We start from the raw sequence: 242,402 nt of genomic DNA, 5'->3' as shown, positions 1-242,402 counted from the left end.
ACAGGGAGCATGGATGAGGTGACAGGTTTGGGCAATGGGGGCTCCTCCTCATTCAGGACCTCTGGAAGTCAGTATAGAACAAGCCTTGGAGTTGAGAGGCAAGGGAGCTGGGGTATTTATCCACCAACTTCCATTCGTCATTGCTTGAGAGCTGCTTGTATGTAGGCAGTACATTCTCTGGTGGCCAGAGAACCACAGGCATATTTGGAGCCACTGACCTGTAGGGACCTTGTCAGTACTGGGACGCTATGGGTGGGATGCTGACAGGGTCTGCACAGTCCTTTGCAGCCATCCCTACTCAATGGATGCTGCCATATGCAGGGTGTGGGGAAACTCCGTAGAGCCTGCTCTATCCTGGGGTCCAGGGGGCTCCAGGGAAATTTTAGTCCTCATCTGGTATCACAGAATGGCAGAGCCCCTATTTTTGTCAGACTTCAAGACTTAGCTCTGCTTAATCTGATTAATGACCATTTCATGGAGAATCCAAATGCCTTTCCAGTGTTTTTGCTTCTGTTTGGTGCCCTGTAATTTTGGGCTATCTTTTAGACATCTTGAACCCATTGGTCTAAGGCACATGAATCCTACCAGTGGTCTGTGGATCCTTGAGGAGGAGCTTTGAATCCTCTGAAAGAAAATCCAGAATTTGCATATATCTGCATTTTTTGGGGAGGACGATGTCTCAAATTTCACTTGATCCTGAAGCTGTTTAGACTGGGGTTGGGCTAATAGGATATAGGGATTCATCTCTGGATCTGTCTCTGAGTTTAACTGTCTTTCCCACCCAACTCCTCCCGTCCACACTGGGAAACCACGATCTATTTTGTTGCAGGAAAAGTTGACTCAGCCTGAATGCTTTTCTGCATCTATAGCCAGACTTTCTTTTTACTTAATAGAATTTATTATTTTTAAAAATTGTGGCAGAACACACATAACATCAAATTTACCATCCTAACCTGTTTTACCTGTACAGTTCAGTAATGGGATGAATATTATACTGTTGTGCAATCAATCTCCAGAAATTGTCATCTTGCAAAAGGGAAACCATCCCCATTGAGCGATGACTTCCCTTTTCCCTCTCCCACTGTCCCCTGGCAACCGCTTTGGCCGGACTTGTATCTAGAGCCCTTGAGGGCTTAGATGTTGGGGGCTCAAAAGCCAAGAATCAGCATCTTTAATTAGGCTTTTGAAGTTCGAAAGCCAGGAAGGTGCTTCTTTGGTAAATCTCCTGCAGGAATAACTCTTAGGAGAAAAAAAATGATGGTGGCCAAGGCTGAGGAGGGGCCATGGGCAATATATTAATTCGATGGAAAATAGTTAATACTTGTGAATATTACTCCACCCCCCCTGATGATGGAGGCAGCCCCCACGTTGAGCATTCAACGTTGCCTGGTACCACGATAGTAAGCTCTTCACAGACGTTATCTAATATAATCTCACAACCAGCTTCGTGGGCAGTTGAGCGTCTGGGCCAAGGTTCCAGGAGGATTCTAAGGTCAGCTCTGCCCTTACAAAGTTAGCTGTCACATGTTGGAAAAGTGACTTCACCTTTCTGAACCAGAGAAAGATAAATCACTTGTTTGAGAGCATACTTAGTTTGTGTCTAAGTGTAAAGCCGCCTTCTTCACCTTCTTTTTTTTTTTTTTAAATTAATTAATTAATTTATTTATTTTTGGTTGTGTTGGGTCTTCGTTTCTGTGCGAGGGCTTTCTCTAGTTGCGGCAAGCGGGGGCCACTCTTCATCGCGGTGCACGGGCCTCTCACTGTCGTGGCCTCTCTTGTCGTGGAGCACAGGCTCCAGACGCGCAGGCTCAGTAGTTGTGGCTCACGGGCCTAGTTGCTCCGCGGCATGTGGGATCTTCCCAGACCAGGGCTCGAACCCGTGTCCCCTGCATTAGCAGGCAGATTCTCAACCACTGCGCCACCAGGGAAGCCCCTCTTCACCTTCTTAACCATCGTTCCAGTAGCTGGTGGGGACCTAATCATTTCCTAGTTCTCTCCCCAACCCCAGGTAAGCCAGTGCCCAGACAGCACCTGTGCACACCTGGCCAGGTGCAGGATCCAGACTCCAGAGTCTGGTGTGACGTGTGCTCCGTGTTTGAAGGGCTGTGAAGCTGGAAAGAGGGTATTGGAGAGTGAATGGAGTTCCAAGGGTCAGGGAGTATGGGGAGGGGCTTCTGCCCTCCCCCGCAACTCCTCCTGAGCCACGCCATGAATTTACCTAAGTGGCTACCTGGGTTGTCTAATTCAGTGGTGCCAATGAGGTTGAGGTCATGGACTTATTCTTGGAGGTCTTGAATCACTGTCCTCCAGCCCCAGGCTTAACTTTGAACTTGAGTTCTAACCCTGGTCTTGGGGGTCTTCGGTTGGGTCTTTAAGCCCCAGCACAACACGACCTGTATCAGTCACCTTGGGCTGAGTATTGCTGCTGTAACAAATGACTCCCCATCTCAACATCTCACAAACAACTCCTTCACGCATTGGCCTCAACTCTGCTGAAGAAGAAGTTTCTGGAAGGAGAAGGTGCTGCAGGAATCACACTGTTGGAGACCTCCAGCCTTGGGATGTGTCAGGCTTGTGGCAGAAGGAAAAGAGAGATGGCAGGACCACTCAGTGGTTCCTAATGTTTCTTCTTGGGGATGACAAGAAGACATTTCATTGGCCAGAGCAAGTCATATGGCCCAGAGTAACATCAGTAGGGCAGGAAGGTTTACTCCTCTTCCAGGGAGAGGCAGTGAATACTTGGAACAAAACCAGAACCTGCCAGAGAGCCCGTTCTATCATTCATTCATTCATTGATTCATTTACTCACTTTATTTATTTGGCTGTGTTGGGTCTTAGTTGCGGCACACGGGATCTTTGTTGTGGCATGCAGGATCTTTTGTTGTGGCACGTGAACTTCTCTCTAGTTGTGGCACGCGGGCTTAGTTGCTCCATGGCATGTGGAATCTTAGTTCCCCAACTAAGGATCAAACTCACGTCCCCTGCATTGGAAGGGGGATTCTTAACCACTGGACCACCAGGGAAGTCCCCTCACTCACTTTTGTGACACTGGCAGTTATGGGTTGACTGTATCCCCACAAATTTGTATGTTGAAGTCCTAACCTTCCCAGGACCTCAGAATGTGACTGCATTTGGAGATGGGTTCTTTAAAGAGGTAATTGAGTTAAAATGAGGTCAAGGTCGTTAGGATGGACCCTAATCAAATGTGACTGGTGTCCTTCTAAGAATTGGGATGCACCATCAACAGATGAATGGATAAAGAAGTGTGTGTGTGTGTGTATCACACACACACACACAATGGAATACTACTCAGCCATAAAAAATAAAATAAAGCCATTTGCAGCAACATAGATGAACCTAGAGATTATCATATTAAGTGAAGTAAGTCAGAAAAAGGCATATACTGTATGATATCACTTATATGTGGAATCTAAAAAATTATACAGATGAATTTATTCACAAAACAAACAGACTCACAGACATAGAAGACAAACTTATGGTTGCCAAAGGGGAAAGCATGGGGGGCGGAGATGATTTGGGAGTATGGGATTAACAGATACAAACTACTTTATATAAAATAGATAATCAATGAAGTCCTACTGTATAGCACAGGGAACTATATTCAATATCCTGTAATAAACCATAATGAAAAAGTATATATATATATGTATAACTGAATCACTTTGCTGTACACCTGAAACTAACACAATATTGTAAATCAGCTATACTTCAATTAAAAAAAAGAAAAATGGGAGGAATTTCGGGGAATGTGCAAATGAGCATTAACTCTGCAAACTGCCAGGAGTTCACTCTGCTTAGAGGGGGGAGGGAGAGAGTGAGGGTCTGGAGAAGTGGTTGGACCTGCTTTCTTATGTGCCCCCAGAGGGACCAGGCAGACCCCTGCTGGAGGAGGCCACCTCTTGCTGGCTGGTGGAGATGAGGAGGGGCCTCAGGTGTGCCCTGGAGTGGCCTGCTGACGGTTGGAGACTTTGGTTCCAGGGAACAGCTGTCACCCGAATATACTGGCAGAGAGAGGTTCAAAAGAACACAGGGCAACCCCATGATGCCCTAACTCGGAAGTTCTCTGGTGCTGGCTGTCAGTTACATCCGGCTGTCACACACACACACACACACACGCACACACACGCACACACACACACACGAGGGCATTACAAAGGCAGATAGCAACAAAGTTAAGCCAAGCTTGCCCCCTGGTGGACACTAGCAGTAGTGCCCCAACCTCTTTGGCTGATACCTGGATCCCTGCTTGGGGAAGGGAGGAGAGACCAGAGAAAGTAAGGGTGTGTGTGCGTTCGTGTGTGTGTGTGTGCGTGCTTGTTCACAAACCTGTCTATATGAGCCTAGGTTTGGGCACCAGAAAGGGCCCCTGATGCTTTTGGCTTTGCAGCATCATCACACTGCCCAGGGGTACCCCCCCATTCATTCACCCAAAAGCACAGGGAAGGGATCCATAGAGGTCTCATTTCAGAGTCTTGTTGGATACAAACACTCGCAGCCTCATGTGGGCAGGATGGGGCAAGAGGGAGAAACACAGAGTCGGAGGAGCCTAGAGGGATGAGTTTCTTGGAAGGAGAGGTTGGATCTGAGTCTTTGAAGGATAAGCATGTGTTTATACTGTTGAGAAGGCACCTACTGTAGGTGGAGTGGGCTCTACCCAGAGCCTTTTACTGTGGTCCAAAGGTTCTTCCTCTTTAATCCCTTCCAGGGCTCAGTTTGGGCTGTTGAGTTAGTACCCTGTATCTCCTGGAAGATAAAGTTAAGCCAAAGAAATGACTCTCTAATGGTGGAATGCCAATGAAATCAGGCACAGGGCAAATTTTCTCTCTTTCTTTTAAAACCCAGTTTATTGAGGTATGATTGACATGAAAAATTATACACATTGAGTTTATACATCGTGATGAGTTTGGGGATACATATCCACCTGTGAAACCATCACCACCATCAAGGCCATAAACATATCCATCACCTCCCAAAGTTTACGCCTGAGGTGGATTTTCATGTTGGGGCCCCATTACATTTCATGGGGACTGTTGATGAAATCCTATCCTCGGGGACCCAGCACGCTGTTTGAGACGGAGCAGGAGGGGCTCAGGTCCTGTGAAATCTTTCCCCACTGTGTCCTCACTTCACCAGTTTGAAGCTGTGTGCTGCCCCCTTGTTGCCTTCTCCGACTTTAAGCTTTCTGCTTAGACTGTTCTCCGACCAGGCTGGAAGAGCAGGCTCCAGGTCAGGCTTACAAGTTTGAGCTTTAAGCTGCAGGAGGTAGGGAGCCATGGAGTAAGGGGATTTAATCAGTGGATGTTGGCATGGCATTTTACACCTGCTATGGCTGATTTAAAGTCATTAGTATCATCACTTTCTTTGTCTCCAGTAATATCTCCCCAATTTCCAATTCATTCTGCAAAAGCACAACCAATATCATATAGTCCAGGCACCAAGCTGAACCCTTAGGCTGACCCACAGGGCCCTATATAATTTGCATCTCCCTTCTTTCCCTGGACGCACTGACCTCTGGAAGCAGGAAGGGGCAGGAGAAAAAGCTGAGCAAAGATGCGGCCTCATTTTGAGTTTACTTAGAGACTAGATTCATGGAGAAAAAGGATGTAGAGTAGCAGGGTAGAGAGTATCTTGATGGTGGTGGGTGGTTATTATTGATCAGGCAGCCATGGAAGCCATCTCTGACATTTGAACTCAGACCCTGAGTGAATGGAGAGAGTGCACCATGGAAAAGCGGGAAGGAAAAACTTGTGCCTCAAGCAGAGGAAATGGTGAGTGAAAAGGCTCTGAGGAGGCTGTTGAGTCAGTACCCTGTATTTTCTGGAAGAGAAATGCTTTTAGCCAAAGGAATGACTCTCTAATAGTGGAATTTCAGGCAATGACGTCAGACATGGGACAGATTTTCTTCTTCTTTTTCTTCTCCTTTTTTTAAAAACCACTTTATGGAGGTATGAGGAATGAGCTTGGTGAAATAAAGAACTAGTAATAAGGCCAAAGTGCCCTGAAATAAAGAAAAGAGAGAAGTAAGAGGTTGACAGGGACAAACCATGGTGAAATCTTGGGATTTTTTCTAACCTTAATGGGAAGCCAGTGTTTCTGTATATACTTGCATTCTGTAGAAAAGTGCTTGGTTAGGGGAATAAGGGGATACCGAAACTCATCCTAAGTTAAGCTGTGGGTGTCAAAGGGGGGCATTGTTTTCTAATTCTCACAAAGACTTCTTGCAGAACTTCAGTGGTTACCATAGGAAGCTATTGAAGGTTTATAAAAATTTATAGTTTTTTTATTGTGGTAAATATGCATAATATATTCACACCATAGCTTGGACCCAAGTTTGGTTGGGTAACAGATAGATATACCATATTTTGTATGTCCACTCATCTGTTGACAGACATTTGGGCTGTTTCCACCTTTTGGCTATTGGGAATAGTGCTTCTATGAGTGGTTTTTACCACTCGTAAATGGTTGAAGAGGGAATTTCCTGGCGGTCCAGTGGTTAGGCTTTTACTGCAGGGGGCGCGGTTTCGATCCCTGGTAGGTGAACTAAGATCCTGCAAGCCGTGTGGTACGGCCAAAAAGAAAAAAGAAAAAAAAAAATGGTTGAAGAAAATCAAAAGAACAATATTTCATGACAAGTGAAAAGTATATGGAATTTGAATTTCAGAGTCCACAGAGAAAGTTTTATTGGCACACAGCCACGCTCATTTACATGCCATCTACGGCTGCTTTCACAATAAGATGACAAAGTGGCAACAGAGACCCAAAGGCTTCCAAAGTAGAAAATATTTGCTACTTGGACCTTTACAGAAAAAGTTGCTGACCCTTGAGCTAAGGGATCACAAGCCTGGCTTTTAGCCATCTACTTTGCCAGCTCTGCTTGGATGATATAATAAAACTCTTCTATTGCATTTTATTGTTATGTTCTCCCACGTTTGGGAACTGCAGCCTGACCGAGAGAGAGCCCTACCATCATATCCTGTAATAATAATATACATGTACATGGATGTGTATGTATGTAGTGTGTTGTAATAGTGATAATATAGTTGATGTTTATTGACCGTGTACTTGTTACTCTAAATGCTTTTGATGTGTTACTTCATTTAGTCCCTATGATAACTTTTGAAGTAGACATATATATTTTTTAAATTAATTAATTTTTAATTGAAGTATAGTTGATTTATAATGTTTCAGGTGTACAGCAAAGTGATTCAGTTATCTATCTCTACATCTGTATTCTTTTTCAGATTCTTTTCCATTATAGGTTATTACAAGATATTGAATATAGTTTTCTGTGCTCTACAATAAGACCTTGTTGTTTATCTATTTTATGTATAGTAGTGTGCATCTGTTAATCCCAAACTCCTCCCTCTCCTTTCCTCTATGGTAACCATAAGTTTGCTTTCTATGTCTGTGAGTCTATTTCTGTTTTGTAAATAAGTTCATTTGTATCATTTTTTTTAAGAGTCCCCATATAAGTGATATCATATGGTATTTGTCTTTCTCTTTCTGACTTACTTCGCTTAGTATGATAATCTCTAGGTCCATCCATGTTGCTGCAAATGGCATGATTTCATTCTTTTTTATGGCTGAGTAATATTCCATTGTATATATGTACCACATCTTCTTTATCCACTCCTCTGTCAATGGACATTTAGGTTGCTTCCAGAAGTAGACATATTTTTTTAGTAGATAAGAAAAGGGAGGGTCAAAGAGGCTGTCACGTTTTAAGGTCACAAGCTAAGCGGTTGGAGCTGGGATGTGAGTGTGATGGGTTGAACTGTGTCCCCCCACCAAGTGTATATGTTGAAGTCCTCACCCCCAGGACCTCAGAATGTGACTGTACTTGGAGATGAGGGTCTTTACAGAGGTGATTACATTAAATGAGTTCATTAGGATGGACCCTGATCCAATAGGACTGTGTCCTTATGAGAAGAGAAGATTAGGACACAGACACACACAGAGGGATGACCACGTGAGGACACAGGGAGAAGACGGTCATCTACAAGCCAACAAGAGAGGCCTCAGAGGGAACCAGCCCTGCCAACACCTTGATTGTGGACTTCCAGCCTCTATACCATGAGAGGATATATATCTGTTGTTTAAGCCAACAACACGTAGACTGTGGTCTTTTGTTAGGGTAGCCCTAGCAAACGAATACACTGAAACTAGTTCTATCTGCCAGCATACTCTAAGCTCATGGAATATGAGCTTAGAATATTTCTTGTTTGGGCTGTCTCCTGATGTTCCTCTCCTTCCAGAATCTTCCTCCCTCTCAGAGGCTCAGACCTGGAGGGCCACTTTCTTCTTACATTGTTGGAGAGCTGCTTCCTCAAATTCTGGCTCCTATTTGCCTGTGCTTTGGGGTGGGGGGGCCCTATGTTTAGGGAGCAAATATGATGATGTATTATTTTTCTCTCATAGCTCTGTCTGTCCACATCTTCTTCTGGTTCTACTTCTGGTTCTGTCCAAACGAGGTCCAGTTACAGCTCCTCTAGCTGTGAGATGGAATGATAACTAGAAAACCATTCAGGGAACTGGGTTTCTGCAGATATTTTGCAGAGGGAGAGTAGGTGTACAGCAATGCTTGCAAACACCAGTGATGCACCCAAAGGGAAATGGAAATGCAAATTATTACAAATTCACTATGTAGGTTCAAGGGTGTAACCAGGCTCTAACTATTGATGTGGAAGGATTTCCAAGAAACATTTCTTATCTGTCAGGGTGCAGTTAGGAAGCATTAACTGTACTAGTTTTTGTTGTTTCATTTTAGTTTTAAAGGAAGTATAGATTTAGATCGTTCCTAAACTTGCTAAGGTCACATGTATTTATCATTGTGAAATAACATCAGCTTTCTATTTAAACAAATGTTTAAATGAAAAAGAGACCACACTTCACTGGAGAAACTCCAAACACATGTCTTCTGATCCCTTTACATAACATAAAATAATTTGGTCCCTTTATACATAGTATGCACAATATAACAATTGGGTCCCTTCATGTGGCATGCACAATAAAATAATTTGGCAGAATGCTGGGTCTGGGTACTCTTTACTTTGGAGCCAATCTTACCAAATTTATTGAGGGGGTGATTTATGTACAACAACCTGCTTCCTGTCACAGTGTAAAATTGGATGCATTTTGATAACTTCTGCCACAATCAAGATACAGAATGTTTCCATCATATCCCTAAATTTTCTTGAGCCCTTTTGTAATCCCTCCCTCCCTCCCTCCACTCCTGGCCCTAGGCAACCCTGGAAGCTTGCACCTAATTTCCTCTGGACCTCAACTCTTTCCTCTTGTTGATTTTCTTTGTATCTCACTGTGACGATGGCTATAGGCTGAGTTCTGTAAGTCATCCTTGGGAGTCATTGAACCAGGTGGTGGTTCTCGGGGATTGTCAACAAACCACCCCTATTTGGCAGGGGTCTGAGGAGCCCAGATAACTATGAATCCTTCTAAGGAAGCTGTGGCTCTGTCCTTCATCAACTGCATCCCTCCTAGGACCCCTGTTCCTTTTGTCCAGCAGGAGGGCAGCTGCTGCTCAGCTCCCACGCCCTCAAATCTCTGGTCATCTTTCTGGGGCCAGGGGAGGGTCAGGAGATTCATCAGCTCCTCTTTCTTTCTTCCTTCTCTTTGTTTCTTAATTTTCTGGGATACAACAGCCAACAGAATTCCTTCCCTACCCCAGGGGATGCTCCCAGTCTTCAGAGGGAAGCAGACATTCAAACAAGCATAGATCATACTGAGTGTTGGGATTCGGGGAGCACAGAGGAGGTCTGTACTAATCCTGAAGTGGAGGGCAGGGAGGGCTTTCTGGAGGAGGTGAAATTTACATGGGAAGGCTCCCTGGAGGAGGTGATATTTACACTGGAAACCTTCCTGGAGGAGGTGATATTTATATTGGAAAGCTCCCTCCCCCACTCCCCACGGGAGGAGATGATATTTACATGGGAAAGATGCATAGGATATGGGGTGAGTACCCATGTCAGACCTGGGGTCAGTAGACAGCTTAGTGTTTAATGGCTGGGAGGGATTCTTAGGCCCTCCTGGAAGCTGACTCTGCCATGAGGATTCTTGTTTCAGGGTTGATTGAGGGAGGGCATTTAGCAGAGGACAAGTGAGGGGAACAGGGTAGGACAGAAGAAAGAGTTGAGCACGGAGGTGGTCCTAACTGGAGCCCAGCCTCTGCCTGATCCTACGGGCATCCCTGGAGCCTGAATAACACCACCCAGTTGACCTCACTTTGGAGTGAGGTTTTGACCTCCATGACCATCGGTTATTGGCCGTGGGCTGGGTCTGAGGATTTGTGCAGGCATTGAACTGGAGAGCAGTTCTCTGGAGAACAGGAAGCTGTGAGCTGTTAGCAGGCAACACCCACAGCAGCTGGGAGATGGGTGTCCAGCTTAAAGGGTGGCTGGACGCACCATCGACAGTGTCCACTATAGGAGACTTTGGTCAGTTTAGGATGACTGGGGCTTTGGAGGGAGAAGGAAACAATGAAGTCAGAGGGGGACCAATATAAGACTAGGCAGAGTCTTTTTTTTTTTTCATTTTTTGTATTTGCATTGTGGTTTTTATTTTTTAATTTTTAAAAATTTTTATTGGAGTATAGTGGATTTACAATGTTGTGTTAGTTTCTGCTGTACAGCAAAGTGAATCAGCTATAAGTATACATATATCTGCTCTTTTTAAAATTCTTTTCCCATATGGGTCATTACAGAGTATTGAGTAGAGTTCCCTGTACTACACAGTAAGTCCTTATTAGCTATCTATTTTATATATAGTGGTGTGTATATGTCAATACCGATCTCCCAATTTATCCCTCCCTCACTTTACACCCCCGGTAACGATAAGTTTGTTTTCCACATCTGTGTCTCTATTTCTGTTTTGTAAGTTCATTTGTACCATTTTTTTTTTTAGATTCCACATATAAGCAATATCATATGATATTTGTCTTTCACTGTCTGACTTACTTCACTCAGGATGACAATCTGAGTGATAGGTCCATCCATGTTGCTGCAAATGGTATTATTTCATTCTTTTCTATGGCTGAGTAGTATTTCATTGTATATATGTACCACATCTTCTTTATCCATTCCTCTGTCGATGGGCATTTAAGTTGTTTCCATGTCCTGGCTATTGTAAATAGTGCTGCTATGTACATTGGGGTGCATGTATCTTTTTGAATTATGGTTTTCTCCGGGTATATTAGGAAGGGTCTTGAGTGCTGTATTAATGAGCCTGCACCTCATCCTGAGGGTACTAGGGAGCCATGGGGGGTTTTAGAATACAGGAGGAACACGTCAAGTTGGGTAGGGCTGCCCTGGAGCCACCCTCCCTCCGACACCCTCATTAAGAGTGAAGATGAGTAATGGATAAAGAAGATGTGGTACATATATATAATGAAGTACTACTCAGCCATAAAAAGGAACGAAATAGTGCTGCCATTTTCAGAGATGTGGATGGACCTAGAGATTGTCATACAGAGTGAAGTAAGTCAGAAAGAGAAAAACAAATATTGTATAATATCGCTTATATATGGAATCTTGAAAAATGGTACAGATGAACTTCTTTGCAAAGCAGAAATAGAGTCACAGATGTAGAGAACAAACTTATGGTTACCAAGAGGGGGAAGGGGGGTGGGATGAATTGGGAGATTGGGATTGACATATATACACTACTGTGTATAACATAGATAACTAATGAGAACCTGCTGAATAGCACAGGGAACTCTACTCAGTGCTCTGTGGTGACCTAAATGGGAAGGAAATCCGAAAAAGAGTGGATACATGTATACGTATGACTGATTCACTTTGCTGTACAGCAGAAACTAACACAACATTGTAAAGCAACTACACTCCAATAAAGAAAAAAAAGAGTACAGATGAGTGATGTCTCTGGGGCTCCTCCAGACTGACTTCTGGAGTCTTGCGTGTCCCTCAACTTCCCCTTTGCTGGGAAAGTCACAATGGTTAGTCTTCCACAAGCCACTTGACTAGAATTGTGCATTTCCTTCCCTTTCTTCTCCGCCTACACCAGCCCTCGTCCCTGGAGGATCTCTGCCGTCCAGATTTCATAGCCTCGGTCACTTCTTTAGTGTTTGAAGGGTGACTGGCAGTTTGCATCCTCAATCACTCACCAGGACCCCAGACCCCATCTGCGGTCAGTAGAATAATGAGGCTCCCCCCAACCCCCACCAGGTTGGCCACACCCTAGTCCCTGGAAGCTGTGAATATATGACCTTCTACAGCAAAAGGGACTTTGCAGGTGTGATGAAATTAAGGATCTTGAGACGGGAGATTATTCTGGATGATCTGAGTAGATCTAATGTAATCACAAAATCCTTTTAAGGGGGGTGGAAGGAGGGTCAGAGAGAGAAGGAGACGGAGAGAGAGAGAGGGAGAGAGACTGCAGACAGAGGGAATGAGACAAATCTATCATCTATCTATCTATCCATCTATCCATCTATCGCCTATCTATCTATTGTCTATCTATCTACCGTCTATCTATCTATCTATCTATCTATCTATCTATCTATCTATCTATCTATCTATCTATCTATCCATCTGTCTATCTACCCATCCATCCATGGAGTGAATGGGTGTGTGTGTGAGAGAGAGAGGGAGAGAGAAAGAGAGAGAGGGATTTTGGAGATACTTCATTGCTGGCTTTGAAGATGGAGGAAGGGGCTTTGAGCCCAGGGATGTCGGCTGTCTCCAGAAGCTGGAAAAGACAAGGAATGGAGTCTCCCTTAGAGCTTCCAGAAGGATCGCAACCCTGCTGACCTCTTGATTTCAGCCCCCGTAAGACTCATTTGGGACGCTGACCTCCAGACCTGTAGTGTAATAAATTTGTGTTGTTTCAAGCCACTACGTTTGTGGCGATTTGTTTTGGCAGCAGCAGGAAACTCATCCACCACCTCGTCCCGCCCCCAGGCCCCCTGAGGAATCTGGGCTTGGTTGAAAAACCTTACCTCCAAAGGTCAATTCCTCCTTCGGTCCCAGACTCCCCACCTACATCCAGACATCCCCCCATTCTGCTGTTCCTGCGTCCTAAATTCCTCTTCGTCTCCACAGCCCTTGCCCTCCTCCAGGTCATCACACTTGTCTTCTCTCCATCTCCCCAACCATGACCACATCCTGTCTGACACCCATGCTACACAACACAAGTGTTGTAAAACACCAATGTGACTGTTACTTCCTCGCTGAAATCTCTTTTATTGCCCTGCGGAGACGGTCTAAACTCTTTCACGTACAATGGAAGGTCCTGCCTGAAATGGACTTGCTGACTCTTTAACTGAGTCACTGCTGGCACCATGCCTCCGATGAGTAGCTGTGACCACTTATTATTGACACAATGTCAGTAATAACTGATAATATTGAGTATTAATTTTGCCAGGCAGGATTTTATGGCTTTATCACATTAAACCTCAAACCCTATGATGTTATGATGATCCTTTTGTTTTTTAACTGACAGGGACAATTGCTTCTAAGTGTATCAGTTGTCTCCTGCTGTGTAACAAATCACTCTCCAAATGTAATGGCTTAAAACAACACATTTTTAATTTTCTTACAGTTTCTGAGAGTTGGGAATCTGAGGGTGGCTTAGCTGGGTGGAGCTGGATCAGGGTCTTCTCAGGAGGTCACAGTCAAGCTGTTGTCTGGAATCTGAGTTCCCCCTCATGTGGGCTTCTCCATGGCACTGTTTGAGTGTCCTCACAACATGGTAACTGATGTCCCTTCAGTGAATGATCCTGGAAAGAAAGAGGGAGGGGAAATCCACCATGATGCTTACAACCTCAGATGTCTCAGATCTCACACAAGGTTACATCTTCCTTTCTCTGTTCCTTAGAAACAAGTTACTATGTCCAGCTCATACTCAAGGAGAGAAGAATTAGGTTTCCCCCTCTTGAAGGGAGGACTATCAAAGAATTTGAGTAATAGCCAAGCCTTGGAGATTTTCCTGTGTGTCAGGCTCTGTTCTAAGCATGTCACATAAAGCCTTTCCTCTGATGCTCGCCTCAAACCCATGAAATATGTCCTGCTTATCAAGCCCATTTTACAGATGGCCACGTTGAGGCATAGAGAAATTAATTGCTGGAGAAGGTGTGGAGAAAATGGAACCCTCCTACACTGTTGGTGGGAATGTAAATTGGTGCAGTCACTATGGAGAACTGTATGGAGGTTCCTTAAAAAACTAAAAGTAGAGTTACCATATGATCTAGCAATCCTACTCCTCGGCGTATATCCAGAGAAAAACATAATTTGAAAAGATACATGCACCCCCAATGTTCACAACAGCACTGTTTACAATAACCAAGACATGGAAGCAACCTAAATGTTCATCGACAGGTGAATGGCTAAAGAAGATGTGTTATATTTATACAATGGAATATTACTCAGCCATAAAAAAGAAGGAAATAATGCCATTTGCAGCAACATGGATGGACTTAGAGATTATCATACTAAGTGAAGTAAGCCAGACAGAGAAAGACAAATATCATATGATATTACTTATATGTGGAATCTAAATAAATGATACAAATGAACTTATTGACAAAACAGAAATTGACTCACAGACATAGAAAACAAACTTATAGTTACCAAAGGGGAAAGGGAGGGGAGGGATAAATTAGGAGTTTGGGGTTAACAGATACACATTACTATATATAAAATAGATAAACAACAAGGACCTACTGTATAGTACAGGGAACTATACTCAATATCTTGCAATAACCTATAATGGAACAGAATGTAAAAAAATGAATATATATATATATGAATCACTTTGCTGTACACCTGAAACTAACACAACACTGTAAATCAACTATATTTCAATAAAAATTTTTTAAAAACTTGCCCAGGACCACACATAACTAGCAAGCGGTGGAGACAAGATTTGGACCCCTGGCGATCTGGTGCTATAGAGTCTGTGTTTATCCTCCAGAGCTTCTCTTAACATAGCTCCATTTATCTTCCTTCTTGGTGAACTTTACTGTATTTCTGTGCTGGCTCTTAATTGCAACCTCTTAGGGTTGCAGACCCTAAGACCCTGGGTAGGGTCTCCTGATGAACAGACAGAACCACTGATGAATCTGCTTCAGCGATCATAAGTCCAAAGTGGATATTTTGCCTTGCACAGAGCAAAAAAGAATATAAAAACAAGTGGGGCTCTTCTTCCCAAGAACTTGGGGCTGGTCTTTGCACCTAAGTTTTGGCTTGGAGCAGGTGTTCTTGGTGCCCGCCCACACCTGTGACCTTCAACCCTTAGGGCACACTAGACTGACATGTGCCAGCCACTGCATTTTGTTATCAACAGGGTTATGAACTGGAACCCATTCTATCTGCTTGGAGGCCAGGTCTTGAGTTGACACAAGCCTCAATCAGTGACTGACAGTAACTGGTGGATAAATACCCCAACTCCCTCCCCCGACATTTGGGATAACTCTGAAGAGTGTGCTCTAGGTTACCTTCCAGAGGTTCCCAGCCACATTAAGTTTCAGTTTCTTACTGGGTAACTTGCTTGATAACATTCACTGCAGGCTCTTTCCCTTCCCTCTCTCACTTCCCCCATCCCCAGCTGGAGTTTTTTGGGGTCAGCTCCCTGATGAACTACTTTCACGAGAATCCTTGTCTGAGCACCTGCATCTGGGGGACCCTAACTAAGACATTCCTAGACCACCATGTTTATGAGATGGCACGTGTGTGTGTGTGTGTGTTGGGTTGGTTTGGGGGCAGTGCTGGGAATGGGGTGTGTCACTGACCAGTGATCAGATATCGTGGGGAGCTAAAGGCAAATGAAATGGTGAAAGCTCTAGACCTTGGAGTCAGAGGGTCCTGGATTCAAAGCTCGGGTCCAGGTAATCTTGGACAAGTCACATCTCCTCTCTAAGGCTTGGTTTCCATTTTAATTGTACTTTTTTGGTGAAATAGGTGGAGGTAAGAATCCCTAGTATACGATGTTGACATGACGGTGAAATTAAATTTTATTGGAAACGTGTTTAGCCCAGTGCCTGGTACCTGAGGGCTCTGATGATGGTTTGTATGGGGCAGGCTGGGAGGAGACCATTGAGTTTGGGGCTTGCTTCATTGGGTAGTGGAAGCTTATTTATTATTGGGTGCAATAAAATAAGGTGATGAGAGATGGGAGATAGATGTTGCTGGGGGAAGAAAAAAGTGAGTAGGAAGGAAGGAGAGAGAGAGAGGGAGATAGACCCACACAGGGACCCATCAGCCAGACAAACTTCTCTTCACTGTGGAGAAAGGAGAGGATTAGAGGTTTGTCAGACTGTCCTTTATGAGTGGAGGCGACTCAGCAAAAAGGACCATGATGCTCTGGCTGCATTGAGCAATTCTGGCTCTGCCCTTCCCCTCTCCCCACACCCCCTGTTACTGAAAACCCTGGAAACAGCAAGAAAGTACTCTTCACTGAATGCCAGAACCTGCACGATGTGGAGCTTCAGTTTTCTCCTCTTTTGGGGTGCGTATGAGCCTGAATAGGGGGTCTGGGGAGAGCCTGCACTGGAAATAGACTGTAAGGAAAAGGGAGGGCCTCGACCGTCCAGCCAAGAGATCATAATTCTAGGCTGGACACTGCAAACATCTTCACTGGGGAACCTTTGACCAAAATCAGTCAGCTCAGGGAATTCATCTGTCAAGGAAGAGTTTCGTTATAGTCATTCAGTTGACATGTATTTCCTGAGCACCCACTGTATGCTGGGTGCTGTTTTAGGCACTGAGAATAGAGCAGTGAACAAACAGACAAGGTTACTGCCCCTGTGAGGCTGACATACCGGTGGGAGGAGATAGGAAGAAAGGAAGCCGCTAACGGTAATAGCAACCTCCCAAGTAGCACCGTTCTAAGTTCCTCAAATAGAGAATGAATTCAATCTTCACTAAATGCCTCTGATATTGGGTCATTAATAGTCCCATTTTCTCAGGGTAGATACTGTTCTCCATAGTGGCAGTACCCACTTACATTCCCACCAACAGTGCAAGAGGGTTCCCTTTTCTCCACACCCTCTCCAGTATTTATTGTTTGTAGATTTTTTGATGATGGCCATTCTGACCGGTGTGAGGTGATACCTCATTGTAGTTTTGATTTACGTTTCTCTAATAATTAGTGATGTTGAGCATCTTTTCATGTGCTTCTTGGCCATATGTATGTCTTCTTTGGAGAAATGTCTATTTAGGTCTTCCATCCATGTTTTGATTGGGTTGTTTGCTTTTTTGATATTGAGCTGTATGAGCTGTTTGTATATTTTGGAGATTAATCCCTTGTCAGCTGCTTCATTTGCAAATATCTTACCCGATTCTGAGGGTTGTCTTTTTGTCTTGTTTATGGTGTCCTTTGCTGTGCAAAAGCTTTTAAGTTTCATTAGGTCCCATTTGTTTATTTTTGTTTTTACTTTCAAAATTGGGTTATTTGTAGAGATGAGGATGGACCTAGAGACTGTCATACAGAGTGAAGTTAAGTCATAAAGAGAGAAACAAATATCGTATATTAGCGCATGTATGTGGAATCTAGAAAAATGGTACAGATGAACCTATTTGCAAAGCAGAAATAGAGACACAGACGTAGAGAACAAACGTATGGACACCAAGGGGTGGAAAGGGCGTGGGTGGGATGAATGGGGAGATTGGGATTGACAGATATACACTACTATGTATAAAATAGATAACTAATGAGAACACTCTGCATAGCACTGGGAACTCTACTCAATGCTCTGTGGTGCCCTAAATGGGAAGGAAATCCAAAAAGGAGGGGATATATGTATACATATAGCTGATTCACTTCGCTGTACAGCAGAAACTAACACAACATTGTAAAGCAACTATACCCCAATTAAAATAAAATAGCCCCATTTTACAGAGGAGAAAAATGAGGCAAAAGAGATTAAATAACTTGCCCAAGACCACTTAGCTAGTAAGGGGTAGAGCTAGGATTTAAAAACAGGCATCCTGGATCCAGAGTCTGTACATCTCTAAACTATGCTGCTCCAAATAACAAATAAACAAAAGCATTTCAGGGAGTGGCAAGCGATATGAAAGAAATTGTCATAGAGTGTGACTGGGGGTTACGTAGAAGAGGGAAGTCAGGGGAAGGTATTTCTGAAGAAGTGTTGTTTGTGCTGAGGCCTGAACAATGAGATGGAGCCATCCTGTCTGTTCTCTTAATTTTCTTTTTCTTCAGGTGTCAGTTTTTCTTGGTCTTGCTTATCTTTCACGTCATGGTTTCCTTCACGGGTCTCGTGAGGTTTGGTCTTTGGTTCAAATCTAAGAATGGGGGACCTTATCTAAGCAACAAGTGTGGGTTTTCTCTGTGTTGTACATTGGATCCGTTTCCCTTATTTCACCGAGGAGAAAATTTGGTCACGAAGAGATTAAGTAACTTTCCCAAGGCCACGTAGTCTGTAATTGGTGAAGCCAGATTTTTAAGCCCAAGCATTTTGACCCTAGCGCTGGTATGCTTAAACACAATGTTCTGTTGCCTTTAAAATAATGAAAGAGCAAGAGAATTTCAGTTAGTGATCATAAGAAAGTTGGGAGTTTGGGTCTGTGGGACTTGACGACTGGCAGGTATCATTAGAAGGAGCAGGTAATTTGTGGACCTCAAATGCTAAAATGCAGACTTGTTTCTTTGGGGTGTCAGCACTGGTGCTGGCCATTAGCACTCTATTCTGCCCTTAAGAAGCAAAGAGTGGTGATGATGACATTGATGACGGTGGAGATGCTGAAGATGATGATAATATGATGATGATGATGGTGATTATGATATGATGTGATGATGGTGATGACGATGGTGATGTGATGATAGAGAGGTGCTAAATGCTGCAGGACTGCACTGCCTTTTAGATGTTAAAAAAATTGCCTTACCCTCCGATAAAAATTTAATACTACAGATATACTATATACTTATTTATATATTATATGTATATCTGTATGTGTTTTATACATGAAGAGTAAGATTTTTTCATCTCTCCTCAAGAACCAAGTTTTGCTCTTGGGGGGAGATATCATTTCCTTTGAGAATGCATGTTTCAATGTATGGGGGTTTTTGTTCTTCTAATTTTTATTGGGTTATAGTGGATTTACAATGTTGTGTTAATTTCAGGTGTACAGCAAAGTGAATCTGTTATACATATATCCACTCTTTTTTAGATTCTTTTCCAATATAGGCCATTACAAAATATTGAGTAAAGTTCCCTGGGCTATACAGTAGGTTCTTATTAGTTTTTTTTTTTCTTTTTGGCCGTGCTGCGCGGCTTGTGGGATCTTAGTTCCCCGATGAGGGATTGAACCCATGTCACCTGCAGTGGAAGTGCAGAGTCCTAACCACTGGACCTCCAGGGAATTTCCTCAATGTATGTTTTTGAAAATCATCTGGAACTCTTTGTAAATGAAAAAAAAATGAAGATAATACAAACAAAATGAAAAACAAAAATGAAGTGCAGAAAAGCAGGAATGGTGGCTGTGAAGGTTATATAAAATAATGTATGCTTGTCACTCACTTGGGGCTTTCATCTAAGCTCATCAAACCTGTTTCTATGAGGCTACACCAAGAGTAATTTTTCAGGTTGAGTCCAAAGAGCTTCTTGATGGGTCATGGTGTTTTTCTTTTCTTTCTTCACAGGGTGTTGTGGTATATACACCTGGGGAATGTTCACATTACCCTCACTGGAACCAACGACAAGACGTAAGTTGGGGAATCTATATGCCCAGCATGGCGGGGAGGAGAATATTCTGACCCAGGTGGCTGAGCCACAGCTGGACACTTGCCACAAACTAGTCCGTGGCTGAGCAAGGGATAACATCCAGGTCTCCCGGTTCCCACCCAGGCTTTTTCTCTTGTGCCTTAAACTTGCTGTGTGACCTCAGGCAAGTCACATGACCTCTTTGATCTTCAGTTTCCTCAGCTGCGAGATACAGGTAACGAGGGTTCCTATGTCACAGGGATGTTGTGAAGCTTAAAACCAAAGAGGTAACGTTGTATACTACCTGGCATGTGTGAGAAGAGCTTCATGAATGATGGGGCAGTGGGGATGGGGATGGGATTTATTTAAACTACAACTCAACGTGGGGAAAAAAAGTGCATTTTTAGATGTTTCGTTCAGTGTTCTCATCTTCCACACAAGCTCCTGCTGGATCCAGGAGGAGAAACATGGCCAGTTCTGTGTTCTCAGTGTCTCAGTTTCCTGGCTCAGCCTTATTTGGGAAACTCAGTCTTTATGGTACGAAGAGTTAATCTTTCAAATCTCCTCACCCTACTCTCGTTCCTCCCGAGATGGTGTGTGGGTGTTGGCGTAGGGGCAGCTTATGGCATCTTGCAGCAGTGAAATGTGGGCTCTGAATGGGGTGTTTTGTCCACTGGGGGGAAAAAACATGGTAACAACTTGGAATAAACTAAATGTATGCTTACACCAGGGAACTGGCTGGATAAATTGTTGCATTTGTGAGACCAACCCAAGCTACTGTAACAAATAAAGCCCAAACTGTCAGTGGCTTAAGAAAAAGAAATTTCATTCTCGTTTGTTTAAGAGTCCAATGAGGATATTTCTGGCTGGTGGGTGGTTTTCCTACATGTGGTGATTCGGCGACCCAGATGCTTTCTGTTTTGTGGCTCAGCCATACTAGTATCTCAGAGACTCTGCAGACAGCGGCGAAACCACATTATTAAAACCCAGGCTCGGCAGTGACACACGTCAACGGCCGTGCATGGTCACATGACCATACCTGGATGCAAGGTGAGCTGGGAAATGTAGTCCATGGCAGGGTAGTTGCCTCCTACTGTCAATTCTACACCATGGAAAGGAGAGTGTGAAGTTTTTGTTCGATCTTGGGCTACCTAGCTATCTCGGGCACAGTTAGAGCCCATGGATATAATGGAATACTATACAGCTGATAAAAAGCTTAAGTTTGGTCATGTGAACTGACTCGGAAAGTTGCCCCAAACATTATTTTCTTAATTTTTTTAATTATAGAAATATTTAAACGTTCAAAGGTAGGGAAAATAGTATAACAAACTCCCATGTACCCATTGCTCACCTTCAACACTTGGCAAATTTTGCTGCTCTTGGTTACAGGAAAAAGAAAGTAATAGTGGAGGGTGGGAGGGAGGGAGATGCAAGAGGGAGGAGATATGGGAACGTATGTATATGTATGGCTGATTCACTTTGTTATAGGGCAGAAACTAGCACACCATTGTAAAGCAATTATACTCCAATAAAGATGTTAAAAAATAAAATAAAATAAAATATTGCATATTTAAAAAAAAAAAAGTAATAGTAGGACAGAGCTGTCCAAAAGAACTTTCTATGACAATGAACATGTTCTAGATCTACAGTAGTCACTAGTCAATGGAGCTACTGAGAACTTAAATGTGGCTACTGCAATTGAAGAATCAATGCTTCATTTTATTTAATTTTAATAGATTTCAGTGTAAACAGCCATATATGATTAGTAGCTACTGTGTTGGACAGCACAGCGGACTGTATGTTGCGTGATACCATTTGTGTTCAGAAAATTGTGTGAATTGATAAATTCATTTATATTTAATGTTATATTTACATGATTGAGTTTGTGAATAGGACCTAGCCTTGAAGGATTCACTCTAAGCTTTTGACAGTGGTGACCCCTGGGTATAACGATGGGGCACAGGGAAGTCTTCACTTTTAATTTTATATACTTCTGCATTGTTTGAATTTTTTTTACTATAATTATTACCTTCTTAAAAAAAGATGAAGACAAATGAAACAACAGATACACAGCACTATATATAAAATAGATAAGCAACAAGATCCTACTGTATAGCACAGGGAACTGTAGTCAATATCTTGGAATAACCTATAATGGAAAAGAATCTGAAAAAGAATATATATATATATATATGTATGTATATATATATATATATATATATATATGTATATGAACTGAATCACTTTGCTGTACACCCGAAACTAATACAACATTGTAGATCAACTATACCTCAATAAAAAATTTTTTTTAAAAACCCAAAGAAACAAAAATAAGGATCACCACCTGCTTTTGGTTAATTTCTATAGAAGCAGAGTCTGAGGTGAGGATTCTTGTGTGAGTAATTTATTAAGGAAGGGCTCTCAGGAGACACTTGTAGGGGACGGAGGGAAGCAGGATTGGATAGGGGAAGAACTAGCCACTCAGAAGATGTTTCAGGAGAGTTTCAGCCACAGCCTGATCCCAGGGGGCGCTCTGGAGTGTGAATTACACCACAGAGGTTCACCTGGTCAGAGGCCATTACACTCCTGCATCTGTCAGGCAATACTTCTAGGTCAGCGAGACAGAGCGGGGGAGGATGCGATGCCAATGAGGTAAATTGGATGGGGGTAGGGCCGAGAGCGGCTGCTATCCCCCCTCCACCTATATTTTTAAAACTTTTTTTTTTTTTTGGCCTCACCGCGCAGCATGCGGGATCTTAGTTCCCTGACCAGGGATTAAACCCATGCCCCCTGCAGTGGAAGCATGGAAGCATGGGGTCCTAACCACTGGACCGCCAGAGAATTCCCCTCACCCCTCTTTTTTTAAACTGTTTTTAGAAATTGAAGTATAGTGAATATTCAGTGTTGTGTTAGTTTCAGGTGTCCAGCAAAGTGATTCAGTTTTATACACACACACACACACACACACGTGTATATATATTCAGATTCTTTTCCATTATAGGTTATTACAAGAAATTGAATATAGTTCCCTGTGCTATACAGTAGGTCCTTGTTGTTTACCTGTTTTATATATAGTAGTGTGTCTATGTTAATCCCAAACTCCTAATTTATCTCTTCCCCCCGCCACCTTTCCCCTTTGGTAACCATAAGTCTGTGTTCTATGTCTGTGAGTCTATTTCTGTTTTGTAAATAAGTTCATTTGTATCATTTTTTTAAAATTCCACATATAAGTGATATCATATGATATTTGTCTTTGATTTACTTCACTTAATTTGATAATCTCTAGGTCCATCCATGTTGCTGCAAATGACATTATTTCATTCTTTTTTATAACTGAGTAATATTCCATTGTATGTGTATGTGTGTATATATATATCTCTCACATCTTCTTTATCCATTCATCTGCCCATGGACATTAGGTTGCTTCCATGTCTTGGCTCTTATAAAAAGTGCTTCCATGAACATTGGAATCCCATCCTTTCTTACTTGGCAAGGTGTGAAGAACTCGTGATCTGATGGTGGTAAATCCCCAGGAAGAGACTGGGTTTTCCTCTTCACATCCTCACTCCCTCTTTCATAACTCACCACTGTGATCATTGGTACCCAGGGAGAAAGGGAACCTGGTTTGAAAGGATGGGTCATGGCCAGATCTCAAAGGGATCCATCGACTTCTCTTTCCTTGCAGGTGAGCAGACGCGGTGGTTGTCGACACATTTTGGTAAGAGACTCCCCCACCTTGGGCAAATGCCTCTGTCACTTGGTTTTGTCACCTGATTAATGACAACCCCTACCTAATGGAGTAAAGTTGTGATGACTCAGTTCCATGTGGAGTTGTTATGAGGTGGGCTGTGGAGTCATGCTTCCTGGGTTTGAATCTTGGTTCCAGGGCTCATCGCCGTGGGGACCTCGGGTATCTCGGTAAATTACCCAAGGCTTCAGTTCCATGAAAATGAGTGAGGGGAGTTAATCCCACAGGGGTTTAATGAGAATGGAATGAGGGAAGATATAGGCGGTGCATAGTTGATACTTGGAACATAGTAAGTGCTCAATTATGTTAGCCCTCTTCCTACTCCTCCTCCCCCTTTCCCCTCCCCCCTCCCCCTCCCCTCCCCCTTTCCCCTCCCTCCCTCCCCCTTTCCCCTCCCCTCCCCCTTTCCACTCCCCTCCCCTCCCCCTTTCCACTCCCTCTCCCTCCTCTTCATCCTCCTCCTCCCTCTTCTCCTCTCCCTTCTTCCTCCCCTCCCTCTTCTTCCTCCCTGTCCCCCTCTTCCTTCCCCCCTTCCTCCCCTCTCTCCTCCTCCGAGCATCACAAATTAACTGGTTCTTCTTGGCTCAGCTGCAGCTGCACCAAAGCTGGTAGCCAGTGGTGGAGCACAGCCAGGAGGATGAGCAGGTCTCTCCCCTAACATCCGTCCACTCTGCTTGGCTCTTCTCTTACATTCTGACTCATGGTGTGACCTGGGAACGGTTTTACAAACTCTCTTGGGCCTCCCTTTCCACATCTGTAGAAAGGAGTCCTAACGTTTACCTTGAAGTAGGGTGACCCACTATCCTGGCTTGCCCCAGACTGGAGGGAAGGGGTGTTTCCCAGGATGCTGGACTTTGAGTGCTAACACCAGGAAAATCGTGGGAAAACCAGGATGGCTTGGTCATCTCGCCTCAAAGCATTATCGTGAGGACTGCAGAACATCTAAGGGAGGGGCTCGGCACATGGAAGACACCTAGGAAATGGTAGTTGTAGTTATATTTGTTAAAGTCTCTTTGCCTCCTTGAGTCTCATTTTCTATGTTGGTCAATTAAGTGACCATCTATTAAGTTGTTTTGCTCACGGTTGAGGATCATGTGTATGTCTCAGTTGGATGGTTGACGTGGCTTCTGCCCCGGTCTCCTGTTTCCTTGCCCTTCTAAGAATGGCCAGAGGGCACCTGTGAGCCCCTGAGTCAGGTCCCGCCCCACCTCTGCCCACAGCCCTCCAGGGCTCCCTCCTCCCTCAGGGCAAAAGTCTGAGTCCTCCCTGCTGCCCACAAAGTCCTGCATGACCTGCCCTGTCTCCTCCCTGCCCTCCCCTCCTCCCTCTCTCCCCCTCGCTCACTCTGCTCCAGCCACCTGGGTTTCTTTGCTGTTCCTGCAACACGCCAGGCACTGTCCTGCCCCAGGGCCTTTGCATGTGCTGTTCCTTCTGCCTGGAATCTTTTGCTCCCTATATATACATGGCTCCTTCCCTCACCTTCTGTATGCTTCAGCTCATGAGTTATCTTCTCAGTGACTACCCTATTTTTGACATTGTATGCCTCATCAGATTATCATCTCCGTGAAGGTGGGGAATTTTGTATGTCTTGTTCCTCTGCTGAATCCACAGGGCTTAGAATATTGCCTGGCATATAGTAGGTGTTTGTATTTGTCGGGGTTACCCAGCGAAACAGAATCAATAGAATGGATAGCTACATATAAATATACGTAAATATTTATTGTAAGGAATTGGCTCACACGATTCTGGCAAGTCTCAAGATCTGCAGGCCAGAAAGAATTTGGAGAACTGAGAAAAGGTGAGTGTGGCTGGTGGGACCAGGTAGAAGATGAGCCAGAGAAGCTGGCAGGTGGCCGGTCACACAGGACCGTGTTGCTATTCTGGTTTGGGGTGGATTTGAGTCCTGAGAGATTGAGCTAGAGGAAGAAAGAAAGTAATGGGAAACAGAGTTGAGAGATCACAAATGGTAATACACAGTAAATCTGCAAAAGGAAATGTTGCCTTTGTAGAAGAAAGAGGAAGCTGGAAATGAGAAGAGAGATACAATCTGAGGCATAGGGCAGGGAAGGGAAATAAACAAAGCAGGGTGCAGGCAGCAAAGAGTCTGGCTCTCAAGACCTTAGTAATGAAAATCTGTCCTTTTTGTTTCTGCAGCACTTTATAAAGAGCTTTCCCGTGATTTCCCATTCGACTAATTAGATGGGGGCACTTTTGTTGACTTCTCTCTTTCTATTACATCCCACATCCAATCCATCGGCAAATCCCGTTAGCATTACCTTCTGAATAAACCCAGAATCTTATGCGCGCCACTGTTCCCACTTGGGCTGTATCCACCATCATCGCTCACCTGGACAAGTGCAGTTGCCTCCTACCTGGTCATCCTACCTCTGCTCCGATACAGTTCATCCTCCAACCAGTGGCCAGAAGGATCATGTTAAAACCTAAGTGATGCTGTATTCCTCCTCTGCTCAAACTCTCCCATGGCTCCCTTGTCTCTGATAAAAAGCTGAAGTCTTACAATGGTCCAGCAGATCCTACATGATTTTGTCATATCACCTCCTCCCATGCACCCGTCATCCACTCTGCTCCAACCACACCCGTCTTGTAATTCCATGACATCACTAGGCATGGTCCTGCCACAGGACCTTTGCACTTGCTGTTTCCTCTGCCTTAAATAGTTTCATAGCTCACTCACTCAGCTCCCTTAGGTCTTTGCTCAAATGTTACCTTCTCAGTGAGGTCTTCATTACCGAGCACCCACTATGCACTCGGGACACAGCAGTAAGTGAGACAGACACAAACCCCTGCCTTCTGGGAGCCCACAGTCCGTCAGGACAACAGACTTGAAACAACCAACTGCAAAAGTTTTTGCATAGAATTGTCTTAGAAATTGCCTGAAGATTTATTCCGTTTCCAGCCAGACCCACCTCTTCTTGCCTAGCAGTAGTGAAAACCACACACTTTGGATTTTGACAGGCCTGCTGCCGCCTCTCACCAGCTGTGTGTCCTTGGGCAAGTCACTGAACATCTCTGACCCTCAGTTTTCCACAGCTGTATAATGGGAACTGGATTCGTTTTCTGTGGCTGCCGTAACAAATCCCCATAGATTTGGTGGATTAAAATAACAAAAACATTATCTTATGGCTCCGGAGGTCAGAAATCTGAAATGGGTCCTACTGGGCTAAAATCAAGATGTCAGCAGGGGCTGCAATAAAATCAGTTGCAGGGCTGTAATGTTCGCTCATAACTCTTCTGTCTAGAGCTCTGATGCTCATTCAGGGACTTGTTAAAAACGCAGAATCTTAGGTCCATCCCGAGACCCGAATCAGCATCTGATTTCCCAAGATCTCTTGGGGATCCCAGATGAGGCAGACGCTACTGGTCTGTGGACCCCACTTGGAGCAGCAAGGGTCTGGGGTCTATAAGGTCCTTCACTGAGCTCCCTTGGTGGCTGTATCAGTTTCCCAGGGCTGCTGAAATGACCACAAACCAGGTGGCTTAAAACAACAGAAATGTATCCTCTCACAGTTCTGGAGGCCAGAAGTCTGAAATCAAGGTGCTTTCTCTGAAGGCTGTAGGGGAGAATCTATTCCAAGCTCTCCTAGCTTCTGGTGCTGCTGGTCAGGCTTGGTGGTCCTTGGCTTGTAGATGCATTCTTCTGATCTCTGCCTCCATCATCACGTGCTGTTCTCCCTGTCTCTGTGCCTCGCCTCTTGTGCTTAGAAGGACACCAATCATATCAGATTAAAGGACCACCCTGCTCCAGTATAATCTCATCTTAATTTAGGTCTTAATTACATTCCCAAAGACTCTATTTCCAAATAAGATCACATTCTCAGGGACCAGCGTTTAGGACTTCAATAACTTCAACATTTTGGGGAGGGGGGACGAAATTAAACCCATAACAGTCACCTTCCTTCTCTTGCGCTGGCTTCCCTCGCAGCCCCACTCGGTGCTCTGACCCAAATCCTTTCTTCTCCATTGCCTAGATATGAATGGGTGTGCAGATACCACCACGTGTCCGGCGTACGCAACCTGCACCAACACTTCAACAAGTTACTACTGTACTTGCAAAAAAGGCTTCCTGTCCAGCAATGGACTGACGAAGTTCAGGGACCCACGAGTGGAATGCAAAGGTGAGTTCCTGCCCCCTCAAAATCCCCTAGCATTTGGTTGGAAAATCAGCTGGAAGCTGTTTGGGCAGCAGATGTAGGTACTTTTTCTTTTTTCCCAAGCGTTATTTCCTCCCTCCTTCCCTCCCTGTCTCTCCCTTCCTTCCTTTCTTTCTTTCTTTCTTTCTTTTTCTTTTCTTTCTTAATCCCTTCCTTCCTTCCTTCCTCCCTCCCTCCCTCCCTCCCCCTCCCCCCCTGACTCTCTCTCTCTCTCTCTCTCTCTCTCTTTCTTTCTTTCTGTTCCTGGTCACAAAAACCTCCAATGATTAGAGACAAGTGTTAGAATAAAAAGAAACAAAATTATGCTATTTGTCAATATCCGGAAATAACCACTGATTTCCTTCTGGTTGCCTCTCCATGCAAATCACAAGAATTTCTGCATGTATTGAGTGCCAGGCCCTGTGTGAAGGGCTTTATGTGCATTTTCACATTACGTCAAGTGTAGTCGTTGTGATGATCTCCACCGTACAGATGAGAAGACCGAGGCTTGGAGAACTGAAATGACTTCTTTAGGATCAAACAGTCAAACTGGAATTCAAACCCAGGTCTTTTTGAGTGTAACAGCGATCTCTCAACCACTTACCTATTTGCCACAGTCCAGTTGTGAAGCGTTGGGAAATTGTATTTAATCTCTCTAAGCCTCACTATTTCCATCTGTAAAATGGGAGTATAAGAGTACCTACATTAAAGGGTATTTGAGATTATATGCAGTAGTGTATGCAGTGTGCTAGGCACATGTACAGTCCCAAGAGCAACTATTAACATAAATAATAGAAACTAAAATAATTCCCAGAATAAGCTAAGTTTTTGGTTTTTATTCCTTATATTTAGACCCAAACTCTCCTCTTGACTGTAAAGGTCCGACTATGCCTCTGACATAGTTTGCAGGGGTCTGCAAACTTTTTCTGTAGAGCAGCCAGAAAGGGCCAGATAGTAAGGGGCCAGATAGTAAATATTTTGGAGGTTGCTGGCTGAATGATCTCTCTTGACTACTTAGTACTCCAGGTGTAGTGCAAAAGCAGCCATAGATGATACATAAATAAATGAGTGGGGCTGTGTTCTAATAAAACTTTATTTACACAAACAGGTGGCAGGCTGGATTTGACTTATGGGCTGTAAATCATTTGCTGAGCTCTGAACAAGATAACTGATTTGTATTATTATAGTTCCCAGGAAGCCCCAAACATACTTTTTATTAATTTTTTTTTTATTTTTGGCTGTGTTGGGTCTTCGTTTCTGTGCGAGGGCTTTCTCTAGTTGTGGCAAGCGGGGTCCACTCTTCATCGCGATGCGCGGGCCTCTCACTATCACGGCCTCTCTTGTTGCGGAGCACAGGCTCCAGACGCGCAGGCTCAGTAGTTGTGGCTCACGGGCCTAGTTGCTCCGCGGCATGTGGGATCTTCCCGGACCAGGGCTCGAACCCGTGTCCCCTGCATTAGCAGGCAGATTCTCAACCACTGCGCCACCAGGGAAGCCCCAAACATACTTTTTAAAAAAATTATTTTTTATTGAAGTGTAGTTGATTTACAATGTTGTGTTAGTTTCTACTGTACAGCAAAATGATTCAGTTATATATATATGTATATGTGTGTCTGTGTATATGTGTGTCTGTGTATATATATATTTTTTCAGATTCTTTTCCATTATGGTTTATTACAGGATATTGAATATAGTTCCCTGTGCTGTACAGTAGGACCTTGTTGTTTATCCATCCTATGTGCAATACTTTGCATCTGCTAATCCCAAACTCACATTCCATCCTCCCCGCCACTCCCTTGGCAACGACAACTCTGTTCTCTATGTCTGGGAGTCTACTTCTGGCTTGGAAATAAATTCATTTGTGTCATATTTTAGATTCCACATACAAGCGGTATCATACGGTATTTGGCTTTCTCTGTCTGACTTCACATAGTATGATAATCTCTAGGTACATCCACATTGCTGCAAATGGCATTATTTCATTCTTTGTCATGGCTGAGTAATATTCCATTGTACATATGGACCACATCTTCTTTATCCATTCATCTGTTTATGGACATTTTGGTTGCTTCCATGTCTTGGCTATTGTAAATAGTGCTGCTATGAATATTGGGGTGCATGTATCTTTTCAAATTATGGTTTTGTCCGGATATATGCCCAGGAGTGGAATTGCTGGATCACATGGCAACTCTATTTTTAGTTTTTAAGAGGAACTGCCATACTGTTCTCCATAGTGGCAGCAGTGATTTACATTCCCACCAACAATGTAGGAGGGTTACCCTTTCTCCACACCCTCTCCAGCCTTTGTTATTTGTAGACTTTTTAATGATGGCCATTCTGACTGGTGTGAGGTGGTACCTCATTGTAGTTTTGGTTTGCATTTCTCAAATAATTAGTGATGTTGAGCATCTTTTCATTGGCCATCTGTACAAACATACTTTTTAAAATCTTTAGGCTACAGTTCATGGGTTATTCAGTAAGCACAGTAGTCTTGTTGGTCCCTTGTTTTTAAATAAGGGGTGAGAGCATCATTCGCCATCTACAAAATGGTGGATACTACAGCAAGGATCTTGTCCGCTCTATGTCTTTGACCTGTGGTACCTAACACATTGTGAACATTTGATAGATATTTGCCAAATGAAGGACCATGCTACCTTATTCTTTATGTCAACTCCAGACCTAATCACCCTGCAATTGATGGACACTAGGTCTTTCTAATGTTTCATTACTTAAAGCTGGAATGAACATTCCTGTGATCTTATCTTGATATATAGTGGCAGGTACAGATTTCTCTCTAGGAGAGGCACAGTTTGCTGGGAGGGAGCTATAGGGTACTTGCCTTTAAGTTCTATTTGCACGACAAGTGCATCGTAAGTGTTTATTTAGGGTGACTTGACAGAGTAGGGCTGAAGGAGATTAGGGGAGGACCACCCCATGGTACCATGACTGCACAATTCTATGGGTGTTTCAATGAGTAAATTCCTAGAGGTGGGTTTGGAAACTGTTCTGGTTATCTATTGCTGGGGAGCAGCAAACTTTGTGTATTAAAACACCAGCAATCATTTATTTTGCTCATGAATGAATCTTCCATTTGGACTGAGTTTGCTGAGGATGACTTGACTTTGTTCTACACATTGTTAGTTGAGTCGGCTCAACTGGGGGCTAGAGGATCCACTTTGCAGGGGGCTCACTCAGAAGGCTGGCAAGCTGGTGCTGGCTGTTGGCTGGCTGCTCTGCCAGGGCTGTGGGCTGGAGGTCTTAATTCTTCTCCACGTGGTCTGCTTTTTCATGGCTGGTTGAACTTCCTCACAGTGTGACAGCTGAGTCAAGCATGAGCATCTCAAGAGAACAAGGTGGAAGTGTGTGACATTTTTATGACTTGCATGGTATATTTTAGGACCTAGTGTCACCACCACCATAGTCACAAGCATGCTCAGATTCAAAGGGAGGAAATATAGACCCCGGGGGCTTGAGGGAAGGAATACCAATGAAAGGACATTGAATTAAGGGCATATGGGATGGAAGACATTGTTTCAACCAACTTTGGAAAATACAAAGTGTTTCACAAGATGAAGAAAATTTGTAACACTCTGACTCTTTTTCTCTCCAGATATAGATGAATGTTCTCAAAGCCACCCACCATGTGGTCCTAACTCAATCTGCAAAAACCTGCCCGGGAGGTATAAGTGCAACTGTTTGCCTGGTTTCTCTTCTCCCACTGGTAATAACTGGAACCCAGGAAAGCCAGGTCATTTCACCTGTACAGGTAATACGCTCAGGCTCTCAGGCACGGGTCTTTGGTGGACAGCTCCTATTGAGTTGGGTACCTGTGTTTCTAACCATAGACACCTAATCTTTTGTCCCCCCAATGTCCTCCACTGCTCCTCAGACATTAATGAATGCCTCTACAGTGGGGTCTGCCCAGAGCACTCTGAGTGTACCAACTCTTTGGGAAGCTACAGGTGCAGCTGCCAAGTTGGATTCACCTCTAACAACTCCACCTGTGAAGGTATAGAGAACCTGATCTTTACCTACTCGATTAATTAGGAACTTCATATAGTCATCCTATGTGGTAGGGATTATGATCCTCATTTTAGAAATAATCCAGTCGAGGCTCAGAGAGGTAAAGTCATTTGTCCAAGAATACACAGCTATTAAGTAGAAGAACTTGAATTTGAACTCCCGTTGAGGGTCTACTATGAGTTAAGCAGTAGGTCAGGCAGTACTTGAGAGTAACGGGGGGCTCTATCCTTAGAGTGATTCACTCACCACCCTGTGGGGGGGAGATATTGACAATGTCTGGAGACATTTTTGGTTGTCACAACTGGTGGTGGAGGCGGGTGGTTTGTGTTACTGTCAACTGGTGGGTAGAGACCAGAGATCCTGCTGAACATCCTCCAATGCACAGAACAGCCTCCCCACAGCCGAGAATGATCTGGTCCAAAGTGTCAGTAGCGCTGAGATAAACTCTGTCCTGGGGAGAGCTCAGACCCAAACTTCAGAACTTTTCTCTGAAAGGTATTTGAATGAAGACCTGAGAGTTATTCTTGATCCTCCCTCCTGTTCCATATTAAATCAGTCATCATGTCATTGGGCAAAATGCCTGCTAAATATGTCTTGAATCTCTTCACTCTTTTCCATCCTTGGTTTAGGTTTCATCATTATTGCAACAGCCTCCTCACTAGTCTCTCCCTTTCTCTAGTGTTGGTCCCTTGAATCTATCCTCTGCACTGCAGCCAGAATATTCTCACCAAGAGACAAGGGCTCCATCTTCCTGAGTCTGCTGCAGCACTATTATTTATTTAAAGGGAGGGTGACTCTATCAAGCAAGGCATGGAGTGATCAAGCCCTCAACATACCCCCTTGGCTTGGAGTTAGAGATATTTGAAGTCATCTCTGACTTTTCTGATCTATTTGTAGCAGTTAGCTATTGCTGAGTAACAAATCACCCCAGAAGTTGGTGGTTAAAACAACCACCATTTGTTTAGTTCTGGATTCCACATGTTGGAAAGTCTGGGTATTGGGGAGCATCAGGTGGAGAACAGGTGGAGTGAATCTCCTGATTGCAGTCTCCTGTCCTCACTGCTTCCTCTGCCTTGACTGGGGTTTCCATTTCCACTCACCAGATGTGGACGAATGTGCCGATCCCAGAACTTGCCCAGAACATTCAACTTGCCACAACAGTTTTGGAAGCTACTCTTGTGTCTGCAACCCAGGATTTGAATCCAGCAGGGGAAAGATGAGTTTCCAGGGCCTGGGAGAGACTTGTGAAGGTAGGTTCATGGGTCTCTTGGGGAATCAAGTCCAATCTGTTTGCAAAGACAGCAGTGGTGGGGGAGGATTTGAGGTGGGTCTCAGCTGAATTCAAAGCCCTCATCTGCAAAGCTGAAGCCAATAATCATTCATTCATTCATGCATTCATTCAACAAACACTTCCTGAACACCTACTACATGCCGAGCACTCTTCCAGGGATGGAGGATACAGCAGTGTGTAATGCAGGCAAAAATACTTGTTCTCATGGAACTTATCATCCAGTGTGGGGAGAGATAGGGAGCAAACAAAATACGTTCATGGACATATTGTGTGTCAGGGGTAGTTAAAGGAGATGAAGACAAAGAAGGCAGGACAGGTGGGTAGGGAGTACTCGAGGGTGAAGTTGTAGTTTTAATAGCGTGGTAGGGAAAGGCCATGCTGAGAAGTTGATATTTGAGAAAAGACCTGAAGGGAGTGAGATACGGGTAATCTGGGGAAGGGTGTTCCAGGAGGGGGGAACAGCAGGTACACAGTTCTGAAGGCAGGATCCCAGCCAAGGCACTAAGCTCTTCCATATATGTGCTCATTCAGTCGTCCCAACAACCTGATGCTATCAGTGGTACTTTATACCCATATTATAGATGAGGAAACTGAGCCTCCATTGTGGTGGAATCACCTCTCCCAAGGTCAAATAAAAAGGAAATAAGAGAGTCATGGTAGAACTATGCCTAGTGTGACTTCATACCTCAGCCACCATGACCTGCTGCCTCTGAATGAGGCTACACCTGCTGGTAACTCAGGGTGGGCTTGTGCAGGACAGATATCAATTTAATCCCCAAATTTCCAGTCTCTGAGACTCAAGACAGTCTGGAAAGCTGTCATGTAAAAATTCCAGAGCCAGACAGAACCTGAATTTAAATTCCCGGTTGTGCCTTTCACAAGCTATGTGACTTTGCACAATTTTGAAGCCTCAATTTCCTCCTCTGAAAAATGGAAATATTAGTTTGAACCTCACAGGGCTGCTGTGAGGGTTTGTTGAGTGGATGCATGTAAAGGATATTCCTCATTGCCTGCCACAAAGAAAGCTCAACACGTTTGCCATTAACTTTTTATTTTAGTTAACGAATACTTAACATCGTACTTGCTCTGTCCCAGGTTCTGTTCTGAGTGTTTAAAGATAATGTATCATCTTATGTAATCCTCTGAACAACACTATGGGGTAGGTTCTATGATTACTTCCATTTCACAGATGAGGAAACGGAGACACACGGAGATGAATTCTCTTGTCCAGTGTATTAGTCAGCTCAGGCTGCCATAACAAAGTACCAGAGACTGGGGGGCTTAAACAACAGAGATTTATTATCTCACAGTTTTGGAGGCTGGAAGTCCAAGATCAAGGTGTCAGCATGGTAGGGTTCTGGAAACAGCTCTCTTCCTGGCTTGTACACAGCTGCCTTCTTGCTGTGTTCTCCCATGGCAGAGAGAACTCTTGTGTTTCTTCTCCTTCTCCCTCTCCTCCTCCTCCTTCTTCTTTTTCATAAGGGCACTAATCCCATCATAAGGATCCCACCTTCATGACCTCATCTAAACTTAACTATTTTCCACATCCAAATACCATCCCACTGGGGGGTAGGGCTTCAACATATGAATTTTGGGGGGGGTGACGTAATTCACTCCATAGCACCCAGTAACACGCAGATTATAAGGGGGCAGAGCCAGGCTTTGAACTCAAGATGTCCATGCTCTCTACCCCTCCACTCTGATATAGTGATTTCTTGGAGAGGAATTGAGATTCATCAACGAGTTTGAGGCTGAGGGAACACAGGTGAGAGAGAATGAGCCTTTGTGAACCTACAGGTAATCGATGAATCCAGATCATGAATTATGAAGGGATTAGAAGGAAATGATGAGCTCAGCTGGGAATAGACTCTCAGAATCTTATATATTCTAACGAGGAGTATGGATTCTATCCTGAGCTGTGGGGAGCCTCATCAGAAGATTTGCATGGGTCATACACATGCCTCTAAATGTTTCCTTTTCATAGTGATGCAAATGTGTTTAAGGAGGTGAGCCGGGGGAAGAGATATGGGAACATATGTATACATATAACTGATTCACTTTGTTATAAAGTAGAAACTAACACACCATTGTAAAGCAATTATACTCCAATAAAGATGTTTAAAAAAAAAAGACTGACATTACACAGGGGAAAAAAAAAAAAAAAGAAGGTGAGCCCGGAGGTGCTGGGGAAACCCATTGGCTTTAGGTCAGTGGTAAGGCTATGAACTGCTGCTGTAGCCTCATTCTCCTTCATCCTTTTGATTTTCTGCTTAGATGTGGATGAATGTTCCAGGAACTCTACACTTTGTGGTCCCAGTTCCGTCTGCACCAACATCCTGGGAAAATACAGTTGCTCCTGCCTGCCAGGGTTCTTTTCACCTGATTTGTGGAGCCCTGAGAAACCTGAGGCTTTCAAGTGTACAGGTAACTCTTCCAGCCATTTTGGGGACTTCTCAGCGGATGTCAAACTACCCTGAAATGTAGTGGCTTATATCAACAATCAATTGTTCTTGCCCATGATTCTGTGGGTTGACCATATGGTGTTTCTGGGGCACTAGGATGGTTGGCAGGTCCAAAATGACCTTGCTTACATGGCTGGTAGTTGGCACTGGTCTCTGGCTGGAAACTCAGTTGGCCCTTCAGTTTTCCTTATGAACTTTTCCTCATGGCTGCTTAGGCTTCCTCAGAGCATGGCAGCTGGCTCAGAAACCCTCTGAGGGAGATTAGTTAGGTCAGGGTTCCTCAACTTTGGTACTATTGACTTTTGGGGCTGGATAGCTCTTTGTTCTGGGAGACTGTCCTGTGCATTATAGGATCTTTTGCTTCGATCCATTGGATCCCAGCGACAAACAAAAATGTCTCCAGACATTGCCCAAGGTCCCCAGAGGGGCAAATCTCCCTCAGTTGAGAACCACTAGTTCAACATAATAGAAATTTCTTACTCTCATATGAATCCAATATGGATATACTTGGCCAAAGGGCAGCTTTCCTCCGCAAGGTGATATAGGTGTCCAGTCTCCTTGTATCTCTTGGTTCTTCTATCCCTTAGGGCATTAGAATTCCTGGTTCCAGCCAGCGGTGGGGAAAGAGAGAAAAGGCACACCCACTTCTTAACCACCTTGGCCCAGAAGTGACATATGTCTTGTTCCCATAAGTGAAAGCTAGTCACATGATCCCATCTAGATGCAGAGGGTTCTGGGAAATGTAGTTCCTGGTAGGGACGCCATGTTTTAGCGACCACTCTCTGCTTTGGAAGGCGAAGCGTGATTTTTGTTGGCTTGGTGGCCCACTCGGCCTCATGCCCATTCTCTACTCCACAGATATTGATGAGTGCCTTGATAAGTGCCTTTTCAATGCGACATGCACCAACACCCCTGGGAGCTACTTTTGTACCTGCCACCTTGGCTTTGCACCAAGCAATGGACAGCTCAACTCCATAGACCAAAAAGTGGACTGCATAGGTGAGTGGAGGGTTTGCTGGACATCCCTGGAAAGAAGTATCTCCTTACTCCTCTAAGTTGTTTGATATTCTTGAGTTCTTTGCAGATATTGACGAATGCCTCCAGGATCCATCACCCTGTGGCCCAAATTCTGTCTGCACCAATACCCTGGGCTCCTACAGCTGTAGCTGCATGGTGGGCTTTCATCCCAATCCAGAAGTCTCCTGGAAATATGGCAACTTCAGCTGCAAAAGTAATCATCTCCTTGCATGTCTTGGCAATGGAATCTGTGTCTTGATTTGGTTGTAGAATCCTCACTTTTTCCAACCTCTGGACCCTCTTCTTTTTTTACCTGGTCCACATATTCTCTCTTTTTCTGTTCATTTACTCATTCATTAATCACTCATTTGATAAATTATTTTTGAAGCATCAATCCATGGGGAAGTTTGAAAGGTTTAAATTTTTTTTAATTATGGATTATTTGATATATTAAAAGTATAGATAACTTATATGGAGGCAATGAAGTATAATAATAGAATGAGTATATCTGAGGCCCTTGGCAACATAAGAACTAGAGCATCATCAATGCCATTGCGTTTCCTACATGCTTCTTCCCTGCTCCATATCCCTGACTCCTCCCCAGAGGGAACCACATGGAACTTTGTAATTCCCCTACTTAAAATATTCCCCCTCTGAACATTCCTTGCTTAGTTTGGTTTGCTTTGGAGCTTTATAACAATGGTATCATATTAGGTATAGTCTTTTCTGATTTGCTTTTTTCACCTACTATCATGCTTCTCAGTCGCTGACGTAGCGTGTAGCTGTAGTTTGTTCATTTCCACTGTTGTATAATATGACAATGGATGGATTTCAAGCAGGGGGTGAAGAAATCAGACTTGCCTTTTAATCATATCTTGCTGTGGTTAAGTTTGATTTGGTTGTTTTTGTTTTTTCTTCTTAGGGGTTCCCTTCAAGTGTAAAGAAGATGTGATACCCAACAATGAGTGGGTCCAGCTATGCCAAGTGGGAGCAGCAGTGGAGCCTGAATATGTAAGTATTTTTGAAGGTTCCTAGTTCTTGAAGTTTTCCCAGAAGGCACTTAGGTAGAATGTCGTTTTGCAGCTTTAACAAAGTCAAAAAATACGGTGGCCTAGACCAGATATAAATTTATTTCTCTCTTTGTAACAGTCTGAGTATAAGCTGCTGAGAGCTGACATGATGGCTTCATAATACTCTGCCATCACCAACACAAGTCTCTCTCATTTTAGTCCAAAATGGCTGCTCCAGCTCCTGACATCAAGTCTGCAATCCAGCTGGTGGGCAGAAGAGAAGGGGAAGTGAAAGGCACAGTCCTTCCCGTTAAGAGTATGATCCAGTATCACTTTTGCTTACACATAGCTTCAAGGAAAGCTGGAAAGGAAGGACATTTGTCTATCTAAAACTTGGGGATTTGTTTACTAAAAGAAGAAATGGTATTGGAGTCTCACTATTAGTGAAGGTGTATGTGCTGCATCTGTGTGATAGGGGATGGGTGATACACAGCCTCCAGGCCAGGCAGAGGAATTTGGATGTCTTGATTCTCTAATGAAGTCATTCTAGTAAGTAAAGACTCCAGAAGCATCTTCAGGTATTGATGTCACTATATTAAATATGAATTTGTAAATTAGCTTTGGAATTCCCATGCACTTTGGTTCACGGTTGTTTTTCTTTAAATTGTGAAATACACATAAAATTCACCATTTTAAAGTGTACAATTCAGAGACATTTAGTGCACTCACAATGGTGTGCAACCACTACCTCTATCTCCAAAACATTTTCATCACCCCCAGAAGAAACACTATGTACCCATTGACAGTTACTCTGTATTCTCCCCTGGCATCAGCCTCCGATAAACAGTAATCTAATTTCTATCTCCATTGATGTAACTATTCTGGATATTTCATATAAATGGAATCACACACTATGTATCATTTTGTGTCTGGCTTCTCTCACTGAGCATCATGCTTTCAAGGTCCGTCCGTGTTGTAGCTGTGTCAGCGCTTCAGTCCTTTTCATGGCTGAATTTTATTCCACTTGGACCATATTCCACTTGGACCACTGGTCTTTTCACCCCACTCAATACTTTTGCTGTTGGTTGATGTTTTCTTTTCTTATTTATGGAAGAGAAAGATGCTATGATTCCAATTCTGATCAAAAGGTGAGTTTTTATCTCCCTGAGAATTCTAGAGACTTGTGGCACCTCAGGAATTCAGGACCACCCCGTGTGGTGGGCTTGATGGCCCAGTTTGTACGTTGCACACTTGATCGATGCTCACAAATGTTCTTCCCTCTGGGATACAGGTTTCCTATTGTGCACTGATGAATGCCACCCTCAGCATTCTGGATAATGTCTGTAAAAACAAAACCACCGTCGTCTCTCTGAAGGTAACAATGAAGTCTTCATAGTCATGTTTCGAGTTTCAAACATATTGGGGGCACACTTCGGGTGCACAAAATCCTCTTTATCATGAATGGGTTGTGAGTTAATGTTTAATGTACTCCAGTTGTAAGGTCTGAAAAATGAACATGCAGGAATATTGCCCTTTTCTGTACAGTTTTGTGAGTTTTATTACCTGAGTAGGTTTGTGTAACTACCACCACAGTCGGACAACGGAACAGTTCCATCCCTCTCCCCTGACCCTCCTCTCCTCCCTCCACCCCCACCAACTCCACTGGGCTTCCTCTTTTTTTTTTAACTTAATTTTTTTTAAACTTTTTGGCTGTGTAGCGGGGCATGCGAGATCTTAGTTCCCTGACCAGGGATCGAACCCGTGCCCCCTGCAGTGGAAGTACAGAGTCTTAACCACCGGACTGCCAGGGAAGCCCTGGGCTTCCTCTTTCTAGTCAAATATTCACTCCCTCCACCATTAGCTCCTGTGAATCCCTGATCTGTTCTCTGTCGTTATCGTTTTGTCTTTTCAAGAGTGTTTTGTAAATGGAATCACACAATAAGTGGCCCTTTGAGTCTAGCTTCTTTCACTTAGCACCATGTTTTCAAGCTTCATCTACATTGTAGCGTGTGTCAGTGCTTCACTCCTTTTTATGGCTGAGTAGTGTCCCATTTTCTGGACGGACCACAGTTTGTTTATCCACTCATCTTTGAAGGATATTTGAGTTGTTTCCACTTGACCAAGATGTCTTCATTCCTCCATCCCCACCCCAGCTTTTGGCGATTATCAATAGACCTACTAAAAACATTTATCTGTGTGTGTGTGTGTGTGTGTGTGTGTACTTGAATTTTCATTTCTCTAGGGTAAATACCTAGGAGTGGGATGACTAGGTCATTACAATTGCAGATTTTAAAAAATAGTTTCTCTTAAGACTTTAAGTTGCAACTTATGGATGTTGTTATTTCATTTATAAATCTGTTTGAAAATAAGAATAACACTTTCATTTGTATTCTGGTGAATTTTAAATTAATTTATTAGTATAACATATTTATTCATGAAGTGTACACTCATTCACAGGGTTTTCAGATTAAATTTGTATAAACAATGAACCCTTTCAACAAATTTATTTAAATTCCCTCAAACATTTTCTACCATGTTTACAAATATTCTCATTTCTCCCCAGATTTTAAGGACTTAATGAGGAAGATTTACAAACCTAAAAGGCAAGGTCACTATGCCCTTAAGGGATTCATAAATCCACTCAGTCACGTGCATAAATATAATAAGTCAGAGTTTTTTAAAAATGTGTAATACGGTGTATCAACAGTCATGTTCTCTTAAATTGTTCATATTAAAATCACGTCTAATTGCTTTTTTGCCATGAAATCATGTGGTTAATTGGTCTGCTTCTCTAATGTGTCAAATTGTTCCAGCCCTTTAAACAACAGATTTCCAAATTATGCCAAAGATTACAAAACCTTCTAAAATTAACACAAAAGTATTACCACTATGGAGTTTTAGCTTGCTTGCTATTTTTTTTTTTCTTTCCTGAGGATATAAAATAAACTTCCTAGCTAAGAAGAATAGATTTAATGTCAAAGGGGATTTTGATGAGATTTCATCAGCCACAGAATTGAGAACCACAGTTTTTCAGGATGATTCTAGCTGAGATTTTTCTGCTCTGTCTGTGGGGAGGGACCCCAAACTCATGCCTTTCATTTGGGATATGGTTACAAAACTCAGTGCATCCTGTTTTCCCCAGACAAACATCTCTCAAGTTTCACTCTGATCCAGTTTTTATTGAAATTCTTTTCATCTTCTTATCATCAAATTTGGATACATAGAAATTGGTTTCCCTGCTAAGATTTCAGTTAATTTCCTTCACCATTGGATTGGATTCAGCTCATTTCTTCCCTTCATTTATTAGGTTGTGAGCTTGTGAATTCTTTTCATATTTTTTTGTTGGGATTACATTTTTATAGTCAGTTTATTGACAATAATCAATAATCAAGTATCAGCATTAATATTATTGCTAGTCTTTCCTTAACTCTATTCCTTAGACATAACCAATGTTAACATTTAGATGCATATTTTTCCATATCGTTTTTTACTTTGTGAATGCTTGTATAACACACACACACGCACACACACACACATACACACACATTGAAGCACACATTGAGTACCTACTATGAGTGGTTTAGAGCAGTGATTAAGGATTCCACCTCTGATACCAGACTGCCAAAGTTCAAATCTTGGTTCTCCCACCTACTAGATATGTATCTTTGTTTTCTCATCCAAAATGGAAATAATAATAGCTTCTATTTCATAAGTATGTTCATAAAATTAAATAAGTTAGTATATATAAGGCACTTAATGCTTGGCTCATAATAAGTATTAATTATATTTATTTTAAAATCTCAATTAGTGCCAGAAACATAAATACCATAAATATAAAGTTTTAAATTAAAGTACTTGTTTATTTTAAATGAAAGGAGATAATATAACATGTGATTCTGCAATTTGCTTTACTTAATCGTAGCTCATGGACCTTTCTGCTTGTTAATATACATAGATATACTAAGTCATTCTTTTATTAACAGCTGTATACTATCCCATGATTTGATTTTATCATCTTTTATTTAACCAATCAGTTGGACCTTCAGACTTTCCGAATTCTTGCTATCACAAACCACACTGAAATGAACATCATTAGACAAGATCCTTGCACAATTTTTAAGTATTTCTTGCAGGAGGGATTCCTGGAAGGGAAATTGCTGAGTCAAAAGGGTATGTGCAATTTATGTCATGACAGGTGCTGACTTACTGCACGCCATGAAGGCTACACCAATTTGCATTCCCAGGGGGGCTTCTTGAATCAGGAAAAGGAGGCTGAGTGAATGTCCTTTTACATTCTTCATTATCCTAGACTGTCAACCCATTCTCTTGATGAGAGAGGGGACAGCTGCTGTTTCGTTGATAAGAGAAAGAGAGAGAGAGAGAGTGAGCAAATAAACCTTTCCTTGCAGAGTATGGCTGAGAGCTTTGCCTCTGTGATTGAACAAACGTCCACATGGTCCAACTTCACCAAAGAGAAGACATCTACCCTGGCCACAGTCTTACTGGAGAGCGTGGAAAGCACCACTTTGGCAGCTTTGCTGAAACCCTCAGCGAATGTCAGTCAGACTATTCAGACAGACTACTTAGGTAGGACATATCCTTCGTGTCAAGGTCACACCTAGGGGCTGATTTAGACGGGTGACTTTGGCAATGTGATTCTCCATGGCTTTCTCATATACCGTTTCCCCAGCTGTTTCAAACCTCTGAACGTACAGCAAAGCAAGTCCAATTATCTTAACAACATCTCCCATTTATCGAGTGCCTGGCATTGTGTTAAGTCACTGGTCAAGTTTACACAGCTGGTGAGTGGCGGAGCTGGACCTCCTAGTTAGTGACTGTGGAACCTGGACCCTTCTTGTCCGCTACGCTGGGCATGCTCCAGACTCTTTCAGTTTCCTCTGGCTTTGGAAAACCTGTCTAAATTTGGAGTAGTCAGAGGGTCATGTCTCTGCTGCTTTCCATCATTGTTGACTTCAAGCCCATCTTTCCCTGATGCATCCCCTAAGACGGGAGCACTCACTCCTAGAATTACAACTGGGTTTCTCATTTATTTGGTGCTACCATCCTCCTGTCATTCATCAAGGGCCTCAGGATCTTTCCCATGACCAATCGTTCTGTCTGTTCTTTCCTACTCTTGCAACCAGGGATGCGTCCCTTTCTTGGCCAGAAACCAAATTCAAGACCCACTTTCTGGGTGACCTCCTGCAAATTCTCCCTTTCTCCCTTTTAGACATTGAGAGCAAAGTTATCAACAGAGGATGCACTGAAGAGAATGAGGCCTTTCAGTTGAAAGCGAAAGGGGATGAGATGAAGATTTGGTGCTCCACAGTCAAACAATCTGAATCCACAGGTACAGACCCACTCCTGAGAATCAGAGAGGGTGGTTATGGCGCATTCAAGCAGCAAATATTTCTTTCTTTATTTATTTATTACCTTTTAAACCTTTTTTAAATTAAAAAACTTTTTTTCTAACAGTCCCTTGTTGGTTATCTATTCTAAATATAGCAGTGTGTTCATGTCAATCCCAAACTCCCAATCTATCCCTCCCTGCCCTTCCCCCACCCCCCGTAACCATAAGTTCATTCTCTAAGTCTGTGAGTCTGTTTCTGTTTTGTAAATAAGTTCATTTGTACCATTTTTTTTTAGATTCTGCCTATAAGCGACATCATATGATATTTGTCTTTCACTGTCTGACTTACTTCACTTAGTATGATAATCTCCAGGTCCATCCATGTTGCTGCAAATGGCATTATTTCATTCTTTTTTTATGGCTGAGTAGTATTCCATTGTATATATGCACCACATCTTCTTTATCCATTCATCTGTCGATGGAAATTTAGGTTGCTTCCATGTCTTGGCTATTGTAGACAGTGCTGCAATGAACATTGGGGTGGGTGCATGTATTTATTTTGTTTTTAATTTTAATTTTTTTAGCAAATATTTATTGATCACCTCCTAGGTGCCAAGACCTGTGCCAAGAAGTGAGGGAATCAATGATGGTAGAGGGGGACTTCCCTGACGGTCCAGTGGTTAAGACTCCACACTCTCAATGCAGGGGGCACGGGTTCGATCCCTGGTCGGGAAACTAAGATCCCACATGCCGCAAGGCATGGCCAAAAAAAAAAAAAAATGATGGTAGAGGCAGAACTAGCCCATGCCCTCAGGGAGTTTTCCATCTGCTAGGGAAGTCAGACATTAAATAAATAATCTCTGGGAATGGAGTCTAGAAGAGAGTGGATATGTGTATATGTATGTTTGGTTCACTTTGCTGTACAGCAGAAACTAACACAATATTGTAAATCCACTGTACTCCAATAAAATATTAATTAAAAAAATAATCTCACAATACAGGAGGGCCAAGACATTTCCTGTCCAATCCAGCAGCCATTGGTCATGTTTTGTTATTGAGCACTTCAAGTGTGGTTAGTCTGTGAGGGTGACATACATACTGGATTTCAAAGTCTTGGTGCCAAAGATGAAGGACGTAAAATATCTTATTAATAATTTTTTATACTGACTACATGTTGAAATGGTAATATTTTGTAGGTATTGAGTTAATATATAATTAAAATGACCTTTTTTTTTTTTTTACTGTTCTGAAATGTGACTACTGGAAAATGTGAAATTGCATATGTGGCTTATACGATATTTCTAGCAGACAATGCTAATCTGTATCAGGGATTGGCAAACCTTTCCCGTAGAGCATGGTTAGTAAATATTTTAGGCTTTGAGGGCAATACAATCTGTCGCAATGATTCAGCTCTACCGTCATAGTGCAAAAGCATTCATAAGCAATATGTAAATGAACGGGTGAGGCTGTGTTGCAATGAAACTTTTATTTACAAAAAACAGGCAATGGCCAGATTAGCTTGTAGGTCATTGTTCATCACTCCCTGATCTATATGCTGTCTAGAGGGCACAAGGAACAGGCTAGGACACATCCCTGGAGACCACCAACATTGAAAGCGGAAGCCCACCAAAGAGACTGAACAAGAATAACCATAAATGTTGGAGGGGAACTTATTTCCCACTGCTGAGTTGAATTGTCCCTTAAAAACACAAATTCAAATTTATTTTTAAATGTAGCCAAGATTTTTTCCAGGTGGTAGCACCTCGAGATTTTTTTTTTTTTAAAGGTTCTGGTGAGGCTCACCTACCTGGAAGTCCACTGGTGTTTCAATTCTCAGAGCAAGCCAGTGGTGCAGAGCTGCATGGGATATGAAAGTGTGTATGTGTGTGGATGGGCTGGGTCATCTATAATAACTACTGAGCAAATGATTCCCCCCCTTTTTTTTTCTTTTGGGGGAAATTTCAGGGATCAACGGGGTGGCTTTTGTCTCCTTGGCGGGTATGGAGTCCATTTTGGATGAGCGCTTCTTCCAAGACCCTCAGATCCCCTTGGCCAACTCCAAGAGGAAGTTGAAGTTGAATTCTCGCATTGTTGGGGGCATCATAACAGGAGAGAAGAAAGATGGGTTCTCTAAACCAGTCATCTACACCCTGGAGAACATTGAGGTTTGTGAAGAGGTTTCCATTGGACCCCCATCTGCATTCTGAGAATTCCTCATTCTCAAGTGGGCTTAACCCTCATTTTTGATGGAGACCCATTAAAGCAGCAAGTGTGAACAATTTCTGATAACGCAAGCCACTTCCCAAAATCCACCACTAGAAAAATGAGCTCTCCTATTTCTATGTGGCATTTCCCCATTCATCAGTGGGCAAGGTTTAGGTTAGATTAAGTCATGTTGATGCAGGAACATTTACATGGATATTTACATTAGTTATGACCAAGTTAGTGGTAGAGACAGGTCTGGCACCCAAGACATTTCTTTTCATTACTGCACATTGAAATACCAGCATTTTTCTCCCTTCCCTACAGAACATATCCACATCTTCTTGAGGTTGATCAAGTTGAATCCTGAATGGATTCTTGAATTGAGGGATTCTCAGGTAACCAAAGCCTTTGAATTTTCAGCCAAAGCAGAATTTTGAGAGTCCCATCTGCGTTTCCTGGAGCACAGATGTGGAAGGAGGTAGATGGACACCGTCTGGCTGTGCGATCCTTGAAGTTTCTGAGACGCACACTGGCTGCAGCTGTAATCGAATGGTGAACTTGGCCGTCATCATGGCTGCTGGGGAGGTCACGGTCAGTACTGATGCTCTGTACTCTAGCTCCCCGGATCCAATGGGAAAATAATGACTAAACATCCATGGTATGCCTCTCATGGCATTGGGTGTTGTGGGAAGGGGTTATGGGGGATAGAAGGGGTGTGTGCCATACTTCTGCCCTTAGAGAATTCATGGTCTGGTTGGGAAGCCATGACTCTCGTATATAAAATGATAAATGACCCTAAACAGATGCAGACACGATGACAAGCACGGACCCCACTTACTGAGCACCTCCTATGGGCTGGACCCTTTATTTATTTTTTATTTTTTATTTTTAAAATTATTTTTAAATTTTTATTTATTCACTTTTGGCTGCGTTGGGTCTTCATTGCTGCGCGCGGGCTTCCTCTAGTTGCGGCGAGCGGGGGCTACTCTTCGTTGTGGTGCACGGGCTTCTCATTGCGGTGGCTTCTCTTATGGCACCGGCTCTAGGTGCACGGGCTTCAGTAGTTGTGGCACGCGGGCTCAGTAGTGGTGGCTCGGGGGTTCTGGAGCGCAGGCTCAGTAGTTGTGGCACACGGGCTTAGTTGCTCTGCAGCCTGTGGGACCTTCCCGGACTAGGGCTCGAACCCGTGTCCCCTGCATTGGCAGGCGGATTCTTAACCACTGTACCACCAGGGAAGCCCTGGACCCTTTGTTTTAAGTGTTTTTAGACCCATTTTGCAGGATGGGAGACTGGAGCTCAGCAGCCAGTCTAGTCATGAAACCTCGTTTTATTGCACTTTGCAGATACTTTTTTTTTTTAAACAAATTGAAGGTTTTTGGCAACCCTGTGTGCACTGAGCAAATCTATTGGCGCCATTTTTCCAGCAGCATTTGCTCACTTCATGTTCTGCATCATATTTTGGTAATTCTCACAATATTTCAAACCTTCCACCAGCAAAAAATTACGACTCACCGAAGGCTCATATGATGGTAGCATATTTTAGCAGTAAAATATTTTTAAATTAAGGTATGTACATTTTTTGACATATGCTATTGTAAACTTAATAGAATATGGTGTAGTGTAAACATAACTTTTATAAGCACTGGGGATAATAATTCGTGTGACTCACTTTATTGCCAATATTTGCTTTATTGTGGTGGTCTGGAATTGAACCTCCAATATCTCTGAGGTCTGCCTGTAAATGGTGCAAGAATTTGTGCTATAGGAACTGAGAGTTGTGTCAGTGAGAACTGGGGATAGATCAGGGAGGAGATGGAACCTGAAATAAGCCTTGGTGAGGGGTTAGATTCGGTAGAGAGAATAGACATTAGTGCTGTGGTGAGTATCCTTGTCTATATTACCAGGTGGGAGGTGATCTCCCTGCCAGGGAGGTCCTAAATGCTATTTAGAGGAATATAAGGCTTAGAACTTAAGAGTATTGGATCCAAAGCAAGACTAGTCTAGTTTCAAGCCCCATCTCTATCACTTCCTAGCTGTGTTTCCATGAGCAAGTCACTCAACCTCTCTGAGCTGAGCCCAGTTCTTTCACCTTAAAAATGAGAACAAGAAGGACTTCCCTGGTGGCGCAGCGGTTAAGAATCCGCCTGCCAATGTAGGGGACACAGGTTTGAGCCCTGGTCCAGGAAGATCCCACATGCCGCGGAGCAACTAAGCCCTTGTGCCACAACTACTGAGCCTGTGCTCTAGAGCCCGCATGCCTTAACTACTGAAGCCCGTGTGCCTAGAGCCCATGCTCTGCAACAAGAGAAACCACAGCAATGAGAACCCTGCGCACCGCAATGAAGAGTAGCCCCCACTCACTGCAACTAGAGAAAGCCCACGCACAGCAACAAAGACCCAATGCAGCCTAAATAAAAAAATAAATAAATGAGAACAAGTAAAAAATGATGATGTGAGAGCTCCCAGGCGGTCCACTGGTTAGGACTTGGCATTTTCACTGCCATGGCCTGGGTTCAATCTCTGGTCAGGGAACTAAGATCCCACAAGGTGCAGCCAAAAACCAAAAATAAAAACAAAAAATAAAAAGCATCAACATTTCATTAAAAAAAAAAAGAATGATGAAAATTAACACTTATATCATACATGTTTCCTGCGCTGTTGTGAGTACTTTAAGTATTTTCATTGAATCCTCCTAGAACAATTCCATAAGGTAGTTACTATTAGTATCCTCTTTTTAACAGATGAGGAAACTGAGACACAGAGCAGTTAAGTATCTTGCCCAAGCTCAAACAGCTAAAACTGTAGTCAGTTCTCTTAACCACTACATCACAATATCATAGAGAAGAGCTCATGAGATGGTGCCTGGCATATCTTTAACACACAGAAAGCACCCAAATAAACTTAAAATTAATTACAAATTATGTCATAGAGAAGGACTCAACTTGTCATTTCTACTCCCAGAAGTTGGGGCATCTCTGAACACCTATTATCAGTCCTGGTTCAGAGCAGGAAACAGGAACCACTCAAGGTACTTCAAGCAGAAAAGTATTTAATACAGGGACTTGGATGCTCACAGAATCACAGGAAGGGATGGAGGACTTGAAGTCAGGGGGCTGCCATTTGGATTTTGGCTTCAAGATCACCCCTCTGCAGCCATAATCCAGAGGTCAAAAATTGCAGCTGTCATTTCACCCCACATCCACAAAATTAAAGATTAAAGATTGGATAGTCGGAAGGTGGAGTCCAGCCACAGCTCACTCCTATCTGCAGAAAGCTGGTATCTGCCTCCATCCTGCCTTTCAAAACCTTCATACATACATCTCACTGGAGAACCTAAATGACATTCAGGACCTTAACCCCAAGAGATTATGAGAAATGTCATTTGTAAACGTCCTGCCCTCCCGGAATGGGGCATAGGACAGGGGTGAGAATGGGTGCTGATGGATGCCAAAGGATGATGATGAACAATATCTAGTTCACGCTGAGTGTCAGAGGGAGAAAAGGCCTCCAAGCTCTATATACCCAAGCCAGGAGTCTGGATAATTCTTTTTCCTGCCTGGTGGGTATGTTGGTCCTTCTCTGAGACAAACAGTGTATCTCTTTCCTGACAGATGGAGTTCACCTTGTACATCATTAGCCACGTGGGCATGATCATCTCTTTGGTGTGTCTCACCGTGGCCATCATCACCTTCCTGCTGTGTCGCACCATCCGAAACCACAACACCTACCTCCACCTGCACCTCTGCGTGTGCCTCTTCTTGGCCAAGATTCTCTTCCTCACCGGTGTAGACAAGACTGACAATCAGGTCTCATATCCCTCAGGCTGTGTCCCCATCCAGCCCCATCATCTCCGAATCTGCCTCTGCTCATCCTTACCTAACTCCCTCTATGCTAGTTCCCACCTCAGGACCTTTGCATGTGCTGTGCCCTCTTTCAATACTCGTCCCCCAGCTTCTCACCTAGTTGACTCCTTCTTGTGATAGGTCTCAGTTTAAAATCATTTCCCTGATCATGTTATATATTGTAGTGGTCCCTCCTACTACTCTTTAAGCCATTAGTTCTCACCTGGGATGATTCCACCCCCGCCCAGGGGACACTTGGCAATATCTGGAGGCATTGTTAGTTGTCACCCCTGGGAGGGGATGCTGCTGGCATCTAATGGGTGGAGGCCAGGGGCTGCTAAACACCTTACAATGCACAGGACAGCCACCCCCCTGCCCCCCAGCAGAAAATAATCTGGCAGTAGTGTTACAAATATCAGTAATGCTACAGTGGAGAAATTCTTTTTTCTTTAAATTGAAATATAGTTGATTTACAATGTTGTGCCAATCTCTGCTGTACTGCAAAGTGGCTCAGTTATACACATATATACATCCTTTTTTATATTCTTTTCCATTATGGTTTATCACAGTATATTCAATATAGTTCCCTGTGCTATACATTAGGACCTTGTTGTTTATCCATTCTATCTGTAATAGTTTGTATCTACCAACCCCAAACTCCTAGTCCGTCCCTCTCCCTCCCCTCTTCCCCCTTGGCAACCACAAGTCTGTTCTCTATGTCTGTGAGTCTGTTTCTGTTTCGTAGATAAGTTCATTTGAGTCATATTTTAGATTCCACGTATAAGTGATATCATATGTTATTTGCCTTTCTCTTTCTGACTTACTTCACTTAGTATGATAATCTCCAGTTGCATCCACAGCTGAGAAATTCTACTCCTTATCACTCTATTTTGCTTCCTTTCTCAGCACCTATTTGAAACCATATTGATTTTTTGGGTTATTTTACTTATGGTGTATCTACCTCCCCCACGAGACCGTGTGCCCCGTGAGAACAAGAACTTTGGCCAATTTACCCCCAGTAACTGTGCCCGAAACAGTAGGTTCTCAGGGTTTTTCCAAAGGGAGCGCTACTGACATTTCAGGTGGGGTGATCATTCTTGATGCAGAACTACCCCTCTCACTGCGGGATGTTTTGCTTTCCAGACCCCTTGAGAACTAAAGGCTAGTGGTGCGCCTCACTCTCATCATGTGACCAGGGGTGGGCAAACTTTTCCTGTAAAGAGGCAGATATAAATATTTTTGGCTTTGCAGATACTATGGTCTCTGCTGTGACTATTCAGCTCTGCTGTTTTAGTGTGAAAACAGCCATAGAGAATACATAAATGGGGGTGGCTGTATGTCAATGAAATGTTATTTACGAAACAGGCAGCCAGCCCATGGCTGTAGTTTGTGGACCCCTTCCCCTCCCCCATATCTTCAACCATCCCCTAAAGAAGGGTGATCATATATCTGTTTCCCCCCAAATTCTCCCAGTTTTAACGCTGAAAGTTATACGTCCTGAGAAAACCAGGCAAAGCTGGATGATTTGTTACCTTACCAAAAGGATGGAGCCACCTTGGTGAAGAATAAGTATTTGTGGAATGAATGAAGGGGCCGTGTTTGGGGAACTCCAATCAAAGTAGCTTCTCCTGATAATGTATACAACATCAAGTGCCAGTTACAAAAGATTTGTTGAGATTGTGGATGTATTAGGAAATTTTGGAAAGAGTCCTTAGTACATTACCTTGTACTCTTGGTACAAGCTAAGTTTGTTTTGCAAAACTAGTTTCCTAATTTTAGTCACCTAGAGGAGGTAGCACTCATTAAAGCAGCTTCCACTGTTTGTATTATAACTAAGATAGATTAAATAGGAGGTGAGAAGAGCTAAATTAAGTAGCCTATTTTTTAAATTTCTGCTCCTCTTCATGACACAGACAACTTCCAAGAAAAGAGACATGATAAAGAATTTAGCTTATCTCCATGTTCTGAGATTTAATTATAAATTAAAAGTTTGGGAATGCTTGTTCTGATGACACCTATTATAGCACCAGAAATAAACACCATATCACTAAACATTATCCCTTATGTGTATTATCAATAAGCACCATAATACAATGATAAGAAAAAAAAAAAAGTAGCTTCTCCTTTGCCCTCTTCCTCTGAACCTGCCCTCTGGAGTAGGGGATCCTGAACGTGCCTGATTCTTCCCTGCAGATGGGCTGTGCCATCATCGCGGGCTTTCTGCACTACCTTTTCCTCGCTTGCTTCTTTTGGATGCTGGTGGAGGCTGTGATGCTCTTCCTTATGGCCAGGAACCTGAAAGTGGTGAATTACTTCAGCTCTCGAAACATCAAGATGCGGTATCTCTGTGCCTTTGGCTATGGGCTCCCGGCGCTGGTGGTGGCTGTCTCTGCCATCATACAACCACAAGGTTATGGGATATATAATCGGTAAGTGACATCCTTCTCTCTCCCTGAAAATTATTATTAATTATTATTATTATTATTAATTATCCCATGATGATAATTATATGAACTCGAGAAGAGCAATAACAGGAGCAGTAGTTGTGACTCCCATTTATTGAGCTCTTACTTCATGTACTGTTGGTCTCAGGGCTGCCATATACAGTAGTACAGGTTGTGCACTGCACAAATCCAGGAGCCATTGTTTGCACTATAGTATCAGTGGATGGTGGCGATGTAAACAATGAACTTGATGGCACAGGTTTCAATTCGTGGACTCTGGAGCCAACCTGCTTGGGTCTGAATCCTGGCTCCACCACCATGTTACCTTGGGCAAGTTACTTAAACTCTGTATGCTTTCATTTCATTATCTATTAAATGCAAGCTAATGACAATGCCTGTATCATATGTTGTTGTGAGTGTTAAGTGAGTTATTATCTGCAAAACATTTAGACAGTGTTGGGCACAGTGTAAAGCATTATACATGTTATTTTTACCACCATCATTATTGCCATGGACTGTTTTAAAGTGAGGTAGGTTTATCACATGATTCTATGTGAGAAGATTTTAGGTAGTATGCTAGTGAGCCCTAATTAAACAATATTTTTGTATTTACTTTGTAGGACGTTAGAAAAAAATTGCTGGCATATCAAACTCATGATTTCATAGACATGATTCCATTGTATAAGTAAAAAGTTGAGTCAATTTTGAGGGAAAAAATTAGGTAAGTGACAGGACAAGTAGTATGTGGTTAGGGTAGAGACTGTAATTCAGTGAGTTACTTCATTTCATCCTAGGATGGACCCTTGTTATTGTAATTTACAGATGAGGAAAGTGAGCCTCAGAAGGGTGAAAAGACTTTCTCACTATCACACAGTGAAAAAGTGGCAGGGTGAGTACTTGAATCTGGGTCTTTCCAATCCCAGGGCCCCTGTTTATCACCCTGGTGCTATAGGCACTTTGCTGAGCTGTGTTTGGGGGATTAAATATCTAGGTTTCCTCCCTGCCTGCTGATGGCTTATACTTCAGGTGAGGTCATGAGATAAGGGGTGAGGGAATGGAATTCATGTTAAAGGAGTGCCCTTCATTACCTAAACCCTGTAAACTCTACAAACATATATTATCTCTGGTATTTCTCAACAAAATTCCTATGTTTCCACTGCGTACAGCAACACCATTCAATGACACTACAGTGTTAATAGTGCCCTCTAGATTTGTGCAGTGCACAACCTGTGCTGCGGTACATGGCAGCCCCAAGACCAACAGTGACTAAAGTAACAGCTTAATAAATGGTAGCTACAGAGGAAACTGAGGCTCAGCACAGTTGCAGGATTTGCCCAGGGTCACATATCTAGTAAGTGTCCAAGTTGAGTTCAGGTCTGACTGCCTTTTAAAAAAATATTCATTCATTTTTTTTTTTGAAGTATAATCGATTTACAATGATTCAGGTGTACAGCAAAGTGATTCAGTTATATATAAGGATATATACATATATTCTTTTTCAGATTCTTTTCATTATAGGTTATTACAAGATATTGAATATAGTTCCCTGTGCTATACAGTAGGTCCTTGTTGATTATCTATTTTATATATAGTAGTGTGTATCTGTTAATCCCAAATTCCAAATTTATCCCTTCCCCCTTTTCCCCTTTGGAAACCATAAGTTTGTTTTTTATGTCTGTGAGGTCTGACTATCTTGTCAGGAGATAGTGGTGACAATGCAAGGCCACCATGATGAAGTGCCTGATGTTGGTGTGGGTAGTATAAGCCCTGACACAGACCAGAGAAGGATGAGGGCATATGGGAGCTGGAAAGTTCATGGAAGCCTTCCTGGAGGAGGTAGAGTTTGAATGAGCCTTGAAAGCTCTACTGAAATGTACACATAAGTGAGGACAAATCTTGCCTAAGGGAGAGCTCAAGCTGTATTTGAAGAATAGATGGATTGGAGTGGAAGAAGAAGAAGTTGGGGGGGGCATGGAATTTGGTGAATACCTTCTAGGTGGTAGGAACCACAGAAAGTTTTGGAAGAGAGGAGTAGCATTGGCAAGGATTTGAAATGATCTCAGGAGGCACTAGGGAGTGGGGAAGTGAGACAGGGAAGAGAAGGAGGAAATACAGGGTGCATTCCTGAGCAGGTCCTGCTGTGGGTAACTGGGGCTCAATCCCAGTAGGTACCTCTGGGGGACTGTGTAGGGCACATACCACAGTTATCCCACCCACGAGGTGAGGGAGCTGGCATATTTATCCAGCTCCCTCCCATCAGCCATTGGTTGAGGGCTGCTCCCTGGGGGAACAAATTTTCTAAAGCTTTTAGTCTGATGCCCTCAGGCAGAGATGCAGATGCTAATGAGGAAATTGGCCCGTATTTACTGAAGTAGTTATCCTTGAAAGGATATGGGCAGCATTTTCTCATGATGCAAACATTTTCTTGCCTTTTGATCACTCTACTACTGGTGACTTACATTCCAGGGAGAGAACATCTGGTTGGCCAAACTTGATTATTTTCCTTCTCTTGCTGGGGAAGGCACACTTCTGCTAAAGGAATATTGGGGTGCTGTTACGAAACATGGCGGAATAGTTGTCAGGTGGTGAAAACAGCAAATATCTACTAGAGGCATGATGGAAAAAGGCAATTAATTCTCCCTCCCTCCTTCCTTTCCCTTCCTCCCTTCCTTCCTTCTTTCCTTCCTTCTGTCCTTCCTTCCCTCCCTCCCTCCCTTCTTCCTTTCTTCCTTCTTTTTCTCCCTTCCCTCCTTCCCTCCCTCCCTTTATTGCTTCATTCCTATTAACAAATAATTATGGAATGCCTCATCCATGCCAGGATTTGCACTGAGTGCTGGGTATTCAGAGATGAATAAAACGTTCAAAGTCCAAATTCTCATGCAACTCATAGTCTAGTAGGGAAAGATGGACAATTTACAATAAATAAACAACCGAACAAGGTAATTTATGATAGGTGCTATTAAAAAAGCAGCAAGCTCTGTTAGGAAAGGACCAGGGTAGTGGCTTTTCAGAGGTGATGTTCGAGCTGAGATTTGAATGACAAGGTATACTAGTGGAGAGTTCTGGATAAAGGGGTTACAGAGGTTATGAATTGAGAAATGAGCTCTACACAAGGTATTAAGTGAATATTTCAGGAACATTCACCCAGGAAGAAGGTCTGAAAGAGGAAAACTGAAATGTGACCTGGTCCATCATGAAAATTTTCATGTCAGTCTCACCTCCCAATATTCTCTCCCATTAGCACATCTGGCAGGGTGTGAGTAATTTTAGGGTCAGGACTCTGAGACAGTCACTGACTCCTGTTTTTCTCCGTAGCTGCTGGCTGAAAACAGAGACAGGGTTCATCTGGAGTTTCCTGGGGCCAGTGTGCACAATTATAGTGGTAAGCTGATTGCTTGTTGCAGTGTGTTTTGGAGGAGGATCAAGGAGACCCAAGGGATCAAGAAGTGCCAGTGGATGTTGCAAAGCTCTGGTCACTTATTCCTCAAAAACGTTCTCCATTCTGATCCTTGATTCCTGAGATTTCCAAGTTAGAGTATAATTTCTTTGATTTGTAATATTTTTTTTTAAGGCCAGCATGCAAATCCCCTGGAAGGGACCACAATCTTATCAATCCTTTGTGTTTCAGTAAGAATGGGTCTATTGATCTCTTCTGAGTACAGATGTTGATAAGAGAAAAGGTAGGAAGAAATTAAGAGCAATTGGTTGGTGGGGGGGAAGGGTTGGAGAGGGAAATGGTGGGAAAGAGGCAAAGGGAAGCCTGGAGATTTTTTTTTTTTTTTTTTTTTTGCTGTGTTGGGTCTTTGTTGCTGCACGCAGGCTTTCTTTAGTTGTGGCGAGCGGGGGCTACTCTTCGTTGCGGTGCGCGGGCTTCTCATTGCGGTGGCTTCTCATGTTGCAGAGCATGGGCTCTAGGCGCATGGGCTTCAGTAGTTGTGGCACGCAGGCTCAGTAATTGTGGCTCGCGGGCTCTAGAGCACAGGTTCTGTAGTTGTGGAGCATGGGCTTAGTTGCTCTGTGGCATGTGGGATTTTCCCGGACTAGGGCTCGAACCCGTGTCCCCTGCATTGGCAGGCGGATTCTTAACCACTGCGTCACCAGGGAAGCCCCATGGAGATTTTAAAAAAAGTTTTATGGGGGTTTAATCGACAAAAACTATATGTATTTAAGGTGTACAACTTGATGTTTTGACGTATGTATGCACTGTGAAATGGTCACCACAATCAACCTAATTAACAAATCCATCACCTCACATACTTACCATTTTTTCCCCTTTTCTTTCTTTGTTGTGAGAACCCTTAAGAGCTACCCTTCTAGCAAATTTCAAGTATATGATACAGTATCGTTAACAGAAGTCACCATGTTGTACATTACATCTCTAGAACTTACCTTGCATAACTGAAACTTTGTACCCTTAGACCAACATCTTCCCATCCCCTGGGAGCCACCATTCTACTCTCTGGGAAGCCTGGGGAGGTTGCGTACCATCTCCTTGCTTCCTTGCCTCCAATCTAGATTCTACAGTCCTGCAAGATGAGAGTCTTCTGACTCTCACTCATGGTGGCTTGTTTCCTTGAGTCATTTGTAATCGTTAATTGTGAGCTCATATTTGACTGATCTAAATCTTGGGAATTCTTGAGGTTTTATTCCTCCAGAGGGGTTTTGCTTACTTCTATCAGGTTTTGGGGGTCCATGTGTTAGTTTCCTAGGGCTGCCATAACGAAGTATCACAAACTGGGTAGCTTAGAACGACAGAATTTTATTGACTCACAGTTCTGGAGGCTAGAAGTCTGAAATCAAGGGGTCAGCAGGCCATGCTCCATCTGAAGGCTCTAGGGAAGAATCTGTTCCCGTTTACTCTCCAAATTCTGGTAGTCTCAGGCATTCCTTGGCTTGTAGATGTCTGCCTTCTCCCTGTATCTCTTCACATTGCCTTCCCTCTGTGCATGTCTGTCTCTATGTCCAAATTTCCCCTTTTTATAAGGACACCAGTCATATTGGATTAGGGCCCACCCTAATGACTTCATTTTAATTTGATCATCTCTGTAAAGACCCTATATCCAAATAAGGTAGCATTCTGAGGTCTTGGGGGTTAGGGCTTCAACATATCTTTTTTGGGGGGGGGGACACAATTCAACCCATGATGGGGCACTGGTCTTGATACTAACTTCCCAGATGCATCCAGTGGAAATAAACCAAGATCATCCAAGAGCAAGCAAAGGCTGTTTATTAGGAGATTGCCATGGTAAGGGAGTCAACCACTTGCATTTGTCAAATCGCCTGCATTGGTCAGAGACTAAAAAGCAGGCAGATGAGTGGGAAAGCTTTATAGAGGAAAAAAGGGAAGGTTTCATGTGTGCCCTGCTTGGAGGCTGTAGGCATGGGGACCCTATGGGTAGGCTAACTAAAAGCAAGGCATTCTATGTGATTGGTTAGGGTTACATACTGGCTTTCTCCTTTTGGCCCTAAATTGGAAGCAGGGGCAGAAATGAGGGAGGCTGTCAATTATTAGTCAAGTCCTGGTCATTTGGGGTCAGGTATTGTGTGGCTTCCTGCAGTGGTTACTGTAGACTGTGGGTCAGAGTTCTATTTTTATAGATGGTCTGGCCATTATCTGTTTTGTATATCCAATCTCTTCATCCCTTCTGCTTGACTCTGTAGATCAATTCCATCCTCCTGACTGGGACACTGTGGATCCTGAGGCAGAGGCTTTCTAGCGTCAGTGCTGAAGTCTCCAAGCTCAAAGACACCAGGTACTGTCCATTCTTCCTTTCCCCTCCTCTTCTAGTCTCCTTTCCTTCTTTCCCCAAATGTTCATTGAGTACCTTTTGTAAGACTGGTCCTGTGCCCCAAATGGAATAGCACAGTGTCTAGATCAGGCCGTCTTAAACCTCAGCACTGCCACTTAAAAGCTGTGTGACCTTAGTCAAGTTACCTAACCTCTCTGAAACTCAGTTTCCTCATCTGTAGAACAGGGATGCTAACACTGCCCATTTCACGTGGCTTACGAAGCATTTAGTACAGTTCCTAGGAGGAGTGAGTGTTTCCTGTATGAGAACTATTAATATATTCTCTAATTCTTCTACTGTGCATACTTATATGTACATATTTACAAAACCAGAATCATACTATTTTATTTTTATAACCATTTTTCTCTTAACAACATGTAATGAATATTTTTCTATTTAATTAGAAATTTGTTGACAATATCTTTTTTTATATATAGTGTTTCAGTGTAAAGGCCTAGCACAATTTATTTAAATCATCCCTTATTTATGGACATTTAAGTTGTTTCTTTTTTTTTCTTTCTTTCTTTTTTTTTTTACTATTATAAACCATCCTATCTTGAAATACCCTTGTAGGCAAATCTTCTTACACATCTGTTGTTATTAAATACAGTAATAGTATGGAGAACAGTATGGAGGTCCCTTACAAAACTAAAAATAGAATTGCCATATGACCCAGCAATCCCACTACTGGGCATATACCCAGAGAAGACCATAATTCAAAAAGACACATGCACCCCAATGTTCATTGCAGCACTATTTACAATAGCCAGGTCATGGAAGCAACCTAAATGTCCATCAACAGAAGAATGGATAAAGAAGATGTGGTACATATATACAATGGAATAGTACGCAGCCATAAAAAGGAACAAAACTGGGTAATTTGTAGAGACGTGGATGGACCTAGAGACTGTCATACAGAGTGAAGTAAGTCAGAAAGAGAAAAACAAATATCGTATATTAACGCATACATGAGGAATCTAGAAAAATGGTACAGATGAACCAGTCTGCAAGGCAGAAATAGAGACACAGATGTAGAGAACAAAAGTATGTACACCAAGGGTGGAAAGTGGGGGGGGGGGCGATGGTGGTGGGATGAATTGGGAGATTGGGATTGACATATATACACTAATATGTATAAAATAGATAACTAATAAGAACCTGCTGTATAAAATAATAAATTCAAAAAAAATACAATAATAGGCATGAAATTGCCTGAGCAAAGAGTAGGTTGGATTGTAACACTGTTAGTATATATTGCAAATCATTTTCCAGAAAATGTTTCCATTTACAATAGTGCTTGTTTACCTGCAGCTTTGCCAACACTAGTGTTTATCATTTTTATTGTTTTGCTGAATTAATATATGAATTTTACAATCTCATTATTTTAGTTTCATATATATATATTTTATCTTACAGATGTGGGACTTTTTCATATTCTTATAGGCCATTTGTTTTCTTAACTTCATCATTCAACTAAAGTTCATTTCAAGAACCTACTAAAACCAGACATTGTCTAGCTTTTATCATCAGTAAACTGATGACGTCCTTTACTTATTTTCCTGTCAGTGTCCAATCCCTCACTCATCTTGAATATTTTTTTAAAGTTATTTTTTAAAAGTGCAAAAAGTTAAAACAAAGTTAATACATACAATGGTAAGAAAAATTAAGTAGTGAAAAAGGGAACACATATAAAATCATTCTCTATCTCTCCCCTGACTCCCTGGGTCCCGAGATCCCTCCTACCCTAAGCAACCATTATCACTTAAGTTGACCTTCCTTCCAGAATATTCTATACTTATATATCCATTACATAAATGATAGGATACTGTACGTATTATTCTGCACTTTGTGTTTTCCGCATATTATGTAGCTTACATCATATCAATACTTAAGGTTAAAAACAACTAACAAAAGGGAATTCCCTAGTGGTCCAGTGGTTAGGACTCCATGCTTCCATTGCAGGGGGCACGGGTTCCATCCCTGACTGGGGAACTAAGATCCTGCAAGCCACATGGCGTGGCCAAAAAATAAAAACAAACAAACAACTAACGAAAATATTTATTTTGTGCCAGACACTGTTCTAAGCACCCTTAGTGTCTTCCCATCTCATTATTTAATCTGTAGAGCAAGCAATACCCCTGTATAGGTATTGTATTATTATCTCTATATCAATTTGAGGAAACTGAGGCACAATGAAGTTAAGTAACTTACAAAGGCCATAAAGTTAGTGAATGGATCAGTCAGAATTTATTTGTGGGCAGTCTGACCCAGAGCCTGTATCCTTATCTACTCTAGTACATTGTGACTCTCATCTCATTTAAAAATTGTTTTTATAATCTACTCTTTATCTCTATAGATTTGCTTATTCTGGACATTTCTTATCAATTGAATCATACACTATGTGGCCTTTTGTGTCTGGCTTCTCTCACTGAGCAACATGTTTTCAACGTTCGTCCACATTGTAGCGAGTGTCAGTGCTTCATTACTTTTTATGACTGAAAAATATTCCACTATATGGATGGACCACATTGTGTGCATCCATTCATCTGTTGATGGACATTTGGGTTGTTTTAGTTGGGGGATAAGTAAATAGGGAATGGCTGCTTGATAGGTACATAGTTTCTTTTTGGGGTGATAAAAATGTCTTGGAACCGGATGGTGATGATGTTTGTACGTTGTGAATGTGCTCAATGCCACTGAATTGCACACTTTCAGTGGCCAAAATGGTTGATATTATGGTATGTGAGTTTTGCCTCCAATAATAAGGAAGGCTTCATAGTATTTCATATGATGGCTTCACGGTTCACTTAATGTGTCCCAAATTCTTGGACAGGTAGGTCCTTCTAGCCTTTAAAACAATTTTTATTGAAGTATGGTTGATTTACAATGTTGTGTTAATTTCTGCTGTACAGCAAAGTGACTTAGTTTTATATATATATATATATATATATATATATATATATATATATATATATATATATATTCTTTTTTCACATTCTTTTACATTGTGGTTTATCACAGGATATTAAATATAGTTCCCTGTGCTATACAGTAGGACCTTGTTGTTTATCCATTCTATGTATAATAGTTTGCATCTGCTAATCCCAAACTCCAAATCCATCCCTCCCCTGCCCCCCGCTTTGGCAATCACATGTCTGTTCTCTATGTCTGTGACTCTGTTTCTATTTTGTAGATAAGTTCATTTGTGTCGTATTTTAGATTCCACATGTAAGTGATATCCTATGGTATTTGTCTTTCTCTTTCTGACTTACATACTTTATCATACTTAGTATGATAAAAATGGCATTATTTCATTCTTTCTAATGGTTGAGTAAATATTCCATTGTGTGTGTGTGTGTGTATATATATATATATACACATAGAAATGTACACGTATATACATATATATACAACATATATGTGTATATATACACATATATGTGAGATATATATGTATGTATGTGTATATATATATACACAAACCACATCTTCTTTATCTGTTGATGGACATTTAGGTTGTTTCCATGTCTTGTCTATTGTAAATAGTGCCTTCTAACCTTTTATTATTACAGACAATATTGCATTAAATACATGTGTCCACACATCTTTGTGTCCATATGTATCTGTAGGCCAGTTGCCTTTTCAACGTCTGTAGGATTTGATTTTCCTACCTCTAGGCTTGGAACCTCTGTTCCACGTTTATTCTCACCCAGGTGACGGGTCACATGGTGGCAGCCTCAGGCTAAACCTGGGAGAGTGGTGGCCCATGAGGACAACAGCCACCTCCTAGAACCTTATCCTCTGCAAATCTTCCCCTCCAGGTTACTGACATTCAAAGCCTTTGCCCAGATCTTCATCTTGGGGTGTTCCTGGGTGTTGGGCATTTTCCAGATTGGACCCATGGCCAATATCATGGCTTACTTGTTCACCATCATCAACAGCCTGCAAGGAGCCTTCATCTTCCTCATTCATTGTCTGCTCAACCACCAGGTACGTAGCTGCTGCCCTCCCAGTCCCCCTCCTTCCAGGGCTCATGCCTCTGCCCACACATGCCCCTGCATCTAAGAGTGATTCATCTCCCCATGATGTGTCTCCACCTTCAGGTACGGGAAGAATACAGAAGATGCATGACCAGGAAGACCAAACCCAGCTCCCAGTCCGAGACCTCAGGGATCGTACTGTCATCCGTTCCCTCCACTTCCAAAACGGTGAGAGTCTGCATGTTTGTACGCAGGTTCTGGTCGGACAGAATGTCTGCTTCTTAGCAATACTAGACAGCGCTGTATGTTGAGTACCTACTGTGAGCTAAACACGTACACGGGTATTAACTCATTTGATAAAGTTTGGGGTTTAAGCGTGGGGGTTTGGGAGCCAGGCTGCCTGGGTTTAAATGCCAGCTCTGCCCCTCAGTAGCTATGCAAACTAAAAAAGATAAAATCATGACTCACAGATATAAAATAAGCATATGTCAAGGATTTTATTCTGCTCATTAATCAGTGAGGGAAGCAGCAGATGTTATAACTGGTTCGCAAGAGAACGCAAAGAACAGACGTGTATGTGTATTACATCATACATATAATGTGTACAATGTATATAATGTACACATAATACATAGCACACATATAATGTATACAATGTTCACAATGTATACATAATACATAATATTATTACTTTATATATATGTATGTTCTTTGTGTTCTCTTTTGAACCAATTATAACATCTGCCTGGTTTCCTCATTGATAATTATATGTAATATATAGAACATATAATTATATGTTATATAATTATACATATAATTGTAAATATACAGACATTATATATAATTATTCACTTTATAGTATATAAATTTTATATTATATAATATATAAATATATATTATATAATATATAAATATATATTATATATAAATTTCATATATAATATCTATAAATTATACATAATTATACATAATTGTTTTTATACATAATTGTATTTTATACATAATTATAAATATACAGCCATTATATATAATTATTAATATTATATAATATAATCATACATATAATTATAAATATACAGACATACATAATTATTAGTATTATATAATATATTTAAAATTCATATATGTGTATTATTTATGTATTAATATATGTGAATTAAATACATATATAATCTCGATAATATTGAAATGAGAGTGCAAGTAAAGGAAAAACAGATTTTTCCATGAAATTATTTTCCATCACTGTCAGTTATTTAAAATTTACAGAATTGTAAAATAGCTCCACCATAGATCAGATAATACCCAAAGGGGTATCCTCTAACAATGCATCATTTTTGTTCGAAACGCACATTTTCCTCTACACAGTGGATCTCATCCAATCTCATGGCTACAAACGCCATCTATTAGCAATGACCCCCAAATTATAAATAATGTGCAGTTTAGCCCCCTCTCCTGAATTCTAGACTCATATAACCTGCCACCTACCAAATGCCCCCACTTAGATGTCTAATAGATGTCGCAGATGTAACATGTTCCAAATGAGCTTCTGATTCCCCCACCTCTCATTTCCACATAGGGTCCTCTATTTTTCTATTGTTCGGGAGTGAAGGTGTGAAGTTAACCTTGACTCTGCTTTTCTTCTCACTCTCTTCCATCTCTGATTCATCAGCAAATCCTGATGACTCTTTCTCAAAATGGATCCAGAGTCTGATCGCTTCTCTTTCCCTTCATTCCTTCCACTGTGGTCCAAGTCCAAGTCTCTAGCCAGGATGATGGAAATAACCTCAAAAGGGTTCTTCCTGCTGCCTCTCTTGCCTTTTCCCTGCCCTACCTTTGGTCTATTCTCCCTACAGCAGCCAGAGGGCACTCGTGAGCCCCTGAGTCAGGTCACATTCCTTCTCTGCCTACAACACTCCATGGCTCCCACCTTAGAGTAAAAGCCAAAGTCCTCCTGGTGGCCCACAAGGCCTTGTCTGATCTGACTCTCTTTTCCTTTTTGACCTTGTCTTCTATTAATTGACCTCTCATTTCACTCTGCTCCACCCTCACTGGCCTGCTCAAGATTCTTCAAACATGCCAGGCTCACTTCCTCCTTAGGAACCTTGAACTGAATGCTCTTGAATGCCTTGAATGTTTTTGTCCTGATACCTGCATGGACAACTCCCTCACTTCCCTCACATCCTTCAAATCTTTGTTCCAGTCATTTCTTATCAATGAAATTTCCTCTGACACCTGTATTTTGTGCAGCCTCCTATTCCCCTACCCTGGTATTCATGCTTCCTCCACGCACCTTGTCTTGATTTTCTTTTCCATGCTTTCCACTTTCTAACACTATAATTTCCTTATTCATCTCGTTTAATTTTTATGGTCTTCCATCCCCCACTAGAATGTCTTATTTTTTTTCACTGATGTATTCCAAGCACAAGTAACTAAGATCCAGTGGCTTAAATAAATAGGAAATTCTTTTTCTTGCAAGAATAGAAGCCCAGAGTTAGGTGTTGCTGGTATTGGTTCTGTTGCTTAGTGGTGTTGTTAAGGATCTAAGCTCTCCCTAGTTTTCCATTTCACTGACAGCATGTTGGCTTTTCATCAATTATTTTCATGGTTGCAAGATGGCTACCATAGCTCCAGACATTGTGACCACATTCAAGGCAGGAAGAAGAGGGATGGGGCAGAGTGGTAAACTCTCCTTTCAACCTTTTCCCTTTAACAGGAAACAAAAGCTTTTCCAGAAGCCCCTTAGCAGATTTCCCTTTCACCTAATTGGTCAGAACTGCATCACATGACCACTCATAGTTACAAAGGAATTTGAATAAACAAGTATTCTGCTTTCTAGCTTCTAGAATGGGAATATCAATAGTAAAGAGGTTGAGAATACCTTTTGAGTCTGCCAACAGTGCCTGCCACACTAAGAGTAATCACTGTTAACATTTATGTTTATCCTTCTAGTTTTTTTTGCCATATTTATCTCTGTCTGTATTTATAAGACCCATGCCCACATAGATCTGACCCCTGGACTCACATCTGTACTAATCCTGCCACTGTTTCTGATTCTAATTTCTCTCACAGGGTTAAAGTCCTTTCTTGCTTTCAAATACACTATGAAACAACATTTCAGGAAAGCAGGTGCCTGCAGGAGCCTTCTCTGAAATCTCTTCTCGGCTTAATATGGAAATGCAGGATCCCTCCAGCGCCAGAACTCTCTGGGAAATTCGGATCATGGACGGATATGTGGGATGGTCTTCCCATGGCTTCATGCCCTGCTGAGAAACAAGAGTTTCTGTTCCAGCTTACCATTTTATCTTCTGTGTTCTGCAACTCTTTGACTTGCCAGAGTTTTGCGGAGATAACAGATCGCAGTGCAATGGCGGGACCAAGAACTTCTGGCTACCATTTTGTTTTGTCCTAAGTCCATTGATGTGTGGCTTCAAGAGTGCCTCTCCAGCATCTATCACATGCTTGACACAGAGAGTAGCCCTCAATAAATGATGTGTCTTCTGACTGACTGGCTTACCTTTCAACAAAGAACCCTCCTGCTTTTATAGAAATGGTAAGTAAAATTGTAAGGAGAGCCTCAGGGGATAAATAAAGCACACACACTTATAGGCAGAAACACTTAAAAGAGTTATGTTGGTAAGTAGGAGCAGTCAAAGGGAATTAAGAGGTACAAACTTCTAGGTGTAAAATAAATAAGTGACAAAAATGTAAGGCTCAGCACAGTGAATATAGTCAATATTTTATAATAACTTTATAAGGAGTATAATCTATAAAAATATCAAATTACCATGCTGTACACCTGAAAGTAACATAATACTGTAAGTCAACTATACTTCAATTGAAAAAAAAGAAGGAAGTGAAAATTCAACATGTAGATCTCCCCTCTGTGGCCACTCTAATACCTCCCTACTCACAGTGTGGTCCGTGGACCAGTAGAATCAGCTTCACCTTGTTAGAAAAGTAGGACATCAGGTGCCACCCCAGATCTGCCGAACCAGAGCCTGCATTTCTTTTTTTTTTTTTTTTTTTTTTTTTTTTGGCTGTGTTGGGTCTTCATTGCTGCACACGGCCTTTCTCTAGTTGCCGTGAGTGGGTGGCTACTTTTCGTTGTGGTGCACAGGCTTCTCATTGCGGTGGCTTCTCGTTGTGGAGCATGGGCTCTAGGCACGTGGGCTTCAGTAGTTGCAGCACATGGACTCAGTAGTTGCGGCACGCGGGCTCTAGGGCACGTGGGCTTCAGTAGTTGTGGCGTGTGGCCTCAGTAGTTGTGGCTCGCGGGCTCTAGAGCACAGAGAGCCTGCATTTTAATGAGATCCCCAGGGGATTTGTGTTGTACTCATGAATGTTCTAGAATATTCTAGAATATTCTTCTGTTTGCCATGCTGATAGCTCAGCTTGTCTTTAAAGCCAGAAAGTAAACATTTATTTTGGGACTTTACACCTGCCATTCCCTCTTCCTATGACATTTTTCCTCAAAATCTGATTCATTGTTATCCTCTCTTTGAGTCTCAGCTTACTCATCACTTCCACTAGGAAACATTCTTTGAATCTCTCTTTTTTAAAAAAGTGAAGTATAGTTGATTTACTATATTATATTATTCTTTGAATCTCTTGAAGTAGGATTAGATATCATCTCTGTGTGTCTCCTAAGGCTTTGTTGAGCTGAAACAAATAGACTGCCAGATATTTCTCCAGCAAAAATGGGTTTATTTGGTATCAGTGGAGAATTGCAATTCAGGTTCTGCAACATGCAACATGTGGTGAGCCACATGCAAGTTCCTGTACGGCAAGGGAAAGAGAACTCTTTTAAAAAGAGGAAAAGGATGTTAAGAGGGCTATAGTAAACAAAGGGTCCAAGGCTTTTATTGGCTGAGTCCTTGCCAGGAAAGAAGAGAAGTCTTTCTTCTTCTTGGGCTCTGCTATCAACACAGGACTTGAGAACTCCCTTTTCTTACCTCCCAAATCTATTTACTTTAGCTTTCTGTTTATTAATTTTTTTTACAACTTCATGCTTTCTAGCCCTGTACTATAATTTCCCTTTTTCTTGGGTGTCTCCAACAAACTCTGAACTCCATCCGTGCAGAGAATTGTATTTAGTAGGTTCTCCATAAATATGTTGAATGATTGAGGGAATGAATGAATTCTCTCCATTTTGAAGCTGAGGAACCTGAGACCCAGAGAGCTTAAGTATCTTTCTCAGCATTACACAGCTGTAGGTGGCTGAGCTGGGCTTTGAGCTCTTGATAACAGAGCTCCTCTTCCAGACCGCTGGCCCCTCGCCTTCTCTTCCTTTGACCTCAGGAATTCTTGGGGACACAGAGAAGAGACTAAATATTTACTTTGAATCAACTTACCACTTAGGATTCAATTAGCTCAGTAATAATCATATGTTGGACAATTTGATAGCAACATTAAACTTGGTTGTCAGAGGCTTGGTTTTTGTTATTTGTGGCAGCCACAACTTGGGAGGGGGCTGACACATGTTTACAAACAAGGGTTCATTTATGATAGGTGGGTCTTCAATGCTTGGCTTATCCAGAGTGTTCAGTACAGAGGTGACAGTTCTAAGGGATATTGAAACGAGACTGCACAGCTCTTACCTTTAACCAATATAGGTAGATTGATTGCATCAGTGGCCTCAAGATGGGTCTCCATGTCTCCACACCCCTTCCCTGCAACTTTGTAACTCCTTCCCACTCTGACTCAGACTTGGCTTTGAGACTTGCTTTGGCCAAAGCAATATTAGCAAGTGTGACTCAGAGGTTTCAAAAGTGAGTGTGCCATGCTTTTTGCCCTTTACAGGATTAATCTTGCTTGATTTTGCATCCCTGCCTCTACCATGAGAATATGCCCAGGATAACCTGCTGGACGTATGTGAGAAACATATGAAAGAGAGTTTAGTCATCCTATTATACCAGCTGAGGTTGTCCATAATCAGCCACCTAGCCAACTTGTAGCTGACTGTGGTCATATGAGTGAGCCCAGCCAAGATCAGCACACTGCCCCAGCCAACCCACAGACTCAGCAGCAACAATCAAGCCTCATTTTTTTTCAGACACTTAGTTTCGTAAGTGGTTTGCTATGAAACATTACTTGTGGCAATTGCCCCAACTGATACAGTAGCCAATGGGTTGTCAACCTTTTGCATTTGATTGCAACAACTTGAAATAGACAAAGAGAAAGGTTGGATCTCCATTTCCTCTTAGTTATTAGGATCTATAAATCTATCATGGTTGAATTAAAGTTCTTTCTGAAGAAGATCTGTGCAAGGCTTTATCTGTTTCTGCAACAGTGTTACATGTTGGTCTGAAATACAGTCACCTTCAGGAATCCTATATTTCTAAAGTAAGTGGGTAAAGTTGTGATCTCCACAATAGGATTTTTTCTTACTATAAACATCAAGCTTGGTGTATTTCTTCACCCCCATGTCTCATATGCCTCCACTAGAGGGAGAAAAGAGACTCAGGATAAAACCTGCAGAGTTCTTAAATCCCATAAAGTGCAATAACATTGTCCTCTTACAATCCAAATAATTTATGGTGTCCCCCCCCAAAATACAAATCCATCCAGTCAAGAAATATTTATTGACCACTGACAATGTACCTTCCCACACCAGAACATTAAAGTAGTTGAAAAAAAACTGAAAAGTTGAAATGTAAGGATATTAGAATGTAAAATAATATTTTAAATTTAAATATTTTATTTATCCCTTAACCAGAATTTATGAAAATTTTACTTTCTTTGTTTTACTAGAAACACTCATCAGTAATATTTTCAAAATCAAGTTCTAGGGGAAAAAATGAACCTTTAAAAAGTACATTTAAAAAGAGTATGTAAAAATATTTGCAAATGAAGCAACTGACAAAGGATTAATCTCCAAAATTTACAAGCAGCTCATGCAGCTCAATATCAAAAAACCAAACAACCCAATCCAAAAATGGGCAGAAGACCTAAATAGACATTTCTCCAAAGAAGATATACAGATTGCCAACAAACACATGAAAGGATGCTCAACATCACTAATCATTAGAGCAATGCAAATCAAAACTGCAATGAGATATCATCTCACACCAGTCAGAATGGCCATCATCAAAAAATCTACAAACAATAAATGCTGGAGAGGGTGTGGAGAAAAGGGAACCCTCTTGCACTGTTGGTGGGAATGTAAATTGATACAGCCACTATGGAGAACAGTATGGAGGTTCCTTGAAAAACTAAAAATAGAACTACCATACGACCCAGCAATCCCACTACTGGGCATAGACCCTGAGAAAACCATAATTCAAAAAGTGTCATGTACCACAATGTTCATTGCGGCTCTATTTACAATAGCCAGGACATGGAAGCAACCTAAGTGTCCATCAACAGATGAATGGATAAAGATGTGGCACATATGTACAATGGAATATTACTCAGCCATAAAAAGAAATGAAATTGAGTTACTTGTAGTTAGGTGGATGGACCTAGAGTCTGTCATACAGAGTGAAGTAAGTCAGAAAGAGAAAAACAAATACCATATGCTAACACATATATATGGAATCTAAAAAAAAAAAATGGTTCTGATGAACCTAGGGGCAGGACAGGAATAAAGACACAGACGTAGAGAATGAACTTGAGGACACAGGGAGGGGGAAGGGTAAGCTGGGACGAAGTGAGAGAGTGGCATGGACATATATACACTCCCAAATGTAAAATAGATAGCTAGTGGGAAGCAGCCGCATAGCACAGGGAGATCAGCTCGGTGCTTTGTGTCCACCTAGAGAGGGATGGGATAGGGAGGGTGGGAGGGAGATGCAACAGGGAGGGGATATGGGGATATATGTATGCGTATGGCTGATTCACTTTGTTGTACAGCAGAAACTAACACACCATTGTAAAGCAATTATACTGCAATAAAGATGTTAAAAAAAAAGTCATGTCTGATTTAGCATTTGACACAATAATGACAAAAAAAGATGTTAAAATGAGAAGCAAAAGGCAAGCTTAATAAAATTTTATAGCATTAATATTAAAAAATAATCTCTAGAGTAGGTATCATTTCTTGCCTAAGTGTAAGCAATGTAAGAAAATATTATAACTAAAAACATTAAATAATCCCCCCAGACTAGATTACCTCTGTAGAATTCAATAGAGAAATCCTGACAGAGATTGAAGTGTACAAAGATAAGGAAAAATCATTTTTCTTGCCACATGAAACCCAATCTCTCACTCACAAAAACGTTTACTCTTGTCGTTTTTGTCTACCAAGAGTTTAATAGAGTACAATGTTAATCTAACAAAGCATCTCACTCCAGAAACAGGGTTGACACTTAAAGAGGCAAGTAGAACGGAGGGCTGTCCTGCAGTGAACCACTTCCCAGGGGCCGCAGCGCTCGGCTTCTTCAGGACAGTCTTCTCCATTTTTCACCTAGTTCTCAGGGCTCCTGGCTCTCTCTGTCTCCCTGGCAAGCCTGTCTGCCCTCAAGGCCATATCCAGTCTCTCCCTTGCTCTTTTCACTTTCCGAGACTGTCGGCGAATATCTGTATATGTTACTCGTTGCCTGCAGAGGGTCTGTGGGAGGAAGAGACCCGATCCTGGGATCATCTCTGCCCCGTCTGAAAACTGGGTAGTGATGGCTTCAGGGCTGTTGTGCAGAGACCTGGCACCAGCACTGCCCAGGGATTCACCTGCACCACGCAGGGCAATTACTCCGAAAATAATTGCGCTGTCCAACGTGCTGAAAGGTTCTCCTTCAGGGCTGTAGACCTGGAGCCCCTGCAGTCTCCTGAATGCACAGACTTGCTGGGGCTTCTCCAAGGTCCCCTCGCATTGACGGCGCCTGACCGCATTGTCAGGATGAGAAGTTATCTTCGTGACTGGCCTCCTGAAAACGCAGCTTGTCAGCCTCATAGGAAGTGCAGTTCCATCACGATGTCTCTGCTTGGCCTTGGCTAAATGGTCTTGTCTTTTCTTCTCCAACGTCTCAGGCATCATATTTCTTTTGCGCTTCCCCTATGAAAACAAAATGAAATGTAACATTTGAATAAAGTGGGGGATGAAACCACTGCCAGCCATGGAGAATGTTCTCAGCTCGTTTGGATAACCACCCTCCTCTCTCCCTAGAGAAATGGATCTCAATTTACTCTGTGCAACACAGTCTTTCAGAGGGTTGTTAGAACTCAGATTTCTGGATCTCAATGCAAGTCAGTCTGGGGTGGGGACAAGAAATTGCATTTCTAGGTGATTCCAACTGATGCTGACGCTGCTATTACAGGCACCACACATTGAGAACTGAAGCCTGGGACATCAAACAGATAGGAGTCAAGGACAGAAAGCTCCAGGTCATTACCCAGTACCAATTCCAGACTTTCCCCTCCACCATCCTCCTTTGAGGATGTTTTCCTCTTACCATCCCTGACACTGTCAACTCCGCACATGCTGGTACCCCCTAATCCAACATTATCTGGACAAAGAGATCACAGGGTTCTTTGAATACCAAGACATTAAACTTTTTGATATCTCTTTTTACTTTGCTATCTCTTTTTTACTTTGCTTTAAGACATGCAATCACCTAGTTTTCACAGTTCTTTAGTGCCTCATCTTCAGTGAGATCATGTACCTCTCAATACTCTGATACTTTTCTTTCAAAGCCAAGTCCCATCTTCACTCAAATATTCTCCTGCTCATAACATAACTTAGAAAAACCACATTCTCATCATAAAGTTCCTTTTTTCCACTGTAAATGACAAATTTTACTCCCTGACTCCCGTCCTCCCCTCCTCCTACTCCTCTCTCTACTATCTCAACACAACAATTGATGCTTCTTAGAAGTCGGTCCTGCTCTCACATCTGTTCTACATCCAAACCTTCTTCTAGGCAATCCCATCCATTCCCCTGCCTTCAAATACCATTAATGAACTAGACATGCTCACAGATTCACCGATCTGGCTTCAACTCTAAGACCCAAATATCCATCTGCCTACCCACCATATCAGTGATAATATCTATGACTCAACTCACCACGACCAGGTCCCAAGTTGAACCAGCCAATTCCCCAAATAGTTCATCCTTATCTCAATGTCTCCACAAACTCACTTGTTGGAACTAATATCGCATTTGCCCCTGAACGGCATTCTGGACGCCCTACCACCCCACATTCTTATACCAATTAGCCATCCATTTGCCCTCCTGAATCCACCTGAAGATTCCCAACTTTTGAATAATTCTTGAGCACCTTTCGTTTGACCTACAAAATGCCACAGAATGATCTTTCCTGTTCCCATATCAAAATTAATCTTACATTTTCTCTGTGTAATTTTTTTAATTTTAATTTTATGTGTAATATTATCTATTTGAGATTGCTTTTCTCACTAAGTTGGGTACTCAATGAAGAGAGGATAATAAGAATTTTAATATTTCCACTGATATAGTCATTTATTGCTTTGGCTTTCCAAGGTGCTCAGATATCTTTTTTTAAGAGAAGTTATGCAAACTCCAAAAACTACTTTCCAAATTTTTCTAATAAATGCACACAACTACAATTATAAAATGAGTTACTATCTTTTGTGGTGGACTGCTATCAATCGTCGCTAAGATTTCAATCCTTTCTCTCTGTGATCCATTATAAGTCTCCTCACAATAATCTGTTTAAACTGTAAACCTAATCAGTGCACCTTTCCTTTTAAATCTCACATTTCTGTCTTCCGAAGATACTTTTTTAAAGGGAAAACATAAAACTCACTTTATTCCTGTTGTCCTGACATTATAATTAATACTACCCCTTTCATTACTCAAAATGTAATGACACGTTTGATAGAAAAATGACTTGATCTGCCTATTTATAGAGCAGCTGTTATATGCCAAGTTGTGTACTAAAACACACTACTCGGAATTTAACTTAACAAAGTCATTGCCCTAGATTATTTTAATCTTGATGAGAGAAAAGGGTTATAGACTAAGGAATGTCTAGTAATAGCGTTAGGTATAATTAGGTGCTATGATAAACAGCAAGGCCAACACAAAGACAGAGAGGGAAGGAGCGGGATAGGAACAGAAGTAAGAAGGGAGAGTAGGAAAAAGAAATTAACTACAATGATGGATGACAAAGAAACTGGAGAGCCCTATTTGAAGCAGAGCACAGAATTTTTTTAAAAAGAAGAAAAAAAGACCAAACACATTGTGGGCAAATAATTGTCCATAGAGGAGAACGACTTAAACACTCTAGGGCCAAATACTACTTCCACTACCTAGTGATTTTGGTTAAAAAAAACATACACACACACATTTCATCTATTATCCAAAAAAAGCTTCATATACAAAAATATACACAATCTTGACTATTTCTTAAGAAACATTAAGACCTGGGAAATAACTTTCAATGAGATACCTTCTTGTTTTTAGAGCTAAATTCTGCTAACTTAGATTTTACAGAAGAAAAAAGCATCCTAATGGACACTCCTGTCATCAGTATGGATTCCACACTCACCAGAAGAGGCTGGCTTGGAAAACTGGTCCGTTCAGGTTCCCCCATCTTCCGAGAGCTGTCCTCGGACCCACCCCTGAGATGCAGACAGCCTGTGTCTTGCTGGAAAGTGCAGTGACTTCTGCCTCTGATTCCCCCTTTTATAGGGGAAGAGAGTGGACAACCCAATCAGGGGACAACCCAATCCAGAAGACGCACTCTATCTCAGATCAGAGGCACTGGAGAGATTCCCAAATCTTTCCACACAAACACAAGAATTTGAGGCTATTGACAATATTAGACACTATTGAATAATATGAAATACTATATGAAAAAATTTAATACATTTGTGAATGGGGGTGCTATTTGTACTTTCTATCAACAATTTAATGTTTCCTTTTTCACTCAGTATGAATACCTTCTACAAAAATAGTTATGGACGTTTCTATATGCTAAAATTTCCACACAACTTATGTTTTCATAGAAAAAACTACAGATTGTATAAACGTTTATCAATAAAAGAATGTCCAAAACATTTACTAACAAGTCTATGAAGTCTATATCACAGACTCATTGAAAAGAAAATGTTTTGTACATCTACATTTCACCTAATTACTGGTAAATTCGAGATTATTTCAACCATCTTACTCCTTCCCTACCCTCTGACATAAACAGTCTCTTTGCTGTCTTTATTTCACTATAATTTAATTCTTTTATTGTTACATTTTCTCTCTATAAACTTGCTAGTTGAAGTCATGTACAGAACTTGTGAAGTTACTTTAGTGATCAAATTCTGACTCCTTTAATTAATATAGACTAATACAGTTAATTGCTCTTACCACCTCTCCCAAATGCTAATACCTTAGAACACTTTCAACTCCATTTCAGCTTTCCTGACTTTTCTGTTACTGTTGCCATGCATCTTAATTCTACATGTATTTTAATCTCCATGAGAGAATTCCAGAATTGCTTTATGAAACAAACTTCACTTATATTTATTTCTAAATTATTCTTTCCTTTTCTCTTCATTTCCTCCTGCATTCCTGGCTTTTGATCTGAGATATTTTCCTTTGTACTTCATAACTCACTCTAGTATTTTGTCTAATTCAAGACCACTAACAATGAAATGTTTTACTTTAAGTTTTTAAAGAATCTTAATTTGGGTCAATATTGATGCTGGGTATAGAATTCTGATTTGATATGATTTTTGACCACTTTAAAAATGGTGCTCTGTTGATCTCTATCTTATTTATGTTTAGACATTCCCAATTAGCATTTTCTTGCTTGTTTGGCCTTTGCATTCTCTAAAATCTTTGATATTCACTCTGATTTTTAGACCATAGTGTAGCTCATTATTGTTTCCCATGTATTTTCTTTGCTTAAAGAATGTTGAGTTAATTGCGTCTGTGGGTTGATGTCTTTCATCCGTTTGGAACATGCTTGTGTACATTTTCATTGTGATATCAATTCCTCATCAAATTCCCTCTGCTCCCCCTTTTAATCACATCCCACTTCTCTTTAAACTCTGTCCTGAGTTTTCCAATATTGTTCACACTGTGCTTTTGCGGGGATATTTGCTCTTGAACTGTCTTGCAGTTTTAATCCAGTCTCTTGCTGGAATCAACACCTTCATAATCACTTAAATGCTTAATTTCACTCTAACAAAAACAAAATATATAGCTTTATTTTTAAAGAAAAGAGAGCAGTTTCACAATGAAGGGGTAAATTATTCCTTTTGATACAATTAAATGCAAATAGATAATAAAAAACTGTAACTTCCATCATGTTAAGCTATATTCGGAGTCAAAGTTCACCAAAATTTACTAGGAAGACAGAAGGGATGGAAAATATGAGTGGGAAAACATTTTGAGTTACATACATCTGGAGAGTCACATTCTTTATTTTTTTTTTTGGCTGCACTGCACAGCATGTGGGATCTTAGTTCCCCAGCCAGGGACTGATCTCATGCCCCCTGCAGTGGAAGGGCAGAGTCTTAACCACTGGACCGCCAGGGAATTCTCTGGGTTACCCTCATCTGGTAAAGTACATCAAGACATTATATAAATATAGTAATTCTGTCATGAAACAGAATGCTAAAACTGCTCTAGAAAAATGAGTCAAACTCTAGAATAGACATCCATAAAAGAGGATTAAAAAATACTTTGTGTGAATCTTTCTTACTACTGGAAATCTTATAAAATCTAGAGACAGATCAAATTTAACTTTTGAACTAGATGGGCTGTAATGTTAAAATACTATTTCAAGGCTCAGAAACAAGAAAAGGATATAACATATCTTGTGCTTCATTCTGATGGGGACTACATTTTGGAATGATAATATTAAATTTCTTCAGTTAAATAAAAGGGTTAAAAAACAGTTTCCTCTATTCGTGTTTACTTTCCTCAATGTGTGTTCTACCAAATTTAAAATTATGTAGGCCACGTTGTTCTAATTCTATTGCTGTTGGCTGGATAAAACCTTGCGGTTCATCACAGAGGTTATTTCTATATAGCATGTTATAAATTCTGTGCGCTCCTTATAACTCTTTCCTCTCAGTAAGATTAACTTCAACAGGGGCAGGGAGTCTCTTTAGTTTATTTCTGGGTCACAGATTTTACCCCAGAGTTTGCACATAATGTGTGTGCTCTATAAAAGGGGAGACCAAACAATTGTCCCTCTCAATTGGGATATATTGGGGAATGAAAAGGGCAGTATTAATAATTATGATAGGACAACAGGGTAAATATGTGCTGAAGACAGAAATGAAAGATTAAAAGTACACTGCTATATTTAAAATGGATAACCAAAAAGGACTTACTGTATAGCACAGGGAACTCTGCTCAAATATTATGTAACAACCTAAATGGGAAAATAATTTGAAAAAGAATAGAAACATGTATATGTATAACTGAATCACTTTGCTGTACACCTGAAACTAACACATCATTGTTAATCAACTATACTCTAATGTAAAATTAAAAGTTTTTTAAAAGGATATTTAAGATTTTTTTTAAAAGTAAGGTAACTGATTAGGTTTGCATTTTAAACTGATGATGGTGTCTAGAATCTTATGATTGGATTACGGAGGGAAAGTTTGGAATCTTAAGCTATAATTGCTCATTTATTGCAGTGTATCTCTTAAAAGATGATACCTTTGAGACCTTCAAGATGGCAGAAGAGTAAGACGCGGAGATCACCTTCCCCCCCCACAAATACATCTGAAATACATCTACACGTGGAACAACTCCTACAGAACACCTACTGAACGCTGGCAGAAGACCTCAGACCTCCCAAAAGGCAAGAAACTCCCCACGTACCTGGGTAGGGCAAAAGAAAAAAGAAAAAACAGAGACAAAAGAAAAGGGATGGGACCTGCACCGGTGGGAGGGAGCCGTGAAGGAGGAAAGGTTTCCACACACTAGGAAGGCCCTCCATGGGCGGAGACTGCGGGTGGCGGAGGAGGGGAGCTTTGGAGCCACGGAGGAGAGCGCAGCCACAGGGTGCGGAGGGCAAAGCGGAGAGATTCCCGCACAGAGGATCGGCGCCGAGCAGCACTCACCAGCCCGAGAGGCTTGTCTGCTCCCCCGCCGGGGCGGGCGGGGGCTGGGAGCTGAGGCTCGGGCTTCGGTCGGATCGCAGGGAGAGGACTGGGGTTGGCGGCGTGAACACAGCCTGAAGGGGCTAGCGCACCACAGCTAGCCGGGAGGGAGTCCAGGAAAAAGTCTGCAGCTGCCGAAGAGGCAAGAGACTTTTTCTTTCCTCTTTGTTTCCTGGTGCGCGAGGAAAGGGGATTCAGAGCGCCGCTTAAAGGAGCTCCAGAGACGGGCGCGAGCCGCAGCTCTCAGCGCGGACCCCAGAGACGGGCATGAGACGCTAAGGCTGCTGCTGCCGCCACCAAGAAGCCTGTGTGCAAGCACAGGGCACTATCCACACCGCCCCTCCCGGGAGCTGGTGCAGCCCGCCACGGCCAGGCTCCTGTGATCCGGGGACAACTTCCCAGGAAGAACGCACGGCGCGCCTCGGGCTGCTGCAACGTCACGCCGGCCTCTGCCGCCGCAGGCTCGCCCCGCATCCGTACCCCTCCCTCCGCCCGGCCTGAGTGAGCCAGAGCCCCCGAAGCAGCTGCTCCTTTAACCCCGTCCTGTGTGAGCGAAGAACAGATGCCCTCAGGCGACCTACACGCAGAGGCGGGTCCAAATCCAAACCTGAACCCCAGGAGCTGTGCGAACAAAGAAGAGAAAGGGAAATCTCTCCCAGCAGCCTCAGAAGCAGCGGATTAAAGCTCCACAATCAACTTGATGTGCCTGCATCTGTGGAATACCTGAATAGACAACGAATCATCCCAAATTGAGGAGGTGGACTTTGGGAGCAACGATATATATTTCTTTTCCCTTTTTCTCTTTTTGTGAGTGTTTATGTGTATGCTTCTGTGTGTAATTTTGTCTGTATAGCTTTGCTTTTACCATTTGTCCTAGGGTTCTGTCTGTCCTTTGTTTTTTTTAGTATAGTTTTTAGCGCTTCTTATCATTGGTGGATTTGTTTTTTTGTATTGGTTGCTCTCTTCTTTTTTTCTTTTCTTTTTATTACTTTTTAATGTTTTTAATAATTATTTTTATTTTAATAAGTTTATTTTATTTTATTTCTTTTTTTCTCTTTCTTTTTTTTCTCCCTTTTCTTCTGACCCGTGTGGCTGACAGGGTCTTGGTGCTCCAGCCAGGTGTCAGGCCTGTGCCTCTGAGGTGGGAGAGCCGAGTTCAGGACATTGGTCCACCAGAGACCTCCCAGCTCCATGAAATATCGAACGGTGAAAGCTCTCCCAAGATCTCCATCTCAACGCTAAGACCCAGCTCCACTCAATGACCAGCAAGCTCCAGTGCTGGACACCCCATGCCAAACAACTAACAAAACAGGAACACAACCCCACCCATTAGCAGAGAGGCTGCCTAAAATCATAATAAGGTCACAGACACCCCAAAACACACCACCGGATGCGGTCCTGCCCACCAGAAAGACAAGATCCAGCGTCATCCACCAGAACACAGGCACTAATCCCCTCCACCAGGAAGTCTACACAACCCACTGAACCGACCTTAGCCATTGGGGGCAGACAACAAAAACAACGGGAACTACGAACCTGCAGCCTGCAAAAAGGAAACCCCAAACACAGTAAGTTAAGCAAAATGAGAAGACAGAGAAACACACAGCAGATGAAGGAGCAAGGTAAAAATGCACCAGACCAAACAAATGAAGAGGAAATAGGCAGCCTACCTGAAAAAGAATTCAGAGTAATGACAGTAAAGATGTCCCAAATCTTGGAAATAGAATGGAGAAAATACAAGGAACGTTTAACAAGGACCTAGAAGAACTAAACAGTAAACAAACAATGATGAACAACACAATGAATGAAATTAAAAATTCTCTAAAAGGAATCAATAGCAGAATAACTGAGGCAGAGGAACGGATAACTGACCTGGAAGATAAAATAGTGGAAATAACTACTGCAGAGCAGAATAAAGAAAAAAGAATGAAAAGAATTGAGGACAGTCTCAGAGACCTCTGGGACAACATTAAACACACCAACATTTGAATTATAGGGGTCCCAGAAGAAGAAGAGAAAAAGAAAGGGATTGAGAAAATATTTGAAGAGATTATAGTTAAAAACTTCCCTAATATGGGAAAGGAAATAGTTAATAAGTCCAGGAAGCACAGAGAGTCCCATACAGGATAAATGCAAGGAGAAACACATCAAGACACATATTAATCAAACTATCAAAAATTAAATACAAAGAAAAAATATTAAAAGCAGCAAGGGAAGAACAACAAATAACATATAAGGGAATCCCCATACGGTTAACAGCTGGCGTTTCAGCAGAAACTCTGCAAGCCAGAAGGGAGTGGCAGGACATATTTAAAGTGATGAAAGGGAAAAACCTACAACCAAGATTACTCTATCTAGAAAAGATCTCATTTAGATTCGATGGAGAAATTAAAAGCTTTACAGACAAGCAAAAGCTAAGGGAATTCAGCACTACCAAACTAGCTTTACGACAAATGCTAAAGGAACTTCTCTAGGCAGGAAACACAAGAAAAGGAAAATGACAAATGACAATGACAAACCCAAAACAATTAAGAAAACGGTAATAGGAACATACATATCGATAATTACCTTAAATGTAAATGGATTAAATTCTCCAACCAAAACACATAGACTGGCTGACTGGATACAAAAACAAGACCCGTATATATGCTGCCTACAAGAGACCCACTTCAGACCTAGGGACACATACAGACTGAAAGTGAGGGGATGGAGAAAGGTATTCCATGCAAATGGAAATCAAAAGAAAGCTGGAGTAGCAATTCTCATATCAGACAAAATAGACTTTAAAATAAAGACTATTACAAGAGACAAAGAAGGACACTACATAATGATCAAGGGATCAATCCAAGAAGAAGATATAACAATTGTAAATATTTATGCACCCAACATAGGAGCACCTCAATACATAAGGCCAAGGCTAACAGCCATAAAAGGGGAAATCGACAGTAACACAATCATAAAAGGGGACTTTAACACCCCACTTTCACCAATAGACAGATATCCAAAATGAAAATAAATAAGGAAACACAAGCTTTAAATGATACATTAAACAAAATGTACTTAATTGATATTTATAGGACATTCCATCCAAAAACAACAGAATACACTTTCTTCTCATGTGCTCATGGTACATTCTCCAGGATAGATCACAACTTGGGTCACAAATCAAGCCTTGATAAATTTAAGAAAATTGAAATCATATCAAGTATCTTTTCCGACCACAATGCTATGAGACTAGATATCAATTACAGGAAAAAAATCTGTAAAAAATACAAACACATGGAGGCTAAACAATACACTATTTAATAACCAAGAGATCACTGAAGAAATCAAAGAGGAAGTCAAAAAATACCTAGAAACAGGGCTTCCCTGGTGGCGCAGCGGTTAAGAATCCGCCTGCCAATGCAGGGGACACGGGTTCGAGCCCTGGTCCGGGAAGATCCCACATGCCGCGGAGCAACTATGCCCGTGTGCCACAACTACTGAGCCCGCGCTCTAGAGCCCGTGAGCCACAACTACTGAGCCCGTGTGCCTAGAGCCTGTGCTCCGCAACAAGAGAAGCCACTGCAATGAGAAGCCTGCGCACCGCAACGAAGAGTGGCTCCCGTTCGCCGCAACTAGAGAAAACCTGCGCACAGCAACAAAGACCCAACACAGCCCAAAATAAATAAATAAATAAATTAATTAATTAAAAAAAAAAAAAACCTAGAAACAAATGACAATGAAAACACGACGACCCAAAACCTATGGGACGCAGCAAAAGCAGTTCTAAGAGGGAAGTTTATAGCAATACAATCCTACCTCAAGAAACAAGAAACCTCTCAAATAAACAACCTAACCTTACACCTAAAGCAATTAGAGAAAGAAGAACAAAAAAACCCCAAAGTTAGCAGAAGGAAAGAAATCATAAAGACCAGATCAGAAATAAATGAAAAAGAAGTGAAGGAAACAATAGCAAAGATCAATAAAACTAAAACTTGGTTCTTTGAGAAGATAAACAAAATTGATAAACCATTAGCCAGACTCATCAAGAAAAAAAGGGAGAAGATTCAAATACATAGAATTAGAAATGAAAAAGGAGAAGTAACAACTGACACTGCAGAAATACAAAGGATCATGAGAGATTACTACAAACAACTATATGTCAATAAAATGCACAGGCTGGAAGATATGGACAAATTCTTAGAAAAGTAAAACCTTCCGAGACTGAACCAGGAAGAAACAGAAAATATAAACAGACCAACACAAGCACTGAAATCGAAACTGTGATTAAAAATCTTCCAACAAACAAAAGACCAGGACCAGATGGCTTCACAGGCAAATTCTATCAAACATTTAGAGAAGAGCTAACACCTATCCTTCTCAAACTCTTCCAAAATATAGCAGAGGGAGGAACACTCCCCAACTCATTCTACGAGGCCACCATCACCCTGATACCAAAACCAGACAAAGATGTCACAAAGAAAGAAAACTACAGGCCAATATCACTGATGAACATAGATGCAAAAATCCTCAACAAAATACTAGCAAACAGAATCCAAAAGCACATTAAAAGGATCCTACACCATGATCAAGTGGGGTTTATCCCAGGAATGCAAGGATTCTTCAATATATGCAAATCAATCAATGTGATACACCATATTAACAAATTGAAGGAGAAAAACCATATGATCATCTCCATAGATGCAGAAAAAGCTTTTGACAAAATTCAACACCCATTCATGATAAAAACCCTCCAGAAAGTAGGTAGAGGGAACTTATCTCAACATAAAAAAGGCCATATATGACAAACCCACAGCCAACATCATTCTCAATGGTGAAAAACTGAAACCATTTCCACTAAGATCAGGAACAAGACAAGGTTGCCCACTCTCACCACTATTATTCAACATAGTTTTGGAAGTTTTAGCCACAGCAATCAGAGAAGAAAAAGAAATAAAAGGAATCCAAATCGGAAAAGAAGAAGTAAAGCTGTCACTGTTTGCAGATGACATGATATCATACATAGAGGATCCTAAAGATGCTACCAGAAAACTATTAGAGCTAATCAGTGAATTTGGTAAAGTATCAGGATACAAAATTATTGCACAGAAATCTCTTTCATTCCTGTACACTAACGATGAAAAATCTGAAAGTGAAATTAAGGAAACACTCCCATTTACCATTGCAACAAAAACAATAAAATACCTAGGAATAAACCTACCTAAGGAGACAAAAGACCTGTGTGCAGAAAACTGTAAGATGCTGATGAAAGAAATTAAAGATGATACAAACAGATGGAGAGATATACCATGTTCTTGGATTGGAAGAATCAACATTGTAAAAATGACTATCCTACCCAAAGCAATCTACAGATTCAAAGCAATCCCTATCAAACTATCACTGGCATTTTTCACAGAACTAGAACAAAAAATTTCACAATTTGTATGGAAACACAAAAGATCCCGAATAGCCAAAGCAAACTTGAGAAAGAAAAACGGAGCTGGAGGAATCAGGCGCCCTGACTTCAGACTATACTACAAAGCTACAGTAATCAAAACAGTATGGTAATGGCACAAAAACAGAAATATAGATCAATGGAACAGGATAGAAAGGCCAGAGATAAACCCATACACATATGGTCACCTTATTTTTGATAAAGGAGACAAGAATATACAAGAGAGAAAAGACAGCCTCTTCAATAAGTGGTGCTGGTAAAACTGGACAGCTACATGTAAAAGAATGAAATTAGAACACTCCCTAACACCATACACAAAAATAAACTCAAAATGGATTAAAGACCTAAATGTAAGGCCAGACACTATCAAACTCTTAGAGGAAAACATAGGCAGAACACTCTATGACATAAATCACAGCAAGATCCTTTTTGACCCACCTCCTAGAGAAATGGAAATAAAAACAAAAATAAACAAATGGGAACTAATGAAACTTAAAAACTTTTGCACAGCAGAGGAAACCATAAACAATATGAAAAGACAACCTTCAGAATGGGAGAAAATATTTCCAAATGATGCAACTGACAAAGGATTAATCTCCAAAATTACAAGCAGTTCATGCAGCTCAATATCCAAAAAACAAATAACCCAATCCAAAAATGGGCCAAAGATCTAAATAGACATTTCTCCAAAGAAGATATACAGATTGCCAACAAACACATGAAAGAATGCTCAACATCATTAATCATTAGAGAAATGCAAATCAAAACTACAATGAGGTATCACCTCACACTGGTTAGAATGGCCATCATCAAAAAAGCTATAAACAATAAATGCTGGAGAGGGTGTGGAGAAAAGGGAACCCTCTTGCACTGTTGGTGGGAATGTAAATTGATACAGCCACTATGGAGAACAGTATGGTGGTTCCTTAAAAAACTAAAAATAGAACTACCATACGCCCCAGCAATCCCACTACTGGGCATATACCCTGAGAAAACCATAATTCAAAGAGAGTCATGTACCACAATGTTCATTGCAGCTCTATTTACAATAGCCCGGACATGGAAGCAATCTAAGTGTCCATTGACAGGTGAATGGATAAAGAAAATGAGGCACATATATACAATAGAATATCACTCAGCCATAAAAAGAAACGAAATTGAGTTATTTGTAGTGAGGTGGATGGACCTAGAGTCTGTCATACAGAGTGAAGTAAGTCAGAAAGAGAAAAACAAATACCATATGCTAACACATATATATAGAATCTAAAAAAAGTAAAAAATGGTTCTGATGAACCTAGGGGCAGGACAGGAATAAAGACACAGACGTAGAGAATGAACTTGAGGACACGGGGAGGGGGAAGGTTAAGCTGGGACGAAGTGAGAGAGTGGTATGGACATATATACACTACCAAATGTAAAATAGATAGCTAGTGGGAAGCAGACGCATAGCACAGGGAGATCAGCTAGGTACTTTGTGACCACCTAGAGGGGTGGGATAGGGAGGGTGGGAGGGAAATGCAAGAGGGAGGAGATATGGGGATATATGTATATGTATAGCTGATTCACTTTGTTATAAAGCAGAAACTAACACACCATTGTAAAGCAATTATACTCCAATAAAGATGTTAAAAAAATAAACGATGATACCTTTGCATAAGTGTATTTAAATTGATCTATTTAAAATATTTCAGGAAGTAAAATTGTAGTGTTTGAATAATTTATTAAATAAATTGGTCTGGATTTGGCACTGGATAATGACCTCCAACTTTCTGTCCTTGCCTCACATCAGCTTCGTAATGTCCCAGAATCCCATTCTCAATGTGTGGTGCCTGTACCATCAGCATCAACAGCACTTGGGAACCTCTTAGAAATAAAAATTCTCCATTCCCACCCAAGACTTACTTGGGTTGAAGTCAAACAATCTGAGTTTTAAAAACCCTCCAGTGTTTGTGATACAACTTTACAATTTGAGACACATTACTCCAGGGAAAGAAGAAGAATAAAATATCCAAATTAGCTGTAACATTCTCCATGGGTAGCAGCCTTAGTCCAACATTTTGTCCAAATGTCACATTTCATTTTGTTTTTCAAGAGAAAGCTCAAAAAAAGGTGTCCCAACTTCACAGAGGAAACAATGAGACCATGAAACTGAGGCCAAGCAGAAAAAGATGGTTTATGCTCTAGACACCCAGGAAGGCTGATCAGCTGCATATTCCAGAGGTCAGTTATAGAATAATTTCCCAGCCTGAGAATGAGTTCGGGTGCAGTCAAAGGGAGGAGACCTTGGAGGGGCCCCCACAGGTCTGTGGGAACAAGAGACTAAAAGGACTGTAGGGTTACCGCAGCGAAGGAGAACTTTAAAGTTGTTTGGATTTTACAAATACCTTAAAACAATTGCATCTGCTGGCCCAGGTGAATCCCTGGGCCATGCTGGGGGTGGAGGTCTGACACCAGCCAGGACACCACCCCCACCACTCCTCTCCCGCATCCCCATGCCTGGGTATTGTCCTTTGCACAGAGATGAGTACAAAAATGAGTCTGGAGGTGTGGGAGGCTTTCCAAGGCCTCCAGCCCCCAAAGGGACCCTCAGCCCATCAGGTCCATGTGATCAGCCCTTCTTCCTTGGGCATCCTCCCCCTCAAACTTCTCCCCAGGCCCACTGCCCCTCAGGACTGCTGCAGGCTGCCCAAGCCCCGTCCAGGAATGTGCCTCCTGCTGGCTGAATTCAGCCTGGACCTCCCTGGTCTAGGGTCCTGGAGCAGCTCTGCATTCAGACCTCTGCCTCCCTCCCCGAGTCCAAGTCCAGGCCACCCTCCAAGGTCCAGAGACGTCTCTTCTAAAGGGATTGTCCCCACAGGCCAACCCCATGATCAAGAACTGGCACAGACCATTCCGGAAGAGTGGACATCTGCTTCTTCTACTGTGTTCAGAGAGAACTTATCTTATTCATCCTGGTGTAGGTGACAATTCAACTGATAAGGTTGGATTTCTTGAGTTCAGTAAATTGTTTTAAAAGTGCATTTGATCTACTTCTGTTTTTTTTTCATGTGTTTGTTCAAAAATTTGAAATCACATATGGTGCATTGTTACATTCCTTTTGCACTGGCTGGCCAAAAGATAGGATAGCTAAGCCCACAGAGTGGATGGGAATGAATTCCCATGGGTGGAATCTCTGCCATCCCACAAGGGGGCACAATCCACCCCACCCTGACAGCACACACACACAAAAACACACACCCTCATACTGTGAGGTGATGGATGTGTTAACTGACTTTTTGTGGTCATCATTTCACATTACATACATATATCAAATCATCTCGATGTACAGCTTAAACATGCACAATGTTATATGTCAATTATATCTCAATAAATCTGGAGGCAAGAAGGGATTTCTCTGGGGCTTCATAGGGCCTATATCTCTAGTCAACTTGGTAGGTTGGTAGTAAGTGTGCAGTGTTATATGAATGTGATATGTGTGTGCAGATTGTGTGTGTAAAGTATGCACTATTCCACTTAAGTTGAAGATCAAATAGGTACTATCTTGTTTCCTTTAAGATAGCAAATATTTGACTCACAGACATAGAGGACAGGCTTGTGGTTGCTAAGGGGGGGGGGGTGGAAGAGGAATGGATTGGGAATTTGGGATTAGCAGATGCAAACTAACATATAAAGAATAGATAAACAACAAGGTCCTACTGTATAGCACAGGGAACTGTATTCAATACCCTGTGATAAACCATAGTGGAAAAGAATATGAAAAAGAATGTATACATATGTGAATCACTTTGCTGTACAGCAAAAATTAACACAACATTGTAAATCAACTAAATTTCAATAAAAGAAAAAAATTTTTAAAGATAGCAAATGTTTGAGGATATTTAAGTGCTGATGAATAGAAAGGAAGATATCCATGTATCTCCAGCACCTAGTATATCATAGGTGCTCATTATATCTTTGTAGAATAAATGAATTAATACAGAAAAGATGATTGTTAATATGATAGAAATTAATGTGATTTGGAAGCAATTTCACTATGTGTACTTAAATTTTCTTCAATCTTTCTGTTTGTTTCACTCTTTGGATATAGTGATGATTAATAGGCTAAAATATGATGCGGCAACAAATATGTCCTACATTTCAGTGGCTTAACACAGAAAAGGTTAACCTCTTTGCTCTGAAAAAGTCCAGTTTGGATCAAGGGGCCCTTCTCTATGTAAGTCTTGGGGATTTATCAACTTTAATTTTGTGGCTTTACTGTTTTGACATGTGGCGCCCTTGGATGCAGCTGAAGGGGAAGACAGCTGGAAAACTGCAGGTGTTCCCGTATGCAAGTTTGTATGCCTGATGCACAGTGAGGCCAAACAAATGGAAACGTCAGAGTTTGGAGCAGGGAAAGGTTTATTGCACGGCCATGCAAGGAGATAGGTGGCTCATGCCCAAAAAACCCCAAGCTCCCAAAGGGTTTCAGCAAAGCAATTTTAAAGGGCAGGTGAGGGAGGGGCATGGTTAGTTGTTGCAAACCTCTTCATGTAGGAATCCTTTGTTCTTGCAGCTGTCCATGTAGGTCAGGTCATGATGTCCCTGTAAACCTCCAACAAGACAAATGTTATTCTCTGTTTTGCAAGTTTTTATCTCTATATAAATGGACTCTGAAAGGTCAGAGCCTCCAGAATAGGCTATCCTGTATATTTCAGGCTATAGGCAACATTCTTTTACAAAAGGTGCAAACTCAGCATGACTAAGCACAGGCAACAGAGCACAAAGGTTAAAGTAAAGGGAACAGATGCAATATGGAATGAGATTTGTTCTTCCCTATTACACAGGTCCCAGGCTTACATCATTGCCACCAACACCCACTCACTAGAATTCAGCCACATGCCCCGGACTATCTGAAATGGATCATGGGAAATGTCTGCCTGTGTGCCCAGGGGCCCAGGAAGAGGAGATGGTGGGGATATCACTTTGCAATGTCCCTGCCCCATCTTGTCATCCACCCGAGGTTTGGGAGGGGGAGGTGGTGGCCTTCAGGAGCACTCAGTGATATTTGACAAGTATCCACCTACAGTCAGCTCCAAATGAATCTCAACCTAATCTAACTATAGAGCACACATCTTTTTAAATGGTTTTTCAGTGTTCTCTTTATCAACTGTACATATTGGTCCACAGTTGTCAGTATTTTAAGTTTTTTTTTTTTTAATAATCCTATTGGTTTTGAGAGACTGACTTTTGTCAATAAAGAAGTGTCCAAGATGCAAAAAGCATGATAAGAAGGACTTGGGTAGTTAAGACTACTTGGGGAGTCTAGCATAAGTTGTGTTTCTATAAGATTTTTTCCACACAGGCAATTCAATATGTGTTTTTCAGACATCCACGAAATTGAGTGTGTGTATGAGGAGGGAAGTACAAATAGGTGGGAATAGGTGAGGGTGGGAGAGAGTACTGCTTACTGAGCACCAAATCTATGCACCAGGTCCTGTATTAGAACCTATGAAGTCGATGTATTTATTCCATTTTACAGATGGGGCTGTCGACGAAAATTCAATTCACAATCAAGGTAAGAAGGAGAAATAGAACATTTTATTCTAGCCAACCTGAGGATTATAACCCAGGAGACAGACTCTCAGAAAGCTCTGAGAACTGCCCTGCCTATTAGAAGTTGAAAGCAAAGTCATATATATTTTCGAGACAAAGGATCGTAGCTCAAAACGACATACTGACATTTTACATAAAGTTCTCCAAAGATACATAGTCCAGGTAAGCACATATAAAGCCAAGCAGCAAGTCACCATGACCCGAGTTGGGAAAGAACACTAATCTTTTAAGAAACTACATTACTAGCATCAGAAGAAGGGGAAAAATAGATCTTCACAGTCGAGCAAGCATTCCCACCTTTGAGAAAGTCTGGTTAATGTATAATGCAGATGCACACCATACATTAAAAGGGGAAGGAGGAGGTCCCATGGAGAGAGAGAGAATTTTACTCTTAAATTTTCTTGTGCTGCTTTAAAATATAAATTTTATTTCATCACAGACAATTCAGGTTGACAACCACCTATATTTTAGAGGACATTTTCAACTTTATATAAAGATTCTTCCTTTTCCCTCTGGGATCCTTTAAATCCAGAGCTGGTAAACTACAGCCCATGGACCAGATCGGGCCCACTGTCTGGTTTTGTACAGTATTTGTCTTTCTTTGTCTGGCTTATTTCATTTAGGATAATCTCCTCTTGGTCTATCCATGTTGGTGCAAATGTTTTTTTTTTTTTTTCATTGCTGTTAGAGATGCACTGAACCTCGGGAGTGGGCATAAGTAGACAGGAGATGAGCGTTGAGGGCTGAGCTGAGAAGCAAATGAGAGCAGAGCTTAGAACCCTGTCTCCATAACTTCTGCTTTGGGTTTCTCATCCCTAGTTCTGTCATCCTCGGCCGTTTTCCTCTCAACTTTGGTGAAGGTGGTCCTTGGCTAGCCATGATGTTAGTGATGGTTTAGGACTTTGTGACCTTCAAGGATGTGGCCATACAGTTTACCCAGGAAGAGTGGGCACTGTTGGACCCTTCTCACAGAACACTGTATAGAGATGTGGTGCTGGAGAACTGCAGGAACCTGGCATCACTCGGTAAGCCTAACATCATTCCTGCATTTATTTAATGACTCAGGTAACAAGACTTTTTTTAAAAGTTCATATAACGTTAACAGATCAGAAAAATTCACCATTTTACTATTTTTAAATGTACAATTCAGTGACTTTTAGTAATGTCACAGTGTTGGGCAACCATCACTACTATCTAATTCCAGAACATTTTTATCACACTGAAAATAAACCCCATAATCATCATGCCTAGCCCCAGCCACTGGCCACCATTTATCTACTCTCTGTCCCTATGGATTTTCCTTTTCTAGTCATTGCATCTAAATGGAATCATATAATACATGGCCTTTGTGTGTGGCTTCTTTTGCTTAGCATAATGTTTTCAAGGTTCAGCCATCCTGTAGCATGGATTCATTCCTTGTTTTATGGTTGAATGTTATTCTGTTGTATGTATATACCACTTTTTGAGTATCCACTTATCAGCTGATGGACATCTGAGTTGTCTCTACCTTTTGGCTATTGTGAATAGGACTGCTGCAAACATTCATTTATAAATTTTTGCTTGAACACTTGTTCTCAGTTCTCTTGAGCATATACCTAGGAATGGAATTGCTGAATCATATAGTCATTCTGTTAACTTTTTGAGGACCCTCCAAACTGTTCTCCATAGTAGCTGCACCATTTACATTCCCACAGCAATGTATGAAAGTTTCACTTCTCCACATCCTCACCAACACTTGTTTATTTTTCTTTTCTCTTCTTTCTTTCTTTCTTTCTTCTTTTTTTTTTTTTTTTACTATAGCCATCCTTGTATGTACAAAGTAGTATCTATCTCATTGTTGGTTTTTTGGTTTTATTTTTATTCCTCTAAAAAACAATGAGATCAGTCATCTTTTCATATACTTGTTTTTCATTTGTATATCTTCTTTGGAGAAATATTTATTCAAGTCCTTTGCCCATTTTGGGAGGGATGGACTGATTTGTTTTTTTGTTGCTGAGTTGTAAGAGTTCTTTATATATTCTGAATGCTGGTCCCTTGTCAGATATATGGTCCACAAATATTTTTTCAGTTCTATGGACTGTCTTTTCATTTTCTTGAAGGATAGTTTTGCCAGAGATAGAGTTCTTGTGTGACAGTTTTTTTGTTTTTCTTTCAGTACTTTGAATATGTCGCTCCACTGCCTTATGGCCTTCATGATTTCTGATGAGAAATCAGCAGTTAATCTTATTGATTATCCCTTATACATGAAGAGTTTCTTCTCTCTTGCTGCTTTCAGGATGCTCTCTTTGTCTTTGGCTTTCAACAGTTTGATTATTATGTGTCTCAGTGTGGATCTCTTTTGAGTTTATCCTGTTTGGAGTTTCTTAAGTTTCTTAGATATGTAGATTCATGACTTTCATCAATTGGGGGATTTGGGGGCCGTTATTTTTTTCAAATGCTGTTTCTTCCCCTTTCTTTGTCTCCTCTCTCTCTCTCCTGCATAAAAGGAATCCCATTATGCATATATTGGATATCTGATGGTATCCCAAAGGTTTCTTACGCGCTGTTGTTTTTTCTTTTTTCTTTGTCATCTTCAGATTTGGCAGTATCAATTGATCTGTCTTCAGGTTCATTGATTCTTTCTCCTGCCAGATCAAGTCTGCTAATGAACTGCTCTACTGAATTTTCATTTCAGTTGTACTTGTCAACTCCAAAATTTCTATTTGGTTCCTTTTTGTAATTTCTCTCTCTTTATGATGGTCTATATTTGGTGAGAATTCAGTTTCCTTTAGTTCTTTGAATGTGATTTCCTTTAACTCTTTGAGCATACTAGAAATAGCTGATCTGAAGTCTTTGTCTACTAAGTTCCTTCCTAGGGGACAGTTTCTATTAATTTTCTTTTCCTGTAATGGGCCATGCTTTTTTTGTTTCTTTGCATGCCTCATAATTATTTTGTTGAAAACTGTACATTTGGAATATTATAATATGACAATTCCATAAATCAAAGATTCCCCCATCCCCAAGGCTTGTTGTTACTTGTTGCTGTTGGTGTTGTTTGGTGACATTTCTGAACAAATTTTGTAATGTCTGTGTTTGTTGTGTGTGGCCACTGAAATCTCTATTCTGTTAGCTTAATGCTCAGCTAGTGATTTGTCATAGATTCCCTTAAACACCTGGAATCCCCAAACTCTCAGTCTTTGCAGATGGTCTCTGTGTGTATGTAGGACCATGCCTTCAAAACTTAATCAGGCAGTTTACAACTCTGCCTTAGCCTTTACTTCTTGCTTGTGCAGAAGCCTGAAGGTCAATCAGAGGAGAGGGCTTAGTGCCTTCTCAGGTCTTTCCTGAACATGTACCCAACTGTACTCAGCTGTGGCTATGTGCATGGCCTTCTATATTCCTAGGAATATGTGAGAGCTTTTCAAAGCCCTTTTTCCCCAAAGCTTCTAATTCCCTACTTTTGCTCCCAGACCTTTTGGTTAGTCTTACATTTGCTTCAATGATTTTCCCTTGCCCTAGCAGCAGTGGCTGATACATTTAAATGTGTTCAGCCCATGCTCTGGTCCTCCGTTCCCTGTTGCCACCTCAGCCCTGGGAGAGTTTGAAGTTAGACAAAATAAAAGCAAACCCTTTGAGCCAATCCTTCAGGAGCCACCAGATAGGTCAAAACAAACAACCACAATTCTTTGAGCACAAGATCCATTCTGCTCCCACCAATACTAGGAACACAGACTGTTGATTTCAGTGTGGCTGCCAAAGTGAGGAGCAGGTGATGAGGCCAGGGTTAGTGAAAATGTCACAAAGCTCTCTTACCAGATTCACCTGTTGGTCTTGATTAAGTATTTTCCTGGTTGCTGTAAACTTATGATAACTTTCAAGACTTTCAATAAAGTTGATGCTGACAGTTTTTGCCAGTTTATTTGCTGTTTTTCTGTGGTGTATTGGACTCTGGGGGTTCCCTGCGCCACCATTTTTACTGACATCACTTCTCACAAGTCTTTTTTTTAATTCTTTTTTTATTGAAGTATAGCTGATTTACAGTGTTATGTTAATTACTGCTGTCGAGCAAAGTGATTCAGTTATACACATATATACATTCTTTTTATATATATATATTCTTTTCCATTATGATTTATCATAGGATATTGAATATAGTTCTCTGTGCTGTACAGTAGGACCCTGTTGTTTATCCATTCTATATATAAAAGCTTACATCTGCTAACCCCAACCTCCCTCTCCATCCCTCCCCCTTCCCCCTCCCCCTTGGCAACCACCAGTCTGTTCTCTATGTCCGTGATTCTGTTTCTATCTCATAGATAGGTTCATTTCACAAGTCTTTTCTTAAGCACCTCTATGTATATAGGTCTGTGCTAGGAATTAGGAATACAGTGGTGAATGAGACAGATATGGTCCCTACCCTCATGGGTAATCTAATCTCTTCCTTATGAACTGAAGATCTATTCCATGCCCTGACTATGCATAAAACTTTTGGGGCTTTTAAGTCTGCATCTGAATTTGTGCATGAGCTTCTGGAACCAGTTATCCCCAAATCACCCTAGATATATTGACTGAGGACACTTGCATTTTTTTTTTCATGAAAGATAAGTGGTTACTATATTATTCAAATTTAGGGATAAATATTCCATTGCTCCTGCCTGCTCATCTTCAGAAGTGTTGGCTTCAGTTTCACTGTTTTCCCCTGCATAGTCTCCCTATATCATGTGTGCTTTCTCCATATATAGGAAATCAAATTGATAAACCCAGTCTGATCTCCAAGTTGGAGCAAGAAGATAAAGTGATGACAGAGGAGAGAGGAATCCCCCCAGGCACCTGTCCAGGTGAGCACCAAGTAGATATGACTCCTTGTGAGGAACATCTCCCGTGGCTTGGGAGTTTAGTATTACATTAGGAAATGTCCTGGGAAACACTGTAAAATGCCCTTTTTTTCTGACAAGGCCAAGACCGTTTGGTATGAGCTTCCTTGTGTACTTTCTTTTCCTTTCTCTTTAACTTTCTGTTCATCATCTCATACCTTATTTTGGCTTCAGATGAATACCTAAAATTTCATACCCATGTCCCTCTTATTGCAAACCTCCTGAAAAACCCTAATCCCTTAGTGAAGGGTCTGCCTTCACTAATATATGCTTTATACCTTTTCTTTTCTCATCAACTTAAATTTATTTTCAATTTGTTTCAGATTTGGAGGTTCTACTTAAAGCCAAAGGGTTAACTTCTAAGCAGCATGTTTTTCGAAAAGAGCAATCTAAAGGTATAACAATAGTAAGAGTTCTGATTTTCCACAGTGGCAGAATGCCATAAATTAGAAAAGCCACAAAGTTACCAAGAGAGTCATTTTCCCAAGAGAAAATGTTGCCTCTGGAGAGACACCATGAAACTGTTGTGAATTTGGAGTAAAGTATAAGTTATCTCCAAAATTATTTTTTCTTTGAACATTCCTACAAGTAATTGTTTGCATAAATGTGACTCAGATATTGAGTGTTTGAAACATAAATTGGTCTTAAACTTATCAGAAAATGCTCTGTGAATAGGATAAGGGCTTAGATGTGGCAAAACATCTATCTTTTTTAGCTTCTAAGAACTCAGACTAGCAGAAACCATATACAAGCACTCAGTGTAGCAAACACACGAATTATAGTAATTTTATATATAACAGAGTCCCTGGGAGGGAGAATTCCTATGATAGCATTGAATATTAAAAGTATTGTAAATTATAGTTGTCATTCATCTCATAATCAACAGGAGAAACGTCTTCTTGGAGTGAAACTCAAGGAATGTAATCAGTGTTTTTAAAGTCTTCAGCATAACATCAAACCTTACTCAGCAGAAGAGAATTCATACTGGAGAAAAACCCTATCATTGTAATCAATGTGGCAAATCCTTCAGCAGCAGATCCTACCTCACTGTTCATAAGAGAATACATAATGGGGAAAAACCCTATGGATGCAATGACTGTGGGAAAGCCTTCAGTAATCCCTCAGACTGCATGTGAGAACTCACACTGGAGAAAAACCCTATTCATGTAACCAGTGTTTTCATGTCTTCCACACCAGATGTATCCTCAAAAGGCACAAGAGAATTCATACAAGGGAGAATCATTATGAATGTAATCAGTGTGGCAAGGCCTTCAGCATGAGGTCCTCCCTTACTGGGTACAATAGAATCCATACGGGGGAGAAATTTATGAATGCAGTGATTGTGGGAAAACCTTTAGGAAGAGCTCACATCTGACGCAGCATGTGAGAACTCATACTGGAGAAAAACCCTGTGAATGTAATGATTGTGGAAAATCCTAAAGCAGTAGCTTTTCTCTTACAGTGCACAAGAGAACACATAAGAGAGAAACCCTATAAATGTAGTGACTGTGGGAAAGCCTTTAATAATCTCTCATCTGTTAAGAAACACATGAGAACTCACACTGGAGAAAAGCCCTATGGGTGTAATCATTGTGGGAAATCTTTCAGCAGTAACTCCTACCTTTCTGTGCACAAGAGAATCCATAATAGGTAGATATGAATGCAGTGGCTCTGGGAAAGCGTTTGCTGACCTCTCATCCCTCAGACATCTTGGGAGCTCTTGCTGGATGTATAAATTATCTGTTGTGTAACAAATGAGCCCCAAAACTTAGTGGTTTAAAACAACAGACATAATCTCACAATTTATGTAGGCCAGAAGTTCAGAAACAGATTAGCTATGTAGTTCTAGCCCAGGATCCCTCATGAAGTTGCAGTCAAGATGAAGCCAGGGGACTTCCCTGGTGGCACAGTGGTTAAGAATCCTCCTGCCAATGCAGGGGACCTGGGTTTGATCCCTGCTGGGACGATCCCACATGCCGCGGAGCAACTAAGCCTGCGTGCCACAACTACTGAAGCCCACGCGCCTAGAGCCTGTGCTCCTCAACAAGAGAAGCCACCACAATGAGAAGCCCACACACCACAACAAAGAGTAGCCTCTGCTCACCGCAACTAGAGAAAGCCCACGCATATCAACGAAGACCCAACACAGCCATAAATAAATAAATAGCAACAAAGACCCAACACAGCCATAAATAAATAAACAAACAAACAAATGAAAAGTACAGCCAGAACTAGAGAAAGCCCACATGCAGCAATGAAGACCCAACACAGCCATAAATAAATAAACAAACAAATAAAAAGATGCAGCCAGAACTGCAGTCATCAGAAGTCTTTAGGACTGAAGGGTCCACTTTAAGATAGCTTACTCAATATGCCTGACAAACTAGAGCCAGTTGTTGGCATGGGACCTGCAGTTCCTCACCATGTAGGGCTCTCCACAGTGCTGAGTGCCTTTACAATATGGCAGCAGGTTCCCCCCAAATAAAGTGACCCCAAAGAGCCATTGCAGAAGCCATAATGTCTTTTATGACCTAACCTCAGAAGGACATATTCTCTCTTCATCTGTATCATGTTGGTCACCCAGATGGATCCTGACTCGGTGTGGGAGGGAACTACACAAGGTCTGAATACTAGCAGACAGAGATCACTGGGAACCATCTTGGAGGCTGAAAACCTTTCAGAAGACCTTCACCCCTCTAATCTAATCAATATGGCATCGCATTCAATAACCCACACGTTAACTTACTCTGGAGAGAAATCTTATAAATGCAGTCTATGTGGTGAAACCTTCAACAACTCAGAATTTTTTTGTGCACACACACACAAAAATTACCTATTGGAGAGAAACAAGAGGATTTCAGTTCTGTGACATCTCCAGTGAATCAGAGAACAATTCACACCAAGAGAGAACCCTACAAATATCATCAAAATGGAAAACCCTTCAGAGGACACTCATCTCTTAAATCTTAAAACATACCTGAGAAATCACACCATAGAGGAACACTGTATAAGGAATGTGGAATGGCAAACAATTGGCTCTGTGCCTAGGGAGGTTGATGGACTATATCAACGGGTTCATTTGCCTTAGGGCTTCTCTTTGGGTTGGTCAGTAGAAAACCCAGGTAGGAAATCAGAGGGATGGAAGAGAGTGAATCCATGCCATGGCATATCCCTGCAGGAGAACTGAGGTCTGGGTGCTATCCCTGGCTTCTCAGCCCCTGTAGTGCAGCCCTCTCCCCTGTGCTCACTACATCCCCAGATGTGAATAACTACCTGCTCCCCTCACCTCTTCTTCATTGCTCTTTTTCCCATCACTGAATATGCACTATCCCTTTTTGGTTTCCTTGCACTCTGCCTGCAATTCTGTAGTCTCTTTAACATGGATGGTTCTGGTCTAGTGATACACCCATGCCCTGAGATTATAATGAAAAGTCTTTATCATTTCCTGTAAGGCTCCAGACAATCAGGATCCACTACATAGCTGACCTCACCTTCCACCACGCCCCTGTTTATCTCCCACACTATAGTCACGCTGTAGCTCTAGCACCCCAGCACAGTTCAATGTCAAGGTCTCTGTACTGCCCTCACTGATATCCCCTCACAAGGCTTACTCTCAGTTCACTTAGGTCTCTGCTCAAATGTGCACTGAACTGAGAGGTTTGTATTCTCACTCCAAATAAATGAGCAAGTCTCTGATTCTCACATTTCTTACCTTCTGTATTGGGAGTTATCTCAATAGCACTTATCACTATCTGACTCTCTACCTACTTTATTTGACACTCCCCATCCCAACCCCCTCTAGGTTGTAAACACCATGAAGCAAGGACTGTGTGTTTGATTCATCCCTGTAGATCCTGTGCCATAAACCATGTCTGGTACAGAGGCAGTGCTCTATAGCATAGGAGTTATAAGTACAGACTCTGGAGAGACCCTAGACCCTACCTCTTAATAGCCTGATTATCTTAGGCAAGTAACAAACTCTTTGTTCCCAAGTTTCTTCATCTGTAAAATGGGAACAGTGAGAGTACCTGCTTCATAAACTTATGTTGAGGATTCGATTAGCTAATACACATAAAGCACTTGAGAGACTGTCTGGTGTATTGGGAACATTCTGTATGCATTTTATCTTTTGTTGTAAATTAATTAAAATTCATTATAGGATGATGCCAAGCAAAAGAAGCTAGGGACAGAAGACTAAATGCTGTATGATGCTAATTATATAGATTTCTGGAACAGGCAGAAAATTGTCTGTGGTAAGGGGAAAAATCAGGACAGTGGTTGCTTCTAAGTGTGAGGCAAGAGAGGTGGGGCAGTAGCTGGGACTGACTGGGAAGGGACAAGAAGGAACTTTGTGGGATGAGAAAAATGTTCTATATCTTGAAAGAGGTATAGGTTACATAGGTCTGTGCACTTGTCAAAATTCATTGAACTGTACACTTAACATCCATACATTGCTCTGCATGTAAATTACATCTCAATTTGAAGCAAACTCATTTTGCTAAGTGAAAAGGCAAAAAGCCATATACTGTATGATATTCTGGAAAAGACAAAACTATAGGGAAGGACAACAAATCAGTGGTTGCCAGGAGTTAGAGATGAGAGAGGGGATAACTACAAAGGGAATTTAGGATTAATGGAACTGTTACCAATTATGAGTATATCAATCAATAGGAGCTGACCCAGAAACAATCCAGATATTGGAGTTAGCAGACAAGGATTTCAAAATAACTATGAAATATATATATTTCAAATGGAGGGAACATGGACAAATTGTGGAAAATTAAAAACAAACTGCAAACTTCTAAGCAACCAAGGAAAAGAGACACATTACTTTCTTTCAAAGGAGCAACAATAAGAGTAATTATGACTTTTTTTTAGAAGAAGCTAAAGAAGCAAAAAGACAATGAATGACATCGAAAGTGTTGAATGGAAAAAAATCTGTCAATCTAAAAATCATATAATCTGACATAGTATTCTTCAAAAGTGAAGACGAAATAAAGATATTTTCCAAAGTGGTGTTTAAAAAAGAGAGAGAGAGCTTTAAAAAAAATAAAAATAAAAATAAAAAAATAAAAAAGAGAGAGAGAGAGTTGAAAAAACAAATCACCAGCAGAACTGCACTTCAAGACACACTAAAAAGAGTTCTTCAGGTTGAAGGAAAATGATTCCATGTGGAGACACATAACTCCAGGACTGCATGGAGGTCAGCAGGAAACATAAAACATGAGTAAATATAAATAAATGTTGACCATATAAAACAACCCTGTGTGGTTTTATAACTTCTTTGGAAATCTAAAATTTTTAAAAAGAATGTTTTAAAAACTCATTGAACTGACCCCCCAAAACTAGGGGTGTTGGAGGAGACACAGCAAGTGATCCCCCAGTTCACCTTCTAAGACTAGAGCTTAGAGGAAGCCCACAAGGTGATGCTCAAAGTCTGCATCCAACTCTGGAGCTGACAGAAGCCCTATGAAGTGACCACCCATCCCCTCCCAACACTAGAGACAACAGGATCTCAGGTAGCAATCCCCCAGTCACCCCAAGCACAAAAGACGGGGTCGTAACAAGCAACACCTCTATTCCTTCCAAATGAGAGATGTTGGGAACTCCAACAAGCACCCCCTAGTCACTTCAAATTCTAGAAATGACAGCAGCCCCAGAAGGGACTCCTTTAGCTTCCCTGCATCACTAGAGAATGGGGAACTCACTCCAGTGACCCACCCAACCTATACCAACAATACAGACAAGGGGAGTCCCAGAGAGTGACTCTTTCAGCCCCCCAACCAGAGATAAGTGGAGCCCCATCTAATGCCCCCAAACCTGTCCCCAAACTAGAGACAAGAGAATCTCCAGCCAGTAACTGTGTCAAGTCCACCCAACACTAGAAAAGATAAGAGCACCAAGCAATAACCCCCCCGCCCCAGATCTCCAGACCAGAAACGGCAGGAGCCTCAGCCTATGACACCCCACCCCCACTTACCCCAACATTAGAAACAGAAGAACTTCATCAAATGGTCCATATCCATCCAACGTAAATGATGATGGAAACCCCCAAAAGGAACAACCAATCCCCTACACACCAAGGAAGAAAGGACACCCAGGAAAGACCACACCATCCTCACCCAACTCAGACCCCAGCCTGCGTCACTTGTCTTCCCAAGACGAGATGTGAGTATCCCCAGCAATGACCAGAATCTCAACAAGTGCTCAAGAGGCAACCCACCAGGTTCTCCAACCTAAATGACAAACAGAGTCCCAGAATACTTCCTCTCTTCTTTGTCCCAAAATAAGAATTGGTAGAAACATCAGCAACCAACACCCTCAACCAAACAAGAAGCCACAAGTTAAAAAGTAATAAATTTGTGTTCATTAAAACAAACAAACAAACCAAAAAAACCCCACATGGCGAAGACAAAAGATAGAGGAAAATGCAACTCATCACAAAGGCTAATTTATTAATATTAATGAACTTATTAATAAGTTAATATTAATAACTTATTGATATTAATGAACCAAGCAATAAGAAAAAGACCAAGAATCCATGAGAGAAAAGGGCAAATTCTAAGAACACACAGTTCACCAAAAAATTCAAATGGCTCTCGTAAAAAGAAAAATATAAAGTGAAACACCAAAATTCCTTTCATCATTTATCAATGAGAATTTTTTTTAAGTTTAATAAGATCATGTAATGGCCAGGATGTGGGGAAAAATGGCACTCACATACCGTAATAAGGGGGGAAGTGAATTAATCCAGTTCCCCTCCACATGGACCTTTCCCTGGGGCTGCTTGAGTATCTTCATGGCATGGTGGATGGCTTCTCCTAGAAAGGCAGCAACTTAAGAGACCAAAGAGTAAGCTTCAGTGTCGTAATAGGGAAGAACCTTTGTATTCTATTACAAAGGGATGTTGCCTATAAGCTTAAATTATACATAATGGCCCATCTCTGGGAACCCTGCTTCCCAGGTGAAGAGCACTAAGCTAAAATATTCTACCTCTTTTTTAAGCTCACAGGAAACCCCCTGACCAGTCCCACCCGTGAATGGCTGCAGGAAGGAAGAAATTAACACATCCCCTCAGGAATCTGGCCGGAACCAGGAAATATTGATATTTGCAACAACTTACTGCCTTTTTTTACTTTACCTCCTCACCTCCCACTCTTTGTTCTATAAAACAAACTAGCATCCAAACCTGGGCAAGATGGTTCTTTGGGACATTAGTCCACCACCTTCTCGGTCTGCTGGCTTTCTGAATAAAGTCTCTATTCCTTGACCCAACACCTCCTCTCTCGATTTTTTGGCCTGCCGTGCAGCAAGCAGTACGAGCTTGGACTCGGTAACACAAGAAATGAGCCCGGGGAATAACCACCTCGCCCTCCCTCTCCTCCCTCTCCCCACTCTCCAGCCTTCCAGGTCTCCACCTTGACAATGAGGGCAATGTTACTGTCAGAACCCACTGAAGCCAGAGGGCAAGGGTACCTGCTGCAGTCCACATAGGTCGGCCTTTGTGGGCAGAGAACATGGTGAAATAGCATGGAGAGTGGTCCTGGGGAGGGACAAACAGAAGCCATCACCTTAGCATTTGATCCAAATCCAAACTCCCTTCCTGATAAACAAACAGTGAATAAAATAGGAATTTGCACTACTTCCTCAATGTGATAGAAAAGCATATAAATTCACACTTCAGTCACCAGGCATGGTGCTAAGGGCTTTCAGGTATTAACTCATTTAACCCTCTCAGCATCCCTATAAGGAAGATATCATTATCCCTGTTTTCAGCCGTCATGCGCTGCTCAGGTCTCCCTTTTTGAGAACCTGTCATGGGGATACAATAAATTGACCACCTCCAGCTGCTGCATCTTCAGACCTGCTTCAGGGTTCACACCAAAGCCACGTTGTCCCTGGGCTGCTCCCAACTAATGCCTGAGCCTGATGGATGGGAGGACCAGAGCCAGGTCATTTCTGCCCAATGCAGGACCCTTCTGACAGGCACTCTTTGCCCTGGGGCACCCCATTGGCCTTACAGAGACTCTCTCAGCACTGCACTGAGAGCTCCTTTTCCCATTTATCCACACATCTGAGTCTGTTTTGGTGTCCGCTTTTCAGAGAACCTGAGTTATGATGTGAGTTTTCAGATGAGGAAACTGAGACAGGGAAGCACAGAGGGATTAAGTGACTTGCCCAAGGTCACGCAGCTCCTAAGAGATTAAAAATCTGACAATCTCACTCCAGAATCAGTACTCAAGCATTCTGCTACGAGAGAGACAGACACAGAGAGACAGAGAGAGAAAGAGAAAGAGAGAGAGAGAAACAGAAGAGAAGCAAAACATCTGAAAGGATCCTTATCATCATGATTTTGTAATCTCTCTAGTCCATTTGAATTAGGATTTTCTGCTACTTTGATCCATTTTTCCAAAGGCTAAAAACAAAAACACCTGTAGAGCATCCTTCTTTTTAATTCCAAAATACGCCCTGAAGATGGCAGTGTTTCACCACTCTAAACCCACAAACCAAAATGTTTCTAGAACCAAGCGTAGTAACCAGTGAGGCAGTACTTTGTTTTGTAACCTGCAGATACTGATTGTAGAGTACACATTGGTTAACTAACCCAGGAAGGAGTTTCTTTCTCTTTCAGCATATGTATCAACTAACCAGAGGACCCAAACCCAGAGCTACAAAATGCCAGATGAAATTGCCATCCCCCTCATCTCTCTGTGCACCAGAATACTGGTTGTGACTTTTTACAAAATAGCAACAAAGTAAAAGCAAGAAATGGGAATGCTCTCTACAGTCATCAGTATGAGAGATGTTAATTCACATTTGTTTTGGTAACAGGTGGTCCCCATGGACATGGGGTGGCTAAAAAGAAATTGGGATCCTAGTATGGTGTCAAACAGCCTGGTTACAATGTATGAGAAGCATCTACATTTCAGGCTCATTTCTTTGTTCACAACCTAGATAACAGAGCAAAAACAGTTAATGATTGCAGTGAACTGTCTGTTGGCACTGGCCAGCAGAATCATCTTTTCGTCTCTTTGTGGCTTCAAGCTCTTGTTAAAATGCCTCCCCTGATGACTAACGTATGTCCATCCTCTGAAACCCACCATCACCAATTAGACATTTAAGTCAATTAGCGCTTGATTTCTTTCATCCTCCCATTTAGAACCATAAATTGATCTAGAATCCAACTACAAAATGATTCACTCAGAACAAGGGAAATTTCTTAAACATCACAAACATCATAGCCATGACATTTGTGAAAATCATGATCACTTGCCCAACAGTCACTGTTTCTGTGGTCATCTTATTTAAAACAGCAACCCCTCAGCCCCCTGTAATGGACTGAATGTCTGTGTCCCCCCAGAATTCATATGTTGAAGCCCTAACCCCCGGTGTGGCTGTATTTGGAGATGGTGCTTCTAAGGAAGTAATTAAAGTTAAATGAAGTCAGCAGGGGCCAAATCCAGGAGGATTTGTTTCCTTATAAGAGGAGACACCAGATAGCTTACTCTCTTTCCCACCGAAAGGCCATGTGAGGATGCAACAAGAAAGCAGCCGTCTGCAAGCCAGGAAGAGAGCTCTCCGCAGGATCTGAATCAGTCAGCATCTGGATCTGGGACCTTCAGCCTCCAACACAGTGAGAAAAAAGATTTCTGTGGTTTAAACCATCCAGTCTGTGGTATTTTGTTATGGCAGCCCTAGCAAACTAATACACTCCATACCCACTTTCCCTGTATTTTTCTCCTAGAACAGATCACTTCTAACATACTATATATAACTTTCTTATTTCTGTTTTCATAGTCAGAAATGTACAACCTGAGATGCCTACAATTGAAAAGAAAAAAAAAGCTGAAAACAAATGAGACCAATATCCAGCTTAAGAAATTATAAACAGAACAACACAATAAACAAGTAGAATGAGGGCAATAATAAAGACGACAAAGCAAAAAATTTAAAACAAAGATACAGGGAGGGATAAATTAGGAGTTTGGGATTAACATATACACACCACTATATATAAAATAGATAGACAACAAGGACCTACTGTATAGCACAGGGAACTATACTCAATATTTTTTAATAACCTATAAAGGGGTGGGGGTGGGTGAAATGAATGAAGGGGGTCAAAAGGTACAGACTTATAGCTATAAAATAAATAAGTCCTGGGGATGTAATGTACAGCAAGGTGATACAGTTAATGATACTCTTGTATATTTGAACGTTGCTAAGACAGGAGATCTTAAAAGTCCTCATCACAAGAAAAAAAAAAAGTAACTATGTATGGTGACAGATGTTAACTAAATTTATCATGGTGATAATTTCATAGTATATATAAATATTGAACCATTATGTTGTGCCTCTGAAACTAACATAATGTTGTATGTCAGTTATACATCAATTTAAAAGAAAACTAGGATTCACATTAAAAAAAAAAAGACTGGCACATGAGGATGCCTTCTGCCAGGAGCATCTTGACAATATCAATGCTGGTGATGAATATTAGCTAACACTTAGCAAGGACTCTCTATGCCCCATACACAAAATAACTCTTAATCTACACGATACCTCGAATCGGGTAACTCTGCTATTGTATTAGTTTTCTACTTTTTTTCTCATGAAAATTTTTAAAATTTTTTATTGAAATAGAGTTGATTTACAATGTTGTGTCAGTTTCAGGTGTACAGCAAAGTAATTCAGATAGATAGATAATAGATAGATAGATGGATAGATAGATAGATAGATTCTTTTTAGACTCTCTTTCATTATAGGTTATTAGAAGATATTGAGTATATTTCCCTGTGCTATACAGTAGGTCCTTGTTGGTTATTTATTTTATACATAGTAGTGTGTATCTATGTATACACACTAGGAGTTAATCCCAAACTCCTAATTTGTATTAGTTTTCTATTGCTGTGTAACAAATTTAACAACTTGAAACAACACACACATTTATTGTTACACAATTTCTGTGGACCAGGCAGGAGTCTGGGCACCCCTTAGCTAGGTCTCATTGTCTCTCAAAACTGCAATCAAGGTGTCCACCAGGCTGCATCCTCATACGGAGGCTCGACTGGGGAAGAATAGGCTCCCAAGTGCATTCAGGCTGTTGGTAGAGTTCATTACCTCCTGGTTTGGGGACAGATGACACCAGCTTTGTACCAGCTATTCGTTGGAGGTCACTCTAAGGTCCTGGGGCTACCACAGTTCCTTACAAGTAGCCCTTTTCATAGCCTCTTCAAGGCCACCAGTAAAATCTCTCTCTCCAACTTGCTAAGATTGGACTCATACAATGTTCCATAAACATGAGAGAGGCATCTCATCATTTTTCCCACAGTTAATTAGTCATATATCCTGCCCATCCTCAATGGGAGGAGATTATACAAACTATGGATACCAGAAAGTGGGAATTATTGATCGGAGGTCACCTTAAAGTGTGTCCATCACAGCTATAATCCCCAACGTGACAGGACACAGAAAAGGGGTGTCCTGGTGATGCTCCTTCAACTCTCTGAGGCTGGGGTCCCCCATCTGTGGAACACAGGGTTGTCCTGAGCATTCCACCATGGGCGGTTCATGCAATGACCCCACACACCATGGTACTCGTTCCCTGAGGCTTGAAAGTATGTATTTATCAATGATAAAAATGTGCTTAATGCCTTTTCAGTCTTATCCAATTTAATCTCATAACAACCCTACAGTGGAGGTTCTATGATGACCTCCTTTTAAAACATGAGGAAACTGGGGCTTAGAGAGGTATAATGAGTTGTCTAAGATCACCTGGTGAAAAAACCAGGCAATTCACAGATCTCTGACTTTAAAGACTTGTGGTGAACCAGTTCATACCTCTGTGATATCCTTAACCATGGGAACACTTCCTCTCCCTTCCTCTGTGGGTTACTGTTCAGCATTCTGTATTTTCCAGGACATCCAGGGAGGGGCTATGCTCAGAAATCTCACAAGGGTATCTCTTTGTCTCTCCCAATGCTGGAATGCCACGTTTACCCATAGGTGTATCAAACAGCCCAGTGTGAGACAGAGTAACTTGCTGTGTGACCTTTGGGAGTTCACTGTCCCTCTCTGTTTCAATTTCTGAATCTGCCAATGAGAAGAAGCTCCTTGAGGTCCCAACATCTCTGGTTGTGGTAGACTGGGTTCTCTGACAAAAAGACCCTGAGATCTTTCAGCCTGCCATCATCTGACAGATGGGTGAACCATCTCAAATCATTCACCCAGCCAAGCCATCAGCTGACCCAAGAGATCACACACGGCAGCCTGGACTAAAAGAACTGCTTGGTTGGCTCATGGAGTAGTGAGAAATAATCACTGTTGCTTGTTTTAAGTCACTAAGTATTGGAGTGTTGGTTACACAGCAATAAACAGAGATGGAGGTTTGTCTGGGATAACTTGGGATCAACATAAGTAAGGGAAGTAAGTCTGAACGAGGGACAGATTAAACTTCGAAGCAGCTGCAACCAGCACCTTACCTGATCCCCTGCGGAGCATTAAAATGGTGGTGATTCATCAGAGTTGCCCCACATTGTACTAGTTTACCAGAGCTGCTGTAACAAAGCTCCACAGACCGGGGGACTGAACAGACATTTATTCTCTCACAGTTCTGGAGGCTGGAAGTCCGAGATCAAGGTGTCTGCAGGGTTGGTCCCTTCTGAGGGCTGTGAGAGGGAATCTGTTCCTTGCTTCTCTCCTAGCTTGTGACTTTTTGCTGGCAATCTTTAGCATTCCTTGGCTTGCAGACCCATTACCCCCATCTCTGCCTTCATCTTCACATGGTGTTCTCCCTGTGTGCAGGTCTGTGTCCAAATTTCCCCCTTTCGTAAGGACCCCAGTCATATCAGATTAGGGGCCCAGGCTACTCCAGGTCCACCTCACCTTAACCAAATGAATTACATCTACAATGTAATTTCCAAATAAGGTCACATTCTTTTTTTAAATTAATTTTTATTGGAGTATAGTTGCTTTACAAAGCTGTGTTAGTTTCTACTGTACAGCAGAGTGAATCAGCTATACATATACATATATCCCCTCTTCTTTGGATTTCCTTCCCATTTAGGTCACACAGTGCATTCAGTATAGTTCCCTGTGCTATACAGTAGGTTCCCATCAGTTGTCTATTTTATACATAGTATCAGTAGTGTATATGGGTCAATCCCAATCTCCCAGTTCCTCCCACCTCTTTCCCCCTTGGTATCCATACATTTGTTCTCTACGTCTGTGTCTCTATTTCTGCTTTGCAGATAAGGTCATCATTCTGAGGTACTGGAGATTAGGACTTAAACGTATCTTTTTGGGGGGAGGGGGGCGCAATTGAACCCATAACATGCATTTAGGCACAGGGGTCAGGCATTTGTACCCCTGGCCGGTTGTCAGATGTGGCTGCCCCTAGGGAGGGGACATAACCTTGGACCAAGCATCTCCCTGAAGCTGAGGAAAGTTGTGGCAAAAAGGACTCAGTTGTGAGCCCCCAGCAGACAACCTCCCTGGCAGCTGGAAGAGTGAGCCCCTGGGTTCCAAAGAGATGGCGTGGGTGGTACAGCATGGCATCAACCACAGTGGCCTCCTGATTATAACGAGGACTTCTAGAGGTGGCTGGGGTGGAAGATTCTGGGTGAGTCACCTTGAGGACCCAATCCCAGGCAGAACAGTCAGCTTCGTGGGGCGGGGGGGGGGGGGGGGGGAGGGGTGAATCCATGCCCCAGGGGATTGGGTCAGCAGCCATCAAGGAGGTTGGAGATCAAGAGCTAGAAAACTTGGATCTCATCACATCTCAGAGTCTAGACCACCATCATCCTCAATCATAGAAGGGTAAAGTGAGACGTGTGGGCAACTGTTGCAGGATTGACTCTCAGTTCATTCACGCTTCCCCCACCTCCCCGAATGTAAACCCTCGGGCAGTCCTCCCCTCCTCCCATGCTGACCCTGGGGTCATCTATGTGACTTCCTTTGGGCAACAGGACAGTAGCAAACACTGCACTGACCACTCACCCTGGGGGCAGGTCCATGTTCCCAGGATGACATTTACAATACCTTAGCATCTAAGTCTCCAGCATGGTGGAATGCAGCAAGGTCTTGGGGGTCCCCTGGTATTCTTGTAGTGAGCTGCTTAGTATTTGGATCCTGGGGAGGTCTGGGGTCCTTGAGGTAGCAGTAACTTACCAAATAGTATAGAAATAGTTCAATATTTAAAGCATTGGTTCAGCTCTACAGGTATGTATCAGTGTATCATCAGCCCTGCTGCTAACAATATTTAACCTCCTGCTTCACTGTTATGAAGAACCTGGAGGTTTGTTCCCTCTCAAAACAGATCCCCACAACATCCCGGGAGATTTCCCTTCACCCACCCCATAGTCACAACCCCACCCAGTTCGTAGGTCCTTGCTTGGACACCACACAGAAACAAGAGTATTCTCAGATAATTTATTCTGAATTTTCATATAAACAGGTAATTATCCCATATTTTACATGCAGAGCAATTTTGATATTCCAAAAAAAAAAAAAAAAGGCAAATTCTGTACATGGTGCTACTTGGCTCTTGTAGGAAAACATTGAAAAAATAAGAATTGATCTCTTGGTGGGTTTTGCATCTCCGAGTTGATTTCTGCATAAGCCGAGGCACATTTGATCCTGCGTGGCTGACGTTGGACGGGAGGTGTCTGCCGCTGATACGCAGGGCCTGGGACCCCCAGGCCCACAAGGTAGAGAGTAAATAAGCCATTCCTGAATGTGTGTGTGGACACACACGCTTTGGGTTGGGGGAGGCTCTTCCTTTCTTCTCAAACGGGACTGAGAGCCCCAGATCCCTGGTCTGAGTTTTAACAAGGATTCTTAGGGCCCACACCCAGATTAAAACGCGGCTGGAGGCTGGTTCTGGACCTTGGCTGGTATGAGAAGATGACAGCGAGCTCAAAAAGTCATTGTTTCCCTCTGTTTCTGGGAGACACCTAAGGAAACATTCACTTCCAGGCACAGCCTCTGAATGTCCATTGCATTCTCTCATGTCTTTGAAAGAACAAATGCCCATCTGTTCTTTCTATCCAACCTCAACTCTGGTATAAATCAATATTCTGAAGAACATTCCAGAAGATTTTCTGAAGGGACACCATTCTACAGGTATCATTTATATACAGTCAGCATGTCCCTGTTCCCCACTCCCAACAAAACCATCATTTCTGAATCGCCTATGGTGCCAAGTGGCATCCGAACCCCAAACTTCCACCCGCCACAAAGTAGAAAAAGATTGTCGTTTGGGGGACTACAGCACATCCCGTCATGTACCCAGATGGCGAGCATGGGCCAAGCCCTGATGGTGTTCCTGCCCACTGACCAATGTTATGACGGCTACAAATAAACACCTCCCAACCCAACAAGCACATTTCATGGCAGACCATCCACTCTGGTTGGAGAAGAGTGGAAGATCTGTCCATCAGTTAGAGGCAGTCTCCAATGGTCTCGGCGTTGTTGGTGCAGATCTTTGCACCAATTCCCACATTTTCTTTCAGTTGTGTTCAACGTCTATCCAGAGAACCAGCAGCACTTCTTGCTTCTTACTAGCTTAAAAGGACAGAAAATCACCCAGAACAGCTCCCAGAATACAAACATTTCCAGACGCGTGTTTGACATCACTGGTCCAGAGAGAAACAGCTATGTGGATTTTGCCACGTAAGTAAAAAGGGGTTTTAAAATACTGAGACACCTTTCAAAACAAACAACAAAAAGTGTCATCCAAAGCTGGCTTTGTTGCTTTTTTTTGTAACCCATCACTACAATCCTCCAGGACATCCATTTCTAGGACTAAAGTTCTGTTGTGACAGAGTCAACATTATCTGATGCAAAAGGAGGCTGTGACCCAAGCCTGCTTCCTCTTTCACTGCAGCAGCAGAGACAGCTAAGTGAAGTTAGGGAACTCCAGTTTACAAAGGGCGGGCCCAGCGCTCTACAGTACCTCTCCAGGGCAAGTGAAAGAAAGGTGACTCTGCAGGGGTGGTGCCTATAGGTATGGGAAGGGCAGTGAGGTTTGGTGAGTATGACACCACTCCTGCTGGCCCTGCCCAGACTTACACACGGGTTATCAAAGTGCCCCAAGGTCAAACAGTATCAGCTTGAGGTCAACTGAACCAAAATACAGGGGATCCAAGGTTTTGTTGCTAAAAGATATGTTCAGCATCTTGGTGGGTTTGGGGTTGAGATTTCCCAACATGCTCCCTTCCCACTCAGAGAATAAAAAGAGACTCTGCATTGGGTGTTTGTGTGTGAGGTGCCCATGACAGTGATTTTTTTCCACCCCCACCCCCCCAAAAAAGCATCTCAATCTGAAAGGAGTAGAAATAAACCATGGAGAGCCCAGGGGGATGCCATGGGACAATGGGGATGCTGGCTCTGTACCAAAGCCTGTCTTTGCCCCAACAGGGGAACTTCCCTCACCAAAGAAGGGTAACTCAGGACTGGATGCCCCGCCTACATCAGATACATCGTGATGGCCTGAAACTTGGTTCATTTCAAGGGCCACGGTATCAATGGATGGAGCATCAAAAAAAAAAAAAAAAGGAAGATTAAATTCAGAGGAGAATATTATCAGCCAGAGAAAGGATCTATGCTCACATGAAAGCCATACTTCAGCCCAACTCCCTCCCTCAAAATTCTTACTGGTCCCTGGCATTCAGAATCAGCTGATACAAATTTTCCCTGATTCAGATCGGATCCAGGCAGAATTCTGAAGTCTCAAAGATGTCCATTATCGAATCACATCCTAACAATACACTGAGGTAGATTGTGCTGGGAAAAAAAAATCATTACCCCACATTCACCTGTTTATTTTTCTTTGAAAAAAAAAATTTACATGCACTCCATTTCTTACGAAAGTGATTTTTTACAGTGATTTTTATATATTAAAATAAATAATTTTCCCCTAATATAAGAAAACCTTTCTGAATTAGAAAAATGTGAAAATTGCTGCTAGTGTACTATATGGCCACTATAAATTTACTACGAAAAGAACAAAATACCTAGATCTACGTGTTTTGTCTTCTTTTTAATTTACGTACAGACCCTCTTTTATGTACAAAATAAATTTGGCGAAAATAATTTCTGTGCTCCTTGTACCCAATCACTGAGGCTCCCCAGAAATAGTTTGACATGCTGTCATTCCTCAAATCATATAAATAAGATAGCCAGAGGCAACTAGGATGTGTATCTACCTGTGTTCTTCATCAAGAATTGAGAAGGTTCGGAGGTCACCATGGCATCTCTATCCTGTTCTTAAGCCCACAACTCTTAAGAGAAGAAAAGAAGGAAGCAATCAAAAACTTGTGAGAAAATGCACTCAAGGGATAACCCATGGGTGATGATCTGGATGAACCAAAGTGATGAGTTCACCGTGGTCTTTATTTGAGCAGCTGTAGTTCTTTCCCCAAAGGGAAGCAACTGTGGCATCACGCTCCTTCGCAAGTTCTTGGTAGTGTGAAGGTCCTTAGCGGTTTCTCCTCCAGGCTGTACTCTCTTAGGGACTGCAAGATCGGTAAGTACCTGAGAATTCAGCTCAGGCCCCACACCTGGCCCAGCTGAGGTCACTGGGCGCAAAGCAGCTTCTGGGAAGTCAGCTCTGAGGACAGTCGGATGCCCTGAGGGCGGAGGGGACCAACAGGCACGTCTTCCTTCATATTGCTAGTGTTCTCAAAGTCCCCCTGTGCTGTCCCACTTTGGGATCTGACTGTGCTGTGTTTGCACGATCCCCGTAGGACGTGCACACACAGCTGAGGAAGCTCGAGAGGTACATACATACAGGGAACCAGAAGATCCAAGAGCCACAAGTGTGTTCGAAGGCAGGGCTCAGCTTACCAGAAACCAAACCATCCATCAAACACCATCACCCACATGCTCAGCGTGGCCTGATCACGACGTCCAGAAGGCTTAGCAGCTAACGTGGCTTTAGTCCCAGAAAAATGGATGCCTTGAAGACCAAGGAAAGAGGCCACTGGTGCCTGGTTCCCCCTCCCCACACAGGCAGACAAAGCCCCATGCCCTACCCGCCCCCCGGGAAATGGTCAATAACTTATGAGGCTGATGCTGGAGATTTTTTTTTTAAATTAAATATGTTACAAATATATTCTCAAAACTCTTCATCATCTCAGTTCTTCTTCTTTTTTTTTTTTTTTTTTTTTTTTTTTTTTTTTTTTTTTTTAATGTCCTGGCTTTGTTTGGTCTTGAAAAGATCCATTATATCACTCCAAACGACTCCCATGGCTCCTGGAAAATATTTTTCACCAAAGTTAAGGGAGAGAAGACTCCTGAGGCTAAACTTGGGACTGAAGGAGAATCTTGAGGGCACAGTCTCCCAGTAGATAAGAAGGAAGGGAGGGGGGGAGCAGATCAGGGGCTCACACACTCCAGAAGAGCAGAGCCTTCATGGGCTGACCCCCAAAGCGGCCACTCAGCACGCATGATTTGCACACACACACATACACACACACACACGAGTACACACGTGAGCCACACCCCAGGACTGCAAAACTATATCCAAAGTACAAAAGCAGCAGCTATTGGTCAATTTGAGGAACTGATTTTGTGAAGGAAAAAAAAAAAAAATCCTTCTGGATGAAAAAAACTTTCCTGAAGCCCACTCTGCAAAGTTTGGAATTCTACTAGGACAGGGTTTTGGGTTTTTTTTTTGTTTGTTTTTTTTGTTTTCTTTCTTTCTAACTTTTGTTCCACAAACAACATTTATGTTTTACACTGTAGCTCAGACACCAGCAAAAAAAAAAAAAAAAAAAAACTTTGTAAAAACAGGTGCTTTCTTTCAATCTGCTAGGAAAAAAAAAAAAAAGAAGTAACATCCGGGCTTAAAACCTCGGTGGTCCAAAAGGACAGCAGCCGTGGAAACCCCTTTCCCATCTAGGTTCACAGTTAAGTTCTCAGATGACTAGTCAAATTGGCAATCAAACCGATGTGTTTTAAGTCAGAAGAGGAACAGAAATGGATAGATATGATCTCTGAGCTCCGTGACACTGTGGCTGAGTCGTGTGAAAATCCTGAGTTTTCTGAAGGCCTTCAAACCAGAGGAAAGTGAACACAGGAACCATTCCCCCCGAGCAGGGGCCGTTAGGAAGGATTAGACCGGGGCAGAGTCAGAATGCGTCCGTTTTTCTTGCCCCCGTTCATGTGGGTGTAGGGGATGTGCTCGTCATAGTTTCTCTTTAGCCCCAGCGCGGACCCTCCATCCCGGCCCCCGGCCTCCTCCCTCTGCGCATGTGAGGACCGGTCCAGGGGGACACTCTCCATGTCCTCAAATTCCATCTCCAGCTCCTCGCTCTCGGGCACCTTGTTCTCCTCGCTGTGGAAGAAGGAAACTTCGGGAAAACTGGGGTGCAGCTCGTCCTTGAGCAGGTCGACAATCTCCAGGAAGGTCGGCCGCATCTTGGGGTTGAACTGCCAGCACATGCGCATCAGGTCGGTGCTGCGGGACAGAGGGCACGTGGAGGGTGAGGCGCGGGGCCCCCCCGCCCAGCGGCCCCCTCCCCACCCCTCGCCTGTGGCCCACACCCACGGGGACAAGTGCCCGGCACCGGAAAGGCGACAGTCAAGCAGAAACAGCGATTCTAGGGGCGCTGAAAGATGGTTTGCTAACGAGAGTCAAGGGGGCTGTCTCATCCCCAAACCAGATCCAGAAGGGCCTCTCCTGATGTTGCTACATGCTGAAGACCAGGGTTCACCGTTTGTTTCTTTTAATTTGTATTATTTATTTATTTTTATGTTTCTGGCCGTGCCACCTGGCTTGTGGGATCTTTGTTCCCTGACCAGGAATCGAACCCGTGACTGCTGCAGTGGAAGCATGGAGTACTAACCACTGGACCTCCAGGGAAGTCCCCATCATTTTTTTAAAAATTGAAGTATGATTGATTTACAATGATGTGTTAGTTTCAGGTGTACAGCAAAGTGATTCAGTTATATATATATATATACACACACACACATATATATATTCTTTTATATATAAAAGAATATATATATTCTTTTCAAGATTATTTTCCCTTATAGATTATTACAAAATATTGAGTATAGTTCCCTGTGCTATACAGTAGGTCCTTGTTGTTTATCTATTTTATATATGGTAGTGTGTATATCTGTTAATCCCAACCTCCTAATTTATCCCTCCTCCCCCTTTCCCCTTTGGTAACTGTAAGTTTGTTTTCTATGTCTGTGGGTCTGTTTTCTGTCGGTTCCTCACCCTATATGTACATCCCTGCACCTGATGAGGGCAGCTGGGTGGACTGACCCTACAGGGCCAGTTCTGAGTGGCTGTCCTGCAGGCCCAGCCCCTGCTCTCTGGAGGGTGGGGGGTGGCGGGCGGGTGGAGACTATGACTTTACCTAGGACAGGCCCCGAGGGCTTGGGATTTCCAGTTTACCTCCTCCTTTCCCCACTGTAACTTCTTCTAGGGCAGGGGTTGGCAAACTTCAGCCCTGGACCAAATATGGCCCCCTGAGTGTTTTTGTAAATAAAGTTTTATTGGCACGCAGCCACACCCATCCAATTATGCATCATCCACAGCTGCTTCCAGCTACAAGGCAGAGAGCCACCCAGCCCACAAAGCTGAAAATATTTACACTATGGCCCTTTAGAGAAAAAGTTTGCAGGCCCCCCACCCTAGGGTCTACATGTAATTTCCCTGGTCCTGGAACTACACCTAGCTGCTAATTGGCTTGGCAAGGAAAGGCCCTTCATGAAGAGATGCTTAAAAATATTTTACTCAGAGTTTCTAAGTAACTCTGCTTCATATTTTTTTTTTTTTTGGCATATGAGGTTTCTTCAAACTACGTTTTCTAAACAGCTATCTTATTCTTTTGAGGATGAAGCATCAAAATGGCCTCCCTCCATGGATTTTTTTTCAGGAGGGCAAAGTTTTTTCTTAAGAAACACTGATAAGGGAATTTATATGTAGTAAATGCTTATTGTAGAAAGTTAGAAAACACCCAAAAATATGGAGAAAATACAGCTTGCACACAACTCTCCTTCAGATATAACCTCTTGTCTTTTCTATCTGGATACATTTGGAAATGTAATTTACACACATTTATTACACTTATTTTAACATAAGCTAATCCATTGAGTTATAAAATATATCATAAGCATCATCTGAAATGTCAATTTCTGTATCGTATTATTTTATCAATTTACTTGGCAATTCTCATATTGTTGGATGTTTTGATCATGTTTTTTTGAGATTTAAATAACATTGCTGTGAGTAGCTATGACAACAGGGTGATAAGAAAGATTATCTAACCATACCACTGACAGAATTGAATATTAAAACTCTCCCTTCTTTCCTCCCTCCCTCCCTCCCTCCTTCCTTTCCTTCCTTTCTTCCTTCCTTCTATTGCTAGTTTAGGAAGATAGTACTTTCTTTATTTTACTTTACATTTATTGGACTATTATGACGCTGGATAATTTGGTAAGTGTTTAATGATGTGCATTTGGTGTTTGTGTTGTACAGTTGTTCCTACAACAAGAATTTAAGACAAATATTGGGAGGGGAATATGTCATACATACCCCTGACAATTTTTTTTTTAGTGTTTATGCGCAGTGATTTCTTTTCTCCACTTTTAATGAGATATAATTGACATATACCATTGTATTATTTTCCTGACAAAAATGTTAAGTGTATAAAGAATAGATAGTTAAACCTAAGTCTCCACTCCAGCTCCCCAGTTTCCTTCCCAAAGTAACCACTGCTGTGCAATTTCCTATACAACCTTCCAAAAATATGAAACGGAATAGAGCATACATCTAAAGATATAATACACAAACACAAGCATGTATGTAGACACAATATGCAAACACAAGTGTGCATGCAAAGATGCAGCAGGCAAGCACAAGCACACATACAGACATCATAAATGGAATACAAACACAAGTGTGCGTGCAAAGAAAAAAATCTGCAAACACAAAGACATGTAGACATACGATACACAAACATGAGTATCCAGGCAAAAGGGCAAACACTTTTGAATGAGCACCTCACATGCTGTACCCCATTTCTACACTTACACTCTCTCTGGACAATTGTCGGGTTGATCCAGATACCCTCCATCCATGACAAATTTTAACACCTGCTCGTTTGATAGGCCTTGGTAAGGCTGTTCCGCCAAGCTGGTAATTTCCCAAAGGACCACGCCAAAGGACCTGCCAATGACAGTCGAGAATAGTAACAAAGAAGCCGTTAAAATACACACAACACACACACACACCCCTTCTTGGTTTACTAGAACCTGGTTGGCCAGTTCACTAAACAATTCATGCTGCAGCTCAGAAATGCCTATAAGATTAGTGTCCACTGGAATGTCACAGTAGCTGTGCAAGGGTCCCCAGACATGCCATCCCTTCTTTTTCTAGATGGAGAAGCCCTGAGGGAAGGCAGTTTTTAAGTGACCCCTCTTGCACTGGTCATACTAGCAGAGCAACCTGGAATTCAAGTGCAGTGTTCTGTCCACCAACCCACACATGACTCACCACATGTCCGAAGAAGTGGTAAAGACCCCGTCCTTCAGGGATTCGGGTGCCATCCACCGCACGGGGAGCAGACCCTTTCCCCCTTTCCGGTAGTAATCCGTTTCGTAGATGTCTCTGGTCATTCCAAAGTCTGACAACAAACAGTAGTTCACATGTTCTTAGCCTTCCGCCTGTGGCCAGCTGTCTGCCATCTTTTCTGCCCCACCCCTGGTAGAGCCCTCAGATGAAGGCACCTGCCTCAGGTGTGAGCTCACCTGCCTCAGGTGTGTGCTCACCTGGGTCACAGCCAAATCCAGTGAGAATGGATTCTGAGGGTACTCATGGGGATGTGGAGGGAGAGGATGGGCCACCATTTAAAGGGAAAGAAAAAGAACCACCAAGTAGCAAAGAAGTGATGTTCTGACCTGGAGCTTGGGAATCTCACCCTCAGCAATGCTTCCTTCCTACCCATGACCTCACAGGCATCCCAAACTGAACTTTTCACGCTCTGCAACCAACCTACTGTTCGCCACTGGATCTGGTCCCACCACCCACCCAGCTGCCCAGCCAGAAACCCAGTGCTGGGTCTTCCCTTGGTCACCCCCTTTCCTCACACCCCACAGAAAAGACAGTGGCGAGTCCTGCCCCCTCACCCTCCACATCCCTCTCTAGTCTGTTCCTCTCCACAGCCCTGGACGCCCCCAGGCCCGCCACCATCTCTCACCTGCAGGACCCTCCCTCCATCCTGACCCTGACAGCCCACTGCCCAAGAGAAGCTACATAAATAGGATCGTGTCACTTCCTGCTTCACACTGGCTACGTAGGATAACATCGAGATGACCTACCATGACCGACAAGGACCTTCCCAGTGTGACTCCTGTTTCTCTCCTCAACCTCGCATCTCACACTGCTCTGCTCCCCTCTACGTTCACCTTATCCACACCACATCAGCCATCCTTCCAACCTCACAGCCTCTGCACGTGCTGTAGCTCCCCCTGAGACGCCATCTCTCAGGGCAACTTCTGACCCTGCAAGTCTTGGTTAAAACGTTGCCTCCTTACAGAGAGAGAGGCCTTTCCTCTCCATCATGGAACTGAAGCCTTTACTTCCTTCAGCGTTCTCTTCCCAGTCTCCATCATCTTATTTACACGTCAATTATTTTACTGTTCATCCAGAACAGCTCTGCCCAGTAGAACTTTCTGTGGTGATGAACATGGTCTATACCACACTGTCCAATATTGTTCAAGGTTCCCAGCTCGACTGATGGACTTAATATTTTATTTTATTTTACTGAATTTAAATTAATGTAAATTAGTTCACTGAATTTTAGTTATTTTATTTTACTTTACTGAATTTATTTATTTATTTATTTATTTATTTATTTTTACTATATACGGAATCTAAAAAAAAAAAAAAGTTGTTCTGAAGAACCTAGGGGCAGGAAAGGAATAAAGATGCAGACGTAAAGAATGGACTTGAGGACACGGGGAGGGGGAAGGGTAAGCTGGGATGAAGTGAGAGAGTGGCATGGACATATATACACTACCAAATGTAAAATAGATAGCTAGTGGGAAGCAGCCGCATAGCACAGGGAGATGGCTCGGTGCTTTGTGACCACCTAGAGGGGTGGGATAGGGAGGGTGGGAGGGAGACACAAGAGGGAGGAGATATGGGGGTATATGTATATGTATAGCTGATTCACATTGTTATACAGCAGAAACTAACACACCATTATAAAGCAATTATGCTCCAATAAAGATGTTAAAAAAATTAAATTATTTTACTGAATTTAAATTAATCTAAATTAGTTTACTGAATTTAAATTATTTTATTTATTTTTACTTAATTTCATTTTATTTTACTGAATTTAAACTAATTTAAATTAGCTTACTACATTTTAATTATGTTATTTTATTTCACTGAATTTATTTTATTTTACTGAATATATTTTATTTTATTGAATTTATTTTATTTTACTGAATTTAAATTAGTTTAAATCAGTTTACTGAATTTATTTTATTTTATTTTACTAAATTTTATTTTATTTTACTGAATTTACATTAAACACAGTGGCCAGTGGCTGCTGTGCTGGATGGTGCAGATAAAAATTGCAAGCTGCAAATAAGAACTGCAAGCTGCACAAGAGCAGAAAAATCACGGCGACTCATTCAACCTTGCCCCCGTAACACCTCCTGCAGCGGCTGGCACAAACACTACTTAAAGAAGTGAACGAGTGAATTAATGAACGAATGCAGTTAAACTACAGCATGAGGACTAGGTCCCCGTCCGAACCCTGCCCCTTCCCAATATTAGAAAAGACTGAAGCACTTGCTATAGACAACTCCTCCTGAAATCGGAAGGCCTGGCCCAGACATTTCAAAGCAGAAAGGCAGACGCACCTCCAATTTTGACGGTAAAATCGTGGGCGACCATACAGTTTCGAGCTGCGAGGTCCCGGTGTACAAACTTCTTGGCGTTCAGGTATGCCATCCCGTCGGCGATCTCCGCAGCCATCTGAATCATCTCTTGCAGGGTAGGGGGAGGGCGGCCGGGGTTATTCTAAAGTCGAAACATGGGGTCGTGTTCAGCGACACCAGTGCCCGAGGCCGGCAGCGGGCACCCCACCGGGCACCCCACCGGGCACCTGGAGGCAGCTCACCTCGGCCTCAGGCCGCAGGGAACGGAGGTAGCTCTTCAAGTCCCCGTGAGCCATCAACTCCATCACCACCAGCGTCGGCTGGCCTTTGGATACCACCCCCAGGAGGCGGACCTGTGGAACAAGCATGGGGGGAGGGGCGGGGGGGGCGGTTCTTGGATGAGGGTCTGTGGGAAGATGTCCACTCACCCGGGTCACCCTGCTCCTGAGTGGACTGTGGAAAGCCCTGGTCTGCCCGGCTGAAACACCAAGGTCAATGTCTCGTTGGGTTGGGGAGTGGGAGAATTCAAAACTCACAGTCTGGTGGGAGCGGGGAAGCAGACAGACCTGCCCCCACACGGCACAACATGTCAAGGCAAACCCTCGTATCTCTGAACGCAAAGGCCCACTTCCAGGCCTTCGCATAGCTGTTCCCACTGCCTGACCCTGTTCCCTCACCTGAGCTGACTGTCCTCAGGTGATCTGTCCACACGGCTCAGTCCCTACACTCTGAAGTCTTTGCTCAAATATACCTTCGCCACTGCTGCATTCCCAGTTCCCCAACTCTGCCCTCCTCTCCTCTGTTGCCATAGCATCATCTCCTTGTGGACAACATCATTAATCTACTGGGTTTAGATTCTGTCTCCACCCGCGGGATTGAGAGCTCCAGGAGGGCAGACATCTGCTGCATCCCGGAGAGGAGAGTGGAGCTCAGTACAGAGCAGGTGCTCCTTGAATATGCGTGGGGCAAGGATGAAAGGACACAGGCTCAAGGAGAAATTAAGGGACCGTGGTGGGAGCAGAAAGGCAGGGAGAGTCTGTGTTGACTTGGGGGAGCAGGGAAGGGGTGGGCCACTGTGTTTAAAGGTTACAAAGGAGCCAGGAAGAGGGAAGAGATGGAAGATTCTGGAAAGCAATGGGACAGTGAAAAGGGTCTTGCTCTGAGTGAGGTGGGAGAGGATGGGATTTGAGAAATGAGAAGGGAAGGGCCACCTTGGTTTTGGATGTTCAGCAGAGTCGGGGCTGGGCAGGAGGTCCACACCCAGCATCTCACTGCTCTATGCAATAGGAGGAAGGACAGGTATTAAAGGAAGACTTTTTCTGCTCCTGGAGCCAAGTCGGGACTCACCACGTGGTGGCAGGTGAAGCCCTTCATGACCGAGGCCTCGTTGAGAAATTCGATCCGCTCTCGCAGGCTGGCGGACTCGTTGACCGTCTTCACCGCCACTCGGGTCTCCGCCTCGCCCTTGACAATGTCCCTGGCGTTGCCCTCGTACACCATGCCGAAGGAGCCCTGCCCCAGTTCTCGCAGGAGCGTGATCTTCTCTCGAGGCACCTCCCACTCATCCGGCACGTACACAGAGCAGGGAAACACTACACCTCACTTATCTACACAGCACCCTTGGAGGATCCCTCAGGGGTCCCTGGCCATCTCCCACCTGAGCTCCCCCTCCCAAACGTTCACTAAGTGACTCCTGTGATCCAGACCCTGTGCCGGGCAGTGGGCACAGACCCAGGAACAGGACAGGCAGAGACTGGGGAAGGAGTCCAGGGTTCTGGCCAGTAAATGCTGAGCTGAGCCTGCATCCCCATCCTTTCTGTCTGATTTCAGAGCCCTGCTACCAAAGGATGCTAATTCCCATATGAGCCTGTTATTTCTGCAAAGTACCAAGGGGATAGGGGATGACCCTATCTGACAGGTGAGTGAGCTCACCCAAGACCACCCAGTGCCAGTGGATCTGCAGATGGGATGCAGCCACATAAGTGAGAACAGAAGAACCACCCAGCCAAGCACTGCCCAGGTGGCGAACCCACCAAATGGTGGTTGTTTTAAGCCACTAAGTTTGGGGTGGTTTGTTACGCAGCAAATAATCTGCAGACAAATACACAAAGTCCTCATAAGAAAAGCCAAGATGTTTTCTGCCCTCCTCTTCACCTGTTACGGGCTGAACTGTGTCCTTAGCAAATTTATATGTTGACATCCTAACCCTGGTATCTCAGAATGTGACTGTATTTGGAGATGGGGTCTTTACAGAGGTGATCAAGGTAAAATGAGGTCATTAGGGTGGCCCTAATCCAGTCTGACTAGTGTCCTTGAAGAGGAGATCAGGATACAGACACACACAGAGGGAAGACCACGTGAGGACACAGGGAGGAGACGGCTGTCTACAAGCCAAGGAGAGTGACCTCAGGAGAAACCAACCCTGCTGACCCCTTGATTTGAGACTTCCAGCCTCCAGGACTGTGAAGAAAGCAAACTGTTTACTAAGCCACCCAGTCTGATCACAGCAGTCTGAGCGACACGATACGGTCACCAATGGCTCTTTCAAGGACATTGGATCAGACAAGCGTTCTGCACCCAGATGAACTCACAGATGCTCACTGGGGGGCCCCTCAGGGTTCTGAGCTTGGACCTTTCCCTGTGTGTATCCCTTGGCCCAGAACTTCCTGGCCTTAAAGACCCATGAGCCCCAATCTCTAGTTTTCACTTAGTACCCCTGTGCTCTCAGCCACTGCTGCATCCCCAGAAGGAAGCAGGACAGTAGGGTGGAGAGGTGGTCCTGAGGTTCAGCTTCCCCATCTCTGACACGGTTAACAATGCCATTCTCAAACAGGCAGAGGAGGCTCTGGATCAACATTCGCCCCCTCCTGCTCCTGGGCTCTGTGCATAGTCCCACTTGGAATAAACTCCTTGTCTAGTTTCTCTATTGTGATACTTTGAGGTCTTGCTGAGCCTGTCAGGACTGCCCATCCCAGGGGTGGCCAATTCTTACAGACAGTAAATGACGTGCCTGTGAGTCCACTTTTCATATGCAAACCAACCAATCCACAGCCCACACCCCAACCCCCTCCGTGATCAGCCTCTCACACTCTGGGCCACTATCCCCCTGCCCTGATCACCCCAGGGCCAGTTTGCAAACAACCAAGGACAGCCCCTATGCCCCAGACCCTGCTGAAACAGTTCAAACTAGCTCATCCTATGTCTTACCCTGCCTGACCTCTCCTTTCCCATGGAAAAGACAATAAAGCCCCTTGCCCACGTTTTTCCCTCCTTTCCCTCTGCCGACCCTGGTGCTTCCCCATGTGGCCCTGCCTCCTGTTTCTCCGGACTCTGTGAGTCCAAACTTCTTCCTCACGATAGTCACTTGCAGGTCTGCATGTCTTTCTTATCAGACTTATTTAAAAGAAATCCCAGGTACCCTTAAAAACACCACCCCTGTACCCCAAGGCAGCATCCTGCCAGGCAATGGTGTTCATGCCTTGAAAGTCGCTTTTTGAATTTGCTGCATGAAGCATTTTAGAAACTTGTAGTGCAACAGCTGCCTTCACATCTGAAGGAACAGCCAAGCCTTTTCTTCAGGGGTCACTCACTGCCTTTTGGTACAATCCAGGGGAATATGGCCATTGATCCTGCCATATCAGCATCAGCATCACACCCATGGTCAGCTGCCAGCAATAGCAGATGTGCCCCTGGTACACACCCAGCCTCCCACCTTCCCCATCTTGTCCCTGCTTCTTGTCTGCCCCATCCCTGATCCCCAGTCTCTCACCTTGGCTTCTGATTCCCACCTCTGAGCCTGGATGGCCAGTTTGGTCACCACTTTCTGGCTCTGACCCTCGGCACTCTCTCTGGCACAGGATCCAAGCTCTATACCCCCACAGCTGGGGCACCAAGTTCATGGCCTCTCAGCCAAGCCCACACATGGGTCCCAGATCAGCTAGATCAGCCCATTCAAACAAGTGCCAGACAGCAGGTGTCGGACTGCTCCCAGTAACAGGGTTTCTGCAGCAAGGGGCAGGTCTGCAGACTCAACTGAACAAAAGGACTCTTCTCAGTCCCCCAGGGTACCAACCCTTGACTGTCACTTGACGGTGATGGCAAAGGAAACTGAACAGCGGGATTCTGGTCACCCACAAGGGAGGGGATCATACTCACCATCGCTGGCACTGAGGTACTCGGGGTTTGAAGAAGCATACAGTGGTCCCAGTGGCCCATCCGGCTGCCTGGATGAGAAAAATGGAGACATTCCATCTTGATATCCTCACAGAACTCTGTGGGTCATTAGCGGGAGGTTACAGCCTCCCCAGTGCAAACAGCCACCCTTATTAGCAGCATGCACGTAATCCTGGATACAGTTTGGGGTGAGGATGGGAGAGCCTTATTTTTTTAGCAGAAGCCCATCAGATGGCTACTTAAGTGCATCACCATGGAACTGCTCACTCATAAACTACAATTTATGGTTGTCAATATAACATCTAAAAACTGCTCCTCCACTGCTGTTCTGGAACCATCTCGTTCCAGCTTATAAGAAACAACTGTTGAATTTTCAGGAAATTTGCAAGCCAGTTGTTAAATACAACCACCATTTAAAATTAAATTACACAGGCTTACAGTTAAATACATTATATTCAAAGCAAAGGTAATGAATATTCAAAACCAATTATCATACTACCACTTACTTTGATGGACTGGACACTCTTCAGCCCTTCTGTACCTTATTTATTTATATGATTGCATCCATATGGCAGCAATACTATATATCTGTGATTGACTGCCTATCTCTTCCCAACTCTGCGTTCAGTGACAGTCATGTCTGTAGCTTGAAATTGGCCACGGTGGGAATATTCACAGCGGGGATAAATAGGCAAATGCTACATACCAAGACCGATTTATTGTTCCGTTGTACATCCAGGCTTGAGAAAGTGATGGCAAAAATGTCAGTAATGCGGATTAAGCTTAAACGTGTGTCATCTCTGTAGCCATGACATTGCCAATGGCACAAAAATTGAGGAAATGTGCTTTCAGTATTTAAAAATTATTATCTGATTCTGCAAAAGTCATTCCTATTGTCGATGAACGTATATGCCTTATTTCATTTCTATTTTGCACTTTAATGTAAACAAAAAAATCAACATTCATCTTGGAACTACAGCCGTTCATCAGTTGCACTCATAGGTTGGTTACAGATACAAAGGTTCAGGGGAAAAAAAATTGACAAAAACATTTGGTGACGATCAACTGGCTGTAGGGAATTTATGATAGCGAGTATCGTATATTGTATTATGATCATTATCTGTAAATTGCATGCTATGCATCCTTTAGATCAGTAAGATTTACAGTCAATTTATTTATTTATTTATTTTTAAAATATTTATTTATTTATTTTTCATTGCGCCAGGTCTTAGTTGAGGCAGGCAGGCTCCTTAGTTGTGGCATGGGAACTCTTAGCTGCAGCATGCATGTGGGATCTAGTTCCCTGGCCAGGGATCCTACCGGGGCCCCTTGCACTGGGAGCGTGGAGTCTTATCCACTGCGCCACCAGGGAAGTCCCTACAGGAAATTTAGATATAACTCTATCTATGTGTAGGGCTACTTTTCCCCGAGAGAGCTGGTTGTTAACCATTTACCAGAACACCTCCGTGCTCACCTCTTTCTCAGGAACAGATAAATACTTCCGATCACAACACTGAAGAGAAAGACAAAGATGAGGGGGCCGATGATAATTTTTGCAATATTTGATGGCACGTCTACTGAAATAGAATAAGAAAATATAGGTTTCACATCAAAATATGTTCACATCAAAGGTCACACCGGAAAACACATCTACATGTCCAATGGGCCACTGGAGAATGTCCCCCTTCTCCAGTCCCTGAACCTCTCCTGCGGTGACCCCAGACCACTGCCCATCACCAGCTTTTCTCCCTTCACCATCGAAGGCCACCTTCATGGGCACACAACCCAAGCCATCAGGCAGGTCCCCACACTCAGAAGGTTCTGCTCTCTGTTTAATGCTCTATTGTCCCTGTCTGGAAAGTCTTAATAATTTTTAAAGAAGGAGCCCTGCATTTTCACTCCGCACTGGACCCTGCAAATTAAATAGCTTATTTTAATCCCAACAGCACCTCTGGCAGATGAAAAATTCACCAGAAGTGCCCTGTGTTTGCTGGGGGTCGTCCCAAAAAACTAAACCAACTGAAGAAATGCTATGTAGCCTTAATTCTTTTTAATTCACACACAAGGCTGAGTCGTCTATAATTACAAATGCATCCACGTATTCCGACTCTTCCAAGCCAAGGAAGAAAGTGAGTTCTGGGAAGCCAGAGAAGGAACCTCGTCCTTCAGGTCTTTAATAATAGTAGTTTACTGAACACTTGGGAACACGCCAGGCACTGTTTGAAGTGCTTTGCCTGGGAGATCTTAATTAATCATCCCATAAGCCAAGGTGGGAGGTGCTATGACCAACGCCAGTTAATAGATTGGGAAACAGAGGCTCAGAGAGGTGAGGGGTCATGCCCAAGTCCAAGAGCTGATCCACGGTGGAGCAGGGATTTGAACTCGGGCCATCTGAGCAAGTTCTTGACCACCGTTCCATGCTGCCTTTGGTGGCCATCTCTATCCAGAGACATCTCATCCTCCTGGACCTCCCTGAATTGACAGCAAACTTTCTCCTTCCACCTCTGGTGGCTCCTGGCATGGAGAAAGCCTCCCTAAATATTTGCTGATTGAATGGGACATGAAAAATGGAAACCGTCTGGTCACGTGCCGTGGTCGGCAATGTCCCTCCTCCCCATCCCTTGGCAGGGGAAGCTGGAGGCTACTGATTGCTCAGAACCCAACACATCTCAGGGTAGAATCTGAGATCCATGCTGCCTGCCCCACCCCGTCTCTGTGTCCCAGGTCCCACAGTCCTTAGATTCCAGTGGCCACCAGAACTAGGGTGTGGGAAGGGAAGCACCCAGAGTGCAAAATTTGAGAGGAACTCTTGCGCTTGGCCATGCCAGGGCAGAGTCAGCCCCTGAGGGTGAGTGCCTCTTTAAATTTTGCACCCTAGGTGTCTTGCTTGCCTCCTTGTTATTTAAGAAAGAATTTTTTAAAGTAATCTAATGTGTCAAACATTTAATTCTCCAGATTTTTTGCTATTGTTAGTAAGCAGTGCTGGATTTCCTTGAACATTTATCTTTTTTGGACATCTCTGATCATTTCCTTAGGATGAATGTCTAGAGCCAGCACTGCTGGCTGAAATAGTAAAAGCCTTTGTAAGCTTTTCTGATACATACTATTAAAGGACTACATTTTAGGACTCGTCTACCATGAAACAGAATGTCCGTGTATCTGCACTCTTGGACAACACTAAGTACATAATTAAAAAACAGAAACAAACAAAAACCTTGACAATTTGATAAGCTAAAACTTCTATCTCATTTTGATTTGCTTTTTTTTCTCTTGGTGTGGTTTTGAGTGAGGTTGGACCTTTTTTTCCTTATGTTTTCTATTTTTTCTATTTCTTTTTAAATTGGTTATTTATATCCTTTGCTTATTTTCTGTGAGGACATATATCTTTAACTCATAGGAGACACATATACATACTCATTTTGTATGAAAGATATTAACTCTTTGTCAATGATGTTACAAATGTTTTTCCCACATTGATATTTTCCTTTGAATTTTATTCATGGTGTCCCTCCAAATCCTTGAAAACTCCTGAGTCTTAGGAGTGTCTTTGTTATTGATGATCCCCTTGGAACATACCTGAGTTTATGCTAAGACATGAGATGGTTCGGGATGGGGGCTGGTCACCAGAAAACCAAGTGTGTGATTAGAGGGGTGGGGTGGCCTCCAGACAGGGGAAGGGGCTGGAGATGGAGTTCAATCATGTGGTCAGTGCTTCAACCGATCACATCTGTGTAGTGAAACCCCAATAAAAACTCAGTTCACCAAAGCTCAGAGGCTTTGGTTCCTGGCTGGTGAACACATCAGTATACCAGGAGGTGATGTGATGTGTCCTGATTCCATGGGGAGAAGACACAGGAGCCGTGTCCAGGACCCTCCTAGCCTCCACCCTTATGTGGCTCTTTCTTTGGGTGGTCCTGACTTACATCCTTTGTAATAAAACTGTCATTGTCATATAGCATTTTCCTGAGTTCTGTGAGCCATTCTAGCAAATGATCAAATCTGATGGGGCTGTGATAACACCCAAATTTGTAGCCAGTCAGTCAGAAGTGCAGGTGGCCTGGAGAACCCCCAAAACTTGCATCTGGCATCTGAGGTGAGGGCAGTCTCGGTGGGAACTATGCTCTTTTTAATTTGTAGAGTCTGTGCTAACTCCAGTGGAAAGCATCAGAATTGTAGTGCTATACATCTGGGTGGTGTCAGAACACTGACGTTCCCACCCAAGTTCCCACTCCTCCTGGTCTAGAACCTCCCTTCCTTCCAAGCGTCTGGGTTCCTACCACATGTCGGGCTGAACATCTTCCGCCCCAACTCATACATTCTTCCAGTTTCCGCCAAGATATCACCACTTCCAGGAAGCACTCCCTAACCAGCTCAGCTCTCCCCACCTCTCCTCACCCTACTGTCCACAGCGTGTCCAGCTCACCCAATGGCAGCACTTCCTGCCTGCAAGCCAAAAGCACACCCACAGCTGAGCAGGTAAGCGCCCACATCCTCCCTTGGAGGGCATGGCCTATCTAAAAACAAAGATGAAGACACCAGTAACAGGAGCTAATGTGTTTACCAGATATGCCCTGTGCCAGCCACTTGACATTCATGATGTCATTGAAACGTCCCTTCACCTCCAGAGGTGGTCCTAGTATTATATCCATGATCAGATGAGGAAGTGCAGGCTCAGAGAGGGCATGCCTCTTGCCCTGGTCACACAGCAGCAGCCGTTGGACCCAGGAGTCAAGACAGAGCCAGTACCCACAGCCTCCATGCTTCCCCAACCATCCTTTGAAATGTTCTGCCGTGTTCAGCACCAAGCACAGACCCTACCAGTCGAAGTGGCCATGCAGACTTACAATAGTCTGTGACGTAGAAATAGGTGGCTTCCGTCCAGGAGCCATTGCCCGCCAGGGAGGTGGCCCGAACTCGCACACTGTAATTCCCGGGCGGCAGACCACGCAGCCTGCAGCCCCGCTCCAGAGCAAAATGCCTGCGGGAGACGCAGAGGTGCAGCTCCTAGAAGACAAGGATCCCACTCAGAAATGACACGGACGGAGTTAGGCACAAAGACTGCAATAGACAAGCGACTTTGAGACTCGAGGAATTACAGAACCTTAGCTCTATGGATAAGGCACAGACAGAGAGGTTACCATTGATACATGATACGTGATAATAGCCAATCTTCCTAAACCACAGCCAAGCATGTGGCTCAGATCATGTCATTTAATTCTTATAACCACCTCATGCTTAGCCTCATGTTAGAAACAAGAAAACTGAGGCTTGGGGTGGAGGTCTGGCAAACGTTTGCTGTAAAGGGCCAGAGAGTAAATATTTTTGGCTTCAAGGGGGCCAGACGGTCACTGCCACCAACTCAACCCGGCCATCATAGCTCAAAAGCAGACAGAGGTGGATCCTGAATCCTGAATCTATAACATCCGTAAACAAATGAACGTGGCCGTGTGCCCACAAAACACAGTGGATGCTGAAAGCTGAACTTCGTAGAAATTTACACATGTCAAGAGATGCTATTCTTCTTTGGATTCTTTTCAACCATTTGAAGATGTGGAAGTGATTCTTGGCTTACGAGCTGCACAAAAACAAGTTTTACATAAATAGTTTGCCCTCCCCTGATTGGGGAGCTGAAATGATTTGTCCCAGATCTCATAGCTGGTAAGTGGCAGGGAAGCCCTTGAACCCAAAACTGTCTGGCTCCAAACCTCTCCTTGAAACCACCATGGGGTATTTTCACCAGGACTCCAGAAGGTCAGGAAAAAAGGGACCCAGATCACCTAAATCACCTAAGAGCCAACCGGTTACATGGGCTTAATGTCTTAAGGACAAATTTTAAAACACCTTCCTTGCCTTTTGATTTATTTTACCATCATTAAAAGAGTTGGGATCTACTTAAATGTCTGGCAAGAAGAGAGGAGATAAGTAAAGCATACATGTCCCAGCAATAAACATGTAAAAAGAAAGAAACCCAGAGCTTATTAGGAAAGGCGTGAGGCTCACTGGGAAATATGACCATGAAACCTGCAAACATCGGCCAAATTTTGAAAATTTTCCAAAACAGCTCCAGGCTAATAGTGCATGCAGAGAACTGGACTGGAAAATTTCAGGAAGGAGTGGAGAGACAGAGAAACATAAAAACTCCCGTGCTTATCATGTGACAATAACAGCAAGAAAACAGATCGGGCTGGCGGCAGGGGTGGGGAAGTCTAGTCCAAAGGTTCTTCCAAGTAGAATGAGTCACCAAGTGGAAAGGGACAAATAAGCAAATATAGAAACCAAAGGTAGCTGCTATCCGGGATAAAGGGGAAATACATCCTACAGTGCTGGTCATGTACCTCGAGGGGTGGGGACGGAGAAGGGAGCATGATGGAAGGAGCTAGAGGCAGCTCTCTCCATAGACACCAAAAAAGCAAAACAAAAAGCAAAACAAGAAGCAAATCTGATGAAGGGTGATGAAGCCAATTATAGAAGTTTGTGCAAACAAGAGAGAAAAAAAAAAAAAACCAGCTCAAAACTGCAAAAACGTACTGAAGCAAAGGCTATAAGTGCACAAAAACTGAAAATCGATGCTCTTTCCAGGATGGGGGTGGTCCCTGGTACCAGGGTCCCCCAAGGTGGGAAGGGAAGTGGTGAGGGGAAAAATGACTCTAATGCAAGGTTCAAGGAGAGGCAGAATCAAAAGCAATGCAGCTAGAGGTGATTTTGGCTGTTAAACTAGCAAATAAGGGGAAAAAATGACCTCCCACCAAATGCTGGAGAGAATTTTGTAAAACTAGCAAAATCATATCCCAACAGTACAAACGGTATAAAAATAGTTTTGTTATATTACTTTTTACTTTATCAAAGCGATGCTAGACAATTATGGAAAATGGAGATAATCGCCCAGTTTTGCTTATAAGTTTTTTTTTCTTTTAACATATCGTAACCTCTCGCTCCTAATTTTCCCTCTATCCCTCTGTTCCCCTAAAGAGCAAATAGGGCTCGTCTGTCTAGCATCAGGGTCGGGCTATGCAGGGCAGAGGTTATGGTGGAGATTGGTGGTGAGGATTCCTACTGGCAACACTTGGGCTTCAGAAACGAGAGACACAGGCCAGTGAAGGCGGCTGCGAGAAGTTAGGGTTGAGTCCAATGTCAGTATGGTAACAACTGTCCCAGTTTACCCAGATTATCTTGGGATGCAGGACTTCAATGCTCAAACCTGGGAAATTCCAGGCAAATGGGGATGAGTTGGCCTCAGTAGCAGAGACCTGTCTCCATGGAGACAGAAAGCAGATTAGTGATTGCCAGGGGCCGGAGGAGTAGGAAGCAGGGAAGATTCGGGGTTGATGGCTAAGGAGGTGGGCTTTCTTTGCTGGGTGATGAAAATATTCTGCAATTGCGGTGATGGTTGCACAACTGTGACTATATAAAAAAATCATTGAATTGTATGTGTTAAATGGGTGTATTTTATGGTATGTGAATGTACCTCAATTAAGCTGTTATTTTAAAACCCTCATGCCTGAGCCAATCAGCACACAGCACTGTCATGGTCATATGATTGGGTGTCACGTGACCTCAGCATGGCTGGAAATGCTGGGACACAGACTCTCTCTTCCTCTAGGCTTGGCACTGAGAGGATGTGAAGATTGGAACCACTAAAATCACAGGACAACCAGAGGCTGCTGGGATCACTGCAGGGACCCCTTGAGATGCAACAGATTCAAAGGAATTCTGGATCCAGCTGTGCCTGATCTCCTTCGACTGTTCAGTTATGGGAGCTAATAAGCTTCCCTTTTGTCATAAGCCACTTTGGATGGTGGTGGGGGGGGGGTGTTTCTTGGCTGCTGGTGGAAGATGAAGAATAACAGCTTGGAAGATCTAAAATCCAGAGCCTGTAATCTAAACCTCTACATTATACTGGACAATGGTCACCCCCAACATCATTTTAAAGGGCTGTACATCCACGAGTTTTATGGATATACCATCCTCTATGTATCCGTTCTCCAATGGACAGACATCTAGTGGCTTGCACTTTTTGCTAGTGGTGAAAATCTTATGCATAAAGTTTACCACCACCCCAAATTTGAATTATTTCCTTAGAACATATGGGATTGATATATATGGGATAAGATATTAAATAAACTCTGCAATAACAGCTCCCTATGAATCATGCCTCTCTTTATACACCCCTGAGGGCTCCCCTCCTATACTGATGCTGGGCTTGGCCACTGGACTCACGCTGGTGCACATTTTTCCTTGTTTCTTTTGACAACGCTCTGCAGGACATATAAAAACAGGCCGAGGGTCAGATTTGGCCCACAGATGATAGTTTGCAGATTTCAGTTCTAAATCATCATCAAAGCTGAATATTTGGACATCAAGAGATGTGGTCCCAGGAAGGATCAACAGAGAGAGGTCCATCTGTCCTCTCTGGCTTGGGGGAGCCAAGCTCTGCCCACCTGGTTACAGGATGACTCTCCCTCAAAGTTCCAAGAAGTCGGAAGGTTTTGCTACAACCTCTGTTAGGGGTTGGCAAACTAGGGCCCGCAGGCTGAATCCATTCCACTGCTTGATTTTGTAAATAAAGTTTTATTAGCACACGGCTACTCCCATTCATTGTCGTATTGTCTGTGTCTGCTTTGGAGCTATAACAGCAGAGTTGAGCAGTTGATCCAAGACTGTACGGTTCCCAAAGCTGAAAATATGAACTCCCTGGCCCCTTACAGAAAATGACCTCTGATCAACGGTATCACCCTTAATTGCCGATGACAGGCGCCAGAGCCCAAGGATCTGGGTTTGAGTGTTGGGTGTATGACCTTGAGAAAGTCTATTCAGCTCCCCAAATTTCCATTCTCTCAGCCGTAAATGGAGACACTAGCAGATTTTCCCTTAGAGGGTCATAGTGAGGTATAAACGGATCATTGCAAAGGGCTCAATTGATGGCAGGGTACACCCTCTGGGTCAAACTCAGGAAGGTGACTTGACATCTGCCTGAAGTCACCCAGTAAAGGGGAGAAATATCCTTAATCAGGTCCAAGCCCCAGCAGTGCCTCTCTTGACAGGTGTAGACCCCAAGCCCTTTCTGGGGATAGAGACCTGCCCCACAGTGGTTACGGGCTTAGAGCAGGGACCAGCAAATCCCAGCCTGCTTGCTGCCTGTTTTTGCAAATAAAGTTTTATTGGCACACAACCATACCCCTTCATTTACGTATTGTCTACACGGCAGCTTTCACAATGCAAAGGCAGAGTTGAGTATTTGCATCAGACCCCATCTCACCACAAAGCCAAACATGTTTCCTATCTGGCCCTTTACAGAAAAAAATTGCCAACCCCTGGATTAGAGCATCAGATAGTCTTGGGTGTGAATCCTGACTCTATTCTTATAAACCTTGGATGCAACTTAAATTCTGGATGCCTTAGTCAGTACCAAGCTCACTTGGGTTATTCTGAGGATTTATTGCACTTCATTGGTCCCGAGAGACATATTATTTTCACATTTTGACATTTCTGAAATTGGAACGCATCTTACAATTAGAATTGGCAACAGCTTTTCCTCTCTTAGCGGTCTGTAAGAATAACAGGGCCTCTTATCACATCTTAGATATGGTAAAATAGGATAAATGAGATACCGTGTATTAAGCATTTAGCATGCATAGGGCACATGGTAAGTCCTGGGGATAGTTTAGCTACAATAAAATTTGTAAGCTGGCATTTCTGACCCATCTCCCTGGAAAGTCATATATCAAGGTTTTGGGTCCTCATGACAAAGCACCTAATGAGAGAAGCACAAGAGCCAGAATTTAAGAAGAAGAAGGAGGTACCAATGACAGCCTTGAAGGCACATCCCCAGGCGTCAAGGATCTTACCTCTTCGCCGTATCGTCGATAACTCACTTCGTACAGCACGATCAGACCGTTGGGTTCCTTGGGCTCCTGCCACATCAAGTGAACGACGTTGTTCTCGAAGATTTCGTGGGTCACGGGGCCAACAATATCATCTGCCTTGGCTGTAAGGAGCAGTGGTTAGAGGCAGGGACCCGATCCCCGGATCAAATCCCACCTCCACCACTTAGCAGCTGAGTGACCTTAAACTGGGTATGTAACTTTCTTGTGTTCCATTTCCTTTATTGGAGAACGGACATATAAAGCTCGTCTCATGGGATTCTCTACATATTTATGTCTGTCTGTCTATCAATCGATTGATCTATGTCACATCCTGTTGAAATGGAGCAGGGCCCTATGGTCTGTGTCCCCCATGTCCTCCGCCTGCCTTTTGTCTGTGGAAAAACTTTAGCCAAAGAATAAGTTTAATCAGAGAAGGGAGAAAATGCAGAAACACAGGAAAACAGTCAAAGGAGACCAAATAATAATAATTTAGTCATTAAGCAAAGTCAAGGACCTTTAGTTCCTTCTCAAGGGCTATAGATAATATTCTGAGCCCTATCCTGTGAGCTGTCTTACAGATACTGAAACCCTCACCAGGTGGAGACGTTGACTACATGATGACCAGACTGTACCCATGACATAAGCCGCCACAATTCCGAGAATTGGCCTCAAAGAAATGGAAACAAACCAACCCTGGAACTAAAGACTAACCATACTTAAAACAATCAAGATGACGCTGGTCAGACCACTGATGACCAATTTCAAGACGACCGTCAGAGCTGACTGTGCTGTTTCTGCGTGGAGCCCCCTCCCTCCGCCTATAAAAGCTCTTGCCTACTGACTGTCATTGGGAGGGAGTTGGCCTCTGGACAAGTGTCCGCCCTCCCCTCACCCCCCAGTTGCCAGCATCCAAAATAAAGCAAATTTTCCTTTCCACCAACCTTGCCTCTTTATTGGCTTTTGAGCAGCAAGCTGCCGGACCCCACTTTCAGTTACACTGTTGGTTCTGTTTTTCTGGAGAACCCTAATACACTATATATGTATTCCTTAATTTTACTTTATTTTTCTCATGGCTCGTGTGTACTTTCTAAAGTTTATATAATGGCTATGATGACTCACATAATTACAAAATAAGATAGGTTGACACGGATGGACCTTGAGGGCATCATGTTAAGTGAAATAAGCCAGACAGAGAAAGACGCATAGTGTGTGATCTAACTTATATGTGGATGATAAAAAAGCTGAACTCATAGAAACAGAGAGTAGAATGGTGGTTCCCAGGGGCGGGGGGTGAGGGAAATGGGGGGATGTTGGTCAAAGGGTACAAACTGCCAGTGATAAGCTGAATAAGTTCTGAGGATCCAACGTACAGCGTGGTGGTTATACTTGACAATATTCTGTTGTATACTTGAAAGCTGCTAAGAGAGTAGATCTTAAATGTTCTCACCACAAAAAAGGAATGGTAATTATGTGCCCTGATGGAGATGTTAGCTGACGCTACTGCGGTAATGCTTTTGCAATACGCAAGTGTAGCAAACCGACACACTGTACACCTTAAATTTACACAATGTTATACATCAATTACATCTCAATGAAGCTGGGGGGAAATGAAAAATGATTAAGGCAAAGAAGTTAAAGTCACATATATGCTGCCTAGAGGGTGGAAGGCTTTTCCTTGGGCAGCCTGGGTCTCTTGGCCCCATGATGTGAGCTGACCCACCTTCGGGCATGGTCCTGGCACTGACATATGCAGCCACACTGCACCTCTCCTCGGGGGAATCTTGGTTGCAAGCCTGCAGCTCAATGCGATAGCCAGTAAAGTGACGCAGGCCAGAGATGACCAGAGACTCCTTGTTCACCACTTTCTCGAATGGTCTGTGCTCCTCTGAGCTCGTAGGTGCGCTGGTTGAGGACGTATTGGGGAATCCCGGAATGGTGGGCACGGCCGCTGTCACATTCCCCACATCACCAAGGGCCCTGCGTTTCCTCGACGGCCTGTCACGACAGTAGGACACACACGGTCAGGCAATCACCATCTTTTAAAAAATGCTGCCGGAGAATAAAAGGCTTAAAACCAAAGACTGCGGTGCAGTGAGATTCCAGGGGGAGTGTGGATTACAATGTTAATTTCCAGGAATTACAACCCAGAGCAGTTTTCAAGATGCCTTCATAGGCATCATGTCAGGCAGGTGCACCCCAAGAGGGGAGTGGGGGGGGGGAGGGCTCCAGGACCATCCATAGGAGACACACCAATATTCCCCTCAACATGCTTGATTTCAGATTATCATTTTGCAGGTTAATAGCCCAGCCAGGGTCAGTGTTAAAAATAAGATGCCAAAAGCGTGTAAGAGCCTAGCTTTTCAGGAAGCCCTGCCAAATGGTCCAAGCTACTTGACAACATCACCAGTTTAATCAGGAGAAATGCTTCTTCTGATCCTATGACCCTTTAGGACACCTGCATAATCTAAGTGATTATACTTCAATTCTTGGTAAAAGAATCTTATCACTCAGGTTGCTAAAGGTAACTCAAAAAATGTCTATGCGATTGGCACATTTTCCCCCTTAAAAAGATATATGAAGAAAAATGTTAATAGCCTAAAAAATATATAAATCCAAAAAAAAGGTATAAAGAAAATTTGAATTTACTCATTATTCCGCTGTCCACTGTGTCCTTTGGGCAATTATTTTTATTATGTTTGGGTATGATGGGGATCAAGCTGGTTTTACAATCCACTTTGCTCACTTGTATTAGAAGCATTCTCAAATATTTTCCTGAAAACATAATGTTTGAAGTAGGACAGAATTTACATTTTTTCTTTTTCAATGTAAAGGTTTTCCCTCCTTGTTATGAAAGTACCACGTGTTCATTGCAGAAAACCTGGAAAACCGTAGAATATTCCATTTAATACGTGAGCCATAATTTACTTAGTCATCCTCTTATTTTTTAATGTAAGCGTATTCTTAATTTTTTGTTATTATAAATATTAATTTGATCATCATGTGATTGTCTTATTAGTTCCTAGAAGTAGATTCTGAGAAAAGCAATCACTAGGTTATGCCTCTTGACACGTATGGCTAAACTTCTATCCTCCAGACCCTTTGTATTGACTGTGGTCTCACCAGTAACGCATGAAACTACACATCAGGATAATCTCAGCAACGTTGAGGGTTAAAAGGAGTTTTTGTTTTGTTTTGATTTTTCTTTTTCAGATTTTCAACCTGAGGAAAGAAAGTTTTTAAGCATTACTCTACTGCTTTATTTGCACCTCTGTGTACTGCTGAGTGTAAAGTCTTTTGTCCTTCATTGATTCTTTTGTGTTTCACTAAGGATTTGTCCACCCTTTGTCCATCCTTTCTGTGAAGTTCTAGGGCCTTCCTCATTCCTATTCCTGAGCTGTTCATTCACAAAGGACATTAATCCTTTATCGATTCACCCTGGTTTGCTGTGCGCCAGTGAGTTTTCTTGAAATGATTTGAAACAATCTTTCACATTTATCTATGTAAGTTTATATCTCAGCAATTTAAATAATTTTTTTTTCCTTTACAGGTAATTTTAGATGGGATTACTAAGGTTTTAGGGCAATCATGAAAGGGACCTTTCCCCTGATTTATGTTTTAATTGTTGCTAGTATATCTACTGCATTTTTGTTTCTTTCTATTGTACCTACTTTCCCAAACTCTCATTCTAAGAGTTTCAGGGTTGATTTTCTTAGGTTTTCAAGGAACATACTTGAAAAAGGATCAGCAAACTTTTCCCATACGTGCTAGAGAGTAAATATTTAGGGTTTTGCGGGACATGTGATTTTTGTCACAACTATTCAACTTCCAATGGCTTTCAAGCCATGGCAGCTTGAAAACAGCCCTTGACACAATGTAAACAAATAGGTGTGGCTACATTCCGATAAAACTCATTGACAAAAACAGGTAGTCTGCCTACCCTTGCACTAGAATACCTGAAAATATCAATGATTTTATTTCCCACAATCCATTCCTTACAATTCTAATTTCTGTATTACTGCATTGGCTAGATACCCAGAGAAATGTTCCTTAGTAATGATGAGATTGGCTTCCTTCCAAAGCTAACAGGAATAGTTTTAAGAAAGATGTTAGCTCGGCTGTTGGTTTCATCTAGGTAATATTTATCTTGTTGCAGAAGTTTTCTATTCCTAGTTTTATAAAAGGCCTCTCCCCCTCCCTTTCTCTAAATTAGTAATTTTTAATAAATGTTATTGAATGAGATTATTGTGATTTTCCTCACTGGACCTCTTAATGAATTAGATTCTATTAGCAGAATGCCTGATCTTGAACCATCCTTGCATTGTGAGATAAATGATATTGCCAGCACAGTGTTTTATTTAGGACATGTGGATCTAAAATCCCATATTAGCTGGTCCTGGGTTTTCTTGCAACATAGCATCTTTGTCAGGTTCTGCTAAGGGGTTCTATGTTAGTTTTATCAAATGAACTGGGAAGATTTTCCATAGATTTCTATGCTCTGGAAAAGTTTCTGTATTACAGAAAATAGTTGCTCTTTGAGAGTGTGAAAGAACTCAACTATAAAACTCTCCAAGCCTGGGGCCTTGTTTTTTTTTTTTTGAAGAAATTAATTGACACTTTTTTTTTTAGTCTTTTCCCAAGGTTATTAGGATATCTTTCTGCTTCTTCTTGAATTAGCTTGGACAAGTTAAAATTTCTCACCTCTCTGAAAGTTTCAAATCTAATAGCTCATGATTATCCATAGACTTCAACATAGTAAAATCTTTGTCAGACTTCAGTTTTACGTCACCTTCTTCTAGTTATTTGTGGGTATCTCCCTTTGATTACATTTACCACAAGTTAAGCTATATTGATTTTCCCCTCCCTTCCTAATACATTATATCTTACATTTTAAAGCTTTTTCTTAATTTACCATTTAAGTCTACTAATTTGCAACAAAGTCCAGCTTTGGCAATATTCTACAAGTGAAGGTATGTGATGTTCACGTCTCCGTTATTTTCCAAATGGTTTTTAATGAAAGTTTCCATTTTGACTTTCACCCAACAGAAGTCTAAGTGATCCACTTTTAATCACCAGGAAGTAGAGTTTTCTGTTCAATCTTTTGAAGTTTACCTTTAGTTTTTATCGCGCTGTAGTCAGAAATCAAACCCTACTTCGGGAGTACTCACTAAGATTTTCTTTGTGGTCTTTTTGTGTGAAAAGACCAGTGACATTCTTGAATGGAAACCAAAGCTATTAAACCAAAGATGCACACATATTAGCAAGGTTCAGAACATTTCTGTACAAGCACAGATGGGCCTTCCAAATATGACAGAGACACTGGGGCCTCGTGAATAACCACTGAGAAGTTGATATCTGAACAAAGGGAAACATAAATGGTCTCAAACAGGCTAAATATGCATACACCCGAAGGATTATACCCAAAAAGACCATGTGGTCATGAAAGACACCCCCATGACAAAGCATCAACTGACTTCTCTCTCTCACTACATACACAGCACTTTATTATCCCACAATCTCACATTAGACCAGTGGTTCTCAACCAGGAGTGACCCTGCTCATGGTCCTACCACCAAGGGGACATTTGGCCTGTCTGGAGACAGTTTTGGTTGTCACTATTTGGGGTATGGTGTGACACTGGCTTCAAAGCGGTAGAGACCAAGGATACTGCTTATTCTACAATATACAGGGCAGTCCCCACAGCTGAGAATGATCTGGTCCCAAATGTCAAAAGGTCTGACATTGATAAACTCTCGTCTGGATCAAGGCCTCAAATTTCTAGACCTTTCTTTACTACAGATTATATTCCTAATGACCACTAGAGGGCAGATCGGGGCCGCACACGGCCTAAAAATAAATAAATAAACCCTCTGCTGGAAGAATAAAGTCCCTCCGCATGGCCCCTACCCTGCCTTTCCAGTCTCTCCTGTTCTTCCCAAGAGTCCAGGATTCTTTCCACCGACTTGCCTTTCCCCAAGTTCTCTCTGCCTGTACTCTCCTCCAGGACACGCCCCCCGCTTAATTCTTTTTTTTTTCTTTTCTTTTCTTTCTTTTTTCTTTTTTTTTAATATTGAAGCATAGTTGATTCTTTAAGACACACGTCAAAGGCGAGCATCCTTGACTATCCTCAGTGGAATTGAGGGACTCAGCACGCCTTTGCTCACTCACACCTGTCATCCCGCACTTGTCACCCCCAATAAAAATGTTCCGCTCCCAGATCAGCCTTCTCCACTACCTGCCGCTAAGTGGTTTCGACTCTGGGTGCCGGGCACAGTTCTGCACAGGCGGTAGGCTAGCTAAATAAATGTGTAGTTAGTAAATGCATGGAGGAAAAAATGGGCGGCACCTAGGAGGTGCCCAGAAAGTACGCCCTCGATTCTATGTTTTAGTAAGAGTGTGTTAGTTAGGATTTTTCCCCCCACACTCACGCCCAGATCCCATTTCAGGGTGAAGGCACTTAACGTGTGAATTTGTGAAGCGCCTGGTCGCGGCAGAGCAGCGCGATGCATGCATCAAACCACAGAAGGCCCCTGGGGTCTCAAAGGGGCACAACATGCTTCCTGACCCGCTGGCCCACTGGCCCCGCGCTGTGCAGCCACCACGGGCCACGCCTACGTCCCACAGGTGAGTCGTACCTAGTGTCCTCGGCAACAGGGCCTGAAGAGGATTTTCTGTGAAAACAAAACCAGCCGCTTTGAGGACAGCCCTGGACCATGGACCACTTGTTCCCATCACTTGAACCACACCTTCCCCAGCAGATGCGGAGAACACAGCCAGGGGCTGGGGGGCAGGGGGGAAAGCAGAGAAAACAGCCCCCAGAGACCTGGTCATCTGGGGTTCCCATGGGATGTCCAACTTAACACCACTTTTAAACCTCACAACTGACTCAGCCATTATCCTAAAGTCTGGCAGCGTTTTAACAGGTAAAACAGTAACTTTCTCCAGGCCTGGGCTGTGCTATTTAGTGCTCTTTTGGACTCAGGGTCAGATAAGAATGCAAGAAAGAGAAAAAGAAGAAATGTTATATATTGACGGTTCTGGGGAAACCTCTACCAGGAGCATTGCTGGGCCTTTGAAGAGATGCATTTTAGAATCTTGTTTTATCCTGATGTAAATTTGGGGTGGGGGGTGTCGATATACTTTGGAAATGGCCAATTGTATTGGTGAGTAGCCTTCTGGTGAAGTCCGTGGCGGGAGGGGGAGGTCAAGAGTGGAGAGGGAGGGGCAGCTGAAAGCCCTCAGCACACATTTGATTAAAAACCTGGGCAGACTCATTCATAAGCAAAAAACAAACAAACAAACAAAACCACAGGCTTTGGACCCCTAAAAAGGAGACGGCAAGTGCTTCAGTGGGTTACTGTACAAATTCATGAACTCATAAGATGCAGTGCTACTGCCATCTAGTGGCCGGAGGCCAGGGATGCTGCTCAACATCCTACAACGCACAGGATGGTCCCACCCCAGAGAATGATCTGGCTCCAAATGTCAATAGCGCCAAGGTTGAGAATCCCCATATAACTCATATAATCTCACAATCCTAAAAAACAGGAACTACTTTTCTCTCCACTCTTCAGATGAATAAACTGAGGCACCGAGAGAGGTAAAATAACCTGTGACCCACAGAAATTTGCATTCTACCTAAGCGGCTCTGCTTGCAGGAAAGGTAAAGAAGTATGAAAAAACAGAATCATTTTTAAGGCAAACCCCCTCTGTAGATCAGATGTACATCAGCAAGCAAGCCCCTTCACTCACTAAAGGAAAAATATTTAAATAGGAGAAGCTCCAGAGTTTTTTAAGAGGTCATGGAAAGTTCTGGAAGGATAAGAAGGTTACACAGATTTTAAAAAGAGAATGCACTGAGCTTGAGACTCAGCCACAAATCAAGCATGGGGCCGGGCAGGCACTTCTCGGTCATCTAATCTAATAATTGAATCTATCGATTATTGATTATTATCTATAATCATGTATTAGATAATAATCAATTGTTGGTAATCTACTGGAGATCGTTTCAGAACTCAGAATGAGACCAGAGGCTGGGGTAAAGAGTTCATGAGACATCAGAAAGCAATGTCTTGAGGGACTTCCCTGGTGGTCCAGTGGTAAAGAATCCGCTTTACAATGCAGGGGACACGGGTTCGATCCCTAGTCAGGGAACTAAGATCCCACATGCCGTGGCACAACTAAGCCCGTGCACCACAACTACTGAGCTCACGCGCCTCAACTAGAGAGCCCGTTTGCCACAAACTACAGAGCCCACGTGCTCTGGAACCCGTGCACCATAACTGCACAGCCCACACGCCCTGGAGCCTGCACGCTACAACTACAGAGAAGCCCGCATGCCTCAACAAAGATCCCATGTGCCGCAACTAAGACCCAACGCAGCCAAAAATAAATGAAAGAAAGAAAGCAAAGGTTGAGTTTTTTTAAAACAACCCCCCCCCCCCCGCCTTTTTTGGCGATTATTCACTCTTCCTGGTACGGTACTTGTTGAAATTGCAAGATCTCTCCCTCCCTCCAGGGAAGTGGCTCAGCGTGGACCCTGCCCACCCTCTGCGTCTGCACTTCATCTTGTTCCCTAAATAAGGACCCCAGACCCCAAGCCAATGACAAGTGCTGACCTGGGGATGAAAACCACATTGTGCAGGTAATCTTCGAATGTTTTCCGGAATGAGGACTCCTCCAGCTCCTTGAGGATCTGAGAGTCGGTCTTCGGGCAGGAACAGCATTCACCGGCAGAGTCTTCGTACTCACTATGATTATGCTTCTGGGACCCCTCAGACTCGAACGGTGGAGACCAGGTCCGGGAGGGCAGCTTCAACCCTGGAGAAAGCCAGAGCAGGGCTCAAGTTCCAGCCCCCTACACACATACATACACGCAGAGCAAAGGGGGCCTTCTCAGAGCGGCCGGGCACAGGGGACAGAGCTCGGGGCCAGGGTCTTGGTTCAAGTTCTACTGGGAAAAATAAGATGTCTCACCGGAGGGTCCTGACAACTGAGAAGGCGCCTGTGGATGTGCAGCAGGAAACTGTCATAGACACCACAACCCCCTAGGGCTGGATGCTGAAGGTGACCAGGCATGTCCCTGCCCTCACAGAACCTACATTCCAGTGGACGAGGTACGTGGGGGTGGGAGGAATACACAATAAACTAATAAATACATATGCCATGGGTCTGATGGTGGGGTGAAAGGACAGAGGGTGTCTGGCAGGGGAATGTCTCAGAGAAAGTGACCACTAAGCAGTCCCCAAGGAAGTAAAAGAATGAGCCATGCACATATCTTGGTGTAAAGCAATTCAGACAGCAAAGAGCGAGTGCAAAGGCCCTGAGGTAGGAATTTCCTTGGCATGTCAGAAGACGCCAAGGACCCAGTGTAGCTGGAAGGAGATAAGGGAGAGAATGATGGGAGGTGGCATTAGAAAAGGACTGGGGACCAAGTCACAGTTGAATGAATGAATCATCAATCAACCAGGTAACTATAAAGGGATAAGAGGGCAGAGCAGAACTCCAATGGAATTCTAAGGGGTCAGACTTACAGACCCAGTGTTTATACTGTGCAACCAAACTTTGCAGCACAAATGAAAGAATCTACAATTCGTTCAGGAAAACAGAAGTCAGAGCAGAGCAGTGGTTCTCACCGGAGCAGGGGTGATTCAGCGCTGCCCCCCACCCCCCTCTGCAGGACAACGGGCATGGTCTGGTGACATTCTGGTGTTCGCCAGGGATGCCGCTCAACATCTTACCTGACACAAGGCAGCCCCCACCTCAAAGAATTATCTGGCCCCAAATGTCAACAGTGATGGATGAAAAACATGAAAGGAAATTGGGGGAAGAACTTTTTCCAAGAAGCACAGAAAAGAGAATTTTTTAAAAAGGAAAAAAAGAACAACTTCTCAAGGTCATGGCCTTAAAAATACCACACTGTTTTTTTAAGTACCACAGCTGGTGTGTCTTGACCCCTGAGGTCCAGTCCTGGGGATGCCTGCTGCCTGTCACTTCTGGTACAACCTGGAGGATGCCTGCTACTCCTTAAGGGCAAAAAGCATGCCCCTGATGCTGGGTGCCTACTCGTGTCTATTGAGCAAGGGAAATTCCATCTCTTCCTCTCCCTTTCAGTGGCTCTGCTAGACAATGAGTTCAAAGTATCTTCCTGTGAATGGTGAGTACCCACTCGGAAGCTTTGCAAAATCCTTAAAAAATACTTCTTCTTAACGTTTATTAATAGACATGGAATAACCTGTGTGGGTTAGCTGTTAGAGAAGCTATTGATGGCATTATGGATAAAAAAAAAAAAACTTCAGATTTCCTTAGTAAAAGTGGGGGGGGGGGTCCTGATTTTTTTCTGGGGAGGAAGGGACTTTCGATCAGGCATGGACATAGCTCCTGACACCTGTCACCCCTTCTGCATGACACTTGGTGCCCCATGGATTTTCTGTGACTATAAAGTATAGTGAGGTATCTAGGACAGTCAAATGCATAGAGACAAAGTAGAAAGGCGGGCACCAGGGGATGGGGGAGGGGGTGGGGAGTCAGTGTTTAATGGGGACAGAGTTTGCAGTTTGGGAAAATGAGAAAGTTCTGGAGATGGGTGCACAACAGTGTGAATGTATTTAATGCCGCTGAACTGCACACTTAAAAGTGGTTCAAATGGTAAATTTTATGCTATATATATTTCACAATAAAAAGCCGTATAGTTGATAAGACTGTACTGTATAAATGAAATAAACAATTCAATATCAGAGGAGAAGCTAAAAATTCTCACCAAAAAAAGAGATAAATATGTCAGGTGATAGACGTATTAATTAACTAGATGGGAAGAATCCTTTCAAAATGTGTATGTATATAAAATCATCACAATTTACACTTTAAATATCTTACCATTTACTTACCAAGTACACCTCAATAAAGCTGGGAAAAAAAAACCACTCGTGATACTAAAGGAAGCTACTACTGGGCACGGTTAGTAAATTATTGATCTTGTGTGTGTTCGAAAGCTTATTAATTTGTGTGTGTATTTGGGTTTTTTAATTGTGGCAAAATATACATGACAAAAAAATTACCATCCTAATCATTTTTAAGTGTACGAGTCAGTGGCATTAAGTACATTCACATTATTGTGCAACCATCCCCACCATCCATTTCCAGAACTTTCTCATCTTCCCCAACTGAAACTCTGTCCCCATGAAACACTCACTCCCCAACCCCTCCCCCAGCCCCTGGCACCCACCATCCGGCTTCCTGTCTCTGTGGATTTGACTCCTCTAGGGACCTCCTAAGAGTTGAATCATACGATATCCATCCTTAGTAAGTTTATTTTTTAATTACATAAACTTTGGCATCATTACAAATAAAACCATGTCAAATTGTCAGATTGTAATGATAGATTCAGACTTCCAGAATAAAAGTTGTTGCTCTAAAAAAGAAAGAAAGAAAGAAAAAGAAAAAGAAAACATTGCCTATCCTGATGCTGCTGGCAGTTTCGGTTACTCAAATGCAGGGCCAACAGGTCATAGCTGAGCCAATGACTTCGCTTGCTCTCAAGTTATATAAAGCATCCAAGGAGATAAATCACGTTTGCAACCCTCTGCTCAGGCGGGGGATGAGGTCACAGGCATACATATAGCACATGATCTTAGAGCTGGGACAGCTCCCAGAGATTATCTGGCCTCCCGCCCCTTCTCCCCAAAAGGAGGCAGCCAGTGACAAGCTCAGTGACTTGCCCAAAGCCCTACAGCAGGTCAGAGAAGACCTCAGGCTCCCGACCTCAGCCACATCTCATCAGCGGCCCCAAGGTCTGAGGATACCAGTAACTTAAAACATCTAAAGAAAAATAAATACAGACCAACCAATCAACAACAACAAGACAACTAAAGGATAAATCAGGAGCTTGGGATGAACATACACACACTATTGTATATAAGATAGATAACCAACAAGGATCTACTGTATAGCACAGGGAACTGTACTCAGTATCCTGTGATAACCTATATGAGAAAAGAATCTGGAAAAGAATGAATCTAGGTATATGTATAACTTAATCCCTTTGCTGTACACCTGAAACTAACACAACATTGTAAATCAACTATACTCCAATAAAATTTTTTAAAAATAAAAATAAAAAAACAAAAGAGTCTAGCGATGGGGGGGGAAATACTTTATATAGACTCAAACAAAACAAAACAACTAAAGAAAAAAAAAGACTTCTGTTTCTCCAGCTTGATGGACTTTCTTAAAACCCACTTTTAAAATAATCTTAAACTAACTTATACACACTAGTTTAAGGCTTCAAATATTTTTCCCTTTTCCTGTAGATGGATGGAAGCCCATTAAGTAAATGAGATTAGAGACTGGAAAAAAATGTGTCATTAGTATAAATTTTGAATGGAAAGCCCAGGAGGGAAGAGATGATCACTCTTTGCTTTCTCTGATCCTTACAACTTAAGGGTCTAAAATTAGGGGAGAAAATTCTTCCCTGACTTTGCCAATCACCACTCCACACATCGGCTGTGTTTCTAGCTTCGGAGGGAAGTCTTGCATGGGTTAACACGGCTACACCCCTACCAGGGGAGGTGGATGAGGAAGGGGAGGAGGAGAAAATTCCAGAGGGAAATGATGCCAAGACATGGGGAGTGTCTGTTTTCGACAGGAGTCTTCAGAACATGTCCTCACACTGTGATGTTTAGAAATGCGAACAGGCAGGCAGACCTCGTCCGCTTATTGTGTTTTTCTTACAAATCGAAAGTTTGTGGCAACCCTGCGTTGAACAAGTCTATTAGTGCCATTTTCCCAACAGCGTTTGCTCACTTCGTATGTCTGTGTCACGCTTTGGTAATTCTCACAATATTTCAAACTCCTTCATTTTTATTATATTTGTTACGGTGATCTGTGATCAGTGATCTTGGATGTTACTATTGTAACTGGGCATTTTTTTTAGCAATAAAGTATTCTTTAATCAAGGTATGTGCATCGTTTGGGTTTTTTTTTTTTTTTAGTCAGATTTCTTCTTTGTTAAATTTTTATTGAAATAGAGTTGATTTACAATGTTGTGTTAGTTTCAGGTGTACAGCAAAGTGATTCAGTATTTTCTTTTCAGATTCTTTTCCATTACAGGTTATTACAAGATACTGAGTATAGTTCCCTGTGCTATACAGTAGGTCCTTGTTGGTTACGTCGCCTATTTTATATACAGTAGTATGTATATTTTTAATCATTTTTTAATTGGAGTATAATTGCTTTACAATGTTGTGTTAGCTTCTGCTGTACAATGAAGTGAATCAGCTATATGTATAACTATATCCCCGCCCTCTTGGACCTCCCTCCCTCCCTCCCCGCCATCCTACCCACCTAGGTCATCACAGAGCATGGAGCTGAGCTTCCTATTCTTCACAGCATGTTCCCGCTAGCTATCTATTTTACGCATGGTAGTGTATATATGTCAATCTTAATCTCCCAATTCGTCCCACCCTCCGCTTCCCCTCTGTGTCCGCATGTCTGTTCTCTACGTCTACATCTCTATTCCTGCCCTGCAAATAGGTTCCTCTGTACCATTTTTCTAGATTCCACATATAGGCCAGAAAGAGAAATACAGTAATATGTATATTCTAAGTATATTTTTTCTTAAACATAATGCTATTGCACACTTAATAGACTACAGTATAGTGTGGACATAACTTTTATAGGCACTGGAAACCAAACAATTCATGTGACTCAATTTATTGCAATATTCGCCTCCTTGCGGGAGTCTGGAACCGAACCCGCAGTATCTCTGAGGTCTGCCTGTATGTGTGTTTTCGTCGGAGATAAAATGGAGTGTGTGTACCCATATGTACATGCTGGGAAGTGGAAGGGGAGAGATGCTTCCCCAAAAGAAGAACAAAGTAGATCAGGTGTTATACACACTACTATGTATAAAATAGGTAACAAGAACCTACTGTATCGCACAGGGAACTCTACTCAACATTTTGTAATAACCTATAAGGGAAAAGAATCTGAAAAAGAATATATATGTATAACGGAATCACTGTGTTATACACCTGAAACTAACACAACAGTTTAAATCAACTATACTTCAATTTAAAAAAATAATGTAAAAACAACCTTGGAAAAGAAACAGGCCCCTCCCCCGCCTCTACCTGCACTCACCTTTGAGGCAATAATCTAATTCATACAGTTCACCGTCTTCCTCCTGTCTCTCCCAGAATACCAAGTAGTGTGTGATGTTGCCATTGGGGTCAGAGGGAGGCTTCCACTTCAGAATAATCTGGGACGAAGAATTAGACACCGAGATGGGATCCAGGGGGACAGAAGGATCTGCCAAGGAGAAAGGAGACAGGTCCACTGTGAGGAGGAGGAGGAGGGTGTAAGCCATCGGGTGGGCATGAGGGGGAAAACCCAAGTTCGGGAAATCATGAGGATGTTCTCTGCAGTGTTATTTAACATCAGAGAAAACTGGCAACACGTGGAATGCTTGCCCAGTGAGAGCATGGGTTACAAAATTACAATCCATGGGTACCACAGACTATGTAGATTTCATGTTCCACCAGTTTTGCAACAAACATTTAAGGCAGCAGTCCCCAACCTTTTTGGCACCAGGGATCAGTTTCTTTGGAGACAATTTTTCCACGGACTGGAGGCGGGGGTGGTTTCAGGATGATTCAAGCACATTACATTTATTGCGCACTTTATTTCTATTATTATTACATTGTAATACATAATGAAATAATTATACAACTCACCATAAGGCAGAATCAGTGGGAGGCCTGAGCTTGTTTTCCTGCAACTAGATGGTCCCATCTGGGGGTGATGGGAGACAGTGACACCCGATGTGTGTTGCTTATGTCCAGTCTACTCTGTAAAATGCAGCTTAAGTGTCACTTGCCACTCACTGATAGAGTTTTGATAGGAGTCTGCAAGCAATTGATTTTTTATGGTCTCTGTGCAGTCAAACCTCTCTGCTAATGATAATCTGTATTTGCAGCCGCACCCCAGCGCTAGCATCACCGCCTCAGCTCCACCTCAGATCATCAGGCATTAGATTCTCATAAGGAGCGTGCAACCTAGATCCCTCGCATGCGCAGTTCACAGTAGGGTTCGCGCTCCTATGAGAATCTAATGCCACCGCTGATCTGACAGGAGGCGGAGCTCAGGCGGTAATGCGAGTGAGGGGCAGTGGCTGTAAATACAGATGAAGCTTTGCTCGCTCGCCGCTCACCTCCTGCTGTGTGGCCTGGTTCCTAACAGGTGGCAGACTGGTACCAGGCTGTGGCCCAGAAGTCGGGGACCCCTGATTTACAGAGCTCCAACGACGTGCCAAGCTTTCTCTGTTCGGGGCACTGAAAAGGCGCTGGGGAAAAGGAGGATCATGGGAATAGACAAAGCCACATCTTCTGGTTAACATTAGCCCCAGATTGAACCCAGTCCTGGGGCAAATTTCGGCAGTGGGATGCCATTCAATCTTATCACTGAGCTGACAGCCCATCTAACATTCCCCCCAAAGGCACCACCTTTGGGCTCCACAAAAGCTTCCCCTCGAGAAGGGAGGTGGCTGAGGGAGTCGGTGAGGGGTGGGAGTGGGGGTCTCAAGGCAGAGGACACAGTGTGTACAAAAGCCTGGAAGCTGGAAGTTTCCAGAAACTATAAGTCCTGCTGGAGGTATTGCTGGAGGATACAGGATGAGAGGGCAGTAGTCAATAAAGCTGGGGCTGGTTCATAAAGTTTGGACTCGATCCTACGGGACGGGATTTCTCAACTACTGACTTGCGGGGGCTAGATAATTTTTTGCCGGGGGGGCTGTCCTGTGCCTTGTGGTATGTTGAGCAGCATCCCTGGTCCCCAACTCTGCCTCCCCAGTCACGCCAACCAAAAATACCTCCAGGTATCACCAAATGTCTCCTATCCCAGTGGCTGGATAGGGCTTATGCTTTATGAAAATATAACTAAATTGCTATGAAATACTCCTCAAAAAATGGAGATGGGGGAAAAGGCACAGTGATGAAACAAAAATGGCAAAATATTGATCATTGTTGAAGCTGAGAGATGGTTACAAGGTGGCGGTGGGGGGAATCTTTTTTTTTTTTTTTCCTACTTTTGTAAATATTTGAAAATTTTCCATAATGGGAAGAAGAAACGTATGTTCCCCTCTGATGTCTTGTTGCTACTGCCTCATCTTCTGAAATTATAAACCTCAGTGCCCGGCTCTTTTAGAAGCCAATAACCATGCAAAAAAAAAAAAAAAAAAAAAAAAGGCATTTCATATGACATCACCGGGTCAGCCTGTTAAATGCAAGACGTCTGATTCACGCACAAATTCATATCCACAAGAAATGCTTACTAGTGGCATCCGTCTGGACATAGATGATGTCGCTCTTGGCCCCGTATGTGCGGCGTTCATCAGAAAAGGTGACCAAGGTCTTGACAAAGATGGCGTACTGGGTCCAGGGCTTGAGACCACGCATTAGCCACCCGGGGTGGTTCTGTGACTTGGGGTCGTTGGACCTCATAGGCGGGTCAATATCCACCACGGTCCAGCTGTTGGAGCCACACGCATCCTGCCCATCAAATTCCGTCACGTTCTGATAAGGGCTTTCAAGACGAAATAGGAAAAGTTGGTTAACATTTCTCAACTATAGCTCTAAAGACCAAAGAGATGTGGTCGGGCGAAGTTACCTCCTATAGGCTTGCACCCTGTTAACCAACAATCTTCTGCCACAAGGAAAAAAGACACAGGAATAGCCAAAGAGAAAGGGACTGCTTCCCTTATGCCTCAATTTCCCAACAATAATAATTACAGTGACCAGGATGATGATACTAACTACCAGAGTTATTGATAAGATTACACGAGAGGATGTGTGTTGACTTCTCCACACACAGCCTGACACATAGTAAATTTTGAGGGATGGGGACTTCCCTGGTGGTCCAGTGGTTAAGAATCCGCCTTGCAATGCAGGGGACACGGGTTCGATCCCTGGTTGGGGAACTAAGATCCCACATGCCGCGGGGCAACTAAGCCCACGCACTCTAGAGCCTGTGGGCCACAACTAGGGAGCCTGCGCACCGCAACTAGTGAGAATCCCACGTGCCACAACTAAGACCCTATGCAGCCAAATAAATAAATAAGTAAATAAATATTAAAAAAAAATCTTGAGGGATGGAACAATTATTCATATTAATACAATCACCACTTCCATTGTCTTCCTTTAAAATTTCAGCACAGTCATATACTCAAAATGACTAGGTGTTATTGAAAGGCGACAGAGTTTCAGTGTGAGATGATGAATAAACTGTGGAGAGGGATGGTGATGATGGTCACACAATGTCATGAATGTACTTAATGCCACTGAGCTGTGCACTTAAATGTCATTAAGATGGTCAATTTCGTGCATGTTTTACCACAATTCTTTAAATGTTGGAAAAAATACAAAATAGATAAAAAATAAACTTTAAGACACCTACTAAGTAGACTAAGTGACTTTTTGTTGAGGCTGTCTGGTGAGATGTACATATAAGAAGCAAAATGGAATACTGCTATAGGAGATTGCCCAATCTGGACCTCCAAAAGAAACCTGCCTGCTTCAGTTTCTGGCTTTTGACAATAGGGAATGTTATTGACGTCATACACCATCAACTGGTGAGATCTGACCAAGGAACCTATGATATTTATTCCACAAGTAAGGAGATAGAAAGGAACCTCAGAGGGGAGCCTCTGAGCACGTATGCAACAAACACACCTCTTTATCCTTCTACTTACGCCTCTTTGTAGAAGAGCATGAATCCCAGGAGGTCTCGGAAGTCGGGGGGCCAATACGGCTCCCATTTCAGCAAGATCTTGTCATAAGATGTCCGAATGTAAGAAAATTTAAGTAATTCATTTTCACCTAGAAAGGTTAAAAAAAAAAACCAGTATCAGAATTAAATAATTTATTTCAACCCAAAGCAGATGATCCCATATTTCCAAGAGTATCCACGAGAAGGAAGATGGCAACCTGCTGTTCCTCTGAGAGGTCTTATTTCCACTTGCCTCTCCTGTGTTCAGAGTCAAGAACAGGTCACGCAAGTTGGCTCTGACCGCAAGTCAGTTACTTGGCCAGACGTGCTCAACCAAAGAACCACAGTCGGCACCAACAGAACCACAAGTGGCTAATCGCTACTGGAAAAAGGGACTTTCAAGAATAGCATTTGTCCTGACACAATTCTGTCTTGCATGTGGATTTTCATGCCCGACATGTCAGAACACATAACTCCAGTACAAATGGACACATGCCAAGTGGGTTTAGGGAGCGTGCAGATCATTACACCTTGGAGTGACAATTCCTTGGAAGGACAATGCCTTGGAGACAGTAATTCCCTCTGCCTGGATTGCAAGCCCTCCCTTAAGCTCCACCCCTTAAGTTCCAACCTTGCTCTCTCCCTCCCCTGAATTCTCACAGCTTCTGCCATAAGGAACCAACTTCGCGTGAGGGCATCATGGAAGCCTTGGCACCTCAATGCTTCAAGAGAAAACCTGTCAGAGGAGGGCAGCCAGCTGACAGTCTCCAGCTGTAGCAACTGTAGACCCTGCTGTAGCATTTGAGCCAAGGCCATATGTAAGAGAGGTGACATTCATTCATTCATTCAATGTTCATGTGGCATCTTCCAGTATCAGGCACTGTGTTTAATATTGGGCAAAGAGATAACATGTACAACATTTTTCCTCAGTATTTCAGAGAGCCTATCACACACATAGTTGTTTTAGCTCACTGGGGGGATGTGACACTCCCCCTGGGGGCCAGTGTGGTGGGGGAGGGGGAGGGCAGCCACGTTATCTGGTCCATGGAAGGACAAGGGCAACACCACTTACAGGACGCCTGGTCCCCATTGGTCTTCAGGGCAATGTCATTTCTCTCCTGGCGCCCCTTGGTTCCTGAAACTTCCTCCATCTTGTGAATTTCTGACAAGCAGAGTTTGGGATTATAGTGGAAGAAGAGTTTCCCCTGAGTGATGGTGAGGTTGTGTTTGCTCCAGTCCCACAGCTGCCTTAGGTTCTGGTTGTCCAAGGCATAGAAAGAGTAGTTCCTATGGAAACACACACATGCCTAATCATTCATCAGCTTGTCATCTCCGACTCCAAGATGGCGGGGCCATGGCTGGAGTTGATCTTGTTCAGTGCTCCATCCCCAGTCCTAACCACTTGCTTGACACATACTCATTACCTGTTGAAAGGAGGATTAGAGGTACAGGGGAAGTTGAGGAAGTCTTCAGGGCCAGGAAGGTATGTGAGATCAGTCTTGTCGGGGAGGAGGGTATGACTGTGATGGATTGAGATACGGGTTTTGAAAAGGGGAAAGACTGAAGACACAGAGGCAGGTGAACTGGGCCCAGGGAAGAGCAAAGTAGCCTGTTCTGGCCAACAGGTGACAGGCAAGACCAAAGAGATGCCATGGGCCAAACCCTCTAGTATACTGCATGCCAGACCAAGACCAAGAACATGTGACCTTCCTTGGTAGGCAAAGGGGGACCACTGAAGGTTTTATAACAACTCAGTAACTCAATTAGACCTGTGCCTTAGAACTATGAGTGGGCCACCAGCACATGATGAATGGGAAAAGGGCAGCATCTAGATCTGTCTTATCCAACACTGAAACCACCAGCCAAATCTGGCTATTGAGCACCTGAAATTTGGCCATTCTGGACTGTACCAGAAGTAAAAAACATAGATTTCAATGACTTTGCATAAAAAAAAAAAAAGGATGTAAAAGATCTTCTTTATAATTTTTTGTATTGAGTCCATGTCAAAATAACAGCTTCAATGTAATGGGTTCAGTAAAACGCATTATTAAAATTCATTTCACCTATGTCTTTTAAAGTGTTTTAAATGTGGCTACTAGAACATTTAAAGTCTCATATGTAATAAGAACCTGCAGTATAAAAAAACAAACAAAACAACTAATACTAAACTTTCATTGGGTTATTTGTATGGAAATATGTTAATATAAATGTTTCAGACATTACATGAAATTTCTAAAAATCTTATATGTTCTGGTATAATGTTATAAGTCATAATCCTAGTTATTACTTTAAAATGTGTATCTCAGAAATAACTAATTTTCTTGTCAACTGCATTATTATGAACTTTCATCAAATCTTTAACCGTGGTCATTTTTAAGTCTTTTGTCATTTACAGACAGTTCTGGGTGTACTCTGATGCTTTTGCAAATATGTTCCTATAAAAGGGTTTCATCTTCAAGAAATTCATGGAAAAGACTCTGACAAGTACAGGTTTCTGGTAACTGACTATACTGCTGAACTGAATGAATAAGCATTTTCAGAACTGTAATGAAAAACTGATGAGCTCATAAAAGTGCTAACAAAAGATCAAGATGAAAAAACAAAATTAATTACATGGGACTGAGTGAACTGATGAGGATGAGTATAATTTTTGTGATTTTCTGTTTGAATTAAAAAAAAAAATCCCACAAGGACTCAGAGGCAAAGAATATACAAATCAGTTTTCACTGCAAAGTAAAGGAGCTGTTACAGTGGAGGATTACTGGACTGAATGTCAATATTATGACATAGTATGAGTGTGTTTCATGTTTGGTAATTGCAATCATTGTTGCTTTTGTTGTGGTCATCCATGTACAATGCTTGGTGTCAGTCTATTTATCTCTTGTAAAAATAAAATACAGTGTGTGTGTGTGAAAAAAAAATGTTAAGATATATCAAATGCAAAAAATAAAAAAAAAAAAAAATAAAGTCTCATATGTGACCTGTATTATATTTCTGTTGGATGGCCCTGGTAGTTCTAGAACCAGCAAGAAAGTCATTGGAACAATCCAAATGAAAGGTGTTAGCTTTGGCAAAAAGATAGTTTTATGGTGAAATAATATTCCACTGTATATATATATATGTGTGTATATATATATATATATATATATATATATGTATACACACACACATATATACACCACATTTTCTTTATCCATACATCCATCAGTGGACACTTAGGTTGTTTCCATGTCTTGGCAAAAAACCCTAAGTTTCTCTACAATAACTCACGAACTTCCTAATGAGGCCACAGATACAGCAGCAGGCCCACATACCCGATTTCCAAGGTCTCCCCTCGAATCAGACGTAACTTCCGGAAGAAGGAAAGTGACACGAGGGCATATGATCGGCGGATTTTCAGATACCCTGAAATCTCTTCAATGAGTCCAAGGTTGGCCTCTAGCTCAGCTGCCAGGTTGTCTAAGGAAAGGAAGGAATGAATATCCACTGGGTTTCTACCAAAATATTTTAACCTTTCCAGAATTCCCCATGGTGAAGAGTTAACCTACAGGCTGAAAGTGATTTTCACGAGCGCTGCTCAAAATACATCTACAAGGCAGAGTAGTTATGACAGAGATTGTCCTGCCTGCAAAGCTGAATATATTTATTATATTAAGATGCCAACCCTTGCTCCCTCCATCACCCTGCTTTGCTTGCCTTCATAGCATGAACCACTGCCTGGGTTTACATTATACGTTAATTTGTTTATTTGCAATATCCACCATGCACGGACTTTGCCTGGTTCACTGTGAGTATGCAATAAATGTTCGCTGAATAAATAAACAGAGAAATGCCTTTTTGCCTGTGACAGAATTTCTGGAAACCTGCATAAGAGGGCATGTTGCCTGCTTGTTAAAAATGCAAATTCCTGATGTCCCAACTCCCAGCTTTGAAAATCAGAATCTCGCGGGGAGTGGGGCCAGGACTGAGCTGTGAACTCCAGGTTTGGAAACAGACTCCTTGCATGAGTCTCTGGACTGTTTTCCTTCTGTGCTCACAGGGAGAGTGGATCCCAGCAGACAGCAACCCCTCCCCCCAGAGCACTCACTGCCCCCTCGAATGTTGATGATTAAGCTTCCGTTGACGATGGTGCAGCCTCGGAGCTCCTGGGCAGATGTCACTGAATCAATGGTCTTCTCGCCTTCCAGGAGGTGGCACACCTTGGGACAGGGGCCCAGGCATGGAGTACACATCAAGCTGCAGAAAGAGTGGAGAGAGAGAGAGGTCAGGGCACACAGGACCACACACACACACACACACACACACACACACACAGCAGTGTGTTCCAGTGTGTTGCACAGGGTCCCAAGTGACCATAAGGCAGGATGCTTTATCCACAGAACTGGTGACATTTGGGGCCGGAAAATTCTCTGTTGTGGGAGGCTGTCCTGTGTATTAAGGGTATCAAGCAGCCTGCCTGGGTTCCACCTGTTCCACACCAGCAGCACCCCTCCACCCAAGACAGGACAGCCAAAAATGTCTCCAAACATTGTCCCCTGGGGGATGGAAGGGCGAATCACCCCCAGGTAAGAACAACTGCCTAAAGTGATAGGCTTAGGGTGTTTCTCCAGGGAGGCAGGTCCTACAGCATTACCCCAGGAGACTCATGCTTTTACTCCAAAATGATGGGGCTCCTGCCTTACCCCAAAGCGATAGGATTCACACTGTACCCCATGGAGAATCACCTTCTACCCTGTGGAGACAGGACTCATGCCATTCCATGGAACTGATGGGACTCCTGGCATTACCATGGTGATGGGAATGATGCAGAGCTGATGGGCCTTACGTAGGACTCATTTTGCCGCTATTCGACTGAGCTGATACTTCTACCCCAACTGGTGGAACTTAGGCTGCTACTGCAAGGTGATGGGATGTTTGCTGTTCTGTGTGGGGTCTGACGTGACCAAACAACGATATAGGACGTGACTACACAACCTATGAGCTACAACACAACCTCACACTTGATAGTGGGTAACTGGAGGCAGACTTTGGCTTTGCCTTCCTGCAGCCTGATGTCCTCAAATTTATAGCCCCCAGGAGTCCTTTGGGAATCAGCCCTCCCCTACACAGGGTCCCTGAGGTCAGTTCTTGGCTGGCACAGCCCTCCTAGGTCCAAGCAGGACACAGGATCCAGGGCAGGCTGAGCACAGTCTTCCATCCCGCTGGGAATTCAGAGGTGGGCACACCCCCAAGCTAACCCAGTGAGGGTTTTGCTAGAACTTCCTGGAAGGAAAAATTGTCTTCCTTCTGCAGTATCTAAGAGGGTATGGCTATATTGCTAGCATGGAGCAAGGGGCAAGGGAGAGGCTGCCTGAGACCAAAACTAACAGAGACAGAAATAAAGCCGAGGATGGAAAGAAACTGATCATATACGTCCCTTGAGCTCCTGGATACAGCTGTACCTAAAGCGATTCCCTGAACTTTTTGGTTACACTCATCAGTAAATTCCTTTAATCTTGCTTGAGCCAGTTTGAATTGGGGTTCTGTCGTACGAAACCTCAAGATTCCCAACTGTTACGTTCTCAAGGTCTGTGTCCTCATCTGTGAAACGGAGGCAATCTTCACGGGGCAGGTAGTGATGAGAACTGAATGATATATACCACCTAAAGCACTCGGCACATAGAAAATAAAATTCGTTGGTCCGTTGCTATGATGATCACTTTTTATTAGTGGTATCATTGTTGCTACTGTCGTAAACAACAACAGTAATTGTTGTTACCACACCCCTGTATATTCGATTCTTCAGAAAGATCTTGGTCACGGGTGACCACCTAGAGGGGTGGGATACGGAGGGTGGGAGGGAGATGCACGAGGGAGGGGATATGGGGATATATGTATATGTAGAGCTGATTCACTTTGTTATACAGCAGAAACTAACACACCATTGTAAAGCAATTATACTCCAATAAAGATGTTAAAAAAAAAAAAAGAAAATTGAAAGAACAGAAAAAAAAAAAAAAAAAAAAGAACACATCTGGTCTTTGTCCCAGGTCCTGGCACAGAGCTTCAAAAGCCCTTGGAATTTCCTGAGTTATAGGAGCATCTTTGTTGTGCTAATGAGGTGACTTGTAGGGGCTGGTCACCAGAAAGACCAAATATATGATTTGGAGGGTTGCATCAACCATTTGACCTCCAGAGAGAGAAGGGGGGCTGGAGATGGAGTTCAAACCTATGGCCAATGATTCAACCAATCACACCTATGTAGTAAAACCCAAAGGAAAACTCTGGATACCAACTCAGTCCATTTTTCTGGCTGGTGAACACACAGCTATGCTGGAAGGGTGATATCTCTGGTTCCATGAGGGGATAGGAGCCCTGCGTCTGGAACTCTCCCAGCCTCTGTGCATCCTTAGTAATAAAGCTGTAATTGTAAGTAATTGTAATTGTAATTGCAACTGTAAGCCTGACATGAAGCTTTCTGACTGCTGAGGCATCTATTTCAAAAGACATCTGTCTTGAGTAAATGTAACACCAGGTCTATGACCCAGCCACTAGCAAAACAACCAGATAAGGAATTAGGCTGCCCCCACCCATGAAGGGGGCTCTTTCAGAAAGCCCTGGGGAACCTAGATAACTGACCACTTGACTGACCCTGCTTCCCCCTTCCTGTGCCCTAATTCCTGCTCTTAAGCTTTAAATTCACCATAGAGTGAACCCATAAAACCCTAGACACCCCACCCTCATACCCTAATAAAAGCAGACCCCCCAAGTATTCCTCTCTCTCTCTCCCTTCCTCCCTTCCTCCCTCCCACTCTTTTTCTCCCCTCTCTCCCTCTCCCCACCCCTGCTCCCCACGACTTCACTGTGTGGCCCTCCAGGACCTGTGAGTAACAAATCTTGTTCTTCAAGGTTCCCTGATGGTTTCTCACTGAAGTGCATCCTGGGATCATAATAGGAACCATAGAGCTGGCCCAGCCATAAATAGGGGCCCCCATGGGGGAGCGTCTGTAGAGCTTGCTACAAGTGATGCGTGCCCAGGTAAGCACTGCAAGCATCCCTAACCCAAGGTGCTACCATCAATAGGCTTGGACCAACAGAATAGTATAGACTTCTTTTTTTTCCAGCTCTGTGAGTTGTCCTAGCAAATTATTGAACCCGGAGGGTTTGTGGGAGCCTCAAAATTTATAGCCAGCCAATCAGAAGTGTGTGACCTGGGGACCCCCCAATTGTGGCTGGCATGTGAAGTAAAGCTGGTCTGATGGAGAACCAAGGCTTTAACCTGTGGGTCTGATGCTAAGCCAGGTGGTTGAGGTTGAGTTCTATTGCAGTACACCCAGTTGGTGTGAGAGCAGCTGGGGTGGAAACAGAATAATGACCAAATGTTTGGGTTCTTTTGTTGGTTCTACAAATATTCACTGAGCACTTATCATGTGATAGATGATGCTCTAAGCCAAAGGTAAGCAAACTACAGCCCACAGGCCAACTCCAGCTGGCCACTGGTTGTTGTAAATAGAGCTATATTGGAACACACCCACACCCACTGGTTTGAGTATCATCAATGGCTGCTATCACTCTATAAGGCCAGAGTAGAGTAGCTACAACCATAGCGACCTCAGAGCTGAAAATATTTACTATCTGGCCCTTTGCCAATGGCAGTTATAAACCACAGGCACACATGAGTGAACAAACAACCTACTTTCCCTGTGGGAAATCCATACGTTCTTTCCAGCCCTTCCCACCAAGAAGTGGAGTCTGCCCTCTCATCCATGGAATCTGGGCTTGGCCATATGAATTGCTTTGGCCAATGGGACGTTAGCAAATGTGATACAGCAGTGGCTTAAGAAGTCCTTACCCAGTAAAGCATGCCCTTCCTGGCTACACATGGAGAGAGGTCCCAACTGCCCATGCAGGATATGAGAGGTTAGCTTGTACCATCTCATCAGAGCTGACCCAGCCCAAGCCAGACAAACCTCCAGTCAATGCACAGACTCATTAGAAATCATAAATGAGTGTTGTTTTAAGTCACTAAGTGCTGGAGTGGTTTGTTACACAGCACAAGCTAACTGATATACTTGTGAAGCGTATGGTTTCATTGGGGGAACTTAATAAATTGACAATTAAAATATCAGCTAGTGGTAAATAGCATGAAAAGAGTTAAAATGGAGTGTTGTGCCCAAGAGTAGCCAGATGGCTAGTTCAGACAGGATCGTCATACAGGGAAGGAGCAAAAGAAGTGACTTTTAAGCCTGTGACCTGGATGACAAGGAGAAACCAGCCATGCGAAGATCAAGAGGCAGAGAATCCTCCACACCCTTAACATGCACCCCAAATATCTAATCCTCCTCATCTCACTAAAGAGCACCCCACCAGGTATCTGGGAATGACCACAGATGGCGAGGCCTCTTAATGAACCCACATGGGTTCCCAGACCTCTGCTCTAATAACATCAAGAACTACTTCCCAGGGACTTCCCTGGCAGTCCAGTGGTTGGGACGCCACGCTCCCAGTGCAGGGGGTCTGGGTTTGATCCCTGGTCAAGGAACTAGATCCCGCATGATGCAACTAAAAGAGCCGCATGCCACAGTGAAGATCCCGTGTGCCGCAACTGAAGGATCCTGCATGCCGCAACTAAGACCCAGTGCAGCCAAATAAGTAAATAAATAAATACATATTAAAAGAAAAAAAAAAAAGAACTAGTTGCCAGATAAGCCACAAGAATGGAAGAAAACATATCTGGCCCTTTTTAATATCGAACCACATTAGAAAACACGACAGCACTGAAGTCTTTCACAAAATAAAATAAAAGCTTCAGAAGGAAAACAAAATTTTTTTTAACCTACAAAGTAAAATACTGCCATGATGGGTCATAATTAACATCCCTCACTTTCCCCTCTTTCACTCAGTAAAGGTCCCAAGCATCACAGGACAAGCTGTCAATTTCCTGGGGCTTCAATCCTGGGGTCACTGGCATCAGCAAAACATCAAAGGAAGTTGTTCTATTTTTCAGATCTTTGTTATGATAAAAAAAAAAACTTTAAAGCCAACGTCTTTTAGTGGAAGATGTTAATATCCATGTTTTATCTCAAACGTGAAAAAAAAAAAAACAAATAAATCAAGAGGAATATGATAATTTTCCCAATCTCACTGATAAACTGGCCCCAAAGAAGAAAAAATAGCTCTGTCTGGCATGCAAAGGTGATTTATAGAAGCCTATTTTTGGTCAACAAAGCCACTTGATAGGTTTTATCAAAAATGAGTAAAACAAAACATACTGTACTTGCAGGTTTCACAAACACTCAAAGAGAGGCTCCTAGGAACCGGAAAAAAGATTGTTTTCCTTCCCACCCTCCCCACTCAGGGAAATAAAATTTCCCACCAGGACCCGCTCACTTGGCTAATTTTCAAGTCTGAAGAGGAAGATTTTTTACGTAAGCAGGTCAGCTCAAGGCCCCTCGACTTACGTCTGTTTCTGATTTGTTTTTGTGTTGTTTTGTGGGTTGGTTTGTTTTTTTCAGACCCACAACACAAAAATCAGGAAACAGATTTTTTAAACTCAGTTACAGCCCTGAGACACCAAAATAGCTCATCTGAGAAGGGAACAGCATGAACAAAAAGTCTGAGATGTGGGTAGGAAATCTGACTCACCGCCGGGGAGAGAAAACCTTGCTTTTTCTCACCTAAATAGTAGGAAATGGTTTGATGGCATTGTCCTTCAAAAGACAACAAAGCCTTGAGAACAATCTAGAATTGAGTCCTTCTTCCTGGCACTCCAGGTTAATCTCAGGACACCACCCCAGATCCAGCTTGGAGAAAACATTTAAAACATCTGAGTTCTGATCTTGGTTGTGAGAGTCAGGCAGCTACAGCAGTGGGAACAATCGGACCATCTAAAGGGCTGTATACAAAACCAAAGACTTCTCTTTTCTTTTTTTTTTATTGTATTTATTTATTGTTTCTGGCTGCGTTGGGTCTTCGTTGCTGCATGCGGGCTTTTCTCTGGTTGCGGTGAGCGGGGGCTGCTCTTCGTTGTGGTGCGCGGGCTTCTCATTGCGGTGGCTTCTCTTGTTGCGGAGCAGGGGCTCTAGGCGCACGGGCTTCAGTAGTTGTGGCACGCGGGCTCAGTAGTTGTGGCTCGCGGGCTCTAGAGCACAGGCTCAGTAGTTGTGGCACACGGGCTTAGCTGCTCCGCGGCATGTGGGATCTTCCCGGACCAGGGCTTGAACCCATGTCCCCTGCAGTGGCAGGTGGATTCTCAACCACTGCGCCACCAGGGAAGCCCAAGACTTCTATTTTCAATGCTAAGCATAGAAAGCTTTAAATTTTCGGTATGCAAGATGCAGAAAATATTTACCCTCTGGCCCTTTGCAAGAGAAAGTTTGTTGACTCCTGCTCCAAAGGCCAGCACCAAAACCAGGAAGCAGGGATGGCATCCGAGAGACCCACGCACGTCACTAATCACCAGCAGCTTCCTCACTCACAGTCAATTAACTCTAGTTTTCCACACAGTTTTAATAGGCGGCATCACCAACACCAACCCCATGCCCCTTCCCCTCTTTACCACCTGCCCCCAAACCCAGGAACCCATACCCAGGACTCACTTGCTGGAATTCATCGTGTACCCGGAGGGGCACTCAGGGATGCACTTGTTATTGTGAATGACATACTGGTGGCAGCCCTGCCTCCGAGAGTTCTTGCATTTATTGTGCAGGTCCTGGCAGAAGCTGAAGTTCACACAGCGCCAGTCTTGGAAGTGGTAGTAGGGGGGCGGGCAGGTCTCCACGCACCTGCCATCCAGGTAGAAGTTGCGACAGGCCACACACTTGGTGGGGTCGTCAGGCTCAGAGCAGTTGCCCAAGCACTCACTGTGGCAACAGAGACCCTCAGCGGTGCAGCCGTGAGACTTACAGATGGTCGGACACACTGGAGAGAGAAAGAAAACAGCTGGTCAGTGGCTTTGCCCAATTCCTGTCTGCACGACAGCAAATCTGGATGAGGAAGTTCAAGCCAAACAAAATAATAACGGTAACAGTTCTCTTCTACAGCACTTGCTACGTGCCAGGCACAACTATTAACTCATTTCAGCCCCAAGCCAGTGACGTGCTTGTAGATGTTTAACAGCTTCTTCAGGGAGCGGGGCAGAGATGCTCTGCTTTATAGCATTTGCCAATTTCCATGGTGTAAATACTCCCACCACGGTTCCTTTCAAGCTACCCCACCTATAGTTACTGAATGTGGAGCCAGTAAGAGATACATAGTATCACAGCATTAAACAGTACATCCATTGCATAGATACAATAGTAGCAAATAATCTCAAAAGCATAAATCAGGGCTTCCCTGGTGGCGCAGTGGTTGAGCGTCAGCTTGCCAATGCAGGGGACGCAGGTTCGAGCCCTGCTCTGGGAAGATCCCACATGCCGCGGAGCAACTAGGCCCGTGAGCCACAACTACTGAGCCTGCGCGTCTGGAGGCTGTGCTCCGCAACAAGAGAGGCCGCGATAGTGAGAGGCCCGCGCACCGCGATGAAGAGTGGCCCCCGCTTGCCGCAACTAGAGAAAGCCCTTGCACAGAAACGAAGACCCAACACAGCTAAAAATAAAATAAATAATAAAAATAAAGGAATTCCTTTAAAAAAAAAAAAGCATAAATCATAGAAAAACGTAGTGAGATGATTAGGAAGTGGTGAGTTTGGAGTATTTATTACCTTTGTTTTAAACATAATTTGTTTAATTGTAAGTTGATGTCATTTAAATTTTAATAACAACTTAAGAACCAAATTTCCTGAAAATTACACAATTGGCTTTAGCAAGCCAGCTCCAGCACGCAGCTGCAGTACTGGTGTAAATAGATATATCTGGGGCTTCCCTGGTGGTGCAGTGGTTAAGAATCCACCTGCCAATGCAGGGGACACGGGTTCGAGTCCTAGTCCGGGAAGATCGCACATGTTGCGGAGCAACTAAGCCTGTGCGCCACAAGTACTGAGCCTGCGCTCTAGAGCCCACGAGCCACAACTACTGAGCCCACGTGCCTAGAGCCCGTGCTCCGCAACAAGAGCAGCTGTGACAATGAGAAGCCTGCGCACCGCAACGAAGAATAGCCCCCGCTCGCTGCAACTAGAGAAAGCCCACGCACAGCAACGAAGACCCAAAGCAGCCAAAAATAAATAAATTAATTAAAAAAAAAATTTTTAAAGAACTCTTTAAAATAAATAAATAAATAGATAGATAGATAAATAGATCCTGATCTCCATTTTCTCCATTTTACAAATGGGGAAACTGAGGCGCAAGGAGGTTAAGCAAATGGTCCAAAGGTCATTCACTGCTTCAACACACATTTGCTTGCACTGATCTAGATATTACAGCTGCTGCAGGAACATGGTGGCCACAGACCCTGCCTTTGGGACCACATGGTCCAATGGAGGAGACATATTCATTATTTAAACGTATAACTGCATACACAGCAAGCACCGTGCTGGAAGTAAGCGGAGGTGGCATTTCTGCTGTGACCTGCAGGAGATCATGAATGGGAAAGGACAGGGCTCTGCGGATGGCGGGCAGAGGCTGTGCACGGATTTTGTGGCTGGAGTTTCTTGTTTGATGCAACCGAACTTATCCACTGAAGGCTGGACTCTGCCCTGGCTTCCTGCAGCAGCTTGGAACACATCCCCTTTCTCCCGATGTCTCACTACTCATGACTTCCTGATTCCCCTTAATTTTGGTCCCTCAGCATCTGACCTGGGCTTCCATGACCAGCCCTCCCTTTCCAGGCTGCCAGCAAATTTGTCCCTGGACCGATGGCTTCCCTGAGGCTGGAAAGACCTCGGCCACAGCAGAGCCTGTTCCCTAGGTGCCTTCTCTGCTCACTCCATGCACACCTTGAAACGTGGTTTGGAAGCTGGGGAGTGTTCTTCACTCCAAATCCTCAGGCCCTTTGATTGCTGCAATGAACATTCCGGCCCACGTGGACCCCACCAACCAGACCCAGGGAACTGAAGAGGCTTCTGAAGCCACACTCCCACATGAGCATCGCTGTTGGATGGAACTTTCTGTGATGATGGAAATGGTCTCCATCGGCACCGTCCAACACGGTAGCCACTTCCCCGTGGCTGTGGAGTGTGGTTAGTGCAACAAGGAACCAATTTTTTTTTAATTGCAGCAAAATATGCATAAAACTGACCATCTTAACCATTTTTAAGTGTACAGCTCAGTGGCATTAAGTACATTCACATTGTCATGCAACCATCCCCACCAACCATCTCCAGAACTTTCTCATCTTCCCAAACTGGAACTCTCTCCCCATGAAACACTGACTCCCCACCCCCTCCCCCAGCCCCTGGCCCCCACCATCTACTTCCTGTCTCTATGGATTTGACTCTTCTAGGGACCTGCTATGAGTGGAATCAGATCGTGTTTGTCCTTTTGTGTCTGGCTTATTTCACTGAGCATCATGTCCTCAAGGTTCATCCATGTTGCAGCAGGTGTCAGAAGTTCCTTCCTTTTTAACAAAGGCAGAATTCTTGTTGACAACATCACCAGTGGGTGCTTGACCATATCTTGATAAGGAGGAAAACGTCTATACACAGTAAGATGAGCTAGCTTGAATAACTGTAGCTGCTTACATTTATACAATGAAAATCAATCATGTACGTCAAAAAAGGGAGAATCCAAGCTTTGCATAGGTTCTTAGGCAACATTTTCTGGAATTTTAATTCTCTCCAAGCTTGTCATGATCCAAAGGTGCCGGGGAAAAAATAGCCATTGAATAAGAGATGTGGAATGTGCAAATCATGATTAATAAATAGATCTGGTTTTGCCATTAAAAAAAAAAAGGTTCCTTCCTTTTTAAGGGTAATACTATTTCGTTGCGTATATACCACATTTTGTTTATCCATTCATCTGTCAATTGGCTCTAGGGTTACTTAGACCTTTTGCTCATTGTGACTCATGCTGCTATGATCATGGGTGTACAAATATCTCTTCCAGACTCTACTTTCAGTTCTTTTATGTATATACCCAGAAGTGAATTGTTGAATCATATGGTACTTCTATTTTTAATGTTTTTATTGAAGTATAGTTGATTTACAATGTTGTGTGAGTTCCAGGTGTACAGCACAGTGATTCAGTTTTATATATATATATATTTCTATTCTTTTTCAGATACTTTTCCTTTTAGGTTATTACAAAATATTGACGTAAACCACAGCAATATCTTTTTGGATCCATCTCCTAGAGTAATGAAACAAAAATAAACAAATGGGACCTAATTACACTTAAAAGCTTTTGCACAGCAAAGAAAACCATAAACAAAATGAACAGACAACCTACAGAATGGGAGAAAATATTTGCAAACAATGTGACTGACAAGGGATTAATTTCCAAAATACTTTTAATTTTTTGAGGAACCACCATACTACTTTGCACAGCGGCTGTACCATTTTACATTCCCACCTAGAGTACACAGTAGAAGGTTCCAGCTTCTACTGAGGAACCAAACTTTTCATTGCATTTCAATTTTAATTTTAAAATTGGGGGGGCTACTGGCTCTTGTATTGGACAGCAGAGGCTTAGCGAAAGAAACTCCTTGCCAAAGCCTACGGGTCTCATGTGGTCTAGTGCCTGCAGTCTCTCTGAGTCCTTCTCCCAAACCCAGGCAGTCGCCACTCCAGCATCCTTCCTGCCCCTCACACACCCAGGCTCAGCCCTACCACAGGACCTTTGCATCTGCGGCTCTGGCTGCAGCACCCTCCCCTTATCCTCCCATAACTAGCTCCTTCTCAACCTTCAGGTCTCAACCCCTTAGAAAGACCTCCCCTGACCTCCCCACTGGAAGTCACTTTCTCCTTCTTAAACCAAGTTCTAACACATGATCCTATGAGATTTTTCTTACAGCACTTATCACTCTCAAAAATTATCTTGGGTGCTTCCTGACTGTCTGTCCGGAGGGGAGCTTAGGGGGCAGGGCCACTCGTGCTCCATTCACTGCACTGGATCCCACGACACCCATTCCTAGGACAGGGTCATTGAATAAGAGATGTGGAATGTGCAAATCATGATTGCACCCAACGGGAGCTCAGTAGACCCATGTCTGAATAGACAGAAAGGAGGCAAAAGAAAGGCCTTTGGAGCAGTTCTAAGCCCCCAGTCTTTAGCCAGTGGCTCAGGAATTCATCCAAGAACTCCGAGTTGCAGGAGCTTCACAAACACCATGAAAAATTACATGGAAAATTTGGAGCATCCATGCCTAGGTGCATAGTCTGATTTTCTACATGGATCAAGAAAGAATTAAGAAGCTGTAATAGGAGCAGGATGGAGTTAACCCCACCAATGTCTGTGTAGGATTTTCAGCGTTTACATACCCCCCCACTGGATTCTTACTTAATTCTAACAAAGACCCGGGGAGGGAGCGGGGTAAGTAACATTGTCTCCATCTCACAGAGGAGAGAAGACTTGCTCAGCTGAGATGCAGCAGGCCCAAAACCCGAACTTCGATCTTTTGGCTCTGAGACCGACATTCCTGGGTCTCAAGAAGGACACGGCCATCCACAGGGTCCACCCAGTCAGGGGGAGGAGTGACATGCATACAGCTCTCCACCCACAGGCATGCCACAAAGCTTTCTCTAAAGAATCCATGACAGCCTCAGTTTTCTTGTCTGTCAAATGGGGATGATAACAAACCCTTAACTCCTTCTCACACCTAAAAGAGGGGCTGCGGGTAAAGAATTGGATTCTTTGATAGACACAGTGTAGGCTGGATATCAGTTAGCTACTCTGGGCATTATTATTATTTCCACTGTCATTAATAATCTGTCTACGAGGACCCAAGGAACTCCATGGCAGGAAGCAATATAGAAAGCATACAATCATTTAGGACCCACAAAGACTCCACCCTCTGGGAAAGCACATGTGCGAGCAGGAAGGGGCCTGTTTCCTGGGCTGGGACTGCATCTGAGGGTCAGCCCTTAAGTTCAAAAGAGGTGTCAGCAAAGACCTCACAAAAACTTCCCAAACACATAAGCCTTCCGGCCTAGACAATGCTAAGAAAAACGATCCAACACTCACAAACAAGGCCAGAGGTTAACCACAGGGCTATTCAGTCTTCCTCTGGAGCCCTGCCTAAGAGGCCCACCTGAGAACAACTTCATTCTCCAGCAAAGGAGCTGGCAACATTTTCCCATCGACGGTCACAAAGCAAATGTTCGGGGCTTATGTTCGGTGTCACAACTAGTCGACTCTGCCGCTGTGGCATGAAAACAGCCCCAGAGAAGGCTTATGGGGACAAACGCATTGTGTCCAATAAAACCTTACTTACAAAAGCAAGCAATGGGCTGGATCATTTGCCAACCCAGGCAAATGATCAGAGGTAAGTTTCAATACAGTGAAACTTACCTGTGATTGATTTACTTTTTTTCTTTTAATATTTATTTATTTATTGGGTTGTGCTGGGTCTTAGCTGCAGCAGGCAGGCTCCTTAGTTGAAGCTCGGGGGCTCCTTAGTTGCAGCATGCAAACTCTTGTTGCGGCACGCATGTGGGATCTAGTTCCCTGACCAGGGATTGAACCTGGGCCCCCTGCCTTGGGAGCACAGAGTCTTAACCACTGCGCTACCAGGAAAGTCCCTGATTCACTATTTCTATTAGCGCCTCAACTCCAGGAAGCCAGATGTCAACTTATACATGGATACGTTGTAAATCACTTTTTATCCCATAGAAGAAATAGCCTCCAAAAATGACAGGTTTATTGCCCCTGGGACATTAAGTGTCCCCATATCTAACTTTGCAATCCTAGTTCAGTGATTATACATGCTTTGGCTTTACCATCCAGCCGGTGCCCTCACTAAAGGGTTAAAAGTGTTGACAGGTGTTTTTTTTGTGCTTTTTTTTTTTTTTTCTTTGCATAAGAGTTGTGTTTTTTAACTTTTGAAGACTATACTTTGATAACAATAAGTCTGCTCTGGGTGCCTCCCATTCCGTTTCCAAGTACTTTATCTTATTTAATAGAAATGCCACTGGGGGGTGTCCCCCACCCAGGTTGAATTATGAAAACCACACATCTGGCAAGATGAAAATGGAGGACGGGTCTGACTCTCCTCTCCCTGTGCACCTTGCCCTGCCCTTTTATAGACACCAAATGAGCCACAGCCACAGTCCCAGCAGCCCTGGCTCAGAGGGCCACCACCCCCAGGCTGTTTCTGCCAGAGAGGATGGCAGCCTTCTCAAGAAAATGCCCAGCAGTCCGGGAGCTATGGACCTTCCCAGGACAGGTACATGACGTGTGTGTATGGCACATCCACACGCCCAGACCTCCCTCCTCCAAACACACAAGTTCCTTGTTCATCCATCTTCCATCCCCCACCCCCCACCCAAGCTGCCTCGGGCTGCTGGCCTCAATTTCCTCCCAATTCTCCCCTAAAGTTTCCAAAAGCCCCCTGGTCTCCAGTTCCACTACCTGAAGCAGCCACTACCCTCCTGAAACTCTCACCTCAAGTGGCTTTTTCACTACACCCCGCTGAGAAGATTGAAAACTGAACTCTAAATAAACCGGCAGAGCGGGAAGGAGGGAACAGGGTCAGCATCTTCTGGTTGGACCCTCTGAAGTAAGTGGAAGGCTCCTCACCAAACGATGCTTTCCCCAGAGAGAGATCTACAGAAATGCCAACTGGTTTAAGAGATGCGGTATAAAGCAAATGAGACAGGTGCAATTTGACCTCAGTATTTCTACTGCTAGGAATTATCCTGCAGACAAGGGACCATATGTGCACTTAGACACCTAGACAAGGATATTCTTTACCCTACAGGACATTAACCATTGGGGTTTATAACTGCAAAAGCCTGTAAACAACGTAGAAGTCCCAAGCAGGAGACTGTGTAAATAAATCAATGTGGATCAAGGAAGTAGAATAGTACGCAGCTGTGAAAATGGAAGTGGCTCTATGCATTTTGATGTTGGAGTCACTTCCAAGATAGCATTAAGGGGAAAAAAGTGTCTAAAGAACATAGCTTGTTCGTGGAAAAAGCAAAGAGATGTACACTGTGGGAATACAAAATGGACAGCTAGTGTGGGAGACAGTTTGGTCGTTTCTTATAACGTTAAACATATACTTCTGATCCTTAGCACAGAACCTAGGGGTTTACCCGGGTGAAGTGAAGAACAAAACAAAACACTTATGTACACACAATGACCTGTATGTGAATGTTTATAGTGGCTACATTTGTAATCACCCCAAACTGGAAACAAACTAAATATCCCTCAACTGGGGAATGGATAAACATTGTATCTCCATGCAACAAACTCTAGGGAGCCCTCAAAATAGAATGAAGTGCCGATTTCCACAACACAGGGATGAATTTCAAATGCATGGTATTGAGGGTAAGAAGTCGGTCTCCAAAGCTACACATTCTAGGATCCCATTTTATATGACATCCTGGAAAAAGCAAAACTATAGGGATAGTGAACACATTAGTGGTAACCAGGGGCTGGAACTGCAAATAACACACATAAATTTGGAAGATGATGGAAGCATTCCATATCTTGACTGTGGAAGTGGTTACATGACTATATAATCAGTCAAAACTCACAGAACATTACACCAAAACGGGTGAACTCTGCTGTACGGAAATTACATCTTAAAATGAGGGGAAAAGAAAAGGACAAATAGGACATATGTCCGTCTGGAAGGGACACAAGAAATGTGCCCCGTGACTGCCTGTGGGGAGGGGAATGTGGATGAAGTGGAGGGTGGGTAGCAACATCCTTACATATCAACACAAGTTGATTTTTATTTTTTCCTAAGTATGTGTACGCCCTTCTAAAACTGACCTCTATTTAAAAATACATTTTTAATATAACTGAATCACTTTGCTGTACACTTGAAACTAACACAACATTGTAAATAACTATACTTCAATAAAAATTTGAAAAATAAAAATACATTTTTAGAAACTCTGCTAGATGATTAAGAAATGTTTTTGATCCATTATACCATTCTACCCCCAAATATTCCTGTAGTGACTGTGTCAGAATAGCCGACAGGCATCAACGAGAGCTTTACAAAGTTTCTCTTAAGATCTTTTTTTGCCTTAGTACAAAATCAACAGTCAAAGCAACTAAACACCAAGTGTGCTCCAAGGTTGGAATCTGGACCAGGTAGAAATATTATTGATGATGGACAACACCGGGACAACAGATGAGATTTATATAACAGACTGTGGATTCAAATACTGCGTCAGCGTTAATGCCCTGATTTTAAGCATCATACGGAGGCTGTGTAAGAGCATTTTCTTGTTCTTAGAAAATACCCCCGAAAAATTAAAGGCAAAGGAACAATATGCGTGCATCTGACTCTCCGATGATTCAGGGGGGAAAAAATTAATATGCATATAATGTGTACATAAATTTATCAGAGAGATAATAAAACAAATGGGGTAAAACTAGTGAATTTAGATACAATTCTTGCAAGTTTTCTGTCAACTTGCAAAAAAATTAAACGTTACCAGGCTTCCCTGGTGGCGCAGTGGTTGAGAATCTGCCTGCCAATGCAGGGGACGCGGGTTCGAGCCCTGGTCTGGGAAGATCCCACATGCCGCGGAGCAACTGAGCCCGTGAGCCACAACTACTGAGCCTGCGCGTCTGGAGCCTGTGCTCCGCAACAAGAGAGGCCGCGATAGTGAGAGGCCCGCGCACCGCGATGGAGAGTGGTCCCCGGTCGCCGCAACTAGAGAAAGCCCTTGCACAGAAACGAAGACCCAACACAGCCAAAAATAAATAAATACATAAATAAATTAAAAAATAAAAAATTAAACGTTACCAATTTATAACCAAGCAAGGCTAAAAGCTGCATTACTGGGAGAAAACAAAGGCCCTGCGGTAAATAACATGCTTATAAAAATACAGCCACTTTTGGTTTCTTTGCGTTTTTAAGTTCAAATCAATTTGGTTTTTCTCAGTTAAGTAGATATATGGTAAAAACAAAACAAAAACTTTTTTTTGAAAACCACTATTAAATGTTTCCATAGCACGACATATGTTAATAACATCTTGCTACATTCCTTTCCAAAGCCCGTGGTTAAAAAAAAAAAAAAAGATTTATTACTCCAAAAATTACTGCTTTCCAGAAATTTCCAAACGGAACAGTTGCGTCATGGGCCTGCAGACACATTAACCACAGGGCCTCGTGGCTCTGCCTGAAAGTGTGAATATTATAAACTCCATAAAGTAATTTACTTTGTTTCCATCCTCAGCCTTTCTCTCCCGCGCCCGCCCCAGACCCTGACAGACGAGGTTCGAATCCCCGGAGCCCCGGGGCGCGGGCAGCACTTTGTCGGGAAATTCCTCCCCTTGGAATCTAGTTGATTTAATGGTGGGATTGGGGGTGGGGGGGGCGCTGGGTGAACTTTTGACGGCTGGGTGGTCAACAAACGCCCTTTCGGGTATGCGCTTCCTGAGAAGCGGCGACCGCAGGAGGTCGCGTCCTTGAAGCTAAGAAGCTCCCTCTTTCCTCCCCTGACAATGCCGCCTCCGCGGGCGCGAGTAGATTCGCTTCCCAGATGCTTCTGGAATCGAGTGGCGGAGCTCTTCGGGGAAATACGGCGCATGCAGGCCAGAAAGGAGGTGGCGACCCGGGGTGGGGGCGGGGGCCTCCCCGCTAAGGCAGCCTCAGGATTGGTTGGTTCCAGGCATCTATGTGTGTGTTCAGGAGGGGCGGATGCTGGGCAGGAGAAGCCCCGCCCCCGCGAGCTAGTGGCGGCCGCGAAGCACAAAGCCCGAGGCGCACTCCGCTCCGTGGAATCCAGGCCGGGCAGTGATGGCGGCCGCAGCACCGCCCTCGCGCTCAACCAATGGGCGGGCGTGCTGCCGGGGCGCTGGCCCCGCCCCCGGGCGCTCGGGGCTCCGCTTGTCCGACTGGCGCTCCGGCCGTGACCGCCGCCGGGCGGTCCGCGCTGGGGGCTCCGGGAGGGCCTCTCGAGGATGCAGACCTTGAAGGGCGGGCCTGCAGAGGATGGAACTTTGGAAAAAGTTAAAGAAAAGGAGCAACCGAGTGTGCGGGCCGCCTCAAGCAGCCACCGGGTGGCTTGGGCCGCGCGCGGAGCTGGGCTTGTGCCCGGGAGAAGATCGGGTCACCGCGTGGCAGGCAGCGCCTGGGATGGCCCAGGGGGGCCCTGGCCCCAGGCCTCACTCGGGAGGGGCCCAGAGAGGGGCAGCGGCTCGCCAGGGTAGCACAGCACAGTCTCCCAAATTGGGGGCGAGGGGGGCGTGGCAAGGGGAGAGTCCCACTCTGTCGGACCCTACCCACAAGGTTTCGATCCGTCACTCGCCCAGAATACCAAGGACCATACTCATAAATTACATTCTTAATAAAACTTACAAGGTTTCTTTTCGGGGTGCCCTCCGGCCACTGTTCCCCCGGCATTTGAAGATGTCCACCTATACTTGCAATTCCAGTCGACCGAAGCAGCAAATGGGCATTCACTAACGCCCCCCCCCCCGCCAATTCCACGTGAATACACTTTAAAATGTGTATTGCGTTTGCAGAATACAACATTCAACCCATATCGGTTAATAAGCTCTTATTAACCCTATTATTCAAACAACCATCTCCATTACAGATGGAGAAACAAGCACAGAAGGGCTGCTTTGCTAATGCCAGCTCAGCTAGCAAGCAGCAGGGCCAAACTGGAACCCAGCTCTCCCAGGGAGACTGGGACAGCGTGTGGCATCAGGCACTTACACTGTGGGTTTAATTCAGTGTTTCCCACTCTGACCCACCTGGATTTGGCACCTTCCTGGCATTGGGGTGCAGAAAGGGATGGTGACCTTGTCTCTCTTCTCCCAGGATGCACAAAAGAGACAGACAGGTAAGGCCCCTGAAGGGGAGGCTTATTACTGTGTCTGTCTTCTTACTGCATCCCAGTGCCAGGCACACACAGCAGGTGCAGTGAAGCTCATAGGGGGGGAAAAAAAGTGGAGGGAATCAGGTGACTGGCTTTATCCCAGCAGGAGAGGGACAGTACATGCAAATGTGTGAATCATCAGGGCTGCCTTTAACTATAAACAGTTCAGAGTTGATGAAGGGCAAAATACAGAGGAAAAGGTATGGGACATCAGGCCAGGCAGGACGGTTAGGGAGCCGAGGGGCTTGGACTTTGCATCACAGGAGGAGCCGAAGAAGGGCTTCAACCAGAAAAGACACCACCAGATCCACATTTGGGGCCAATTTTCTGGCTCTCTGGTGGATGGCTGAAGAAGGCAAGAGGGAACAGGGAGGAATAGGCTGGCTTCTGAAGCCATCAGGACTTATCACATGGATGACTCCCAAGTTTCCACCTTGGGCAGGTGCACAAGACTCACAAGATGAACTAAGAAGAAAAACTAGGTGCTCAAACTTGGACCATCTGGGATTGAGGTGTGGAGTCCAGGATGTCAGGGCTTCCGCACCTGATTAATTGTTTGCAGTTGCTAAGTCACACCTCAAACAACCCCAGCCTGCTCCTGAAAACCACTCTTGCTAAAGTGCCTGGGCCCTTGTTTGTTGCGGACATTTTAGAACTTTTCCCTCATTTATGTATGTAATACATACACATTTTAGGCAATTAACTGTAGCAATGACTTTTTAAAAGTTGTTGAGTTTTAAGGGCTTCCCTGGTGGCGCAGTGGTTGGGAATCTGCCTGCCAATACAGGGGACACGGGTTCGAACCCCGGTCCGGGAAGATCCCACATTCCACAGAGCAACAAAGCCTGTGCGCCACAACTACTGACCTGCACTCTAGAGCCCGTGAGCCACAACTACTGAGCCCACATGCCACAACAACTGAAGCCCACGTGCCTAGAGCCCATGCTCTGCAACAAAGAGAAGCCACTACAATGAGAAGCCTGCACACCGCAACAAAGAGTAGCCCCCGCTCACCACAACTAGAGAAAGCCCACGCGGAGCAACAAAGACCCAATGCAGCCAAAAATTAATTAATTAATTAATTATTTTTTAAATTGCTAGTATTTTTTTTTTAAAGTTGTTGAGTTTTAGCCTACTTGTGTTTTCTACTTCTTGAGCCAATGTAACTTTTACAGGCTATTTAGAATTAATGGCAAGAGAGCACAACTTATGAGATGTGGGCATAGCTGTTCTCAGGGGCAAATTCAGAGCCTTAATTTCTTGCAAAAGGAAATGATTAACCTAAATAAAATAAGCACTTAAACCAGTAAATGAAATTATTTTAATAATATTCCCCAAATTATTTATTACCAGAGCTGGCTTTATAATTTTTTCATGGATTTTAAGTTACATTTCCATTTTCCTTCTTTATTTTCTGTACTTGTTCTTCCCACATCCTTTTTTTTCTTAGTTACACTATATATATAGTGTAACTCTCTCTATATATAGAGTCTTCCTGCTAAAACAGCACTGTCCAATAAACAGTCTGCATTGACAGAAAAGTTCTGTACCTGTGCTGTGCAATTTGGTAGTCACTAGCCACATGTAGACACTGGGTGTTGGAAATTGGCTAGTGTGACTGAGAAACTGAATTAATATTCCTGTGGCTAATGGCTACCCTATTGCGCATTGCTGGATCTAAAAGATCCAGCTCTTGAACTTGTCAGTTCTGTTTGTTTTCTAATCAGTTAGTCCCTGCTAATTTATTATTTCCTTCTTCTTGTGTAGATTTGTTTCATTATTCGTTGTCTCATTTTTGTGATTTCTCTATATAATTATTTAAGTCTGCATTCACATCTCCCCAGTCTTCTAAAGCATCTATCTTTGCAGTGCTGAGATCCACCTTTGACCAAAGTTAAGAGTTGTGTTTTGTTTTTAATTATCACATGGCGGGAGTTTGTCTTGCATGCTTGTTTGGTTAAGCTTTTAAAAATTAATTTCCAGTTACGTGTACTTGCAGCCAGAGATTAGGCAGTTCAACGTCTGCTTTTTGGAATGCGTTGGGTTTCGTTTTTTTTGTTTTTGTTTTTTTTTGAGATTTAACAGATGATTAGTTTTTCTAAATATTCCAAGAGCACTTTAAAATGTGTATTGTTTGCAGAATACAAAGTTCAGCCCATATCTTTTACCACGATCTTATTAACTGTATTATTCAAACTCCTTGTTGCCTAATTGAGGTTTATCTACATGATCAAGGCTGTGTTTGTGTCTCCCCTGAGGTTTCTTTTTTCTTTTTTTTTTTAAATTTATTTTTGGTTGCGTTGGGTCTTCGTTGCTGCGTGCGGGCTTTCTCTAGTTGTGGCGGGCAAGGGCTACTCTTCATTGCGCTGCGTGGGCTTCTCATTGTGGTGGCTTCTCTCCATTGCGGTGTGCAGGCTTCTCATTGTGGTGGCTTCTCTGTTGCGGAGCACAGCCTCTAGGCACACGGGCTCAGTAGTTGTGGCACGCGGGCTCAGTAGTTGTGGCACACGGGCTTAGTTGCTCCGCAGCATGTGGGATCTTCCCAGACCAGGGCTCGAACCTGCGTCCCCTGCATTGGCAGGCGGATTCTTAACCACTGCGCCACCAGGGAAGTCCCTCCCCTGAGGTTTCTTAATTCTCCTTGTATTTCCTACAATTTGTTCTCTAAAGTTGGTTCTATGAATACTCTACCCTCATTAAAGACTGTCCCTTCACCAGTGCAAAGCCTCTCTCCCCTTTCCTCCCTGATAATGCCTGCTACCTTGAATTCTCTGCATATTTTTATCATTCATATTTGCCCACAGGTTTAAGTTTTCTGTGTCATTTTTGGAATTAGGTATAATCATTTTCTTTTTTTTTTAATTGAAGTATAGTTGATTTACAATGTTGTGTTAATAGGTATAACCGTATTCTAGTGGGGAGAGTTGAGAGAGAGAGAGAAAGAACCACAGCCTCCATGGGAACAAGGAAGTGGGAATGGGAAATGTCAGAGTCTGAAATCTGTCTCTGTGGAAGGTCTGAATTGCAAGAAGGGTTTCCCTGGGGAGGGACAATCTCAACCATAAAAAGGTCCACTCACATGACTGATGGCTTCTCAGTAACAAGTACACGGTGGTCTTGAATAGTGTACAGGTCGACAGAAGCCAGTTTCCCTGGAGCTGCTACACCCACGGGCTGGCAGAGTTTAGGCATAGTGACAGGGAATGGAGAAAATTTCCTCAACTCCTAAAGGACAAAAATAAACAGTAGAATGTACTGCCTCTCTGTGGAGACACCATGAAATGGAATCATCAGAATGAAAAAAAACACCTATTTTAAATTCCATCGTGACCAAAAAGAGACAACGTTCAGCTTATTTCCTTATTGAGTTGGTTCCTAAAGCCAGTCTGGCTGCTTTATTTTTCCATCTAGAAGAAATGAGAAGCTTGGTGTGGCGTGTCCATTCCAGGAGCCCCGTGGCTGTTCTTGGGACACTCCAGTGTGTACACTTCAGACACTGCTATTCTATTAGAAAAAGATGGAGTTCTCTGATGGGGGTGGGGGTACCCATTTGCTGCCCATGTTTATTTCGACTTAAGAAAAGAATGTGTTTGTCCCTTTGCCACTGGCTCCTCAGACTTTAACTGGGTCTTTGGATCCACTTTGCAGCCCTCCATCTACCTGAGTAAACACCCCGTACACCTGGAACTTCCTGGCTCTGCTTCTATGTACGATGCCAAGCCCCAGCACACACTTGGGAGAAATGCATGAAGGAAATTAAAGCTGTGCAAATGCTTTCCCATCCGACTGAATGCAAGGTATCATCTAAGGAAGTTCTAAGAAAGATGGATAGCATTTCAGCTCCCAAACTAAGTCACCTGATGGGGAGAAAGCTTACAGGTAAAAAAGCCTCTTTTACATGCATACTACGACCATGGAGGAATTTTCTTTCCCCACCAGGATCAACAATATCCACACCCTCACTCTCCGGCCAGTATTTATTCACAGGTGGATTGTTTTCTGCACCATGGAGATGCCCTAGAAACCCCTTTGACCCCTACAGACAGGTTCTCTGACTACTAACTTTTAGTTCCTTCATTAAAACGTTGACTAGGCAGCAAAACACACCCTGTTGCCAATCCCATCACCATCTTCCTTCTAGGTCCCTCAGTCAACAGCTCTGAGCTCCTGCTGAGTGACAGGCACCATCTCGGGCGCTGAACACAAGCTGGTGAATAGAACAGACACAGTTCCACCGCCTCCTGGGGAGACAGAAATCAGTGCACCAGCACAAGAACATTTAGTTACAAATCAAGAACATTTTGTTACAAATCATGCTGATACTCCAAGCCAGTTCACAGCGGGGCTGTAACAGGCCTAACCTATTAATTTCCTCAGAAGGTTATTCTGTAAAAGCTAAAGAGTTTCTTTCTTGCCTTGAACAGCCAGAGAGCCAAATGCCATCTTCTGGCTGAACCCTCTGCCTTACCTTAGTCACGCCAGTTTCCCCCTCCATCTTTGCCATGTGATCAAGTTGATGGACAGACGGACAGTCACCCATGCTTCCCAGTCCCTCGGCCTCCAGGCCTGGGATGGAGAAGGTGTGATGGGCTCAGATTGTCCAAATGTGCTCTCTCGAGGCTCACCCATCAGACCTGGGATCCACAGCTTCAAATCACTCATGTGTGGAGCACAAAGAATTATGAAGCCAGGCAGACCTGGGTTTGGAGTGGATGCAGCCATTTCCTCATCACATGACTCCACTTTTTGTGCCTTGGTTTCCCCATGTGTACACGGGGACAGTAATAGTACCTTGGGATGTCTTGAGCATCAGATGCGATGATGCATGAAATGTGCCTGGCACAGCATCTGGCCCCTTGCAGGGTTTTCAAAGGTGTCATCAGCACCAGCAACAATTTCAGACATCTCATCTCTCAGTCTCCTCCATAAAATAGCTATAACAATGTCCAACATCCTATGGGGAAGGGGGGTGGCATTGGATGGATTAAATGACCAAATTTAAAGCGTGCCCCCAGAAACATTTGTTTCCTTCCCCTCGAGGCGTTCTTGGGGAAACTGTGTTCATCCTCACTTTTGCACGTTGCTCCACAAATCTGCCAGGTATGGGAGGAGGGACAGACTGAGACACGGTTCGCTGGTGACCCTGGACTGATGGCTCATCCTGCAAATCCAGCTCGTCGCTGTGCTCCATCCAATTCAACAAATGCAAATATATACCTGTTCTGTGCCAGGCATGGGAGGCAGCAACGAATGGGCTGCCCCTGCCCTCCAGGACTCCCACAACTGAGCACAGAAAGGTCCCAGCTGGACACTTCTGTATGTCCGTCGGGATCTGAACCCACGGTCTCTGCACATTCCCATCAACCCCACACTGCCCTCTTCCTCAAAAGGAAATAGCCTAAAAGAAGTGCCCAGGGGGACTTCCCTGGTGGTGCAGTGGTTAAGAATCCGCCTGCCAATGCAGGGGACACGGGTTTGAGCCCTGGTCCGGGAAGATCCCACATGCCGCAGAGCAACTAAGCCCGTGCGCCACAACTACTGAGCCTGCGCTCTAGAGCCCGCGAGCCGCAACTACTGAAGCCCGCATGCCACAACTACTGAGCCTGAGTGCCACAACTACTGAGGCCCTCGCGCCTAGAGCCCGTGCTCCGCAACACGAGAAGCCACCGCAATGAGAAGCCCCACTTGCCACAACTAGAAGAAGCCCGCGCGCGGCAGCGAAGACCCAACGCAGCCATAAATAAATAAATAAATAAATATTTTAAAAAAAGAAGTGCCCAGGGCTCTAAAGAAAACACTCTGCATGCTCCTTCTAAAGCCCAGCTATGTCGTAAAATAACTGCACTTCCCAATGATATCGCAATGGCCTCTGAAACCACTTGGAAGTTTCTAGAAGGGCTCTCCCACAATAGCAGAACGCTGGGACTGAAAGGGAAAACACAAGATGCCCAGTTTTCCTCTCAGAAATCAAGATTTAATAGCCTCCTAAGGAAACCATAATTGGAGGGCTATGGGGTGCATTCCTCCCCGAGGCCTGTGATTATGGAACGCCAGGAAAGGTTGGGAATTTGGACCGTGAACAACTTTGGGCTCAAACTAAAATGAGTCTGACCCAAAGCAAGAGGTGTAGCTAAGTCCCTTCACGCACACACACAGACACTGAAAGAGAGCTGGATGGGGCACAGAGAGATTGGAAAGAAGTTCTCATGCAGAGAAACGAAGCTACAGTCAACGAAAATATGGGTCCAGGGTGGGGGATGGCCATGATAAGGACTGGCCCATTGGTGCCAGAGTCAGCCACCCCTCCAAGAGAAAGCCAGGAGGCAGATGCTAAGCTGAGGGAGGGTGGTCTAACGGAGGGATGTGAGACAGCTGGTCCTTACACCCCACTCGGTATTTTATTTAGGGTAGGGTGTGCCAGTGGTTAGAAACTAAGGCCAGAGAATAAGATCCAAGGTGGGCTCTGCCATTCCCTGATTCTGGGCTCTTGGGTAAGTGTCTTAGCTTCTCCAAACCTTGTTTTCCCCTTTTGTAAAATGGAAGATCATTAGGCCACCCACTTTGTAGAGTTGCTATGAGGTCCATTCTGTGCCTCGGTCGTGGCACAGAAATAAAAACCTGTTCCAGAGAATTCCCTGGCAGTCCAGTGGTTAGGACTCTGAGCTCTCACTGCCGAGGGCCCAGGTTCAGTCCTGGTCAGGGAATTAAGATCCCACAAGCCATGCAGCATGGAGAAAGAAAGGAAGAAAGGAAGGAAGGAGGGAGGGAGGGAAGGAGGGAGAGAGGGAGGGAGGGAGGGACGGAGGGAGGGAGGAAGGAAGGAAGGAAGGAAGGAAGGAAGAAAGAAAGAAAGAAAACCTATTCCTTCAAAATCCCCAGGCAACCTCAGGGCCTTTGCACATGCTGTTCTGACCACCTAGAATTCACTCTGCCCCCCACCCCACCCCGTGCCACCCATGGCAACTTCCCCTTCATCCTTTTGGTCTAAGCTCAAACCTTAGCCTCAGAGGGGCTCCTTCAACCTCTTTATCTAAAGGAGACCCCTCTTACCTCACCCCATCTTGTCACCCTGACATAATTCCTTCCAGGATTTATTGCCACCTGAAATTATCTTGTCCATCTCTCTGTGGACATGTTTACTGCTGCCTGGCCCACTGGAACATGGGCTACAGGAGAGCAGGCCCCTTGCATTTTTTAATTCACTGCCAGACCCCAGAGCCCAGCACAGATGGAGAGCCACATAAACAGTAGCTGCTGCTTTTAATAATGTCCTCATGTGGGCTAAGAATTCTGCCAGCCCACAGTAAACATGGGGGCCAGTCACAGATCTGAAGGGTGACAAAACTGAGGCCTCCCTAGCGATGGGTTGCGCCACAGGGCGATGCCACATCTCAGCTCCCTGTTACTATCTGAGAAGTGAATTACAGCTTTTTCTGCTCACCATATTTATAGGGAAAACGGGGTTAGATCCACAGCAGTCAAGCACATCATCAGTGGCACATAATAAAACAAGAATCTAATTTTAAAAAAAGAGTAACAGTTTTACACATGTTAAATAGTTAAGAGATACACAATCACGGCAAGATATAAGACACTTGATCTTGAAAGGGCCTGAAGTTTGCTTGTACGGAAGTGGGTGTTGGAGGGTTGTAGCCTGTGAGTGATGGTGAAAAGATGGAGAGGGAGGGCTGTCTGAAATCGGATGCAAAGTCAGAGCCTCAGATGCAGATGGTGGAGGCTCGTAACCCATGAGGGGCGCTGAGGGGGCTGGCGGGTGTCTGAGGTGCGTGCCCGCATTTTGTGTCACCTGGGTGCAGTTTTCAGAGTTCAGCTCCCTGGGTGTTTCTTGGAGATGAGATCGCACAGAAGCAAACTCAAAAAAAAAATTTTTTTTTAAACATCTTTATTGGAGTATAATTGCTTTACAATGGTGTGTTAGTTTCTGCTTTATAACAAAGTGAATCAGTTATACATATGTTCCCATGTCTCTTCCCTCTTGCGTCTCCCTACCTCCCACCCTCCCTATCCCACCCCTCTAGATGGTCACAAAGCACCGAGCTGATCTCCCTGTGCTATGCGGCTGCTTCCCACTAGCTATCTATTTTACGTTTGGTAGTGTATATATGTCCATGCCACTCTCTCACTTTGTCCCAGCTTACCCTTCCCCCTCCCCGTATCCTCAAGTCCATTCTCTAGTAGGTCTGCGTCTTTATTCCTGTCTTGCCCCTAGGTTCTTCATGACCTTTATTTTTTTTCTTTTTTAGATTCCACATATATGTGTTAGCATACGGTATTTGTTTTTCTCTTTCTGACTTACTTCACTCTGTATGACGGACTCTAGGTCCATCCACCTCACTACAAATACCTCAGTTTTGTTTCTTTTTATGGCTGAGTAATATTCCATTGTATAGATGTGCCACATCTTCTTTATCCATTCATCTGTCGATGGACACTTAGGTTGCTTCCGTGTCCTGGCTATTGTAAATAGAGCTGCAATGAACATTGTGGTACATGACTCTTTTTGAATTACGGTTTTCTCAGGGTATATGCCCAGTAGTGGGATTGCTAGGTCGTATGGTAGTTCTATTTTTAGTTTTTTAAGGAACCTCCATACTGTTCTCCATAGTGGCTGTATCAATTTACATTCCCACCGACAGTGCAGGAGGGTTCCCTTTTCTCCACACCCTCTCCAGCATTTATTGTTTGTAGATTTTTTGATGATGGCCATTCTGACTGGTGTGAGAGGATATCTCATTGTAGTTTTGATTTGCATTTCTCTAATGATTAATGATGGCAAACTCAAAATTTGCATCATGCTCAAATTGGTCCTGTATCGTGTTGGAATAAATTCAAGTCTTCAAATCGAGCCTTAGAGCAGGGCTGACCGTACAACCTCGGAAACAACACAGGCCAGGTGGGCGCGTCCAGTGTAATGTCACCCACACTGGAGCCTGGATGCATGACCCACCTGAGGCCAGTGTGGGTCTCAGCACAAGCCTGGCATCGCCATCATAATTAAGGCTTAATTCCTCCAAGCACGCCTTGCAGAGAGCAGTGAATGTACAACACACCTCCCTCCCCCGGGCAGCCTGCAGAGGCTAGACATTTATTTGGAATCTCCAGCTTCCGCTCTTAAATGTGTGCACACGTTGAGATCGACTCTACAGAAGTCATGTATTTGACTCCATAAAAGAGCCGTGTGGGTTTGAGAATAAAAATCACACGTGAATAACTCGCAGGTTAAAATCCAGAATGTCCTGCATCACCCCCATCTTTGAATACGAACTCACCTGCACCCTCCAACGCCAGAACAAGGTCTGGGATGCCGTCAGCATCCCCCAAACAAAAAATGCTGTACCTTTCAAGGAAGAGGCCACTCAGCAGCTTCACCATTGATAATAACAAAAGGCTGGAAATGTCCATGGATTGTGGGCTGGATAAATACATCACTAATGACCGTGGCCACAGAAGAAAAAGATTCTGACAACTTCCAGGAACTGCTGTTAACGGAGAAAACCGAGCCACAGAGCAACAGGGAGAAAAGGGTATTTGTGTAAAAGGGGGGCAGGCAGATGTGTGTGACAGCCACACACGTGTACACATAAAATTCCACGGGGTGAACAAGAAACTCAGAATGGCTGTTGTGTCTGGGGAGAGAGTGGACGAGGAAAGGCCTTATTTACTTTTCCTTGTAAATCTCTTTAAAATGGGTTTGACCGTTGCATTTTTAAAAATAGGTTGAATGGAGGGAAGGGAAGGGGCAATATAGGAGTAGGGGATTAAGAGGTACAAAGTACTGTGTATAAAATAAGCTACAAGGATATATTGTACCACACGGGAAATAGAGCCAATATTTTATAATAACTATAAATGGAGTATGACCTTTAAAAATTGTGAATCACTATATTGTACACCAGTAACTTATGGAATATTGTACATCAACTATACTTCAATAAAATTTAAAAAAAGAAAAAAAATAGTGCATTAATATACTGAGGGGGGAGCTTCCCTGGTGGCGCAGTGGTTAAGAATCCGCCTGCCAAGGCAGGGGACACGGGTTCAAGCCCTGGTCCGGGAACATCCCATGTGCCGCGGAGCAACTAAGCCCGTGCGCCACAACTACTGAGCCTGCGCTCTAGAGCCCGCGAGCCACAACTACTGAGCCCGTGTGCCACAACTACTGAAGCCCGCACGCCTAGAGCCCGTGCTCCGCAACAAGAGAAGCCACCGCAATGAGAAGCCCGCACACCGCAACAAAGAGTAGCCCCCGCTCGCCACAACTAGAGAAAGCCCGTGCACAGCAACGAAGACCCAACACAGCCAAAAATTTAAAAAAAAAAATTTTTTTTAATTAAAAAATAAATACTGAGGGGTTTGGTGTTTTTGTTTGTTTGTTTTGGTGCTGCTTTATGTTTTGTGCCCCATGGTCCCCATCCAGAGACTTCAGTCAAACTGCCCTTGAAACAACCAGGTAATTCTAGAAAAACTGACCCCTTTGGGGTCAAGTTGTTGCTTTATTTAGCAATAGCTAAATTCCATTTTCAGGAGCTGCAAGGGAAGGATTTTACTCCACCCTCTGATTTTTCCAAAGCCAGCCTTTGAGAAGGATGTGCATGCCAAGCTTCCTCAATGAGTGACCTGGGGCATCAAGGCCAGGTAAGTTCCGGGTTTTATTATTAGCAACAAATTAAATTAACTAACGACAAAAGCAAAGCACACAACCCAGTGACCCTCTGAACCAAAACATGCACAAGCACATCTACACAGGGGCCAGAGTTATAAGCGGAGCAGCTGTGTCCTCTCCCACAGATGGAGAGCTATGGGGTGGGCAGTCATGGGGTAGGACGCTGTCCCCGTCGACGCAAACTGGACCAATCCACAGAGCTTATCGAGGGAGGGGGCCTGGGCAAGAGGCGGCAAACACACCTTCCGCCCAACAGGGCTTTAGAAGGGATATTGGGTAATGGAGGCAGGGCAGGACGCCGCTACCACCCCTTCCTTTATCCTTGCCAGTTGCACACCTGGTAACTCCGGGGTACTTTCCTAAGTCACCAACTTGGACCAAGAAAGATCTCAGACTGAGAATGCCATCTCTGTGGTCTTAGCGTACGGTTTCTCAACTGTTGACATCTGGGGCCAGATCATTCTCTGTGATGGGGGACGGTCCTGGGCACTACGGGGTGTGGGGCAGCATCCCCGGTCCCCACCCACTAGATGCCAGGAAACCCCCCGTCGCCCCCAGTTGTCACGACCACAGATGTCCCCAGACATCGCCAGAATCACCCTCGGGTGAGAACCACGGCCTTAGAGCCTCACCCGTGGCAAAGACAGAGGGAAATCATAAAAGCAGATGGGGCTGAAATGTCCATCTAGCCCTGACTTACAGCTTCAGAGGCTCCAGCACCCCTCCCCCAGGCCTCCCTGCAGTCACACCCCAGTTTCTGGTCATCCCCACACTCTACTTCTTGCAACTCCAGCTCAGCTCCCAACTTGCACACATGCGTGGAAGCACCATCCACCTGTCGGAATTTTGCTGAGAGCCAGCCACGCGCCAGGCCATGGGTGTCCTGTGGCCACGGCCCTCATGATGTTTCCAGCCTAGCAGGCAGCCAGGCAGAGTTAGAGAGAAGTTCCTACTTGCTTCTGGGCCACCCCCTGCCAGCCTCCAGCAGCCCCAGTCTCTCAGTGATTTCGTGCAGCAGAGGGGGACCCCAGGCCAGCAGTGAGGGTCCTTTCTCAGCTCCATTTAAAATATGAGCCTTGGAACAAATGCTGAGGATTCCTCAAACCCCTATAGGGCACTGCAAGAACCCATCCGCGATGAAGTATACAAAGAATTATTATTAAACATCCATTTTCCTTTTGTTTCTCTCACCGGGGAATACTCAGGATAAATTCTCCTTTCTGGGTTTTTAATACATGGAGACAAAGAGAGTCTCAGGACGATTTCAGAAGCAAAGGTTGCAAATCATTTGCCCACCTTTAGAGTCAGATAATCTTTAGCCTGGTGCATGGGCTGCTAAAAGAACTCACGAAGAAAAGGACACCATCAGCAACCCAACTCCAGCGGGGAAAGGCTTCCAACAGAAGAAGTTAAATAGAACCGCTCAGTGTGAGGAGAAGGAAGTAGACACTTTGGGGTCCGCATTTGTTGGACATTTCCGAGCAATTTCGAGTGTCTTGTTTCATTCCATTCCCCAAGGTCATCTTGTAAAATGGGTTGGGTTTTCTCATTTCTCCTGGAGACTTGACTGAGGGCACACACAGCCAGGGGGTGGAAAAGCAGGGCTTTATCCTGTACTTACTTGCATGTGGTGGAAAATCCACTAGCTGCCCACGGGCTGGGCACACATGTGCGAGATGTCAGTGCAGAGTTGGGTTTTAAAACCCAAGGAGCACCATTGAGAGATGACTGGATAAGCCCAGTGTGGTCCATCCATGCCATGGATTATAATTCAGCCTTAAAAAGGAAGGAGATTCTGACACCTGCTCCAACATGGATGAACCTTGAGGACATGATACTCAGTGAAAGAAGGCAGTCACAAAAGGACAAGTACTGTCTGATTCCACTTATACGAGGTCCCTAGAGTCAGATCCATAGAGACATAAGGTAAGATGGCGGGCGCCAGGGACTGGGGGAGGGGGTGGGGAGTCAGTGTTTCATGGGGACAGAGTTTCATTTTGGGGAGATGAGAAAGTTCTGGAGGTAGATGGTGGGGATGGTTGCAAAACTGTGTAAATGGACTTAATGACAGTGAACTGTACACTTAAAAATGGTTAAAATGATAAATTTCACATTATGTATATATTACCACAAAAAAGGGGGGAAAAAAAAACAACTCAAGGAGCAATTATGGTAGCCAGCCCTATGCCAGGCATTGTAGTAGGGGACTCTGCATTCTCCCATTCGCCACATCAGGTCCAAAATTATCCTCATTTTGTAAATGAGAGAACAGAAGGCTCGGTCATTTGCTCAAGGTCACACATCAAGGTCGTGGTGGATGGAGCCAGGATTTGAACCCAGGCAGTCTGGTTCCAGAGCTGTAACTATTTTTTTTTTTAATTTATTTATTTTTATTTATTTATTTTTGGCTGTGTTGGGTCTTCGTTTCTGTGCGAGGGCTTTCTCCAGTTGCGGCAAGCGGGGGCCACTCTTCATCGCGGTGCGCGGGCCTCTCACTATCGCGGCCTCTCTTGTTGCGGAGCACAGGCTCCAGATGCGCAGGCTCAGTAGTTGTGGCTCACGGGCCTAGCTGCTCCGCGGCATGTGGGATCTTCCCAGACCAGGGCTCGAACCCATGTCCCCTGCATTGGCAGGCAGATTCTCAACCACTGCGCCACCAGGGAAGCCCCCAGAGCTGCAACTTTTAATGTCCACACTGTACAGTCTTCAAACTCAGGCTTCCTGACTGTTCACATCCACCAATGCCCCCTGCCTTCCAGTAAATTCCTTGCACTTCCTCGCATGAATCTCCAAAAGCTGCCTTTTGGCCCGTGACCATCTCGACAACACGTGGGAATTGTGACGATCACAGGACCCCCAGCCAGACCACACTTGCTCTTTCTCTAGTTTGACTGGCCTTGAGCTGGGCCCTGGTGACACACAGGGGGACAAGGGGTTCCCAGTCCAGTGGGAAGCAGGACAGAACTGATACCAAGTAGAGCTCAGACTCTGAGGTCAGGCAGATACGTGTTCAATAACCAACTCTACCTGCCCGTATGTGAGGTCCTGCAAATTCCTGGGCCTCAGTTTTCCCATCTGTAAAACAGAGGTAATGAATAACCCTCCCTCCATAGCAGCTGATTAGAAAATTAAACACGTGTAACCATGGAAAGCAACTAGTCCAAGTCCTAGAAAAACCAGAAACCCTTGATCAACAGAAGATGCTACTATTGTATATCATATTACTTAAAATCAAAATTTTAAATCTCTAACAATCCTAATTATGGTCAACAGGAGAAACCTACGAGCTCCAACAGGACCCAGAGTAAAGAGACAGAATTCTCTATGTCTGAGAAGGCGTCCTGGAGGAGATACATGGGAATACGGGTTTTTTAAGGAAACAATGGCTAATACATAGGACAGAGGCACTTGCACTTCCTTGGCTATTAACATTCTATGAATCAGCTATTAACATTTGAGCTGTCGGCTATTAACATTCTATGAATCAGCTCCTTTTAAGGATGGCAACTTGGTGAGAGGGTTTTCTCATTGTGATGAAACTACGGGGAAATTCAGTCTAAGAAGCAAACCAGGTAGGAGAGGAAACATTTTCCCTGAAGGGAGGAGGTGACCTCCTTTCCTACCGCAGCCCCTAAACTCATTCCTTCCAAGGCCTTGTCATTTACGTCCACCGCAGCGCCTGAGAAAGCAAGGCCTGGGTCAAATTTCCCCCTGTGCCCGCCTTCCATACACGTTTACTGAACAAATAAACAAATGGGTTGGAGGTGACAGAAACCTCAAGACGATGGGTCATCAGCTGCCTGACTGGAGGAAACCGGTTGTATGCACTCAAGTTAAAAGTTAAAAGACTCCCCAAGGTCACCGAGCTGAGACTGTAACCTGGCCTGAGGTCTTTGTTCCTCTCTGCTGGGCTTACCCAGGTTAGACCATGACCTTCTTTGCAGGTGGGCAAACGTTTGGAGGTTTTAAACCTACCATAGCTGAAGCCCAGGGAGGCAGAGCTTCATGCCGGGCACTGTGTTAGGGAATTTTCAAACACTGTCTCATGAAATCCACCCAACAACCATACACATCAGATGATATCATTTATCCCAATTTTATAGATGCGGAAACAGAGGTGTTAAGTAAGTCCCAAGGTCACACAGCAGAGAAGTGGTCAAACCTGGATTTGAACCCAGGACTAGGGCTCCCGTCCACGTGTGTTAATGTCATCACCAGACAGCTCAGGCACCCTCTCTTCCAGAGTGTCGAAAGCTTCTAACCAGGATGCAAAGGAACCCGCTCCACGTCATCGCGCCTCCAAAGACAGAGAAAGACTCAAAGCGCGACACTTTGCACGAATGGTCGGCAAGCCAGAAAATACTGAGCCTCCTTGGCTGAGGACATTTCCCCTTTCTGCTTCCCCCCTCTTCCTCCAATGCCCTGTTCACACCACGAGGCACAGCTCCGTTGGGAATTAGGATGAAAACTGAGAGAGGTTTCTGAGCCCCATTTTAGGGGAACGTGGTGAAGAAGAAAACGTAGCCCTGTGCCAGTACATGGTGAACACCCAAGAAAGAGTCATGGTTCTTCCGCATGACACCATTTGCGAGAGGCTGCATCGGAGTCTGGGTGGGTTGAAGGAGGGAGGACACACAGACACCACGTCCTCAATAAGCCAGCAGGGTGCCCGGTGGTCCACTGAACAGCACTGGGAAAGGAAAGATGGCAGAGGCGCTAGGAAGGAGAAGGGACTCTTAACCAACATCTGACCCAGCTTGACCCTTTGGGCTGCAGCCTCCATGGAGATCCCTGGCCTCCGATGACCTTGAGTGGTCTTGGCCCTGAACCCTAGCCCTGAACCTGTTTCCTATTTACTCTGCTAAGTCCTGACACTTGACACAGGCAGCTTCCCTAGTGGATGGTGATTATGCCCTCCCCTCGCTCTTGCAGGGAGGCAGCTCCATCCTTGGGGAGAGCCAGGCTGGAGGAATTGTGCTACAAGGAAACCTGCCCACGCCAGGGACGTGGTGCCCGCTCCCACACAGGGCAAAGAGGAAGGTCAATGTACAACACTGACTAAAACCCCAGGGGTTACTGTGTGCCGGATGCTTTGCTTAGGTCATCATAAGCATTAATTATCTCATTTAATTCTCACCCAAACCAAGAAATGGAACCGTCTAGAGAAAGAAGCCCAGCATGCAGATACGAGGGGGCCTTTGGGGTGATGACCATTGTTGGGGATGAGTCAAAGAGAATTCAACGGGTCTCCGGGCTCTGGTGTAAGAGTCTGCTGCTGGGTGAAACCTAGGGTGACCACCTATTCTGGTTTGCCTGGGATTGATGGGTTTCCCAAGAAGCAGGGCTCTTAGTACTAAAACTAAGAAAATCCTAGGCAAACCAGGACAAGTTGGTCACTCTGATGACCTAATTCTGGCTTCTAGGTATTGGCCTCTGGCCAGCTTTAAGAGGAACAGGAGGCTGATGTCAGTACAGGATGTGCTTCTTCTTCATCAAACTCCTATTCACCCTTCAAAACCCAGTGCAGAAGGACCCTTCCTCTATAAGGCAGAGTATAGCAGGAAAAGCTGAGGTTCTGGAGCCAGACCCTAGGTTCAAATCCTAGGTCCATGAAAAGATCGTTATGAGGTCCATGTACCTGGTAGATGGTGCTTAATAAATACTGGCTTGTGTATGTTCCCAGGTGCGTCAGAGCCCTTAATCTGCTGTATCTGTTACCTGTCCTTGTCCTCCATTAGACCCAGAGTTCCCCATCTTCCCTTCCCTGAACCACCGGAACAAACTAGCACACACACACACACACACACACACACACACACACACAAAAGATAAAATCTCGTAATGTGCAAACCAGTTAATGCAAATCTCCACTGCAGTCTTTCCCCCTCACCCTCAAGCCCTGACACCAAGCAGGGCTGTTTTTCACTTGGTTTTTCCTCTCCCAGTGATTTCACAAGAGCCCACAGACAGGCGTGCAGCGAAGTAAACAAGAGAAGCTCTGAAAACCCATTCATGGGCAGCTCAAAGGTGTCGGGCAGCCCAAGAGCGCCGCCTCCAAGTCTTCAGCTGTGGGGACAAAGAGGCTCCGTGAAGCTGAGGAGACTTGCCAACGGCCCCACTCCGGGCAACCAAGCCACATCTGGACCAGAGGAACAAGAATGCACAAAGAAAGACACTGTCGCGGCCAGAGGATACAGGTCTTAGGCAGTACCCGGGGAGGGGCAAAGAAAGCAGAAAGACATGCAGTCCCGAGGAAACGCACTGTGGTTCAATATAGCGGGGAGTGTTTTGATGAAGCTCACGTATGAAAGTAGAGATGGTCCGGGCTAACCCATCACCGGTGGGCTTTTGCACAAATAAACCAGGGCCTTTTACACAGGGGCCTGGGGACTGTGCAGAAGATTGTAAACGCCATGAAATATCCAGGTTACACTTATCTCTAAGTTGGCTGGCTGAAAAAGGTCTTCGGCCAAACTGCACCAGAGGAGTGGGGAGAGAAGGAGAAACAGCAAGGTTAAGGGGCAGAAGGGGGTGGTGGGGAGGTCACAGCTGACAGAGGAGAGAAAAGAAGACCATGGAGAGACAGGTGACTGTCCCATCAGGGCAGCATGAGGAAGGACAGTCTGTCCCCATGCACTGCCTAACGCTCAGACAGTGCTTCCTACATGCCAAGCGCTGTTCCGATGGCTAAACATTTACTCCTCCCAACAACCTTAGGCACTACTGTTATCTCCATTTAACAGATGAGAAGAGAGGCACAGAGAGGTTAACTCACTGCCCATGGTCACACAGCTAGTGAGTGGCCGGGCCTCAGTTGGACAATCCAGCGTTGCCATGAGCCAGTTGCCATCGTTGGGTATGAGATGATTCTTTTTTATTCCGCCCTACTGTGTGTGATGTACTCAGGGGAAAATGCTGGAAGTCCCCTTCCCTGATTCTTCCTCCAGATCAGTTTAGGGGTGCTCAAGTTCCCAGCACCTACCCTGAACCAAATAAACTTGACTGGCATCCTGGACTTTTCTAGTCTCCGATGTCACTGATCAGGTGTTTAACAGATGGCTTCCAAGGCGGGGAGGGGGGGGCATCTGCCTGTTTGCTCCCCGCTTCTGTGTCCTTGTCTCCTCGTGCAGCACCTGGGAAATCCATAAACCCACCCGCACTGGATTGTAATCACATTTCCTCAGATTCCTTGGTCCCCCAAGGGTGGAGATGTGGTTTTCGTCAGCAGGCAGCACTGCGATGCCAAACCACTGATTCTACACACACGTGGCTGACAACTGGGCCCTGGTTTCCATTTTGCCGTGAAAAGGAGTAGAAAACAACTGCAGAGTGCCCTCCCTCCCCCGCATTCCATCATCCTCGTCCAGTGGTCCTCAAACGGGGGTGAGTCTGCACCCCCCCCCAAGGGACATTAGCGATGTCTGGAGACGTTTGTGGTTTTCACAACTGGGGCGATGGGTGCTTCTGGCATCGAGAGGGTGGAAACCAGAGATGCTCCTGAACACCCCGCACGCAGGGCACAGGACAGTCTCCAACATGGAGAATTATCCCTCCTTGAACGTCGTTAAGTGCCAAGGCAGAGAAATTCTGTCCCAGAGTGAGAAGATGCCCTTTCAACGGCATCAAAGCCAAGAGCTCGGTGTTTCCAATTCTGAAACAAGCTAAGGGGAAAAGTATGTCTTTCAAATGGCTGGCTGCAACACTTTTTTTAAAAATGTCCCAAAGCGGAGGTAAATCCCAGAAACCATCCCAATTTTACCCCTGCTCCTAACAGGTTTCCAAATTGCAAAAACACTGATTAAAAAAAAAAATCCCTTAAGCTGACAGGATGCCCCCCCCCCCCCCCCCCCCCCCCCCCCCCCGCCTTCTGCTACTCTTAAGCAACATCTCAGCAATTCCACTTGGACACTGGAAATATATGCCAGAGGAGACTTATTACGCTAATTTCCTTTAGTAAACAGTTCAAATCTTACCTTGGAAACCAATGAAACAAGGAGAGCCAGCCCCGGGGCCATGCAGAATCCTTTCCTCTCAACGCTAAGCATCAGACTTTCTGTGACTTTTGCTCTTGAGGTGGTAAATATGGATGTTTCAAGAATGGCATGAGTTTCCCAGCATATGTTTTTTTTTTTTTCATTTACTTTCAAGAGGCTTTGGTGTGAAAGATCAGACGACCAGGAAGTAAGTGACGGAGAAGGTTAGAAAATTAATACATTCACTGTTGGCTGCTGGAGAGCCCCTCTGGGACAAACTGAGCTGCGTGTTAAATAACCACTTCAAAATCGAGGGAAAACTTGCATTCCTGCCTAAGAATCGCTTGTGTTTTCCAAAGCACTTCGAGTTTACTATCGATTCTAGCTGGCTCAGAACGATTCCTGACATCAGTCTCCCCTTTCACCAAGAGGACTGCTGTTCCTACACGTCCTCTTGCAAGTTACACAACAGTTTCTCCACTGAGCCACACAGGATTATGGATCAGAAAAGCAGTCCACCTCCGTGATAACCATACCAGCAGCATGATCGTTTTGGTTTTGTTGGGGTTTTTTTTCCTGAAAACCATCATCTATCACCAGCTATTAACATAACATCCTGAAAGGTGTTTTTCTGTTTCTTAATATACCTGGAACAAGGTAGTCTGACACCTGTACCTTCACACGAAGATCCTATTTCAACACAGGAATTAGGGTGGCATCACCTAGAAAAACCACTGGCAAACCTGGACCAGACTGTCCCAAAGCTGGGGTCTCTCTCAGGGCATAAGAAACAGCTACAAAAGGACCCAATAGGTCCTGCTCACAAAGGCAGTTTTTCTCTGGCCACCACTGTGTAGGGCAGCTCAGAAACCTACCCATGGGGTCTCAAGAGTTCCCAGGTCTGACGCCCACCAGGACCCCCCCCTCCATGGAAAGCTGCCCCAGAATGGATTTGGCCATTTGGACTCTGCTTGAAAACCGGGCTTGGGTCTTAAAGGCTGTTTTAACAGCTTAACACATTGAATCTACTGTCCTCACAAGTGGACAAATGCCATCTGTATCTCTCGGATATATGAGACAGTCAAGAGTTCCTGACTGCATCCCATTTACTAAGCGAGGCTCAAAACAGGAAGGTCAAGAGTCTTAACCATTATATAATTATCCTCTGCAGTAAAACAGTTGAAGCATTCCACTCCAATTAGAAGCCAGCCGGGCTAACCACATTCAAATCTGTCATTTAACACTGTTCTGAAAGTTCCTGCCCTAATGAGGTTAACATCCATAACCGACATAATTATTGGTAAAGGGCAGCAAATCATCGCTATCTGCAGGTGCTATGACTATAGCGTTGGAAAATTGAAGGGAACCGACTGCACGGCTTTTAGAATTAGTAAGCACTTAATAAAGTAGCAGTGAAATGAGAAAACACAATCCCTGTTCCATATTCTGAAAAATTACCACTTTTAATGCTTTTTTGGGGGGATAGGGGGATGAAAACTGATTTTTTTTAAGTACAGTTGATTTACACTGCTGTGTTAGTTTCAGTGCACAGCAAAGTGAATCAGTTATATATATTCTTTTTCAGATTCTTTTCCATTATAGGCTATTCCAAGATATTGAGTAGAGTTCACTGTGCTATACAGTAGGTCCTTGTTGTTTATCTATTTTATATAGAGTAGTGTGTATCTGCTAATCCCAAGCTCCTAATTTATCCCTCCGCCCCCCCATCCCCTTTTGTAACCATAAGTTCATTTTCTATGTCTGTGAGTCTGTTTCTGTTTTGTAAATAAATTCGTTTGTATCATTTTTTTTTTGATTCCACATATTAGTGATATATGATATTTGTCTTTCTCTGTCTGACTTCATTTAGTATGCTAATTTCTAGGTCCATCCATGTTGCTGCAAACGGCATTATTTCATTGAGTGCTTTTTTAAAAATCTCTGTCACATTAGATAGAGAGAGAGAGAGAGATAAATAGACGATAGATTGATAGATCGATCGATAGATAGATAGACAGATAATAGATAAAGTAGGTAGATGGATGTCTAGATGAAAGAATGGGTGGGTAACGGCTGGATGAGTAGGTGGGTCGATAGACAGATGGACGGGTAGGTAGAAAGACAGCCAACCTACAATTCTATTCTATTCTAAGAATAGAATTATTTTATGATTTTTCTTCAGGCAGAATCTAATTCTTATGTGCGTCATTTGTAGGTTGGCTGGCTTTCTACCTATCCATCCATCTGTCCATCGACCCACCTACTCATCCACCAAAAGAACCCTTGGGAAACAGAGAGATACAAGAAAATATTATCAAGGTGTTACTTCCCTCCAAATCAATTTATAGGTTTAACATCCCACAAGAAAACTCTCCAAGAGCCTCTGGGTTTTCTTTTTTTCTTTTACTTTCTCTCCTTTTTCTTTCTTGACTCTTGGTTACATTTTTTTACATTTTAAGAAGAATAAACAAAGCAAGGGTGCTTTCCAAAAATGGGAAGGAAGAATTACCCGGAAGACCCTTTTAGGATCATTTTACAATCATTTTCATTAGGACATGAAGGCCAAAAGGAATGCGAAGATGGATGGTTTAGAATACATGGCTCTAAAAACAGATTTCTGCTATGTACGTACGCCACCCACCCCCAAAATAAATAAATAAAGGAAATGTGAGTCACCTGCCCATGAGGTGGACCACAGCCGTACAAATTTATGTCACATTCTCACCTCTGAGCAAAGGTGTAATAGACCCCAGATGTTTCATATACATGGTACAAGAAAAACTTTTCAGAATAGAAGCAATGGTGGCATCACAGATTGGGGGGTTGACAGGAGCCCAAGTCCAAATTTAGGAGACTTAAGAGATAGGAGTGTAATGGAATATTACTTGGCCATAAAAAGAAAAAATAATGCCATTTGCAGCAACATGGATGGACCTAGAGATTATCAGGCTGAGTGAAGTAAGTCAGACAGAGAAAGACAAATACCATATTGCTTATATGTGGAATTTTTTTTAAATGGTACAAATGAACTTAGTTACAAAACAGAAATAGATACAGCAGAAACTAACACAACATTGTAAATCAACTATACTCCAATAAAAATTTAAAAATTATACTATAAAAAATAAAAAATAAAAAAAAATAAAAAAAATAAAAAAAACAGAAATAGAGTCACAGATGTAGAAAACAAACTTATGGTTATGGGTTGGAGGGGGGAGGGATAAATTGGGAGCTTGGGATTGACATATACACACTACTATATATAAAATAGATAACTGGGGACTTCCTTGGCGGTCCAGCAGTTAAGACTCTGCCCTCCCAATGCAGGGGCACAGGTTCGATCCCTGGTCGGGGAACGAAGATTCCACATGCCATGTGGCATGGCCAAAAAGATAATAATAATAAAAATAAAAAATAAAGAGGGACTTCACCTTCCAATGCAGAGGGTGCGGGTTTGATCCCTGGTCGGGGAGCTAAGGTCCCACATGCCTCGCGGCCAAAACACCAAAACATAAAACAGAAGCAGTATTGTAACAAATTCAATAAAGACTTTACAAATGGTCCACATCAAAAATAAATAAATAAATAAAAATTTTAAAAAATAAAAGAGTGGATATATGTACCACTGATTCACTTTGCTGTACAGCAGAAACTAATACAACATTGTAAACCAACTATACGCCAATAAAAATTCAAAACACACACACACACAAAAGAGACAGGAGTGTAAACCCCAGACCCTGATCGCATGAACTCTATTGAGGTTTCCAACCCACTTCTTTTCAGAGATAGAGCCTGTATCCATTTGCTAAAGTACCACAGATGAAGTGGGTCAAACATCAGAAATTTACCATCTCATAGCTCTGGAGACCAGAAGTCCGAAATCAAGGTGTCAGCAGAGTTGGTTCCTATTGTGGGACTGAGGAAAGGATCTGTTCTAAGCCTCTGTCCTTCACTTAGAGATGACTGTTGTCCCTCTATCCCTCGTCACCTCATCTTCCTGTACACGTTCATCTCTGTGTCCAAATTTTCTTTTCTTATAAGGACACCAGTCGTATTGGATTGGGGCCCACCCTAATGACCGCATTTTGACTTCGTTGCCTCTCTAAAGAATCTATTTCCAAATAAGGTCACATTCTGAGCTCCTGGGGGTTAGGAATCCAACATATCTTTTTGGGGGGCACACAACCCAACCCAGAACAGAGCCCTTCTGGGCCACAGTGGTGGGTGGGATCCCAGGATGTGGTGCACACCCCCTCCAGACCACAGCAAGCCCACCAGGGATGGAACGCAAGAACCCACCTCTCTTTCCTCCACTTTCCAGCCTCCCCTTGCCCTGAACACACTTAACAGTGCCTACTTCTTTCCCCAAACAGACCCAAATTCCTCATTCCTTCATCCACTGAACGTCACTGCTGACGGCCATGTTGCAGCCACCAAGGAAATGCTGGAGACGCAAAAGACGAAAAGGGCACAGAGCTCTCCAAGTGAGACAAGATACTTGCAAGCCTGCCACGGGCTTCCTGGACTTCATGACCCACTAGAATGAAATCCCAGATTTTCCCTGAGGCCCACGGCTTTTTCCTTTCTTTCTTTCTTTGTTTCTAATTTTATTTTTTAAACTGTGATGAAATATACAGAACATAACATTGATCATTTCAACCATTTTTAAGTGTAGAGTTCTGTAGCATTAAGTACATTTATGAGGTTGTGCAACCATCACCACGTCCATTTCCAGAACTTTCTCATCTTCCCAAACTGAGACTCTGTCCCCATTAAACACGCACTCCCCATCCCCTCCCCAAACCCTTGGAACCCACCATCCTACTTTCTGTCTCTATCAATGTGACTACTCAAGGAACCTCTTATGAATGGAATCATACAGTATTTGTGTCTTTTTCGTGACGGGCTTATTAGCATGAAGTCCTCATTTGTAGCATATGTCACAATTTCCTTCCTTTTCAAGGCTAGATCATATTCTATTGTAAGGATATACCACATTTTCCTTATCCATTCATCCAACGATAGACATTTGGGTTGCCTCCACCTTTCAGCGATTGCAAATAATGCTGCTATAAACATGAGTGTACAAATGTCTCTCCAAGTCTCAGCTTTCAAAGATTTGGGGTATATCCTCAGAAGTGAAATTGCTGGATCAGATGGTAAACCTATGTTTAATTTTTTGAGGGACCACCATATTGTTTTCCACTGAGGCTGCATCGTTTTACATTCACGCCAGCAGTGCGCAAGGGTTCCGGTTTCTCCACATCCTCGCCAACACTTGTTATTTTCTGTGTTTTTGATAGTAGCCATCCTAGTGGCTGTGAAGTGATAGCTCATTAGCCTACAGCTAATCAAGGGCATCTATCGCTTCCCCAAGGGAATGTCAGCCTCGTGAGGGCAGGAACTCTGATCTCTACTGTTCCCAGCTACACCCTCAGGGCCTAAAACAGTAACTGGCACTTAGTAGGTAGATTGAAAGCAAAAGTCAACTAAAGAGCAGCTTGGACAGGGAAGACGGATTTGAAGGATATTTAAGGAGTTAAAGAGACAGGCTTCCCTGACTGATCAGGTAAAAGGATAAGGAGAGAAGGGTTTCCAGCTCCAGGCCCAGGTTGGGCTGTGAAGGGGAGGGGCGGGGGGGAGTGGGGTGGGGTGGAGCTGTATCTTGGGGGCGGAGCTACCCATCTTGGTAGCAGCTGGGTCTCCTGATTTTTCTCTGAGCCTCAATTTCTTCCTCTATAAAAGGGGAATGATGATGGTGTCCACCACTTTGGGTCACCAAAGAGTTGGTGAGATAATTCACGCAAAGGGTCCGGCTTACAGCACAGCACACTGCCTTCCATCCACGTTAGCTCATGGCCTCCCCTAGGAGAGATTAAATCAGGCCCTTCCTCACACAGCGAGCCTCTCCAGCACTCCCAAGAACCCCAGAGGTCTGTGCAGAAGAGAAACTATCTAGGGAATGTGTTTTCAACAAAATGAACGCCAAAGGAACACGTGTCTATAGCCGGAGTTATGGCCTTTAAAAGCCTCCAGCTTCCCTGCCTGGCTCGGGGCACTCACTCCCTTGGCTGGTCCAAGACCTTGGGCGGCCTCCGGAACAAGAGCCAGGAGCCGCGAGCCACACCAGCCTGCTGAATTGCAGAAACTCAGAATTGCCCACTTAATCTGCACAGCCTGTGCCCGAGGAAACTGAAGAATCTCCGTGGAACGTTCTGGCTGTTCAGCAAAGAGGGGAAAAAGTTCCTCATCCTGAAATTGCTTCTGCCAGCACTGTTCTGGTTCAAACTCTTCCCGTTGTCCTGATAAAGTTCAAAGTCTGGGTGTATATCTACCACCCAGCAACCTGCCGCCTGTCCTTCCCCCTGCCACCAAATTCTTGGTCATCGAATCCTAATGGCTCATGGCAGTGAATCTCATTGACCACGAGCTGCCAACATCTCTCAAACTTTTCCAGCAAAACTTTTCTTAGGCTGTGTCTCAGGCTCGGCCATGCACTTTTTGCATGAAAGGTATGAGAAGTCTGAATAACAAGGAATTAATTGGAAAGAGTATGAGTGAACTCCTGGGGTGATGTCATCTTGTTTATGGTGGTGGTTACACTTGTTAAAATTCACTGAGCACTTAAGATCTGTGCATTTTATTATATGTTACATGTCTCGGTTGTTAAAATTAACTAAAAGGAATTACAAAACAGCAGCAATATGACTACAATTTATAAGTACAATATAAGTAAAATGATAGCAACAAGGTAACTGCAATTTATAACTACAATATATTACAATAATAACAATGTAACCATACTGTCTATCATTCCTGCATTATCTCATTTGGTCCTCACAACCACGTGATATATTTCTGCAACAGTCCTCCCCTTACCCATGGGGGACACCTTCCAAGACCCCCAATGGATGCCTGAAACCAAGGAGAGTACCAACCCTATACATACTATATTTTTCCTATACATATATACCTACGATAATGTTCAACTTATTAATTAGGCACAGAAGAGAATATCCCAATGGCCAGCATCACTACTCTTGTGCTTTGGACCCATTATTAAGTAAAATAAGAGTTACCTGACACAAGCACTAGGATACCATGACAGTCAATCTGATAACTGAGATGGCTACTAGGTGACTCATGGGCAGGTAGTATATGTGGATATGCTGGACAATGGGATGATTTCTGTCCTGGGTGGGACAGAGTGGCAAGATTTCATCACGCCAACTCAGAACCGCATGCACTTTAAAACTTATGTCACAGCAAGATCCTTTTTGACCCACCTCCTAGAGAAATGGAAATAAAAACAAAAATAAACAAACGGGACCTAATGAAACTTAAAAGCTTTTGCACAGCAAAGGAAACCATAAACAAGACGAAAAGACAACCCTCAGAATGGGAGAAAATATTTGCAAATGAAGCAACTGACGAAGAATTAATCTCCAAAATTTACAAGCAGCTCATGCAGCTCAATATCAAAAAAACAAACAACCCAATCCAAAAACGGGCAGAAGACCTAAATAGACATTTCTCCAAAGAAGATATACAGATTGCCAGCAAACACATGAAAGAATGCTCAACATCATTAATCATTAGAGAAATGCAAATCAAAACTACAGTGAGGTATCATCTCACACCAGTCAGAATGGCCATCATCAAAACATCTACAAACAATAAATGCTGGAGAGGGTGCGGGGAAAAGGGAACCCTCCTGCACTGTTGGTGGGAATGTAAATTGATACAGCCACTATGGAGAACAGTATGGAGGTTCCTTAAAAAGCTAAAAATAGAACTACCATACGACCCAGCAATCCCACTACTGGGCATATACCCTGAGAAAACCATAATTCAAAAAGCGTCATGTACCACAATGTTCATTGCAGCACTATTTACAATAGGACATGGAAGCAACCTAAGTGTCCATCAACAGATGAATGGATAAAGAAGATGTGGCACATATATACAATGGAATATTACTCAGCCATAAAAAGAAACGAAATTGAGTTATTTGTAGTGAGGTGTATGGACTTAAGAGTCTGTCATACAGAGTGAAGTAAGTCAGAAAGAGAAAAACAAATACCGTATGCTAACACATGTATATGGAATCTAAAAAAAAAAATGGTCATGAAGAACCTAGGGGCAGGACGGGAATAAAGACGCAGACCTACTAGAGAATGGACTTGAGGACACGGGGAGGGGGAAGGGTAAGCTGGGACAAAGTAAGAGAGTGGCATGGACATATATACACTACCAAATGTAAAATAGATAGCTAGTGGGAAGCAGCTGCAAAGCACAGGGAGATAGCTCCGTGCTTTGTGACCACCTAGAGGGGTGGGATAGAGAGGGTGGGAGGGAGGGAGACGCAAGAGGTAAGAGATTTGGGGATATATGTATATGTATAACTGATTCACTTTGTTATAAAGCAGAAACTAACACACCATTGTAAAGCAATTATACTCCAATAAAGACGTTTAAAAATAAATAAATAAATAAAACTTATGAATTGTTTATTTCTGCAATATTCCATTTACTATTTCGGACCTCAGTTGACCACAGATAACCAAAACCATGGACTGTGAAACCACGGATTGGGGGGTGGGGGGGACTAGTGTATTCCCATTTTACAGATGAGAAAACTGAGGTGCCCCCAGAGAATTCCAGAAACTTGCCTGGGATCCCACGGCTAGTAAGTGGCAGTCTCAGGTTACAAATCATAGTAGCTCCCTGTGTGCCCTGGCATGTGCTAGGTGGGGTATTAAAAAAATAAAACATGACTACAGGTTTCAAGAAATGTCCCCACTAAAGCCCTGAAGCCAAGTGCTCTGAGACACTGCCAATGACAGAACATCACCAACAAAGATAGAAACTCCATCACACACACACACACACACACACACACACACAGCCTACTGAACTTCCCTACCATCCTTGACGTTCAATACCTTCATACCAAGGCTGTCCAGTCCCTGCAAATTTGAGCAGCCCAGGAAAGCTATCTTTTATTTATTTTCTCCCAACTATTAAAAGATCTATTTATTCTGACTCTTACCAAAGTGCACTGTTGGAAGGAATGTAAATTGATGCAGCCACTATGGTGAACAGTACAGAGGTTCCTCAAAAAACTAAAAGTAGAGTTACCATATGATCCAGCTATCCTACTCCTGGGCATATATCCAGACAAAACTCTAATTCAAAAAGATACATGTACCCCAATGTTCATAGTAGCACTATTTACAATAGCCAAGGCATGGAAGCAACCTAAATGTTCATTGACAGTTGAATGGATACAGAGTATACATTTCTGTATGTGTATATGTGGCGTTTTGTTTTTAACAAAACAAATTAGACAACTATTTTTTAAAGCACGGTTGATATACGACTGTTTTCTCCTTCACACGCCTTAATCTGAACTGTGGTATCATAAATGACTGCTTACTATATGCTAAATATTTTATGTGTGTTACCACGCAACTCCACGAGGAGTTTTATCTTTTACAGGTGGGAAAGCAGAGGCCCCAAAAGGATAAACAGAGTTGTTGTCAGTTAACAATGGGCTGAGATTTAAACTCATCTGAGCCCTTCATCACAACGACAAAGTGTTTCCTTGAACTTGACTTCTGAGCTGTTTTATCTAAAACAAATTAAATTTGACAATTTGATGTTTGTGGACACAACCCTGTTGATGGAAACTTCTGAACAGCTTTAAAAATACAGCCTGGGGTGGGGGTGGAAGGTAAACTGGGAGATTGGGATTGACATATACATACTGCTATAATATAAATAGATAACTATAATATACTATGATATAAAATAGATAACTAATAAGAACCTACTGTATAGCACACGTAACTCTACTCAATACTCTGTAATGGCCTATATGGGAAAAGAATCCAAAAAAGAGCGGATAAATGTATATGTATAATTGAATCACTTTGCTGTACACCTGAAACTAACACAACAGTGTAAATCAACTATACTCCAATAAAAATTAATTTTAAAAAAATGCAGCCTTGGATACATGAAAAGATGCTCAATATCACTAATCATCAGATAAATGTAAGTTAAAACCACAATCGGATATCACCTCACACAGAGTGGCTATTATCAAGCATAGCACAGGGAGATCAGCTCAGTGCTTTGTGACCACCTAGAGGGGTGGGATAGGGAGGGTGGGAGGGAGGGAGACGCAAGAGGGAAGAGATATGGTGATATATGTGTATGTATAGCTGATTCACTTTGTTATAAAGCAGAAACTAACACACCATGGTAAAGCAATTATACTCCAATACAGATGTTTAAAAATAATAATAATAATAAACAGGAAAAAAACAAAATGGCAGCTTCTTAAAAAAATTCGGATTTTGAATGAGATATTAAAAAATCATGCATCATTAAACATATGAAAAAAAAAAGAACACAAATAACAAATGTTGGCAAGGATGTGAAGACAAGGGAACCTTCGTGAACTGTTGGCAGGAATGTCAATTGGTGCAGCCACTGTGGAAAACAGTATGGAGGTTTCTCTAAAAATTAAAAATAGAGTTACCATATGATCCAGCAGTTCCACTCCTGGGTATTTATCCAAAGAAAATGAAAACACTAATTAATTCAAAAAGATCCATGCACCCCAATGTTCATAGCAGTATTACTTACAATAGCCAAGACATGGAAGCAACCTAAGTGTCCATTGACAGATGAATGGATAAAGAAGATGTGGTGTATATACACAATGGAATACTACCAATGAAATAATGCCATTTGCAGAAACATGGATGGATGTAGAGATTATCATACTAAGTGAAGTAAGTCAGACAGAGAAAGACAAATACCATATGATATCACTTATTTGTGGAATCTAAAAAAAAAATTATACAAATGAACTTATTTACAAAACAAAAACAGACTCACAGACATAGAAAATGAACTTATGGTTACCAAAGGGGAAAGGGAGGGATAAATTAGGAGTTTGCGATTAACAGATACACACTACTATATATAAAATAGATAAACAACAAGGACCTACTGTATGTATAGCACAGGGAACTATACTCAATATCTTGTAATAACCTCTAGTGGAAAAGAATCTGAAAAAGAATGAATATATGTATATGTATAACTGAATCTCTTTGCTGTACACCTGAAACTAACACAATATTGTAAATGAACTATACTTCGATAAAAAAAATTTTTGTTAAGAGCATGAAGGAACTTTTGAGGGTGATGGAAACATTCTGTATCTTGATTGTGGTGGTGGTTACATGGTGTGCACTTTTGTCAAAACTCATCCATGAAAACCGACTAGTGTGTGTGTGTGTGTGTATGCGTGTGTGTGTGTGTGTATTAGTTAGCTAGGGCTGCCATAACAAACTACCACCGATTGGGTGGCTTGAACAACAGAAATGTGTTTTCTTATGATTCTGGAGCCTAGAAGTCCAAGATCAAGGTGTTGGCAGGGTCAGCCTCTGCATGGCTTACAGATGGCCATCTTCTCCCTCTGTCTTCACATGGCTATCTCTCTGGGCACACGCAGGTCTGTGTCCAAATTTCCTTTTCTTAGAAGGACACCAGTCATACTGGAACCCAAATGACCTCATTTTAACTTAATTACTTCTTCAAAGGTCCCATCTCCAAATATGGTCATATTTTGAGATTCTGGGTGGGGCTTGGGACTTCAACATATGAATTCTGGGAGGACACAATTCACCCCATAAACATAAAATGTGTGTAATATTTTTCCAAATTAACTTTTAAAAACAAATATCCAAATTTTAAAAACCAAGATCTAAATAAAGGTGAGCTTTATGTGCACCCCAAAATCACAGGTCCCAGAGGACAAAGTCAACCCACCTTCCACGTGTGTATCCCCTACCTCTCAGCCTTGGACTGGACACAGGGCAGGGCTGGAATAAAGATGTGTCTCTCAATTGTTCATCCTGATACCTTGGCATATGAGACTGTCACCTGCAATGTTATGAGCTGAATGCTTGTGTGCCCCCCAAATTCACATGTGGAAGCCATACCCCGCAATGTGATGGTATTTGGAAATGGGGGCCTTTAGAAGGTAATAAGGGTTAGATGAGGCCATGAGGGTGGGGGGCTCATGATAGGATTAGTGGAAGAAGAAGAAGAAAGAAGAAGAGGGGAGGAGGGGGAGGAGGAGGAGAAGGGGAGGAGGAGCAGGGGGAAGAGGGGAGGAGGAGCAGGGGGAAGAGGGGAGGAGGGGGAGGAGGAGGGGTAGGAGGAGGAGGAGGGGAGGAGGAGGGGGAGGAAGAGGGGAGGGGGAGGGGAGGGGAGGGGGAGGGGGAGGAGGGGGAGGAGGAAGAGGAGGGGAGGAGGAGGGGGAGGGGGAGGGGAAGAGGGGAGGAGGGGAGGAGGGGAGGAGGAGGGGGAGGAGGGGGAGGAGGAAGAGGAGGGGGAGGAGGAGGAGGGGGAGGAGGAGGAGGAGGAGGGGGAGGAGGAGGAGAAGAAGAAGAAGGGATACCTATCTCCAGGAACATGCACCTGAGGAGAGGCCATGTGTGGACAGAGAACCTTAACAACGGGTTTATGGAGGTATCACTATCCCATTTTACAGAAGTGTTAAAACCAGGAGAGCATGAAGGTAAGAAGGAAGACTCCAGGTACTGGCTGTGTGATCCTGAGCAAGCTACTTAATCTCTCTGTGCTCGGTTTTCCCATCTGTAGAATGTGGATAACAGCAGCATCGATTTGGGGTCATCGAGAAGATGAAACATATCAATATGTATACAGGCATACCTTGTCTTATTGCTCTCTGCTTTCTTCCACTTTGCTTTATTGCGTTTTTTTACAAATCGAAGGTCTGTGGCAACCCTGCCTCAAGCAAGTCTATTGGTGCCATTTTTCCAACAGCATTGGCTCACTTCGTGTCTCTGTGTCACATTCTGGTAATGCTTGCAATATTTCAAAGTTTGTCATTTTCATTATATTTATTATGGTGACCTGTGATCAGTGATCTTTGATGTTGCTATTGCAAAAAGATTATGACTCACTGAAGGCTCAGATGATGGCTAGCATTTTGTAGCAATAAAGGATTCTTCAATTAAGTTATGTATGTTGTGGAAATTCCCTGGCACTCCAGTGGTTAGGACTCGGCGCTTTCACTGCAGTGGCCCGGGTTCAATCCCTGATCGGGGAACTAAAATCCCGCAAGCCGAGGGGAAGAGCCAAAAAAAAGAAAGTTATGTGCATTTTTTTTTTTTAGACATAATGCTATTGCACGCTTAAGAGACTACAGTACAGAGCAAACATAACTTTTGTATGCACTGGGAAACCAAAAAATCCATGTGACTGGCTTTATTGCGATATTCACTTTATTGCAGGGGTCTGGAACTCGACCAACAGTCTCTCCGAGGTCTGCCTGTAAAGCTCCAAGAATAGCATCAGGCACAGAGTAAGCCCCCAGGAAATGTGGGTTGCAGAATGAGGCAGCTTTTGTATCCAGATCTGATTCCAACCGGAAGAAAATGAAAGCCTCTGAAGACCTATGTGGAGGGACCAACATGATGTGTCGTACATTGAGGAAGAGAGTTTGGAAACGTAGGCGATGCAGCAGAGGGAGAGTGGGGGCCCATGTGAGTGATGAAGGGTGTCTGTGCACAGCAAGACTGCAGACAAGGGGTATGGTTGAGGACAAGCCAAGTGTGTCTGAAGTGGGGAACTGCCAGGGTGGGAGCACAAGAGAACTTCCAGGGGTGATGGGGAGAATCTCTCTTGAACAGGGTGCTAGTTACACGGGTATACAATTTTGTCAAAACTCTTTGAACAATACTCTTCAAATGTGTGCATTTTATTGTTCGTAAATTATGTCTCAATCAAGCTACGGAAAAACAGAAGTTGAAAACAATCAGAAAAGTAAACGAAAATAAGTACACAAATTTTTGCCACAGCATTCTCCCATGCCAATGATAAACTGCAAACAACGTCAAAATGTCCACCAATGCAGGAATTTAAAGTGTGACATAGGGACTTCCCTGGTGGCACCGTGGTTAAGAACCCGCCTGCCAATGCAGGGGACACGGGTTTGAGCCCCGGTCCGGGAATATCCCACATGCCGCGGAGCAACAAAGCCCGTGAGCCACAACTACTGAGCCTGCGCTCTAGAGTCCGCGAGCCACAACTACTGAGCCCACGTGCCACAACTACTGAAGCCTGCGCGCCTAGAGCCCGTGCTCCACAACAAGAGAAGCCACCGCAATGAGAGGCCCGCGCACCACAACGAAGAGTAGTCCCCGCTCGCCACAACTAGAGAAAGCCCGCGCACAGCAACGAAGACTCAATGCAGCCAAAAGTAAATAATAAATTTATTTTTAAAAAGTGTGACATAGATTCATATTTACATGGAAAGAGCCTTAATAGATGTAAGAGGGGAATAAAAAAACAGGCAACATTGGTATCATATGGCATCATATCATCTCATTTTCTTTAATGCATAATAGGATTCCAACTGACACATGTATGTTTGCAGAGAAAATTATGGAAGATCTTGCATCAAAATTAAGAAGTCATAGCTCTTGGACAGTGGATATGAGGGCGACCTGATACTTTTATCTATATTTTTCTGAAATAAACATAGATAACTTATGAAATAAAGATTATGCATTTTAAAAAAGACATAATAAAAGGTTTTGAAACGGGCAAGAATAAACCATAGAATGTAGGGATGCCCTTTGGGTGGTAAAACTATACAGAAACGCAAGGCAGTGCTTACTGTAAGTCAGGACACTTGTTGCTTTGGGAGACGTGAAAGGGACTGGGGCGGACATGGCCCATCGAGGGGATTAAGTGGGAACTGGCAAATTCTTGAACTGGGTGAAAGAAACAAGGTTATTTGCTCGAGAGCAGTAGTTCTCAACCAGGGGACATTTGGCAACGATGTCTGGAGACACTTTGGATTGTCACCACTTGGTGGGGTGCTACTGGCATCTAGTGGGTAGAGGCCAGGGATGCTGTTCACCATCCTACAATACACAGGATGGTCCCACCATGACAAAGAATTATTCAGGTCAAAACGTCAGTAGTGTTGAGGTTGAGAAACCCTGCCTAAACTCATTACATTTAAAAAAGAAAAAATAGAAGAGACGACATGAGTGGTCAATAAACATAAATATTAAGAGAGGACCAAATTTGCTAGTGATCAAGAAAATGCATGTTAAAGCCGTGATATACCCTTCCCACACCCTCCACTATGACCCAAACTTAAAAGTCCGACCTTGTTAATTTGGGGGAAAGATGTGGGGGGAAAATGGTGACTTTTATTCACTACATCTGTGTTTAATATTTAATAGTTTTTAAGTTTTAAACCTGTCTATAATTCTATGTTAAATAATACAAAATTTATGATGTAAAATCGACACTGAATACGTTGCATGTTGTATATCTTAGGAGCTATTAAAAATAAAGGTTTTGCAGACTCACAGACTCACAGACATAGAGAACACACTTGTGGTTGCCAAGGGGGAGTGGGGTGGAGAAGGGATGGATTGGGAGTTTGGGATTAGCAGATGCAAACTATTATATATAGGTGGATAAACGACAAGGTCCTACTGTATAGCACGGGGAACTATATTCAATATACCATGATAAACCATAATGGAAAAGAATATGAAAAAGAATGTGTGTGTGTGTGTGTGTGTGTATATAACTGAATCACTTTGCTACACAACAGAAATTAACACAACATTGTAAATCAACTAAACTTCAATATAATTAAAAATAAAAGGTTTTGGTTTAAAAAGAAAAAGAAAATAAATACAAGGAGGACTCCTTTACGATCAGCAACCCACCCTCAGTCTCTGGCTGCAGCCAAGACAGAGAAAATGAGGTTTTGGATAACAGACCGAATCCTCTGGGTGGATGTTAAGTCTATGGCCAAACCCACCCTCCGCAACACCACTCTTAGTCATGAACAATAAAAACGTGTAAGAAACACAGATTCCAGATGGCAGATTAAAACCTCTATTAGATTTCAAATGAAAACTCCTACTGTAATATTTCGAACGTGACACACAGTCCCATAAAAATAAAGATGAATCACAAGCCATTTTAAAGGAAAGGTTTGACTGCATTACGTCACAGCAAGTCACACTGACTCTCAGCATCCTCATGCTGAGAGCAAGACCCAGAAATAGAAATGAGAGCCAAACAGGCAGGTCAGCCCACAGGTCAGGTTCAGCCCTGGCCCAGCCCTCACTCTTTTAAGCCAGCATCACAAAACCATAAGCACATGATGAGACAAGGAGAGAGAAAGTGTGTTTGGAAAAACTAGTTCCAGCTGTCTTGAGAGGCAAGGCAGCTGGGATAACAGAGGGAGCATGGAATAAGAACTCTGCAGAAACAATTTCTAACTCTCGTAGGGCAGAGACATTTTGCCAGTGAAGTTAAGCCTTTATTTTCACACTCCACATGCATGTGGGTCCCAGGGGAATGTTTCCTTGTGGCATTGTAGATTCTGAGCTTTGATTCTAAGTTCACTGACTCTTCCAGCTTCTGTACAACAATTACAGAAGCCAGAGTAAACAGACACTCAGCTACCAAGAAGCCACAAGCAATTATAAAATGCAGAAACTCTACAGGTCACAACAAGTTAAATTTTTTTTAAACCCTACCAACTGGAAATTGAGACAACCCGTTAAAATGAACAGTTAATTGTTTTTAAAACCCTAACTCACTCAACTGGAGAGGCAGTGTGGCATAGTCAAAAAGGCACATGGTTTAGAAAAAAGACCATGAACTAAATTCCGGTCCTACCCTGCCCCCACCCCATTATCTGTATGACCCTGGGCAAGTCACTTTACCACTTCTGGAGCTAAGCCAGGCTGTAAAACAAGGACTATTCTTAGGGTGCCTATGAAGACAGAATGAGATAATTTATATAAAGTGATTAAAAGATAGTAAGCAGCTTTCATGATAATGATTATCAAAACTAACAAATCAAAATTAACTTCACAAACTCTTTAGAAAACAAAAATGTTATATAGCCAAAATCTGTGAAGGCAGCCAAAGCCATGTTCAGGGGTGAATTCATGGCCTTAAAAGCTTTAATTGTATTAAAAGTACTAGCTCTTTCCATACAAAAGAATTCTCCTTATTTAAATAAAAAAAAAAGTATGGTATTAAATTCTTCACTCATTCATTCCCCAGTTTATTCCAAAAAGGATTTAGGTGCTTGCGGAGTCATCTAAACATTTCACACCAGAGGGGAAAAAAGCAGCAAAACCATGACTCAGAATAATCTAAAAATGAAAAGAATTCAGATTATAACAGTAACTAATGAATTGTGAGAAAAGAGAATTGATAAATAAATCCAAGATCTGCTTTGCTGAAGAAAAAAAAAAAAAGAGCAAAACTGGCAAATCTAAATAGATGTAAAGGAGAATATGCCAGCAAGATATTTAGTAACATGCTATTAAATCTGAACATTTCAATGAAATGATCCCTAATAAAATACAAATCACAAAAGTTGACTCAAAAAGATCTCACCAGAGGTTAAAAAAAAATTTAGACTGAATTCTATAACAAGCTAGTATACAAATTTTTTAAGTTACTAAAGAATTGCTTCCTCAAAAGTTTATTGCACCATGTGATTTCTCTAACAAATAATCGGTTTTTCAAGGAAGTGTTAGTCCTGATGCCATAATTCTAAAACATTTAAAATGGAAACTTGTCTCGTTCATTTTATGTGTCTAGGATATCAGATAAAAAAACCAGATGAAGAGATTGCAAAATAAAACAGACCAAAAACATAACACAGTTTCTCTCGTGAACACAGGTGGCAAAGATCCATAAAAACAAAACAAAGCAAACCTAGCAAATCAAATTCAACATTATATTAAAAGCATAATTCATCACAACCAAGTAGGGTTTACCACACAGGAAAGCAGGGGTGATTTTATACTAGGAAATCTATTAAACATGATTGTCAGATAATACCATTGTTAAGTATTTAATATTAGTCTTGAAGCCCTGGTCAATAGAATAAGATTTAAAATGAAATGAGAGGTACAACATTTAGACGAGATTTTTTTTTTTAATTGTAGAGAATAAAACTGCACACAATGAATAAAAATATTTAAAACCTACTAATCAATTTCACTAAAGGAGCTGTATTCAGGATAAATATGCTTATTCACAGTAGCAACAACTAACAACCAAAACTCTGTGTTATAAGAATCAGAAATCATCACAGCAAGAAATATATGGGATAAATATTTTTAAAAGCACAATATGAAAAGATTTGAAAAAACAGAGACACTGATCACATACCTGCATGGAAAGGAAAAATATTAAGGTATCAATTTCTCAAGTTAATTTATAGATTTACAGATTAATGCAATTTTTTAATCAAAATTTTGGTGGATTTCATGTGTACTGGAGGAGGTAGATTTGGAGATTCTTAAATTCAACAAGAAGAATAAACACTTTGAAAAAGTGTAATAGGGAAAAAAAACTGAATCTACCATCAATAAAACATGTTCTAAATCTATAGTAATTAAACCAGCATGGTACTGAAGAGACACAGATGAATGAAATAGAATTGATATCTCTGAAGCAGATCCTGGTTTTTTATTGCATTTAATAAAAGATAAAGAAAACATCAAAAGTCTTTAGGAAAGGAATTGATTATTCAACAACTGGAATCCAGGAAATTAAATAACTACTCGGGACAATCATTTTAGATTCTCAGTTATGCCATACACAGTCTTGGGTGTTTGATCAAGCTCTAAGTCCTGGCTAAAATGTTTCATGAGTCCCATTGTTGTTTCCCACCCTGGGATTTTGTGGTAGATGGCAAAAAAAAAAGGCCACAAATTCTTCCCCTCCAATCCACAGGTGGCATCTATATCCACCCTCTTCCTTCAAGCTTGTCTTAGCCACGTTACTTGCTTTGACCAACGGAACATTAGCATACGTGATGCAAAAAGAGATTTGAAAAGCACTTGAGTGCTGGGGATTGATCTCTTGCTGCTCTTGGAACCTGGAGACCATCACAGGATCCAAACCCAAGCTAGGGAGGGAGAAAAAATTGATGTTTTTTCTGCAGGGAGAAAAAACAAAGCATCCCAGCTGACAGCCAGCACTGAATTTGGTGCTCAATGCTGAGCCTGGAAGACAAACTCAGGCTGAGGTTCCCTCCCTCATTCCCTTACCCATCCTGAGTCTACTTCCTCTCTACCCACACCCATTCTATTCTGCTTACAATGAAAGCACTCTGTTCCCTGTTCCCCAGAGAAAGAGGAGAAGCCGAGAAGGAGCTGACACATTCCTCACTCTTGGTCACCCATAGACATGATGACACTCACCCCCAGTCGACACACCTACCCTTTCCTTGTTCCTCTTCTTGCTCAGATGCCCCTATAATGGCCTTTTTGTTACGTTCAACTTTCCTAAGACACTCCTTCCTCTATTCCAGAGACTATAAAGGGCTTACAAAGGTTGAAAAAAACTTCATTGTTATACCTTATCTTTAAGGGGGAAAAAAAATCAAACTCAAAGTAGAGAAGAGGAATGGGATTTTTAAATTTTTATCAAAAGAAGAGGTATCAGTTAAAAGTAAGGAAAAGACTTTGAGGCTGGTTCCCTTACCATTTCCTCATTATAGATGAGGAAACAGAGGCTGAGAAGAGCAAGTCCAAGGTCACACAATAGACTCAAGATTCAAAACCAGGTTTGTCCGGCTCTAGAGCTATCTTTAACCATGAAATGAAATGCTTCAGAGCAGTGCTACCCAATAGAACTCTCTGTGGTGATGGAAATGTTCTACGTCTGTGTTGTCCTTATGTGGTGAGTATGACCAAGGGAGAAATGCTTCATTTTTATTTCATTTTAATTCATTTTAACTTAGCCACCTGTGGCTATTGGGGCTAACCTTATTGGACAGCACAGCTCTAGAATGCCACCAAGTTGGTTCCACACCACCATCAAAGGTGGGACCCTCAACATCCTTACCCTCCCTGAATCCCATTCACCCACCCAGGAGAAGTGGCAACTGAAAGATGGTAAGACCTTAAGGGGAAAAGAGCATGAGGGTTATGACCAAGCCTAGCAAAGCCCTCTATAAATATTCTAACGTCCTCTAAAATAAAACAAATAGACAATTTGTTACCCGAAAACTGGGTTCCCCTCTTGGGTAGGTGTTGAACCAATGGACACAACCAAGCCAAAGATCGGGAGAAGGAAGGATTTATTATTACTTGCCCCAAGTAAGGAGAACACCGGGGATCTTTCCCAAAGCAATGTCCCCCCAGACAGCAAAATTGGGGAAGTTTTAAGCTAAGGGTACATGCATATTTATGAGTGGACTTGAGCAGAGGAGAATTCAGGATAGAATTGGGCCAAAGGTTGACGGAGTCCAAGCTTTAGTTGACTGAAGTCAGGACATCATCCTTCCATCCTCCAGCTGGGTGGGGGCTTTAGTTCCTGCAGAACTCAAAGGTATATTATTATGTATATAATAAATATACATAATATGTATGTATATTATGAGGAACCAGGACCCTGCCCTAAGGCTGCACTATTGTTTCTTGACAGCTCCTCCCTCGTTTCTGCATTCCTTCCCTTAAGATCATTCATTACTGGGCGTTCCCTGGTGGTCTAGTGATTAGGATTCCAGGCTTTCACTGCTGTGGCCCAGGTTCAATCCCTGGTGGGGGGGGTGGGGGGAACTGAGATACCGCAAGCTGCGCGGCCAAAAAAAAAATAAATTATTAATTACTGAGACCTATTCAAGGCAAGCATTACAGCTGGGCTTATATCACAAAAGGACTTGGGCCAAAATGGGTTCTCTTATGTCAAGAAAGCCATCCCTGGTTCTCTTTGTCCAGGGACCCCCCTACCCTATCTGCTTACAAAACAATGCCATGCTACACTTATTCAGCTGGCAAGAGCGGGTTCTGAAGAACGGATTACCATTGTCTACTCCCGGCTGGCTAGACCCCTTTCTAGAGCTACTTCACGGAGTCGGGAAAAACTTAAGACATTCTTGACCTCTGTATAGGCAACATTTGCACTTTTCATCAAGGGGGAAAGAATTGATGTCATTTTCTGACTTCTTTGATTCTGAATTTGTAACTCTTATGAACTGGGTCTATGTTAGCTTCCTTCATCCTTCCTTCCAAGACCTTGGGGCCAACATGCCAACACATCCTTCACTTTAGGTCCCGCATCTCCTATTTTTCATTCTACCAAATGCCCACTGCTGTTATTTGCATTCCCCAATAGGAGACACTATAGCATAAATATAACCCTCCCAATGGCCAGGAGTCCTCAAATCAAGTCAGGCAGTGCGCCAGGCTTGTGGGTCACAAAGACATCCTTTCAAAACTGTGAAAATCCGTGAAGAATTATGCCCTCATCTGAACCACATGGGCCTCTTTAAGACAATTCTCCAACTTTTTCTCCATCAAACTCATCCCTACATGAGACATCTTTCCTTTCTCAGATTCACCTACTGTTTTACTTCTGACATGTCTCTCAAGGTCTTCTGACTATGCTGTCTTCCGTACAACCACGAATCCTGAGGTCAACTTCTTGGTTTTTTTTTTTCTCGCCCTTGTAAAATTCCTCTGCAAATAACCTTCATACCTCCCTCGCTTATAAAAATAATTTTCTTAGCAAAACTTGCCTTGGTAAAGAACACAGAGTTTTGTTACAAAGTTCAGTCTGTGCCTTGTTTATCACAAACTGAAAAACGGAGGCCAGTGAGTACCATTCGACTGCATAACAAGATTTTCAGATTTTTGAAAAAGAAAAAAATAATGATTGAAGAGCACACCACCACCCATAGCCATGCTCCAGAGAAGAAGTGGCCAAAATGATCACCTCTCAAAATGGTCTGTTGCAAATAGTGCTGGGGTGGGGGTGGGGCAGATGTCAAATAAAGTCCACTGAAGGAATAGAACCTGAGTCTGACCCTGGTTCTGGGTCCAGAGGACAGAGGACCATGCCGAACTGTGCCATGACAGAGCAGTCAGCAACATTCACACTGGGGGACATGCCCCAGATGGAACGCCCAGTTCTCCAACAGGAAGAAGGGAAAGAAAAGAAAGGGACGGAGGGGGACCCTGTAGACAAGGGTTTTCACCCTCAGCACTAGAATTGTAAGTCTGTACCTTCACTAATAAATGTTTGGATAGTACTGTCCCCAGGATGCCAGGTGACATTTGGCCCTGGATCATTCTAGGTGGTAAGGGCTTTCTCTGCATTGTAGGGTTTGAGTGGCATCCCTGGCCTCTACCCACTCGATGCCAGTAGTACCCACCCCCCAAAACTTGCGACATCCAAAGATATCTCTAGACATTGCAAATGTCCCTTGGTGTGGGTGGGGGGGGGGGGGGCAAAATCACCAAGGGAATCACTGCTGTAGGCCCAAAGAGATATATCCGTTTTTTTTTAATGGTCAAGACTAAACTATATTGTCTAGAGAGTCACACCCGAGTGATAAAACTATACAGAAAGAAAGAAATGACCAGTAGAAAAGACAGGACAGTGACCGTTTTAGAGGGGGGAGGGGGCTGTGTCTGGGATGGGAACCGTGGTAGGGCCTCTGGAGACAGGATTGCTGGCAAAGTACTACTGCTCAACTGGGGGAGGCGAGTTATAAGGTTGTTTGCTTTAAAGAAATTCATTAGGCTGTCCATTTGGTTTGTGTGGTTTTCTGAATCTGTGTGTTCTTTGATAATAAAATGTTTATCTATTTATTTATTTATTTATTTGGTTGCACCGGGTCTTCGTTGCAGCACGTGGGATCTTTCTTGGTGGCCGAGTGCAGGATCTTTAGTTGCGGCACGCAAACTCTTAGTTGTGGCATGCAGGATCTAGTTCCCTGACCAGGGATTGAACCCGGGCCCCCTGCATTGGGAGCATGGAGTCTTAGCCACTGGACCACCAGGGAAGTCCCTAAGATGTTTTTTTAAAAAAATAAAACCAAAAGCAAAAAAAAAAAAGGAAGAAAGGAAAAGAAAGAAACCTTGACTCTACACAAGAACACAGAACATACTTAAACATAGTACTACCAAATGACCCAGCAATTCTGCTCCTAGATATATCCCCCCAAGAGAATTGAAAGGAACTATTCAAACAAAAGCTTGTACACAAATGTTCGTAGCAGCCCTATTCACAATAGCCAAAAGGTGGAAATAACTCAAATGTCTGTCAGTCGGTAAATGGATAAACAAGACATGGTATATCCATACAATGGAGTATTACCCAGCAAGAAAAAGGCATAAAGTCCTGGTATATGCTACAATGTGGCTAAAGCTCCAAACCACAGGTAGCGAAAGATGCAAGATGTAAAAGGCCACATGTTGTATGATTCCATTTATATGAAACATGCAGAACAGGTAAATCCACAGAGACAGAAAGTAGATTAACGGTTGCCAGGGGCTGGTGGGAGGGGGAATGGGGGTGACTGCTAAAAGCACAGAGTTTCTTTGTGGGGGTGACGGAAAGTTCTGGAACTAGATAGTGGTGATGATTGCACAGCACGGCTTACGTGCTAAATGTCACTAATAGTAAATCTTATGTGTATTTTACTACAGTGAAAAAGATTGTTTTTAAAGAAAAGAAATCTTGAATGCTTCAGGTCAAGCCTGCTTTGCATATCTCCTGCTATGATATCCGATTTCTCTGCACACATGAAAACCTTAACCTTGTCACCACTAATGAGATACCTGTGCCAGAGTCCTGTTTGCTTGCAGACAAGCGTTGCAAGTAGTCGATAAACAATGCTGGTGCTGCACACACTGGGTGCCAATGTGACTAGGTGCCAGGGCTTGAAACCCTGTCCTTATAAGATCTTCCAAAGAAAACAGTTTCTTCCATAGGTGAGCACTTGGAAACACTCCATAGGTATAGCCTGTCCATCAAACTCCCTTCCTAGACTGCAGCCATCGTTCAAGACCCAAGACCCTCCTTGATGGGACAAAAAAGAAGCAAAAAAACTTGTATAATAAAAAGGTCAAATGATCCTTTACCCAAAACCCTCCAGGCATTTGACAGCTGTGGGCTTTATCTACCAGCTGCCCCTCCAGAGCCAATTTGATGACCATACTTCATCCTGTGCCTCTGTGTCCTGTGACTTGAGTCTGGGTTGGGAGATCTCAGTCTACTTCCTAAACCTGGAATTAGAGGAAAGTAGCCCAATCTACTGCTACACAGATGGCCCCACCCATGACAGACAACAGGGTCCCAGAGGAAAGCAATTATTTTTGTTTGTTTGTTTCCCACTCTTGACATTATTTATCTCTAAGTGTAAGCAGACATTTAGCCTGAACTAGCAAAGACTCTAAGTCCAAGACAAAGAGAGGGGAGAGGGGGAAGGGGAGGTGGGGAGATTGAGTGGAGAGGGGAGATGGAGAGAGGGGAGAGGAGATAAAGGATACAATTTTCAAACCCCACCACCCACATCAGTTCTCTTTTACTGGGAAAGGGAATGTTCTATCAGGCACAGGTGTGTGGAGAGAGAAGTACTGACCACAAAGAGTACCTGGGCTCCCAGCCTGACAGGAGCTGAGGTCCACAGGACCTCCCTGGGGCATTTCAGGTGTTCAGCCACAAAGAACAGATTTTAATTCTGACAAAGGGTCTGGTGTCACAGTGGGAAATAACTGGTCAATGAATTTCATCAAGTAGCAGGGAGAAAAAGAAAAACTCGTCAGACCAGTTACCAAGTTACCAGACAGCCACATTTCCATAATTAAGTATTTAACCCCACCCTACCTTCTTCCAAAGGATTGGGTCGATTTATTTCTCTAAGTGAAAAGGTAGCTAAATGGGTATCCCTCAGTCTCCTCCAGGAAGCCAAGCACTTGTTAGAATTGTAAGTCTGTACCTTCACTAATAAATTTTTGGATAGTACCGTCCCCAAGATGCCAGGTGACTATGAGGCTAACTGGTCTACCATTCTTCAGTGCATTCATGAGCCTACTGAAACACCTTCTGCCTACCTAGCTTATTTCCTTATAGTTATTTCTTTGACTTTGTCCCAGACTCAGCAAGGACTTTGGGGTCCCAGAAACATACCTGGCTCAGCACAACTGTCCACTCAGTATCAGTGGAAACAACACATCCTGAATATAGCTCCAAATGTAACCTCTGTGATCACTCCATCACGCCTGCAGGTAAACTTCTGGCACTCAGAGCACACGATGGCACAAGCCTCTCTTCACAGCATGAGGCAACCTCCTTACTCTTGCCCACAAGACCTCTGTGCTTTTGTCACTGCCCTTCCACCCATCTGGAACACCCTTCCCCCTTACCCTCTTTCTAAGCATCATTTGCCACCCAAACCAAACCACATCTCTTCACTCCAATCTGAGACAATCTCTCTCCTTCTACAGATGCCCGTGACAATTTATCATCAATCTTGGGGAAGGTAGGGGAGGCTCAGAAACATAGTCTCTAGAGCTCTTGTTCTTTCCTGCTATACAAAATCTAATCATCTCCAAAAATAAAGTTCATTTAAAAAATTCCAGGGACTTCCCTGGTGGCGCAGTGGTTAAGAATCCGCCTGCCAATTCAGGGGACACGGTTTCGAGCCCTGGTCCGGGAAGATCCCACATGCCATGGAGCAACTAAGCCCGTGTGCCACAACTACTGAGCCTGCACTCTAGAGCCCGCGAGCCACAACAACTGAGCCCGTTTACTGAGCCACAACTACTGAGCCCGCGAGCCACAATTACTGAGCCCACGCACCTAGAGTCCGTGCTCTGCAACAAGAGAAGCCACTGTAATGAGAAGCCCACACACCGCAACGAACAGTAGCCCCCGCTCGCCGCAACTAGAGAAAGCCCACGCGCAGCAACGAAGACCCAAAGCAGCCAAAAATAAATAAATAAAATAAATTAAAAAAAAAATTCCAGGGAATTCCCTGGCGGTCTAGTGATTAGGACTCCACACTTCCCCTGCAGGGGGCACGGGTTCGATCCCTGGTCGGGGAACTAAGATCCCACAAGCCGCGCAGTGTGGCCAAATATTAAAAATTAAAATTAAACAATAGAAATTAAAAATAAATTAAAAATACCAATCATCTCAGTGATAAAGAAGTTACGAAGACCACAGAATTTTTTCAGGATAGTTCTTTTAATTCTCTCCTAGACTTTTAAAGAGATCTTTGACAAAACAAAAAGGAATAAATATGAATGAAACACTCAAACAGCCCACTGTACTACACAATCTACTGTCTTTTTTTCTAATTATTATTATTATTAAAGATCCCATGCACATGTTGGACTTTTCTGTTTTCTGCATGGACTAAAATGGCATAGCCACAAAGGAATTTAATTTATCAATATTCTGCTGTGTTATCTAGAGAACATGATGATTTCCAGGTGCCCTGGCACCAAATATGTCTAGAACCACCAGTCTGATGACTCAGTGGAAAGAGGGGGGTCTATCTTGCTTTGACATCTCCTGCTGGCTGGGCTCACTCAGATGGTTAATTCATTCCTGCCTTTTATCTCCCCAGACACACTGAGAGGTCCTGAGGGGCAAGAATGACACCTCATTCTTTGCAGTCCCCTCCACTCAGTGTCAGCAAGGAGGAGAAGGGCTGTGTTGGCCTGATGCTGGGATATTTCCAACTTCCACTGAAAACAGTCTCTACCCCCAAAAGTCCCCCTCATCTTTACAAGGTGCACATTCAAGAACAGATGCTGGAACATTTTTTTTCTTTAAAGAGCCATACAACTTCTGTTACTACAGCAGCCACAAGCAAGACGTAAATGAATAAAGCATGACTGTATTCCAACGAAACGTGATTTAGGGACACCAAAATGCTAATTGCATATAATTTTCACCTCTCACAAAATATTTTTCTTTAGATTTTCCCTTCAACCTTTTTATTATTTAAAATTGATTTTACTGAAGTATAGTTGATTTACAATGTTGTATTAGTTTCTGGTATACAGCCAAGTGATTCAGTTATACATATATATACATTCTTGTTCATATCCTTTTCCATTATGGTTTATTACGGGATATTGAATATAGTTCCCTGTGCTATACAGTAGGACCTTGTTGTTTATCCATTCTATATATAATAGTTTTCATCTGCTAATCCCAAACTCCCAATCCCTCCCTCCCTCCCCTCCCCTCCCCCTTGGCAACCACAAGTCTGATTTCTATGTCTGTCCCCTCAACCTTTTTAAAGTATAAAAAACATTCTTAGCTCACGGGCCAAACAAAAATGCTGGAGGGCTGAATTTGGCCTGTGGGTCGTAGTTTGCTGACTGGTCAAGGGCTTTAGACCTGACAAGTCTGAGATCAAACCATTTCCCAGCAAGGTCTCCTAGAGTAAGTTTCTTAATTACTATCCAAGCCTGAGTGTCCCCTTCTGCAAAATGGGAATAACATCTTCTCATAGGCTGTGCTGAGGATTCTATGAGGCAGAGCTTGTCAAATTCTTAGCACAGGGCTTAGCACATAGTAAGTGCTCAATAAGCATTAGCTAGTAATAAGTGGTCAAAGATGTCATTGTTTATCTACATGACAGGTCCTGGGGACACAACAATCAATGCTGTGGTCCCTGTGTTCAAGAGAACTTAGTCTGATGGAGGAGGCAGCTAACTTAAGCCAGGATGAAAGAAGACACCCAGATGGCCAAGAGGCCCAGGAAAGGATGCTCAACATCACAATTCATTAGAGAAATGCAAATCAAAACTACGGTGAGGTACCATCTCACACCCATCAGAATGGCCATCATCAAAAAGTCTACAAACAATAAATGCTGGAGAGGGTGTGGAGAAAAGGGAACCCTCTTACACTGTGGGTGGGAATGGAGAACCGTATGGTGGTTCCTTAAAAAAACTAAAAATAGAACTACCATATGATCCAGCAATCCCACTCTTGGGCCTATATCTGGAGAAAACCATAATTCGAAAAGATACAGGTACCCCATTGTTCATTGCAGCACTATTTACAATAGCCAGGACATGGAAGCAACCTAAATGTCCATTGACAGATGAATGGATAAAGAAGATGTGGTACAGGGCTTCCCTGGTGGCGCAGTGGTTGAGAATCTGCCTGCCAATGCAGGGGACACGGGTTCAAGCCCTGGTCTGGGAAGATCCCACATGCCGCGGAGCAACGGGGCCCGTGAGCCACAATTACTGAGCCTGCGCGTCTGGAGCCTGTGCTCCGCAACAAGAGAGGCCGCGATAGTGAGAGGCCCACGCACCGCGATGAAGAGTGGCCCCCGCTTGCCACAACTAGAGAAAGCCCTCGCACAGAAACGAAGACCCAACACAGCCATAAATAAAATAAATAAATAAAAATTTAAAAAAAAAGAAGATGTGGTACATATATACAATGGAATATTACTCAGCCATTAAAAAGAACAAAATAATGTCATTTGCAGTGGCATGGATGGACCTAGAGATCGTCATACTGAGTGAAGGAAGTCAGACAGAGAAGAACAAATATTATACGACATTGGGTTTCCCTGGTGGCGCAGTGGTTAAGAATCTGCCTGCCAATGCAGGGGACATGGGTTCAAGCCCTGGTCTGGAAAGATCCCACATGCCGCAGAGCAACTAAGCCCATGCGCCACAACTACTGAGCCCACGTGCCTCAACTACTGAAGCCCGCGTGCCTAGAGCCTGTGCTCCACAACAAGAGAAGCCACCACAATGAGAAGCCTGCACACCGCAATGAAGAGTAGCCCCCACTCACCGCAACTAGAGAAAGCCCACACGCAGCAACGAGGACCCAATGCAGCCAAAAATAAATAAATAAATTTTAAATATATATATTATATGATATTGCTTATATGTGGAATCTAAAAAAATGCTACAAATGAACCTATTTACAAAACAGAAATAGAGTCACAAATGTAGAAAACTTATGTTTTCTACATAAGGGTGGGAGGGATAAATTGGGAGATTAGGATTGACATATACACACTACTACATATAAAATAGATAACTAATAAGAACTACTGTATAGCCCAGGGAACTTCACTCAGTACTCTGTAATGACCTCTATGGGAATAGAATCTAGAAAACAGTGGATATACGTATATGTATAACTGATTCACTTTGCTATACAGCAGAAACTAACACAACATGGTAAATCAACTAGTCTCCAATAAAAATTAATTTAAAAAAAAAAAAAAAAAGAGGGGATGAGAAGGGCTATAGGAAAAAGCAGCCAGAATGTTGGCAGGGGCAAATTCTAGGGCATCTCCCCACCCCAGCTTTCTTTATTCTCTGCAGTTCCCCAACTTTCCACAATGAGCCAGGAAAGCACAATGGTTAAGAGCTCAGATTCTGAGCCAGAATACATGGGTTTTGGGTTCAAATCCCAGCTCTACTACTTACTAGCGATGTGACCCTGGGCAAGTGGCTTAACCTCCTGGGGCCTCCAGGACCTCACCTGTAAGAAGGAATTGCTAGGAGAACTTGCTGCAGTATGGTAAGCAAAGCACTTAGAACAGTGTCTGGCACAAAACAAGCATTCACTGTCGAGAAGATTCTGATTATTACAGCACCAAAGGCAAAGTTAAAAAAAAAAAAAATGGAAGAAGGGGAAAACAGTTTCAATCTGAAGCTCAAACCTCTGCCTTAAAGCAAACCCTTCAAGAGAGAATGTACGTGCACTTAAATAGGTAGTGTTTAATATAAATAGAGCACCTCAGCTTTCAGAGACTCTGAAACATGGATGGAAACTCAAACTCAGGAAGGAGAGACTCAAACTCAGGAAGGAGAGACTCGCCTCCCTTTGCCTCCTGCATCTGCCGTATGTGGCATCACCGACCAGTTTCCTGGCACCCATTGTGCCCCAGACTCACCCACCCCTCTGACTGGCAGCGAGCAGCTGGGGTGGCCTCCCAGGAAAAAAAAAAAATGCCAGTGGGTTTGGCTGGGGCAGCTGGTCAAGCAAGCCCTGTGGTTTCTGGTCCCCACCCCCCACCAAAAGCCCAGAGCTTGGGGTCCCCAGAGCCTCGGAAGCTGAGGCACCAGGTAAGCAGAGTGACCTTCCCTCTGGGGCCATAGGTCCAAGCACCCAGCTCTCATCAGCAGGTCACACGGTGGGCTTTCCTCTGCCTGCCCCAAGACCAAAGTCAGAAATGGAGCCAAGCTTTGGCAGACACTTACCCAGTGGCTGGTCTGCCCAGAAAGGGTGGTGGACTCAATGGCATCTAGGAGAAGCTTCCAGAAAATTCACAAAGTGTCAGGGGCTGGGATAAGTGTACCCCGTGCATCATTTCATTTAGCCCCCAAAACTGCAACCCTGACAAGCAGGTGCCATAATTATCCTCACTCTTCAGATGGGGAAACACTGGTTTGGTCCAGCTCATGAGCCATGACCGGCGAAACAGGACTCCGAACAATTCTCGTAACCACGTGGAAACGGGTCCAGTGAGGCTGACCTTCGGGTCTTTATGACACACCTATGTGGGGGGAGGGGAGATATTTTCTGAAGACTAGTTTAGGGCTTCATCCCATGCTTTCACCCACAGATCCCCCTCTTGTAACTCTTCCTACAAGTGCATTCAGTCACATATTCAATGTCTATATTTGCCATCAGAAGGTCCTCTCCAAGGAGGCAGGGGCTTGTCCCTCCTGTGGCCCTGAGGACCCCAATGCCTGGCACACAGTAGGTTCACAATAAACACATTTTGTGACCCAGCTCACAAAGACTCCATCTCCACTCTGCCCATCCAAGGCTCCTTGCATTTGGCCTCCGTTGGCACCTCCACCCCAAATATGTAGACAGAGTGATGGAGAAGAAGCATCTCAAGACACACACCACAGTGACTTTCCTTTTAAATACTTTAACCACTGAGAACCTTCTTTTTCTCTCTCTGCCAAAAGCAGCATTGTTTTGGGATCAGGTGGAAAAAGGGACATTTTAGAGAATGTTTAAACTGGGTTCAGAGGACAACCCAACACCTTCAGCCCAAATGCTGACCAGACCTTGGATGTTTCCAGAACCTGGTAATCATGCAAGAAAAAGGCTCAAGGAGGTGTTGGAGAGGATTCTAGGGGAATTGAGGACTTGCTGGATAGTTTTCACAGGTCTGTGTCTGTTGCCTAAGACAGGGAAGTATCTTCTAAAGGCTCATTTCAGTCAGGTTAGCATTCAAAAATCCCATGAAATGGTGTGTAAGCCTTCCAAAGCCACAGCAACAAAGAAACACAAGCATTTTAAAAGCCAGAAATGTACACTCAGGTTCACAGCAGCATTATTCATGATAACCAAAAGGTGGAAACAACCCAAGTGTCCATCGATGGAAGAATGGATAAACAAAATGTGGTCCATCCATACAATGGCATATTATGCAGCCCTAAAAAGGAAGGAAATTCTGACACCTGCTACAACATGGATGAACCTTGAGAACATTATATTCAGTGAAATAAGCCAGACACAAAAGGACAAATACTACATGATTCCACTTATACAAGGTCCCTAGAGAAGTCAAATCCATAGAGACAGAAAGTAGGATGGTGGGGGCCAGGGTCTGGGGGAGGAGATGGGGAGTCAGTGTTTCATGGGGACAGAGTTTCAGTTTGGGAAGATGAGAAAGTTCTGGAGATGGATGGTGGGGATGGTTGCATGACAGTATGAATGTACTTAATACCACTGAGCTGTGCATTTCAAATGGTTAAGATGGTAAACTTTGTTATGTGTATTTGACCACAATTAAAGAAATTGAAGGGGAAAAAAGCCTGAGCTGAGTTGTACTTGATAGACAAGAGTGTAGGTTCAAAAAACAATCATTTCTTGACATCTGTGACCAGGACAGGACAACGCTTCCCCTAGGGGACACCACCACTGATTACAAACCAGGAGCAAACATTGATGCCAGATGCCAGGAACAGGTATCCGGCAAGTCTCCGCCACAGCCGTACATGCAGAGCCACACCTTCTCCAATGATGAAACCCCCAGTGCTGGAGAAACAAGCCCTGCTCTCAAAAGCACAAGATAAAAAACTTAAAAAATAAAATAAAATAAAAACACCTGCTCAAAACATCAGGGACATTTTTGCAGATAATACCATCCTGGATATTTTGACTAAAATGAGTACAGAAATAAATCCACAGAGGAATGTCTTAAATTATATCTCAAGATATGTAAGCCTGGAGCATTTCAAACAAGAACCTGAATTTGGAAAACAGAGCATTGAGATAAAAGACTATTCACTGTTCTCCCTGGTACCCCAGCTAGAAGTAGCTCACCCATCTTTAAACAGAGGGGGGCACCCACACACACAACACAACACAACACACACACACTATTTTTGTGTCTCAGACGTGGTGCAAACCCCAGCCATCTTTTCTTAGCTGTGTGGCCTTAGGCAAGTTAAGTAACCTCTCTGGTCTCTAAAACAAAGATAACGGAGCTCCCCTTGCAGCTGTGTGTCCTTGTAACATGGTAGGTCCTACACAGCCTCTCCTGCCCTCACCATCAGAGAACAACCACCCCCTCACCTCCAAATTCATCTGGATGGTCTCTCCCATCCAACTTATTCACCCACACCCCGACCCCCCCCCCGAAGTCTCCCTGTTCTACGAAATTCCAAACCCACGGGTGGTCCTCTACTTCAGCCAAGACTCTGCCCCAGCTTTGATCCTTCTTCTTGGTCATAGCTTGGCTTCTCTGTGTCCCTGACCTACCGACGTTCTCAAGATTTTTCCACAATATAATAACCATCGTTCCCTCCTATATCTACAAACCACCAGATTCTCTTTTCCTTCACCAACCAACCACTCAAAAGAGAGGTCTCCACTCTCTCACCTCCTGTTTCCTCCCTTCCAGCATTCACAGAATGGAAGAACTCCCTGGAGCTCGAAGGAGTCCTCCCTGCTGAGTCTATAGATTCTACTCAGGACTCACCCTGTGTGGCTTCCCCATAGCTTTGGGCTCAGGTGAGAAGACCCTCCTTTCTCCCTTCCCTTATCTTTTGTGATACAACCCTTCAGCCGCCCACTCACTTTCTCCCGCCTCCATCTCACATTTGCTAAGTCTTCCCAGGAAATTTCACAACGTGTGAAAAGAGTCAATAAAACAATAAACAAGTAACGAGTGTGTGTATGGAACTAGACTTCCTGGATATCAAAACATTATAAAACTATACATATTAGAATAGTAACAGCCCCGGTGCAAGGAAAGGCAGACATATTTATGGATACCCAGAAACAGACCCCAAATCAATGACGAACTGGTAAATTTCTGCAATACCTGGGGTTGAGACCCCAACTAGTTATTTGGGGGGAAATGGATACCCACACAAACAGGTCCCAAATGCCCAGGACAAACATTTTTTTAATGATAATAATTAAAGTTAAGATAGAAAATTTGGAGGAAAAAAATGTTCATTTTATGGATAGAAAGGGACTTTCTAAGCATAAAATAATGAGAGGCATGCAAAAACCCAGCTCTGAACTCCATAAACATTTTAAGCTTCTCTGGCAACTGATAGCCAGAGTATATTCGTCACTGAACAAAAACACCTGAAAACATAACTGGCAAAGAGTTAACAGTCTTCGTTATGAAAACGACATGCAAATTAATACTTCAAAAACCACTAAGGTACTAAAAGATAAATGGACAAAGGATATGAACAGGAAGAGAAAACCCAAATGATAAATAAACATGTTTTAAAAGGTTCAACCCTGATAGCAATCAAAGAAATGCAAATAGAAACAATGACAACACACAAGCCCCTCCTTCCAGTAAATTATGAAAGATTTTTCAAATAACACTCAAAGCTAGCCAAGGTGTTCCCTCTCAGCCAATGCTAGGAGGAGTGCCCGTTGGTACGTTTCCGGAAAGCCATTTGGCAATCGGTATCAAGAAACTTTGACCCAGAAATTTCACTTCTGGAAAAGCAAAACCCGAAGGGAAAAAAAAAAAATGTTCGATAAAGCTTTGACACCAAAATGTTCATCCCTCTTTGTGGAAACTAGAAATAATCTAAATGCCCAACGACAGAGAAAGTTAACTAAATTCAGACACAACAGAGCCACTAGCAAGAAGTATCCCCCAATAACTGTGAAATAAGGATGTTTTGCTTTTATCCTTTACACAGTTCTTTTTCCAAATGTCTACCACAAGCAGTCATACTTCTAGAATCAGATAAGAAATACATTTGTTTTTGTTTTGTTTTTGACAATAAAGTCCATTCTCATCTGGTCTCTCAAGCAAGAGGAACATTCAACCATCTAGCTCAGGAGTTGGCAAAATCTGGCCCAATACTTGGTTTTGTAAATAAAGTTTTACTGAAACACAGCCACGCCCACTTGTTTATTGCGCCTCCTTGCAGGGTGGCTGCTTTCCCGCTCCAATGGCAGGGCTGAGTAGTTGCAACAGACCGCAAAGTTTAAAGTATTTAACATCTGAGTCTTTGCAAAAAAGGTTTGCCACCACCTGAGCTAGTGAATGTCTCCAGCTTCTTTCTAATGAACAAGCCACGAGAAATGGCTTAGAATCCCCGAGAACCTCAACGTACCTTTCTGGCAGTGGCTGTGCGTCCAACACCGCTCCACAAATTGCCCGTTGATGACGGTGGCAGGGCAGTTGGTCTTGCCCTTCGCGGTGCCTGGACAAATGTCCCCACACTCCTCATTGTCGTCTTTGTTCAGCACGATGTAATTATCCTCCACGGAATCCAGGATGCGAGACCAGTCGATAGTGGCCAGGTAGCAGAGTTCATTGTTCTTCTCGATGCGGACGGAGCCCCGGGTGATGTTCATCAAGTTGTAGAGGCCAAGCTCCTTCAGGTGAACCATCTCGAAGATGACCAGCGCGTAGTTAAAGAAGAGGCGGGAGCCCCGGATGACCGTGAGGTTGGGGAACAGGTCCTTCAGGCTCTCCAGCCCGTAGACCCGGAAGAGCAGCAAGTAATCAGTGATCATGATGAGCTTGGGGAAACTGAGGTCTCGGAAGTCCTCAGGTCTCGTTTTGAACATCAATAGGATCTGCAAATGTCCTTCGATGACCGAGCAGTTGGCCAGCTCGTGCAGCCGGGTGAGGTTATTCCGGATATCCATGCCGGGGCACACTAGAAGGGCAAACAAGCAGAGAGCAAGACAGGTGAACAAACACCCCACGGATGGTTTATACGAATTAGTGGCAGGGCCAGCCACATGGGCATGTGACCTGGGTCCCACGCCCGCTCAGAAGGGCCCTGCCCTTGGCTTAATGTTCTTCCGTCTTAAAATCCTTAATTATTTTTGAGTGAGGGGTCCCAAGGTTTCATTCTGAACTGGACCCTGTAAATTCTACAGCCAGCCCAGTTCAGTGGCTTTCTCTGTAAGGTGTCTGTGCCTAAGTAATTACTCCTGAAAGACAAATCATAATAATAATAATTCCTTTGGCAGTACCCATTAGAAGCCTTAAAAGCATCGCATCAAATATGATGCAATGAAGACATTGGGATTACAGGGGATTGAGTAATGCAGCAGGTGCGGAAGGGGAAAGGGGAGCCATCCCCAGTGAGTCGGCGTGTAAGATCTTCAGGAAATGGATGTATGGGGATAAAGGTGCCCACACCAGAAATGGGGCAAGGAGAGCTGACTTTGTTTTGTCAGTTCTCCCACTTTCCTAACACTCCTTCCCAACCCGCCCTCCTGGCAGGCAGCCAAGGTCTAATTACCTTTTACCTGGGTGTGGCAAGGGCTTCCCAGAGAGTCTGATCTCCCCTGCACAAACACCCTGCACACCCATTCTCCTGCAGGTGGTCCCTCCCTTGCTCTGACACCCTCTATGTCTCCCCATGACCCTGCACTTTCCTCTCGCGGCCCTCAAGGTTCTGCCCCTCCATCCCCTGCACCACGTGAAACAGGCCTGCCCACTACTCTCCAATTCCAAGGGGACCTTCCAAGCCTTCCCTATAACATGACCTATGAAGAGGAATGAGTGAAATAATGCAGGCACCCAAGCAGTGGCTGGCACACAGTAAGTGCTCAGTTAATTTCAGCTATTTTGTTATTGTTTATTTCTCCCAAACATATCACGGTGTCACCTCTAGGCTCTGTGCCTTCATTCCCCTAGACCAGGGTGGGCAAATATTTTCTATAAGGGCTCAGATAGTAAATATGTTCAGCTTTGCAATCAGTGTCTGTTTAAACTACTCCACTCCGCCATTATAGCTCAAAAGCAGCCAGAGACAATGAGTGGATATGGCTGTGTTCCAATAAAACTTTATTATAAAAGCAGGCTGTGGGTTGGTGTTTCCCCCTGGGATGGTAGTTTGGTGACCCTTGACTTAGTCCAACAAAGTCCAACAGAACTTCTGCAATGATAGAGATGTTCTTTATATGCACTGGCCACTATGGAAGCCACCGGCCATTTGTGGCTGTCTAGCACTTGAAATGTGACTGATATAAGACTGAGCAACTGAATATTTGATTTTACTTTAGATAGTGTAAACAGAAATAGACACATGTAGCTAGTGGCTACTGGACTGAACAGGGTAGCCCTAGTCCCTTTGACTGTCAAAGTCCTTTATACCTTAGCTCCCTATTTCGAAATCCAGCTCATCATCCTTCAAGAGCCAGTTCAAATGCCACCTCCTCCAGGAAGCCTTCTCTGATTTCCTTTCCTCCATATACTTATTTGGATCTTTCCCTCCTCCTGTGTTCCTTATATTGGAGTTAACATTCAGTAGAACTGAATTCTTTAGACAGCCTCTCCTTGCCAAAACACAAACACACACACATACACTCACTCACTCAGAAATTGGAAGGCAGCTTCAAGGGGACCAGGACGGCAGTTCCAGCCCCACACACTCATGCCACCCAAGGCTGAGGTTCCCAGCTTCAGTCACATCAACAGCATCTACATACAGAGGTCTGGACAGGTACCACGTCACTGACACCTCCCAACAAGCTTTATCCGCACCCCACAGAAGGGAAAACTGGATCTCTAGGAGGCAAAGCCAATCAGCCAAGGACATACAACCCACCAGTAACATTCAGGGTTGCCAGATTTAGCAAATAAAAATGCAGGACGCCCAGTTAACTTTGAATTTCAGATGAGCAGCAAGTACATTTTAGGATAAGTATATCCCATGCAATGTTTGAGACATACTTATCCTTAAAAATTACTCATCATTTATGTTAAATTCAAATTTAACTTGGTGTCCTGTATTATATCTGGCAGTATACAGCTTAGACTCAGCCACAGGTCTGGGCTTCTCAAGCCTGAGCCTCACACTCTATGTTTTACACACACACACACACACACACACACACGAAATTGTGAAATTGATACAGGTACAAAGAACACCAGCCCACCATCCTCCCCAAGTTGTGTCAGAACCAAAATCAGATATGAATATACATTCAAAGATTAACCAGCTGTTGGACATCCAGGAAATGTAAATCCAAACCACAATGATACCACTTCACTCCTACCAGGATGGCTAAAATTAAAAAGACAGACAATTACAAGTGTTGACGAGGATGTGGAGAAATCAGAACCCTCATACATTACTGGTGGGAATGGAAAATGGTACAGCTGCTGTTGTGGAAAATAGACTAGCAGTCCCTCAAAAGGTTAAACAAAGAGTTACCATATAACCCAGCAACTTCACTCCCAGGTAGATACCCAAGAGAAAGGAAAACATAGGTCCACACAGAAATGTGTGTACAAATGCCCATAGCATCATTATCCATGATAGCCAAAAAGTGGAAACAAGCCAAATGTCCATGAATTGACAAATGAATAAACAAAATGTGGCATGTCCATACAAAGGAAGATAATTCAGCAATAACAGGGGAGAAGCATTGACACCTGCTACAACAGGGATGAACCTTGAAAACATCAGGCTCAGTGGAAGAAGCCAGTCACAAAAGACCACATGTGGCACGATTCCATTTACATGAAATGTCCAGAATAGGCAAATCCATAGAAAGCAGATTAGTGGTTTCAAGGGGCTTGGAGAGGGGGAAATGAGGAGTGACAGCTAAAGAGTATGGGATTTCTTTGGGGGGTGATGAGAATGTTCTAAAATTGATTGTAGTGATGGTTGCCCAACTCTGTGAATGTACTAAGAACCCCTAAATTTAAACTTTAAATGGGTGAATTGTATGGTATTGAATTAGATCTCAATAAAGTTATTAAAAAATTAAACGACTATAACTGTAGAGGACAACAAAAAACTGCTTTTATTTTTTTAATCTCCAATGACTCTAACTCAACTCATGAAAGCTGTATGTGTCCCTATTAGTCTAAGACAATAGAGCAATTTACCGCGTGAACAGAAAATACCCAGAGGATGTTAGAGATGGTGCCAGCAATAGATGTCAGACCTTGTACTGGCTTTTAATACCTCTGGGTGGGAACTGAAAGATGCTTCGGGTCCTTAGTAAGTGACACCTGGTTAATCACCACTCTACACACAGGTAGGGAAGGACCATGATGATCGGGGAGGAGGGGGGGTCCTGGTGACCGCTAATAACAATTACCATGTAAAGCACTTGGCCATGTTCTGGCAGACACATTCTCTTGATGAATTCTCAAAATAATCCCAGAGGAGGTGGATAAACGAAATGTGGTCCATGTCCATTTTTGTGACGAGCAAATCAAACTCACACAGGCTGAGTTTTAAGGGGTAATGCTAGGATGTCAACCCAGCAATTAAATGCAAAGTTTATGCTTGAACTATGTTACAGTTTCTCCGTCTTTGTTCTTTAAAAACATACCTAATTAAGAAGCAGGTGAATCTGACTTAGATAAGGAAACAATGAAATAATGTTCATGCAGTGACAACCTGGAGGAAGCTTGTTAAAGACAGTTTCCTTCGTTCACTCCTTCAGCAACTATCTGCTGAGGACCTGTTTCTGCTGTTCCAAGGGCTGGAAGTGCTTCAAGAAATAGGACCAGCGGGATAGGACAACAGGATAGGGAGATACATGTATACATAGAGCTGATTCAGTTTGTTATACAGCAGAAACTAACACAACATTGTAAAGCAATTATACTCCAATAAAGATGTTAAAAAAAAAAAAAAAAAAAGGAATAAGACAGAGGCTGCCCTGGATCTCACAGACTACTAGTTGCTATTAGCTACCCAAATCAACTGAAAGTATAACTGAGGAGGATATCTCAGTTATTCAAGGACAGCTTCAGGGGCTAGAAGAGATCATGAAAATGAGCTATTTGATTAAGTCCAGGACAATCAAGGAGGGCTTCCCGGAGGAGGTAACACCAGGATTAAAACCTACACAAACAGTGCAATAAGTTCTGCCTACTTCATTGGAAGGTCAAGAGCTGTAGCTTGTCGCTGTAGGTCACAAGGGTGCGTAGGGCCTAGAGCAGCCTTATCCAATAGAAACATGATGCGAGCCACACAGAATTTTAAATTTTCTCTATGAAGGTAAAAAAGAAACGGTGAAACTAAATATTCTTAATTTAACCCAATGTAGCCCAAAACTTCACTTCAGCATGTAAGCAATACAAAAAAAAAAATCTATGGGATTTTTTTCACACTATGCCTCCCAAATGCCACGTGTTTTATACACTTGCACCAGGTCTCAATTCAGATGCTAAATTTGGATCAGAAATACTCAATCTGTATATGCAGATTTCACAAAATGAATCCCTGAAAAGGTAGGTTCTTTGTATCCCCAAGTTGTTCCAAGCAAAAGAGTTGTTCAATAACAGAATCAAGCAGTGATTTTTTTGACATTTCAATCAACTAATGTTAAATAAGACTTTACATTTACGTTTTTTACATTTAAATGAATTAAAGTTAAATAAAAGTAAAAATTTAGTTGCCCTGCCACTATGTCAAGAGCGCCATGTGGATAGTGGCCGCCATATTGGATGGCACAGCTATAGACCATTTCCATCAAAGCAGACCGTTCTGTTGGACAGTGCTGGTCTAGAAGTTCCCCCTCGGCCAGAAGAATCTAAGAATTTTCCGGAAGGAGAGAAGACTGACATGAGAGCCATCTTGGAAAGTGTCTCCTCTCCCCTGGTTTTCTCTCTATCATGAAAACAGCAAAGAGGTACTAAGGATCTGGGAGAGAGGTATCCAGAAGATTCTGAAACTCCTTTACAAGGCTAAGAGTTATACTTTCTGCTTTCAAGCCTGAATGTACTCATTCCTTAGTCTCGACATTCTTCAAACGCTCCCTGGTGACCTATCTGGGGCCACACGTTCCTCCCTGCATTCCTTCCAGTCTTAACACGGCTTCTTCCAAAATTCAGGCATCCTGGCCAACAAGCCTTGGGTTCAGGTGTCAGGCCACCACCCACAGCAGTTTCAGGGCATGCTAGAAACCCAACAGATCTGGCTTCCCACTCCAGCATGGGCACCTGTCAGCTGCATAATCCTCAGCCATAAACTCAATTTCTGTGTGCCTCAGTTTCCTCACCTGTAAATGATGATGATCACATGATGAAAGTATGAAGAACAGATGAGAACTGGGGTCTGGCCACGTGTATATATTCGTTCTCCACTCTAAGATACATGGAACCAATTCCCAGATTTATTCCCTTCATAAATTAGAACTTGGGCACACCGAGGTACCAGATACCCTTAAGATTCTCCGCCTGCCTGCAAGACTGGCTCTTAAAATTGACTTCAGCCAAGAAATCCCCTGGCGGTTCAGTGGTTAAGACTCTGCACTCCCAATGCAGGGGACACGGGTTCAATCCTTGGTCGGGGAACTAAGATCCCACGTGCCCTGGGTTGAGGCCAAAAATAAAAAATAAAAATTGACTTCAGCCAGAGTGTGTGAGATGGATTCTGCTGGAAACTGCTGGAAACAGAAGGGCAGTAAATACCCCGAGGGTGCAGGCAACAGGCAAACTGTCACCCAGATAGATTTTCTAGAAGAGGAAAGAAATTGAGGCTCAGAGAGGAACATGTCCTCCTCAAGGTCACAAAGCAAGGAGGAGACAGAGCTGGGATTTAAACCCAGTATATTAGTCTACTGGGGCCACCCTAACAAAGGACCACAGACCAGGTGGCTTAAACAAGATAAATTTATTTTCTCCCAATTCTGGAGGCTAGAAGTCTAAGATCAAGGTGTCAGCAGGATTGATTCCTTCTAAGGCCTCTCTCCTTGGCTTGTAGACAGCCGTCTTCTCCCTGTGTCCTCACATGATCTTCCCTCAGTGTATGTCTGTGTCCTAATCTCCTCTTATAAGGACATCAGTCTTATTAGAGGCCACCCTAATTATCTCATTTTTACCTTGATTACCTCTTTAAAGACCCTATCTCCAAAGACGGTCACATTCTGAGGTGTTAGGGTTAGGACTTCAACACGTTAATTTGGCAGGAGGGTGGGGGGGGGGGACACAATTCAGTCCATCTCATAGGTCCCCAGGGCACCAGCACCTGTGCCCTTAGCCATCACACAGGGTTCCTCAAAGTGTGCTCTGTAGACCAACAGCATCAGAATCACCTGGGGCGGGGGGGGGGGGTGGGGGGCAAGTGTATGTTAAAATGCAGATCCCTAGGCCCAGCTCTAGACCAAATGAATCAATATCTCTGGGAGCCAGGCCCAAGAATCTGCATTTTAAACAAGGTCCCCAAGGATATGGTAGGGCCTCAAGTAGGACAGATGTACCGTCTACCCAACCTGGGCCACCTCTCCAGCAGGGGCTCTTTCCAGCTCCCATTCTTCTGCCCAACCCATTCCTCTGAGCACTTTGCCCCAGGATCAATGCCATCGGATGCCTTCTCTGGGGCTGTTGATTGTCGCTAGAGGGAACCGCATAAGCACGGTGGACCGGCCCCCATGAATTTCAAAGAAAGCTAGACCCACACCCATTTATTCTACCTGAGTTCCTAGATGCTGTGTTTCAGAGCCCCTTCTGACCTCAGTTCTTGTATTGGTCAGCTTGGGCTCCAATAACCAGATGCCATAGACTGGCGGGGTTAAACAACAGACATTTATTTCTCACAGCTCTGAGGCTGGAAGTCCAAGATCAAGGTAGCTAGCATGGTCAATTTCTGGTGAGAGCTCTCTTCCTGGCTTGCAGACGGCCGACTTCTCACTGTGTCCTCACATGGTCTTTCCTTGGTGAAAGGGAGAGATCTTTCTCTGTCTCCTTCTTCTTTTACGGTCATCAGTCCTATCAGTTTAGGGCCGTCCTCTTATGACCTCGTTTAACCTTAATTACCTTCTAAAAGCTCTCTCTCCAAATACAGTCACGTTGGGGGTTAAGGTTTCAACCCATGAATGGGGAGGAGGGAGGTGGCCATTCAGACCATAGCAGTTCTTTTTCAGCCAAACCTTTTGCTCCTAACTTCAAGCCATCCTATCCTCTCCAGGACCTGCCCCCTCTGGGCTAGACTTTGCTTCCTGCTTTGGACAAACATGTATCAATTCCTTCTCCAACCCATACTTAGAGTATGGTTTCATTTCCGATGCAGTCAATGTTTCACTAGAATGCACCTCCAATGTGCAGACCAATGTCTATGGGGACCCAGACAGATATACCTGGTCTGTACTGAAAGGGAAGGAGAATGGGGTGGGTGATGAAGCCAGAGAGGGGAGGAAGGAGGCCTCTGACCCAGTTCCATAAGGAGGAAGCAGGCATCCATGGGTGAACAGGGGGAAGAAGGGTGCTTGGGGCACAGGAAGCAAATGCAAGCACATGAAGAAGAGGGAACCCCAAGGAACTGCAGTCATGAGCTTGGCGAAGTGAGATTGCACACCACACAGCTGAGGCCAGGCTCCACTGCCAGGGGAATGAACTGAGCTGGCAGCTATAGAACGACCAAAGCAGGAAGTAGAAAAATCTCTCTGGCAGCAGGTAAGAGAAGGTACTGGACGAGGCACTCTGGAACCACCTCTATGGCATGGCCTAGGGGGCCTATTATGGGGGTGGGTACAAGGAATTAGCATCAATGGGACTTGGTCCCCAGGGAGGTGGAGGAGAGGGGGAAGAAGTGAGGGTCCTCTCTTAGTGAACCTGGAGAGGACCAGATAGGACCAGTTGAGGGTGGCAAGGACAACAGGCTCAGTTTGGGGCATGTTGAGTCTGTAGGGGCTTTGGGATGCTCCCAGATGTGGGTCCAGTGGGCACTGGGAAGATGTGGATCCGGAGCTTGGGAAAAGAGGCGGATGCTGGCCGAAGGGATGACAGTAGGTGATAAAACCAGGAGGAGAAAAGGATGGAAGGGGGGCGTGCCTCTGGCGAGCACAATATTTAAGGCCAGGGAACCAGAGAGAGGACCAAAGACCCATAGTCATCCTGACACCAACACCTTCTACAAGCCTGTCTGAAAGCTCTGGAACATCTAGGCTAATTCCTCCAGTCAGTTCCATAGTTCTGTAATCCCAAGGACATCACACATCAAACCACAAGATTATAAGGGGCTTCCATGACATTTCAGGAGTCCTACCTCCTCATGTACACAAATAAGGATGGATAGTGCCCACAGAAGACACCAGAAAGAAAAACCAAGAGAAGTCTTGCAAGAACAAAAAAGGAGATGTCTTCGATGCAATGTAACTGGATATAATTAGGAAGGAACACCTCAGTGAGAATTCATCCCTTTTCTGATCTTCTGTAAGGAAACAGGATACATCTTTGAAAACAGATTAGCAACAAGAAATCAGAGAAAGGCCATCAGAAAACAGGTGGAGCCCTGCCCTCTATCCCTTTGTGTCCAACCACTACCTTTTTCCGCACTGTTAACAAGCAGAGTTTTTGGGAAGTACCTATGTTTTCCACACTACCACAAAGGCACAGGAGAGAAGCAAGAATCTCCTGCTAACAGGCTGCTCTTCCTGAACACAAAACAGAAGCTAACCTATAAACCTGATGGGACACCACACCCTTAAGGAACTGAAAGAAAAACTCAGATTTGAAATCAAATTTTATTCCTCATCAGCCTGCTGTGAACTCCCACTGGAACTCATATCCAGTCTGCACTGGGCAACACAGAACAGCAAATCTTGCTCTGCCAGAAACAAAATATGTTTCTAAAACCCCTGAAAGCCACTGGGGCACTCCCTGGCACCAGGGTCAGCAGAACATGGGGGACCCCTCCTCAAGACACAGGCTGGGGGTTTTGTGCCATCTCATGAACTTTCCGAGAGGTAAACCAAGGATTTGTGCCCCGATGAAAATACAACAAAAAGGGCGTATGCATTCAAAAAGGATGCTACACGGACGCTGACAAACCCAACTTCACAAATTTTAAACCCCAGTGATAGGAAATCACCTACAGCAGATTCTCTTTGTTTATGGAAGCTATTTTCTACAATGTTCTCAAGAACACTAATTTGCAAATCCATCAATACCATAACCTTGTTGTATGTGTGTTTCTGTTTAAAAACACCTTATTTAATATACATTGTTGATTCACTAAACACTATATAGTTCACGCCTGAGCAAAGCTTATCCAGCAAATGTATTTTCTCCGGAACGTACATCACAGCCTTCTAGTACTTAGGACCCTAGACAGCACTTCAGAACTATGCACGCAGACCATGGTAAACAACAAAATCACCAACAAAAAGCACAAGTAAGTGTGAAAAACATGGCACTAAATACATCACAAAAAAGGACATTTTGGGGGAACCTTCCTACACTGTTGGTGGGAATGTAAATTGGTGCAGCCACTATGGAGAACAGTCTGGAGGTTCCTTAAAAAACTAAAAATAGAGTTACCATATGATCCAGCAATCCTACTCCTGGGCATATACCTGGAGAAAACTCTAATTCAAAAAGATACATGCACCCCAATGTTCATTGCAGCACTATTTACAGTAGCCAAGACATGGAAACAACCTAAATGTCCATCGACAGATGAATGGATAAAGAACATGTGGTGCTTATACACAATGGAATATATTACTCAGCCATAAAAAAAAAAGAATGAAATAATGCCATTTGCAGCAACATGGATGCACCTAGAGATTATCATACTAAGTGAAGTAAGTCAGACAGAGAAAGACAAATATGTGATATCACTTATATGTGGAATCTGAAATATGATACAAATGAACTTATATACAAAACAGAAATAGACCCACAGACATCAAAAACAAAGTTATGATTACCAAAGGGAAGGGGGTGGGATAAATTAAGAGTTTGGGATTAACAGATACACACTACTACATATAAAATACATAAACAACAGGGACCTACTGTATAGCTCAGGGAACTATATTCAATATCTTGCAATAATCTATAATGGAAAAGAATCTGAAAAAGAATATATACACATATGTATAACTGAATTACTTTGCTGTACACCAAAAACTAACACAAAATTGTAAACCAACTATACTTCAATTAAAAAAAAATTTTTAAAGGACATTTGTTTTAATCCTTGGGGATTTATGAATTCACAAGAGGAGAGATGCAACAGGAAGGCAAGATGTCACCTTGTTTGATCTGAGCTGGAACATGCATGTCAGATGATTCCAATTTTTTGCCACTTGGTGCATGTCCAGGAATAACCATTAAAGCGCTATTTATTTTGGAGTTACAAATAAATTTTAGTGAATAAGGGAATTCACAAATATGGAATCCAGGAATAATGAGAATCTTATGAGTACTTAGGTTTTCAATTTTAAGAATATTGATCCAATTATAAGATACTTTAAAAAATATTTTAAGTTAATTTTTATTGGGGTATAGTTGATTTACAGTATTGTGTTAATTTCTGCTGTACAGCAAAGTGAATTGGTTATACATATACATATATCCACTCTTTTTTAGATTCTGTTCCCATACAGGTCATTACAGAGTATTGAGTAGAGTTCCCTGTGCTATACAGGAAGTTATTCTTAGCTATCTATTTTATATATAGTAGTGTGTATATGTCAATCCCAATTTCCCAGTTTATCCCTCCCCTCCTTCCCCCTTGGTAACCATAAGTTTGTTTTCTGCATCTGGGACTCTATTTCTGTTTTGTAAATAGGTTCATTTGTACCATTTTTTTAGAGGTATCACCTGACACCACTTAGAATGGCCATCATCAAAAAATCTACAAACAATAAATGCTGGAGATGGTATGGAGAAAAAGGAATCCTTACACTGTTGGTGGGAATGTAAATTGGTGCAGCCACTATGGAGAACAGTATGGAGGTTTCTTAGAAAACTAAAACTAGAGCTACCATATGATCCAGCAATCCCACTCCTGGGCACATATCCGGAGAAAACCATAATTTGAAAAGATACATGTACCCCAATGTTCATTGCAACACTATTTACAATAGCCAGGACATGGAAGCAACCTAAATGTCCATTGACAGAGGAATGAATAAAGAAGATGTTGTACATATATACAATGGAATATTACTCAGCCATAAAAAAGAACAAAATAATGCCATTTGCAGCGACATGGATGGATCTACAGATTGTCATACTTAGTGAAGTAAGTCAGAAAGAGAAAGACAAACATAAGATACTTTTTAAAGTCTAGAGAAAACTATAGGGATGGAGAAGGAGCAGTGTTGCCAGGGGTTCGAGGTAGGGGTGGCATAACGATAAAGGGATGGCCGGAAGGAGTCTGGGTGATGATGGATGGGACACTTCTGTATCCCGACTGTGGGGACAGCCACACAACTCTATACAGGGGCTAAAATGCAAAAACTGTGCCCCCCCCAAAAAAAGTCAGTTTTACTGTATGACCATTTTAAAAATAAAAATGTTTAAAGATACGCACCGGGCTTCCCTGGTTGGAGCAGTGGTTAAGAATCCGCCTGCCAATACAGGGGACATGGGTTCGAGCCCTGGTCTGGGAAGATCCCACATGCCGCGGAGCAACTAAGCCCATGCACCACAACTACTGAGCCTGCGCTCTAGAGCCCGAGAGCCACAACTACTGAGCCCACGTGCCACAACTACTGAAGCTCACGTGCCTGGAGCCCGTGCTCCGCAACAAGAGAAGCCACCGCAATGAGAGGCCCGCGCAACGCAACGAAGAGTAGCCCCCGCTGGCCGCAACTAGAGAAAGCCCGTGCACAGCAACAAAGACCCAACACAGCCAAAAATAAATAAAATAAAAATAAACAAATTTATTTTTTTAAAAAGTCACACAAGAAAAAATAAACTTTAAAAAAAAAGGAAAAAAAATTCATTGGCCAGTACACTTATGTTAAAAAAAAATTTTTTTTAATAAATAAATAAAGATACACACCAAACTGATAGTGTAGTCATTTCCCAGGACAGAAATGCAATGGTTTTAGGGACAAAGAGGGACTCTGGTTTTTTCCTCTCTATACTTTCATAATTTTTTTGCAATGAGAATGCACTACCTGCTATTATTTTAATTTGAAAATCATAAATACAGCTTTTTGAAGATTTTTTTTGACGTGGACCATTTTTAAAGCCTTCACTGAATTTTTTACAATATTGCTTCTGTTTTATGTTTTGGTTTTTTGGCCGCGAGGCATGTGGGACCTTAGCTCCCCTACCAGGGATCGAACCCGCATGCCCTGCATTGGAAGGGGAAGTCTTAACCACTGGACCACCAGGGAAGTCCCATAAATACGGTTTTTAAGTTGCAAAACATAAACCAAGCCACCCCGATGTGTTCCTTAATAGAAATTAACATAAGGGGGGTCTCAAGAGAACATCTCATAGCGGATACCACTTTCTTTTGGTACTAGAGACAGGGCCAAGAGCACGGAATCCTCATTCAATGCCAAGAAGACTGTTTAAACAAATAAATCCAAAGATCACACACACACACACACACACACAAACACACACACAAGGAGGGAACATCACTGTTATTTTCTCACCATCGGAACCCATACATTCAGCACAGCAAATGGTATAAATTTCTTTAATACAGCTTGCTCTGTAAAGGGGAAAACACAGCATCCCTGGGTGTTTCATTTAACTTGATTCATTCAAAGTTGTATCAGGGACCACACAAGCTATGAGGTATATGTCATCATGATCCTCAAGGAGTTTGTTCTAAATCAGGAGTTGGCAAACTTTGGAAAGGGCCCAGGTGTAAATATTGTTGGGAGCCACGCGATCACAACTATTCAACTCTGCCTTTAGAGCACAAAAGCAGCCACAGATGATGCATGAACGAATGGGCATGGCTGCGTGCCAGTAAAACTTTATTTACAAAAAAACTGGCGTGGGTGGGCAGGATTTGGCCCCTGTTCTAGATAAAGACTTTGACCACATATAAATTAAAAACTGAGTGAGACAGAGAGAGTCAAGAATAGGGAATGGCCCTCTATGAAGAAGGGGCTAATATCTTAGTCCAGGAAAGGAACAGAGGAAAGGAAGAGAGGATGGGAGAAGTCAGACACAGGTGAAAACTCACCAGGAGACCGTGCCTTCCAGTGGGAGGCAAAACCCAGAGAAGTCAACTGGGGTGAGGCTACAATTGGGAGGTGAGGGATGACCTTCTCTAGTGCCATGGGCAAAGCGATGGAGACACAAGCCAGATGCCGTGGGCAGAGCAGTGGGTGAAAAGGTGAGAGAGCAAGGGCGGTGAGGACCCGTTGGGGGGGAGGCTTGGCAGGGGAAGGCGAGAGGTAAGTGGTGAGTAATGGGGCCCAGGGGAGTATTGAGTGTTTATAGGCTGAAAAGAAAAAGGCTCCTGGGTGGATGGAGATCCCTGAACAAACAGAGGGGAGAAAGCAGGGTACCCGGGTGGGTAAGTGTCCTAGAGAAGGAAAAAGTTATCTCCCCAAATGCAGTAATTCTCAACTCAGGACAGTTGGCAATGTCTGGAGACACTTTTGGTGGTTACGACTTGGAGAGGGGAATTGCTACTGGCGTCTAGAGATGAGGGATGGTGCGCAACATCTTAAAATACACAGGACAGCCCCCTGCAACCAAGACCTATCCAACCCCATATGTCGAGAGCACAGAAGTCGAGAGGTTCTCCTCTAATCAAAAAAGAAAGGAAGTCAACGATGGAATGGAGTGAGGTGGGGACCCCAGGGGGCTCACCCCAATGACCTCTAAGAGTAAGTGGGGCAGGGGTGAGGGGTGGGTCACCAGGAGGGAAGCAAAGACTGGGAAGAACCCCCGGGAAGGTGACCCGGCGAGCGGAAGTTCTGCTCTAAGGGTCCCGGAGCACACAAGAGAACACACAGGAGAAACATCCGGTGGGATCTGAAAGCAACATCTCACACCTCAACTAACCAACTCACTGCCCACCCCTCCACCCCCGCCAAAACTCTGTGGGTTTTCACTGTCATTAATCCCACTTTGCCTTCATTCTCTGACTTTGCAATGCCCCGGGTCATCTCGGGCCAGAGTGGATCGACCCGAGGAGAAATGGAGGGGAAAGCCATTGCCCAGTTCAGCCAAGCCACAGAGACTCCATGGGGGGATGAAGTGGGATGGCACATACCATGTGACATCACTGAGTCCTCAGTCCTTAAAAATCCCATTGATTTCCCTCTACCCCACCCTCACCCCAGCCAAAATGCCATATTGGTTGCCGTTGGAGATAAGCCATTTGTAAAGTTTCACGCCCCTCCCCAAACCTCCAAAGGGCATCACATGTCATCTATTCAGTACTATTTTGTTAACCTTTACCACAGGGGTTGGGGTGGGGAGGCTCAGACTCCAAAGAAGAACCTTTTATTAAGAAACCTTTTATTAACAGACTGGGGTTCTAATCTCAGCTCTGCCATCTCGTCAAAGTTCCTCACCTTCCAAAAGGACAATAAACCTTACCTCAGAGCATTGTGGTAAGGATTAACTGAGATTACCTATGCAAAGTGTATAGAACAGCGCCCGCTGAGTGGTTGCTTATATTCTCGTTAGTTAGGAGTTATCTGGAGAATAAAGCAGCTGTGACTTGGACTCCTGGGATAGGAGTTGAATCTAGAACAGATATTTATCAAATACCTACTAGGTGCCAGGGACTGCTCTAGGCTCTGGAAAGGTAGCAGTGAACCGAAGAAACATAAACCTCTGCCCTTGTGGAAACTGTAAACAAGTAAGAAGCGGAAAATCCACCTACGGACCCCTGAAAGCCCAGGCACAAACCCACCATTAATTACCAAAGCTACCAGGAACAGAGGAGCAAGGAAACATACAAGGGTGAGTACGCACACACACAGGCAAAGCCTAACAACTGGTCTCGGACTGTTTTAACAAGACTCTAAACCAACTGCCACCCTTCCTTCACGGAGCACTCACTGTATACCAGGGTGCTTGGAGACATTGCCTAACTGGCAAAGGTGCTCAGCAAACCCGGTTTGGCAACTCCAGAGCCTGCGTGTGCTTTCTCACGCCCCTCGCTCACCGTCAGGGAACTCAGGAGCTTCGGTTTCTTCCCTCCTTGAACCCCTTCCTCATCATGACTGATCTCCTTTTATGGTGAGATCTGAAGAAGTAACCCAACAGATATTTTGAAAGCACGGCCTCAGGCATCATGGTGGGAAACCACAGCTATATACTCTCAAACGATTCTTCCGTCCTTGACCTGCAGCCAGGAAGACCTGCTGTCAAGCCCAAGAAGGATGCTGGGATTTGCCTCTGGTGGCTGCCAGCACAGGGACACTCAGGAGGGAGGCTTTGGGGGCTGGAATGACCACAGGTGAGAGACCTCCCAGAGCCGACAGGTAAAAGGGCAGAGGAGGGAGGTTATTAGGGGGACATGGGCCGTGGGCAGCAGTCCAGAGCCTTGGGCCCTGGCACCACTGGAGAGGTTCGTTCTTCCCTCTGGCACTGACTTTGGGGCAAGTGAGTTATGTGTCCTTCCCGAGCCTCAGTTTACTCCCTATGAAATGGACCAACAACGGTATCAGCCTCGAGAGGCTGCCGCAAAGGTCCAGAAAGAGGGGGCTTCCCTGGTGGCGCAGTGGTTGAGAATCCGCCTGCCAGTGCAGGGAACACGGGTTCGATCCCTGGTCCCGGAAGATCCCACATGCCGCGGAGCAACTAAGCCCGTGCGCCACAACTACTGAGCCCACGTGCTGCAACTACTGAAGTCCACGCGCCTAGAGCCCGTGCTCTGCAGCAAGAGAAGCCACCGCAATAAGAGGCCCGCGCACTGCAATGAAGAGTAGCCCCCGCTTGCCGCAATTAGAGAAAGCCCGCGCGCAGCAACGAAGACCCAACACAGCCAAAATAAATAAATAAAATAAATAAATAAATTTAAAATTTAAAAAAAAAGGTCCAGAGAGATAAGACTGACCAGCCCGTGGCATTTGGTGACACTAACTACAATAATCATTAAAGCCGACACTACTTCTGCTACTACAACTGCGCTGTTGCCAAGGCGCTAGAGTTTGCCTCCCGATATCTGGAAACAGAACCCAAGAGTGTAAACATGAACCTGAAGTCGGGGTGGCCATGGGCCTAGATACGAGAAAGAGCGGCGGGTGGATTCTACAGTTCCCCGCCCCGGGCAGCGTCACCTACCAGCAGGGACCCCCAAGGGACCCCCTCCCCAGTCCGTCACCCTCGACTCTGGCTCCAAACCGTCTGTGCCCCGGGAATTTGGCTGTCCGAGAGTGTCCAATAACCCCACTTCTCGGAGGAGACTCAGGACGCGTGGCCCGTCTCCGGAGCCAGTTGGGCTCGGAGAGGTCCAGGCACAGGTCCGAGGAGCGCTCGGGGGAGGCGCCCGCGGAGGGGCGAGCACTGGGGCAAGGTTCCTCCAGCCCGGGGCCCGCACGCGGAGCGTGGAGCCGCGAGCCCAGGCGGGCAAAGGCCAAGGTCAGCGGCTTCCCGCCCCCCGCGAGGCTGGAGCTACCGTCCCGGCCACCAGCCCTCCCACGGAGGAGGGCTCTCAGTCCACAGCAGGGGTTCCATTCTGGCAAAGAGTCCCCTCCCCACCGCGCTGGTCCCCGCCCACTCCCGGACCCCCAGACTCACCCTCTCCAGGGTACAGGTGGCCCGCGGCGCCCACCAGCAGCGCGGCAACGGCCACCAGCAGCGGCACGGCCGCCGCCCCCCGCCCGCCCCCGGCGCCCATGGCTACGGGAGCGCGGGGTCCGGATGGATCAGAGCGCGCGGCGCCGGCCCGAGGGGTGCATGCTCCAAAGCAGCCGCCCGAGAGGCGCTGGGGGCCGCGCGTCCTTCTCTTCCACGCGGGCGGCCCAGGGGCCGCAGCCTCCGCCCGGGAGGGTCCTTGAAACAGCCCCAGGAGGGGTGCGCGGCCTCCGCCGCTGCAAATCCGGCAGTGCGGCCCGGTGGAGGCGGCCCCGACTCCGGGCCACCGCGGCCCGGGCCCCGTCCCGCGATCTCAGGGCCCCGAGCCCCGCGCTGCGCCCCTGCCTCCCGGCTCTCGGCCCCGAGCGCTCGGGGGCTCAGATCTTCGGACGCGCGAACAAACGGACGCGCGGACAAACGGACGCGCGGACAGGCGGGCAGGCACCTGGGCAGGCGGGTGGCGAGCGGGCGGCGGGAGCGAGGGCTGCTCGGCCCGTAAACAACGCGGCCCGTCAGCTGGGCCCCGTGCGGGCCGCGGGAAAAGGCGGCGCGGATCCGGATTCGGAAGGGACTCGGCGCCCGGGAGAGGCCCGAGACGGGTAGAGGGAGGACCGGCAGGGGGGAGGCGCCGCCCCGCCCCACCCGCCAGAGTCCCTATCCTGGGCCCCGCACTGGAGGCCCCCGACGCGCCCTAGGCGAGGGGGCGCCACAGATCCCTGCCCAGCCGGAGCGCCCCTTCCAGCCCCGTGACTCCCGTCTCAGAGTCTGGGGGCGCCCCAGATGCCCGACCCAGCGAGACGGATCCTGTGTTTAACGTTTGGCTATTTTGTTCATCATGGGACTTTGGAAAATTCATTTTGATTTTTTTAAAATATTGCATTAAAATATTGTTTATCTAGGTTACTCGGTTTTTTGTTACTCCCTTAAATGTTGCGCTCGCCTCCCCCTCGTCCCAGTCCTGCCAGCGAGTCTGGTCCTCGAGCGCGCGGGCGCCCTGTCCTACCCCGAGTGCTCCCCCGCCCAGCGCCAGGCCCCTGGGGACAGCCGCGTGCACGCGCGCCCCGTGCGCTCAATGTACTGGTAGCCTGGGCCCCTCCGCGGGGTCTGTGGTTCAAGTTGGAGAAATGACCCCTTGGAGAATGTGCAGAACCTCGCCAAAGTGCAAACCAGGCGCTGGAGATCTTGGATATGACACAAGTGGACACACGCAGTTTTCAATACTGCAGACCCAGAGTCCTCTCTCTGGATCAGCCTCACCTGTATGATGCATGTAAACAATACCTGCAGGTCAGATTTGGGGAGTTGCAGGAGAAATAAAGTATGACAAAGCACCCAGCACAACTCTTGTCTGAGGGCATTCGTTCTTTCTCTCATCTATTAAAACAAATATTAATTTGCCAGGAGCTGGGCCCACTGTCCTTTT

The 242,402-nt window shown here is 43.7% G+C and overlaps 4 protein-coding genes across 7 annotated transcripts; 2 read left to right on the top strand and 2 right to left on the bottom strand.

Annotated features, from left to right (window-relative positions):
• Positions 1–16,456: 16,456 nt before the first annotated feature.
• Positions 16,457–64,287, top strand: ADGRE1 (adhesion G protein-coupled receptor E1). The gene is made up of 22 exons (XM_061188835.1): positions 16,457–16,497; positions 19,651–19,713; positions 27,449–27,595; positions 31,221–31,376; positions 31,500–31,619; positions 32,737–32,883; positions 35,199–35,348; positions 36,245–36,385; positions 36,471–36,617; positions 37,326–37,414; positions 38,705–38,788; positions 41,823–42,000; positions 42,644–42,763; positions 44,729–44,928; positions 45,389–45,559; positions 48,580–48,774; positions 51,004–51,239; positions 54,570–54,636; positions 56,916–57,007; positions 60,865–61,033; positions 61,147–61,251; positions 64,093–64,287. Exons 1-22 carry the CDS (start codon positions 16,467–16,469, stop codon positions 64,096–64,098), a joined length of 2,814 nt encoding a protein of 937 aa, XP_061044818.1. The 5' UTR covers positions 16,457–16,466; the 3' UTR covers positions 64,099–64,287.
• A 5,140-nt stretch (positions 64,288–69,427) lies between these two features.
• LOC133090702 (methyl-CpG-binding domain protein 3-like 2B) lies at positions 69,428–72,530 on the bottom strand. The gene is made up of 2 exons (XM_061189063.1): positions 72,486–72,530; positions 69,428–70,012 (listed from the first exon to the last, which is right to left on the bottom strand). Exons 1-2 carry the CDS (start codon positions 72,528–72,530, stop codon positions 69,428–69,430), a joined length of 630 nt encoding a protein of 209 aa, XP_061045046.1.
• A 14,484-nt stretch (positions 72,531–87,014) lies between these two features.
• ZNF557 (zinc finger protein 557) lies at positions 87,015–93,595 on the top strand. The gene is given in 9 exon segments (XM_061189062.1): positions 87,015–87,050; positions 87,987–88,113; positions 91,810–91,905; positions 92,265–92,347; positions 92,828–92,872; positions 92,874–93,057; positions 93,060–93,263; positions 93,266–93,422; positions 93,424–93,595. Coding segments are annotated over 9 exon segments (1,104 nt in total).
• Positions 93,596–106,411: 12,816 nt separating this feature from the next.
• On the bottom strand, positions 106,412–241,499 carry INSR (insulin receptor). Of its 4 annotated transcripts, none has more exons than XM_061190613.1 (22): positions 240,923–241,499; positions 223,641–224,192; positions 159,224–159,545; positions 152,734–152,882; positions 151,961–152,105; positions 149,719–149,933; positions 148,630–148,756; positions 147,214–147,464; positions 145,026–145,193; positions 139,505–139,706; positions 137,522–137,557; positions 132,610–132,884; positions 130,872–131,011; positions 125,871–126,030; positions 122,501–122,600; positions 121,009–121,076; positions 118,201–118,445; positions 117,096–117,206; positions 116,836–116,995; positions 114,458–114,587; positions 113,996–114,130; positions 106,412–111,403 (listed from the first exon to the last, which is right to left on the bottom strand). In XM_061190613.1, exons 1-22 carry the CDS (start codon positions 241,020–241,022, stop codon positions 111,049–111,051), a joined length of 4,146 nt encoding a protein of 1,381 aa, XP_061046596.1. In that variant the 5' UTR covers positions 241,023–241,499; the 3' UTR covers positions 106,412–111,048. The 4 variants fall into 4 exon arrangements, with proteins under 4 accessions (XP_061046596.1, XP_061046594.1, XP_061046597.1 ...); XM_061190611.1 differs by having other exon boundaries at positions 122,501–122,603; positions 240,923–241,498; XM_061190614.1 differs by lacking the exon at positions 137,522–137,557 and having other exon boundaries at positions 122,501–122,603; positions 240,923–241,498.
• Between the last annotated feature and the right edge of the window lie 903 nt (positions 241,500–242,402).

Source organism: Eubalaena glacialis, chromosome 4 (genome assembly GCF_028564815.1).
Source record: "Eubalaena glacialis isolate mEubGla1 chromosome 4, mEubGla1.1.hap2.+ XY, whole genome shotgun sequence".
NCBI lineage: Eukaryota > Metazoa > Chordata > Mammalia > Artiodactyla > Balaenidae > Eubalaena > Eubalaena glacialis.
Note: the sequence above shows the minus strand (reverse complement) of the source record. Positions and strands in the feature narration are given on the sequence as shown.

Coding starts and splice junctions, on each gene's coding strand:
- ADGRE1 (XM_061188835.1), top strand. CDS start 16,467: ATGTGGAGCTTCAGTTTTCTCCTCTTTTGGG. Junction 16,498..19,650: donor CAGTTTTCTCCTCTTTTGGG/GTGCGTATGAGC, acceptor CTTTCTTCACAG/GGTGTTGTGGTATATACACC. Junction 48,775..51,003: donor TAGACAAGACTGACAATCAG/GTCTCATATCCC, acceptor TCTTCCCTGCAG/ATGGGCTGTGCCATCATCGC.
- LOC133090702 (XM_061189063.1), bottom strand. CDS start 72,530: ATGGGGGAACCTGAACGGACCAGTTTTCCAAGCCAGCCTCTTCTG. Junction 70,013..72,485: donor TTCCAAGCCAGCCTCTTCTG/GTGAGTGTGGAA, acceptor TTGTTTTCATAG/GGGAAGCGCAAAAGAAATAT.
- INSR (XM_061190611.1), bottom strand. CDS start 241,022: ATGGGCGCCGGGGGCGGGCGGGGGGCGGCGGCCGTGCCGCTGCTGGTG. Junction 224,193..240,922: donor CCACCTGTACCCTGGAGAGG/GTGAGTCTGGGG, acceptor TTGCCCTTCTAG/TGTGCCCCGGCATGGATATC. Junction 111,404..113,995: donor GACAATTGTCCAGAGAGAGT/GTAAGTGTAGAA, acceptor TCTGTCCCGCAG/CACCGACCTGATGCGCATGT.